Source organism: Onychomys torridus, chromosome 1 (assembly GCF_903995425.1).
Source record: "Onychomys torridus chromosome 1, mOncTor1.1, whole genome shotgun sequence".
Classification (NCBI taxonomy): Eukaryota; Metazoa; Chordata; class Mammalia; order Rodentia; family Cricetidae; genus Onychomys; species Onychomys torridus.
In genome coordinates this window covers 143,624,456-143,912,813 of record NC_050443.1, presented here as the reverse complement: position 1 = coordinate 143,912,813, position 288,358 = coordinate 143,624,456, and the positions used below count along the sequence as shown (strand labels likewise).

Below are 288,358 nucleotides of genomic sequence, written 5' to 3'. Positions count from 1 at the left end.
GAGTTCCAGCCTTGACTTTCCTCAGTGACGGACCGAGACTTGGAGTTGTAAGCTAAAATAATCCTTTCCTACCCTAAATTGCTTTTGGTTAAAACGTGCTTGGTTTTCGTTTTTCAAGACGTGATTTCTCTGTGACGCAGTCCTGGCTGTCCTGGAACTCTAGCCCAGGCTAGCTTCAACTTGCAGAGATCCACCCGGCTCTGCCTCCCTAGCGCTGGGATTAAAGGCGTGCGCCACCGCCCCGCCTGGCTTGGCCAAATTGTTTTACGACAATAACAAAATGGAAAGTAGAGCACTAATTACAGGTGACTTTTAATGTGAAGGCCTATTTTGAAACAGCTGGTTAACCCAAGGAAAGAGAACAGACTGGCTACCGTGCTTTCTCATAGCATCAACTGCTTAAAACCTCAAGAAAAAGTCTTATTTTTAAAAGAATTGATTTTGATTTTTAATCTGGTCCTGGTGGCTCAATCACTGCTACAAAATAAATAAATAAATAAATTAATTAATTAATTAATTAATTAAATTTTTTAAAAAAAGGAAAAGAAAAAAAAAAAAAAACCTGAGGCAGATAAACTGCAATGTCCAGGTAAACATAAGTTCAAGGCCAGCCTAGGTAACTCAGTGAGACCCTGTCTTTTTTGTTGTTGTTGTTGTTGTTTGTTTGTTTGTTTGTTTTTGTTTTTTCGAGACAGGGCTTCTCTGTGTAGCTTTGGAGGCTGTCCTAGATCTCGCCCTGTAGACCAGGCTGGCCTCAAACTCACAGAGATCCTCCTGGCTCTGCCTCCCGAGTGCTGGGATTAAAGGTGTGAGCCACCACCACCTGTCGAGACCCTGTCTTAAATGAGAAGTAAGCTGGGCAATGGTGGTGCACACCTTTAATTTCAACACTCGGGAGGTAGAGGCAGGCAGATCTCTGTGAGTTTGAGGCCAGCCTGGTCTACATAGTGAGATCCAGGACAGGCACCAAAACTACACGAAGAAACCCAGTCTCGAAAAACCAAAAAAAAAAAAAAAAAAAAAGTAAAAGAGGGCTGAGGGTATAACTCTGCGGGAGAGCTACCCGGCATGCACAAGGCCTAAAACTGATGTAGTCCCTGAACCATCGTAAAACACCTTCGTTCACAAAAGTGACTTCGATGGAGAAATAGGGACAATACACATTTACGGGTTGGTACTGTGGAGAGCAGGTGCCAATCAAATTGCCGTGTTGAATTTGACTTGCAACTGCTTTATCTTAGCTGACTATTTCAAAATTTAAATTTGAAAAATCTGCCCCAAGTCATGAAGTCTGTAAGCACCTTCTTAGACGACAGATGCTCACATAAGTTGAGATTCTTGACGATTTCCCTGTGTCTTCTGCTGTAAAAGACTGAAAAGAACAGTGGAAACCGTAAAAACAAATCCTGAAGTAACACATCATTTCAGAGTTTCCAGAGGGGCTGGAGAGATGGCTCAGCAGTAAAGAGCACCGACTGTTCGTTCTTCCAGGGTTCCAGAGTTCAATTCCCAGCACCCACACGGCAGCTCACAACCATCTATAACGGGATCCAATGCCCTTATTCTGGTGTGCAGGCGGACATGCAGACAAAACACCCACATACATTAGATAAGTAAGCCTTAACAAACAAACAAAAAAGACTTTCAAGATAAATCGGAGGTAAGATGCAGGTCAGGTGAAGTGCTTAGGTAAGTACATTCCTGGGTTTAATGGCAACTAACTTGCTGATTTCTCAGTCTGCTGACTGAACGAAACAGAAATAAAAGGAAAGGAAAGGACAGTACTGCTCCTAGGTATGGTGGAGGAGAAAGTTTCTTGTAGATAAAAAGGAGAGCATAGGTAGAGTCATCTGGGACATCTAGGAGAGTCCAAAGCAGACATGACAAGGCTGAGCTGGGCCATGTGGGGCAGGGAGGGCAGGCAGAGAGGGAACCAGGTGCAGCAGCCTGGAGGCCAAGAGTGCAAAAGGAGCAGGTAACCAAAATGTCTGGATTATATAGGGAAGAGGCCCTGGGGGAAGGGCAGCTCAGCCTCTGGGCTGGAGAGTTCAGGGGAGAGGTATGCCAGCCATACCCTGTAAGTGGTAGGGACTGAGGGATGCTGGGAGAACCCGGTGGACAGATATGTTAAATAGGCACCTCAGCCGTTTGAAAGTTAACACTAAAGACATGGAAACCAGACAGGTGAGCAGAGCTACTTCTGCTGAGATAAATAACAGGGTAAGCATGCCTGTGTCTTTACCATAGCCCGGGGTAGAGAACTGGGAAGAATAAAATGAGTATTTTCACATAGATATCCAATAGTATGTATTTTACCAAGTTTTTTTTTTTTTTCCTCAAAGAAAGCCTTGTCAGGTTTCTGCTTTACCAAGTCATGAGAAACACCTGAATTTTAGAGATGTGTTATGAAAACAAAAATTTCCTATGTGAGAAAGAATAATGAGCTAAGAGCCAAATAGGAATGATGTAATTGTGGAAATAGTGTCTGCTGCCAAGGAGGAGATCAATGGGTCTGATCGTTTTGACATATTACTCAGAAGCCACCTGCAACTACAAAATAATAATAAAAAATCAGTCTGTTCATCTAGCCAGATATAATGACTCATGTCTTCAACCCCAGCATTTGGAAGGTAGAGGCAGGAGGATCAGAATTCAAAGTTATCCTCTAGTCTACAGCATATCAAGGCTGAGGGTAACCTGTGCTATATGAGACCCTATCTCAAAAAAAAAAAAAAAAATCGTATTCACCTACATAGTTTTAAACTAAAAATAACAACAACAAGAAATTGCTTTGGTTAACAATGTGACTACTGTTAACTGCTGGGACTTAAGAAGTCAAAATATCAAAACCAAACACACCAATATGAAAGCTGTTGTGGGCACTGGGAAAGCAAGAAAAAAAAAAAAAAAAAACACCACCAAAGTGAAGTACATGACTGTGGAAACATTCAGAAGCAGTTCAGTTTGAGAGGAGCCAGGAGCTGGTGCAGGATTCAGGGCCAGTGGCTGGAGGATTTCATTGACTGGAGACCTCCTGAAGAGTCAGGCCTTCAGGGGAGCAGTAATTTGGATTTAACCAAGAAAACTAGACTGGAAAAACTTGAGCAGGGTGATGTAAACCCAGCACTTGGGAGACAGAGGCAGGAGAATCTTGGTGAGTTCATGGGCAGCCTGGTCTACAAAGTGAGTTTCAAACCGGGAAAGGCTACATAGTTTGATTCTGTCTCCAAAAAAACAACAAAATGAAACAAAAAGAAACCCTAACGATCAACTCTTCTTGGGAAAGCCCCCTGGAAATGCCAGATTCCCAGGACCACTTAAGAGTAAAAATCTTCTGCCCCCTGCTGTACAGCCAGCTGACCCTGTGGTCTGTGGCCTGAGAGCTAAGGATGGGTTTCACATATTTACATGGTTAAGAGAAAAATCCAGGACAGACTGGAGACACATGAAAATGATATGAAATTCAAGTTTCAGGGTCCACAAATCTGCTGAACACAGACTCCACTCTTTACCAACCATTTGTAACTACTTCGCAAACAAAAGCAGTTTTTCACAGTTGCACCGGATACCATAGGGACCACAAATCTTAAATAGTTAATGATTTTACCTAAAAGGTGTGTGACACCTGCTGTAGAAATCCCTGCCACACACACTATCTTGAGACTCGCAGTCTGAAATATTAAAATACACATACATTGAAAGGTGATAACACATTTAGGACTAAGCATCACGTGTTTACTGGCAGGCAGAATTGCTCTAAAGTAGCACCCCTGCCTGCCGTTCAGACAGCCTCCCAGGATCCTCCTGGGTTTAAGCACCAGATTACCAAGGGAGATGGGCTTGCTGGAAATGTTCTAGAAAAAGTGTTAGGGACAAGGGCATTCTGAGGAGGAAGCTGCTAACGATGCCTGGAAGGGATATGCTGTCCAGCCTTACAGGCAGACTTGGAAGGTAAGAACTCCTGATTCAGCCTAGCAGGAGGGTACATAACGGCACAAAATAGGTGTGTATATATAGTCCAGAAATGAAAACAACATGCAGGTGGCTGAACCTGAGGGGCAGAGCAGAGCCAGCACGGAGCCTGGAGACTGACTGAAGATAAAAGCACTGATTAACACAATTCAGAGTTTTCCGTGTGCCTGACACAGAGCTTTCCATGTTGATTCATTTTATTATTGTAACAGCCCTTGACCTAGGTAGGTCCTGTCATTCATTGCTCTCACTTTATCGATGAGTAATCTGGGGTGCTCCAAAGTTCTATGACTTCCCAACCTGAAAGAAGAGGGGCAATAATTGCTAGATCCAGGCTCACGTTCCTAACGGTATTCACAAAGACGTCGTTTCTCATCTGTCAGGGCAGCAGTAGCTGGGAGGTAGTGGCATGGGCCTGCAATCCCATCCCTCTGGAGACTGAAGCAAGAGGATCATGAATGTAAGGTATACATTACCTTACATATCCAAAGGGATACATACATACATAATAAGGGATACCTTACATATCCATAGGGATACATACATATATAATAAGGGATACCTTACATATCCATAGGGATACATACATATATAATAAGGGATACCTTACATATCCATAGGGATACATACATATATAATAAGGGATACCTTACATATCCATAGGGTACATACATATATAATAAGGGATACCTTACATATGTAGTTAGAGTTTTCCTGTCTGGCCCAGTAAGGACAAATCTCTCTTACCCGCCAGTCCCACAGTTGCTCAGACCCAACCAAGAAAGCACACAGAAACTTACATTGTTTACAAACTGTATAGCTGTGGCAGGCTTCTTGTTATCTACTTTTTCTATCTTAAATTAACCCATTTCTGTTAGTCTATACTTTGCCACATGGCTTGTGGCTTACCGGTGTCTTTACATGTTGCTTTTCATGGCGGCGGCTGGCGGTGTCTCTCCCCAACCTTCTACTTCCCAGAATTCTCTTCTCTCTTGTCCTGCCTATACTTCCTGCCTGGCCACTGGCCAATCAGAACTTTATTTACACAGAGCGATATCCACAGCATACATATCCATAGGGATACATACATATATAATAAGGGATACCTTACATATACATAGGGATACATACATATATAATAAGGGATACCTTACATATACATAGGGATACATACATAAATAATAAGGGATACCTTACATATACATAGGGATATATACATATATAATAAGAGATACCTTACATATACATAGGGATACATACATATATAATAAGGGATACCTTACATATACATAGGGATACATACATATATAATAAGGGATACCTTACATATACATAGGGATACATACATAAATAATAAGGGATACCTTACATATACATAGGGATACATCCATAAATAATAAGGGATACCTTACATATACATAGGGATACATCCATAAATAATAAGGGATACCTTACATATACATAGGGATATATACATAAATAATAAGGGATACCTTACATATACATAGGGATACATACATATATAATAAGGGATACCTTACATATACATAGGGATACATACATATATAATAAGGGATACATAGCAAGGTCCTGTTTCAAAAAACAAACAAAGAAACAAAATGGCAGCAAGGGTAAACAAAGGATAGACATGGAGAGGTGAGCTATGTCTCAGGTCCTGGAACTGTCTGACACCTGGTGGAAAAATGATGAGGACATCATCAGGGCGCTTGACACTGAGGACTTTCGAAGCCACACCACACAAAATTGTGGGGCAGGCAATTAAGTGTTATGTATGGTGCAGACTATAAACGCCATGAAAATAAGGGAGAGGAGAAGAGAAACATTCTGGCTCACAGGGGAGCTATGATGCTTTCGGGGTGCTGGCCTTCAAGACAGTCTTTGGGTGATGAAAACAGGAACTATAAAGTCTACAAAAATCTTATAAACATCCTCTGCTTGGTTTATTCCTAACTATACCTCCAACATCAAGACCAGGAACTCGTATGCCCAAGGGGCTTATGAGTATTTGTTGAATGTATGCATAGCTTTTAAATGTATATGCATGTTTTGGGGACTGGAGAGAAGGCTTAATAGTTAAGAGCTCTTGTTGCTTTTCTAGAGGACCTGGGTTCCATTCCTAGCAGCCACATGGTGGTTCACAGTCACCCATAACTCCATTCCAGGGTGTGTTGGTTTAAATAAGAATGACCACCATAGGCTCATATATTTGAAGGCTTAGTCACTAGGGAGTGGCACTATTTGTGAAGGATTAGAAGGAGTGGCCTTGTTGGAGTAGGTGTGGCCTTGTTGGAGTAGGTGTGGCCTTGTTGGAAGAAGGGTGTCACTGGAGGTGGGCTTTGAGGTTTCGGAAGCCCATGCCAGGCTCAGTCCCCCCCCACACCTTTGCTGACTACGATCAGAACATAGAACTCTCAGCTCCTTCTCCAGCACCGTGTCTGCCTGTGTGCCTTCATGCTCTTCACCACGATGCTAATGGACTAAACCTCTGAAACTGCAAAACAAGCCCCCAGTTAAGCACCTTCTTTTATAGGCGTTACCTTGGTTGTGGTGTATCTTCATAGCAATAGAACAGAAGCTAAGACATGGGATACAATGTCCTCCTCTGACCTCTGTGAGCACCAAGAACTCACGGCTGTACACAAAACACACATAAAATAAAGTCATCAAATCTGATATATATATATCAGGAAATACATTTACACAGTTCAAAGGTAACATGATTCAAAATGCTGGAGTGAAATTCTTATCACTATTCTTGGCCAGCAAGCTCCTCTCTTTAGATTCAAGTGGGTTTCACATTTTTTGAGTTTTTTCTTTTAGAGTTATTAGGAGAATGAATAAGCAAATACACATAATGCATGTCAACTCTTGACTCTTCCCCCACAAACACATTTTAACATGAGTTACGGCATAGCGTGTGTGTAGTGTTTACTGCATGCAGGGAGATTTTCCCCTAACAGTTTCTAAGGCTCTTCCTTTGTCTAATGCTTGCTCTGGTTTGCATTTGGGGGCACCCTGCAGAGGCTGCTGTACTGAACACTTGGTCCCCTGTAGAAGCAGTGTTCAGAAGTGGGGCTCCGGGAGAAAGGATTGTATTGTGAGAGTTCTCATCTCCTAAGCAGATGAACCCATTGACGGGTTCTTAGCTGTATGCACTAGTGGGGGATGGTAGGAACGGTGGAAGGTGGGACCTGACTGGAGGAAGTGGGTCACTTCACAGGCATGCCCCGAAGGGGGTGTCTGATTGCGCCTCTCTTGCTCACCTGCCTCTACATCCAGCCCCATAAAGTTCTGCCTTGACCCAGGCAAAAAGTGGTGGAGCCGGTTGACCTTGGACTGAAACCTCAGAAACAATGAGACAAAACACTTCTTTTTTAAAAATCGTTTCTCTCAGGCATTTGTCACAGTGACGCAAAGCTGGCGTCACACAGCTGTATCCACTGCACGATGTGCTTGTCATCTTCTTTACTTTCCAGCCTTGGTCCTACGGCTGTGTTCTTCATTTGCTGCTGGAAATAGGATTACAATGTGTGCTATATAGGAGTCGATTGAGGAGGATCTGGACTAGGGAAGCAAAAGGCCGTAAAAGCAAAGTAAAAGTGATGCTACCTTTTAGAAGTCCTCACCATGAGCCGGACAGTGGTGGTGCACGCCTTTAGTCCCAGCACTCGGGAGGCAGAGGGAGGTGGATCTCTGTGAGTTTGAGGCCAACCTGGTCTAGAGAGTGAGTTCCAGGAAAGGCACCAAAGCTACACAGAGAAACCCTGTCTTGACAAAACAAAACAAAACAAAACAAAACAAAACAAAACAAAAAAAAGAAGTCCTCACCATGAACGCACTGAAACAACCTTTGCCAGAGGTGAGAGATACCTCACTTTGGGGCCGACAAACTTGCATTCTGTTCCTTATAACCCCGATGTTGTAAGTGACTGTCCTCTGACCCAGGCAACCTCCATCTTGGGGAATTCAGCTGTGCCCTCTTGCAAAAGGATCATCCCATCCTGGCTGGACTTGTTGACTGTTTACACCCTCTCTTGGAGGGGTAGGGAGGGTCACAGACTTGAGTACCCAGCCACTCCCTACCAGCTATTGTGTGGGATTCAGCCTTAATTATACCTGGCCTCTGGGAGGGACTAGAGTATAAAGGCTTGGCAAGCCCTTACTCTTTCTGGGAAAGGATTTTCAGTGCAGCCTCCTGTGAGTGGAGTTCCCACACCCCTGTAAGTAACCCCTCACCTATGCTCTGTAAGGAAGCCCAGTAAACCCGGGGGTTCCCCAGAGGGAATTTTGGAAGAATCCTGACTCAGTCAGTACCTTAGGAGAAGATGCTGTTTACGTCTTTCCATGAGAAGGAATTTTAGCAATATCTGTATCCCTTTGGAGAGCTGCAGACTCCTTGGTCATTTCACATCTTAACTAGTGAAGGAGTGGTCCTGGCCTATGGAGATTAAGTTAATGAGCTAACGAACATACTTAGACTGCAGAAATATGCAGAACACGAGAGAGAACAGTTCTTGTTCTACACTGTGGTGGTGTCTGTCACACCACTGTGACCTCGTTTGTCCTCTGTGGGGGAAGATGTGGATTAGTTACTACTGATGGGAACAGGATTCTCTCGTTGGTGATGAAATGGTTTAAAACAAGGCCGGCCTCACAACCAGAGTTCTATTCCCAGGACCTACACCATGGAAGGAGAGAACCAACTCCCAAAAGTTGTCCTCTGACCTCCATACATGTGCTTGTGACACACGTGCCCACACATGTACACACATGTACATGCAATGTGTTTTTTAAAGATTATTTTTTATCTTACCCGAATGAGCGTTTACCTGCATGCGTACCCCATATGAGTCTGATGCCCCCAAAGGCCAGAAGAGGGTGTTAATCTCCTGGAGCTGGAGTTACAGATGGTTGTGAGTTGCCATGTGAGCGCTGGGGCTTAACCCAGATCCTCTGCAGCAGCAGCAAGCACTTCTAACTGCTGAGCAATCTCTCCAGCCTCCAGTGCATCTTAAAAGTTAAAAAAAAAAAAAAAAAAAAAAAGAGCTGGGCAGTGGTGGCGCACGCCTGGAATCCCAGCACTTGGGAAGTAGGGGCAGGTGAATCTCCGTGAGTTTGGAGCCAGCCTGATCTACAGAGTGGGTTCCAGGAGAGCCAAAGTTACACAGAGAAACCCTGTCTCAAAAAAAAGAGAAAAAAAGAAAGAAAGAAAAGGAAAACAAAAGAAAAGATTTAAAATAGATGCAGCGGCGTAACACCCAAGATGCTGAAACTAACTGAACTGTAGACTTTGAATGTGCGATGTTGATGTGAATTAAACCTCAGGAAAGTTGCACATCTAAAGCTTTGGTGGGAAGGTGAGGAGGAGGAGGAGGAGGAAGAGGAGCAGGAGGAAGGACTAGAATAACCCAAAGCAGCAAAAACTGGGCAGAGAGCGGTCCTGGTACAGCTCTGGTCATCCAAGGGCTTCATCGTAGTCCTGGCTCAGCCCTCAGCGGGCTCTGACCTCGGAAAAGCTCCCTCATCTCTGTGTGCTTGCTTCACCTCGTTATAGTAAAAAGAAAGAAATGAAGTGAGAACCGGGATGTACCTCCTGATGACTTAAGCCTCCAGCTTGCCTCCTGACTAGGCTGGGGGAGGGAGGAGCAGAGGGAAGCCAGAGATAGGCAGAGAGCAGATATTTGCTGGGCTCCCCCTCCTGTTTGCCCTGCTCTGCATCCTGCCCTCTCCTTGACCTCTAGGTCTTTGTTCATTCCATCACCCTGGAAATCCATGCATGCAGGACAGGGAGCAAGTGAGGCTTGGATAAGGTCAAGGTCAGGAGGAGGCCCAGACATGAGCCCCACTGTCAAGTGTTATTCCATGTCGAGTCATTGGTAGATCTTGGAAAGGCAGCAGCTTGAAAAAATGAGGGGAAGCCACAGAAAACTCTCTAGGCCTAGAGGGTTTTTTCCTGTCATTTTCTATTGCCTACATTCATCTGCATATATTTTAATTTTTCATTGTGGGAAAGCATACCTTTTTTATTCTTTCGTCTTTGCCATTTTAAGTGAACCAGACAGTGACCTTAATCTAGTGACATGGTTGTGCAACTGTCGCCGCCATCTATGTCTATCCTGTAGTGAGAGAGAACACATGAGAAGTGTGGGATCCCGAACGTTCCTCTCCTTGGCCTCTTACATTTGCATGTACCATGTAACTGTTTCCTGCATCTCCATGACTTTCTCATCAATTTTAGTTTGGCTCTTTGCTTTTGTTAAATGTCAGCCCTTGCTTGGGGAGGTGGGTAAAACAGAGAACAGAGCATGGCTGTTGTTTTGTTTTTTTGCAGGAGGCTTAGGTGTTTTAGCAGTTTGCATGGTCAGTATCTCAATGTTTCATCCCCGCAGGCTTAAATCCCCATGTACTTGGGCAGGAAGGCAGAGTGCAGAGACGGGAACACAATGCTTTCCAGAAGATTTGTTGTCTTCCAGCTCCAGGGAATTCCCTTGTCCTACATCCCAGGGCCACGTCACAGATTGAAACATCGTCACTGGAGAGTGCACAGATGGGACACTGGTGACAGCCGAGGCTTCTGCTCAACAGAACACAGTGACCCATGCTACTTACTGGTGATTGGCTGAGCAATTGATTGAGCAAGTCACCTGGGCCCTGTCAGTGACTTCCTCCCAACCTTCTCTTTCCTTCCCTTCCAACTCTTAACTTCTCTACTTGCAAATGAGCACTGTGTTTTTAACCCTCGTGTGAAGTCCTGGGGCACCTCATGTGTGTCTGTGGGGTTTTTTCACCATGGTCTCCCTAGAGCACACAGGAAATAGTCAAGGACAGAGGCACAAGGAAGAACTGGGTACACAGGCCCAGATTCTAACAGGATGACAGCCAAGGTGGAAGGGAAGGCAGGGGTCTCTAAGGAGACAGCCACTTTGTTCAGAGGGAAATCTATTAGTCTGAGGATTTACAGTGTAGGCTCCTAGGAGAAGAAAGAAAGAAATTCCAGGGGAAATTGAATCAAATGTGGTGGGCATGGTGTTGGGAGACACTGTTTTTCTCACTCTTTAGCCCAGGCTAGCCTGTAACTCACTCTATAGCACAGGCTGGCTGACACTTGGGGCAGTCATTCTGATGCAGCTTCCGGAGTGCTGAGATTATAAACACGGAAGAAAACAACAAAACAAAACCCTTTTCTAAAGTCAGAGAAACAAGCAGTTGGAACGGGGCAAAATGGCCCAGAGATTGTGGGAGGAACCATGTATTCCTCAACTCAGTCAGAACAAGGCAAATTAGAGCTGGGGAAAGTGACGGAAAAGCAAGGAGTGCGTCGGGATTTTAAATTCTTTGAAATACATTTACATTTTAAATTTCAAATGCATACAAGTGCGGAAATCATTTGCCAGATAGCCAGAAGAGTTTCAGAGTTAATGCTGTGAACTTCTGACAGAATAAAATGCATACGATGTTATTTTTTAAAAATTCTGATATTTACAATTTATTGGGGTTTTGTTTGTTTGTTTTATGTGAATTCATCTACACTCAACTTGGAAGCATGTTTTATGGCTGTTGAAATGGTTGTGACAGCTGGAAGGGTTTAGGTTTTATTTACACACACATGTAACTTTTGCTTTTCAGCTCAGTCCACATCTTTGCCTTATGCCTACTTGATCCGTTGATTTCTGAGAGATATGTGGTAGCATTCCTGAGAACAGAGGTTTGTTAATTTCATTTCTTATGGTAATGGGGCTCCCCCCAAATATTCTGAAAGCTTGCTGTCTCTCCAGAGAGGACTGATAGATATTATGTTTTTATTCGTGGATTGTGCCTTTTATGAAATGAAGAGTGTCTCCTTGACATTTTTTTTTAAGTAGCTCTTTAAAAAAAAAAAAAAAAAGATTTATTTATTTATTATGTAGACAGTGTTCTGCCTGCATGTATGCCTGCACACCAGAAGAGGGCACCAGATCTCATTAGAGATGGTTGCTGGGAATTGAACTCGGGACCTCTGGAAGAGCAGCCAGTGCTCTTAACCTCTGAGCCATTTCTCCAGCCCCTCCTTAACATTTTTAAATTAAAATATTTTTAGACTTTAATATTTTTTATGTGTATGGATATTTGCCTGTATAGTGCTGGAGGAGCCCAGAAGAGGGCATCAGATACCCTGGGATCAGAGTTAGAGCTGTGAGCCTCCAGATGGGTGCTGGGAATTGAACCAGGGACCTCTGAAACAGTAACAAGTGCTCTTAACCACTGAGCCATCTCTCCAGATCCTCTATGACATACTTTTGTTTTGTATATTTCTTGAGGCAGGGTTTCTCTGTGTGGCTCTAGGTGTCCCAGAACATGCTCTGAAGAACAGGCTGGCCTCAAACTCACAGAGATCCACCTGCCTCTGCCTCTGTGCTGGATTTAAAGGCGTGCGCCACCACTGACCGGCTCCAACCTGACATTTTAAATAATTTTTTCTTTCATATTTTTTGTGTGGATCAATATTTTTTACACTTGATCTTTTTTTTTCTTCTGCATCCAATTCTTTCATCACTATTTTTTATAGTATTGGTTGTGAGCCTAGCCTTCAATGGCTGAGCCACCTCTCCAGCCCGCATGTTTTCTTTCATTACTGTTTCTAGATTTTATATGACTACTTAAAAAAAAAATTCTCCCTGTCAATTAGATAGTTAGAGATATAGATATGGCTTGAAAGAAAGTAGAAATGAAGTTATCATTTCTGGTTAGTTTTTAATTTCAACTTGACACCCCCAGTGTTATGAATTATGCACGCATAGGAAACCCCCAACTGGCCAGGCCAGGGTATCCCACTCGTGCAGGAAACCATGCTGGCATGCTGGGACAGATGCAGCGACAGGCTGGCGGGTGACCTCCTACTCCATGGGGGAGCAGTGCAGCAGGTGGACATTCTCAACCCAGACGCTACATTCCCGTAGAAATGGTTTAGTATAATTGAGAGACAAAGAGAAGATAGGAAAGAAGAAAGAGAGAAGGAGGTGTTAAGGGGTGCACACCTCGTGGGAGTGGAGAGAGAGTTTTTCCTTAAGAAGAGGCTTCTACGTCAAGACTCAGGGTGGCCCCAAGGGATGGGTCTGTGGGAAGAGGAAACTTCTAAATTGCCTAGAGCATATCACTCTGTGGCCATGGCTGTAAGAGATTGTCTTGGTTGATGATGGATGTGGGAGGGCCTGGCCCACTGTGGGCGGTACCATCCTTAGGCAAGTGTGACTACCCTGCTTGAGAAAGCCTGGTAACCACCAGAAGGAGCCTGAGAGTGAGCCAGTAAGTAGCTATGTCCTCCATGGTTTTTGTTTCAGTTCTCCCTGAGTTCTTGTCCTGCGTTCCCTGCAGGATGATTTTACACTTGGAAGGGTGAGCTGCAATCCCTCCAAGATCTATGGCTTACAGCCACTCCTTTCCACTCCTAGTCCAAGGCGGATGCTTTTTTTTTTTTTTTTTTTTTTAAATAGATATACATCTCTTGGGCACTTCATGAAATAGAATTACACAGCACTGAGGTCTTTTAAACCTGTTTCCTCTCACTTAATATGCTAGTTTTAAATCGATTCTTGTTATACAATATCCCACTGTGAGTAATATGATAATGTACATATCGGTAAGTACTTGGGTTCCAATTCTGAATCTTAAGAATGATGAGGCAAGTGTATTCACATACGAGAGAGTTTTTCGTAAAGGCCCATTCTTTCCTTTTTCTCAGACAGATCCCTAGAAGTGGAATTGTGTTGATTTTATGTTTAACTTTCAAGAAGCTGCCAAAGTGTTTACCAGAGTTCACAGAGTGGGGACCATTTCTACCCTCAGGGTGATGTTATTGATCAGTCTGTGGGTGCCTGTGGGTGGTGCCAAGCAGGTGGTGGTGTGTACATGCCCACTAAAGTGCAGAGTCATCCTGTGTCTGCATTTGGGCTCGGAATGGAGTCCACTGCTGCTTGTAAAGCAAAACACAGTCAGCAACCCCGCACAAGTGGAGTCACTTAGACACAGCCCCGCTGCTGGGGCAGTTCAGAAATAACTCTACGTAGCCATCCCGCCATGTCCAGGGCTACTGCTTCCAGGATATTGCTTCCCACCGGGAACACACAAATCCATAGGTGCTCAAGTCTCTAATATGAAATGACAAGAATCTGCTTATGACTTATGTCCATCCATGTTACAGCCCTCTATTTATTATTAATCATCACTAAAAGGCTAATTCAATGTAAATGCTATGTAAATAGTTGTGATACTGTATTGCTTCTGGAATAAACAACATAAATAAATTAATAAGGAGGAATAGTCTGTCCTTTTTACAGATACTTTTTCCCTTTGTGCTTGAGATCAAATCCAGAGCTTTTCACATACTAGGCAATATTCTTACCATTGAACTATACCTGCTGTCCTCAGACACAATTTTTTTTTTCAAGACATGGTTTCTCTGTGTAGCCCTAGCTGTCCTAGAACTTGCTTTGTAGACCAGGCTGGCCTCAAACTCACAGAGATCCACCTGCCTCTGCCTCCCAAGTGCTGGGATTAAAGGTGTGCACCATCAGCACCCAGCCCTCAGATGCAACTTTTTAAAAGATTCATTTTATTTTATGTCTGTGAAGGATGCCTTCATGTATTTATGTACACCATGGGCATGCTTGGTGCCTGGGGAGGCCGGAAGAGGAATTAGAGTTACAGATGATTGTGAATGACTATGTAGGTACTAAGAACTGAACCTGAGTCCCCTGGAAGAGCAGCAAGTGCTCTTAAGCACAGAACCATTTTTTTCCAGTACCCAGATACAATTTTTTTTTAATCAAATATTTTTAATCTGTGGTTGGTTGACCCAGAAGACACAGAGGGCCAAGTCCACACATGCGGTGTCAGGAATAGGTCAGCGGATGTCCACAAGAGACTTCGGTGAGGGAATGGACAGCTGATTGGGCAATCGAGGAGCACCAAAGGAATTAGCTCCATGTGGAGGCCTGAAGGATGAGCTTGGGTAGTCAGGCCAAGAGTGTGAAGGGAATGAGCATATGCTGCATTTCCTTGTTAGTTACAAACAAAGTGTCCCAGAACCTGCATTCAGTGATACTTGGGGCTTTACCTGTGTTTTCCCTGAACTGAGTAGGCCAGCCTCACCATTCCCACTTTTAAAATGAAGAGTCTTGCCAGAGTTTAAAGAGTGATGAAGGGCTGCCGAGGTGGTTCAGTCGGTGAGGGGCTTACCATATAACCATGGCATCTTAGCCACTGTTCTGTTGCTGTGGAGGAGAGACCAGGACCAAGGCAACTATTATTCGAGAAAGCATCTAGGTGGGGCCACCATAGAGTTTCAGAAGTTTAGTCCGTTATTGTTATGGTGGGAGGCATGTTGACGTGGAGACAGGCACTGGAGGAGGAGCAGAGAGCTCCATCCTGATCCATAGGCAGAGAGAAGGGCACCCTCAGTGACACTTTCTCCAACAAGGCCACACCTCCTAATCCTTCTAATCCTTTCAAACAGTCCACTCCCTGGTGACTAAGCATGCACATATATGAGCCTATGGGGGCCATTCTTATTCCAACCACCACCCCTGGCAACCTGAATTAGATCCCACACCCTCATAAAAAGGGGAAAGAGAGAACTGACTGTTCAAAGTTGTCCTCTGACCTCCACATGGATATGCATGTGGGGACATACACAGACACATGGGCACATAGTTGTTTAAGTCACTCATGTGCACAAGGAAACATCCAAAGGTCCCAGGCACTAATGGTCTCATTGGATGACCAGGCAAAGAACTAGCCATCTCAGAACCAACGGCATTTTGAATAGGACACAAGCTCCCGAAGGAAGAGGTCTTAGCTGGAGATTTAACTCTAAGTCATCATCATAAATAAAACTTGTTTCATTGGACCTGTGATAAGGTTCTTGAGGGTGCAATGAGCTGAGATGCTCGGTGCAGTGTGTGGGTTTTGCTGTCAGAATTTGACTAATGCAGAGTTAGTGCTACAGCTATTGACAGCAGAACACATTTCTATGGAAATTACTTTTAACAATGAATTACTACAACTTAATGGCCACATTTTTAAAAAAGATCGGCTAAACACTAGCAGTTCTCATCATTCACGAAATTAAAGATAGAACAGCCAACAGGGTAGGAGAACCAACCTATCAATGGAAAATAGTTCATTCATTTTCTTCTGTTGCTAGAGATAGTTTAAGTAGGTTCTGCAACAAGGCCCAAGGCGTCATTTCTTCCCTGTCTTTATTTACCCTCCTCAGTCTATTTAGGTTCTGTAGCAAACCATTCTAAAATAGGTGTTTGGAACAAGAGATGCCTCTCTCCATTCTGGAAGCTGGAAGTCCTAATCAGGGTATAGGGTTGACCATGTTCTGCTGAAAGCTTGCTTTGGTATTGCTGACTCCCATCTTCTCTTTGTGTCCTCACTTGGAGCAATAGAACAGGAGGTCTCTCTGGGGTGTATTTTATCAGCACTGATCTCACTGAGGGGGTAGGTCTGGTTCCAGCACCCATGTCTATATCTCCAGCTCCAAAGGATCCATGTCCTCAGATACCCAAAACAACATTTGTATACACACACACACACACACACACACACACACACACACACACTTAAAAAATATGGTTTTGTCAGATAAGGTATGATTTTTGAGGACTACACACCAAAGCATCTAAAGTCTTGGCCTTTAAGAACAATTTTTTACAGCTAGAAAGATGGCTCAGCTGTTAAGAACAAATAATGTTGTTGCAGAGGACCTAAATTTGTTCCCCAGCATAAATATCAGACAGTTCACCTCTCTAACACCAGCTCTGTGTGATCTTATGCCCTCTTCTGGCATCCACAGGCAGTGGACTCATATGCACAAACTCAGTCAAACACACTCACATCCACATACACATATAATTTATGTTAAAAAAATATTTAAGTGCAGGCACCATAACCAGCAGTAGTTTTGGAGATTTTTTTCCCTTCTCATATTGCTTTGTTTGGGCTTCTTTTTTTGCTTTGTTTTGTTGACAGGGTTTCTCTGTGTAGCCCTGGCTGTCCTGGAACTCACTCTGTAGACCATGCTGGCCTCGAACTCACAAAGATCCACTTGTCTCTGCCTCCCGAGTGCTGGGATTAAAGGCATGCAATATCAACACCCAGCTCACCTTACTGGTCTTTTGCTTGTATATTATGATTTCTAATTTTGAGTTTTTATGGGTTTTGTTTGTATGTGTGTTTCTCATGCTTTTTTTAGGTTGTTTTTTTTTTTTTGCTTGTTTGTTTTATCCTTATTTGTTTGTCTTTTTATTTGCTTATTTGTTCTCTTAAGAGAGAGAGAAAGAAAGTGTGGAGTTGGAAGTTTGGGGAGGTGGGAAGGGTCTGGGAGGAGAAGAGGGAGAGGGCACCATAATCAGAATATATTGTATGAAAATAACTTTATTTCCAATTAAACATAAAATAAAAAGACTTATAAGCTAAAGGCCTTTAATCCCAGCAGCACTGGAAAGGCAGAGACAGGTAGATTTCTGTGAGTTCTGAGTCAGCCTGATCTACATAAGTTCCAGGACAGTCAAGGTTACATAGAGAGACCCTGTCTCCAAAGACCAAAATCCAAAACAAAAATAAAGAAGAAAGAAAACATTTATAGTTACCATTCCACAAACATTAGGCTTGTTAACAATCACAACTGTGCTAGCCAACTCCTTAGAAATCTCTCGATAGGGCTGGAGAGATGGCTCAGCAGTTAAGAGCACTGTCTGTTCTTCCAGAGGTCCTGAGTTCAATTCCCAGCAACCACATGGTGGCTCGCAACCATCTGTAATGAGATCTGGCGCCCTCTTCTGGCATGCAGGCAGAACACTGTATACATAATAAATAAGTCTTTAAAAAAAAAAAAAAAGAAAGAAAAAATTCTTTAAAAAAAAAATTTAAAAAGGAAATCTCTGGATAGACCAATTGATAGATAGGTCTATGCTATGTTCAAAACCATCCAAAAATCATTGTCACCTAAAAGGAAGAAAATAAAATTGAGTGCCTTTTGTGGAATAATCAATCATTCATTTGACTTTAATAATAGAGCTGTGAGATTATATGATCACTTCTACCCATGAATGAAGAAACTGTTTAAGGGAAATCTTTCCAGGGTCTGAATCTCAGGCTCCTTGGCTTAAAAGCCACCCCCAGCCATCACCACCACCACCTGCCCCCTGCCTTCCAGGATTGGCTTGTCCCCAGTGACCTTCTGGGGCTCAGTGACCTCAGGGGAAGGGCTTCAGCTCAGCTGCACTGAACCCTGGATAGAGTCGGGCACAACCAATGCTCATGAACACTTGCTTCCTTACAGTAAACACTTGGCTGCATTGTCTACTTACACTTTGAAGACGGTCCAAAATACACTCCCGCGTTGTTGACGTTTCATACCTGAGAAGGCTCTGGGAGGCTAAGCACTCCAGCTCCTAAAGCTTTCATAGATTTTAAATATTGTATTTGTGTGTGTGTGTGTGTGTGTGTGTGTGTGTGTGTGTGTGTGTGTTCCACATGTATGTATGTATTAAATGCTAAATGCATGCCCGGTGCCTGAGGAGGTCAGAAGAGGGTGTGTCGGAGTCCTCTGGAATTGGCGCTATGGGCGGTTGTAAGCTACCATGAGAGTACTGGGAACCAAAGCCAGGTCCTCTGTGAGAGCAGCAAGTGCCCTTAGTCATTGAGCCAGCCCCTTGCTTCAGCTTCTAAATAGCAGGGTGGTAACACCAACTCTTCCCTGTCCCCAAGTTTCTGCCCGTGACATCCACTGCAGAGGACAGCTTATTCTGACGTCCTTAGTGTCCATCCAAAGTGTATCTCTGGGAACATCTCCTCTCTCATTCCCATTCTTTCCAGCCCATGGTGGAGCATGGAGGAGTTTTTGGGTTTTTTGTGAGTTTTTTTGTTTGTTCTGTTTTTGTTTTTCAAGACAGGGTTTCTCTTCCTGGAGCTCACTCTGTAGCCCAGGCTGGCTTTGAACTCACAGAGATCCACCTGCCTCTGCCTCCCGAGTGCTGGGATTGAAGGCATGCACCACCACCATCCCACGGAGGAGATTTTTATTAAAGGGCAATGCACAGAGATCTGAGAAGGGTTTAAGGGGAGCTATTGTGGGGGGAAAGTACTGTGACTCTGGTAACACAAGGACCATTAGCCCCCTCCTCCTAAAGTGACAAGGGAAGGAACAATGATGAAATCCGGAGGCTACTGGCCCCTGGCAGAGACAATGGCAACAGCAGAGACCCACAACCTCTGGCCACCCAGCCGGGAGAAAAAACAGAGGAAGAAATCCACACACCCCCACGCCTCCACCCCCACTCCCCACCAATCCTCTTGCCTCCTTCACCCATGAGAGCATGTTCCATGGCCCATGCCCAAGCTGAGACAAGAGCACAAAGGGGCTTGTCCCTATTGTCCCTGGAGACCAGACTCCCTGGACACAGAACACAGTAGAGAAATCAGAACAGGAGCCTGAGGATCAGTGCTGCAAGACAGCCCCCAAGGACAGTGTCTTGGTTACTTTTCTATGACTGTGATAAAACACCATGACCAAGGTAGCTTAGAGAAGAAAGAGTTTATTTGGGCTTATAGTTTCAGAGGGATAAGAGTCCATCACCCTTTCTGTGGAAGGCATGGCTGCAGGCAGGCAGGCAAGGCGACTGGAGCAGAAGCTGAGAGCCCACATCTTAGACCTCAAACATGAGGGAGGGGAACACACTGGGACTGGCATGGGTATTAAATTCTCAAAGCCTGCCTCAAGTGACACACTTCCTCTAACAAGGTCCAAGCAGCACTTGTTACACAACAGGGGACCAAGTATTCAAATGCCTGAGATTACCAAAAAAAAACAAACAAACAAACCTAAAAAACAAAAACAAATGCCTGAGACTATGAGGTACGTCTCATCTCATTCAAGCCAACACAACCTGAGTGGCAAATGACACCTCAGTGTTCACCCAATGGATGAGAAGGCGACAAAAGACTTGGGCCTTGAAGCTACACTGCCTGGTCTGAAGACTGGTCCATGGCTTCCTACCTTGGTAGCTTTGGGCTAGTAAGGGATTGTCTTAGTTACTGTTCTATCACCATGAAGATACATCGTGACCAAGGCAACTGATAAAAGAAAACATTTGACTGGGGTCTTACTTTCAGTTTCAGAGGGCCAGTTCATGAACATCAGGGAAGAAGCATGGCTGCAGGCAGGCAGGCATGGTGCTGAAGCAGTAGCTGAGAGCTTAGCTCCTGATCCACAAGCAGCAGGCAGAGAGAGTGAGACTGAGCAGAGAGAGCAATGAGCTTTGAAACATCAAAGGCCACCCTCAGTGACACACAGTAAGGCCGTGTCTCCTAATCCTTCCCAAAAGAGTTCCACCAACCAGAGACCAGGCATTCAAATACAAGTGCCTATGTGAGTCATTCTCACTCAAACCACCACAGGTATCTCTTTTGTGCCTCAGTTTCCTCATCTATACAACAAGGCAATGAGAGTGTCGGTTCATAGGATGGCCAGGAGGAAGACCTGAGTGCTGCCACTGAGTAAGACTAACTGAACTTACACCATCCCAGACACTCCAAGCATACAGCAGCAGAAAGTTGTCATGTGTCCCCAGGTAGGGAGGCCGACTCTACACCTGGGTGGGAAGGACAAGGGGTCTCCCAGAGCCTTGAGGAGGCCTTCCTGTCCTTGTCTGCTTTTTGGTTGGATAGTCTTGCTGTGGGATGTCTTTCTGTATGCTGTGAATATGTGTGGTTCCCATTGGACAATAAATAAAGCTGCATTGGCCTATGGCAGGGCAGGATGGAGCCAGGCAGGAAAATCAAAAAAAGGGGAAAAAGAAAGGCAGAGTGGGGAGACACTAGCCTGCTGCCCAAGGAGCAACAAGATGTCAGCAGACCGGTAACACCACGGCCCCATGACAATATATAGATTCCTAGGAATGGGTTAATTTAAGATGAAAGAGCTAGCTAGCAAGAAGCTGAAGCCATAGGCCATACAGTTTGTAATTAATATAAGCCTCTGAATGATTATTTTATAAGCAGCCGCAAGACTGCGGGTGGGAGAGATTTGTCCAGACCATGGGGTCGGGCAGGACAGAGAAACATTGTCTTTGTTTTCTTCTTTTCCTTTCCAATTCCATCTTTTCTCCTTTAGCTACTTAAGCAGGGAAATCTTTCTTGGATGACTCATTCAATGGAGCCATTGAAATAACTTAGTGTAGTGGTTTTTAACCTGTGGGTCCTGGCCCCTTTTGGGGGTCAAATGACCCTTTCCCAGGGGTCGCCTAACACCATCAGAAAACTCAAGATATTTACATTACAATTCATAACAGTAGCAAAATTACAGTTATGAAGTAGCAATGAAAATAATTTTATGTTTAGGGGGTGACCAGCACATGAGGAACTATATTAATGAGTTGTAGCATTAGGAGGGTTGAGAACCACTGGCTTAGTGAATAAAGACACTTGCTTTCAAGCTTGACAACCCAAGTTCAATTCCCTGGATCCACATATTGGAAAAAGAGAACTGAATGCCCCAAATTGTCCTCTGACCTCCACATGTTGCACACACACAAATTTAACAAGTAGTTTTAAAATGCATCTGACATTCAAATACACTATTTTTCTTTCATATCCCTATATAATTTCTAGTGAAAATTCATGGAGTCCACACATTTCTACAGCTACCTACTATCTGTTTTAGTGGATGTACGTCTTGAGACCAGTGTATCAATTAGCGATCTTTTAAAAAAAAAAAGATTTATTTATTTATTTATTACGTATACAGTATTCTGTCTGTATGTATGCATTCAGGCCAGAAGAGGGCACCATATCTCATTATAAATTGTTGTGAGCCACCATGTGGTTGCTGGGAATTGAACTCAGGATCTCTGGAAGAACAGCTAGTGTTCTTAACCACTGAGCCATCTCTCCAGCCCATAACAAAGCATCTTTCCTGGAAGAGACTTCAGCATTTCTCAGGTACAAGCTCATGCATCACAGTCCATTTGGTTTGCTACAAAACAGCACAAAGTAACTTAGAAACAGCAACTGTGGAGAAACAAGGCTCTGGAGTTTGGGAAGCCAAGAGCATGACAGTGGCTGGTTGTGTGTCTCATGTCCTGCTGTGTCCTCTGGTGGCACAGAAGCAGAAGAGATGAACTCACTTCCCACACCCCTTCTTAAGGACTGCAATCCCATCCTGAGGCCTGCCCTCTGCTGTCACCCAGGTGACTGAGTTCTAACACATAAACTGGGGACGTTTAAACCACAGCACCGTGGCTTCATACCGAAGTGACCTACCTAAACCCAGCTTTCCTCCCCTAAAAATAGGCTGATTCTGGTCTACAGAGCGAGATCCAGGAAAGGTGCAAAGCTACACAGAGAAATCTTGTCTCGAAAAACCAAAAAAAAAGAAAAGAAAAAAAGAAAAGAAAAGATAGGCTGGTTGAATGACTTACTGTGAAGTCACTCCAGAATTTCAAAAGGTGGATACAAGATTGCTATCTTTGGGAAGTTATGGGGCTAAATTACTATGGGAGCTAATTATGAATTTATCTTAGCTTGGAGAGTGCCCCAGGACTGTTTCTCTCTTTTCATGTTCATATGAATGTTTTTGAAGGTGTTGCTAAAATTCCTTCCCAGGGGAAGACATGAACAACATCTGCCACCCACTCCTCACCCCCACCCCCACCCTAGGTCCCAGTGACAAATTGAGGCAGGAGTCTATCAAAGTTCACTCTGGGGAACCAATGAATCCGTTGGGCTTCATTACAGAGCATAGGTAAGGGGTTATCTACAGGGATGTGGGTGCTTCTCCCTAAAGGCTGCATCAGAAAATGTTTACCCATAGCCACAGAGATGGCATCATCTCCACTCATCCTTCCCCCCACATATCCTCCAGTCTTTCCCAGAGACTCTGAGGTCATATGCAACTAGGTAGAACTGCATGCTCTGGTTGGGAGGGCTTTGGCGGCTGGATACTCAGCTGAGGGCTCCCTAACCCTCCCTACTCCATCCGAGAGGGAATGACCACAGTCAGCAAGCCCAGCTGTGACGATCTTTGGTGGTTAGGCTCTGCTGGGCTCCTGGAGATGACAGATGACAGTTTGGCACAGAGGATAGTCCTGGACAACAGAAGGTTAACAATTTGTTTTGTTTCCTTTTCATTATAGAAAGAATAATTGTGTGGAAATCATTAAAACAAGTCGGGGCATGTGGTTTGCTGATAGAGAGCTTGTCTGGCATGCAGGAAGCCCTGGGTTTATCACCAGCACTACTTAAATCAATCATAAGAATATAAAAGGAAGGATAGAGTTGGGTGGCGGTGGTGCATACCTTTAATCCCAGCACTCAGGAGGCAGAGGCAGGTGGATCTCTGTGAGTTCGAGGCCAGCCTGGTCTACAGAGCAAGTTCCAAGACAGCCAGAGATACACAATGCGGGGGAAAAACAAGGATAGAAATCTTAGCTCCAATATCTTTGTAGAAAGTGCTAGCAATGTGGTTCATTGCCTGCTCTTTTCTGTTTCCTATTTTTCTTCTCACTAAGTAATTTGTCCTGGACTTGAACTCACTGTACATCCTAAACAGGCTTCAAATTCTAAATCCTTTCTTCTGCCTTCACTCTTCCAGGCAGCCAGGACTCCCTTCCTCGCCCACTAGGCCCAGACCGTTGCTAAAAGTCATCACCATCTTATGCTTCTCCTGCGTGCAACCATAGTTAAAAAAAAATAGGTTTATTGATTTTTTTATGTGTGAGTATTTTATCCGCATGTATGTATGTATACCATGTGCATGCTTGGTGCCCGAGGAGGTCAGAAGAGAACATCAGACCCCCTGGAACCGAAGTCACAGAACATGGTGAGAATTCATGTGGGTGCTGGGAATCGAATCCAAGTACTCTACAAGAGCAACAAGTGCTCTTAACCTCTGAGCCATCTCTCCAGAACCCCTGTTTTTTTTTTTTTTTTTTAATTGTTTGCTTGTGGGTTGTTTGGTGTGTGGGGTTTGTTTTGTTTTGTTTTGTTTTTTTGGTTTTTCAAGACAGGGTTTTTGTGTAGCCCTGGCTATCTCCAACTCACAGAGATCCACCTGTCTCTGCCTCTCAAGTGCTGAGACTGAAGGTGTGAGCCACCACCACCTGGCTCCCCCTGGCTATCCTTAAAAAGCTAGGGTCAGGAATTCATCTGTCACACAAGCAGGACAAATGGCATTCTGAGAATCACCTTTGCCCTGCACTGGGCATTACCAACCAAGGACACCAAGCTGGGAGAGTGGTTCTGGACCTGGGGAGGTAGCTCTGTGGGTGAGGCCTCTGCCATATGCTTCAGGACTGCTTTGAACTCCCACAACCCACAGAAAGTTGGATGCAGCATTATGCATCTATCATCCCAGTGTTCCTTAGGGAAGGTTGGCAGTAAAGACAGGAGAATCCCTTGAGGCTCTTGACGCTGCTAGTCTGGCACACTCAGTGGGGGAAAACAAAAAACTCTGTCTCAAATAAGGTAAAGGCAAGGATTGACATCTGCAGTTGTCCACTGACCTCAATCCATGCACCACGGCACGTGTGTATCTGTATTTACACACACACACCTCCACCACCACCACCAACAACACCACCACCACCACCAACAACAACAACAACAATAGCGTTTGTGCACCGGCCCACATTCTATTAGGTGATCACAATAATGCTACTAGAGGGGCTGAGTTTTGTGATTCTGTGAGCATGATTGCTCTCTGGAGCAATTTTGATGGGGAACTTAGTTTGTGAGCTGGAAAAACTAACACTATTTTACATATATACATAAATATCACACCCGGCAAGAAAGCTGCTCTCCTGTATTCAGAATCGCTTTGGCCAGATTTTATTTGCTTATTTCTAACTATGATCATTTAGGGAGGATGTCGAATCTACAAAAGCTGCATCAAAGAACCTGTGGGCGAGAGGGGTGCGTCTCCAGGAAACAAGAATTACTTAGGTATTTAGGATTACCCTGAAGAACTGTAAATACAGAGAGGCAGCAGGAGCAGGTCTGTGGCTCTCTGTAGCTGCCAGGGCCTATTAAAAAAAAGTGTGTGTGTGTGCGTGCCTGTGCGTGCCTGTGCATCATGTGTGTGTGTGTGTGTGTGTGTGTGTGTGTGCCTGTGCATCGTGTGTGTGTGTGTGTGTGTGTGTGTGTGCCTGTGCATCGTGTGTGTGTGTGTGCCTGTGCATCGTGTGTGTGTGTGTGTGTGTGTGTGTGTGTGTGTGTATGTGCCTGTGCATCGTGTGTGTGTGTGTGTGTGTGTGTGCCTGTGCATCGTGTGTGTGTGTGTGTGTGTGTGTGTGTATGTGTGTATGTGTGTATGTGTGTGTGAATGAGCACCCACATGCCTGCCACAGCATGTAGAGATCAGAGAACCTCAGGTCTCAGTCCTCACCTTGTTTGAGATCAGGGTCTCTCTCAGTTGTTGTATGCGGCAAGCTAGCTGGCCCGTGACCTTCTAAGGATTCTCTTGTGTCTGCTTCCTACCTCATCATAGGAGTCCTGCTATGACAGATGCATGCTACTGTGCCCAGCTAGTACATGGATTCTGGGGATGTGAACTCAGGTCTTCAAGCTTGCATGGCAAAAACTACCCTCAGAGCCCTCTCCACAGCCCCAATGTCTTATTTTTCTGGATAGGCTCTCATCTGGTTCTAAGCTCATAAAACTTTAGTTTTCATTTTATTTTTAGTATAAACTACCTTCTCCTATTTGGGCTTAGATTTCTAATACTAGAAAGGAATTTAAGATCATCCAAAATTTTTTTTTCAAGGCAGGGTTTCTCTGTGGCCCTGGTGACTGAACTGGAATTCCCTCTATAGACCATCCTGGTTTTGAACTCAGAGATCTGACTGTTTCTGCCTTCTGAGTGCTGGAACTAAAGGTGTGTACCACCAGACATCCAGTTCTAGATCCTTCATTTTTATAAATAAGACATAAAGCAGTAAAATGGCATGCCCAAGGTTATTTGATTTGTATTCAGAGTGCTAAAAAATCCAGTATTATTTCTTTTACTTAAAAATCAGCTTTATATTTAACAAAAAGAGAATTTCAATCCATCACTCAGTCATTTTTCCCTAAAGCAAAATAATCTGAGTGTGTTTGAGTGACATTCTGCAAGAATTCATGTTTTAAAGTTCTAACTGCCAGGGCTTCTAAATGTGGTCTTCTTTGAAGAGGGGGTGGTCTTTGCAGATATGGTCTGTAGTCAGATTTCCCTTTGGGCGGCCAGCTCACAAACAACAACCTGGACACTTAGTAATTGTGCAAGCTCAGCTGTAGCTTAGGCTAGTTTTTAACTAGTTCTTATACTTAAATTAACTCATCTACATTCCATCACGTATTGCCCAGCCTGCTTCCTCAGCGTCTCCTCGCATCTCTCCTCATTTCTCTCTCTGCCCTGAAGTCTCGTCTACATCTACCTCCTACCTAGCTATTAGCTGTTCAGCTTTTCATTATACCAGTCACAGCCATATACCTTCACACGGTGTACAAATATCCTACAACAATGGTCAGTTAAAATAATGTCATAGTGGAGCAGGAAAACCTCTAGCCCAATATGCCTGTTATGTTTATAAAATGGGATGTGGGACAAACTTGGTGTCACACACACACACACACACACACACACACACACACACACACACAGGGAAAATGGCATGCAAAGATGAGGGGGGACCAAAGTAAAGGTTCTTTAAGGCAAGGAACAGCAAAAACTGCCAGCTAACACCAACAGCTAGTAGAGGAGCCGGAGTGTGCCACTGTCGCTGTCCTCAGCAGGAAGCATCTTGCCAATCCTGCCAATGCGCTCCTCAGTTATTTAGGTGGCCCTAGTGCGTGAGTAGACTATTCCACCTGCTGGGGAGCTAAGGCGGGGCTGAGCCAGCTTAACCTCTTAGGAGTCCTTTCGGCCACAGAAAACTGTATGTGACTTTGGACATATACAGCTATATAAAAATAGAATCTATCAAACGTTTGCTGGTAGTAAATAAGGAAAAATATTTAAAAGCAACTCTTAGGTACAATTTTTTTTTTTTTTTTTTTTTTTTGAGCTGAGGATCAAACCCAGGGCCTTGCGCTCTATCACTGAGCTAAATCCCCAACCCCTGGTACATTTTTATAGTATAATTTTACCATGCATTAAAGACGAAGCAGAGCTGGAGAAGTGGCTCAGTGGTTAAGACAGAGTCCTTCTCTTCCAGAGGACTTGATTTTTGCTCACAGCCACTCAGAACTCCAGCTATTGGGAACCTGATGCCCTCTGCTGGCCACTGTGGACACCTGAACAGGTGGCATACACTTAAATGAACACACACACATATACACATAAAAAAAAAATCTCGTTTAAAAACTAAAAATAATGACAAAGCAGATTTATAGTAATAAGTATGCATGTATTTATTTTTACACAAAGTATTAAATCTTGGATAGATATTTGAGACTAAAGAACATAGAGAGTCTTCCATAAACATGTAGTACAAAAAGATAGAAGTATTTTAAAAAACCTTTTATGAAATCGTTGGAAATTCTGTACTACCTTCTAAGCCAAAATTCATTGAACAATTTATTAATGAAACTCAAACAGTAAGTTTTTAAATTACTTTCTATGTATGTTTGATGGCGTCATCAAAGGCCAGAAGAGGGCACCAGATTGCCTGGGGCTGGAATTGCAGACAGTTGTGAGCTACTATGTGTGTTGGGAGTTGAACCTGGGTCCTTTGAAAGAGCAGTCAGTGCTCCTAACCACCGAGCCATCACTCCAGCCTCTCAAACAGCAAGTTTTAAAATAATTTTTAAAACAGTTCAATACAAATATAGAGTAATGTGATGGTTACTTGCTGAGAGATGCTGGTAGGAAGATATGAAAAGCTTTGTTTTCCATAATAAACTGTTACATTCGTCTCAGTTACTTTTCTCTTGCTGTGAAGAGGCACCATGACCAAGGTAACTTACAGAAGAAAGCATGTTTGGAGTTTGCTTACAGTTTCAGAGGGCCAGTCCACGACCATCATGTTGGGAAGTATGGCAGCAGGCAGGCGGGCTGGCATGGTACTGGAGCAGTAGCTGAGAGCTTACATCCTGATGCACCCCAAAGCAGAGAATGAGAGCTAACAGGCAATGGCATGGCCTTTTAAAACCTCAAAGCCTACCCTCAATGACACACCTTGTCTAACCACACCTCCTAGACCTTCTCAAACAGTTCCACCAACTGGGGACCAAGCGTTCAAATATGAGCCTGTGGGGGCCGTTCTCACTCAAACCTCATTTCTGTTCCTTTAAGAGCAGAAATCTTTGTATGCCAGAAACAACACCATGAATACAATTGCTTTAGAGAGCAGTGAACTAGCCTCGAGTCTCAGCTCAGGTGTGCCAGACAGCGTTCACTGGCATTGTGTCCAATGGTGCCATATTCAGTGCAAAGTGTGCATGTTGTGCTCAGAACCAAGGTTGCAGTCAAGTGTGTTAAACGACAGGCCTGGGAGCTTCCAGAAATACCTTTGGTTCATTACATACTTGATTTTGAGTTAATTTTATATTTAGAAACCTGTTACGTTGTCGAATTTCTCACAACCCCCACCGTTCAGTTATCCCATTCACAGTCTAACAAGCTGTGACCCAGTCAGTGGATTAGGACTGATCATGCCTTGTGCATTTGGAAAATATGGGAGAATCCTCATGCACCCCACAAATACACAATATGCGTCGCAAACCAAATGTTTGCAATGGCTCTGAGTGCCACAAACTGCCAAAGTTGAGATTACAAAGTTGTCTTAGTTAGGGTTACTATTGGCTGTGATGAAACACCATGACCAAAAACAACTCAGAGAGAAAGGGTTTGTCTGGTTTACATATTCAGTCCTGTTGAGGGGAGCCAAGGCAGGAACTCAAACAGGGCAGGAACCTGGAAGCAGGAATTGATGCAGAGGCCGTGGAGGGGTGCTGTTTCCTGGCTTGCTCCTTACAGCTTGCTCAGCCTGCTTTCTTGTAGAACCCAGGACCACCAGCCCCAGAGATGGCCCCACCCACAATGGGCTTGTTCCTCCCCCATCAAACACTAATTAAGAAAATGCCCTACAGGTTTGTCTACAGCCCAACCTTAATGAGGCATTTTCTCAACTGATGCTCCTTCTTCTCCAATGACTGTAGCTTGTGTCAAGTTAACATACAACTATCCAGCACAGAAGTCAGCTCATTAAAGCTGATGTGCTTTCCGGGGGACCTTCAATGTGTAGCCTTCTCCAACTGTGGCATGCTCTAGAGAAACCTTGCTCCACCCAAGAATGTTGTTGAAGGACCCTGCCTCAGTCTGCATTTGTAGAGGCTGTATTCTCTGCTTCCTGTGCTTCCCTCTAGTATAGTGCATTATGTCATTTTGAATTTTCCTTCCTTGAGTGCTATACCTTTTAAATCTGGGAGAAAGTCACTGTCCTTTTCAGCAGTAATTCTCCTCTCTGAAGGTGCAGCATCCTTGCACTGTCCACGCGTACCAGGCTGCACAGATGTATGGAGGGAGACCAGAGGTGGTTGGCAAATGGGACATTCTTGTTTCCTTTGGCTTGTTCACATGAGGAGAGGGAACAGCATGGCTTTGAAGGGGCAGTTGGGTTGACTTTGTTAAGTGAGCATAGCTAGCCTTCTCTCCCGAGAGCACAAGGAGGGGACCCCTTGGGGCAACTCACTCTTAGTTTCACTTAACAGTGAGAGTACAAAAATCTCAACACAGAATCAAGGCCAGGCTAACCTTTCAAAGCCTTTGTGCTATTAAAGGCTATTTACCTGAGTTGGCAGGTGAAATTATGACTTGAAGCTAAAAACATGGAGGGCAGCCGACAAAAGAATTAGTACCCTGTTCAAATTAGATCTGCCGTTCAAGCAGAGAAACCTTTGCCTGTTGGGGCTGATGAGGGCACCTTCAGGGGTTTACGGCCAAGGACAGGCTGAGGAGGAGCAAATTCTTACTGTGTTTCGTCAATGGCTTTAACTTACACCTGCTTCCAAATCTACCCAATCAGGAAGAACCGGGAAAGCACAGATCCCACTGTTTCAAGCGTCTTCATGGGTCTTGTTTATTTTCTTGGTGTGAAGTCTGGTCGAAGTCTGGTTTGTCAGGAAACCTGGGATTTTGTTTTCTGGGATGCTTCTGCTTCTTGTTTTATTTAACATGTTTATCTTATTATATGTATGGGTATTTTGCCTACATGTATGTCAGGGCACCACATACAAGCTTGGTGCCCGTGGAGGTCAAAAGAAGGGTCTTTGCTTTTTTAAATAGCAAGGAAATGGGCAAAAATTACCCCCTCAAAAAGCAAGGCGTCTAAAAAACAGCTTTATCATGCTGTTTCCAGTGGCCTTTGAAGGGGAAATAATGGAATTGGTGACTGAGCGCTAAGCCACTGCGCATGACTCATTAAACTGCCATTTCCAGCACTTTGCCTCATACTGTACAAATGATAGAATCCTATTACAATCTCTGCTAAGTTTAGAAGCGTTTCTATCCGAAAAGCCTCGTGGTTCCAGCACTCAGCCATGAGTATAGACATCATTTGAGACACAGACAGTCATAATGGAGATTTGACAAGCACTCAGACGTGGGCCAGCAGCCCAGCCCCTTAAGTTGGGATGCACAATTAATTGCTACTCTTTTATTTATTATCTTTTATCTCTCATTGGCTACAGCCGAGTTGCTACTTCCTAGGATAAGGCCAGGGCATAGGGTGGGAATGAATAATTTTTAAATTATGAAGCAATTTCTTTGTTACAAACCCAAGCTCAGATGTAAGCCCTAACCCGTCCTTTCCTTTCCCCAGGACAGTGCCCTTTGAACTCAAAAAGACATTTGTTTTTCCATCCTCCAGCCAAGGTGAGCAGGTCAGACATGTCAAATCCTTGGAGGTCTCTGATGTTTTTCTTGCCCTCACTAAGGAAGTGGCCTTCTTGACCAGTGACTTCTTGTGCCACCAAGTTTCCTTAAAGCCTTTCCTGATGTTAATCAGTAAACCCCACAACCCACTCCACTTCGTCACTGACAGGCTTGCTCATCTGTGTGCCTTTCACCAAGCCATGTCTGAGGAGGTAAGGACGTTCTCTCCCAGCTGTCTGTAATCTGAGTGAGAGTCACCAGATTTCCTTCCTATTCACTCAACAGCTTCCTCCATTGTCCAGGTGTTGCCAAAAACACCACCCTTGGGGATTCCATCCTTTGTGTTTCTTCCTAGTGAGGGACATTAAGAGTTTGTGGCCAGCAAAATGCTGTCAACTTCTGAAGTAGGTCCTGAGTAACTTCATGGGACCCTGTCATGACAAGAGGCTGAGTGTGGGAGCAGAAAGGATGAGCAGAGGGAGAGCAAGAGTCTGGGGGAGGGGTTCAGGCTGGAGTGACCAAGACCCTGACCACTGCTGCTGACGGCTCCCCTGGAGGCTGCATTGACATACTGGAGAAAGGCCTGGCTAGTGTTCCAACATGCATGTGTCTGAAGATGCCTTCTGATTAAAAAGCAAGCTTCCTACCTATAAAAAGCAATTGATCTTCTTGTAGGAAACCTCCCTCTTAAAATATGTAAAAGATGGAAACCAAATTCTAATCCTATAGTTCAGAAATATCTAATACTTTTCACATGGTTGCATAAAATATCAGATGACTTATTTAATCAGCTATCCATTGTTTTTGTTGATAGGAATGGCACAGAGCAGACTTGTAGTCACAGCTTCTAAGGAGGTGGAGGCAGGAGGATCATAAAGTCAAGGCATGTCTGGGCTATACAATAATATCAAGGCCAGCATGGACAATTTAGGGAGACCTGTTGTAAAATAAAAATAAAGTGATGAGAAAGGCCTGGAGATACAGTTGTGTAGCAGAAGGCTCGCCTAGCATTTGCAAGGCCCTAGGTTCAGCTCCTAGTACCAGGAAAAAGAGAGAGAGAGAGAGAGAGAGAGAGAGAGAGAGAGAGAGAGAGAGAGAGAGAGATGGGGGAGGAGGAGAGAGGAAAAGAAAACCAACACTAGCTGACATTTACAGAGCTTCCTGGGTCTCCTAAGTGTCGACCGGCCTACCATTGAGTCTTCTCGGCAGCCCACGAGGAGTCTCGGGTGTCATCCTCATTTTAGTGATTGGAATTAAGAAGGAGCTTATCCAAAGCCACAGCCAGTGAAGACTGGATTAAACCTGACAGTTGGCCTCCAGAATCTGAGTTCTTCAGATCTGAGGAATGATTTGGAATATTCTGAACGATTCCGATCATTTCTTGGACTGTATTGCCAAAGATACTGTCTCTGGGTCCACGGTTCCATAGCATACTTCAGTAAACTCAGGTGTCATTTGCTTTTTTGATGCTTAAGACAAAGCACCTGTCTGGGGCTGGGGCATTTTGTCTCCCGTTCCTGAGTTGGCAGCAGAGGAATACACCAGGGAAAGAGGTTAGTCTACACAAGAGACGGAAATCCTTGACTTACAGTAACGACTTCTAAGAGAATACTTGGTTGAGAGGCGTTCTGGTTGTCAGTGGCCCCACTGGGTGGAGGACTCCATTCCAGTTTCCTCCCAGCTCTCTGTCTTCACGGAATTAGCTGGAGAGGCTCCGGGGAGTGGGAAAGGAGCCCGACTGTAGTCCAAGCTAGGAATCCTGTAGATTGACTCACTGTCTATTATTTGTGTTGGAGGTGGGGGAGACCATGTGCCATGGCAAGTGTTTTGAGGTCAGAGGACAAATTGAGGGTATTGGCTCTCTCCTTCCTTCTATCATGTTTGTTTTGACCTTCAGGGTGGGTGGCAAGTGCCTTTAGCCGCTGAGCAATCCCTGCGGCCCTGTTTATCCTTTGTTGGTGAGAAGCTTTTTATTATCTTCCTAGGAGACTGGTTGACCGAAGCATGGACCATCCCTTCAATGCTGCAACACTGAATGTGGTATGTCAGCATAGTCTAGCATGGGAAATGAGGCTCCTTTAAGCAGAAACACATTTCAGAGCTGAGCCTTTGTGTGACGCATTTCAGAGGATGTGTAGACACAGTCTCCTCTAAAGAATGTGTTGGTGAGAGATTAGTGCTTTCCATTTTCTGCTCTGTTCATATTTATATTACTTGAAACTGTCCGTGCACATCTAATCCTGTAAAAATTAACAGAAAACTGCCATTGTTTAACTGTGATGATTCCCTTGCCAAAACTCTGGTTGAAGTTTGGTTATCAATCAATATAAAGGTTTTGAGAGATGGTGGGGCCTTTAAGAGGCAATTGGGTCTTGGGGGCTTCACCTGCAGGAAGGCTTGGATGCAGCAATGCTTTTCAAGGCCACCTGGTACCTCGTACACTAACTCTGTCTGCTCCCAGCTCTTCCTCTGGCTCCTTCCTGCACTATCATGTGCCCAGGCTGCACAAGACCTTTGAGAGCTGCCACCACCCTTTCTGGAATTTTTCAGCCTGCCAAACCATGAGTCAAGCTTTATTTCTTTCTAACTGACTGGCTTTGGATATTGCTTTCGAAACAGGACTCAGACTGTGGAGGTTTGAATGAGATGCGCCCCTCCCCCGACACCCCTCCCCCCCATAAATCTTTGGCATTGAATACTTGTTCTGCTTGCACTTGGTGACTACTTGGGAAGGATTAAGAGGTGTGGCCTTATTGAAGGAGGTGTGCTACTGAGGCCAGCTTAACGCTTCAAAGGCCTCCCATCATGCCCATGTGCTCTCTTTGCTTCTCCTTTGTGGAGTTGGATGTGAGCTCTCATCCAGCACCATGCCTGCCTGTAGCTAGAGTTTTCCTGCCTGGCCCACAGTCAGGACAAATCTCTCTCACCCGCTAGGCCCATAGACGCTCAGACCCAACCAAGTAAACACATAGAAACTTATATTGCTTACAAACTGTATGGCCGTGGCAGGCTTCTTGGTATCTAGTTCTTCTATCTTAAATTAACCTATTTCTGTTAGTCTATAAGTTGCCACGTGGCTCGTGGCTTACCAGCACCTTACATCTTCCTTGTCATGGCGGCGGCTGGCAGTGTCTCCACCCAGCCTTCCACTTCCCCCAATTCTCCTCCTCCTTGTCCCACCTACTTTATCCTTCCTGCCTGGCTACTGGCCAATCAACACTTTATTTTAACCAATCAGGGCAACACATTTGACATAAAGAACATCCCACAGCACCTGCCTGCTTGCTACCATGCCCCTGGCAAGAAACTCTTCCTTCTATATGTGGCCATGGTCACAGTGTTTTATCTCAGCAGTAGAGAAGTAACTAATTCACAGACCAAAAAGTAACCAATAGAGATATTACAGGAAGCTAGAATACAAAATCTTAAAATATATAAAGACAAACATATTACATATGGAGAAAATAGAGCAAAAAACAGAACCTCGGAGAATATAGGACACGCCCAAATGATCTGGTATTGGGAAAACGGAAACCTATTTACCCCTTGTGTTTTCTGGGTGTTTAGTGTTGTAGCTGTATAACTATTGAACACTATTGCCATATGTACGTGTTGATGAAATAAAAGAACATGAAGTCATTAAAAGACAGATTTATCCCTCTCTGCTCTTTGACTGTAGGCACAATGTGACCAGCTCCTGCTGGCCCTGCTCCCTCTCCTGATGTCATAACTTACCCACCTTTGATGGATGGTACCCTTAAACCTCAGTGGATCCTAGAGAAGGATATTTTATTTATGGATATTTATGTCTGCAACTCAAGGAGAGGACACAGAAGTTGTTGGCTGGCCTCCACAGGGAGTTGATCCAAAGAGACAGATTATCATGAAGGAACACTGTAAGGCTGAGACCCCCACAGATAGCCAAGCCACAAGCTCCAGCCTTTACTGTTAGTTATTTGGTGGTGCTCTTACCCTGCGAGGAAATGTCACGAAACACGACAGAATCTGCTAACAAGAGTTTTATTAAGATAAGGGAGAGAGACAGATGTGCTCAGGCCTGTGAAAAGACATGTGAATAAAGATGGAGTTGGGAATATGGCACCAGCTTATAAAGGCTGGGCTGCACCTGCACACACAGGCCCATGTGGCTATTTCATGCATGCACAATCACACAGAGCCATGGGGTCCTGGTCATGTAAGACGTTTTGACCTGGAAATGGCTATTTTGACCCGGAAATGGCTAGGAGGAAGTGTCTAGGTCCACCAGGCATGCACAACCATGGGGGCGTATTGTGAATCCCTATCATTCATAACCTGCATTTCTAAAGGAAGTACATGGCCCACATCTCAGCCTCTAGAAAGGGCCAAGCAGGAGAGCAAGAGAGGTAAATGCTCAGAATACAGGAGTGGGACTGTTTCTAGAATTCTCTACCAGCCAGAGTAAGAATCTTCTCAATGGACATTGTCAAGTTGCTTTTCCCTGAGAACCCATGGTTAAGGTGTTTATGGTGATAGTATCCTTGGCTGTCCAGTTGAAAGGCCTCTGATTAGTTTTGCCGAAACAGGAATAACAACAACAGTGTACTCAGCACTCCAGTAACATCTTTCCCCTACCGTCAAGGTACTATATTATCTTCACTGCAGTTCATGTTTATTGATTACACTGAAACATATCAGGCAAAAACCCTGTCACCAACACCTTTTCTCTTGGACTCCCACATTAGTACAAATCAGCATCTCCTCTCCTACTGGAGTCTCAGCTGCTATTCACTGTGTCCTTACTGTATACCCTGAGTGACAGATGAGTCAATAAGTATCTCTGCATAAGTAAGTAAGTCTCAAGAAGGAAATACCTGCTGGGCAGTGGCAGCGGCGCACTTCGAAGGCCGATCTCTGTGAGTTCAAGGCCAGCCTGATCTACAGAACTAGTTCCAGGACAGCCAGGGCTACAGATAGAAACCCTGTCTGAAAAAAAAAGAAAAGGAAGGAAGGAAGGAAGGAAGGAAGGAAGGAAGGAAGGAAGGAAGGAAGAAAGAAAAGGAAAAAAAGGAAAGAAAAAAGGAAATACATTCAAAGTTCTTTATATCATCAATAATTTTTTTTTTTTCTCCTGAAACAGGGTTTCTCTTTGTAACGGAGCCCTAGCTGTCCTGGAACTCACTCTGTAGACCAGGTTGGCCTCTATCTCACAAAGATCTGCCTGCCTCTGCTTCCTGAGTGCTGGGATTAAAGGCGTGCACCACCACCGCCTGGTTTATAATTAACATTTTTAAGCATACATTTTCATAATCAAATTCTCTTCAAAATATTCAAATTTTTATCACACAATGAGACATACTCCATACTTGAGTATCCCAGAATGGCTAATAATACACAAAACATTTATTTAGCCCTAGAATAAATCCAAAAAGTTGTTTGTGTTACTGATTAAATTTCTGGATTTGAGTCTTGAATACGTGGAAAGCAGGTTAGTATTAAGCACTCAGAGGCCATTGCCTGTGGATATTATCAAGCCTTAAAAGCAGAAGTGTCAATGTATATGTGTCCCTGCAATTAATCTATGAGATGAACAGTATGCTAATAAGTATGCACAGCCACAAGAGATTGACTTTCCCAGGCTACAATCATGGTTCATGTTCTAGAACATGGAGAGCTGTTACAGGAGACAACCTCAGCCTGCAGAAAGGCAAGGTTATGTTTGTCAGTGTGACATTTGTGTCCTTTAAAAGGAATGCTGATGTCTATTAAATATGCCAAAGGAGCTTAAGAGATACAAAAATCTCAAAGTGGAGACTGAAGCATATGGGTGGGTGGAGAAAGGAGACGGAACTAAAGCCTTTCCGACTGAGGAAGCTCATTGGCTAGAGGCCTGTTGGCTGAGGCTTTACAGGCTGAGGAGTCCTAGAGGTAAGTGGTGGCTTGTTCCTTTGTCTCTCTCTGATCTTCAGGCAAAGTTTGTTAGGGAACACACTGTATCACCACAGATGAATGTTGGAGCAGAATAAGAGATATCTCTTAGTTAATGTCTATATTTCATGCCTTTAAAGTTTTAATTCACCCCCCATTTCTTATGATATTAAACCCTTTAATACACCTACCTACCTTATAAAAGTTCTATCCTAACTAATTTAACGTCAGTTTCAAGGGACTGTGGTTTTGGGTCATTTTCGTTCATTTTTGTCTTACAAGCTTAGGCTGTGTAAACAAGTCCTGAACTACAAAAGAGAATTCCATATTTGCTGGACTGCAGATCTGAGATGTAAAAGACTTTTGTCTTAGTTTAAAATATTCTTTTTAGAATTTAGTTGTTATAAGCTGGGACCTTCAGAACATACCAGAAAAGAAGAAGGTAAGAGAAATCCAGGCATTCATAAACACTGCAGTGTATCGTGTCAGGTGAATCTGGGCCCCACATCTCCACCTCATGAGACCAGGGGAGAAGACACAGGTCTATCTTTTCCCAGGGCTAAAGATCATCTCCTTCTTGCATGGAAGTCCTTGGGGGAGTGCGTTTGTCCATGCCTGCTCTTTCATTCCTGTCTCATCACATTATTTGAAAGTTTAAAGTACGCTAGTGAGGAGGGGCACCTCTGGCAAAACTGCTGCCATCCTCCACTGTAGATTTTCCGGGTAGCAGTAACACAATATCCCAAACATTGAACGTGGTAGGTGCAGGTGTGAGTGAACTTGGTGATGATGCACGTGCCGGCTAAAAGCACCCCGTGTGTCTGATGAATCATGCCTTCCACCATGCTGCAGCCCATCCTGCCTACCCTCATTTGCTCTTGGGACCATCTTGGACTTCCTTAAGCTTAAAGGAGCCCTGTCCTAACATATGTCACTTAGTCCCTGGTTGAAATAATTAGTCACTTTAACCCTGATAACCTTTAGATAATGGTTTGAACTCTTATGAAAAGAAAGTTTCAGTAAATGTTCAGGGAAAAGGAAATAAATCATATTTATGATAGAATGAATGGAAAATGTGAGGTAAATTTCTACTATAGAAAAAAAAGAAAGAAGGAAGGAAAGAAAGAAAAGCTGGGCATGGGGACCCAGGCCTTTAATCCCAACACTCAGGAGGCAGAGGCAATCTCTGAGACCAACCTGTCCACATCGTGAGTTCTAGGCCTACCAAGGGTACATAGCTTCTCTTAACCTCTCACCTACCAACCCACCCACCCAAGGGAGGAAAGGAAGGAAGGAAGGAAGGAAGGAAGGAAGGAAGGAAGGAAGGAAGGAAGGATTCTAAGTCTTTAAAGAGAGTACGTGACACCTGGATTGGAACACCAGGATCCTCCAGGGCTCTAATTTTGTGAACTTGATTTCTCTGTTCATTCTGGGGGGGTTCCATCCCAGACCACACATGAAGATCACAGGGTGAGCTTATAAATATCACCAGCCACCCAGCCTCACAGACAGAGGGTGACTGTCAGGTCTGGGACAGCCCTTTGGAGACTGCAATGTTTGCAGGAGGTTATAAACACTGAGCCAGCCTGAGGTATTTGGTGGGGGAGTGTCCCACCCTCTCTCAGTGAGCAGGGACCCCTCTCAACCAGGGCTGGCAGTGATTAGTGTCACTATATAAGTAAATCAGTAGTTCTTCATACAGCTCTTGGAGAAGGCAAGCTCTAAAGGCCACTGACCCAGGTACCCACCTTCGTTTTGAAAAGTGGTTGCTCTTTGCTCATAATAACCACTTTCCTTGGGGATTTCCCTGGCATTTGGGTGTAAAGAGTATGCATTTTTAAAGCTGTCCAAATGCCTATTTGTGCAGCAGACCATAACTCCTCTCCATAGGCTCTATGCTTTATCAAGTAAATGATACACATCTAAAAACCCATCTGGAGAGACATTTACCTGAGAGGCTATGTGTGTGTGTGTGTGTGTGTGTGTGTGTGTGTGTGTGTGTGTGTGTGTACATGCATGCATGTGCCTTATGGTCTATGGCTCACTGGCTAAATAAAAATCTTCTAACCATTTTTAAATAGATATATCCAGCAAGATTTCATTTTGCCACTCTTAACACACTCTATAAAGTGCCACAGTGTGAGGAGGGACTTGTTTAGGTGGTATTATTATTATTATTATTATTATTATTATTATTAATTTCACATCAAGATGCTTTACCCAAAGGAACAAATTTTAGGGGCCAGTGAGATAGCTCAGTGAGTGAGGGTGTTTGCTGCCAAGGCTGCCAGCCTGAATTCCATCCCTGAAAGGAGAGAGCTAATTCCCTCAGGTTGTCCTCTGACTCTCTCTTTTTTTTGGTTTTTCAAGACAGGGTTTCTCTATGTAGCTTTGCGCCTTTCCTGGATCTCACCCTGTATCCCAGGCTGGCCTCGAACTCACAGAGATCCGTCTGCCTCTGCCTCTGAGTGCTGGGATTAAAGGCATGCGCCACTACTGCCCAGTTGTCCTCTGACTTTTATGTAGTGTGTACACACACACACTAAATGGTTTTTTAAAAAAGGAGAAAGGGATCAAATCTCACAATACTGAGTATGAAGCAGGAATCTGGCACCATTCCCCTCCCCGCTTTTAATGTTGGGTCTTGAGCCTAGAGCTCTGTCTGTACTATCGATACCCCCCCACACTAGCTACACCCCACCCCCATTTTTTCCCTTTTGCTGGTTGTCTCACTCACTGTGTCAGTGTTCTGTTGCTGTTTAATCGGGAACTTGCTTACAGTTCCAGAGGTCAGTCCACCACCAGCATGGCAGAGGGCGTGGCAGCATGCAGGGGTGGTGTGGGAGAAGTAGCTGAGGGCTACACCCTGATCCACAAGCAGAGAGAGATCCACGCTGAGCCTAGTGTGAGCTTTTTGAAACCTCCAAGCCTACCCCCGGTGATATGCTTCCTCCAGTAAGGTCACACCTTCTAATCCTTCTTAAATAGTGCCACTCCTTGGTGACTATGCATTCATATATTAGCCTGTGGGGGACAGACATTCTTCTTCAAACCACCACACTAGTTGTGAAATATTTTGCATTATTTGTTGTTGTTGTTTCGAAATAGGGTTTTTCTGTGTAACCCTGGCTGTCCTGGAACTCACTCTGTAGACCAGGCTGGCCTCAAACTCAGAGATCCCCCTGCCTCAGCCTCCTGAGTGCTGGGATTATGTGTGCCACCACAACCTGGCTAGTATCCTTATTCACATTTCCTTCTGTGGAGCTAGGTTAGTACTAGATTGAAGACACTTGTGTTTTAAGATTCGTAGACTCTAACCCCCACCCGCTTCTGTCGAGATTCCTGACATGCTTTTTGGAGCGGGCAGAGAATGAATAGGAGTCATTTGGGTATGACAAGGACATCTGGGAGCTAAGGAGTGTGTCCTCAGGAGTCATGTAACTGTGATAGAACATGGCGTCAGTGACAGAGTATCCTCACGGGTCCCTGTTGAGAAGAGGAGGGACTTCAATGATGACTTTCTGGACTAGTAGAGCATTGCTGCATGCACCCAAGACTCTCAACTGTGTGCAGGCTCAGCTGCAGATAACAGGATTCACTAAAGCTAGCTTAAGCGGAAAGGAGTTTATTAAAGGTGTTAATTGGGAGCCTAGGCAGGCTTAGGAGTTACTCATGGACACTGTGGCCATAGATAGTATAGCCAGGGAGAAATGAACTCTGCTTCAAAAGGTGGTTTCTAACTTTCCTGATCAGCAGAGCCTCCTGGGCGTTCTGTGGAAGTGAACTCTCTCAGGCCCATCTCGGACCTATTCAATGACAACCTCTGGGCATGGGGGCCAGCAATCTATTTTAACACATTTGCCAGGGGATGCTGATGAACACCGAGGTTCAAGAGTTGACATCTGTGATGGCAGCAAAAGCAAGCACCCTGCTGCTGTGTCCCGGGTTTTCGTGCCTGTAAATTGCCCCAGCTGCCGCGGAAGAGCCAGGCAGCGTGTTCGTTAACTGGCTTCTTATTCCCTTGTAGCAGTTGCTGGTTTCTCTTCCACTGTCTCATGTGGCTCCTCCCCGGGGTTTGAGACACTTGGAAGTTGCCCTCCAAGTTGAGGCAAAACCATTCCGTGCTAGGTTACCCTGGCTGGCCTGAAAATTCTAGACCCAAGTAAAGCCCCCACTCAGCCTATCAACTAGCTGGGTTAGCAGATGGGTACTGCCACATTTGGATAGGGTCTTGGAGCTTTTTTTTTGGGGGGGGGGTTCTGGGATGAAGCCCATGGCTTTATATGAGCTGCTACCTCTGTAGGTCCCTTTTTGAAATATAAATGAATGTAGAAGTTGTTCCCGAGAGGATGTCAACTCCCTGCCAGGACAAAGTGCACCATTCTCAATACTGAATAGTTAGCGAAGTTATACCCAACTACTTCTACATGTTCATTCTGTGATCAGCAAGATCTTTGTAAAGACCTCTTTGTGGAAACCCATTCTGATAATGCCATGCTTTCCAGGGCTGGTTGTAAGGTGTGTCAAGGCACTGGTTATCAATGGCAGAAGTCCATTTCCTTCCAAAATCTGCCTGTCTTCAAATCTAAGCAGGTCAAGGTGGTGATCAGTGAGTTCAGTTGACTGTCCCACCTGAGGCCCTTCCTCGGCCAGCAAAGGCCACTTCCCAGTCCAGCTCAAGTATCATCTCCCTAAGGAGGGGTTGCTTAGGGCTATGTTAAAAGCTCTTGCTTTTGCAAAGGACCCAGGTCTGGTTCCCAGCACCATGGCAGCTCAACCACCTCTAACTCCAGTTTCACAAGATATGATGCCCTCTTCTGGCCTCTGTGGGCACTGCAGACACATAGCACACAGACGCACAAGCAGGTAAAACATCCATACTCATACAATAAAAAGAAAAAAATCTCTAAAACAAAGCAATTTGGACACAGCTAAAGTAAACTAAGTCCTAGGGTTAGATGTCTTAAGACTATACTTTGGGTTGGCCCGTCTGCCTGCCTGCTTTTCGTTTTTGAACTTTTGGCTGTTGCTTGGTCTTTCAATGACCATGTATTAATTTGACCCAGGGTGATGTAAACAAACCTGCTAAATGGCCCTCTCTGGATAATGAGACTATACAGTATTATATAATTATATTAGTGTAGGACAATTTTTATTATCTGTATGTATAAACTCAGCAGTGTAAATTTCATCCAGTTTGGTGGTGAATTCTTTGGGCTTTTGCCTTTTCCAGTTTGGAAATGAGAGCCACAGGTTTTAGACCCAGGGCATTGCTTCCAAAGCGACAGGAAGAGATCTTCATATTTGTTGTGCTCGGTCCCCAGAGCTCTGGCCTCCTGCTTCTTTCTGGTAGCAGGAGACAGCTGTTTCCTTCCCCATGGTCATCTTCTCTTTGGGATCTTGCACGGCTGGAGGAGAGCTATGTATCTACAGATGCAAGGCATCACTCCAAACATGGGCTAAGACAACACCAAATTTTGATCCAGATTCCCCAGGTCCAGCCACAACTAAGCGGCTACAGCTGCAAGGCCGCTTTCCAGATTCTCAGTGGGTCTGTGATCCCATCCAGGCTCCAGCGGGAGGAAGCCATTTTCTTGCTCCCAAGCTGTTAGCATCAATCAGTGTCCCATGAGTGGCCACACTCAGCTCCTTGCAATGTGGCTCTTCTCGGCATGCACTCTAATCTCCTCAAAGCCTCTGGGGGTGGGGGAGTCTCCTCAGAATGCAAGCTTCTCAGTTAGATGTAACCTTATCACAAATGTGGCTTCCTATTGCCAGTCTGGTGGTAGAAGCAGGTCCCAGGGCCCAACTGGGTAAGGGCATCACATCTTGGGTGGCAATACCCAGAGGCCTGGTAATGGGGGCTGGTAATGCAATCTGCAGCACTGATGTATGGCAATTTTACAGTATGCATAGAGCTTCTCTAACACTGGATTTCTCTCTCTCTCTCTCTCTCTAACTTAAAAAGAGCAGGCCATACTGGTGTATTCCTGGCACTTAAAAGGTTGATGCAGGGTAAAGAGTTCAAGGCCACCTAAGCTACATGAGACATTGTCCCAATACAAACAAAACCAACAGAACACTTTAAAACTAACAGGAAACATTATTTATAAATGACTCTATATTGGGTTAATGTCTCGGCTAGAATAATTTAAGTAACGAATGATGGCATGTACCTGTGGCCCCTAGCCCTCAAAAATGAGGTGACATTTCTGAGCAAAAGAATTCAAGATCAATTAGGCAACATAGTGAGATCCTGTCCCCCCAAAAGAGAAAATGTGTTTCCTAAGGCATTCATAATGCATTCAGACAGCCCAGACCTGATGGCGCAGTTCAGTGGTAGAGTCCATGCTGAACATTCTTTGGGTCCTGTGTTCAAACTCCAGCTCCAAAAATGTATACACAGATTTTTGCTTTAACAAAATAAAACAAAAAAACCCACTTTACCCCTATCTTAAATAGGTAGAGAGGGGTCATCAAGGTTAACGGACAGATTAAAATGTACTCCTTGCCTGTGGGGCCATGTGTAGATGCCTCCTACTCGGACCATCAGGCCTCGCTGTAGTTACCTTTGGGAACCTTTCCTGAGTGTACCTTCTGGCCAGGCTGTGATGCTGAAGTAGAAGACCTCACCTACAGCGTAGAGAATGTGTTCTGCCTAGAGCCAAGCATCCCCATAACGACCCGCATGGAATCTGACTTCTCTGTGGTTTGGTTTCCTTATGGGAAAAGGAATACAAATGAGACAGTGGGAGTTAGAGAGGTGGCTGGGCAGTTAAGAGAACATACTGCCCTTGCAGAGGACCCAAGTTCAGTTCCTAGCACTGACTGCGGGTGTCTCACAACTGCTGTAACTCCAGCTTCAGGGGACCCAGTGCTGTGAACTCTGCAGGCACCTGCAAGCACGCACACTTTAAAATAATAAAAACAAATCCTTAAAAAGGAGACTTGCATCAGTTAATTCTTTGGGGTTTTTAAAATTGGTTTATTTTATTTATTTATTATTTATTTCAGATAGTTTTTCTACGTAGCACTGCCTGGCCTTGAACTCAGATTCACCTGCCTCTGCTTCTCGGTTGCTGCGATTAAAAGTGTGTGCCACTACCACCCAAGCTACATCAGTTGATCCTTAGAAGCCAGGTGGATGGCAGAAGCAGCCTATGCCATTGAGCTCTCCGGAAGTTCACAATCCATAGTCTCAGGGTCCTCCTACCTCACTCTGGATTTCATCATCTTCTTCTTCTTCTTTTTTTTCTTCTGTTTTTCAAGACAGGGTTTCTCTGTGTAGCTTTGTGCCTTTCCTGGAACTCACTTGGTAGACCAGGCTGGCCTCGAACTCATAGAGATCCGCCTGCCTCTGCCTCCGGAGTGCTGGGATTACAGGCGTGCGCCACCAACGCCCAGCCACTCTGGATTTCAGATGGATTCTCCCACCCATGGCCTGTTGCCATGGCACCTTAGTTCAGGGTCACCTCTGGTACAGTAAATGCCCCTAGAATGTCAATCACATTCCAGAGGACCAAGTACTCTCTGATGGCCCAAATCCAGATGGGCCAGTTTCTTCTTTTTGTGGATTTGGAGCTGGGAATGTAAGAGCAACTCAAAACCAGCCCCACCTGGGCAGTCACCATCCGCTTCTCACCTTCCTGGACTCCTCAGAGGAATGGACTCTGGCACTGGGAAGGAAGTTAAACTGTCCTGTTCCCCCAACCCCCTGGCCATGTTCTGTACTCCACGCCCCACCCCCAGCTTACCATGTCTGTTTCTGTTTCGTTCCTCTCTTTCCATGTCCTGAGTACTCGTTGATCTAAGACTGACAAGTGCTTTATAATATTTAACATTTACAATGTTTCCTTTTGTGTGCGTATGCATGTGTGCATGTTCATGTGTGTACAGGTGTGTATGTGTGCATATATATGTGTGCAGAAGCCAGAGGGCAGCCTAGCTGTTTCTTCAGGCTTTATGCACTTGTTCGTGAGGTAAGGTCATACCCTGGCCTAGAACTCATCAACTAAGCTAGGCTGGCTGGCCAGTGAACTCCGGTAATTCTCCCGTCTCTACCCTGCCTCGCCCTCCACACCAGTGCTGGGATTACACGTGCTTGCTGCTATGCTTGGCTTTTCGAATGTGAGTTCTGGGGGTCAAACTTAGGTCCTCTTGGCAGCACAAATCAGGCATCGTTCATATGATTCACATTCAGCAGGCATAGAAGCTAAAGCTTGACAAAGTCATGTTCTTGCTCCAAGAACATTCTCAGGTGGAGAATGTGGCAAGCTCTGAGTCATTCTGTCCAGCCCAAGAGCCCATGCCTTCTCCCTGTAGCATGGTGACACTAGTTCCCCATGACATTCCTGGGTTGGCTCAGTGATGAGTGAGGGTGGTAGCCGCAGAGGGAGAAGGAAGGATTCCATCCTTGGAATGCCTAAGGAGGAGGCTGCAATACCCTATGTGGACACTAGGTGGCAGAGGACCACTGGGCTCCGTCTAGTAAGTCTTGCTCACGGGTTTTGCTTCCTGAGACCTGTATGTTAGCCAAAGGTTGTTATGTCCGGCTGTGAATCTTTAACTCTGATGTGAAGAAAAGGCTAGGCATAGCTATTAAATCGTTACCCGAGTTTTAAAAGCTTCCTTACTTTAATTTTGCACAGTTGTCACCAAAAACATGACAGAAACTACTTAAGGAGCAAGGATTCTTTTGGGCTCATGGTTCGAGCGCACAGTCCACCATGGCAGGGACTGTGTGGCAGGGTTCGTGGCGTTCGTTCGTGGGTGCCAGCTGTGTGTGGCTGGGACTCCCTACAGCTTGGTAGACCTGGAAGCAGGGACTTAGGCGGAAAACCCTACCAGGCTAAGCTATGAGGTCGCCCTCTAGTGGCCAGCTTCTTCCGGAGGCTTCACCCTAGAAGGGTTCACACCCTTCTAAAGCAGCGGCACCCCGGGGACCAGGCGCCCAAACACACCAGCCAGTGAGAGACCTTCTCATTCAAACTGTAACATTACTGGGGGCACAAAAGAAGAATTAAAGGCTGAAAAGCCAGCGTGGAGATGAGAAAAGAGTCATGATACATCTCCAATACTGCAGAAATTCCATTTAAATCCCCTTTTAAAAAAGAGCTTAAGCCAAAACCCTTGTTGATATTTCCACTTACATTTAATGATAAATTTCATTTTAGTCTCATCTTTTTTTTTTTTTTTTTTTTTTTTTTAAGGAACAAGAGCTGCGTAAGTTCTCTTTCCCTTGGTTTTCCTGGAGGGAGAATGTTTTTCTTCTGACCGCGGAAAGAGAAGTACCTACTCCCACTTCGTAGGGGAGAGGCTGAGATCTATGGTGTTCTGGTGTGGCATGATAGTGGCTGAGAATGTCGGTGCTGAGACTTCATGTTGGGTGGCTACACGTACTGGCAGGGACAGGCTCATCTCGTGAGTGTGCCTGCGGGGAGAATGAAGCGGAGGCAGCAGCTTGGCCTACTCCATTCCAGAAAGCCCTCTTGTAACCTTTATTTTAAGACAAATTAGGTACATCCAGTAGCCTATCAGGGACTCTGCCTTTTCCAGAGTGGTATGGCAAATGCTTTAAAAAGTGATGGGTCAAAAATAAAAAATAAAAATTAAAAAAATAAAAATTAAAAGTGATGGGTCACTACCTTTAACTGTAAAATCCAAAGCATTCTACTTTGAATGGCATGGTGGCTGGTTATTATTAGGAAATACTACAGAATTATGCAGTGTTAGGATTGGGGCCTAATTGGAGGTGAGAGTGGGAGCCACTGTCAACTAACGGGGAGAGAGGCCTCTGCATCAAAGCCACCCTTTCCAATCTTATGGCTTGGTATCTTGCATGTAGGATAATATTGTAGCAGGAATCTTAAAAGGTCTTATTAATTAAATCAAACCTAAGGCCAGTTATTGGGGTGAATGCTGGAAGATTAGAGAAGCAGAACAAGCCACAGCTTCCTCATCTCGCCAGTTCCTCGGCTGATCCTGTTTCCTCAGACCGGAAACCTCTGAGTCCTCATCCAGAATGAATCTCAGTTGAATTGTGCTGCTCTAAAGCCTGAAAGCTTAACCAGCTAAAAGCTTCTAGTTTCTGGTCTTCACGACTTATATACCTTTCTGCTTTCTGCCTTCACTCCCTGGGATTAAAGGCTCACTTCCTGGGACTAAAGGCATGAGTCACCATGCTTGGCGGTATCCTTGAACAAACAGAGATCCAGGTAGATCTCTGCCTCCGGAATGCTAGGATTAAAGGCGTGTGCTACCACTGCCTATCCTCTATGTTTAATATTGTGGCTGTTCTGTTCTCTGACCCTAGATAAGTTTATTAGCATGCACAATACTTCGGGGAACACAATACCACCACACAGTAGTCTGGTTATTTAGTCCTGATTAAACTGGATTCAACCTCCAAATGCATTCCTAAACTTGGCTCCATCCTGATTAATCCTGGTAGTCTACCTGCACCGTGACTGACACATTAAGACATCCATTGTTGTGAGCAGACTCCGTTCTTTGCAAAGGAGACCAGCACCCACTGTTCAAAATGAGAGAAACTGGGGACTTCAGATCTCTACTGAACTCACTGAAAAGGAGTTCTAAGCAATGGATGGAGTAATGTTACAGTGGAGGGACAGAGAACCTCCTGTGGCAATTGGTTTGGCACAGCGGGAAGGTGGGAGCTTGATAGGACTTAGCCTTCCCCCAGAGGAAACTTTCTCTTTTCTCCTTGGTGGAATTCAGTGAAGCCTTGATGGCATTAAGAAGGAATAATGTGATTACATTCAAGAGGCCAAGGAGAGACCAGCTTGGACACCCTCCAGGCAACCCAGGAGAGAAACTGCCATGCTTTGAACTGAGGAAGTAGCTGAGGGAGAAAGGAGGAGAAACTGGTGGGTGTCAGAACAGCTTGGTGATGGGGTGTGGTGAGGTAGCACCATTAACACAATGGCGGGCCTGTTAAGGGGCACTGGTCACTACCAGCTGCTATCTGGGAGGCAGGTTAAGAGAACTGTTTTGGAGAAAGGGAGGCTGAAATACACAGGAATGAGTCCCGAACATTCTGGAATGCCCCTGAGCGTGCTGAGATTGCAGATTCATGCATTGAGAAGAGCACAGGCCTGGTGAGGCCCAGGGTGTGCTGACTGCCAGAGATCTCAGTCCTTGGAGGACAGCTGTCCTCTCTACACCCCACAACTAGCCAGAGCAACCTGTGGGGCACAACCCCTTCACAGGGGTCACTTAAGACCGTAGGAAAACAGGTATTTACTTTACGATCCATAACAGTAGCAAAATTACAATTACAAAGTAGCAACGACAATAATTTTATGGCTGGGAATCACCACAACATGAGGAACTGTATTAAAGGGTCACAGCATTAGGAAGGTTGAGAACCGCTGGCCTAGAGGTTCCTCAGAGGATTCTTCTTGCTGACCTTAGGCTGTGTCCCCTCGCTTGTCCCATCCCATCGTAGTGGCCTGATGAGCTCAGTCAACACTGCAGTGGATGGCCCACTGCACGTGTGCCCCCAGCCATTATCCCTGTTTGTGGGGTACCCGAGAACGATGCTTGCTTTTGTTTGGGCACCTCTGTTCTCCTAGAGAAATGCTAGTGAGGGAAAGGAGGGCAGAAAAGCGGCCCAAACTGAAGAGAAAAATGAGGTTCCCCTAAGCCGAACTGCCAGCATTCCCATGGTACTCATGCAGGTTACAGAGGGTCTCCATGACTACAGGCTCCACTGACATCCCAGCAGTGACAGGCTCAGAGAAAGCAGCTGCAGATTCTCTTTGCCTTTCCTTCCAGAAGTTTCTTCATGCTCAACAAGTCATATGACCTGAACATAGGTAGGATAGGGTTGTTGGCTGTGTGTGTGATTGTATAGAATGTATAAATAACAGGCAGGCTGCTGGAGTCTCTACATTCTGCTGGCTTCCTGCGGGAATGGATGCTTTGTGGTCCTAATTTGGTCAAAGTAGAATGTCAGGCTTCAGGGTCTCAGGATACCTGATCGTGAAGAACTCTGAGCAACAGGAATGTAATAGTTAATTTAGTGTATCGGCTTGGGTAAGAAAGCCCATCTAAAGCAGGGCAGTGGTGATGCACGCCTTTAATCCTAGGACTTAGGAGGCAGAGGCAGGCAGATCTCTGAGTCCAAGGCCTGCCTGGTCTACAAGAGCAAGTTCCAGGACAGCCAGGGCTATGAAGAGAAATCCTGTCTTGAAAAACAAACAAATGCCCACGTAGCTGATAAACTATATAATCTCTGGGCATGTGTGTGAGGGAGTTTCTATAAGAGACCTAGAAGAAAAGACACATGCCATCCCATCTATAGTTTGTCTCCAACAGAACAAAGACTTGGAAGGGCAAGCTCTCCTGCCTCTGCTGGGGTCTCCATCTTCTGCTTCAGTCAGACCGTGGCTGTCCCTGGGCCACAGGCTTTGGGGTTTGGACTAGGACCATGTCACTGGCTTTTCTGGGCTTCCAATCTAAATAAAGAGGGCACATTGTAGAGTTTGTTGGCTTCGAGGAACTCCCAGATCATTCCCTCATATACCTCTCTCTCAGTCTCCTGGTTTGTTTCTTGGGTGCTCCCTGACTGAATCATAAGGGCCTCATATACCACTCTCTTGGTGTCTGTGTGTTCTCCTGGTTTGTTTCTTGGGTGCTCCCTGACTGAATCATAAGGGCCTCCCTCACAGGGAAGGCTGTGTACACAGCTGAGCATGGGAGGTATTTCACTGAGCACCAGAGAATGAGTTGGGGGCAGTAGATGCCAGTCTATGGCAAAAAAAACCAAACCAAACCAAACCAAACAAAAAAACCAGTATTCCAACCCTGTCTGCTGCCCATACCACCCACTCTCTACCCCACTTTGTGCTTTGCATCACCCTGGTTCGCTTGTTCGTTCATTCGTTCGTTCCTTCGTTCCTTCCTTAATTTTCTCCTCCCTTTTTTTCTTACAGTCTCTCTATACAGCCTGGCTGATCTGGAACTTACTATGTAGACCAGGCTGTCCTCCAGCTTGCTGTGATCTTCCTACCCCCTTCTCCCCAGCCCCCTCCCCCCTTCCCTTCCCTGTCCCCACCCCTCCCGCCCTGCCTTCCTGGGATTATAGGCACGTGACTTCGCTGCAGCTAACCCCGAGTTCTGTGGCCCCATGCTTCTGAGGCAGAAGGCCTGACTTGACCCTGGCAGGCAGGAAAGGTTAAAGAGAAAAGCCTCAGAGCAAGTAGGCCTGTGAGTGAGCCAGGCATCTGAGCCCTGCCTGGCACTCAGAGACTTTCCCAAAGCAAGCTGGGAGCTTGGGAAGGGCACCTAGAGGGAGTTATCAGGGCTGTAGCCTGAGGTACAGAAGCAGGTAAATAAATTCTGTTGACCTGATCAACTGATGTCCTTAGATTTGGTTCCGAAGATGACAACCTAGAGAAGTGGGCAGCAGCCACACTTCAAGGACACAGAGTCCCTGAGAACGCAGACTTTCTAATTATATCTTTTCTCTTCAGAGCTGGGAAATTCAGTGCCTTGTTTGTTCTGCTGGAGACAGCAAACTCCCTCCCTTTATCCTCAGGGTTGGAGTGATAGCCTCATGGCTTGCTTGCTTAAGTATAATAGGCTTAAAGAAAGCAGCTACAGAGTCTTTGGCTTTTGCTCTAGAAGTGTCTGTCTCCAGAGTTAGGAAGTCTCATGACCTAACTTTTACTAGGACGGAGTTGTTGAAACTAATGTTGTACTTGTGGGCTTCGTGTGTTGCTGGCTGGACTCTAGCTTACAGTCACTGAAGTCGGCTGGAGGTGACATTCAGGAGTGAATGGAATCCTGGGTAATTGTTCTATGAGAGCCAGGGCATGCCCAGAATCAGACCTGGTGTCACCAATTAAGTAGGATCTAGGGTGTATAGGAGAAGTCATGTGAGGCTAGAGGATTTCATTGTCCCTCAGTCCTTTGTCTTTACAGTCAGAGCAGGCTGCTTCCCAGCCCATAGGCCGAGATGTTTGTGGAGGTCAGGTATAGCTCAGCTTGCAATCTTTTCCTGGCCATAGGTAGAGGAAGATAAAGGGCACCAGAGTTGATACTTCCTGTCTGGAATCTTACACAAAGGGAAAAATAATGGCACACAGCTGCCTCCTAGGTTTATGGTGAGGGGAGAGAGGGCTGGCGTGTATTGCACACGCATAAGCAGGCCTGTGTACAGTTGAATGTTAAAAAGCATTTGTGGTTTTCACCACTGAAATGAGCAGAATGTGAAATAAATGCTCAAGGTAAGATCACTTTCGGCATCTTCTAGAGGTGACAGACATTCTTGGCCAAGGAGACAGGAGATCTAGCATCCTCTGATCAGGCTTCCCAAAGAGTCATGGGAGTATCTCTGTGTCAGTCCTTACACTTAAAATACAGTGGTGATACAGTGGTGATGGCAGCCCCAGCGTCCATCTGTAGGCGGTACTATGCACAAGACGGGCACATGCATACAACAGACTTTGGAGCTAGGTTATAGTATAGATGAACCTTCAAAACAGGCAAGTTAAACAAGCCAGCTACAAACGATGTCTGTCACATGACTCCACTTAATCGAGGCATCTCAAACAGGAAGAAGCACAGAGACAAAGCAGAGGTCAGGTTTGCTTAATATTTGTAGTTTTTGTTTTTTTAAATGATGGCAAAGTTCTGGAAATAGAGATGATGGTTATAGGACACTGAATAGACATAATGCCACTGAATCAATATTTTAAATGGTTAAAATGGCAAACTTTGTGCTATGTATAGTTCTCCAATATAACAATAACAACAAAAAGCAGGGACAGGCATTTAGCTCATTGGCAGATCATTTACCCAGCAGCAGTGAGGCTCTGGGTTCAGCCCCCAGCACTGTAACAATAATAGAGAAGCAAGTAATGAAAACCTGAGAGAGACAAGGTTGCAAATGCGGGTTTCCGGGGAAAGTGAAGAGGTAGTGTCACTACCCCACAAATCCTACCCAGCTCTGGCCAGCAAACACTGCTGTTCTTCTCCCGTGCCTCGGGCCCACCATTTCCCTCTGGACATGGCTCGGGACAAACTCCTAGCCCAGTGTTCTGTTGCCGGAGCCCTTCTGCTGGTCCTTGGGAATCCTCGGGGCTTTTGTCCCAGGAACCTGCCACACTGCAGCTTGGTCTTCCTTTGGCGTGCCTGGTTGGTGGTCCCCTTAGCCCCTCAGTGGCCAGTGAAGGTCCCTCTCCGGCTGTGGTGCCTCTCCCCACCCACAGGTCTGTGACCGAAAGGAGTCCAGATGGGCACTTCCAGATGATTCTGGCCTTTATTCCCTGCCGAGAGCAGCTGTGGACAGTCACGTTCTCTATCTGGCTTCGCCAACGTTTTAAACTTTAATTCTACTCACCATGACAGCTGCACTTTACTCCGTGACTCATATTCAGGTAAATCTTCATGAGGTGATACTATTACTCCTTGCAGTACAACCTGAGATTGCAGATGTGTTCTGTTTTTCTAAATGCTGCATCCTGTTTGAGAGACTTGAATGACAGGGGCTTGGGTGTGTTCAGAGCTGGCCACTAAGGGGAGCTGATGGGTCAGGACTCACTGAGGAGGAGCGAATTGGTCTGGTAGGGTTTTGAAGGGTGACAATCTCAGTAGCTGGGGCCTTGGGACACTCAGCTTCTCAGGCCCCTTGACAAGTTCCCTTGAAGGAGGGACCACGGCTGTTGACTCAGTTTATCTGCGGAACAATTGTCTACTTAGTTGATTTAACTGGATGAACATTTTCTTGGCTTAATGTCTCCTGGGCGGTGTTTTAATTTAGTGTCTTGTGTTATGGTAGGTGTTGACTCAGTATGAGCCTCTCTTTTGCCCAGAGAAGGGTAGAATTTGTCCCCGCCCGCAACACATGCTTTTCCTATGACATACCAGTGTGGAAGGCTGCCTTGAGCCTTGTGCAGACTCTTCTCAATGGGTGAATTCTGCACTGTGCTCTCCGCCAGTAAATGAAGCTTAGCAAATGAAGCTGCCTCTGCTTGCTATTTTGATTCTTTTTTTGGGTGGAGGGGTGTTAGTAATTTTTTAAAATGAGTTTCTAAAAATTTGGTTTTATGAAGACATTATTTTCCCTTTCTCTGTCTTCCCCATCACACTCTCTCCTGTACACCCTCTACTCTTTCAAATTCATAGCCTCTTTTTCCTTGTTGTTGTTGCTGGTGGTGGTGATGTGTGTCTGGGTGTATCCCTAAATGCACAAATACACCTGTTCGGTCCACATACTGTTACTTGTGTGTGTGTCTTCAGGCTGGCCTTTTAAAGGTATTAGACACTAGCTGGTGGGCTTTTCCCTGGGGAAGACTGTTTCTCCACTTTCAGTTTTCTTTAGTTTCTGCAGTTCTGTGTCTAGGGTTGGGGCCTCACAGGTTTACCTTCCACATTGCTATGTCTTTTGGTGTTCAGGCCATGCTTAGGCAGCCATGGTGGTGAGACTTCATGTATGTAGCTTTACTGACATTTCTAGAAGACACACTCTCATAACAAACTTCCTGATCTTCTGGCTCTTTCTGGGCCCTCTTCTGCAAGGACCCCTGAGCCTTAGGCACAGAAGTCATGTTGAGGACGTATCAGTTGGGAATAGGCTTCACAACTCTGCAAGTTGATAGGTTGTAGTTTTTCTGTAATGGCCTCTGTCATGAAGAGAAGAAGATAAGGTGTGAGAACTGCACTCTTCTGTGGATATAAGGACAAGTATTTAGAATAGAGTTAGAGACTATACGGATTTAGTAAATTGATGGTGATAGGTTCTCCTCCAAGATCCATGACTTCACGAGCCCCAGGTAGCTGGCTAGGTTTCCAGTCCCAGACATGATTTCTCTGTTGTTGAGCAAGCCTTATACCCAATTAGAAAGCTGTTGGTTAATGCCCAAGGTATGTGTACCACTACTGCACCCTTAAGGTTATTATGTCATGTTGGTCATTGTTGTGGTCCATAGGCATCAAAGCTGGGTAGGACTATTGATTACTTCCCTCCTTTGAAACCTTGCTTGGTTCTTCTGGTACTCAGGGAGGAGTAGCTAACTTGGTTCCTATGGGTCCTGTATCCAAAGTGCCTGTTGTCTTCACCTTGAGGGGAGGGCAACAAAAGGCAACAGAAATAATGTTTTGGGAATCTCTTGGATAATCCTGACCAACAACTCAAGAGGGCATCTCATGCCTGGTGTTGGAATTAGATAGTATACAGCACTTAGGGGCATATTGTCAGTAAATTTCATATGAACTACGTATGTATATGATACACAGACTTACATAGATATTCTTAATGTCTTAGTTAGGGTTTCAATTATTAAAGAGACACCATGACCACAGCAACTGTTATAAAGGAAAACATTTACTGGGGTGCCTTACAGTTTCAGAGGTTTAGTCCATTATCATCATGGCAGGACATGGTGGCACACAGGCAGACATGGTGCTGGAGAAGGAGCTGAGAGTGGAGAAGGAGCTACATCTTGATCCCACAGGCAACAGGAAATGGTCTGAAACACTGGGCATAGCTTGAGCATATATGAGACCCACCCCCACAGTGATATACTTCCTCCAGCAAGGTCACACCTACTCCAACAAAGCCACACCTCCTAATGTTGCCACTCCCAATGAGCTTATGGGGGCCAATTACATTCAATCTACCATACTTAGGTAGATAGCCATTTTGATTCTTGAGAAAACTCCAAAACTAGAAGAAACTCCAAAAAGCCTCATAGCCTGGCACTGGGGGGTAAGGAACTCATAGACAAGAGCATAGACAAGAAAACCTCATGGCCAACTATGCCTAAATAGTTGTTTAGGCATCAAAGTTGGGTAGGACTATTGGTTACTTCCCTCCTTTGAAACTTTGCTGAGGACAACCACCCCAGTCACCTACAGAGCTGCCTGCCCTTGACTTGCTCCCTGAAGCAGATAGACATTATTTGGCCCAGGACTCACCTCAGTGTCTATCTTCAGTGAGAGACCATAGGTCCTAAGGTATTTCAGCCTTTGTCCAAGAGCATAAAGCGGGTCAGATCATGAATCAGTTAACTACATCATCTTTAGTACTTCAGAAGGTGATAGCAACAGAATTCTTCCTCTGTTACCTCTACCTGTGTCTGTAAGGCCTGTTTCTCAAACTTGACAAATGATGGTGTATTCACCCTTTGCGGTGGGACAGGAAGTAGGTGTGGGACAGGAAGTAGGTATCTCAGCATTTTGCGGACATTCAGTATACAGTGTTTACCAGCACAAGTTAGACAGTTAAATGAGCCTCAAGCAAGACAAATTCCTTTAACTTCATTAGAAAGTGACGAAGCTGTCTTCTCTGCCTGGTTCAGTCTCTGCTGCAACCTCAACACTCAGGCACACTAGCACGGCCCCAACCTTGCAGCCTTCCAATGACAAGTCAGGTTGCCATCAGCTATCCTGGAGTAAGAGGGATGAATGCCTGCCTCTCTCTTCCTAGACAGTCTTGCTAATTAAGAGCACCTCAGGGAAGTTTCATGAACGAGAATGCAGACCCTATTTTGGACCCTTCCCTATTGGCCCCAAAAAGTAGTCATGGCTTGCAGTGAGAATCCCTAGCCAAGAGCTGAGGGGACTCTGACGTGCCTCACGCCTCTGTGATTCTGTCAAATTTCCCCAAGCTTACTGTTGTCAACTCCTCAATGAGAACGTGCTAGAAAAATCTAGTCCTCCCTTTGTGTTCTTTACATCAAAGCACCATCTGGAACTGGCGTCCAAGACTCTAAGAGGGCCTGCTTCTCTCAGTTGGGGTTACCAGGATAGTTTCTAAATGGCTGCTGTTCCGATCTCCCATTCATATTCAGGCACAGCTCGCCTCCAGCTGGGTTTCCCTAATGGCAGTAAGCATGGTGTGAAAACGTGTACCAGGCCTCTGCAGACAAAGCTCTGCCAGTGCCAGTGTGTCTCATGGGTGGACCAGATTTGCTGTTGCCACCCTGCCCCACAGATAAGTAGGTTAAGAGAAGTATGCCTCTTGAGCAACCCTGCAGTCCTGCAGAGCAGTTTTAGGGAATGACCCTATTATGATGATAGATTTCTTTTACTTTATGACTCTAATTGATCCTTTACTTCTTTCTAGCTATAAACACCCTGGCATATGACCTACAGTTCCTGTCACTAAAGAATTTGTTTTTCAGTCTCCAAGGACCTGGGCTGGTCCTCTGACTTACTTGGCCCAATAGAATGCCACAGAAATGATGGGGTGCTGGATTGAATCCAAGTCTCCAGAATCCCATCCCCTTATTTTTTTGTATGTTTGGATGGCCATGAATATGTGTAGGCTGCTAAGCTGGAGGCTGGAATCATGTGAACAAAGTCCTCTCAGCTGCCTAACCAGAGAGAGTAGCCTACATCAATGGAAAGCCATGAGACTGGCCAAGATCAGGAGAACCCCATCACTGACCACCCAGACATGTGAGCAGAGAATGCCTACTGTGATATGCTACCCAGGCTTTGGAACTGCTGGTTGTGTAGCATTAACATGGGCTACTGGACTGTTGTGGGATATTTTGATCACATTCTGATGCTCCTGAGACTGCCATTAAGTTTACTTTGAATTAGAGGGTGGAGCTAGCTACTAGCTGACTAAAATTAGCCATAGAGGTTTTGGAGGACCAAGGACAGACAGACACAGGAAGTACTAGAGTGGGGCCTGGAAAGAGTCTCAACCCTTTTGGATCGAGAAAGAGAGAGAGGGAGAGAGAGAAATAGAGAGGGAGAGACAGAGAGGGAGAGGAAGAGGAAGAGGGGAAGAAGGAGAGGGAGATAGACAGAGATAGATAGATAGATAGATAGATAGATAGATAGATAGATAGATATCACTGGTCACTTCTCCATCCCTTCTCTGATCATTCAGGTTCTTACCCTGATATCTGACTCACAGGTTTTTATTTTTATTTTTTTTATTTATTTAATTTATTTTTATTATGTATACAGTGTTCTGCCTACATTCATGCTTGCAGGCCAGAAGAGGGCACCAGATCTCATTACAGATGGTTGTGAGCCACCATGTGGTTGTTGGGAATTGAACTCAGGACAGCTAGTGCTCTTAACCGCTGAGCCATCTCTCCAGCCTCTCACAGGTTTTTATTGGTAAAGATAAACACTTCACTGGATAGGCTCTCCAAAGCGTTATTAGGAGCAGCTTGACCTCCTAAAGCAGGCTCCTGTACACTGCTCTTCCCTCGCACTGCTCCAAGCTGAGTATCTTCCACGGGTTTTCAACCCTGTAGACATGCCAATATCTTGGTAGGAACAGAATAAGTAAGTAGTCATGAGGGGAAAAGGCAGTCTTTATTGGGCATCAAGCAAACAGGAGCCAAAGCCCACAAACAGGACTCCTTGTATTTGCAAAGCTTTGGATACCACTCTTGTTACCCAGATAGGTCAGACCATTGCATTGCATGGGTTAACTACCATTCATCATGCTGGCATCTGGATGGTGTTCTTCTCTATGTAGCAGTTAGTAGATGTACAGGATAGTCGAAAGGGTTATTGGTGAGTATAGGCAGTGTTTGGCTTTTCTTTTCTTTCTTTCTTTCTTTCTTTCTTTCTTTCTTTCTTTCTTTCTTTCTCTTTCTTTCTTTTTTTCTTTTTTCTTTTTTCTTTTTTTGGTTTTTCGAGACAGGGTTTCTCTGTAGCTTTGGAGGCTGTCCTGGATTTCACTTTGTAGACCAGGCTGGCCTCAAACTCACAGACAGAGATCCACCTGCCTCTGCCTCCCTAGTGCTGGGATTACGGGCGTGCGCCACCACCGCCCAGCAGTGTTTGGCTTTTCTAATGTGGATTAGAAGCATAGACAATTTTTTTTTAATTGCAAACAATAAATTTTTATTTAACAATTTTTATTTAAATAAATTTTCTATTTAGTTGCTCTTCATTCATCCAGGTCACATGGGTTCAGGATTTCTGAAGAGAAGAGTTAAGTTTTAAGTTAAACTCTTAAAACTTGACTCGGGGACATAGATATAGACAAAATTTTAACAGAACAGTATTGAATCTAAGATCCAGTGCTCTGACAGCCAACCATAGGACTATTGTCCTCTTTAGCTGAAGTCTCTCAACTCTGATACATAAGACTAAACCCAATCTCTTCCTTTTAAGACTCCCCCCGCCCCAAGACAGGGTTTCTCTGTGTAGTTTTGGTGCCTGTCCTAGATCTCACTCTGTCGACCAGGCTGGCCTCTCACAGAGGTCTGACTGGCTCTGCCTCCCTAGTGCTGGGGCTATAGGCTTGCACCACCACTGCCCAGCTTTTTAAGACATTTTACACACTGGACTTGGTCACTCATTCCTATGGTCCTAGCACTTAGGAGGCAGAAGCATCAGCATGAGTCTGCAATACATAGTGAATACCAAGTGGCTATCCAGGGCTACCCATCAAGACTGTGTCTCAATACACACACACACACACACACACACACACACACACACCAAACAAACAAAACCAAACTCAAACCTGACTACACAAAGTCAGCAAAACTGAAACAAACAAGCAAAACCCAGACAGCCAAGGATCAAGAGTTTATAAGGCAGGCCAGTTGCTGGTGGTGGCAGAACACACCTTTAATCCCAGCACTCTTGAGGGAGGCAGAAGCAAGCAAATCTCTGAGTTCTAGGCCGGCCTGGTTTATGTACAAGGTGAGTTCCAGGACAGCAAGGGCTACACAGAGAAACCCTGTCTCGGGGGGAAAAAAGAGTTTGTAAGATAGACCCTGAGCTTCTGGGTATTTGATTATGTGTCTGGCCTTATATCCTGACAGTGATTGAATGACACACACTTTATTGATGTTCCTTTGGTCCTCAAGGTCGTCCATCAATCAGTCTCAGTGACTGTTCTTCCTAGAGTCGAGTCTTGGAGATTAATTTACAGACAGGAAGGATATAAACACGTTGGCTCCAGTTGCCCAGCCAAACACTGATTTCTTCTACATTTTCTCATCTTGACTCAGTCTCTCACTCTAGAGCTGTGACGTGCCCTGTATGCCTTCAGAACAACAGACACCTTCAGTTGGCTCCTGGTCCCGAGGGCTCTGGTGATTTCCCTGGCAGATGTGTGTGTGTCTCAGCTGCTGGCATGCATGTCTAGAGTGGTCTCTGTCTTGGCTGTGTAAGGACCATTGTGCACTTCTGGCCAGGGACAGAGAGAGAACAGGGGGCAGGTTTCAGGGGCAGCTGCTGAGAGCAGCTGTGTGGTTTTGCTGGATCCTCTCGGGGACTCCACTGGGGGGGGAACAACTGGGTTCTAAAGGGACATTCATCAGGGAGGGAGGGAGCCGATGCATGGACTCTGGGCTGCACAGCAAAGAAGGGGTCTAAGTGAATGTGGGTCATTTTCTTTCGCCTTACAAGACTGCTATGACTTTAAGTCACGAGCTCTGGGCAAGCTCTGAAAGCAAACTGTAGATGAATGCAAGGTTTATCAACACGGGCTATATTATCTGGGCCACAGAAAAAGAAGGCTTGTCATAGGAGAAGGCATCTTTTCAGAATTATCTTTCAGTTGGGAAACACAAATTCTACAGGGAACATTGTGACTACTAAGGCTTATTTTCTGAAAGATGCAAAAGAGACATTCCCAGGCGACAGATATGGAGCCTGAGGTGTCCTCTCTGCCCTGCAGGAGTTCTTCCAGACAGACCCTTGCAGCTGAAGGGGAAGGGGAGGGAAGGGGAGAAGGGAAAATCTACTTACGGTGAGTCTTCTGCTCACAGTGTGGCCTCTGGATCAGCAAAGAACTATGTGGAAATGCTGATTGCTGGGCCTGTCCTAGACCATGTAAACTGGAAGCTTGGGGATTGGTCCATGAATCCACCAGGGGGTTCTACATGCACTAGAGCTGTTAAGAGTCTAAAATACAATCCACCTTACAATCCAGGTGACCCAGTGTGGCCCAGGCATGCACTGCACTCAGTAGGGGACCTTCTCTCTAGACAACTAGGATGGTGTCATTCCTGGGATTCATTTAAAATTCCGTGTGATAACTTCCCTGCCGCCCACACCAGCTAAGTGTCTTGTTAGAGCAGCCCACTTCCAGAAACCGGCTTTGAGGTGAATCTGGAAATTTTAAGTCATGCCATGGGCCCACTCTACCCCTTTATGATGGCTTTTAAACCTTCTACCTGGAGTTGACACTCTACTTCTGCCCATGGTGATTCGGCAGAGCAAACAACACAGCCACAGCTAACTTCAGACTAGATGGGAAGTACGTCCTACTCTGCTCCATCTACTAGAAGCACCAGACAATCTGAGGACAGTCTGGCTGGCTAGAATCAGAGGTTGGGTGGCCGTTGGCACTCTTGGTGAGCAGAGATGTCATTAACATTACAGGTTCCATGGCGGCCTGCTGTCTTTTTGCTTCTGACCTTTTTGATCTGAACCATCCATCCCCAGATCTTTTTTGACCAAGCTTTTAACTAAAAACACCCTGACATTAATACCCATGCACAAAGTGTACACAGCAAAATGAGTCAAAAGCTGCAGCCATCACACAGGTGGGAAGTGGCCATCACAGAAGCCCAGTCCCCCAGTCCCCCACCTCCACCCCCACCCCCCAGGCATCTCTTCTCCAATGGCAACTCTCTCCTGCTCTCTCCTGACTTTCCATAGCCCCCCTTTTTTTCTTTCTTTATTATGTATACAGTATTCTGCCTGCATGTGTCCCAGAAGGCCAGAAGAAGGCGCCAGATCTCATGACAGATGGTTGTGAGCCACCATGTGGTTGCTGGGAACTGAACTCAGGACCTCTGGAAGAGAAGTCAGTGCTCTTAACCGCTGAGCCATCTCTCCAGCCTCCGACTTTCCATAGCCTTACTCTTTACACACATTCACTCAATTAGTATTCACCAGTCACACACTGGAACCCCTCAGTCCAGGCAGGTGGCATTGCAAACTCAACCACAGAGGCTGGTCCTACTGAGCATGCTGTCGGAGATGGGATTTTTCTGGAAAGTGTTACTTCAGGCAGGCCTGGGGGGTGGATGAGTTGAGTTACCGAAGCTTTCAAGGACTCAACCTAGCTAGTGGATACTGTCTTTATTTCCTGCTTATTTACATACAGCTAGTGTTTCCTAACAAGCCGGATGTCTTTGCTGCCTGACAGCTGAGGAGCAAGTGGACCTCCCAGCTGGGACTTGGTCCTCTGTGGTCTGAAGGCACCGGGAATGGCTGACAGTAGTTCCTGCTCACCCACATCAGGCCTTTTCTCTTTGTCTAGCACCCAGCCTCACCTTTCCAGGTGGCTCAAGGACCCATAAACTGGTTCCTTCTGGGATATGGAGAGGGAACCCCCTCCGAGCTTGTTTTGGCTTAAACACTCACGAGGAGTACCTCTTGTGCAGGTCCCATGATTTGGAAAGGAAGGGCATCCTCTTGCCTACCAGATCACCAACAACTTAAAGCACAGGAAGAGGTATATGTAGATGTTTCCTAGAACTACCCACATGTCTTCTGCACCAGACACTCTGTGCAAGTATGCAAAACCAGCACTTGGCCTTCCAGCTTCCACGCAGCATTCTTGCCAAGTCCAGAGTGGGCAGCTTAGGATACCATCTGGGCTCATTGTTAACTCTGAGCCTTAAGGGTACCACTAGTGACCGTAGTGAGAGGAAGCGGGGACCTGGGTAGGTCTGGAGCACTGTGGTCAAGGGCTCACCACATCCTTTTGTGGTAATCGTCTCCAACAAAATGCACTTTGGATATATTTTTATAATCTGTTGGCTTCTAAATTACAGCCATGCTGAATAAGAGCAAACTTATGATTAGTGATTTCCTTCTGCTGAATGTAACATGAAATTGTTTCCTGCTAAGGGCTAGCTAGGGCTTTAAAAAAAAAAAATGTGCTTTTAGTAAAAAAGAAAATGGAAAAGTATCACTATTTCAGAGCCAGAGCAAAGGTTCATGGCCTTCCTGAGTAACCACAGTCCAGCTCCATGGGGAAGTCGGGAAGGAAAAGATTAAATTGGAAAACATACCAGAGAGCAGCCTGCCTGCCTGCTCAGCCAGTCATATGCCTTGTGGTAACCAAGCATGGAAAAAAAGGTATGGTGGCAGTCACGGTTCCTGGCCTACGACTATCCCAGGAGGTTCAGAAATGCCCTTGCATATGTTCAGGCAATACAGAAACTAAGCATGGATGGGATCCTGGCTCAGCAGAGGTACAGAGTTCCTGGTTTTGACACAACCCCATCCTCAAAAACATCTGTGTAGTGTGTCTGGGAATTGGTAAGGAATTCTCAGGGTGGCCCTCTCACTAATAAGTGCCTGGGATGCTTGTGGACTCAAGGCACCAGATTCCAGGGGAGAGCTAGAATGTATATCTTCTACTAGCTCTCCAGGAAATCTTCGCATTTGCAGCAGACCCTCTAGAGCCTCTGAGATTTAAAGAAGGGTGGTTGCTTAGCTGCTCCTTATTCCCTTGGAAGGAAAAAATAGCAGTTTTCTCTCCACCTGCAAGGATTCTCACAAGTCTACAATAGTAGTTTCAGTATTACAAAGTCAGGGATAAAACTCCTCTCAGTGGGGCTGGAGAGATGGCTCAGGGGTTGGGAGCACTGGCTGCTCTTCCAGAGGACCTAAGTTCAAGTCCCAGAGTACCGACAACTAGCAGGATGTCAGGATTGTCACTTGTTTGTATTTGGGCCTGTGAGTCAGTAGTGTGTTCCAGACAACGTTCTCCGGAAGCAAACATCTCCCCATAATGGGAAGTTTAGCTATCACATGTCCTAACGCTGGATGGACACACCGTCAGTGTCATTTTCTTGATATCAGAATCTCAAAGTCCTACTGTGCTTGTCCTGTTGTCTTAGGGCAACTTCGAACCTGCAGCTGGAGTTTTCAGGGCAAAGGTTTCTAGGAAATTGGTGACACCTAAAGGTTTGGTCTCCTCTTGCTGGATCAGAAGATAAAGCTGGCCGTCTCCTCCCTGAGGCTGCCCTCGCTTAGGGACCTGACCCCAGTCTCCTTTCTGAGTCCCTTTACAAAGTTGTGCTTCCATAAACCACAGCTTTACCTATGGTGGTAATCAGGCTTGTGTATATACAGTGTGTGGAGATCCCAAGATAAAAAGCATTCGAGGTGCCCAATGTTACGAGAGCAAACATGGCCTGGGCCGGCGTGCACTGCCCAGAGGTTAGGTACACAGTGTGGAAGGCTTTACTCCGAGATAAAATAAGCACTTGTTTTTATCAGAGCACAGGGTTCATTTCATATTTCTCATTTACTATATATATATTTTTTGCTTTTTGTCAGCGCCGGGGATTGAACTCAGAGCCTTGTGCAAATTAGGTAAACTATACCATTGAGCTACACACCCCCTACCACGGCCCCAGTATTAATGCTTTTTACCTCTTAGTAAAACAAAATCCCCAGCATTATAAACCTCCTGAGAAACAGCTCTTTGCTCAGAAGGCATTTTTAGTCATTAAGGGACAGACAAAGCCCCGGGTCACTTCCCTTCACAGGCCCCTCGCTCTTCCACATTAATTTATGGCACCTGTTTCTGACTCATGGGGCTTAGGTTTTAATAACTTCCTGAGCCAAAATGTAGTCCGAATCCCAGAACTCGCAGAGCACTTTGGGGGTCCAGTCTCTGTGACGTCACTATTACAGTTCACAGAAGAGGATTTCTGTCCTAGAGGCCCCAGGCGTGCTGTAGAGCAGGCAAGCTGGCCCAGGCTGACCTGAATCCATTCCCAGCCCTTCTTTCATAACTCCCCCAGCAGTTTCTCTAGAAGACCCCAAACTTTAAAGTCTGCCTGGCTTCCTCTCCCCATTTTTAGCCAACCACTGCATTCCCAAAGTAGCTCAGGACTAGTACTCATGCTTCTGGAAGAATCAGCTCAGAGGCTCCCTGGAGGTTGCCTGGCTGACAGTGGCATGTATAATAAGGTCTTAAATTTCAGCTTCGTGACTTGCAACCTGGGGATGTGGAACCTGTGTCACAGACTCAAGCACCCTCAGAAGACAACCTCCCCCCGCCCCCAGCCTGAGACTGGTGGACCATGCTCTTGTTCTCCCAGCCCAAACCATCCATCAGCATTTGTGGCCAGAGCTGTAAGGCATCAGAGCCAGGCAGACAGCTATCAGTGACGAACCAGGGGACAAGCCAAAGAGCTTAATGAAATTTTATTTTGAAAATATGGCAAGAGTCTAAGGCACTTCAAACATTTAAATACATATACAGGACCAAAGTAAATGTGACATGATAGAAATACACAGAACTCAGAACTACATTGTGTTTCCCTAGAGGCCAATTTGGAACCCACTCCTCTAACCTAATTCAACCTTTATCACCAGATATAGACACAGGTGGGCAGCTGTTAAAAATGTAACATTACACATTTCTTAATGACTCTATTGTGGAATATAAAAGTTGAAAATGCCATGTCAATTTCATATAGAAGTCTTTTATATAAAAAGCCATATAATACATCACCTAGATAAACCAGCTGAAAATATTTCTTGTTGTAAGTTTATATAGTTTGAGAGCTCATTTCTATTTTTAAGTCAGACATTATGAGCCTGGGGCCAAGTCACTGATGATCAAAGTCATCTCGTGTTCCTTATTTTAACAGACAAGAGAGAAATGAACAAAAGCCTCCTGGAATGAAATACTGGAAGGGCTTCCCAATGGTTCCACATTTAGTAAGTACAAGTATTTGTGGAAAATTTCAAAACTACAATGTCACGAGAGAACCTGTCGCTTGCTTACATTGTAGAAGTGGCCCAGTCAAGCCATTGCAAATAACGGAGCCAATTCAGCAGCCACAGAGCTGGGTCCAAGCCCCACAAGAGCAGAGGGCTAGAGAGGCGGCCTGTACCTAGCTTGGCCATTTCCCACCAGCTCTGCTCTCCCTGCAAAAGTTGTCAGCCTTCGGCTTATTCCTTTACACTGCTGTTGGCTGGTCAGCTCGGCATGGTCCGTATACATTCAGTATCTGTCACCCCAACAGCAATAATTAGCAGCTTCATGGTGGCACACACCTGCAGGGCTATGTTTACATAATCAGTCAAAGGAACCTCGGTGAGTGGGACCAGGAGATGTCTTCCTTCCAAGCCTAGGGGTGCCCTAGAGGTCAGGAAAGGAGGAAAAAATGGAGGTTAGTTAATAAGTGACTTCAGAACACTGGTTCATCACAGCTGACACCCACCTGTGTGCCAGAACCAGGAGACCTCTAGCTAAGAATGAGGATGTCCACCCTCAGCAGGCCTGGCTCGAATGCCAGGCACGCTTAGCAGGACTTGTCTAGGCGAGTCAGCCTCCCACTGAGTAAACTCTGAGACGATGGATGAGCAGCCACCAACAGCTTTAGGAGTAGTGTCGGAACACAGTGACTTGTAGCCATGAGCTCAACCTGTGCTGTTTGGATCCCTGTGCATGGAATTAGCTCCTCATGAGAGCTGCTGTCCCCCAGGATGACTGACTGAGGTAGAAATGGGGAAGACGGAAGCTCTGGGCTAAAACATTTTCAGAATCTATGTAAGACCCTTGTGACCAGGAGAGGGGGCCTGTCAGCCTGTGGATTCCAGCCTATCTGTAAAAGCCGGATGCTCGATACTGACCGGAGATTGGGCTTTTGCGAAGTTGACGTGGGCATACAGAAGAACAGCGATGTCCTTGTGTCCAGCTTCCAGGGCTATGGAGAGAGCAGTGCTGCCATCCTAAAGAGGAAAGGGAAACCACAGGCCAGCTTGAGTCTCTCACACGTCAGGCAGCCAGAAGGTAACAAAACTAATAAAGTCCCTCATGCAGTGTTTCTGGATCTTTCCTTCTTGAGGACGTGGAGATGAGAGAGACCAGCCTCTGCCCATAAGAAGCCAAGAACAAGGAGAATCATCCATTCAGTTCGGCTTTGCCTATCAGTGCTGGCAAGAGATACGTGTACACCAGGATCCTTAAAAACTGAAGGCTGTCTATGAAGAACCCCTATCCAACTGTCCCACCCTCCAGAAGGGGCAGTAAGGACAAGGAGTAGAAATCTCGGTCTCTTTTCCTACAGTTACAAATTATAAGGTGAGAACTAGGGTGTGTGTGAACAGGTCTAGCCAGTTGCAAACACCTCAGCCTTGCTCTGGACGAGGAAGCTGTGATCTTGTAGCCTATATCACCTCTACTGAACGCTGGAGGTCACATCCACATATAAGCACTCCACCCCGGCAGCTTGAATGCATGCATCTTGTAGAAATACCAGGGGGGAAACAATGCATATAGGAGAGAACATTTTTTTTTTATTAATTTTTCTGTTTTTATTAAATTGCAGGGCCTGAAATGGATATGAAGGAACTAAGGCAAAGGACAGTATGGCTTAGTTCCTGTCTGGTTTTGAAGTAAGGGCTCTCCTTTGGTCATAGCAAGAGGAAACGATTCTCATGTTGAATATTAGCACCTTGCCCTCCCACACTGTGAATCCAGGGAGTGGCATTTCTTCCGGAGGTCAGGTGGATGTGGTCCTCCTTGTGTGTGGATAATGAGGTGGGCTATTAGCCAGTTAGCCAGGATTTCTGAAGTCTCCACAATGGTATAGATTCTTACTACCAAGAGACAAGTTTTCAGAAGGAAAGCAATTGAATGAACTCTCAGACACATGGATGGAGACTAGAGTGGGGCAAATGCCAGCTGTAAGCTCTCGCTCCCGGAGCAAGTGAAGAGAATCGCGTGTTCCCTGGAGGCGGGAGGAGGTTGCCCTTCTACCCAGTGAAGACCTCCCCTGCTTAGCTTGTTGGAGTGAGCCCAGCAGGGTCTGAAATTTATGGCAAAGGAGGATATTTTCCCTCTAACATTATGGTGTTTTGAAATGAAGGAAGCTCTGGCCTGAACCTGTGTCCTGCAGAGAGAAACTTTCAAAACCAGGACCAGCCTGGCCCTGACCTCTGTGACCCTGGACTGGTTCCACAGCCCAAGTGCTAGCCCTGTGCTTTCTGCCTGCAGTCTCTTTGGCTTGTCCTCTTGTCTCAGAAGCTTCTCATGCAAGGCTTATCTTGGAGTGGGACAGACCGAGAGCTGAGTAGAAGGTTCATTCGGTGACGATGGAAACAGACCAAGCAGAAGTGGGAAAATGTGCTCAGAACAGCCAGAGAGCTCGTGAACTTCCTGGCTCATGTGTCACAGAATATCCACGTTGACAGGCCACTGTTGTTAAGTGGTCCATCCAGGGGAAAAAAACCCAAACTTCTACCGGGAGACTGCTCACACACTGCCTCCACCAAGAGTTACTCTGTAGGGCCGATCTGTTTCCTCCCATTAGGGCATACTAGATCTCACCTTCTTCCTTTTTTGAACTCAAGGCTGAGGTCCATTTATTTATTTCTGCTTTTGGCTAATGCACTGTCAGACTATACATGGTAAATGCTGCTCAGTTGGGCTATAAAAGGAAGAGGCCTGGATGCCATCACCAGTCCACACGGAGCAGGAAAGAGGGGGCTCACACCCGCCCGCTCCTGGCTGGAGGCTCCAGTGGTACTCACATTGTCCTCTAGGTGGCCATTGCAGCCTGGCTGGGCCAGCAACAACTTGACGATCTCCACATGCCCATGTTCACTGGCACACATCAGGGCAGTGGAGCCCTCGTCATCCTGGATATTGACATCAGCCCCACAGGCCAGAAGGCCCTTCACCATGTCTATTCGCCCATGACTGACGGCCAGCATGAGGGCTGTCTGTCCTGCCTACGAAAGAAGTGAGGGTTAGAGTCAGAAGTACAGATTGAGCAGGGAGGCTGGGGGAGGGGTGGAGCGGATGACACACAAAGGCATTGGAGCCATGAGCTAAGGAAGAACTCTCTGGGAGGAGTTGGGTTTTCACTAGAACTCTGAGGATGTCTCAGTATAGCAAGGGAGAAGATTCCAGAGAGGTTTAAGGTCAGGTTGTGAACACATTTAGGGTTAGCACTCTGGGACTGGCATAAAGCCAAGATGGCAAGTTAGTTGGTGTCAGTAGGCGAAGAGTGTATGGTGAGGACCCTCTACAGGTAGGGTCCGTCCATTGCATGTGAGCATATTTGGAGTTTCCCTGCAAGCTGCCCAAGAGGCCAGGCAAAGTCGGGAGATCTGCAGCGTAGGACTGAGCGCATGAGGCACTGGTGTGCTGGACTGCAGTGCATCTAAGTGTGGCCCCAGCGCCGCTCTGTCTACCTGGTCACATCAGACACTGGTCTGGGCAGTGACGGCGAGCGTTGTAAGCAAGACACCAACCTGACTGGCCTTGGCGTTGACGTCTCCACAGCCAAAGAGTTCTTCTACAACCTGCATGTCCTTCTCTGCCTCCACGGCTGCCAGTGCTGCCAACATGATAGGCGTGTACCCGGCCTTGTTCTGGTGATCTACGTTACACACGTCTATGAGAAAGAAACCTCGTTAGGGAGAGCCAGGTAGAGCCGCAAGTGTTCACCGGAAGTGTGGTGGTGTTCACAAGAGCCCCATGAAAAGTACAGTACTCTGGGAATGAAAACAACTAAGAAGGAAATGCTTTTTTTTCTTCAAGACAGAGTTTCTCTGTGTAGCTTTGCGCCTTTCCTGGAACTTACTCTGTAGCCCAGGCTGGTCTCGAACTCACAGAGATCCGCCTGTCTCTGCCTCCTGGGTGCTGGGGTTATAGGCGTGCACCACCACTGCCTGGTGAAGGAAATGCTTTTATGCCCTGTCTCAGAGGGCTGGCAGCAGAAGTGATGGTAAGTTAATACAGTGTGCCCTGCCTGGAACTGGTGACCATGGTGTGAAAGCTTGGCAGTGTGTGAGGAGGTTCGAAGCATACTCGCTCTGGAGCATGAGCACCACAGAGGGATCTAGACAGGCACGTGTTCAGAAACTCAGACACACGGCTTCTGACGCTAGGGCCTGAGGTGTAAGAACAATATTAACACAGTAAGTCCTCTAAGATACTGCCAAGGATTACCAGACCCCATGGGCGACAGCTCTTCTGTTCTCTTAATTCTCCAGAAGCGTTCTGGGGCTTTAAGGACGCACCAGGATGAAGAGTAGTGGAAAGTGGCTTTTATATGGAGCAAGTGTCAAGTTAAACATTTAAGATGGGACGAGGACAAAATTGTCGGGATCCTACTCCATTACATACAGGATGTACAGAAGGACGTATGTGTGGTAAGCAAAGACTGTTGGGAGCAAAGTGGGCACATACATGTACCCAAGGTCTTCAGGATCTGAGCTCTTCAGTCCTTCCATGCTGAAGCACCCAGAATTACATTTTATGGAGCCAAAAATCTCCTCAAAACAGTAAGCAATAAAAACAAAGTAAATAAAGTAATTAACTAAAACCAACTAACAATGGAATTAATTCAGTTTACCAAGATATCCACTCTAGGGTTCTGAGGGCAGAAAAAATATTCATTTCAAGAGTAATGCTGAGTTAGGTGGTGGCGCACGCCTTTAATCCCAGCACCCGGGAGGCAGAGCCAGGCAGATCTTTGTGAGTTTGAGGCCAGCCTGGTCTACAGGGTGAGTTCCAGGACAGCCACGGCTGTTACACAGAGAAACCTTGTCTCAAAAAACCAAGAGTAATGCTGAAATCATGTTCTCAGCTTCCCTGGGTATTATTCATGTCCTATTTTAAAAATATCCCTAGCTAATGTTCACAGTCTGGAGGGAAGGAGGCCTGCAACTCCTTCCCATCATCACATGGAAGCAGTTATCCCCTAACATGGGCACTGAAATAGAGAATTTACAGCCTTGGGAGCTAGCTCACTGCAGAGTGCTTGTCTAGCAGGCAGAGTGCCTCAGGACTTAGCTCTAACACCATACCCCCACACCAAGAAAAGGGAAGTCAGAAACTGAGAACAGAAATAGATGATAACCATGCTGGGATGGTTTTGTTTTGTTTTTTGCTTGTATAAACAACTCCAAGATGGAGTAATGTGTATCAGGCCATTACATCAGAAGGCAATAAAGGAAACTGGACAGTTTCATCATAGAAACCAGGTGCTAACATTATGTCCTCACCAGACTGAGTTACCATGAATTCTATGTTAGTGGCATATCAAAAATGCTGCTTTGATGAGAGAAGTGATTTAGAGGCTGCCCCACTAAAGAACATTGCTCTCTCACCTCATGTATCACATGACCCAGGGCTGCATTCTGGGATGGCAAGTCCTCACTCTTGTCACTAACTAATCAGAGGGAAACACTACCTCTGATGTCCGTGATTCTTCAGGAGCGGTGGAGTGGGGCAGGTACCCTGATGACTTTAGTGTGGCTTTGCTAGTGGCTATCCTGATCAATTGCTCACTTCTGTAGAGCCACATAGAGGCTGGCGTACAAAGACAAATAAGTGGTCACAGACACAAAAAGCCTGTGAGCCAAGCCCACATGATTCATTGAGGAGCAAATGTGAGTCATGCTTATTAGCAGGAGTACACCTCATTTGAAGACAGCTGACCTGCAGCTAGAATATCTTCAAAACCTCCTTTCGAAATAGATCCAGATTCCGTTTCTTTATTGTCCAGGCTTGGTGCACCTGAAGCCTCCCACCCATGACTCAAGAATATTCTTGCCATGTCACGTGGAAAAGCAATGAGAAGATTTTAGGATGGCCAAAGAGTTCAGGCACGGGGCACCCGGCCGGCTTCGTGAAGACAAGTCACAACCTGGGTTCCTAGAGGAGCAGCAGGGCAGCCTCCGTACCTGCGTCCAGAAGCAGCTTGACGATCTGGAAGTTGGAGTGGGACACGCTGTAGTGGAGGGCGGTGTTCCCATTGCCGTCCGCCATGTTGATGACATAGCGGAGCACGTCCGGGGAGACAGCCTCGAAAGCGGCGATGTAGTCAGCCACCATGGCTGGCACAGCGGACTTCTGACTGGACACGCGGAACCACTCATGCTGGAGGGTGTTCAGACAGAACCTCTGCCAAAACACCAAGTCCCTGTTAACAGTCCTATTTATAGCGCGCTCTCGGAGCGCAAGCGAAAGCCCAAGCAACTAGGCCTTTTATAGTCAAAGTGTACGCTCTCAGCATCTGCTGTCAAGTGCCAGAGAGACCCAGTGCCCCAAGAGCAGCTTCAAACAGCGAACCTGAACTTCTCCTCTGGTTTGTCCACACTGTGATCATTAAGAAAGGTCATAACAATGTGCAAATGGGTTTAGAGCCAGATCCCCAAGGTCCAATTCTGCTACTTAGGAACAAATGACCCCGGGGATCTTCCTTATCCCGCATCTCAGTTCCCATGTCTAAAAACAAAACAAAACAACCCCCCTCATTTTTATAGTATCCGTCAGGCCTGGACTTTTGAGCTGTTTGTGTTTACTGAACTAACTGGTGTTGCAAGCGAATTTTTCATAGGAATCAGGAAGAACTTAGCCCACCCACATCTAAGTTGCTTCCTGACCCAGACTGACTAACTCCAACTCTCCCACAGCACTAGGCTGGGAGGTGAGACTAGCTGAGGCTACATATTGAGTTCCGGGCCAACCTGAGCTACAGTGTGAGGGCCTGTCTCAAAGAGCAAACTGAAATATTCTAATACCAGGCTAACATGGTAGCTCTACAGATACCTTATCCATTCATTATTGTGTGTGTGCGTGCGTGTGCATGTGTGGAAGTCAGAGGACAACCTGCAGATGTTGTCTGTCTTCATCCACAGTGTGGGTCCTGGGGCTCAAACTTAGGCCACCAGGTTGACAGCAAGCACTTTTACGCACTGAGCCATCTTGCAGGCCCTAGGGACACATTACCCAGGGCCACAGCTACTGGGGTTTGGGTTGGCTTGTATGGTCTCATGGGCACATGTTCCTGTGTACTTGTGTCCAAGCCTGTGACAGCCACTGCCAATTTTCACCATAACATGCCAGGCCCACAGCATTCCAATTACGTTCCCAGGACTAGATAACTCCTTAGGTCTCACTTTGCTTTCAGAGCTCCCAACTCCTGAGAGCCTGGTAAGTCACCCGAGCAGCAAATGCTGACTTCGATGACTCAGCCTCAAATGAACTAAACCTGCTGACGTGCACAGACTCCGATCCATGTTATTATCACATTAATGCAAGAAGCCACATTTTCACAATGCCCTGAAGATGGAGCTGCCAATCAGAGGCCTGGTCAGGTCAAGCAGCTGCAGATCCAGCTGTCAGCACAGGGGTGAGTCACCTGGCAGCACACCAGAATGGCCACCACCACAGCAATACCCGTGTGTCCTGTGTAGTGCTATTCCTGACCATTATGATAATCACAGCCTCTACACTACCTGCTTCTGTGTCTCTCCAACCGTGAAATGACAGTGCAGTTATTTTTCTGTTTAAAAATAGTGGCCGCCTGCATTCCATACCAGAACACAATATGTACTTTCCTAACTGAAAGGAATGCTGACCTCAGCCCAGATACGTCTCTTCTAAAAACTACATTTGCTTTTTCAAAACTTCTGGGATGCTGTTCTTTGGATCGGAAGGTTCTGTGGGTAGAAGCAGAAGACGGAGAAAGAGGATTGCCTGCAATTAGCCCTCTCTTTCTTTCTGCCAACTATGTGCCTCCCAGATGCCTCCACCCCAAGACAAGTACAGGGTGGGTAAAGGATAGCGGAAGCTGGGCCTCAGGGAAACAGTGTGTTCCCTGAGCTGGGCAGTATGATGTTCTGCCAGCTATGTTAGAAATGAATGGCTCATGGAGAAGCATGCATACAACAGCTCAGGGCCAGGCTACCACATTCCTGACTGAGGTGCACCTCAGTGATGCTACATAGCCTGGGGATTGTTGCTATCATTGGACTCACCATATCTTTGCTGGTTAAAGCTTTAGAATCATTTATGTTATTTTTCAGTAAGTTGCATGCAGACAGCATCTTTTCACTTAATTCATACCTAAAGGGGAGGAAAAAAAAATACAGAAAACTCAGGACTTGCCATAAAATAAAAGTGATTTTTATCTGAAAGCCCACAGTCATTGACTAGATCAGGGCCATGAGCCGGCCTAGGCAGGTCATGATGATTGGCACCATCTCCAGGCATTGATGATTGACATCACCACACAAAGCCAGTACCTCTACAATGAAGTCTTTGCATAAAATTTTATTCCTTTTATTCTAAGTTCTTAAAAATATCCTTAGTCTTGGGCAGGTGTGATAACACATGCTTTTGATTTCAATACTTGGGGCAGAGGCAAGCAGATCTCTGAGTTTAAGCCAGTCATGATCTACATGGGGAGTTCCAGTCCAGCCAGGACTACACAGTGAGACTCTATTTCTAAAAAATATATATATATATATATATATGTGTGTATATATGTATAAACACATATTTATATAGCTTATATATATATATATATTATGTATATTACTCTTAAGGAGCTAAAGAGGTCTAATTTACTATATTTCTATTATGTTGAATTCACACTAGTGACTCAGGTATTTGTTCAACACATATGCAAAGCCCCGAATCCAATGACATGGTAATATCTCAATAAAGCTGTTTGAAACTAAGAAGACATTTCCAACCCTCTGGAAACACTTACCTTGTGTTGACAGTGAGCTTCCATTGGACAAATGTAACAGAGCAAACGTTTGCTGAAATGTTTTTACTTCCTAGAACAAAACCCCCACTCTGGTGGTTCACCTTTTCTCGTTTTATAAGCAGTGAGTCCACACTTACTAACGGTGCCACAAACTCACTCCACTTGTAGGTGATGTTTCAGCCAACCAGAATATGTGAGATTTTACGGCAGCTATTTATGACGGTCCCACACATCTACTGTTGTGTTCATTATCACTCAGTGAGCAATGAAACAGAGATGTGTCTGATACCCATCACCGTTCCAGTTAACAGAATTTTCTGGTTAAACCCCTGTTGTGCACACACACACACACAATGGTCCTGTGATAACAATTCTGACATGGCATCAAGATAAAATCTTAAATAGTGGGCTGACCATCAGAAATATCAACTATGAGCCGGGTGGTGGCGCACGCCTTTAGTCCCAGCACTCGGGAGGCAGAGACAGGCGGATCTCTGTGAGTTTGAGTCCAGCCTGGGCTACAGAGTGAGTTCCAGGAAAGGCTCAAAGCAACACAGAGAAACCCTGTCTCGAAAAACCAAAAAAAAAAAAAAAAAAAAAAAAAGCAATGTCAAATATGTCTTTGTATACAAGGTGGTATGTTCAAACAGTGGATGCTATCATGGGCAGTGGGTCCACATGCCAAAATTAGACATCACAGAGTTAAAGCATCTGCAAATGAAGGAGACTATCAGCTGAACCATTCTCATCGTTACGCTTAGAGCTCTGAAAGAAGCCATACTCTGCACCTGTATTAGTACCTTGACCAGATGTGCATGCCTTCCAAGACACAGAGACGACTAAACACACAGACGCAGCTGTAAACTACCTGAACCAGTTAATTCTACTACCCAAGCACACCACGCATGGGAGGACTCGGGGACGGGAGGGGAATGTACCACACCTCTCTCTGATTTCCACCTTCTCAGGTTCACATTCTGGAACCTGCATTTCATCTTCCACCCTGGCAGACTTGAAACCTTCAACATTAACTGGATGCTGCCCTTCGGCCATGCCCCGAGTGGTGTCCTCCTCCTCCTCCTTCTCTTCCTCCTCCTCTTCCTCCTCCTCTTCCTCGGGAGGATACTCAATGGTGTCACACTCGTCATCTGACTCGGAAGAAGAGCTTCCGTCTGAGCTGGAATCATCACTTGAAGTTGTCTCATACCTAGGTGGCAATTGGGAGTTCAGGAGATGCCCGGTGTCCCCACGAAGACCCAGCGACAGACCTGCTGTGAAGGGCAAGCTGCTGCCTGTGGACACCTCGCCAGTGGTTTCAAAAGCCTGCACTTAGAAACTCAAAGTAGGAGCTACACTTGAAAGCTTGGTAGGTTTACAATGGGTTCTGACTTCAAAGAGAGATCTCCCGTTGACGACCGACTGGTATCATATACCACTTGGTTTAATAATAATTAAGAAAAGCTATGACAGCGCTGGCTCAGGGTACATTAAGAGGAAAGAGACTTTATAGAAAAGCAATCTGCAGTTGCTTTCCCCTCCATCCTTCCTAATTTTGCCCCCTTCACTCTCCCACTGTCAAGGTGAACACATGATGTAAGTAACCAACAGTTCCTCTCTCGCATGTCCTTTGAAATCTTCTGGGCCACATCACTCACTAAAGCCGAAGATTTGTAAAACATGCACCATCATGTTAAGCCTCTCTCGGTAGCCACCTCACTATAAATACCCAATGCTGTCCTGTTGCTTTCTCATTGAGTAATCGACTAATTGCTTTGATCCAACTGTAGGAGGCCAAACAGGCTCAACCACTTGGGCCAATGACTACGAGGTATTTATTCTATTTAGAAAGCAGAGCATGGGGCTAGGGCTGCTCATGATCACAGAGAGCTAAGTCAAAAGCAATCCATTCTGGAGAAGTAGATGACTGTCACTGGGCCCTGGACCAAGGTTGCCAGCCTCTTCCTGTTCCCTCCTGTATTCTAACATGTGCAAGCACAACTGTCCAAGGGAGAGCAGCAACCCCGCTGGGTTTTGCTGAAGATTTTTTTTTTCCAGGTCAGAGGTGAGGAGATGTCACTTTCTCATTTTCAGTGGGTACCCTTGACAGAGGGACATTCCTTAAGGAGAGCAAGAGGAGAGAAGAGGAGAAAGAAGCCCAGGTGTGCCTTTCTGAGGAGGGAATCTTCTGTCATCAAGATGTGGCAGCATCCCAGAACAGGCGCCGTGAGGGTGACTTAAGGAGGCAGGAGGCAGGAGGCAAAGGAGACAGGCGTCTGAGCACTCCCACACCACCAACTGGCCTTACCCGCCATTAATGCCAATGAACTGAAGGTTCTTTTTGGCGCCATTGGAATCTTTGTTCCCATCACTCTTCTTCATGATGGACTTCAGTGTATTTTCGTTATTTGGACATACTGTTAAAAAAAAGTGATTCAGAGTGATAAAAACTGGAAATCATACAAGTCAAATGATTGGGCATTCTTTCCTCATGTTGGTGGATGTAGATCTTCGAGTGCGTGTGTGAGAAACTTCTCATGAAACGCACGGGGAAAGTATGTGCAAACAGAAAATAATTCAGCATTCTATTAATAATGTTCTTTTAAATGGGAGAAAAAAAAATCTACCAGTGTGCCCAGACATTACACACTGGTGATAAGGGGCATTTGCACCAGGCTGTAATGTTTATAAAGTGACGTCGTGTCTCATTTCACCCTTAAAAAACACTTAGGCACCAAGGTAGGGATATTGGTATACTTTTTCTTCTGCTAAGATAACCTGGGGGTGGGGGGAGTGGCGGGATATGCATGCTAGCATGTGAAAGATTGATTGGAAGGCTGTTTGTACAGCACATAATGTGTAGCTAAGACTATACAGCATGCTTTCTGTTAAAGATACTCTAGGCCTCCTAGCTGCCAAAAAATTATATAACCTGTCTTCTAGGTCAACATATAAATCATCAATTGGAATGCAGGCAGTGCCGTCAAGAACCCAACACCAAGCTGTGAGGAGACTTACCATAGAGGCCGGTGGCTATCTGGCCATCTGTGAGGTTCACTGGGGGCAGAGTATTTCCCCGAGTGGGGAACTGGTCACAGCCTCTGACGAGCTTCCCTTCCGCCATTGCCGTCTCTTGCTCAGGCTGGGGCGTTGGCACATGTAACAGCCCTCCCGACCAAAGGCTTCCACACTTGGTACATTCCAAATGATTCCCTGTTCAGAAAGAAAAGAGTGTGGGTATGTGGTACTAGGACCGCACAACACACTTAAAACAATTCTCACGGAGCTGGAGAGATGGCCTGGTTAGGATGACTGGCTGTGCTTCCAGAGGAAGCAATACCCAGCACCCCCATGGCAGCTCCCAATGTTTCTAACTTCAGTTCTGGGGACCTCACACAGACATAAATGAAGGCAACACAGCAATGTCAATAAAAATATTTTTGAGTAAATTATTTTTTTTAAAAAGTCCTCACAACTCACCCTCTTCTCAGGTGACCCCTATGTTTCCCTTTTGAATAAATCACACTACTTATTTACGTCACCTAGACTGAAACCTCCAAGGCCTTCAATGATGGCTAAGTGCTGCGCTTGTCACCACAGTGCTGACCTGAGAAGGCTTGTCGCCTGAGCCACAGAGCATCTCTTCCTTCTCCTGTGGCTCCCATCTGGCACACTGGTGCAGAAACCATGTCCCCACCCATCTCCAACACCATTAAGACTTCAGCTGAGAAAAAACCTGATGCCCTACAGAGCAGCTCCCCCACCAGGGAAGCTTGGGAGATGGAGTCCTCACAGCACGGAGAACACACGGAGCCATCACGGCCCGGCACCCCCTTGCTTTCCATCCTCATTCCGTTACTCGTGTGGTCTCTGTGGGGAAAGGCACTTCAGATGAGGGGTGCTAAGATTGGGACCCCTCATTTCCTGACAGCGCTTCCTCTTGGAGTCCCTTCTCCCCATCTCCACACGGCCACATCCTTCTTCTCATCCCTCCTCAACTAAAACCAACTGTCTCAGAGCAGTCATCCGTCCCACTTTTAGGGTCAGAACGAGTTCTAGAACTATCTCCCTGTCAACTTTTTTCTCATCATGTTTACTAGATTACTTCTCTATGTGTAAAGCATTTCATATTTGTTCACTGGCCAAAGCAGGAAAATTTGATTAAGTAATATTTGTAATTTAATGTACCACAGAATTCTCAATATGACTGACACTGAAATGATGTCGATAATGTAAGATTAAATTGAAAAGCAAATAAACTGAAATCCATGGATGTATGTTTGTTTGAGACAAAACTGTACGATATAGCCCTAGCAGGCCCGGAACTTTCTATATATACACACACCAAGTTGGCTTCGAACTCACAGAGATTCTGCCTGCTGCCTCTGCATGCCCAGCTAAACAAACAGAACAATACACACAAACATACATGTATAGAAGATTAATCAGTAAAACTCCACTAAAATGAATAAGCTACGGTGATTAAAATTTTTCAAATATTTACTACTTTCTCTATACTAAGTAGAGAAAATTTGTTGTGTATAATCCATACTAAGTATGGATCAGCTGTTTCCAAAATCACTTTGATTTAGTCATTTGATTTCCAAAAATGGTATTCTAAGGATGCACAGAAGCAATAGAAGGCTTTTCATTATGGCTGTATTTAAAATAGAAGAAGCAGCTGGCATCCCAGTCTATGTAAGACTAGTGGGTGAGCTGCAGGGCACTCGTACGAGAAAGTTCTATGCAGCCTTTAAGGTTCCATGTGGTGCTGTGACCACAGCTCAGCCTTCTCTCAGCAAGCTGTCCACTAGCCTGGCATCTGCCACTTTTCATGGTTAGTTCTATCCACGCTCTTTCCAAGACGTGGCTTAAATCCTATTTCCATTAATTCTGTCTTTCTAGCACCATTCTAGAAAGCCCCCCTTTCTCTACCATTGCTCTTTAGCTCTCACAGTGCAAACAAAAACGCTCCCCATCCTGGATCTTCAGCTCCTGTGCATTCCCTCCCTGGAGGGCTTAGGACAGTGCTGGACAACAGATGTCCTCTGGAAAGTGTCTGTGCAATTCACCTGGAAGTCATAGATGCTGTCTGAGGCCAACAGGTAAGGCAAGCTCACCAGGCACCAAACTAGTCCTTATTAGTCACGTCAGGGAGGATTGCTCCCTGAACTGCAGGAAAAAATCTGTTCTGGGTGGTGTTTAAACTGGCTGGACTTGAACGGCCTGGACGTGACTCCCCGAGCTTGACAAGGCCCTTTCTATAGACATGGGCATCACATGGAGTGAATCCTGCCCCAGCATAAAGCCCTGACCAAGGACTGCCACATGCAAGAAGAACGGAGGAAAAGTGGGGATGCACAGGTACAACCAGTGTGGCCAGTGAGATGATTTCAACCCTGGACATGGTCAGAAATCATGTAATGAGGGGATGGGACTTCTAAAAACACAGAAAAGGGCTACCACGTGCTGGTGGGCTCAGGAATCACCATCATTGTTATTTTGAGACAGGGTCTCACTATGTAACATAGCTCTTGCTGGCCTGGAATGTGTTATGTAGACCCAGCTGGCCTCAGAGTGAAGCCTGCCTCTGCCTCTCTAGGGCTTGTCACCATGCCCAGTGTGAAATCAGTATTTTTTAACCTTTCCCCATGACTCTGCTCTGCAGCCCGGATCGAGAACTATCAGATTAAGATTAAACAAAACTACAACTTGAGAGTTTATGCTTTCTCAATCTCAACTCATCAACTTGGATGTGTACAGAGTCTTAGAAGTAACTGGTGGTTTAATTAACAGGCCTGGACCACCAGATAGAAGTCCAGAGTGAACATCACGTTACCCAAATGATAGCAAAATGCAAGAGCAATGATCTAAAACACCCTCCAGAATTCTGGCCCTATAGCCCAGGTGTTCCAGACACCCACTGGGTAGCAGCGGCTCCCACGGGCACAATCAGGGAAATGGCTGAAGGAGGAAGGGGCAGCTTCGAGATGGCTTTTGTCGATAACTCATTTAAAGTGGTCATGCATACCAATAAAACATGAGCTTCATTTTAGGGCTTGGCCAGGTTAGTGATGACTAAGGATAATGAAGGATAGAAATTTTGATGTTCTGGAAAGTGAAAAGCATTCATTCAATGCATTAATTCTAATTAATTCTAATCCTAAAGTGCACACAGGATTTAATGTGTAGACAATCTTAAGAGCGAAGGCAAACTACATTGAAAAATAAGTAACTCAAAATGTAAACTTTATCTTATAGTAATCTCAACTTTAGGAACATTAGAAACAAAGTACTAAATAAGAAAAATAATTTCATGAAAACTAGGACCAAGAGAATTTTACAGGGCTCCCTTCCCTGTAAGTCCTCTGTGACATTTCTCCTTGGCTTTTGAAAATATACTAAGGTGAATTTTGAAAGTTTTGCTCATAGATATCTACAGTACCCTGGCAAGCAAATCTATATTTTTATCTATTTTTTCCAGCTGGTTTTAGAAAACGCAGCTCTGAACAGCATGGCCGGCTCAGCTAGCACTCTGATTGGGATGTTTTGTTTTTGGTTTTTCGAGACAAGGTTTCTCTGTATAGTTTTGGTGCCTGTCCTGGATCTCACTCTGTAGACCAGGCTGACCTCAAACTCACAGAGATCCGCCTGGCTCTGCCTCCCAAGTGCTGGAAATAAAGGCGTGTGCCACCGCTGCCTCATTCTGGATTTTAAAGACCACATAGCTTCCCTGTCAAGAATGAGCAGAATCCTCATTTCTGATTCATGATGGAGGCCATCCATGTCTTTAGGTGTTTTCCCCAAAGTGTAACTGTGTAACTCTGAATCTCCTGGGGAGTGGATGGGCACACGCAGGGACCTGCCCCTTTGGGGCATGCGCTGGCAGAAGGAAGAGGCAGTAGAGTTCTATATTTGACAGCAGTCCCTTTTGGGGGGAAGTGCGTGGCGTGGATGGAGGAGCAGGACCTTTCCTCTTGGAATCCTGCCCCAAGTGGAGGAGGCATGCAGTCAGCAACACAATTACTTCCAGTCAGAGGAGCCCTGGAGCAGGGCCAGGACAGAGCTACAGTTCAGTCATTTCTAGCAGCATTGTGTTATTTTCCTGAGAACAGTTCAAACGGCTGTTAAGTATGCATCAAAGTGGGCACTCACTCAGAAATGACAATGCTTGAGTGGATTAAGAATCAGATTCTCCTTCACCACAAACCCCCACCCACATTTAATTACATACCCTCCCATGACTTGACCCAGAAATCCCAGGCTGACAGGCTGTATTAAGGAAGGTTGAGTTAAAATGTGCCCTGTATAGGCTCCTCCCAGAGAAGCAAAGGTCCGTTCTCCTCCCCTGACCTTGGAGGCCTTGACCGAAGCTGAACCCTGATTACTTTCTACCTGCCTAACATTATCTTCACATTTCTGCCACATGTGTCTTGGCTTCCCAAGACAGGGGCCAGCTTAGTCAGGGCACATCCATATATCCCTTTGTTGTATACAGTTGACATTTAATGTACAACTATTGATCAACATGAATAGATGGGGGGGGGGTAGTACAGAATCTAAACATTTTTGCTGAAGTATGAATGACTCTCCACGCAGGAAAAGGCCCAGTGCCAGTGACTGTGTTTGCCATTGCTGTGGACTTCAGGAATCAAGCCATTTGTGTTTCTTGAGAATTACCACCGCCAGCCCTTAGCCTGACATCAGCTATATGCTTCAGGATTCAGCCAGAATAAGTGTCAAAGTGAGCCAGCCTCTTCTCCCAGAACACTTCCGCTGTTCACTCATCACCATTGAGGAGATCAACGGTTCAAGAGAACAGACTTTTCAAACAAGTGTCAACTGAAGGGCTGCCAAGGGAGAAGGGCAGAGGTAAATCCTTTCAAGATCTCTCCTTCATAGATGAATGCCTTTTCCCAAGATCATTAACAAATGGTCAAGTGACTTGGGCCTACAATTTCAATCTTTCAGGGATCACTTAAAAAAAGTTATCCACCTCCCCTCCCCTCCCGCCACCCTGAGACAGGGCTTCTCTGTGTAACAGCCCTGGCTGTCCTGGAACTCACTCTGTAGACCAGGCTAACCCCAGACTCACAGAAAACTGCCTGCCTCTGCCTCCCAAGTGCTGGGATTAAAGGTGTGTGCTACCACTACCTAGTCTGCTTATTTTTATTTTATGTGAGTATTTTGTGCACATATATGTATGTGTACCATGTGCACACCTGGTGTGGAGAACAGAAGAGGATGTTGGATGTCCTGGAACTGGAGTTACAGATGGTTGTGAGTCATCATGTGGGTGCTGGGAACTGAACTTGGATCCTCTGCAAGAATGGTAAGTACTCCCACCACTGAGCTATCTCTCTAGCCCACGCCCTAGCCTGTAAATGTAGAGCCATTTCTCTAGCTCAACTAGCTCTTTTTTACAAATAATTTATTTTTATTTCATGTGCATTGGTGTTTTTCCTGCAGGTATGTTTGCGTGAAGGTGTCAGATTCCTTGAAACTGGAGTTTTAGGCAGTTGTGAGCTGCCACGTGGGTGCTGGGAATTGAACCCAGGTCCTCTGGAAGAGCAACCAGTGTTCTCAACCTCTGAGCCATGTCTCCGGTCCCACTCAACTAGCTTTTAAAAAAGAAAAGAAAAAAGATAGGGTTTCACTTTGTCCTTCTGGCTAGCCTGGAACTCACTATCACCAGGCTGTCTCAAACTCAGAGATCCACCTGTCTCAGCCTCCTGAGTGCTGGGATTAGAGGTGTGGACCCAGTAGAACATGTCCAGAAGAAATCATTTCTTCCTTCCTTCCTCCCTTCCTCCCTCCCTCCTCCCTCCCTCCCTCCCTCCCTCCCTTCCTTCCTTCCTTCCTTCCTTCCTTCCTTCCTTCCTTTTTTTTATATAGGGTCTTGTATATACCAGGCTAGCCCAGGCTATATATATACACCAGGCTATATTCCTTACATAGCCGAACTTCTGATCTTCTTGCCTCAACCTCTGAAGTATTGAGATTATAGGCATGGATCGCCACACTATCACTTTTAATGCACCGTTTTACAAAACAAAACAAAATGCCCAAGCATTAAGATATTCAGTTATGGACTGACTCTAGATTAAGAAACTGTGATGGGGTTGGGGATTTAGCTCAGTGGTAGAATGCTTGCCTAGCAAGCGCAAGGCCCTGGGTTCGATCCTCAGCTCCAAAAAGAAGAAACTGTGATCACAGACTGAGAGTGCAGCTCCGTGACAGAGAGCCTCCCTAGCAAGGACCAGGGTTCATCTTAAGCGTAGATACACACAACCCTCTGCTCTAAGCCCATTTATTCCAACATGCCCCTAAAACTGGAGTGTTTATTTGGTGACAGGGGTAGGTAATGGGGGTGTGTATGTCAGGGTAGCGATAGTACGTGTTTAAATATATTCAGAGGAATACCCTCAGTTCAAATGGATGGCCAGCCATTGACAGAGCTACTTCCGTAGACAAATTCTGCTGGAAGCTGGGAGAGAAAAGTAAGTCTTCTCATTTGACCCAGACACAGAACTCAGGCTCTGCAGAGACAAACACAAACACCCTGGGCTGAGAACCAGCCAGCTCTACAGACTCCGGGGCCAGTAGAGACCCCTGCCTCCCCAGACCATTTAAACACTGTGGGCTTCCAGGACCTCTTGGCAGGGCTTATTTTGATGCTCTTGTAGCATTTTCAAAAAGGGATGCAAAAAGAAAAGCAGACACTGAGTGGTGTAGTTCAAGAAATAAGGAGGCAGCTCACTAGAGACAGAATTCTGTAAGTCTGGTCTCCCACTAGAGACAGAATTCTGTAAGTCTCACTAGAGACAGAATTCTGTAAATCTCGTCTCCCACTAGAGACAGAATTCTGTAAGTCTGGTCTCCCACTCTTCTTTTGGCAAGATTCCCTCCTACTAACTTGCCCAGCTAAGAGGAGGTCTTCAAGTTCACCAACTTTGTAAACAAACCCCAGAGAACCAAGACTGCAAACACAGAGGCTGTTCAAGCAGCAGCCCCCTTGAGCGTCAAAGATGAATTTTCTAAAAACCATGTGGCAGACAGTTAAGTTCTAGCTGCATTTGCTCAGGGCCAGTTTGATATTTTTAGGGTATTTGTAACTCTGAGTCATTTGTCTAGAATTTTCTTCCCTTTTCCAAAAGGAAAAAGAAAAAAAGAAATCAATATACTCTCAGTGGTGTAAAGGAAAAAATAAAACTTACTTCTTAAGATTTTTTTGGTGACAACAGGAATTTCCTTCCTCTTACTTAGCCAGGCACGATGGTGTACACTTGGAATCCTAGACGGGGGAAGGCTGAGCCAGGAGGCCCTAATAAGAGGCCAGCCTGATCCACGCAGTATGGGTTTGTCAAAAGGAGGAGGGACGGAACCTACTTCCTGTGACCATTTTAACTGTACCAGAGAAACAATACTGGTAGTCATCACCAAGTTATGCTGTGTCAAAGCCATGACATACTGTCCCTCAAATCCTGAGAGAACGTTTATGGCCAGTTGGATGAGAAAAAAAAAACATGGGGGGGGGGGGGGGGCATGATTCTACATGGTGGAATAATATGATTTGTGATTCAAATTTTGTTAGAAAAAGAAAGCATGTTTCTAAAACACAAGCCACACACCTGCATTCTTGTACTAGCTAGCACACACGGGTACTACAGGAGAGCATGTTTCATGTTCTTCTAAAGGACTTACCATCACATACTCCCAATGCAATTTTAAATACAATGAAAGCATTCAGTGTGATGATGTGGTTAAAATAACAGCTTGCAGCCGGGTGGCGGTGGGTATACGCCTTTAATTCCAGCACTTGGGAGGCAGAGGCAGATGGATCTCTGAGTTCAAGGCCAGCCTGGTCTATAGAGCGAGTTTCAGGATATTCAGGGCTACACAGTGACACCCTGTCTAGGGGTGGGGAGAGATAACAGTTTACAAGCGGACAAGTGACTCCATCATCAAACCCTTAACTCTAGAAAGAGTAAGTGTACAGACAGGGTATAATACTTGTATATATTGTATAATAATGTATTGAGCCTATTACTGATTTTTGAATGACCGTGGCAGAGAGAGAGAGAGAGAGAGAGAGAGAGAGAGAGAGAGAGAGAGTTCACAAGCCAGAATTATGAATACAAAAATTTGAGATTAGAAGGGGAACGAGGGGTGCTGACGAGATGGCTCAGTGGTTAAGAGCACTTTAGGTGCTTTGGAGAACCTGGTTCGATTCCCAGCACCTACATGGTGGCTCACAACCATTTATAACTCTACGTCCGGGGGATCTGATGCCCTCTGCCCACCTCTGCAGGGACCAGGCATTCACATGATGCACTGACATACATTCAGGCAAAACACTCACACGTACAAGAATAAAAGGAAAACAAACATCAAGAGTTCCTTGCGCAAGCTTTGTTTAGCAACTGTTCTGAACAAGGCCCTTTCTGGGAGAACTCAGACACCAGAGGCAGCAGCTTTCATTTAGCGCTTACGCTCCGTGCTGCAGACACTCCAGGCTTCCCTCCTACGGTCCCTGATTCTTCACTACCACCCTGCGAAGACACAAAGTCAACTCCTTGCAGACAGAATTGGGTTTGTACAAGTGATGACTGATACTCTGAGACATGTCAAACCCAACTAATTCCTTATTGATTTTTTTTTTTTTTTTTTTAAGGATAAGACTGTATGAACAAATGCCTTTTAGCAGTGATATGTAGTATTCTACACTGTGTGAGGGATGCTGTGGATTACAAGGGAGGCGTGGTGGTCCCAATGTCCTGTGACATTTCCTTATACATGGCATGCAGAGGTTGAGAATGCTACCACCTTCCTGGATCAAGTTGCCTGAATTTCCAGCCCATATACACAAACACCCTATATGGGGTAAATTCGCGACCCCATTCCTTTCTCATCAGATCTTGGTTACGATAATATGGGACATGAGTTATAGACAGCCTTAAGGTTGCTCCTGTGTGCTGTGACAGCGGCTTCCACTGTGACCAGCCACCTGCTACCAAGAGTACTTTCTCCCTTTGTTCCCAGCTGTCACAGAGCTCGTGTGAATTAGCTGATTAATTAGGTGTCCCCTGCAGGGTCAGATCTACACACCAATGTGTGGAATGTCAGCATGACTGGACACAGCCCAAAACACTCTGTAGCACAGTCAAATAAAACTTCCCAGTCTCCGTGCTCAGGAGGCCACACAAATTACTCCAGCAACACAGCAGGATATTCTCGACAAGAATGGGAAATAGTAGCCCAGTTTTGGGAGGAGGAAGGAAGGCTGGGGAGAACGTGTCTTCACAATACCCCTGCCATCTGTGTCTGAGGTACTGAAGAAGTTCATTCTGACATCAACATCTGACATTATGATTTTTTTTTTAAAGGATGAGGAGGCAGACATGTAAGACTTCATGTTAGCCTTTATATTAATCTAATCCTGTTTATTATAAATGACTGCTCTGTATATTTATTAGTTATATATACACATATATATGTAACTATAATATATTAGAATATTAGTTTATTTATATATATATGTAAATTCTAAAATGCAAACCCACATAAACATCAGCTGTCATGTGCATTTTTTTCCCACAATAAACACTGTCCGATAGCACAGATACTGAACACTAATGCTCATTCAGGTTTGGAAGCACAAACCCAGGAAGATATAGAAAGAGATTATGTTAGTCTACTTTCATGGCTGTCCTTCCTGGATATAAAGGGGCCCATTGAGACTCCTATAGTAAAATCTACCCCACATTTTCACACAAAAATGAACTTGAGGAGGACCCTTCTCCCTAGGTACAGCTGGTTCCTGAGAACTACTGCATCGGGGAATGGAAGCCCAGGGCCGGCCCAGGGTTAGTAGGGAACTGTGGACTGTCAGAGACTTAGGGAACTGTGGACTGTCAGAGGCTTGGTAGGGATCTGTGGACTGTCAGAGGCTTGGTAGGGAACTGTGGACTGTCAGAGACTAGGTAGGGAACTGTGGACTGTCAGAGACTTGGTAGGGAACTGTGGACTGTCAGAGGCTTAGGGAACTGTGGACTGTCAGAGACTTAGGGAACTGTGGACTGTCAGAGGCTTGGTAGGGAACTGTGGACTGTCAGAGGCTTGGTAGGGAACTGTGGACTGTCAGAGACTAGGTAGGGAACTGTGGACTGTCAGAGGCTTGGTAGGGAACTGTGGACTGTCAGAGACTAGGTAGGGAACTGTGGACTGTCAGAGACTTGGTAGGGAACTGTGGACTGTCAGAGGCTTAGGGAACTGTGGACTGTCAGAGACTTAGGGAACTGTGGACTGTCAGAGGCTTGGTAGGGAACTGTGGACTGTCAGAGACTTAGGGAACTGTGGACTGTCAGAGACTTAGGGAACTGTGGACTGTCAGAGACTTAGGGAACTGTGGACTGTCAGAGACTTAGGGAACTGTGGACTGTCAGAGACTTAGGGAACTGTGGACTGTCAGAGACTTAGGGAACTGTGGACTGTCAGAGACTTGGTAGGGAACTGTGGACTGTCAGAGACTTGGTAGGGAACTGTGGACTGTCAGAGGCTTGGTAGGGAACTGTGGACTGTCAGAGACTTGGTAGGGAACTGTGGACTGTCAGAGGCTTGGTAGGGAACTGTGGACTGTCAGAGGCTTGGTAGGGAACTGTGGACTAGACTTAGAGCACCAAGGCAAGTCATTTCAGTGAGTCTCTTTGGGACAAGCTATCCCAGGGTGATTGCTCAATGACTAGCTTTAACTTAAAAACAGATGAGCAGGGATCTCAGTGAATGGGGGAGAAAGATGTGTATGTGCCCATCAGCACGTGCAAAGGAAAAAGACCCATGGTCAGCTCTTGCTATGGGTCCCTTATCCTGAAAGCATACCTTCCACTCCAGACACTTCACCCCTGTCCCCGTAACTGGGAGCAAAGTCTCCACAGTACTTGCTACTTCCAGGGCTAATACAGCTCTCTTGTTTATTGCTTGGGACCTAGTGACCCCAGCAGGGAGGGACCCTGGTAGAACTCCGGAAAGTATCCCGAGCCTGTGCTGAGGTGAAGTGGTCATTCAAAGGTTATTTGCCATCTTAATAAGTCGATGAGGTGTCTACCCTCTCATAAAATGTTAACCGAGGACATCTTACTCTAGAAGTTTTAATTGGTTATACACTGATAATTATGCATATAAACAATACAAGCATTTTTAAAGCAGTTCTGTATAAAATGAGCAAATATATAACCAGAAGACAGACATGAGGCATCATATAAAGCCTCAGAGGACACCTCCAGGGTAGCCAGGCTTCACAGACTTGCCTTCCTGTGTTAGCCTAAAACCAGAGGCCCTTGGAGGGAGCTATGAGATACTGAGGCTCGGCAAGGCTGCTTATGTATCTCAGCTCTTGGTTTGTGTTCAACTCATTACCATCCTAAAGCTTTCTCCAAGACTCCAAAATACGGTTCCAACAGTTAAAAAATAAAGCAAAACAAAAAACCCACGACATCCTAGAGAGACATTTTCCCTGTCTTTCCTCCTATAGTTTGAACGTGTCCCCAACAATTCATGTGGTGGAAAATGTAGCCCTCATGGACTGATGTCACTATCCTGGGAATGGGTATATTATTGTACCGTCTCACTGTATGAAACAATCTTTGCCATGACAGAGCAAAAGAAGACCTGGCTGAAATCTGGTGCCATGCTTTGGACTTCCCACTCTCCACGGCCTTGAGCTACACAACCATCTATTCTTTTATAAGTTTCCCATGTCCTCAGGCTCAGGTCCCTGGGAGTTAGGGGGACCACCTACCTGTGCTTTTACCCAGCCTGGTTTTCTGGAAGTCAGTGTTCCTGAGCTCTTCTGTGCTTGCAGACTTCATGACGGAATTGATGGAGGACAGGGTGCTGATGAGCTGTGAATTGAGGGAGCCGATCTGCGAGTTAGGCTCCCCAAAGGCCTCAGCCAGTTCACTGTAGTTCTCAGCCAGCAACGTCTGTTGCTCAGCCAGCAGCTTCTGCACGCGCTCGATGTAGTGATCCAAACCCGTCACCACCCCAGACGTAAGCTGAGGCTGAGGGAGATCCTCCATGAGGTCCCCTACAGACTCGTTCCCAACACCTACACTCCTCCTGCTGCCCATCAGCCCCACAGTCAACTGTGGAGGCCCACAAGCTATGGTCCTCATTTTGAGACCAACTAGATAGTTGTCGTGAATACTGATCTGTCCCACACCTGACTCTTTGGTCTTCACAGCAGATGGCTTGTCAAACCCGGAACTGCCGGAGAGCACCGTCCCAACACCAACAGAGCGAGTCCTAGTGGAGGGGTTGACGTCTTTGACACGGCCTTCCCCTATGGCCACTGTTCGCATCTCCACAGTCTGGGTGCTGGTCTGCTTGTCCAGCGTGCTGAGGAAAGTGTTGGTGCAGGACTCCACGAGGGCGGCCGCCTCCGTGTTAGTGCACTGGTCCGCCTGCTCCAGAGTTGTGCTGGTGTGTTGGTTTGTGGTGTGAGGCACCGCCATGACAGCAGCTTCCTCTTGGCCTACCACCTCTGTGTTCACGCTTCGAGACGTGCACTCCTTGGGAAGGCAGACAATCACATCAACAGAACAGTCTCCACAACCAATGGACCGCACGTCTTTGAGGTTCAAGTTTGTCTTGAGGAGTGTCAGGTCGCTCCCAGAAGCCTCTGTGTTGCTGCCTGTTTCACAGATGCTGACTTCCACACCCACACTCTGGTCACAAGTCTCAACGGACTTCCCTACGCATCGGTCATGTGTCTCCACTCTCTCCTTCACGACCCACCAACTCATAGGCAGCTCAGGCCCCACGACTTGATTCCTGCGGTCAGGGTGGCAGGAGATGCCTACACTACTTGTTTGCACGGAGGTCCCAACGCATGAATCCATTGTGTCCACGTGACTGCCAACCATTTGGTCTCTGGTTGGCACGAGCGCCTCCACCAACTTGCTGAAGACAAGTGGCTGGGCCATTGTGGCCTTGTCAACTTTTTTCCTGGACCCAGCCGCCTGTAGCTCTTGCTTTAGTTTAGTCATTTCCCGATCATGGGTGGTTTCTTTAAGCTGTACTTCCAGGCGGTAAATCTTTTCCTTTAAGGCCTCTATGGTCTGCTGTTGCAGCTCAATCTCTTTGTCAGCTTCAGTAATCACCCCCAGCATGGCTTCCGTCACACTGATGCCAAAATTCCTTGTCTCAGTGACCGTCCCTACAGCTGTATCCTTGCAGGACCTGACGTCTCTGTGGTAAACAACAACGTCATTCATGTTCTCGTCGCTACCCACAGCCACAGACTTGCACTCCCGAGATGGGCGCTGGCCATTCTCCTGGAGCTCCGAGGCGGCCTCACAGCTGCTCTCCTGAATCTTCTGCTCCAGTGCCTGCATGTCAGCCGTGAGCTGCCGGAACTCCTTGATCCTCTGTGTGCTCTGCTGCACGCTCTCCATCTCTTCCTCCTCATAGTCGATGTACAATTCCCCGCCACCTCTCCGGGTTCGGGAAAGCAATTCCAGCTGAGAGGCGTTGCCTGCACTGTAGGAGCGCTTCCTCACACCACACACCTCGTTCTGGGATGCAGCCCTCTGGTTTTTCAGCTGGGAGGCCAACTGCCTTTTCTCTTCTTGCAAAACAGAGATCTTGACCTGGAGCACGGGGATGGTTCTCACCTGCTCCTCAAGTTCCTTCAGGCGTTTTAAGGCGATGGCCATCTGTTCTCGAATATGCTGCAGGTGCATGGGGCTCACGTTGGTCACAGGGGTGGAGATCCCTGAACTCAATGGGCTGTGGCGGATGGAGCTTCCCATGGAGGACGTGGTAGCCGCTGCTGGGACATAGCTACCATAATCCCCATTGCCTTGGTATCCGTTCTGAAACTGGTGCATGGCAGAATTGTGGTTACCAGAACCCATAAAGGATGGGAGGGAGCTCGTGGAGCCCATGCCTCCAAAACTGGCCAGCCTGGGCCTTCTGAACTCACCCGGTGCCATCTGCATGGTGACTCTCTCCTGTTCGAGTCTTCTCCGGGTCTCCATCAACGTCTTGGTGACATGAAGGTTGTGCTTTGGGAGTTGAGGTGAGGGAGGGGGCAGCAGCTGTCGATTTTCTGGGATGGTAAAAGTGGGTGAGGTCTCTAGTGGGACAGGTGGCCGTGGGATTGGGGTTGACGTCACGTGGCTTCTGGCTAGGAGGAAGCTGGGACACTGCTTGCTGTCATCACTGTTGGAGGATGACAGGGATTCAGTGGAAGTCCACACCCCTTGATGACCAGGTGTGGCCCTGACTTCTGGACATGGCGCAGACGGTTTTCTCCTCTTCTGGATGTTCACTTTCCTGATAGTGTTCCCCTTCTGTATGTCATCCACGTATTTGACGAAATCTAAGTCGAGCTGAAAACCGTAAGGGGTTTCCACAAAATATGGGTCTTTGTGCTCCTTGTTATGGTCTCCATTCAGAACTTCATCTGCTTTTTCTAAGAGAGAGAAGAAAACATGATAATACATTGCATTACATATTTTGGTAAGAACAATTAGTTTGTGAGTGTAGCACACACTAGTCTGACTTAAGAGTTGGCAGTCCTAGTTTCTGAACCTCAACTCTCTGAATGAAAATGGAGACACTGACCACCATGACGGCATGATCCCAGCTACTGGAGAGACGGGCGGAGGCAAGAGGATTCCAAGTTCAAGGCCAGTCTGGTCAACTGAGAGACCTTATTTCAACATAAAACGTGGATGTAGCTCAATAGTAGAGCAATTTATAGTACTAACCCCTCACAGATAAATAAAAGGGCAATTCAGGTATTCAGCTCTTAGCATTATGAAACGATAGTCTTGAGACCCAAGCACATACCGGTACAAAAAGCCTGGCAACACGGTCATGTAGATTTCACTTGTCCTCTACAGTTCTTTGAAGGAAAAGAGGGCAGTTTTTAAGAGTCCTATCTTATGTAGTCCACTAAGTCACAAAATGCACTAAGTCAGCAGAGAAAAAGAGAGGGTTACAGCAGATGCATGGATCCAGGGATGTCAGCGTGTGTGTGTGTGTGTGTGTGTGTGTGTGTGTGTGTGTGTGTGTGTGTGTGTGTCTGCCTGCAGGTTTGGCAGTCTTTTCTTGCCAGTGGCCATGTCTATCTCCACATGATTCCATTTTGCCCTGACCCCTTCCTGCTTCCGAGCTGGGCACACAGGACAGAGAGTGAATTCTCTGGTAGCCTGGGTGCAAGACCACGGTCAGAGGACAGACTTTCACCTACTGCTTACTTTCTCTCCCTACTTAAAACCCTCTGCCAACTGGAGGAAAGTTGTCTGCACTCTACCATCTTTTGCTTTCTGAAACAACATTTCCTACCTCACTAATACCTGGTTTTGTAGTCACAAGCAACCCAAACAGGTCCAAAGAGGGACGGAAGTGAGGGCAAACCAAACTCCAACGTCAGGGTCATGTGGTATTCAGTAAACGCTACTTCTGGCTAAACCAAACATAAAAAAGGAAACACAGGAACCTTTCAAAGCACAGGCCTGGTTGTGGATCTGAGCCATGCATTTCAAATTTAAAAGCAAGGTCATTTTATTTAAACTGTAGGATTAGGTCATTTGTTTTTCTACAGCCACACTAACATGGCCTGTGCTTTTAGGTCTAGGGAAGGACCAAAAGCTAGGAGAGAAAAAGAGAGCTATCAGTCCCCCTGCCCCAGTCCTGGTCATCCCCCTGCCTACACTATTATCAGACCCAAGGATGGGAAGCAAACTTAGGCTGCTGCCTGCCCTCCTGGTCTCCAACACTGCTCCATATTACAGCTGATGCCGAATGCTTGGAATGACCCACCCCCTCCACATTTCTCTCTCTTTTGAAACTCTGGAAAGTTTTTAAAAAATTGCCAAATGGGACTAGAAACGGGCACACATTCTTTATATCTCAATTTCAAACAATATTAAGATAACACTACTTGGCTAGCCTGTGGCATAAGTTCTGGGGTTCAACCATTCCATATACATACAAGCATTCCATATACACACATAATCCCCAAACCCAAGCTACCACCACCACCAGCCGCTGCTGCCACCACCACCGCCGCCAGTATTAAAACTGCTTAGGGCAAATGTTAAGGAATTCTCTTTGAAATAAGTGCCCCAGCATGAGCTGACACAGAGCGCCAGTGCCTGGAAATCTGAGCTTATGCTAACACAATGTATCTTCCCCCTCTCTCTCTTTCCTAGCTTCCAACTCCACAGGACAGTGCGCTAGCTCAAAATATGCAGCCAGACCTGTTTCCAGAACGATCTGAAGTTCCAAAGGAAGCAGGGAGAAAAGGAAAGCCCAGAAGCCCAGGGTGTCGGGGTGTGTGGAGTACGCCTATGGTGCTGGGCAGGGGTGAGGATGAAGGGGAGAGCACTCAGGGTCCGGTGAGGAGGGAGCCGGAGCCATGTGCAGGTCACCCTCACCCCTAAGCACCTCGGCCTAGCTCCCCTCGACTCACCCCAGCCCATAGGCCCACCCTCCCCCAGCTCACCTACCGCAGGCACAGATCCACAGCAAGACAGCCTCCGGCCGCAGCACCCCAGGCCTGGATTCCGCTCCTCTCCACTTAAGGCAACGCCTGTCAACTCTCGCACACACCTCCCAGGCCCGCAGGGACACCATAGGCCCAGCCTACACCAATGAGGGCTCCCCGCGTCCCGCCAGGCACACTCAGCAGTCCGGCATCCCCCTGGTGTCTTAATGAAAACAGGAAGCTGCCCGCCTTCTACGGAAAACCGGCGCTGCTCTTCGGGCGGGCGGGCGCAGCTTTGCCAGGAGCCCAAATAAAGCCGGCAATGTGAGCCTCTCCACCGAGGGCTCAGTCTGCCCCTGGGGCCAGACACTTCATCAAAGAGTCTGTGTTCTGGAGGCAAGCCTAGCAAACTCAGCCCGGGTCACCTGAGGAAGGGCAGGGCCACAATTGGCCACTGTTCCGGAGCACTGAAGGCACTTCTTAGCATAACTCCTGACAGGTGACCGGTAGCCAACAGCTCCCCTCCAACAGCTGAGCCCTGGCCATGAATCTTAAAGCAAAGTAATGAAGGGCCCTTTATCCGGGGTAAACAAAGCAGGGCATGCTTGCAAGAATATCACAGAGAGAATTACAAAGAAAAAGTCAGTCATGTCTGAGGCAGTGGCCGCTGGCATGACTTCTAGGTTTTTCTTAATGATGTTCCCACTGCAGCGTTTCAGCAGGAAAAGTGAAATTGGTGTCAGGTTTCAGACTCCCTCCCCACCCCCCAGCTCACTTTTCCGCAAAACTTAACTGGCCTATATTTAGCTACTTCCCAAGCTCAGCGAACAGAGATATAACCAAAGGTCTGGGTCGTTCTGAATTACCCCCAAGTGACAGTTTGGACTTCTCCTCTGCAAGTCAGGGGCAGTGAGACCTTAACCCCAGCAGACTTCTTTCCCAAGCACTGCTGAATCTCAAATACTGAAAGGACCCTGGGGACTGTATCTCCTTCTCAAGCAATAAAATGAAACCAAAAAACCAGACAGAGCAGATAGAAAAACATACAAACAAACAAACACGTTGAAAGTATCATCTGTACCAAATATTCCACTATTACATTGAAAAGTCTCACTTCGATATTTTTTAGTTAATTAACTTAATATTGGTTTTTTGAGACAGTCTCTATTAGATACCCCTGGTCACCTTAGAACTAGCTATGTAGACCAGGCTATCCTTCAATCAGAGATCCACCTGCCTTTGCCTCCCAAGCATTTGGAAAAGAGGTGTGGCCACCACACCCAGGACACAGTCTCACTATTTTTTTTACCTTCTGATTTCCAATGTGTCCTTACACGAACATCTGCTGACACACCTATGACCCATAATTAATTCTCAATTTTTCTGTACAAAAGTATGTCTTAAACTGCCCCCCCCCCCCACTATAGACATCCTCAGAACAATAGCTTGAATTTTCAAACACTTCACAACAGGCAACAAGATGGTTAGGAGCAAAGCAAACATTTAAAACCCCTTTAATGGTTATTTTTAGGGTGAGGAATTAGGGGTGACATATACTTTGTGCTTTACAAACTTTTATGCCAAAACTACCACAGAAGTCACTGTTCCTACAGGAATGTACTGCAGTAAAATCTAAGTATGCTCAAGTGTGAACGTGGCAAAGGTAGACAGTTAAACCTTTTCCACAGTACAATTGACTTATTTTCAGATGAGGACATCTAAAGCCAGTATTTTCCCTAGTCTCCTTTTACTGTTAGTGTGGCCATATAAAGACAGTTCATGAGACAACCCCGACCCCACCTGAACCGTTCTCAAGAGACCCAGGGATAATTTTTCTAAGTCTTTCCTTAAGTCCTTCCTCCAGCGAGGGTATGATGCTAAGATCACTAGCTGATGACTTGAGTTTACACCTGGGGGTAGAGGAACCACGTGTGAGAAGGAATCTGGGTCTCAGGTAGCTCTGTGCATCAAAGCTAGCATTAAAACTCTTGCAGCGCCTACCCTCTGTGTACTTCTAGAGAGAAGTAAACTTTAGAGTGACCCCGAATTCTAAGAGATACAGCAGTTTCTATCCTACGTCCACTTCTCATCCCTACCCAACCCCCAAACTGTGGGCTATATATATCTTAAAAAGAAGAAACCGCTAAATAACTAAACTGAGGAGGTATTACAAGATGAAAGCTTTTATTATGAAAACTGGTAAATTCAAGAATAAGGAAGTACAAAACAATGGCTTTTTAGAAAAAAAAAATGTTCATAGCTGAGTTATAAAGACTTTTGAGCTGTCTCAAAACCCTTTTTAGACTAACAGAAATATGTCTGCTTTCACACGGCCAGAACGCCAATTGGTTTTGTGGAGTTCTGCAAGCAACAGCTTCCGACCACCGTTCTGGAACTGGAGGGCTGCCCAGGTGTTTACGAGAATTTTCTGAATGTTTGGGAATGCAGTACTGAAGTCAGACTACTCCTAGCACCCCTCTGCCTTCATTCTACAACTTTTATTGAAAACTTATTGGGTGCAGAAAAGAATGATCCTATTCTGTTGAAAGAGTAGAAGAAAAATTTAAAGAAACAAAATGAGATGTAGGCTAGCTGGGGGAAAGAATACATACGGCGCAGGTTGAAGTTAGTTACAAAGGTACGCTATGGACAAGCCAGACCACAGTACGTGAGCAAGCGGCTAAAACAGACCGGGATGCCCAAGAACTGGGTTTGGAAGACCAGGTAAGTGATAATAAGAACACAGTGAAGAGGGGCAGGGCTGGGTCAAGGCAGGTGAGACAGGGGACGGGTGCAGAACAGGCCCTGGTCCTGGGTCCAAAAGCAGGGCACCAACTAGGGGAAGGTTAAAAGGCATTAGCAAATGTGTCCTTGACAACTATGGAGAGACTGGACTGAGCCAGGCAAAAAGAGCTTAAATTCAGAGGACAAGTTACAATGGCTTGAGAGCTTTCTTTTGTGAAAGGCAGTCTTACTGTGTATCTCTCTGGCTGACCTGGAATTCATTACATAAGCCAGGCTGGCTTTGAACTCTCAGAGATTTGCCTGCTGTTGCCTCCCAAGTGCTGGGTTTAAAGGAGTGTGCCATTATACGTGACAACAATTATTAGCTCTTAATAGCCACTGGGAAGTTTAGAGTCAAGAAGACAGGTATGTGTATTGCAACTTATAGTTAATATTGAGGCTAAAGTCTTATTAAAATCTATCATCCATTCATCTTGACCACATAACACTTTCTGCTGTAGGAGTTAGGGAAATAATGTAAATGAAAGAAACAACACTCTTGTGTGGCTCAGAGTCTAGTGCCGATAGGGCACACAGAAAAAAAAAATAGCTGAGATGCTAAGCAGGAGTCACCCCAGCCTTGGCACCAATGTGCTGGGGTAACTGGGTGGCTTGCTAACAGCGGGCAGCACAGCTTGGGCCAGCGCCCTTTCTGAGCTGGCATCACACCTGAAAAATCAAAGGTCACAGAGACCTTTCTCCTCCTCTCTCTACCCAGTCTGTCCGGTCTGTAATTAGGGGTAACCACAAACTAACGTGACAGCCACCATCAGAGAAAACTCCCCAAGTCCAGGAGAGATTCCCATGAGTTCAGAGGGAAATCAAAATCCACGGTTGATGATAAGGCTTTTCTTTATGCGTATATTTATTTACCTCCCCAAAAAACAGCCCAACTGTGGCTTCAAGAACAGGGCTACATTTTCTTGCGGTTCTTCTCCATTTATCAGTGAATTCGAGATACAGAAATTCCAGCTAGGGCCAGAATGTATTATTTATTCGATTTTAACTTTTTAAACAAACTAAATTCACTGTCAAAATAAAATCCCAGTTGGGAAGACCTAAAAATGACTCTTTTCACCAGGAAGTAGCAGCTTAGATAGCAGTTAACTGGTGTGGGAGTCTGACCTGCCAGCAGCCTGTTCTCAACTCAGCTCTGTTCTCCCTGGTGTCATCTGGCAACGTCACAGGTTGTGAAAAGTGTTACTGCTGGTGAGTGGTTTAGTGAGTAGAGCCCAGAGGTGGTGCCAAATGCCTGGTCTGCCCCCTCTCCCAAGACAGTCTTTTGGCATCCCCCAACAGAGCAAAATACCTTCATACAGCAACATCTGGGCTCTGGCCTTTTAGCACCCCCCCTCCATTTCTCAATGAGACCATAACACTATGTGCCAGGGACAGGGTGATCTTTTTAAAAAAAACAGGGTCTTATTATGTAGCCCTAGAGCATGGAGCTTGTTCTGCAGCCCTCAAACTTAGACGTTCTCCTGCCTCTGCCTTGAGTGGTGGTATTCTAAGATCTGCACCAGCATGCCTCGCTGCCCACTGACTGTAAAGCACCACGGGCTTTGTGGTGACATTCTCATGCGCGGGTGCCGTGTACTTCAGTCACACTCCCCCCACGCTGTCTTACTCCTGTGTCCTCCTCACGCTCCCTTTTCTGATGAGTTCCTGCTTTACCGTCACGTCTTTTTCTTTTTAAATTTAGATCCTGTGTATGACAGAAAATATGCAAAATTTATCTTTCTTAGAAAATGCCACTTTCGAGTAAGAAACGCTCATCATTTTTCTAGACCTTTTCTACCATAACGAGCTATTCGTTATTACGAACAAAAAGCTCTAGACATTTCCAAAATAATGCGCCCTGGACTTTTAACTGGACAAGGCTCTGATATTATTACTCTGTTTGTTGGGATACAATGATCTCTTTGTCCTTCTGCACACTCTAAGCCCAATTACTGAGGACGCCATGAAGAATAATTACACCTGTGTGCCACAACCTCACACATTGTTAATGTGTTTTTACTCATAGACAGTCTCTGACTGCTGAAACTAAAGAGTTAATTCCCACCACCACATTGCCCTCTCTCACAGGAAGCACAGGGACCTGGCCTAGGAGCATGGCATCACCACAGAGTCCCACATCAACAAGTGGCCGAGTGCAGTACGCTGCTGTGGGGAGCATCCCAGAGGACCCTGGCAGCTGTGGCCTGGAGGCAGGAAAGAAAGTCACAAGGGGGAACTGGAGGGGCACAATGCTCATGAAGTGAAATTTGCAGCATTTAAAGGTGTCTTCGCTAGCAAGGCAGCTCCTCCAGGAAGGGACAGTGGTACAGAGAGAAAGCAGGAAGTGGATCTGCCGGACCGGTGCCCTTCAGAACAGGTCTAGCAGGAAGCGCTCCGGAGACACTGAGCACTAAACTTTCCAATCAAGCACCTTCCCTCCCAATACCAAATCTGCATGAGAAACACCACTCATGACACGGAAAACCACAAGAGAGATGCCACTAACGTGAGTATTCTGCATTCTTCCCAAAAGGAAAATGTGGCAGGGAAGGAACTTTCTTGCATTTATTGAACAGTTACTTTGTTTTATTTTACTTTGTTTTTGCTTCTTGAGACAGTCTTGTTATGTTGCATCCCAGGCTGACCTCAGACTCAAGATCTGCCTCAGCTGCCCACATGCTGCACAGAGTTAGCAGCTTCCAAACCTGCTCTTTTCCTCCTGGCTAAAACCCATCCATTTATTCAGTCACTCAAAAGGGTGCTGGGCTCCCTTTGAAGAGAGCTCATTTCTTTCTCCTGGGAGTGGAGACTGCCTATCTTAATCTTGCCAATACCTCTCTGCAGCTATTCTAAATGGCTGTCCAAACACGTGTGCAAATAAAACAAGAACGTGAAAGGGTATTTCAAAAGCTTTAAGGACCAGACCCACTGACACTGTATGTAGCAAGCCAGCAACTTTACGGTTGGCTTTGTTTATGTGGCTGCCAGAGAGCTAGGTCCTTCTTCTTCAGATCTTTAGATCTCACCTCCCTGTTTGTCAGCTCCATCACAGCCGTGAACCTGCACACGATCCCCACACGAGCCTTCCTTTCTACACCAGTTCCACACTCCCAGTTTCCACACTCCATAGGGGGAGCCTCCTCTTAGGAGGATGACAGATTTAGTTGATCACTTAGTACATATTTATGAAGAACCCAGCATATGGCAAGCTGCTTGGTGCTGACCAGAACAGCCATGGAGGGAACCTGCCCAGAGAGAACGTACCAACTCCAGGCGACAGACGTGTGCTTACACAGATTAGCAACTGCCTTAGCAAATACTGTGAAGATGAAATGGGGCCCTCACACGGGAGGGAGGGTTGGGGAAGGGGCAGGCACTTGAGAGGTCTGCTGGGCAGCCTACTGGGTGCATGGGGGGGGGGGGAGGCACATGCTAGCCGGGGAGGGAAAGGCCAGTTTGGGGTCCTAAAGTACATCTTGAAACTATCGGATGTTCTAAACAAGGGAGTAAAATGGTCCATTTACATTTTAATAAGATTTCTCTGGCTAGTCGAAGGATTATACATTAAGATCCCCTTCTCCCTCTTCTGGTAGGCTGCCAAGGACTGTGTGTGCAAATTTCCTCTTCAGTCTCACAAGTGAGTATTTGTCCACTTAACAAGATAGATAATCAGCGTGGCATGACATTGAACTATCCAAACCTACACTTCGGATTTGGGCAGTCGGGCCTGTGTCTTGGTGTCCATCTCTTCACCTCTCCACCCTGTATTTAGGAGGAAACTGTGAAGTCCTGACAATGCCAGCCCCTGTAGGCTGAGCTGGAGACCAGACACCAGGACCAAGGCTGTGCCAGGCTCTATCTGCTGCCCCATTCCGCGACTAAAAAGGAAAATATTTTTCTGACAGCCAATGACTCACAGAGGAGAAAAATGGTGGGGGAGGGGTTTCCTCTTCTGGAGGTCATTAAGCCACAATAAATCTAATCTGTGAAGGACAGAGGTGGCATGAGTAATACCAGGAAGCAGGCAGAGGACGTTTAGGGAATCCGCGGTCTGATTGAGCACAGAGGGAGGAATGCAGACTTACTCTACACCCAGAGATTCTGGGAGCGGAGCAGCAAGATTCAAAGTGTCAACTACAAGGCTGACCTGGCAGCCAGCAGGAGCTTCCGTACCTTTAACCCTTCCTTAACCTCAATTTCTCCACCCATCCGTGACTAGTTGCCTCAGGCGGGAAACCTCAACAACTCAGAGAGGGTCCAGGGAGACCTAAGCAGTGCTCCCCTCCCCCAGATTCAAAACATTTACCCACCAGAAGCCTCAAAGCTGGGTTTGGGGTTGGCTTGCCTTATGTCCTGAATGCTCCTGTCTGCCTAGACCGTCCTGTGGCTGACATTGCCTGAGGAAGGCATCTCCAACCCATAGCTAGCCCCACTGCCTGTCAGTCACTGCTCTCAACTTCCAACACAACAGTAGCTGTTTCAAACCAGTGCCCGTGGTCTCCTTGGCTCAGGGACTCTTGTGGAATCCCATTGGCCACCTGCATAGCTTGAGCATCAAAATAATATAATTAATGATAATAACCAACTGATAAGTATCTGTGAGTCCGTAATGCTAGAGAAGAGTGCCAGCTAATGACCACGGTGAGGATTATGGGAACAGAAAATTACCATACAGCAACCATGACCGCAGTGGCCGATGGAGACAGGAATGGCTGCGGAGACTGGCGGATGGAGTACTTCCTACCAAAGATAAGAATACTGGTGTGGTCTCAGAAAACCTATGACAAAATTGATGGTCCCAGTGAGGAAGCCAATGGTGAACAAAGCTGGCATCCTGCCCCTGTGAGATGCACTGAGACAGAGGAGCCACTTTAGCCAAGTGAGATACGACTGGAGTCTAGAAACATCCGTGGATCCCACTCGAAGGACAACTCTACAGTGCCAAAGGACTTTCATCTATCTGGGAATTCTCAAAGTCACAAAGAAAGGAAACATAATTAACAGAGACTGGACTACTTAAGGAGATAAATTTCAGCTCCTTCTTCCTTTCCTCCTGTCATCCCTCTGACCCTTCTTTCCCTTCCTTTCCACTTATTTGTTTGTTTATAAATTTATTTTTTAATTTATTATGTACACAGTGTTCTGCCTGCAGGCCAGAAGAGGGCACCAGATCTCATCATAGATGGTTGTGAGCCACCATGTGGTTGCTGGGAATTGAACTCAGGACCTCTGGAAGAACAGCCAGTGCTCTGAACCTCTGAGCCATCTCTCCAGCCCCCCTTTCCACTTTAAAGGTGCATGAAGGCAGCCAGTCAGCCATCAAGGAGCCAGGCCAGGCTTCCGATGATGTCTGTTTTGTACACTTTGCAGTCAGTCTACTCTCTGGTGCTACTTATTTGAGGATGCTCCCTTTCTTTGAGGTATTATGAAAACATATGGCACCTTACTCAATTCTGGAGGTTGATGTGTCCCATTACAACAATATCATCCGGAGTTCCTGTCTGCGGTGTTGTGTCCTCCATAGTTTAGCCTCAATCCAGCACTTCCCGAGTTCTATCCACTCACCTCTCCCACGTTCTATCCACTCACCTCAGCGTACCAACATATTCATACCTATCTGTGGCTTCTCCCTCCATCTAGCACACACTTACCCAGATTCTACCAACTGTCAACACCAGCTGTGCTGTCTGTCCTTCAGAGCCTAAGCCACATGGCTCCTCTTCCTCAGAGCCCCACCTACATACACTTTAGCCGCTCTGTTCAGGGCAGAGCTGGTCACCTTGTCCCCACCATGCTCTGAAGGCCTTTGCAGTATGCAATGTCCTGTGTCACGGTTCGCAGGCCCTTGGCTCACCCCCACCCTCAACTGGAAATGTTTAGGAAGGTGGGAACTGAGCAGAATATATATTTTGTAATCCTTCGGTGCCTAGCTAGCCTGCTGCTTAGTATATGATGGTACCAAACCCTCACGTCTGGACATCTACTGATGCATAAGTGTGGTGGGGGAGGAGATCACATATTAAAAGCAGGTAAGCTGGGGCAGACTACCCATGCTACCTGCTAGCTATTAGCAAGTTAGATTATCCTCCAACTGTATAATCAGGAAAATAGGCTCCTGGATCAGTGCTATGAGGGGGGGGCAGGGAGGCTGGGGGCCTGTGCTACTCTTACTACACCACTGACAGTCCGCTAACCCAGAAATTATACAAGACTCTGCCTCAAATTCTGTCAGGGCCCCATGAAGTTGGGGGCTTAAGGTCATGTGTGATACTCAAAGTCAAGGTGAAGAATCTGCTAACCTTTATCTCGAGTCCTGTGTTTGGTGAGCCCCGAAGCGGGGTAGGCATGAGCACATGTATATGCCGGGGCAAGGGCTGGGTGCTGGGGGATTTATTAAGGCAACTCCATGAAGTTAAAAGGGAGGTTTATTTTGGGGTAACTTACAAGTAAAGGGATAGGTTACAGGGTCTGGGAGAGGTCTCTGGAGAACTCTGCTCGGTCTACATCCAGCATCCAGGATCACCAGGAACCAAGGGCGCCAGCACATCCGGATCTCGGGTCTTAAGGGCTCCTGTCTTGGCCCTGCCTCAGGAGCAGGCCATAGACAGGCGTGACAGTTACTGGAAGCCTCACTGGGGGTAGTACTTCCAGGTCAAAGCTCGAACAGCTACCCACTGCAGCTGGGTGCGGGGTAGAAAGAAAGGCAGCCTGGACCAGCACCGGTAACACACAGGAAGGAAGACAGAAGGGGATAAACATCCTCACATTGCAAAGCACGTCAGGCCCAGGTGAAATACGTTCTTCCCGCAGGGGTGTGCAGAGACTGTCAGGAGAGCTATGCGGGGGGGTCTCTGGGGGAGGTCCCCAGAGCAGAGGGCTCCTCAACACCCCACGAGGGTGCCTGAGAACCACCCAGTATATTTCCACAGTGGTCATCCCAGCAGGGCCTTCCTAAGCTGTGGGAAGGTACAGTTTTTGTTCTGTTAAGGAGGGCATGCAATATCAATGGTTCTTTATTCGTAGTCAAGCAGTGGGCAACAAGACCCATGAACAAACAAAACAAAACAAAACAAAAACCAAACAAAACAGTAGTGATAATTTAATGTGCAAAATCAGTCCACTAGTATCCCATGATTTCCACAGCTGCGGACTGCACTCGATACAAAAATCCCCTACCGGGGCATGCTAGTGACCGAACGGAAGTAAAATGAATTGCAGGAGCTATCAGACGGGTGAGCTCCAGCAGGGCCTGTGGCTTGCTCTCTGTAGGGCCTGTTCACAGGTACCTTTCCAGTTGCCTCCTGGCCAGCAAGACTGAGCTCCCCACCCCCTCTTCCAGCAACCCACTGGCAGTGTCCTTGGTTATACCCTGCACATGACTTAAGGTCAGAGGTCAGGCAACAGCCGTGAGGGGAAGGAGAGTGGAAAGGGTCAGCCATTGTTCCTGGGAACAAACCAGTGTATGTCTTATTAAAGGGTCTGCAGGACCAGGGAGGAGCAGGAGGAGGCAGGTATCACATGGCTGGCACAAGTGTCCTTTTATCCATTGTTCAGAGTCAACAACAGATGCACAACTCTTTATCTATAATAATCTACAGGCATCTCACCAGCCCGACCCATGCTGCTTGCTCTCTATCTATCTAATGTTCACTGTGTAGTTAGAGAATTAGCGCTGAATCAGCCCAGCTTCATCTCCCATACACAGAGGAGAGCTGCTTCTCGACCTTTATTCAGGAATTTCACACTGGGCTAGAGAGATGGCTCAGTGGTTAAGAGCACTGGCTGCTCTCGGAGAGGATCCAGGTTTGATTCCCAGCACCCAGTTTGCAGCTCACAGCTATCTGTACTTTCAACTCTAGGAAATCCTGTCCTTTCTTCTGACCTCCCTCAGGTATCGGGCACACACACAGTAACAGATACACACATGCAAAATACCCATACCCATAAAATAAAACAAGCAGAAAACCAAAACCAAAAACCAAACCACACAAGAAACATTTTAAGCCCTGTACAGCAGAGCACACCTTTATTCCTAGCACCAGAAGGCAGGGGCAGACAGATCTCTGTGAGTTTGAAGCCAGCCTGGTCTAGATATTAAATACCAGGCCAGCAAGGGCTACATTATGAAGCCTTGTCCCCCAAGAAACACAAAAGGAATTCTGTGCGACTCTGAGCATAAATAGGAAACAGGCCATGTGAACAAGGACAGTTCTGTGAAAAGCAGACAAGGTATCCAAGCCGAGATGGACAGAGGGCACCAACTACACTTTCAGGGATGTGTGGGAGAACTCTTGCTGGAACCCTAACCCCTTCAGAGCGGACACAGGAAACCAGAACCAGACTTAATATATCCCGGGCAACTAACGAGGTGGCTCATCAGTTAAGAGTACTTGTCTTGCAGAGGACGTGTAGAAATCCCTCCAGGTCCTTGTGTCCGAAGGGAGCAGGCTAGTACCGCAAGGATGCCTACGCGGGCTAAGTTCACCCCCATGCCTTAAGCATTTCTAGGGACTGGATTATTTCTTTACTTGTTTGTTTGTTTTGGAGACAGAGTTTCTCTCCCAGGCTCATTTCTCAGCACTGACATGGCAGCACTGACAGGCAACTACCTGTAACTCTAGGTCCAGGGAATCCAACGCCCTCTTTTGGCCTCTGTGGGCAGCAGGCCATGCACATGGTGCACATACACACACACAGTTAAAACACTCATACACATAAAATAAATAAATCTTTAAAAATTAAAGAAAAACACGTGAGAACAAATGTCCAAAGAGGGCTTGATTAGGGACTCTAAGTAAAGCAGGAACCCAGAAACTCAAGCTGTAACATCTGTGTGAAATTGTCGTTAGTGCTACAATGACATCTTTGTGCCAAAGCCACAGGCTAAAGGCAAAGTTTTCACTGAGCCCAGAGGCAAGTGCCGAGTTATTTTTTCCAGCCTGTCATGAAGGCAAATATTTTTCATAACACACAGAGCTCCACTTTGTATCACAGTGCCCCCACCCACATGTCACGTTCCCCTGTCTTTTTTTTTTGACATTCCTACTTAGCCACCCAGGGACACAAAAGCTGTCATTTTCAGCAAGGGAGGAAGTCTCAGCAAACTTCCCTCAGCATTAAAGAGACTCCACACGCTCCCAGGCACAGAGCCCAGGAGCCATGGCAGAGCATTTATTTATACCCATTTTGGAATTTCCTGACCAGCTAACAGCTACAGCGTCTAATTCATGACATGGAGCTCCATGAGACAGCAAAATCACCAATGAATGAAACTGTAGCACGGATCTTAACCGAAAAACCGGCCAAGATGCCCCCCCCCCCCCACTCTTCAATGCTGTACTAGAAATGGAGTGTCTTAACTGCAGGAAGAGAACAAGGCAGGCAGGGTTCTGTCTCTCTTTTCTCTTCCCCAGCTCTCCAGCCAGAGGGAGAAAGGTCCCTTGTTAGAATCTGAGTTAGGGGCAGCAGCTGGCTTGGGAAGGAAGTAATGTGGTCTAATGCTGCCCAGGGCTGTGCTAGAGACTTCCTGAGGATATTCTGTTAGTCCTGAAATACACCACTTTGGCCAAACTTAAGCAAGCTTTTATTAAAATGTTAAATACTGACTGAGATGAAATTTGGTCAGGACCACTCCTTGTAACTTTCCAGCTGTGTGTCCTTAAGACACACTGGTGGAGGGGTTATATGGACAAAAGCCATAGGCCACCATACTTTCCCATGAGCCTTTGTTGTTATTTTCCAAGAACTATAACTCCCAGAATCCCAGGAACTTACCTGGTCATTGGGCAGGTGTTATCTTTCAAGAACTACAACTCCCAGAATCCCAGGAAGCTACTTGGTCTTTGGGCAGGTGGAGCTTACAGGTTAACTTCGGGTCTAACAATTCTTGTTTAGTGCAACTTGGAGTGAGAAGGCTCAAAACATCATTTGTAAACCAGGGCCCTCCCCCATCATGCACCGTGACCCCCCCCCCCAACACACAACTTAGATGACTTGAATTTCAAAGGCTGAGAATTAATTCTGGGACATATACATTCCGTTTGGTGCGGTGGCGTCAATGGACATGCTTTTGCTTCTGTTTTTAAAAGTGAGTAAATTTGTGTCCCTGAAATGATTTAAGTTCATCACTGCAAGGGAAGAAGAAGGAAGAAAGGGAGGAAGGGAGGGAGGGAAGGAGGGAGGGAGGGAGGGAGGGAGGGAGGAAGGCAGAGGGGCCTTTGTGTCTGCTCACCCTCCTGGCATTCATATTTCTGTGAGAATCTAAACCTTTTACGGCCAAAGCCATGGCATTCACTTGAGTCTTTTACAAAATTAGTGAACTGTTTTAAAGAGAAATATGAGGAGAGCAAAGCTTCAGTGTCACAGATTTGAAATATCAAGCTTGACATTTCTTTCTTTCTTTTTTTTTTTTTTTTTTTTTTTTCTGAGACAGGGTTTCTCTGTGCAGTTTTGCACCTTTTCTGGAACTCACTCTGTGGACCAGGCTGGCCTTGAACTCACAGAGATCTCTCTGCCTCTGCCTCCTGAGTGCTGGGATTAAAGGCGTGCGCCACAACCGCCTGGCATTCAAGCTTGATATTTGAAGTTACTTTACTTCATACCTCCCTTAGATAAGAGTTTAGGGGGACCTCTTCATTTCACCCCACCCCTACCCACAGTTTTGGACTAAGAAAAAAAATGACGGCAAAGTGACACCCGTCAAATGTGAAGTTAGTCATCCATCATCAGGGCCCAGTTTTAAAAGATGCCCATTGCCCTAATTGCTTTTAGCATTTGCTTTCCACGGAGAAATTGGTTTCTTTTTATTTAAAAATAAAATTCTGTATTATAGTGACATTATTTTAGCCAAAGCTAAGTATTACTACCACAAAGCCTGTTACTGAGAGTTAAACTTAGGGGCTGACGAGGTGGTTGAGAGCATTGGCTGCACTCTTAAGGCTTGATTCCCAGCACAGCCCCTGTGTGGCTCACACCTGTCAGTAACTCCAGTTCCTAGGAGATGCAACGCCCTCTTCTGGTCTCCCGGGGCATTTCACACACACAGGTGCACATACATGCAGGCAAAACACCTATATACACACAACAGAACAATTAAACTAAGGAAAGCATCCAAATATGGTGTTTCTTGATCCCATGAAAGCATTTGGCTACATTTTTATAGCTACATATTGTGCTCCAGGAAGGATATGATTTAGTATATAAAGCAGTGGGTGCTATTTGGCTTCTGTGGCCTGTGTCTGACGCTATGTAGAGTCACCTATGTGCATCTCCATGAATTCTGTCTGGCAGGACAGGAGTTATTGTACGCAAATGAATGTCTGGTCTTTTGTCAGAGGATGTCAGAAGCTGAGAAGGGAAACTCCTGAGCCTGGGTTGCACTTGCCTGGAAACCATCAGTCACAAAGGTTCCCACCAGACAGAATGAAAGGACCATTTTCTTCACCCTCTTCAGACAGAGGAAGCAAGAAGGCAAAGAGCTGAGGGAGGAGAGGATTCTCTGAGGCTGCTTCTCTGAGAGGTGGGGAGGAGCCAGGAAAAGTGATTCCCGAGGAGAAGGACACTGGCTGCAGATGCCAGGCTACTGTAGTGGCACAGGGCTAACTTTACACCAGAGCAGGGGCTTCAGAGCTCTGCAATTACAAGTCGACACCTCCGGCCCCTCAGCTCTGCCACACGATGGTACTGCCACACCAAGGCTGTCTCCTGGTATTCTACCCCTCATCAAGGCCAAGAGCGAAGCTGAGTGCTAATGTGATCCCGTGGTGGACACCTCAGGATGCCTGTCCCATGCGGTGACCTCTCTCACCTCTCCTATGCCCCTTCTGGCTTATGTACCTCACAGAGCCCTCCCGGCCTCACCCTGCAGCAGGAACAAATGTACGAGCTGTCATTCCTGCAACAGCCCGCCCACATGCTTCCCACCCCTGCCCACCGCCCACCCTCTGTCACTCACCCATAGCTGAAGTACCTTTCCAAGGGCTTTCTCCACCTATGACCTCACCCATCTCCACAGCAGCCCTACAAAGCAGCTGTGACCATCCATCTCCACATTTCACAGATGAGCTCATGTCATGCACACACAGTACCTTTTGAGTGCGCCTTGACACTATATTGTACTGCCCAGCCAGACATACTCCATCCTGCAGCTTTTATGGAGGCAAAGAGGGTCTGGGAAAGGGAGCTGGCACTTCAGAAACATGGGAGAGGATTAAGGACAGGCAAGTTTCTGCAAAGACATTTTCTTCCAATTTCAGAAAAAAAATTCTGATCTAATACAGCCACAAAACTAAATATTAATCCCTCCTCCAATGCAATATTAATTAAATATTAATTTTCCACCGCAAAAAAAAAAAAAAAAGAACCCTTGAACTTAAGAGTGAAACTGAGGGAAAGCATCTGGATGCAGTGTCTTGAAGCTGTACAAACGTTCTGCTAACGTCTGGCTTGTTGATACTGTGTTTTGGAAATTATATTTTAGGGACTTGCATCTACTCTTTCCTCTCTGAGTGAGGGTCACAGCTTAATTTTCTCTGGAAAAACTCTTCTCATTTTCAAGGGCCAGCTAAAACCTCAGCTCTGGGGGCTGGGAGTGCAGCCCAGTGGTGGAGGTCCTGCCAAGAATGCCCAAGGCTCTGGGTTCAATCCCTAGCACTGGAAACAATTGCAGCCCTCCCCTCTGTCATAGTTAGTTTTTATGTCAATGACACAAGCGTCACTGGACAGGAAGGAACTTCAATTGAGAAAACGCCTCCATAAGATCAGACTGTACGCTAGCTTGTAAGGCATTTTCTTAATTAGTGGTTGATGGGGGAAGAGTCCAGTCCATTGTGAGTGGGCTACCCCTGGACTGGTGGTCCCGGGTTCTATAAGAAAGCAGGCTGAGCAGCTATTAAGTAGCATCCCTCCACGGCCTCTGCATCAGCTCCTGCCTCCAGGTTCCTTCCCTGCTTGAGTTCCTGTCCTGACTTCCCTCAGTAATAAACTATTACCCGTAAGTGTAAGTGAAATAAAAAAACCTTTCTCTCTAAGTTGTTTTTGGTCATGGTGTTTCATTACAGCGACAGAAACTCTCTCAATATCTCCCAGTGCCCTCTGAGGCCACTCCTTATCCCCTTGTCCATTTCTTCCACCATGGCACCCAGAGCAGTGTGCCCCCACTCCCTTCTGGGCATACCCCTTACATCCTCTCTCCATAAAATCAGAGAGAGAGCTCTGTCCTCTCCATCACAGACAGGTGTCCTCGGCCGTCAGGTGTACAGACCAAGTTCAATTCCAGCCCTTGTCAGGGAACAAAACTCAGAAGAGTATTTATTTCCTTTCAAGGTGTCTGTGAACATGCCAAGGACTCAGCCCATGCCCTCATTTCACAGCCAGGCAGGACTCTGGCACAAAGAGGTGACAGTAACTGACTTTCACTCTGTCATTCCAGGAGCTGGCATCAAGTTTGGAACCTCCCAGAAGTTCCCTGCCCCTGGACACGAACAAGCTACCTCAGGCTGTTGTTAGATGCTAACCTCCACACCCACCGTGAATCAGACCTCCTGGGGCCTGGCCCAACGTGGGCATCAGCATTTTCAAAACTTCCCTCAGTGATTCTGTCCTGCTGCCAAGAGTGAGAACCATGCAAAGTTCTTTTTGGCTTCGGGATTAGTGCTGGATTAACACACCCCTTAAACAACTCAAGCACCCTCATGGCCTAGGTCAGGTCAGGTGCTTTCCAGCCAAGTACCTGAACTGAAAGGAAAGGGGTGTTAAGGAAGTTGGGGGACCCGGAGAGAACCTGTTTCTTTCTCTAGTGACTGTGCCCACTGGGACATCCATGTTTAGTGTTGCTGTAGCGCCTGTTTTTTTTTTTTTTTTTGGAGGGGGGTCCCCAAAGAAGCTAAAGTAATTGGTATCTATACAAAAGGAACTAATTAAAAATGTCCCGGCAGTGAACTCAAATGAAAACAATGGGTTGGAGAAACAGAACATTGCCTCGGCCACATGTCCTAGGCAAAACATCTGGTACCCCTTTGCTCCAATTTCATTCCAGTTTCTATCACTTTCCTTTCCTTATCTTGCCCCCTCTGGTTTCATGAAGCCCTGGCTGTCCATGAACTACATAGCCGAAGATGACCTTGAACTTCTGATCTTGTTTATAGGCACAGCACCATCCATGCCTGGTGTTGCTGCTGGGCTTTGTACATGCTAGGCAAGCACTCTACCAACTGACCTACATCCCCCCAACCTCACCCAAGGCCTCCTTATTTAGCTGTTTAGCTAACGAGATATTTTATTGAAAAACGGGATAATGACAAGGATAATATCCAAACAAGACCGTCACATCCTCACCACCATTTCCCTATGTACTCTGCAGAACTTCTCTACCGACCAGTGTTCATCCTTAAAGGGGCAGTTGGAAGGAGAACTCTACATTTCTTCTTGGAGGCGCTAGGCTATATGGGAGATTTCCTCTGAACATTCAAATCTCTTATTGTCCTTTTGCCTCACCTCTCTCCTCAGACTGGTGATGGGGTGTGGGTGTAGATCTCTGGGTGTCTGGAGAACTGAACAGAGGAAAATGGTGGGTGCAGTTCCCTCCCTGAGCACTGATGCTCCTCTGCTCACCTCTCACCAACCAAGGGGGCGACGGGACTTGCAGAGGATTAGAAGGCAAGCCAACAAGTCTCTGCACCCTTGTGCCTTCTGTGGGGTGTAGACCTTGCTCCACCCTGGGTGTTGGAAGAGGGCTCTTTTATATGCCTGGATTTGCAAGACCTGTTCATGAGACCTAATGTAAGGGCAGACTTTCCCAGGAGAGGCCACCCAGCATGCAATGGGAGATGGGCGTGTCCTGGAAGCAAAAGGGGTGTGGTTCTTCTCAGGAGAGTGACAGAGGAAGAGGACACTATCTCACTGTCCTATCTGAAAAGACAAGAACAAGAAGCCTGCTCTGTTATCACTGTTCCCTGAGCAGGGGCCTGAGCTGGGGCCACACTGGCTTTCCACATGTCCTGCTGTCCCTCCATTATTATCCTCATGAGATTAAAGGGAGATATGTGAGTCTGTCTAGCCAAGATTTAAAATCAACATTCCAGTTGTAGTTTATCTTTTTACTTTGGGGACTGAGGACCTTACCAGCAAGCACCCTACCCCTGAGCCATATCCCCAGGCCCGTGTTTACATTTTATTTTGACCCAGGGTCTCCTAAGCTGTCCAGGATGGCCTTAAACACAATTGGTAGCCTAGGCAGGCCTTCAATTTGCAATCCTCCAGTCCCAGCCTCCTCAGAGTCTGGAATTACAGCCTGTGTCACCAGGCCTGGCTAAAACCAACACCTGTGGGGCTCAGAAAGAAAACCAGGAATTAAAACCTTAAACATTCACAAGGACTGCCTACTGCAAGGCTGTGAAGGAGCAACAAGAGGGACCATTTACTTCCTCACATCTTAAAAAAGATGCAGAGGCTGGCCCACGAAAACAGTGGGATGGAAGTAAGGCAGACCACACTCCCAGAGTCCCCAGCTCAGGCCTCACCCACAGTTCCAAGGAGTCCCCCAAACCAGATTAAATTAGCTTGACCAAAGCAAGTCCGTTGGTCCTCTGCCTCCTCCCTCTGGCCGGTTTGTCAACAAGCAGTGAAAGGAGCAAAGGAAGAGGCAAGGGGAGCTGGAAAGAACTTTCCAGAGAGCCTCTGAAAGTCTTTCAGAGGACGGTATTCACTATACTCTCATGCCACTCTGCCCTCTCTGCATGCGGTTTACCCGGTGCCGTCACTGAAGCCAGCCTTTGAGCCGAGGATGGGGGTCAAGCAGCTACTGAACCACAAGAGGTGGAGTGGAAGTTAGCGCACTGTTTGGTTCACCCAGGTGGACAGACCAAGTGTGAGCCAGCAGAGCAAGCGACTCCGGAGAACAGGCTGGTAGACACCATGCTAGGGCTGGACCGATGTCGGCCTGGCAGGTGGCAGGGCCTATTTCAGTCCCACGATTCCGCCCTTTGCTCTGAAGCACGTGCCCAGCGTTAGCTCACACAATGCAGCTCTTCCAGAGGACCAGGGTTACTAGCTCTCATACCAGGCATCTCAGAAATGCAGCAGCTCCAGCAGCAGGGCATCCAGGGCACCCTCTTCTGGACCCCAAGGACGCCTGTCTGCTCTCGTCCACAAACCCACAGATATACATGCAGCATCCACCAATGAACATTGCCAGTAGAGCAGAGTCGTGGGGTTTGAAGGCTCTGAAGGGCCTGTATTCACAGACGCAGGAAAGACTTGCAGGCCTAGAAAACAGTGCTTCAAGTCCAGCCACAGGCTGGGGACAGCCCTGGGATGGAGCAGACGCTTCTCCTCTGGCACAGTTGCCTGGCCCCTCGCTACCTCAAGGCCCAGAAAACCCACCGAGGTCTCCTCAGGCACCAGGGCTGGCGGTGGCAGAAGCAGACAATGGCTTAGGTCAAAACTGGCCCCAAACAAAGGTCGAGAGTTAAGAAAATAGTTCTACAAGTTAGTGTGTGTGTGGGGGGGAGTACCTGAGGAGACAGGAAAAAAAAAAAATCAAAGAATCTTGCCAATCATCCCTAGCCAGACAAAACCACAACCTAAAGAGAAAAAGGAAGAGGAGGAGATGCCTTTCCAGGGCATGGGCTGGCTTATCAGACAAAAGAGGGATAGATGCAGCATGCTTCTGCCAAAATGCATCTCTGAGCAGGTATTTTAAAGTGAGCCACCGAAGAATGGGCTTTCTGATTTCAACTATCTCTGCAGTTTCCCATCACTCTGCCTTCAAGTCCCTAAATGAGACTTCAGCTTCAACTCACCACTAATGGCAAGGTTTTCCTTCTCAATGTCACGCTGTCCGGGGGAATACCAAAGAATAATTCTACAGAGGAAAAGCCCCCAGCCCTGAAATCCCTTGAACCTTCCACACGTCTATTTTGGCATTCTTTATTTCAAGTCAGCACTCTGAGGCGTCGTGGGCTCCAGCTGCTGTTTTCTGGTGTCCGGATAAAGTCCCAGCGCTGTCTTCAGAGGATAAATATCTACAGCTGTTTCTGCGGCTGCCGAGAGTGTGGGAGGAGAAGCGCGGGCTCACTGTGGCCCCTTTGGGATAAACAGAGAGGTGAGGAGACCTAGAATTCATGACACACAGGGGTCATCTCCCTCACACTGTCTGTCCCTGGGGCAGATTTGGAAACTACACAGAGCCTGGTGCTAGTGGAAAAATCTGGTGGCACAGGGCTTCTTGTTTTGCAATTTTTTTCCTGTAAGCTACATTGTTGGAATCATTTCACAAGCAAACCGTGCCTCCTCCCCCACTGGCCTACAGACTTCCAGGTCTCCACCCTGGAGTGTTGTAAATGCCAGTGCATCATCAGGCTGATTCACCATTTGCAGGCCGGGCAGCAGTGAGGGTATGTGCTACAGAAACCTAAGCAGGTACTTCAGTATCCTCTCTGCCAGGGCATGGAAAGACAAACCAACATTTGTCATCAGTCGGAGGGGAGCAGGGGAGCAGTCTGTGACCCCAAATTTTCCTGGTGTGCCCCCAGTTGGAATACAGTACCCCAGCCCATCAAAAATACTGAAGGACAGAGAATGAGCTGTACCTTGGTGTGCCTCTGGGCTTAGAGGAGGAGGCTGATTGGAAACAGGATGTAAGAGCTGACACACCAGTAGTATTACAAAGATATTAAGCACTAGGTTTGTGAAGCATTGGAAATACTCAGCACTCCATCCCCCACCCCACCCCACCCCATTTCTAGCTTAATGTGTTTGTCCCTTTTCTTGCAGAAAACCCTAGCATAGACCTGTGGCAGAAAAACAACACGCCTTGGACTAATGGGCAGCTCATACACGAGGAAAGGACTAAGAGAAGAGGGATGGGAAAAGGGGATGCGGCATGCCCAACTGATGTTTGCACAAAACTATCTGTAAAGCCTGATGAGGTTTATCAACTCAACCAAATATGTGAATAAATCCAGAAGCCACGGGATTCTCTTATGGTTCTACCTAACAAGGAACATTTTGATTTTTAAATTTGTGTGTGTGCACATGTGTGGAGGCCAGGCAGGTGTCTTCCTCTACCATTCTCCACCATATATATACACTGTCTCTTGGAGAAAGGCGGGGTCTTACTGTGTAGCCCTGGCTGTTCAGGAACTCACTATGTAGACCAGGCTGGCCTTGAACTCACACAGCTCTGTCTGCCTCTTCCTCCCAGAGTGCCGGGATTAAAGGGTACACTACCATGCCTGACTCTATTATGTCTTTACACTGGGTCTCTCCCTGAACTCACTGATTGGCTACGCTGGATGGCTGGCACACTTCAGAGATCCACCTGCCTCTGCTCCACCAATGCTAGAGTTACAGATATCTGCACCCACACCTGGCTCTTAGGTGGATGCCAGGGATCTTAACTCAGGTCCTTGTGTTTGTGCAGGAAGCACTTTACACACTGAGACCTTTCTCCAGCCCCAGGAAGTGTGTGTGTGTGTGTGTGTGTGTGTGTGTGTGTGTGTGTGTATGTATGTATGTATTATATTCAAAATACAAAAGATACTTGGAGAGAAAAAACCTTCAATTACATAAAGTAACAGAAAAAGATCTCAAGTAAACACAGTGTCTTTTGATAGCAAATTGCTTCTCTGAATGCTTAATTCCTCCAAAATAAAGGTTTATATGCTGAAGATGTAACAAGTCTGCAACCCTTGATCCAGGTGAAGGAACTATCAAGGGATCATTTAAATCTGGCTTGCATAAAACAAGAGAGAGTTGGGACTCCAGGAGTTGAATTTTCCAGTTACATTAAATCCACAAACTCAGCAGCTAGCCCCTTGGCCAGGCTTCCCTGTCTATAGTTCCACTTTCTATCTGTTGATGAGAGAAGACTGAAGAATACCCACTTAGTCTGAATTCTAGTTGTTGCTGGTTCTAAGAACTGCTCGGAGGAGGAATCTGGCCACTGTATTTTTTAAAACCCTCAAAATAGAAGCATAATTATTTTTAAGTGGGGCGACCACTTGTCTGAACAGAACTGCCTGCTGAGATCACCAGTGCTCAGACATAAATGGACCACATATTTTTAATTTCTGATTTCAGTCTTTCTAATAAACTGTCAAGCCCCAAAGCTGAACCCAATTTGTCTTCTAAACACGAGCACATTTTCCCTAGCAAATATGAAAATGAATGAGCTAATGAATAGCTCACTCAGAACACATTTCGCAGAGAAGCCAAGAAAGAAAAAAGGAAACCCTCCTGAGAATGTTTGAACTCAGGTCTTCAGGTTTGTGCACGTTAGTACTTTACACACTGATTCACTTCTCCAGCCCCAGAAAGTATATTCAAAACACAAAGGATCACTTGGAGAGAAAAACCTTCTTCAGTCACATGAAGTCACTGAGAAAGGACCAGAGTGAACACAGTACTTGTGTCTTTTGATAGCAAATTACTTTCTCTGACTATCTACAGCAGCCTGAATTAATCCTGTAACATCTGATTTCCAGACCCGCAATAAAGATTTTATAGTGAAGTCTATTCAAGGCAACTTTAATACATTTTTTTTTCCAGAAAAGAGTAAGTATTTATCGCTTCCATGAATCCGAGGACTATGCTTATATTCTTCATGCCAGATCAAATCCAACAGCTTTTTCACAGAAAAGAACCCCAAATCAGAGACTTGGAGCTTTTGTTGGTCATTTCCCTCCCAGCCCATAAAAACCTCTCGGAGACTGTACAAAGGAGATGGACTGAAATTCTCCAGGACACAGGAAGAAGGCAAACCCTGGAAAAGGTGAGCTGTCCATGGATGGACTCCACTAGCCCAGCGGAGCCAGTAGAAAGCACAGAAGTCAAATCATAATAAATGGCCATACTCACAACGGGAGTCCTGGAGTGTGGAATTTCCAAACCCTGGTGGCCAGCAAGGGCTGTGCTGGCTCTGGGCCGGCTTCCCGGGCCCTTAGAGTCACCGCAGTAGAAATCTGCAGCTCAGGCTTTCTTTGCCTTGCCCGGGGAGGAGCCCTGTTCTCTCCTTCCTACACCCAAGGAGGCTGGTACTCACCAGTCCCAGCTTAGCTGCAGCCCTAATCGCCTGCTTGAAATCTGATGCTTAACCCAGTAAGACTGGGCAAGCCTGGAAGAAAGAATGCTTGGAAGGTGAAGCTGGCTACAGGTTAAGGCTGGAGCTTGAGAGTTAGTACAACAGGCAAGCCCTGAGCAGGGAGGATCTTCCACAGCCTCTCCAGGGGTGGGGATCAACTCTGGGGTTCTACTCAGCCACACAGGCAAGACTTCAACCTAAGGTCTTCAATTTGTAACTAGTGTAGGCATTTCAACAGTTATAAAATTCAAAACTACTTGACTTTAAAAAAAAAATGGCCTTGTCAAAGACCATTACTATAAGAAAATTTATTTTATTTATGACCTTTGGTGTGGAATTAGCCTTAATAAATTAATATCTAAGTTTTATTAAAAACTGAAATGCACAATATAATTAAATCCCATAAATAAACACATCCAGTGCTAGGAAGGAAGCTCATGGTACAATAAAGAAATATAAAGCATTAACAGGTTAATTTAACTCGATGAAGCAACGCACACTAATGTGCATTAAAAAGTAAACTATCAACACAACCTTTATCATGCATATTAAGAACCTACCCAGCATTAAAGAAAAAAAAAAACTATTACCATAATCCCCATCTTAAAGGACATTTTGCTTTTAACCATCCCACTTTCCAGGGGTTAATAAATTTGCTGAAATACAGACATCTCCCGTGTTTTGTTTTCTCACACTATCTTGAGCAGATATTATATACACTGTCAATGTCAACACAAGGCAGCCTCGCCTTAGCCACTGACTCACCGTGTGTGCTTCACAGGCTGTATTTTGTCATGAGAGGAGGGAAGAGGGGCCAGACAACTGAAATCAAAGAGACCTCCTCCAGCTCCTACCTGTATTTTTATGTTAAGAAACTCAGTTTTATCCTCAGCTTTTCCCAACAGTTCGATGACACTGTTTAGGGGAAAATATATGGCTCAAATAAGAACGCACATCTAACATCAGATGTTACAAACAGAATCAAGAGACCCTGGGAAGTCGCAGAGCTGAGCAGAGTTTGAAAGTAGTTTAAGCTCTGCCTGTGGGGCCAGGGTGACTGAGTGGCATGGCAGGGTTAGAACTCACCATCACAAGCACACAGCAGCTCTGCTGTGTCCTTTCTAAAGATGGTCTCAGCAAACACCACAGTGATTCCAGGCAGGCTAGTCAATGCAGAGTAGTGTTTAAACTTGAAATTCCAGCTGCTAGGCTCACCTTCAGTGGGCTCAGAGTTCTGTTTGAGAAATGCGCCTGCCCAGAAAAAATATTTACACAACCCAGAGTGGGCTGTGGGTGCCGCAGCCAGCTTTGCCTGCCCTGCAGGAGTCTTGGGCTCTGTCTGCTTGACCCAGCCTTATCAATGCCCTTTGTACCTCATTTGAGATCAGCACAGAGACAAAATCCACAGCCAAATCACTGCCCAGGCGGAGCAGATTCAAGACCTCTGACAGTTACTGAAGTCACGAAAAAGCTGTACTCTGTAACTCCCGTTTCTGTGGAATCACTCAGGAAATCATGGAGAAAGTTGGCGAGACAAGAGGAAGCTCTCTATATTCTATCAGTGAGGGAACTGGACGGCAACCTTCATCCCAAACACCCCAGCAAAAGCGAAGAGTAACCAAGCTGCTGGAAATATGGCCAAGAGTATCAGGAAGCCGTCACAAAGATTAATTGGAAGGCTATTTTCCATGAAGACTGGGCAGATGCAGAGAGTGTCAAAGCCAAGGGCTGCATACTAAAATGTACAAAAGCTCACTGAAGCCCTAAGTTTGTCTGACAAGGAAGGGAAATGCTAATAGTAAGACCTAGTACCTAAGTACTCTCCTACTATTTTACTAACAAATTTATGAATGCTATCAAATTTATGCGTGGAAGTGTTTGCTGGCACAGATATCCATGCACCACTTGTGTGCCCAGGGCCCCCAAAAGCCTGAAGGGGGCATCGGTCAGATCCACTGGAGCCGGAGTTACAGAGGGCTGTGAGCTACATAATTTGAGTGCTGAGAACCAAACCTGGGTCCTCTGCAAGAGCAGCAAATGCTCCTGAACCACTGAGCATCGCTCTAGCCCCAATAATTCAAAATGTTTAATGCAGTCAGTAAATAAGTGAGCAGACATCGTGAGTAGACATCTGAAGAAAGACATGCAGATTGACAAGAGGGAGAAGCCATAAAGGAGGGAAGGCAACTATTAGCAAACACAAAGATGGGAACAGGGGCCAGAAATGTCACTTAACCAGATTCATCCATTCATTCCATTTAACTGTCACACAGGAGAACACGCTTGTGCCAATGTCTCAGCACCTGTCGCGGTTCCACACGAGGACACCAGAGCAGGGGTTCATGACAGGGACGGCAAGCTAAGGACAACTGGCTTGTCCCCTGATGTCTGACTGGGTCTTGTGTCTTAAAAAGTGTCTGCAGTGGGTAGCTGTTCCAGCTTTGACCTGGAAGTACTACCTCCAGCGAGGCTTCCGGTAACTGTCTCACCTACCTATGGATGGCCTGCCCCTGAGGCGGGGCTGAGAAGGGAGCCCTTAAGACCCAAGATCCTGATGTGCCCAGCCCTCTTGGTTCCTGGTAATCCTGGATGGTGGGTGGCAGACCGAGCCGAGTTCTCCAGAGAACACCGCTGGACTGCACTTCACCTCTCCCGGACCCTGTAACCTATCCCTTTACTTGTTGTAAGTAAAACCCCCAAATAAACCTCCCTTTTAACTGCATGGAGTAGCCTTAATATTTCCACCAATAAGTGTCCTTCCAAACCAGGTGTAAGGACACATGCCTATAATCCCAGCAGTCAGGAGGAAAGAAGACTGAACTCAAGGGCAGCCTGGGAAACCCTGTCTCAGAAGAACCACGAAAAGTTCACAGCTTTGCTTATTTTTGCCTCACACCTGTCTAGTGAAGAAGAGAAGACACAGGTTATTATCTTCATCTGACAAATCAGCCACTTGTTACTTGGCTTCTAAAGGAATCCTAAGGTCTAATTAGAGTTTCACAACATTAATTAGTGTTCAGAGAGGTATCAATCAGGGTAGCCAGTTTACAACATGACTTGGGAACTTGGGCGAAGAGCAGACTGTCCCCATTTCAAGACCCCGAAGAAATCCAGCTACCTTCCTAACCAACGATTCCCGTTTATTGCTAGTTATGGAAGAGCCAAGCTCACAAGAGCAGGCTCTGCAGTCAGAGTTTGGTGTTTTGGATGGTTGGTTACAAACTGTGCCAGTGGACAGAAGCAGAGCTCAGCTCTGCTATGGGGAGACAGTGTCGTGACAATGACTGACGTGGAAAGGGGTGAATGACAAGGAGGTGGATGCAAATGGAAGGGGTGGGGCGGGGCAGGTTGGCCAGGTTTAGCAAGCAGAAGTAGATCACCAGTTAAATGTGAACCCCAGACACACACCACTTCTGTGGTGTAAACACATGCTCTATTTTAGCATCCCTGCCCACATGAGACCCTGGCTCCCACTGGATACAAACCCGGAGGGCAGAGATTCATGCCTGTTTTGTTCACTGCCAAATCCCTAGTACAAAAACAGTATCTGGCACATAGTAAGCACACAGCAATAACTGTGTTCAGGCAGAGTTCATTTCCTAAGCTTAGGTGCAGTAAACATGTGCACTCCTCACACAATCTTTACTTCCATGTCAGAACCATATCATAAGAATTATTTATAAATTACAGCATTCATGCTCTTATTTAAAGTCAGCACCCTTTGTCCATTCTATTTCAAGGGCTCCATGGAGAAGCTGGAATTTGGAAGGACACAGGACTGCCCCCCTTACCCAGCTTAAACCCTAGGTGGTATCAGTGTGTGGTCAGTCTTTCTGATAGCAGCTGAGGGACAGTGTTGTTTGTTCTTGTAGTGCTTTTTAATGGTTACTTTTCCTTGATTCCTAAGAACATGAAAAGTGTTTCCTATTCGCATTCTATGAACCAAACAGTTATTTTTAGTGAAAGGATTGGGAGACCACATTTAAGGGAAATATAATTTAAAAATTCATAGACAAGCTAGGCAGTGGTGACTCATGCCTTTAATCCCAGCACTCAGGAGGCAGAGCCAGGTGGATCTCTATGAGCTCCAGGCCAGCCTGCTCTACAGAGTGAATTCCAGAACAGGCACCAAAACTACACAGAGAAACCCTGTCTTGAAAAACCAACCAACCATCCAACCAATCAACCAACCAACCAACCAACAAACAAAACCCAACACCAAAACAAAAAAATCATAGACATGCTTTTTATTTTTTTGTGGTGGTGGTGGTGGTTATCTGTAAACATATAGCTTGCATTTAAAACTTCTACTAAATGACCCAAATAAGTTACCCTTTTTCCTCACAGGACAGATCAGGAACTGGCCCCCACCCCTCCCAAATATATAATGTCTCAGTTTTCTTTCTACTGTTATGATAAAGCACCATGACCAAAAGGATGAAAGGATGCATTTGGCTTATCCTTTCAGATCACAACCCATGACTGAGGGAAGTTAGGGCAGAAACTCAAACATAACCCTAGTCAGCACTGAAGGGGACCAGGGAAGAATGCTGCTTACTGGCTTTTTCCCCTCTGACTTGCTTGGTTTCCTTTCTTATGTACCTCAGGAGCACCCGCTCAGGGGTGCTACTCCCCACAGTGGACTGGGTCCTCCCACATCGACTGTCCATCAAGAGTGCCTCACAGGTTTTTCTAAGGCCAAATTTAGGAGCCATTTTTTCCTCTCTTCTCAAATGACTCTAGCTTGTGTCAAGGTGGCAAAAAACTAATCAATACACAAAACCAACTTTTAATTTTTCAGTCATGATTATGTGTATGTGGGGGTGTGTACATGTGAGTGCAGATCGCAAGGAGAACAGAGAAGGGAGGGAGTGGTCTAGAGTGGGACTTACAGGTGGTTGAGAGCCGCCGGGTGGACACAGTTGCTGGGGATTGAACTTGGGTCTCCTGAAAAATTTTCCCAGCCCCTCCAAACAGTACATTCATAACCAGCATACGCTGTTGCATTTTGAACCATGGGCCAGTAATTCTTGTGTAATACAAGACGAGAGGGGAAAACACACAGAACAGTGGTTTTGATAAGAAAAATCTTTATCGTCAAAAATATTTAAAATGTGAAAGTTTGGAAAGTAAGAAAACTATTTTTGGGTGGTAGCAGTACCAAGGATTTTGGGTTTGTCTTTTTTTTTAAAGATAATACAACACTTCTCTACTTTGTAGCTAATGAGCATCACATGCACACAAATCCAAGTGTGTTAATTCATCAACTGTGTGGCTGATTTGCTTAAAGCAGCAGTTCTCAACATGTGGGTCATGACCCCTTGGGGGTGTCAAATGATGGTTCCACAAGGGTCACCTAAGACAACTGGAAAACATAGATATTTACATTACAATTCATAACAGCAGCACAAGTACAGTTATCAAATAGCAATGAAAATGATTTTATAGTTGGAGGTCACCACAACATGAGGAACTGTATTAAAGACTGGCAGGGTTAGGAAGGTTGAGAACCCTGGCTTAGAGACTCACTTGTACTAGCATAAGCAAGGACTCTTCTTTTGCTTGTCTGGACCGGACACCTGCTTGCAGCAAGCATCCATACTTACACATCCTGGAAAACATGAATCTGAGGGCTTCCCCTTACATTGCTCTTGAAGCCCAGACCTAGTAGGCAGGAAACCAAGCGCCGCCACCAGATACCGCCAGATCTGAGGCGTGAGGAAAAGGGAAGGGTGGATGGAAGAAGGCGAGGTCAGGAAGCAGAGAGGCAGGGGGAAACAGGGCTCTTCCACAGGAGCAGAGCACAAACGCTAACCCAAGTCTCCCGGCTCCAAGTGTCTGTCCCTCCTGAACACGACGCTGCCATGGAGGGGTGCTCAGAGTCAGCAAAGCTAGAACTCTGGGGTCAGGCTCTGGAGAAGAACACTCTCTGCTGTCAATCATTCAATTGTCCATCAAACAGCAAGTTTTCAAGAGAGGAATCGATACTCCATAAGCAGTTTTACACAGGCTGTCATTGTTGGTTATGTATCATCTAATGGGATGACCCCCCCCCCCCCATTTATTCTACAAATTTCTCTCAAATCGTACAGAAGCAAACTGGTATTCAAAATATGCAGGTCTCTAACATAACCAAAGTAAGAATCAGAGTACAGCTCTTCATGATTCAAAAATATAGTTTGTTACACATTCCACTAAAGGAGTTAGTTTACAGCATAAAGTCTCTTCCTTGCAGCAACCAAGCTATGTTCTACTCTGAGTTACTCCATATTGGATGAAACAGTAGCTTTCAGGCTATGCCTTGTCCGGAGTGACTCCATTTTATGAAGCACTGGGTGGCTCCATTTTTAATCAAATGCTGGTCAGAATGAGTCTCCTCCATCTTAGACTCCACTACTAGTATGCTGTGAAGCAGGAAACACACAACTTGTTCACCCAAGTAAAGAGCTGCTATGAACTTAACAGAGTTGGTTGGGGGCATGGAAAAGCCAGGCCCAAGAGCTTACTGAGCACCCCAGAGCGATGATGAACATGACCTGGATCCCATAAAGGAGAGTGAGCTAACCCTGGGGCACAGCATCACCCTGGGACCTGCCATCTAACTGCCTGGTACAGGCTGAGATCGATAAGCACTGGACTTCAGACTGTCCCCGGGTGAAAGCTTGGGCTTGCTGCTACTCATCAGGACTTGGTGAGGCAGCACACCCTGCTCCAGCTTGCCCTGATCGTGAATCTTATTTGGCCATGGGCACTACCTTGGTACCGTCCCTGTCTCTGCCTTCGGGAAGGCCGTTCCGTAGCCCACGTATCATTATGTATGTGCAATGTATGAACTTAAGAGTTAACAAGAAGGCATAAAAGAGCCTCAGGCTGCAAACTGCCACACCATCGAGTAGAGACAAGATCACTCGGTGAATTATAGCTGATAGAATTGACTGAACTTAGGAATTTACTCTTATTCAATAAATCCTGACATCGGAGAAACAAACAAATGTGTCTGGGCTCTGTTTCTGTTCACCCCACTCCCCGTTCCCATGGTTGGTCTCATCAAACAAACTCCCAGGAATTGGTTTTCCGGATCGAAACTGGTTGCCCTTCAACTAATGATTACTCAGAAGTCTGAGGCTGAGTGAGTGCACCTTATGCTCAGACCAACATTCAAGACTTTTACATTTCTTTCTCAACATATCAGCAGACCTTTTAGGTAAGAACTGTCTTAAAGAGAAAAGTGAGGGCGGGTCAGTTGGCTCAGCAGGGTAAAGGCACTTACTGCCAAGTCTGACCATGTGACTTTAATACCCGGAACCCACATGACGGAAGGTGAGCACTGACCCCCACGAAGTTGTCCTCTGATAACCCCCTAAATAAGTGTGTTTGTGTGTGTGTGTGAGAGTGAGTGAGTGTGTGTGTGTGTGTGTGTGTGTGTGTGAAGGCAAGTTTTCTAAGAGATTAAAGAAGACACAACTTCAACAAGATAGAAAGTTGCTGTGAAATCCTACTTCTCTAGGCCACTTACTATTATTTATCCTTTATAAAAACAGAAAAAAGTAATTTGAGGGGAGACATACCCTTCCCTCCCTCTTCTTCACCCCCTGTCATCAGAGCGCACTTACCTGCACCATAGCCATTGACTTTTGTGGTGTAAGCCATGCTGACTCAAATCCAAGGATGGACGCCGCAAACAGTGAGGATGTGTGCAAATTTCATGCAGCAAGTCCCCAAAGGCTTTCAACCTGAAATGACAAAGAAAGCCCCATCAGAGCATTCAAGATGGGTAGAACCATAAGCTCGGTTTCTGGGTACAGGTAGCTGCAATGGAGAAGGCAGATTAGAACAGAGACAGGCTGAGGATCCAGGTGGCAGATGCATGAGGCTGGCCCCAAAGTATCCAGAGGAATGACATGCTCACAGGCCTGTCAGTGTCCAGACCTAACGCAATGCACCCTGGGGAGAGAAAACTGGCTCCCAGACACTGACTACTTAGGAAGTAGGACTCCTGACACATGCTCCTCTTCAATGCTCTCTATATTTTTAAATTATATATAATAGTTATATATACAAAGTTTTAAAGCTCATCTGCTTTTCTAGAAGCTGGTTCAATAATTTCATTTATCCAGCTGCAATTTCAAAGCAGTTCTTCCACCGGATGCCCTGTCCCTGAAAGGTAAACGCTATATAATAAATTTTTTGAAAAATATCTTTTCTTGGTCCCTCTTTTCTTCTATGCCGTCACTTTGTTGAAATACTAATATGGTGCAACCAGTCCTCTCTTAAAATGAAAGGACCCGATCCTTCAGTATCCTGCACTTTCTGCTGGGGAAACTTCTAATGAGAGCATGCCACGCCTACAGAGACATAGGATGCCATACCGCACAGCACGTTTCTGATTTTACATTGGCTCTCTGTTAAAAGTTACCTCGGTGGCTGGGGAGAAGGCCCAGAGGTTAAGAGCAAGGACTGCTCTTTCAGAGGACCCGGTTCAATTCCCAGCACCAACGTGGCAGCTCACAACTCTCTGTAATCCCAAGATCTGACACCTTCACACAGAAATATATGCAGGCAATGTACATAATGTGAAAATAAATAAGTTATTTTTTAAAAAGTTACCTCAGGTTACTGCATTGAGACATAATGGTTACAGACTTTGGAACAAGCAGGAAATAAACTGGGAAAAAATACCGCTCTAATTATTCCTTTTTGAAAATGCTTCTATAAAAAACGGTACACAAGAGTAACTCCAGACCTATGAAGCCAGAAGAAACACACCTCCCTGTGACGTCATGTCAGCCGAGAGGTCAAATGACTTCTCAGGAGCAAGATTGTGCCAAGATAACGGTAGAAACAAGCCATCCTAGCACACCCACCAAAACCACGGAGATTTGTTAAGAATAAGGTAAAATGCTCAGTGTACGTTGATTTTTGAAAACCAAGACAGGGCTGGAGCGATGATTTAGAAAGCAAAAAACGCTTGCTACAGAAGCTTGAGGGCCTGAGTTCAACCCCAGGCACTCACATCAAAAGTCAGATGTGATGGCTCAAAGCCAGAAAGCCAGCAACTCCTGTGAGATGGGACAGGACAGGACAAGGGGTAGAAGTTCATGGGCCAGGTCGCCTGGAGCACACAGGCCAGCAGCAGCAGCAGCGGCAGCAGCAGGAGACCTTGACTCTATAGTAAGTGATCTTTTGACCACACACACACACACACACACACACACACACACACACACACACACTCACGGCACATGCGTTCACACACGCAAATAAATAAAAACTTAAAATTAACAGTAAGTGCTATGTGTATGTACACACACCTACACACTCACCCCACAAAAATCAATGTGATATTAACATTTGTAAGGCTGAGGATGGCCAACATTCATCAATCTCTAACTGCTGTGAAAATCGTCACATGCTTCAGTACACCATGATTTTAAGTACTACTGATTTTAAAAAAGATGCTGCCAATCAAATACTAAGCCTGAGTTTGTTAAAATATATGTGTGTGTCTGTGTGTGTGTGTGTGTGTTTGTGCATTTAATTAAAAATTAGAAGTAAATGGACCAGGATGTCTCCTGTGCATGGCCCCTGGCTGATGCACTGATGGACTATGCCGGCTTCTTTGTTACCTCTCTAATCACATCATCATCATCATCATCATCCTCATCATCCTCATCCTCATCATCAATCAGTGTCTGGACTCATCTTGTCATTTGGGCTTTGTTTGCTATGAAAAGGGAGATGTGAGAATATGAATCCCATGTAAGATGGCACTCTCAGGCTCCTTTCCAAACACACAGGATGTTGGTAATACTTGTAAGTAAGAATGATGGGAAAGATGGCTCTTGATGGTGACCACACAGAACGAGGACCACGCTCCTTAGCTAGTGAAATTTTCCTCACTGTTCATAGCTACAAACTCCAAAGGACATTTTGTTGTTGTTCAAGGCTGCTTCTGTCAGGCCCCGCACGCTCTTCCAGTTACAGCGGAGTGCTGTGCTCAGAGACCAGATGCTGAACCTTCCACTCCCTGCAGGTTCCCAGCTTCTGCATACCAGGGCAGGACAGGCTAATCCCTCTCCTGACACTCCCTGGCAAACAGGGGCACTGAACACTCCAGGCAGTAAACTGTACACGTGTGGGGTGCAAGATGGCTGCGTTAAAAGGCAGGGGCAGAGGGAACAGTAGCTTCAGGAACAGAAGTGACTGCCAATGTCTGCCAGGTAAGCCTTTCCACAAAAGAATGTGGGGCCTGGAAAGACTCCAGAGGAGAGGTGGGGAGAGGAGGGGGTCAAGGAGAGAGGCCAAACTTCTGGAATTGTTCAACTAGTTACACTTCTAAAAGCCACAACAAAAACCTCAAAAACCTCAGCCTGAACCCCGTTTTCTGGCCCCTCAGGTTTGTACTCTTGTGTCAACTCACAAAGGCTTGTAAATACCACCATTTAGCCTTTTGAGGGCCAACAGAAGACAAGAAGAGACAAGCTGTGGGTGTCAGGGGTGAATCAAGTATGTGTCAAGGTATTTGAATGGAGATGTGCCCAGTCTGCCCAGCCAAGATGCACAACAGACTTTGGCCCAACACAACACACACATAATCTCTCGTTATTGGACCTTTCTCACCTGGCAGGCGATCTTTATCTCAGATCCAAATTGGTCTCTCCCACCCTCTCCTAAAACAGAACAATACAATAAAAAGAAGGAAGCCTAAAATTAGGAGCTACCAGCATGTCACAGATAAAATAACAAGGCACCCTGTCATGGGATATGGAAGCTGGCAATGTCTGTGTTGAGAACAGCTGTAAAGTGTGGATCTGTCCCTCCTCCCCGACATTATCCCATCTGACAGGTGGCCTACCAATTGTGCTGACTTGCTCTTCTTCATGAAATGCCGAGTCTTTTATTGGTCCATTGAAGAAAGCAGAGAATAGCCATGGTCCATTCCCTTGTTCCAGCTCAATAAAGCATCTCTTTTCTCCCTTGGAGGAAAGTACCAACCACTAACTCTGGTGGTGCAACTGTGGCTTAGTTCTGTTACCTATGAAAAGTATTTCTTTCAATTTGGGAGCTTCAGTAGAGAAAATAAAGGATGGGCCTTCTCTCTTTATTTCCAAAGACTGGATGGCACTGACAATCCATAGTAGTCCAAGTGTAGTTCAGTGCACAAGATAAACGCTACCAGAGTTGGCCTCACAAATACTTTACACCAGCTGAAATGAAACAAATTGTGAAAAGCAACTCAAGAGGTCTGTGAAGAGCACAGCAATGGAAGACAGCAGTTGGAGAAACTGGGGTACACACACCCACCCAGAGTTAGCTCTGTAAACCATCGGCTGTCACCACATTGCTTAGGACCCTGGACTACACTGATGATAACGCTGCAGCTAACATGATTTCGTCCCTTGCTAGGATTTCTTAAATCAGAAATCGGAAACCTCACCTACTGTATGATGTGCCATTAAGTGCTGCTGATCTGAAAACATTTTACTAATTAAATGATGATAAAATGATAAAATGACCAGGGCTGGACCAGGGCTGGAGAGATGGCTCAGTGGTTAAGAGGCCTGGATGTTCTTCCAGAGGACACAGGTTCAATTTCCAGAACCCACATTATGGCTCACAAACATCTGTAACGCCAGTCCTAGACAATCCAGCGCCCTCCCCTGCCCTCTGTAGGCATTGCACCTACATGATGCACAGACACACAGGCAAGCAAATCACTGATAACACATAAAATACTAATTTTAAAGATAAAAATAAAATGCTTACTAAAACTACATTGGAGCTGATGATGAGGGTAACTGTTGGTGGTGCAGCATGTGCTTAGCACGTGTGAGGTCCTGGGCTTGATTCTCAGCACCTTATAAAAGGAAGAAAGGGAAGAGGAGGAGGAAGAGGAGAAGGAAGAGGAATTGCACTCACTATAAGACATATCCTTGTTCTGAATGTTAAAATCTGAAAGAAATCTTAAGAACTGAGGATATTATGATAAATTCTAGACAGTTTTTATTAAAACACCCTTATCACCTTGTTTTCCCCTCCTAAGAACCTGCAAATACTAAAATCCATTTCCTCATTTTACAAGTAACAAAGGCTTAAAATTATCCAACCACCCATGCCTTTAATCCCAGCACTTGGGAGGCAAAGCCAGGCGGATCTCTGTGAGCTCGAGGCCAGCCTGGTCTACACAGTGAGTTCCAGGACAGGCACCAAAACTACACAGAGAAACCCTGTCTCGAAAAACCACCACCACCAACAAAAAAGAATGACCTAGTCACATAGCTACATGACTGAGCGGATGTAGCTGAGCTTGCCCTGTTCTCAAGTGATTAGCAGTAAGAGAATAAGGCTTTGACACAAGAGAACATACATGCACCAACACATGATTTCCCTTTCAAACCCTGCACAGGGATGCTAAGTACAAGGATGCTTGGACTCACACTGCTTTTAGACAGAAAGGAGTGTAAACGAAGCAAGATGGCAAGATGGTCTAAGGGGACTCAGAGAGGAGCCTGCAGGAAACAGACTCTACCAAAAGCAACTGGACACACAGATGCACAAACACCTTTGCTCCAATTTAAAAGACTGCACAGCTCAATTATTTCTTTAAGTTAGTCTTTCAACCAAGGCTCCAAAAACCTGTCTAACTTACCACAAACATCACATCACATCACATATGACTGTCTACACATTCTTGTAGACTCTGCAAAGACAGTCAAGTATCTAATTAATGGCAACAATTAAATTAAAAATTATATCAGACTCTCTCTCAGTGGTCTCTGCTGCTTACTGCCTTCTCAGCATCTGGGAGTGTGGGGGAGGAGGACATGCTACCCAGCCCTTCCTTGTTTTACAGCCATGCTACCTAGTACGAGCCAAGATCCAACCTCATAGGGCCCCTTCGTCTACAGCAGATCATTTTCTTTGCTTGGGAGAGGAAGGGAGGGAGGGAGGGGTCTTTACTATGGATCAAGATACAAATTAGAACCTTACTTAGACACTGGCTTTCATTTCTAATGGAGAAAGAATGTTGGGGTTTGCTTACTGAGGTCTTTTAGGTTATGTTTGTCTACACAGCTATATTTACAGCTTTGTGTGTTGGGTAAATCCCAGATAAAAGGCTAAAGTCGGTGCTTTTATCATAGAAACCAGTTAAAATGCAGGCGCTAAGGAGAAAACAAAATAAGCACCAGTGAGTAAGTTCATTCACTCATTTATTCACTCACTCATTCATTTCATTCATTCATTCATTCATTCATTCATTCATTCATTCATTCATTGTCTGGTCATCATAAGCCAGTCTGATTGTGAACCTCAGAGTATAGATTGAGCAAAGGAGACACATACCCATCCTCTTCTCCAAAATGAGCTAACTGAAGATCTGTGCTTTGGGAACAAAGAAAACATAGGTTCCTGGGATGCTTATGACCAGCTGTACCAAAAGCTCATCTTTCTGCCTTACCTGAAAAGTTCCCACGGTAACATCTGCCTCCTTATGTACTTACATTGTCCCAAAGTGGGTGTGGGTGTGCCATGCCCGCTCACAGACCCCTATTGCTCATCCACAACCACCCAACACTACAAAAGGACACCGGTATCTTTCCCAGAGTGTGTAGGAGCAGTGGGCAGGCTAACATCACCTGGAAGCCTCCAGATGTTTTCAGAGCCCCACCCTGGCTCTGCTCCAGCTGGGTTGCTGGGACAGGCATGGCTTCCTGTACACATAATAAGAACTAACATTTGCAAAGTTTCTTTCCAGGAAACTTTCTGCAGTGAAAGTTCACTGGATAGCCATGACCAACTTCTCTCCTGCCCCCACAAGTGATAGACTATGGAGGGCAGTCCCAAGCACATGGCCCTTCTTCCCTTCAGGAAAAACCCTCCACTTCCTGTTGACTTTGGAGGAAAGCATCCTCAAGACTCAGGTGAAGCACAATAGAGCAGCTTGTTCTGACCTGCTCTGGCCCCCCTGCAGTTGACCTGAGGAAAACAATCCTAATGGAAAGTACACTTTGATTTTCAAGTATGGCCAGATTACTAGTGCCTTGTTCTTTCTGTGGTGCTTAAAATATCACTACTGTTGCCTAGTTCAACATTAGGAACAAGACTAATGCTGGACGGTAGTGCCACATGCCTTTAATCCCTATACTTGAGAGGCGGAGGCAGGTGGATTTCTGTGAGGTTGAGGCCAGCCTGGGCTACAGAGTTGAGTTCCAGGATAGCCAGGGCTACACAGAGAAACCCTATCTTGAAAAAAAAAAGACAAAAAGAACAAGACTAACAGCACAGATGTAAGAGAACTCATTCCCTGTCCTTAGAAAGACTTTTAATGTGTCCTGTTTAAATGATTTAAAATGGTCTCATGTATTGCTCTTGGAGAAAAGTTTCCCTTTATTTCCCATGGGATTTTGTTCTCTGGTGACGTTCTCTAAGATGATTTTTTAACTGATCCATGGTATTACTGAAGCTGTCACTAGGTAAAGTAGGACCAGCCACACACCCTCAAGATTAACTTGAAAATGATTTACCTTAGAGTGAAGGCCCACAACAGGAGTAGCAGCATTGCCTCCCAGAATTTTGTTAGAAATGTTCCAATTTAGTGTCTTTATGGGAGTATGCAAATGGGTGGGCTTCTGATTCCTGGGCCTTCTCTTGGGCTTTTTTTCCTTCTGTTTCTTTGTCTTGTCCTACCCCAATGTGATAGTTTTTGTTTAGCCTTATATTTTATTTTGTTATATTTTAATATTACTCTTAGAGGCCTGTACTTTCCTAATGAGAGACAGAAAGGGAGTGGATCTGGAGGGGAGGGGAGAAGGAACTGGGAGGAGAAGAGGGAGGGAAAACCATAATTAGGATGTATTACGTGAGAAAAGTATTTCCCAGCAAAGAAAAAAAGAAATGAAAATCCTCAGATCTTCTTAGACATGGACCAGGTCTCTAGGAGCCACGCCCAGCGATCTGCACTTTAACAGGTTTCTAGGAGACCCCGATGGACAGCAGATGTTCTTAACACCACAGCTTGATAGGAAGATTCACTAGGAAGAAACTAAGCTCCAAGGCTCCAGGAGCAGGGAAGGGTCCAAGATTTTAACACAATGTTTCTCAGTGATTTAGAAGCTAGAAGCTTTTTTTTTTTTTTTTTTTTTTTAGCTGAGGATCGAACCCAGGGCCTTGTGCTTGCTAGGCAAGTGCTCTACCACTGAGCTAAATCCCCAACCCTAGCTAGAAGCTATCCCCAGGAAGCTGGCTTTTCAATGGTTTGTTTAAACCAATATTAAACCTCAGCATGTGATAACAGACAGTATCATATGCTACAGGGTAAACAAAATAGGCTAATGCTTACCTTTCTGAGGCTTACAGACCTTAATAGCAATACATCAGGAGGGACCCTGGATCTTTGGACCTCACATTGAGGATTTCACCTTAAAGCTATCACCAGCCTCCGGGTTCAGAAAGGCTTGGTTATGCTAAACAGAAATCTCCCAGGTGTGTGTGTGTGTGTGTATGTGTGTGTGTGTGTGTTTTCCAAGAACAAACAAATGTCTACTAAGATAAACTTTATGAGGAGGCACTTTATAACATGCTAGCTGGTGAAAGTTCTCGGTGTCAAGCAAGGCAGAACTAGAGGAAACTACATGAGGTGTCACCTTACACTCCCCATCAAACTCCAAAATACCAAGTGACATTGGTGGTGTAGTGGTGGGCAGAGCTGCCTTCCAAGATAACAAGCAATGGTAACGTAGAGAAAAAAGACTTTGTGCCCTATTATCAGAACTGGAAAAAAAAAAAAGGTACAGTTACAATAAATACTGTATGGAGGCTCCCCCCAAAACAAGAAAGAGAATTTACTCTATGATCCAGCAACCAGTTTCCAAAAACTCTCCAAAACACTGAAACAGAAACTTGAGATATTTGTGCCCCCATGCTCATTACAGAATTATTCACACTATCCAGCATGCGGCAGCCCAGAAGTCCACTGAAAGGTGAGTGTACACAGGGTCTCCACACACTCGGAGAGTACTGGTCTTTGACAAAGGTGTCCAATCAAACACTGAATAAAAAACTGCTAAGCATCTCACAAAGTACAGAAATCTTGAGAGCACATGCTCAGTGTAGTTTCCCAGGTCTTCCCTGTGCTTGTATATGCCTAAGTTTATTTCCAAATGTTACTTTATAATATATAACATTGTAGCTGGGCATGGTGCTGCAATTCTTTAATCCCAGCATTTGGGAGGTGCAGGCGGGCCTCTGGGTTCAAGGCCAAGTCTGATCTACAGAGTGAATCCCAGGACAGTCAAGGCTATACAGAGAAACCATGTCTCAAAAACCCAAACACACACACACACACACACACACACACACACACACACACACACCCCACAATAGGAGCTACCAAAAACAGTAACTATTTTACTAATGTCTGCATAGTATTCTTTCATATTTTTCCATATTTTTTAATATTTTAATTACTAAATATCTAGAATATTTTTCACATTGCAACATTTTGACAGATACACTTGACAGATTGCTTGGTATACTTTCCCAGTAAATTCCAAGAGGTGGGTGAGCAAGAAAAAAAAGACAGAGCCTGTTCATATCCTACAAATATGATAGCACTGTGTTGTTCTTCAGAACTGAGTTCCATCCCCAGTTTTGTTTCTTTGCACATGATGAACATATCCACCAAACAGCCCATCACAAATCTCTCCGCATCACAGCAAACGTGCTTTCAGTAGGTTTGAACTTGACATGACGTTTGAGCTACCCCACACCAGCGTCTGCGTTTACTCCTCACTCTGGGCTCAGCTCAGTTTTTAATCTCAGAAGCTCAGTTCCCGAACATGACAGACACTGGGGGTAAATTAACAGGAAACATCCAATTTCTCACCCCGAGTTACTCAGAGCGCCTCACTACCCACTGCTGTCCCCCAAGCTTGTCATGTGCCGCCAGTCAGGCAGACTGAAACATGAGACAGAAGGCAGTCAAAACATAGTTGGACTCAAGGAACCTTCCAGAACTGCTTCTTAACTAACCTCCAAACAAATGCTAGCAAGCCCCAGATGAAATTCTAGCATGGCCACACTGTAATGTCACAATCTCAAATTCGTGTCAGGGACACAGAGGTTAATATAGTCAAATGTGGGTTACATGCATAAAAGAAATAATTGTAAAAGTTTGAAGCCATAAAATTAAAGATGCTTTTTTTTTAAATGAAAAAGAAAAGGACAAGGAAAAAATATTATATATCAACACACATACTTATCTTGGAAGCGGCCTTATAGATATTCAAACGCATTCCCAAAGCACAGCCATGAGTATCAGATGCAATGCTGGGTGAACAGAAACCTCCCATGGGTCACTGAAGCGGCTCCGAGAACAGGGTACATCCAAGTTCTTGTCTCTGTACGTGAGGACACTTGGTGAAGTGGAACACAGTCTCACAAGCTCGTTGGAAGCGTCCCCTGGTTTTGTTCCGAAGAGTTCATAATCCCAGTCCACCCTTGGATGGAGGCAGGAGGGCAAGGGACCTTATCACACTTCCCCTTTATCTTGTCCCTCTGGCCTGCATTCCTGTCCTCACAGCCCCTGAGGAGCCAGTTCTGGGAATTCCACACGTTAAAACCTTTGTTATTCTACGTGGTTCCTCTCTCTCTCCCCCAGTATCTCAACTAACCACAGCCATCCTCAAAGCTGGGGGCCACATGTGCCACCCTAACTCAGGGGAGGTCCAATGGCATCCAGAGCCACAGCTGGGTGAAGCACCCACTTCCCGATGACTTGCTACTCAGGCTGTGTCACACAGACCTGGGGTCTGATGGAGCCTGCATCCTTCAGAACTGACTGGAAAGCACGGATTTAGGCTGACACTCCAGACCTACTGAACCTCAGACCCAAAACCTGTGGTTCAGTAAGAGCCCCACATCAAAGCATCAGAAGGTTTGTTTTAATAAACAGATCTTCACCACACTTCTCCCTTTCTGGAGAATAGAGTGGGTCCAGCACTAAAAACATCTCATGCTTTGTTGATTGTTCTGTATTCACATTTCCTTGGGGCTCATAAGCACAGAGAACAACTGTCAGGTGAGAAAGGTCTTAACCAGGTAAGACTCGCATGGAACTTTCCTCAAACTGCCCCGCAATGAGAACACCAGGAGTGCATGTAACTAAATAGCAAAGCATCACTTTAGCCTTTTTATAAATTCTGTGTTAAGGCCAGCAGCAAGGGACAACTTCATACCCTTATGTTGAGTACTGTAAGCAGTCACACAAAGTGACACTCATCCCTTTGCTATAAAAGAGGACAGAAGTGTCAGAAATCCCTCTTTGAGTTTTGGGTCTTTTGGTCCTGGCTTCTCTTTTTACAGGGAAAGACAGCCAGTGAGGAGGCTGCCATCTAGCCTACCCCCATCACCTTGCATCCCCTTCTGTGAGCCACCCTAAAGGAGATATACAGGAAGGGAGCTATAAAAAAAAAAAAAAAAATGGAAAAGTGGGAAAATGAGAAAGAAAAGGACAAGGAATGTAGGAAAAAATAGTATATATTAACATACATACTTAGCTAGGAGGAGGCCTTATAGATTATATAAGATTATATATACACACACACACACACAAACACATTCCTGGGGCACAAACTTGAGTATCAGAGGCAATGCTGAGTGGGCAGAAACTCTCCTGCATCACAGAGGCTCCGAGAGAACAGTGCATCCAAATTCCTGTCCCCTTGGGTGCCTGACATGGAGAATAACGGCTCAACATGGGACCAATACCACCTTAAAGCATGTGCTCACACCAAAGGAAACTGCGCTGGGCTTTCAGGAGGCTTTCAGGATGCTTCTGGGGTGTTCCTGGACCAAATCCACTCTCCGCAGGTCAATTCAGTGCCGAAGCTCAGTTACTGCGGACCTTAATCATTTCACTAATTTGCTGGCTCCTCATTTAATGTTCTCCTATGCCTTGAGACAGAGTGACCAGAAAACTTGAGGTCTAAGGGGGACACTTTGGAGACTGTTAAAATGAGAAAGAAATGGAATGTTAAGGACAACAGACTAGTCTAGACTCAGGCAAATTGAGACATATAATTTCTCTACCTTTAAAGAATGGGGGTGTGTCGAGGGGAATGGAGAAGGCTAGCAAATAAAAATACTGGGAAATCATGACATGGACACTGTAGAAATTACCTATAAGGCAGGCATTTTTTATGCCCTTCTATGCCACAAGACCCAACCCACTTTGCTAAAGCTACAGAGAAAGTACAGTTGCAGTGTTAAGATAGGCTGTCGATGTTGTCACACTGCTGTCCCCAGTGTCATGCTTTTAACATCAGTGTTGACAAAATGATTCCTGCATGAGAAGCTCTGCACCCCACTCCGACGAGCCGTGTGGGCCTCACTTTAACCAGAGTCACCAGTATTATCTACATGGTTTCAGACACCAGTTCCCCCAGCTTCCACCCTAAACCATACATGACAACAGGCTTCGTGAGATCCTCAGCCTGGGACAGAGAGAGAAATAAGGATCAGAGCAGTGAGCCTCTTGGCATGTGATGGCTCCTGCCATACCAAGCACTGCCTTTCCCCACTGGGCTGTGAGCTCTCTGAGTGCGAGGATTATGTCATCTCAGGGTCCTGGCACCTCACACTCACAGCCCAGCTGGGGTTCCACAGTATTTCTAATTAATAAAAAAACTGTACTTTGAGGACAGGATACACTCCATGAGAAAGTATACTGATGCCTCTCCATTTCTTTGTCTACATTTTCAGTTTTGAATGAGAAGGTAAGTTACAATATATATGCTATGAAATATGTATGTAAAATATATACACATATATATGATATAAAATATACATTTAAAGACAAGTTCTAATGTAGAGCAGGCTGGCCTTGAACTCACTATGTAGCTGAGGGTGTCCATTTTCTCATCCTCCTGCCTCCATCTCCTACTGGAATTATAAGCATACACCACCATGGAGTGCCGGAAGAGAACTCAGGGTTCCATATATATAAGCAGGCAAGCAGTCTACCACAGGGCTGCATCCTCAGCCCTGTATACATATTTTTAATATATCAGGATGAGCTATGATCAAAGACCAAAGAGATAAAGAAATTCCTGCTGTGTAGTTAAGAACACAAAAGGAAAAGGATACCCAGATAAGTGTTCTTGCACCTGCAGCTATGGTGATATTTTATTTGTGCTGAAATGTGATTTTATTTGTATGTTAATAAATAAAGTTGCCTGGGGGTCAGAGTAAGCCGTAGCAGAAGTCTGGCAGTAGTAGCACAAGCCCTTAATCCGATCACATGGCAGGCAGAGTCTGTGTGTTCAAGGACACAGCCAGTTTGGAGACACATGCCTTTAATCTCAATGCAAACCACAGAGACCTAGAAGTCTGTATAGACAGGCAGTGACGAGAAGGTCATGTGGCTGAGTTTACAACCAATGAGAAGGCAGAACAGAAAATCAATAAAAAGACAGACACACAGGAAGTAGGCCTCTTTCTGAGGGGAAGGATGGCAGCGGCAGTGGGTGGTAAGAAGGCAGTTTTAAGTCTCAGCTCTCAGCTACTGCTCTGACCTCTTGGGCTTTTAACTCTGCATTTGGCTCTGTGTTTCTTATTTAATAAGACCGTTACGTCTACATGCAGCAGGTTGTACAACAGTCTGGGAGCAGAACATGCTGTGCCCTGGATGGAGCAGAGCCTTTACTCTTTATCTGTGGGGACTGCAACAGTATCTCTGTGAAAATCACTCCCCACCCTACTAACTCGGGAGGCCACGGGTGGGAGCCGATGCTTCATCTCTGCTCCGTGCACCTGTGGGCCCGAAGAAGAAACCGAGCTGTTTAGTACTGAGTGTTTACTGCTCTGAGAAAACAAGCTAAGCCAGAACACTCAGCTCCAGTGCTCACAATGCTTCGGCACTCAGAAGACACAGCTATCTCTGGACCCTTCCCCTCAAGACCCTTCCTTGAGGCAAACCGCAGAATGTTGTTTGTTTTGTTTAGAAAGAACTAAAGATGTATTTTCAGGGCTGGGCAGTGGTGGTGCACGCCTTTAATCCCAGCACTCGGGAGGCAGAGTCAGGTGGATCTCCGTGAGTTCGAGGCCAGCCTGGGCTACCAAGTGAATTCCAGGAAAGGCGCAAAGCTACACAGGGAAACCCTGTCTCAAAAAACCAAAAAAAAGATGTATTTTCAGAACAAAAATGGATGGACAATTACCAAAAGAACTAGTTTTAACTAGTTTGAGACCTGAATGGTTCAGAGGATAGAACCGTGGCTTGTCTATATTTCATGGAAAATCAGACAAAGAAACCAAAAGGGCATAAAGTAGTAGTATTTTTAAACTTAAGTTTCTGTTTATTGTTGATTTCTCATCTTGTTACATCACACTAGAGCACACCAGCATGGCCAGAAATGCTGTTAAAACTGCTCTGCCATGACATTCCATCCTACCCAGAGCCAAGCCTGCCTGTCACAATATGTAGAAGACTAATGTAAACAGACAGTCAGATCAACAAGTCACTGTGCTATCACTGTGAAGAGACACCATGACCAAGACAACACTTATAAAAAGGCCTCATTTATTTGTGGGCCTTGCTTACAGTTTCAGACTCTGATTATCATGGCAGGAAGCATGGTGGCAGCTAGGCAGGCATGGGGCTGAGGGTTCTGCATTCTGATCTGAAGGCAGCAGGAAGAGAGACACACTCAGCCTAGCACAGGCTTTTGAAACCTTAAAGCCCGCCCCCAGCGACAAACTTCCTCCAACCAGGCCACACCTCCCAATAGTGCCATTCTTTATGAGCTTAGGGGGTGGGAGGCAATTGCCACACGATCCCTCTCAAACAGTTCCACTAACTGGGGACCAAGCATTCGAGCATACGAGCCCATGGGGGCCGTTCTCACTCAAACCCCACGGCATGATAAAATACTGCCAGTTTAGATAAGGCTCTGCTGACAATGGCAATCTTCCCTCTCCCCCAGCCACCACCTCAGTCAGATTACATGATGAAGGTGGCTTTGGAGGACATAGTAACTCAAAGGCAAATCCCCAAAGTGAGGGTAAGGTAATCCAAAAGTGACGCTGAGAAAGAACTGCTGGGGAAACAGTCTCCAGGTCCTTGTCATTTTTACAGCACAATAGGATAGTTAAAGTCACTACTGGGGATGACGAACCTCACAAAGAAGGTCAATCATATTCAATGGATTGCTTAAGGAAGTTTACAAGTACAAAAACAATTTCAAAAGCTGTTAAAAAATGGTTGTAAAATGAGAAGGGGATAGAAAAGACAAGTTAGAAGGGCAAAGCCTGTTCTGTTTGGAAATCTGAGTCACCCAGATAACATATTCTGGTGGAGAAATATAAAGAGCTATGTTTTACCATAATTTAATTTTAAATATTTTCTTTCTGTATGTCTGCTTGTAGTGTTTGATGATACCCATATTTCCAAGTCTGTGTGATTATTAATTTTCCTCATTTTTTAAGATTTATTTTTATTTTTTATTTATGCATATCTGTGTGTGTGTGTTTGTGTGTGTGTGTGTGAGAGAGACAGAAAGAGAGACAGAGAGAGAGACAGAGAGAGAGAGAGAGAGAGAGAGAGAGAGAGAGAGAACACATGTACACCTGAGGAGGCCTCTGGTAATGGGAACTGAACTTTGGTCCCCTGTAAGCGCAGGATGCGCCCTTACCTGCCTACCCATCTCTCCAGACCCTCAAATCAGGATCTGAAACTTACAAAAAAATCAGGAAAGTGAAACAATATGTGATGCAGTAACTTCCCTTGAGCTCTGTGGGTCTGCCACAATTCCTCAGGCCTCCTGGTAGTCTTGAATATAGTCCGGACTACTGACTCATACAATATCAATCAACAAGCATCTGTTGAAGTTGGTCTTTGAGTTTTATAGCTAAATCATGTATAATTTATTAGTGCTTTACCTTAGTTTTGTTGTATAAACTAAGCATATATTAATTTTTCCCGTTTTAATTTTTTTTTAATGTGTATGGGTGCTTTGCTCGCCTGAGTGTCTATGGAGGCCAGAACACAGCATCGGATCCCCTGGAACTAGAGTTGCAGTTATGAGCTGCCACATGGTGCTGGGAATTGAACCTGAATCCTCTGGGAAAGGAGCCAGTGCTCTTAACCACTGAGCCAGCTCTCCAGCCCCTATATTAATAATTTTAAGCATTAGGGATTTCATTTCTTTAAAATGCAAGTATCTGTTTGTCTCAAAGATGTGTTTGTGTTATATTTTAATGTATATGAGTGCTTACTTGCATGTATATCTGTGTACCATATGTGTGCTTCATTCTCTGCATAGGTCAGAAAAAGGCATTAGATCCCTGGAACTGGAGTTACAGATGGTTGTGAGCTACCCAGTGAGTACTGAGAAATGAACCCTCATTCTCTGCAAGAGCCCTATTTCCTTTTCAAATGGCTAATTACTATGGACATTTATTAAGCACCATGTGCATACTGCAATGATTACTATATTTAAAAACAAAGCAACAACATCAAAAATAAGTGATAAACATAAACCCCGGATACTTACTAAGCTTATAGTCTAAAATAAAACACAAGAATTCTGCATGCCTACCACAAATTCTCCTCAACTTAGAACAGGCTATTTCAGGTACAGTGTTTAGGCTTGGAATGTGATCCAAGTGTCTTCCTTGTATCTATTTTCCCCATTACATCGGGCTTGCTAAGAAAAAAAAAGCATTTAGAGATTTGGTGAGAACAACGGATTGCTGCCCTGCAGAGTTCTAAACAGAGGTGCCCACAGGCTCAGCAGCCAGTGATGTCTACACCAGGACTGCTTTCTCCTCCACTTGAGTACAACTTCCTCCTTTCCCCCTGCCATGGCTCCCACCACCCACCATCAAGGAATAAAGTTCTGTCCCTCGATGAACAACCTACTGTGCTGGAGACTGAGCAAGGGCAACTTCTGGGAAATAGTAATTCCTACTTTAAAAGGGAACCTCACAAACAGCCGGAGGAGACACCTGGCTATGTAAGACACACAAGGCGGCCCAGCCCACGAATCTCCAAAGTGATTAAGATCATATCAAATGCTTGCTCTTTTGTTCTCTATTTCTGGCGTAAGAATACAGAAGAACTTTAGCATCAGGATGCTATAGTGCACACTGCCTATTTTAGACAGTTTTGGTTTGGTCTGGTCTGGTTGTTTGTTTTCTGGTTTCTGAGACTATACAGCCACAGCTGACCTTGAACTCACTATGTAGGCCAGACAGGCTCTGAATTTGTGATCTTTGGCACCAGCCTTTCAAGTGCTAGGATTACAGGACCTAATTCTTGAATTTGTAAATGTTTCAGAATAAGAGGCAACTCCTTTTTACCCAATTTAACAGGAATTGACACTTTGGACAAGAGGAGCGGCACTTTGTCACAAACCTCAGCAACCTGAGTGACCACACAGATTCTAAAACTGGTTTTGATTTAACCATTTCCCCGGAAGACAACATCTTCAGGCCTGCAAGGCCAGCATCCCTCTACTCCACTTCCCTGCACAGGGGCTGAGTGGAATTACCACAGGCTCTCCATGGGGGATGGCCAGGGGTGGCGGACGGAGGTACGTGCTGCATGCACAGTGATAAGCACGCCCACACTAGTGTGTACCTGTTTTCACAGGAAAAGACAATCAAAGGTAGTTAGTACACTGATGCTGAAAAACATTCTCTGTGGGCCTGGAAGATGGCTGAGAGACTAAGAATGCTTCCCCAGATACCCAAGATGGAGTCCCAGCACCCTCAGAGAGGCTCACAATTGTCTGTAACTCCCGTCCCAGGGGATCGCAAGTTGGTTTCTGACCTCCTGGGGCACCAGAAATGCATGTGGTACACAGACCTACACACAGATCAAAAATACCCATACACAAAACATAAATTAATAAAAAGTTTTTAAAATCATTTGTTTTCACTCAAATTCTAATGGGAGAAGAGTCTTTTAAAGTTCAGACTGGTATTTTGGGAGGACAAGCAAACAAGACCATACACTTCAAAACAAAATGAGAAAGCCAAACCCAGTCTTTTCCTACAGCAGCAGCATGGGCAGAGCTAATCAACACAGAAAGTTATAACACAGCAAAGGGTAAGCTTGGAACACAATGACAAGGGTCAGAAAGACATTGAAGGAGGTATCTGAAAGGCTTATGGAAGCTATAACATAAACCCTATCAGAAAATGCTTATATATGGATATATGTGGATATATAGTATGTATATCATACAGATCTCATACACACATACACAAATGCACACCAAAAACACCTGAATATGATTTCAAGGAAAGATGGACGAGACAGAAAAGTGTCACCCTCCTACCCCAGCACATTCTTGGATTAAAACTCTCATCTTGAAATATATAAACTGTCATTAATCAATACATTATAAATTTTTAATTTCCCCCCTTTTAAATCTAAGATCTTTTCATGTCATGACCTAAGCAGGCACTTGAGAATGACCTCCCCTGTGTTATCCATGTTTTCCAAACAGGCTTTCTTCTTACAAAAAAGTTACTTTGTTTCTTACAAAAACATGTTGACATATTTAGCACAAAGAACTACAAAGTAGGAGGGGAAGATAGAGACAGTCATAAACAGGCATTAACAGAACAGTTCCAGACTTCCAAAGATACTCACCCTCCCATCCCCTCGGCATGAGCTTTGCAGACAGGCCCGGCAGCCAAGGAGGCATAAAAATAAAACTCCCAAAATACCAAAAGGAGGTAGGACCCTTTCCCATCCACAGAAGCTCAGATGTGGGGAAGTTAGGGGACAGGCACCTGTTGACTGGGAAGAACCCCGAGGGAGGTCTTGCCTCTAGGAATTCAAATATCTCAAGAATTACCTGCTGCCATGCCTTGTCTAGCTTGCAGTATTGTCCCTCAAGGATGGAGAATTTTACCAGTTAACTCAGAGAAATGCCCACTACCCCACAGTGCTGGTGGCTGAGTACCAACAGGAACCCCGAGTTCTGGATAGGGCATCCAAAAATTAAGCCCGTCTGTTCCAAACATTAGCAAAACCAACAACTGGTTCAGAACTAGACCTGCCAAACGCTTCCCAGCCTTTATTTGCTCAAGTGTCAATCAATTTAGGGAAAGCGCTGCGTAGATAATTCCTCTTTCTAAGGTGAGGGAGGAGAAGGAAAAGGGTTCTTTGCATGGAATCTTCAGAATGCTGTTCCTTCCCACTGACGTGGTAAAACACTCAGTGACTTAACTATGAAGTTTCCTAAATACCGGTTTACTCTGGGGCCCTTCCTGCTCTCAGGCTACAGAGGCCATGAGTTGGAAGACACACAGGGGTGAGAAGCAAAACCTAAGGGCTGGTGCATCAGAGCACACTGGTTATATTCGCTGAGAAATCCAAGCCAGCAGCTATTAGAGTCCAACCTCTCAGTCTATGAGCATCAAATTCCCAAGGGGGAAGAAAAGCAGGCTCAGAGAGAAAGCAGATTAATGGTTCCTAGGTCTGGTGTGTGGTGCCAAAAATGGAAGGGAATGGCTCATGACTGTCGATCAGCTTTCCTTTTGGAATGATAGAAACATTCAAACATGGCTTGTGGTGATGGCCGCACGATTATGGATCATGGATTTGCACATGTTAATACATGTGTAGGCTGCCTGTGTGGTGAATTATACTTCAATTAAACTTCCATAATATTACCCAAACTGAAATTCAGGGCATGGGAGATGGCATAGTGGAAGAAAGCACTTGTTGAGCAAGTGTGAAGACACGAGTTCAAATCCCCAGAACCCACTCGAAGCCAGGTACGCTCACCCTTGTAGAAACCCAGTGTCTTTATCATTCCTATAGTGAGATGGGAGACCCTTGGCGGCAGCTAGCCTGGGATATATGTATATATGGGTGAGGGGAGGCAAGGCCCATCCCCTGAGGATCTCCTCTGCCCGCCATACAAGTGCTGTGGAGGCACATGCACCCATATTCACATAAAGAGATTAAAAACCAAAAAAACAAACACAAAACACTAAAATATCTAAATTCCCTTGATCTATAACGTCAGAGAGCTGGTAGGGAAAGGTAAGAATCGAGGAAAGGGCATGAGAAGACCAGAGAGTTCAAAAGCTGTAAGATGAGTTGAGAACGCACCAATGGTCCTTCTCACAGAATCATCTCTCCAAGCAAGCGCAGGCTCAGCCTCTCGGATGTTAGGAGATGTCTCCGATGCAAGGTCCTTAACTACAGGGTCATGTGCTTGGAAATTCTTTGCACCTGCAATGCTTGGTAGAGCATCCAGACTTCTGCAGGCTGCTCTGCCTGTGCAGTGTCCATAGTGGCAGAAAAGGTCTCCTGAACCATAGCACAGAGGCTATAGACAACCCCAAGAGACAGCAAGATGTTCCCCTTACTTCTAATGACACACCTGATGAGGATTACAGCACAGGAAACAATTACACAAAAGACTTTCATTTGTTTATCTGATAAAGACAGAGCACACACACACACACACACACATGCTCAGACAGCTTTTAAATATGTTGTGTGTATCTCCTTGCATTAATTAGCACTTCCATAGGGATTCCGGTTTTCCTCAGCTGAATTCTTCACCATCGCTGGGCTAATTTTTCAGGGTGCAAGTATCACTTACTACTGGCAAAGGGAAACCGGTTTGGGCTCTTGGCAACATCTGCTAAAAACTGACATCAAAATTTGGCACTCCTTTGTACAAATTCATTAACACTCAGACAGACATGTAAAAACGCCGATGTGGGTCCACAAACGGAGTTTCCTTTCAGATGGACAGTCAGGATGAGAATGGGAGTGAGCGCCTTCAACTTCCCAAAGCACACAAGTTGGGGAGGAAGGCTTTCCAGTGCCTCACTCAGAGGTGGGTTTTATTCTAAAAGGGAACTGCGTGCACTGAGGTTGGGAGGCTGCTGGACTCCGAACACCTCTGGCCACCCCCATCCCAAACTCAAATGATGAAACTTAACTCCCGAGACAATGGTTCCAAGAGTGGGGCTTGGACTGGGGAGGATAGCTCACTGGGTAAGGGCACTCGATTGCACAAGCATGAGAACATGAGTTCAGATCCCCAGTATCCACATAAAAAGCCAGGCATGGCCTAGTGTTCCTGTAACCCTATCAGGAAGGGGCAGAGACAGGCAAACCAGTGGGGCTTGCTGGCCAGCTAGCCTAGCTGAAAACCCACAAGCGCCAGGGTTTCATCGAGAGACCCTGCCCCAAGAGAATAACGCTCCAGGCAGGGCGTGGAGGTACACAGGAGACAAATCAGGTGGATCTCTGTGAGTTCCAAGCCAGCCGGGCTCTGTTACACAGAGAAAGCCTGTCTTGAAAAACCAAACAAATGAAAAAGGAGAGGGAGAGGGAGAGGGAGAGGGAGAGGGAGAGGGAGAGGGAGAGAGAGAGAATGTAAAGCTTTGAATGATAGAGAATGTGTCACACACACACACACACACACACACACACACACACACACACACACACACACCTTGCTCTTGTGTTTCTGGGAGGAGGTCAGTCAGAGATATGTGCTTTCAACAGGATCAGTGCCCTTTAAAAAAAAAAAAAGGCTTGAGGGTACAGGTGGGGCTGTTGTTCTGGGAGCATGTGAAGACACACAGCACCACCCACCCCATGAGGAACAGGCCCTCGCCATCTACTGAACTCCTTGATTTTAGACACCCATGCTTCCGGAATTTGAGCTTAGGCACTTTAAATGATCCCACCCCCAGCATTCTGTTACAGCAGCCCTGGCTAAGACAGATACCTCACATGGAGCCTGAAGCACATGGCTACTGCCCTGTTCAGGAAATCATCCAACATCAAATCTACAAGTGGAAAAAAGTGGGCTCTTGACACCCGTTACTGCCAGTGATATGAAAGAGAAGAATTTCAAGGGATATTGAAGTGAAACAGGGCAAAGTACAGTTTCCAAAGTAAACCAGCAGCTCTGAAGAAAAGCTGAATAAAGCAAAACGGTTAGCATCCAATTTGTGGGGGAAAGCATGTTTTGGGGGTGTTTTAATGGGGCCGCTACAGGAAAGAGAGACACAATATTTGGTTCTTTCCCCATGTATGACATAAAATCATTCTAAGTCATTAACTTTTTAGAAGGTGAAAGCCTTAAAATGCACGAAGATAGTTAAGTATGCTGAAATCAATCTGTTTGCTCAAGCTGCAGGTAAAAGGTGCGGATTGTTCCCAAGGGGTGAGCACGGCCCAATAAATACCCTCTTTGGGAGAATCAAAAGAGGCAGTTTCAATACTCACACTGATTTGAGGATCAGAGGAAATGACAGAAGAGAATTAGGAATAACTAAGTCCTTCTTCCACAGAAGTCAAATTTAACAAGATTATGAAAGAAAACATCAAGTCACTTCAAAGGGCAGGTAGCCTGGCGTTGGCCCAGAACCCGGGAATCAAGAACTAACATCATCCTCGCCAAGTACCCCGCCTCTGACAGACAGGACTCCCTGGGACGCCTCACACAGCTGGTGCCAGAATGTAATTTTAGCCTCAATGCCCAGGAGGAAACAGACTCATCAGAAGCTTTCTTCTTCCTATGCTTCTCTTCAACAAACCCGCATCATCCCCGACCCAGCGGAGGGGCACTCATCCCAGACACCTTCTTCAAGGCCAAGAGGGTAACCAAGAAAGCAAAGGCTCAGGCCAGAACCAGAAGGGAGAGAAAGTGGAAGGGGCTGGTTCGGGTGAGCCTTCAGCCAGGCAGGCTGTATGGACACTCTGGCTGGGGCAGGGAGGCAGTGGAGCACTGGGGCCTGTCAGAGGGTCTCACTAACCATTGCCCCCGTGTAGGAGTTCTGTTTGCAAAGCCTCTGGCCCAGGGGGTGGGTCTGTCTGCAGTTTCATACTGCCATGCTGGACTGGCCACGGAATTTGGGATGGAGATTTTGTTGTTGTTGTTTGTTTTACCTGCCTGGCAACAACATCCTTGGAACTGGAAGGTCCTATGAAGTAATGACCCCGGAATGTATGGAGATGGTTAACAAACTGATGCAAAGCCTGTTATTAAGGAGGAGGCTGAGAAAGAACCACACAGTACGTTTCTTAGGTGAGCGAGTCAGCCTGTCTCCGTGACTACTCTGCTCATACCTTAATGATTATTTTTGCCAAAACCTGCCTTTAGATTTCAGCGTCTCCAATAGTGACTGACAGTATGTCAGCTAGGACACTGAATGGGGTGCACCTGAGTAAGATCTGAATATTTCTGCAGCCACTCTGTCACCAAGGAGACCCAGTCTGAGGACCCAGGAGCCTGAGGATGCATGGTGATACCAGCCCAAGTGTCTAACATCACTGAGCCAACTGGACCCATCAACCCTAAGATCTGCTTTCAAAAAAATATTTACTTTTTTGTTTTGTTTTTTTCCGAGACAGGGTTTCTCTGTGTAGCTTTGCGCCTTTCCTGGATCTCGCTCCGTTGACCCGGCTAGCCTTGAACTCACAGAGATCCGCCTGCCTCTTATTTACTTTCTTAATGCTTAAAATGACTTCCTGTTGCCGGGCGGTGGTGGTGCACACCTTTAATCCCAGCACTAGGGAGGCAGAGGCAGGCGGATCTCTGTGAGTTCGAGACCAGCCTGGGCTACCAAGTGAGTTCTAGGAAAGGCCCAAAGCTACACAGAGAAACCCTGTCTCAAAAAAAAAAAAAAAGATGACTTCCTGTATGTCTCAATTCAAGAATTCCTTTTTAAATCTATACCTAATAGTAGGTATCCCACATGAGTTCCTGCTATTAGGGGTAAGTATCTGAAAAGGACCTAGAGAGAATGTTTCAAATATATGTTAACCTGTGCTCAAGAACACAGGTGTGTGTGTGTGTGTGTGTGTGTGTGTGTGTGTGTGTGTGTGTGTGTGTATGTGTTGAAACTAGGGCCTCTTGTAAGCTAAGGGGGGCAACTTAATCTTTACTTTGAGCTACACACCATCCTGTCCACAATGTCTGAGATAGGGTCTCTCCAAGTTGCCAAGGCTGGCTGGCCTTAAACCCTAGCTAACCCTGACTCTCCCTGTAGTCCAAGTAACTTGAACTTCTGCCTCAGCTACCCAGCTGAGATTACAGTCCTGTACCAACAGGCCTGGCTAGCACCAAACACTTAACCTAAAGAAATGTACACTTATTCCTGGGCTATCTCTTGACAGTGCTTCTCAAGTGTGGTCCCCAGATAAAGCTGTACTTTCGTGACCTGAGAACTTACCAGCACCAATTCCCAGGCCTCACCCCAGACTTGGTGACTCAGAAATCCTTGGGTGTAGGGACCAGCAAACTGTTTGAATAAGTACATCAGTGGTTTTGATGCAGGCTGAAATTTAAGAACCCCTGCTGCTTAAGACACCAGGTGCCACTCATCATTAGTCACAACCCAAGAAATGTTGAACCATGCAAAATGGGCTATATAAGTGCCACCCACCCTGCCCTTCAGTCCCTAAGCCAAGTATTGTCCCAGATGAAAGGCCAAGAAAGAATGAACGCCTGCCAGTGCCCGCACCAAAGCTTTCCCATCATCAATGTGCGTGCATGCATATCGAGGCTGTCAGGGAGTGTCTGAAGGAAGAAGAAAACCTGGAAACAATGAACCTGAGAAAAGATTGAGATGCTTTTCCTGATACGCTGATATTAGGGAACTGGTGGTAAAGTGAAGCATAGAAGAAACTGTCAAAAGTGGGGCGGGGGGGAGGCACGAGACTCGTAAATAACTGGACCAAATAAAGCAGGAAGCAACAAACACATTCCTGGGATGGTGTGAGACAAGAATAGAGGTGAATGTGAGCAAAGTACAATGATATGTGCATCCGACTTTAAACATTAAAGGAGAAGGTAAATATAATACACACCCACAAGGCACAGAGGCCTGAAGACAAGACCAGCCAAGGGCAGCAAGTGCTGAACATTGTGGGAACATGGCTGTGAGCGGGCTGGAGATATAGCCCAGCGGTTAAGGAGTGCATGCATACTGCTCTCTCAGAGGACCCAGGCTTGGATTCAGGAACCCATCACTGGGGGGTTCAGCTATAGGAGATCTGACACCTCTGGCCTCAACAAATCTCTCTCTCTCTCTCTCTCTCTCTCTCTCTCTCTCTCTCTCTCACACACACACACACACACACACACACACACACACACACTCACTCTTTCGCTCAAGCAGATCACTAGCAATATGTACTCAGTGATGGGTACTGAGCCTCACTGACTGCTCAAATACAGTCATGGATTCTGTGGGAAGTAGAGAAATGAGATGTTGACCATGCAGACAAGGTAAGAAAGTAAATATTCAGCCATCAACGGCTACACAGTTAGATACGCTTACCTGAAAGGGCCTGAGCACAAAGCTTGGAAATTTTGAATCTGCTACTTCTGTATACAGAGTCCTCGGCAGCATCCTCAGAACACACACCTATTCCTGAGGAACAGACTGGCCCCTCCCCAGACCACCTGACAGCTCGTTTTCTATATTGTTAGTATCTGGTGTGTACTAATTCTGAGGTGTATCCACTTGTCAGAAATAATTAGCTAAACAATGATATCAAGGGGCCTAAATATCTTGTCCCCACCCCCTAAAAAAAACGTTAAGGGCTGGGGTCAGTAGTTAAAGGGCTTGCCACCCAAGCATAAGGGCTATTTTAGATCCCAGAACCCACATAAAATGCTGGGTGGGCATGGTGACCTGCCTGTAATTCCTGTCTCAGAAGACAGATGGGATTCCCTAGAGCAAGCTGGGCAGTGGGACTAGCCATATGCACGAGCTCTGGGTTTGATTAAGAGAATGAGTAAGGTGGAGAAGTGATGGAGAATAATTTCTGGCAGCAACCTTGGGCCTCTGCAACCATGTGCACACATGTGTGCTTATATACAAGCAAACACACACATGCACATACTACATGCATATACATGGAAATGGAAAGAGGGAAAAAGCAAAGAAGTAATAAATTGTGAGGGCTGTATTTACTTTTCTTTGTTCACTAATAAGGGACTCTTAATGGAAAGGGCCCACATGCATCCGATTTTAAGGACTAGTCTAGTGTCAAAGGGGCCATGACTAGGATGTATGAACATTTCTATCTCAGGGGTACATTCGTCTTAACATTTCAGAAGAGGTCTACACAAATACAGTCAAGGTTTGTGGCTCTCTGAAAAGTAGACAAGAAAACAGAAAACTTAAATAAGTCCTGAAGGACTTTGAAGTGTGACTGGAGAGGCTGGAGAGATGACTCCATGGTTAAGAGCACTGGCTGCTCTTCCAGAGGACCCAGGTTCAGTCCCCAGCACCTACATGGTGGCTCACAACTGTCTAACTCCAGGTCCACAGGATTTAATGAACTCTCTGGCCTCTGTGGGCACCACGCACACATGTGTGATGTACAGACATACATGAAGGCAAAACACCCATACATGCAAATTAAAAAAATAATGAAATAAAATGGCAAGGGGTGAGTAGGGTGGAATCACACCCCACCCCCTCCGAAGCCCTCGTTTCCATCTAACCTCTTTCTCCTTGCCAGTGATCGGAATAGGAAAGGACACGTGACGCAGCTCTGGTCAATGAGACACTCCTGGGGGTGTTTCTGTGGGACCTTTTCCATAGTTCTGAAGGGGACGCACGGTGCTAGGTCAGCATGACTAGCCCCTCTGCAGCCACTTTGTTTCTGTGCAATCTGAGGGTGCTCTGGCATGGGGTGGGTGGGACAGTGTAGTGGCGCCGACAGCGTGGGAGGCGGATGGCCGCGCTGTGCCAATACGTTGATGAACTTTAAAGTTGCTCTTCTTGAATTTAAGTTATAAAACAGACAATCTGAGTCAAGATTTTTCTTGGGCTTTTATTTGTACCTCGTACATACTCAAACAACAAGACTAAGACAAATCAGAAGGAATTCTGGAGAGCCTGTACGGCCAGGCTCCAGAATGCAGATTGTTACAGGGAGACACTCCATTATGAGGGTTCCTATGGTAAAGAGTGGCATTGTTGGTGAAGATTACCCCAAGTCCATGAAATGTTTTATCTCACAACCTCCTTATAGGGTTCTAGAAGTGTGCCTCTAGAGAGGGAGACCCAGAATGGAATATCCTAAGATGAGGGAGAGGTTAGCCTGCCTCTGCCTTTGGCGCTGTTGAGGTACCCAGGCACTCTCCTGGTGAGGCTCGATCACAGACCCTCCAAGTAGCTTGTTCCCACTCACAAAGAGGCAGTCAAAAGGCAGCTACGGATTAATTTCCAAAGCCCATCCCGGAGGAAGGCTGTGCCCCATGCCTTGAGGCTGCTAAACCCACACAAGGAAGCAGCGCTGAGGAAAACCATAAGCTGCTGTATTCTGCATAGAGCATCCGTCTGCACCAGCTACAGTAAATGAAATAAGTAATTATCTTCTCCATGCTCCCAGTAATTACCTTCTCTAGCCAGTTTTTAAAATAGTTTCTATTTAACTTTCCTTTTAAGAAGAACAATACCATTACTAAACCATCCATTCCTTTAACCTCATCTCTTAGAGCCCCAAGGTAAAGGCTAATTATCAAGACAAATAATTGCATGCCCAGTGCATCATCCCAAAGATCAAAATCTCAGAGCATGGAGTTTCAGTAATAGTTTTGAGTAAGGAAACCTGGAAAAGCTGGTGGCTACTGACTCTGAAACACAAATCCTGCTAGGCACTCACTGCTATGGTCTACAGCTTGACCAATACTTCCTTATATACTAGGGGTCAAAGTTCACCTCGTTTTTTTATTAAGTTTTTATTAAGTGGTTATACAGGCTCGACATGGTGTTCATTCTAGGGAGAAGGGGTTAATAGCTCAGGCTTGATACTTGAGGGAGAGTGCTGGAAGTCACCGTGACACACCTGTATTGTACTCCTCCCATTAGTGAGGCCGGGCTACAGAGATGCAGAAATACAGAGGATAATCCAAATAAGGATGTAGACAGGGATGAGAGGACACCCAGCCTCCAGGGAGTCTTAGAGATGAGTAAGTTGGCCCTGGAGGGAGGAAGCGGGCTCTTCCAAGAGCATGGAGCAGAGCCCACAGGATGGGGCGTATATGAAGGAGTTGTGGGAAATCAAATATCCAAGCGTGGATGACTAAGGCTGTGTGTGCCAAGCTAAGGAATGTGCCTTGTATTTTGAAAGCAGTGGGGGTCACTGAAAGACACCTGGGCTCAGAGTTGGGTGAACAGGACTGGATTAGTCTTCTGGAATTGCTGTTCTGGACTGAAAGAAAGGAAATGCTTAACCAGAGGGAGAGGAAGCAAGGAAGGCCTCAGTTGTGCCAATGGAGGAGTGGGGAGCGGGTAACCATGTGGATAACTGAGCCCCAGCATCTAGATGCTGGTCCTCAAGACAGGAAAGCAGTCTTAAATTGTGGGGTAGCATCCTAGGGAGAGCATAAAACCCAGAACAGAAGCCTCCCAAATGCTGAAATGCTGGGCTGTGGATTCCAGAACTTATATAGATAATTCTATTTGCTGGCCACACACTGCACTGCGTATTTAATCCACTACCAACTTGCAAATTCATGGTCTTTATCTCATAGGCAAAGGAATAGGCAAACTCTGTGGCTGGATTTGATGCAAAGCACAGCACCAATGAGCAGACCTAACAGTCATGCATGTTCCTCCAACTGCTTCTACAGAGTGACACTTCCCCCACCAGCCCGCGGTGGCCTTGCTGTGCCCTTTGTTCATCTTCAAAGTTTGACTCACCTGTCTACAGTCCCTCTCACCTTGGACCTGACTGAGTCCGTGCTTTTGCCTTTTATTCCTATTATTCTCTTTGCTCTTACAAGGAGCAGCCAGGTTCCGTTATGGATGCGCTAATACACGCTAAGAACCCGGTCAAGCGTAGGACATACAGAGGCCCTCAGAAGACAGGTCACTGCTGTGGGTACGTGAAAGCCTTTCTCCACTCTCAGCCACTCACTGGGAAACCCATTAGTCCCTTCATTTCTTTTCAGGTATTTGCTCCCCACAGGCATGGGGCTGTCCCTGACATGTTTGTACTACAGATGTGTGGTGCAGCCTAGAGCGTGGTCTCCAGGGGTTGGAGGGAACTGGATGTCTATCATTTGTTATTTATATTTGCTTCGGAGACCGACGCCTTTCTCTCGGGACATGTGTCTGGATATTTATAATCTGTTTGGACAGGAGGAGCAATAGTTAAGTTACTGAATCAGAAAATGTCATAGCTTTCCGCAACTCGGCTGAGCAGATGGCAAATGACTATTTTTACAGCTTGTTTCTCCATGGCATGTAGAAATATTTATTAACATTGTAGTTCTGTTGCATGTGTGCAACCAGCAGGAAGTCAAGGCAGGCAGCTGTCGCGGAGTGGGGGAGGGGCACCACAGCCTGGTGCTCCTCTTAGTAGGCAAGCAAGCCAAGCCTCGGCTTATGGGAGGGGAGCCCTGGATGTTTGCTCAGCCCTGGGACAAAAAGGAAGAGTGTCACGTCAGGAAAACTCACATGCAGCACTTAGGAGCAGACATCCTTATGGGACTCCATCAAATCTGAGATGTGACCGATCATAAAAACAAAACATTATGTGTCACTGAAAAAGAAAAAACATTCAAGGGAGTTAAGCAAGGCAACCCTCCACTGGGCCACCAAGGGCCACCAAGAAATCAACTCTCCACAGAAACAAGGATGACGAGGAGATATATCTCAATGTGGGTACTGGAAACTGGGCAAGCCAAGGGGACTCTCCTCCTAGGTCCTGTCCCATGGGAGGCCAAATGGCCCTAAGGCAGGGAACCTATAAACTTTCACTGGCTTCTCAGCCCTCCAGGTAACCAGCAGAGGCCAAGGATGCAGCGACAGACCTGTGACAAGTGGACAAATGTACATCTAGGAGCAGAAAGACATAAAGGCTGCCGTGACCACTGCAAGGCCCATCTTGAGAGTTATTTAGGGTCTACAGCTAAGAACAAAATCAAGAAGAGGTCAACACAGAAAGCAAGGTCTGAAAGTGGAAGGGGGTCCAGCAGGTGACCCGCTGAAGGGGACCGAGCCAAAGAGGACTCCACAGCAAAAGTAGGCCGGACCTTCCAGCCTCTGCCCTCTCCTCTGAGATAAGGGCTCTCTCCTTTAGCTCTCTCTAGTAATACGGGGTGGGGGTGGGGGGGGGGGGGGGTGGGGTGGGGTGGAGTTCTCTACAATCAGGGAGGTAATGAAACAGCAACTGTTTTAAAATAATTTGTCTAACGTGTCTGGAAAACTGTGCTTGTTATAATTGATGTAAGAGGTCTGAATGCTCCTTAAAGATTTTGTGGCTTATTTTTATTTAGCACGGGGCTGTAAATAAACAAGTAAATAAATTCTTACCAAGTAACCAAACACATACTGCTAAACATTGGCCTCAACCTAATTTGGACCTAAGTTCCTCAGGAAGCTTAGTTATTACTTATTGCTAAACAATAGGAAGAGGAGGGAAAAAAATAACCCCCAAATCCATCAATCTGGAACAGGATGTATCTGGACTTACACAAGTACTCAGTTCCCACACATCTACTCCTGGTCACCCCAACACCACCAAAGTAGAAGCAATATCATTTTTTCCCAATAGCTAGCCTCCAGCAGGTGATCCGCAGTGGGGCCAGACAGGATGGAAGAGACCACTCCAAACCAGGACCATTCCATACTAGGAAAAGACCCTTGGCAGCAGCATCTGTGATCTCAGAGACGAGACCATCATCCAGGTCTCCCAGAATGTCGAGGTACCTGCCAGGCAAGTTGTTTTTGTTTTTTTGTTTGTTTGTTTGTTTGTTTTTCGAGACAGGGTTTTCCTGTGTAGCTTTGCACCTTTCCTGGAACTCACTCTGTAGCCCAGGCTGGCCTCGAATTCACAGAGATCCGCCTGCCTCTGCGTCCCGAGTGGTGGGATTAAAGGCGTGTGCCACCACCACCCCCGGCTAAAGTTTGGTGTTTGTTTGTTTGGTTGGTTGGTTGTTTTTTTGTTTTTTGTTTTTTGTTTGTTTTTTTTTGAGCTGAGGATCGACGAACCCAGGGCCTGCGCTTGCTAGGCAAGTGCTCTACCACTGAGCTAAATCCCCAACCCATGGCAAGTTTATTAACAAGGAGAAAGCATACCCTAGAGCAGAAGGGGAGAAAGAAGTTGGGGGCCTGGATCTAAGGTGAAAGAACCCACGTCAAAGCTGGCCGGTCCTGAGTACACCTAAGGGAGGCTTGTTTTGAGATGAGCCAAGAAGGAGACAGCCCAGGAAGGCACTGCCTGCCTCTGGGCAGACTTGACCATGATATTAAGAGCAGACAGGAGTAACTAAGGAATGGTCTTCTTTGATGTGTAAGTGTGTAAGAACAGTGCTCCATACTGCTCACTCTCTGCTGTCCATCACCCTAGGGGGCTGGGAATAAAGGGTACTAGGGAACTAAGAACTTGAACATAAAAGAACAATCAAAGACAAAAAGAGATGAAGGAGAAGTTGGAAAGTGAAGAAGTTGAGAAATCTCAGTATCTACTCAGAATGTAAAAAATGTAAAGGACCGGGGTGTGGGGAGGGCATGGTGGAGCATGCCTGGGACACTAGCATTCAGAAGGCTGAGGTAGGAAGATGGGGAGGTCTGGGAAAGGGGGAAAGATGGGAGGGTGGAGAGAAGGGGGAAGGAAGGGAGGGGCAGAGGGAGGGAAAGAGAGAGTTGAGATCAGGCAATACCTGATTTACTCTATATTATATAAAGATTTACTTTCCGTGTGTGTGTGTGTGTGTGTGTGTGTGTGTGTGTGTGTGTGTGTGTGTGTCTCCATTGGTGTTCGTCTGTCTGTTCATGTGTCCAGTAGTCAAGGCAGTGTCAGATCCCTTGGAGCTGAAGTTAAAGGCAGTTGTGAGCAATTCCATGTGGGTGCTGGAAGTGAACTCTCATCTTCTCCAAGAATAGCGAGCACTCCTAACCGTGGAGTCAACCCAGCCCCGCCACATTGTATAACCCCAGAGACCGGTTTCGGAAGAGGCATTTGGCTCCATTTTTTAATGCAAATGCAGGTAACAGTGTACCGTGGTGGACACATAAACAGCACCATTTGTCTGGCACTGTCCACAAGGCCCAGACTAACTGTGAATTACTCCCAAAAGTAAACAGGAAAAAAAATGCTCTCTACATTTATCCAAGAAAAGTGGGATTGTATCAGGAAACCCAGACCTGAGAACTGAACGCACCAGATCGAGGACAGAGCACAACATTCTCACCTGGATGGCCACCCAGGTGTGTGCCAAGTGACCAACAGGCAGAGAATCTTGACCTCCTGAAGTTCCGCCTCAGCCTCAGCTTGGTCCCTGCTGTTGACGAGGTCTGCTTGAAGTGTAGTCCATTCATCTGTCTGTCTATCTGTCTGGACCTGCAGCCCGTCCATTCCATCTGATCCAGCCCTGCCCTTCACCTCTAGTCTCCACAGCCCCACCCCACATTTCTTCAGCTCCCCTTGGACTGGGTGGCCTGAGGACAGCAGCATTATCTGCAGACAACCTCCAGTGGCTGACCAGCCCACAACACTCTTCTTGTAGTATACCCTAAGGCAGTGGTTCTCGACCTTCCTTTAATACGGTTCTTCATGTTGTGGGGACCCTGGACCATAAAAGTATTTTCGTTGCTATGTCCTAATTGTGATTTTGTTACTGCTATGAATTATAATGTAAATACCTGATAGGTAGGCTATCTGACACATGATTACCGTTGGTTATCGTGCAAGGAAGGTCAGAGGCATGACAAAACCCAGTATCAGAACTTTATTAGGAGGAAGGAGGGGGACAGAAACGAGCATGGCCAGGCCTGGGTCAGAGACACGTGAAGAAGAGATGGGGGGTGGGGGGAGCAGAAGAGAGAGGAAAGGAGCCTGTGTCTGGCTTTTTAAGGGTTCCCCTGCACATGCGCAGGTGGGCTTATGGAGTGACACCACGCATGGGCTAATTGGGTGACCATGCTGCATGCATTTGCATAATCACACAGCGCACTGATGACATAAGACCCCTTACTTAGCTACTGAACTGCGCATGTGCAGTCATATAGCTGGAGTGGCAGGATCCTAACAATTACTGTGAAATGATCACTCCACCACAAAGGGGCTGAGACCCACAGGTTGAGAACCACTACTCTAATGGCTCATTTTAGCCCCCCCCCCAAAAATATTTATTTTTCTTTTATATAAATGAGTGTTTGCCTGCATGTATGTATTGCACCATGTGTGTGCAGTGCCCGTGGCAGCCAGCAGAGGGTGTCAATCCCCTGGAACAGGAGTTATAGAAGGCTGTGGAGTCACTATGTGGGGGCTGGGATTCAAACCCAGTTCTCTGGGTTCCATCAAGCCAGTGTTCTTAACCTCTGATCCGGCAACTTTAAAGCACAGGTCCCTGTTTGTCGGAAGAGGCTTGAGGTTGCTTTCTGTTCACTTTATTTAAACCCCTGCCTGAGTGATTATTTCTGTGGAGGCAGCTTCAGTATGCAAGCACAGCAAGGCAGTAGTACCTCAGAGAAAACACCAATTCGAAGAGGGATTTTTTCTTTGGAAGTGACCTTGAGTCTGGGGATTTTCCAGACATCCCCTTGCACAGAAGGAACATAGAAATGTAAAACTTTCAACAATGGGTAACTATCTGAAGACCCAACCCACATATTTCCAGTTGATTCAAAGGAAAAGCAGAAAACAAAAGCTTTGAGCCCAGGCTGGTTCAGCCCCAAGCAGGTTTCTGGGAAACCAGGAAACAAGGTTCACTTCACCTCGAAAAGGCTGAGAGCCAGAGTTTTTGTTGGACTTGAGTTCTCAAAGATGTCAGTGTTTCCTATTCCCAGATTTTGGCTTGCAGCTCAATTAGCAGTCCTTAACAGGGAGCGGCTTGATAAGGACTTAGGAAATGTATGGAAAATTAAGTTTCAACAAATCCTTCTGGCAGTCTTTTCCTCTACACAGAAGTGTGGGTGTGAGAGCTCATCTGCAGGAATAGACTGTCGGGGGGCCCACAAGGGCTGGGCTGGGGTGGGGGATGGGCTGGGGTGGGGGTGTCAAGATTCCTCGGAGAGACTGGACAATATTTGTCTTTCTGAGTCTGGCTTGTATCATGGGACTCAACACCCTCCAATTCAACCATATTGTCCCAAATGACAGGGTCCCTTCATCTTTATGGCTGTCTAATGTCCCTGTGTGTGTGTTACCTGATGGGTACCTTAGTTGATTCCATATCTTAGCTATTATGAATATTTATCCACGGATCACAGAGATACAAATACATCTTCAATCTTCGGATCTACAGGTAAAAGGAAAATTGCTGTGGCCTGTGGGGGTTTTTAATTTGAGGGAAACATCCATACAGTTGCCATAGTGACTGCATTAACTTTCATAGCCTCTAACAGTATGAAATAGTTCTTTTTTTTTTTTTCTGCATCTTCTCTAACACCTTTTTTTTTTTTAAAGTCATGAGAATGAGTGCAATTTTAAGGTGGTTTTGATTTGCATTTCAACATGCATGTTGAACATGTTTCTATACACCCTTTCTGTCTCCTGTAGCACCCCTGGAAAATGCCTCTTCCTAGGAATGTTAGGTCTTTCATCCACGTATGTGGTGCAGGATCGGTGCACTGGACAGTTTCCTGTCAACTTGACACAAGCTAAAGTCATCGGAGAGAGGAGGGGCCATTCAATTGAGCCAGACGAAGCAAAGAGGAGCTGACTCCCGGGGCTTGGGGAAGGGATTATCAGTGAGTTCCAGGCTTTTTCTTCACTAATTCTGAGAATCTTTGTCCTTGAGGATGCAAGAACAGCCAAATGACCAGCCACCTGTCCAACGTGGAGTCATTTGTAGCAATGACAACTTGAGAATTTCTACTTAGCCCGTCCATGTGACACTGAATTTGAATGTGACTCCAGGGCACCCCAGGCTTTCTTCACACTTACTTCACTATCTAGTCAGCAGTGTTTCATAAAGCCCAGGATCAGTGACAGACATCTGACAGACAGGGCTGATACAGACAACTCGAGCATTAATCTCTCTTTGGCTGCAGTCACCAACCACTGAGATCTTAACATTACCTTCTAGCTGTGAGATGTTCTGTTACCTGAATAAGATGAGGCCCAGAGTAAAGTTCTCACTACATAGGGGAGGCTCCCCCAATGGGCAGCTAGGTTTGAGGCAAGGAACCTGAAAACAGAAAGTGAGTGCTCTTAACTTCTGAAACACATTTGGTAGGTTGGCCCTTAAATGCAGCTTTCCAGATGCGAGATGATGAGCTAGGCAACTTGATTCAAATGCTTCCCTCTGGATGATCAAATGTTGACTAACTTCCAGGCAAACAGGGTACTCATTGTCACAGTCAAGTGTTGGCCAGGTATGATGGCACATGCCTGTAATCACAGCACTTTGGAGGCTGAGGCAGAAGGCTCAAGAGATTTGAAACTTGCCTGGGTTACACAGCAAAACCTTGCTCACCCTCCCTGAAAAGGTATTATTTCTTAACTTGTTAAACCTTATATTTCACCTGGGCAGTGGTGGTGCACACTTTAATCCCAGCACTCAGGAGGCAGAGCCAGGCTGATCTTTGTGAGTTCGAGGCCAGTCTGGTCTACAGAGCGAGATCCAGGACAGACACCAAAACTACACAGAGAAACCCTGTCTCAAAAAATAAAAACAAAAACCAAACCAAACCAAACCAAAAAACCACAAAACAAAACAAGTCAAAATAAAAAAAAAACCCACATATTTCTGAATTCTCCTCTACCCAGTACTTAACTTCAAAGAGTTATTACCAATGGCCTGGAGACTGGCTCAGCAGTCAGGCTCATAATTACTTAGCATGTACACGGCCTGGGTTCAATTTACTATACACACACACACACACACAAAAGTGTATTAACTATTGTTTGGCTTTTCTTCCAAAGAATTGCTTGCTGAACACATCAGCCCACAAATCAGGTTTTGACTGATAGATGGTTTATGAGTTAATGTCCCATTCTAAGACATGGTAGGATTCAACCAGTGTTGTTAGTGGGTGACACGGGGTAATTAGAAAGAAAGACCATCTTAGATGTCGGTGTGCCTGAAAGTTGTCTGTCTGGCCTGAACCAGAACTATACAACTGAAACACAAAAAAAGGACTTAAGTCAGCGAAATGTAATGGAGATTAATGCCCCCGGACCCCCCTCGTTTGAGTGAGAGGCAGCCAACCTCCTTAGTCTCAGGCATTTGAATGTTCCCCGCTCCCCAGTTGGTGGCACTGTTCTGGGGAGGTTTAGGAGGTAAGGCTTTGCTGAAGGAAGTATGTCACTGGGAGCAAAATTTGAGATTAAAAGCCTCTTGCCATTTCTAGTTTGACTTGTCTGCTTGTGGTTCAAGATATGAGTTCTCAGCTTCCAGCTTCCACTGCCAGGCCTGCCTCTTGTGGCCATGCTCCCACCATAACAAACCCTTCTTTGAAACCATAAACCCAAATAAACTCTGTCTTCTGTTTTGTTTTGTTTTTCAGACAGGGTTTCTCTGTGTAACCCTGGCTGTCCTGGACCTTGCTCTGTAGACCAGGCTGGTCTCAAACTCACAGAAATCCACCTGACTCTGCCTCTCAAGTGCTGGGATTGAAGGCGTGCACCACCATGCCTGGCTTAAACTCTGTCTTCTATAAATTGCTTGGTTTTGTTTTGTTTTATCACAGCAATAGAAAAGTGTAGCATGGGGCTGGAGAGATGGCTCAGAGGTTCAGAGCACCGTCTGCTCTTGTAGAGGTCCCGAGTTCAATTCCCAGCAACCACATGGTGGCTCACAACAATCTGTAATGAGATCTGGCGCCCTCTTCTGTATACATAATAAATAAATCTTAAAAAAAAAAAAGAAGAAAAGTGTAGCATGAATCTTAGAGGATCGTATTAATAAAAACAAACCTGGGGCCAGGTTGGGGTGAATGCTGGAAGATCAGAGAAGCAGAACAAGCCACAGCTACCTCACTTTGCCAGTTCCTCAGCTGATCCTGTTTCCTCAGACTGGAAGCTTCTGAGTCCTCATCCAAATGAATCTCAGCTGAACTGCTGCTCCAAAGCCTAAAAGCTTAACCAGCCAAGTGCTTCTAGTTTCTGGTTTTCACGCCTTATATATCTTTCTGTTTTTGCCATCACTCCCTGGGATTAAAAGCTCACTTCTTGGGATTAAAGGCGTGTGTCACCATGCCTGGCTGTTTCCAATGTGGCCTTGAACTCACAGAGATCGAGAGGGATTTCTGCCTCTGGAATGCTAGGATTAAAGGCGTGTGCTACCACTGCCTAACCTCTATGTTTAATATAGTGGCTGTTCTGTCTTTGACCCTAGATAAGTTTATTAGGGTGCACAATATTTTGGGGAATACAATACCACTACAGAAAAGTAACTAAATATATCACCCAAGGAAAAGTCTGCCTTGTGTATCTTAAAATTATATTAGATTCTCAATATTCTAATGTTTTGACATTTTAATATAGGAATAAATTTTATGTGAAGCCCTTAAAAATGATAGCAAGGCGAAATCTGCCCATGCATCTACATACTGAAGGTAAAATTACTTACAGATCATCATGTGGTTGTGCTTTTATCCCCGGCTGAATGCTGGAAAGCTACCAGGATTATCTAGTGGCTTATTTCATTCTAAAAGAATGGACGGTTCTGAACTGATGTCAGCTCTTTGTGTAAACATTTAAACAGTCTCAAGATGTAAAGCAATCTTTACTTAAAAATAACTTCATCCTGATAAATATTTTGACTGGGAGGTAACAGATCTGGAAGGGAGAACACAGTTCGATTTTTTTACACTGAATGGCATCTAAACCGAGCACTCTATTCTTGGGAATTCGGTTGTTTGTCCAAAGGAAGTGGAATTCTGGGGGCAGTATCGGAAGTGGTCTTCAGGAAGGTACCTCTGTGCAGGATGGGTTCCATCAGGAGTAGCTGGGCCACATTTACTTCTCTGACAACTGCCTACGATCAGTTTGGCATCCAGGGTGGTTCTCTAAATATGTTGACTGACAACAACCAGAATTCATTTCATCCTCCACCCCACCCACACATTCCTTCTATAAGATGTTCCCATCTATAAACACGTGTTTTCATCTTTCTGAAAGCAGCAAGTCTAAGTGGAGCCTGCTCCTGTGAGAACCATGAACAGGGAGAGAGCAGCAGAAGAATGTTTCCAAACGAGACTGGGTACCTGCCAGGACCCAGCCTGCTGATCCGAGGCTGTGCCAAGGGTGATGGGCACACGTGGCTGCTTCCCGGCCTCAACTTAGGGTGGGAGAAAAGAGGCTTTTTTCTGAAAACAGTGGTTTTTCCTAGCAGCCCACTTTTACATGTGCCCCCTCCCCATAACCAGATGGAACAAGAGTGGCTGGCTCCTTATCAACACCGAGTAGCTGTAAGGGTGGTGCTGGCTCTGCCTGCCAGGCTGACTTCCAGGATAAACAGAGCTCAACTTCAGGGTCCCCCACGTCTTTGGACAGAGATAAAAGATAATTATTTCTCAGATAAAGCAGATATACCCACATGAGTAAGAGCTGACATTTTTGAGACAATGAAAGCCAGGACACTAGACGATGGCCATGCCTTGTTCTTTCCCCTCAAGCCTCTCGGTTCTGTTTATCTTTAGGAGACAAAAGGAATTGTCTGGATTAGAACACCAAATGCTGAGTGTTAGCTGTGGAATATAAACTTGGAAAGAGAATGGGGGGGGGGTGTCGTCCTTACTGATGGCTTTAATATATCATAAGTTCTTTGTTATGAAGTGTTAGGAATGCCACGTGCCAATCTAAGAGGAAGACTTACGGCCAAGCATGGAGCCCACCTTGCTCTTTGGCTCCTTACCAGGACTAGGGGCAAATGGAAGTAAAGCAGAGATGCCCTTCGACAGACTGAGGCCCTGAAGGAGAGGGCTGCAGACTCACCAGGGAAGAGGCAGACCTGCTGCTTCTTACTCAAAGGCACTGAATTTGTGGTTCGTTCAGTATAATTATGACCTCATTAATACTGGATGCTTCTACACAAGGAACTGGATGGATTGATGAATGGATGGATGATGGATGGGTGAGTGGGTAGGTGGATGGATGGATAGATGGGTGGGTAAATGGGTAGATAGGCTTTCAAAAATTCCATAGTGAAATTTATTATCAAGTAAATAGAAATAGAATATTCTTTTACAGAACATGGCGCTAAGTCACATTTAGATTAAATGTCAGCTTTGAGAAGTGACGAAAGTTTTATAAACTCAAAAAAGATCTGGGCTCTACAGCCTAATAGTATTTACATTTAAATATCTACTTTTACAATCCTAACACAATCCACCCTGTTTAATCCAAGTTGCTCCAGACATGAATTAACATCAACTACATCCCAAGAAATCACTACCTTATTAACAAAGGTGGCTTTACCTAAGTCCTCAAAGATTTTCCTTAAAATGAGGGTGTTCTAGGGATTGTATGAAAATTAAAAGTCTAGTACCCATAGCTGGGCATGCTGGCTCCTGCCTGTAATCCCAACACTCAGGAGGTGGCGGCAAGAGGCTTTCGGGTTCAAGTCCAGCCTTGGCTACCTAGTGAGACTGAGCCAACCTGAGCTGCATGAGAGCCTGGCTTAAAGAAGGGAAAATGTTATTAACCCAAACAAGTTCTAAGTTCACCTAAACTTGAAAAATCCACCTTGTCCGATCCATGCGAGCATTAAAGGACATTTCTTTGAGTGTGGAGCTGCACTGTTGCTAGGCGGGGAGGTAACCCTGGGATTGGGCCTACAAAGGAGTTCCTGCTGGTCCTCAACATGAGCTTCTCTTTGGGCTGTTCTGCCTGACCAGGCCTGTCTAAGGCAGCCAATGGCATCCATTCAGGCAGGGAACATGGATATTAGTTGGTTTCCCCCTTTGGATCTTGGCATACCAAGGAATAGCAGTAGGCCAACATTTCCTGGAATCAGAGGTTGAGTCCCTCTTTTTCCGTCCTTGTGTGTTTAGTCTATCAGGTGCCAAATGGCATCCCCTCTGCCACTATTTTCTGTCTTTCGATATCCAAGGAAATAGGTAAAATCTGTGCCCAGTGTCATCGGCCTAATGTGGGATGCTGACCTAACCTGTATCCAGAACTGAAGTTAAAAAGTTAAACTGCACCCAATGCAAAAACCAGCCAGAAAAGTAACAACTACATTAGTCACCTGTTTCCCTAGGGCAGGGCTTCTTGAAACTTCGACTAGCAACAACTTTTGCCTGAGAAATTTTTACACAACCCCAAGTATATATTTTTTAAAAAATACCAAATCATTACTTATAATAAATCATAAAATCTATTTTTAAAAGTCTTTTGGTATATATGGACTACTCTTGCTTTTTAAAGACGGCAAATTTGCATGCTAATAAGGTAGATGTATTTGCTTGCTGTTACATAAAGAATTAGATCTTGGCTGAGAATACTGGATAGTTCGGAGCTCAGAGCATGTAACATTTTTCAGAGTTTACTGATATTTTGACTTTATGATTGTCAGTGGTGAGGCAAAAATACAAAACAAAATGGCAGATTTTGAACTTGAACTTATGGCCTTGTAGTCCCCCTTATGGCCTTAGCTTCCCCAGCGCCGAGATGGTGGGCATTCACCACCATTCCTGGTAGATATCCCTTTTTTGAGTTGTTTTATTGAAGAAAAGAATGACATCTTATATCTTCTAATGTTGCGTTAGTTGCTTCTCCCGTTGTGACAAAATACTCGAGGAAAAAGAATTTACAAGAGGGAAGAGGTTTGTTTTCCTCATGGTTTCTGAGAGGTTGGCCCATCACCGCAGGGAGGCGTGCAGTGATAGCGACTCCTCCATGGTGGTGAGCATGAGGTGGTGAGAGCCTGAGGTTCTGAGTGTGAGGTGCAAAGCAGGAAGACAGCCCGGGCTAGTGCAGGGGCTGGATTAGGGCTGTCAAAGGTCGCTCCTGGTGACCTGCTGCCTCCAGCCACGCCCTGGCTCCTTCAGGCTCCACAGCCTCCCCAGAGCCTCAGATCCGGACCCTGTGGTGTCATCTTAGACTTCAGCTGCGACACTCATAAGTCTTCTCACAGTGACTGACTAGTCTGGAGCGGTTCGTGAGCTCAAGGACTTGAATTTAGGATTCCTGTTTGCTCTCATGGTGTTCAGCATAGGCTGGCCCCACGGCCCACCTTCTGGGGGACACAGTTTGTAAAATGTGGGCTGGAACCACATATGAGGTTGAGGTCACATACCAGAATGCAGGGGTCACGAAATGTTTGACAACCATAAGAGATTTCTGAGCATGCACCGATCAAAAATTAATTCAAAATCAAATGTCAACGAACCTAAACTGTTGCTATCAGTGTTTCCCCGTGTTGTGTGACATGACTTCACTGCAGCCTTGGTTCTGAACACACAGCATGTGTCTGCACTGGACATGCCAGCCTGCCACACAGGGCCAGCGAACGCTGCCTGAACACCTTGACTTGGAATCAAGAGGCTTGTATATATACATATATTTTTTTTCCACATGGCTTGTATATTTTGTACTGCAACGTTTTTTACTACACATACAGAATTCTCTGCTCTTACAGAAACACACACTGTAGAAAAAAAGATTTAATATTGTCTCACCAGAGTTTCTCAGCATTCCTTAGCCTGTCTGCCTGTTGTGTTCAAAGGTTTGCATTTAACTGACAGGATTATCCCCCCAAAATCATCTAGTGATTTTAGCTTGGGATTTGAACAGAATAACCAGCTTTCAATAATAAGACTTTGTTTCCAAAGAAAAGCAAAATCCAAACCAAGAAATGAATGGCATTTGTGTCATGCAGCTACCTCAGGCAAGGTGCCAACCACCGGGTAATACTTCTCTAGGTGGTGTGTGTGTCCTAAAAAAGGGGAGCCTATGGCCCCAAGTACACTGAGGGCAAAGCCTGTCACTCTTCCCCAGTGTGTCTGAAACAATCTCAATAAACATGACTATCTATAGACCTCAGGAAGATGATGCTAAAATCCACATAATGAAAACAAACAGCCCCCACTTTCAAAAGGCGTTATTTGTTAAACTGGGGTGGTAGTTGGATGGAGAGGGGACCACCTTGGCATGAGGTGTTAACTCAACAGATAGCAGGAGAGCAAGAGAAGGGCCGGGTGAGGATAGTCACACCACGAAATCAGGTCCAACTTATACCAAGTAAAATCTGTTTACATAGACCCAGAATCAGAGCATAAAATGAATGCTGATCGGAAGAGGAAGGGGAGCGGCCATGGCAGGGATTTCTAAAATATATAAAGTAGATTATGTGTTTCTTCTTTCAAAAGATCATTTCCCTCCCCCACCACGTGTGTTCGTGCATAGGCACACATGCATGCACACGAGCACGCTCTCCCATGTAGTGTTCACAGGACGACTTGTGGGCAGTACTTTCTCTACTAACACCATGTGGGTTCCAGGGTTTGAACTCAGGTCACCAGGCTTGGCAGAAAGTGCCTTCGCCTACTGAGCCATCTCACCAGCCCTAAATATAGTTATCTTTAGAAGACTATGCCCACTGAGTCTCTCACACACACACACACACACAGATACACACACACACTCACAGACACAGATACACACACACACAGACAGATACACACACACACACACACACACACACACACACACACACAGATACACACACACACACACACACACAGACACAGATACACACACACACAGACAGATACACACACACACAGACAGATACACACACACACACACACACACACACACACACAATATTACTGAGTCATGTCTGAGGACACTTTGGGTGTTTAGTGGACAGGGGCCAGGGATGCAGAATAACCCGCAAACCCACAGATCACCCCCATGCAACAAGGAGCTGCCGCCCCATGCAGAATGTCAGCAGCAAATGGCCACCAGGGAGAAGACAAAGGAGGGCAGGTCTTCTAGGACTTTCTAAGTGCTAACCAAGACACACAATAAAAAAAAAAGTTGAACCACTGTTAGTTGAATATCATTTTAATTTTAAAATGATGTAATTTTTCATTAAAAACTGATAGGTGTGTAATCTCTCCTCAAAGACAGAGGTAGGGAACCAACCTTACATCAGTAGAGAAAAGCACCTCATTCCCAAGACATCTAAAGTATCTCCACTCATGAAACACAACTTCACATCTCCTTGGTACACCATTAAGTATAATAACATGAGTATTATTACAAATGACCCTCAGTCACTCCTGCCTTGGTCTGGGAACCCGGTAGCCTTAGTCCTGAGCGAGCGGAGCACACTGCAGACAGTTGCTCCTACAGAAACTATCTCTCTACCCCTAGTGCCATCCCCAGATGTTGGCAGCTGCCCCCAGCTGCAACTCGCCACCGCTCCCCGACCCCCCCCCCCCCCCCCCCCCCCGGCTCCTGTGAAAGGAACAGCAAACACCTTGGTTAAGTGGCTTTCTTGCCCTTTCTTAAAAAACGTATTTCAGAATCATGAGGCAATGGACCGCCCCAAAAGGCTGCCAATACTGCCATCTAGTGAACAGTGCCTGATGCAACCACAGCAACTCCAGAGGCGAGGCTGCCTCTCAGGCTTTGCATGCAGAACATTTGAGACGGAATAGAAAGCTGTCAGAATGTGGACTGTTCATGTAAGGACCGGTCAGACTTCAGAAATGAGCACACTGGGTGCACAAATGAATTCTAGTTTCCCATAAAGCACCAGCGCTCTGTCCACCTCCAGCTGCACAGCTGTCCTCACTGTGTGTGGGGTGGCCAGACCCACAGCACCCCATGTGGTGACCCCCTGCGGTTTTCCTGAGTTAGTGCCTATCAAGGGTTCTGTTAACTGAGTGGAGTAACTGGTCCCAAACCCTCCTTTCCCTTGGCTGTGAGGGGACCTGCAACCAGAGCAGTGGCCTGTTCCAGCATGTCCCCAAACCCTAACACGCTGTTCCGCCTTTTCTCACTTCCTCTTCCAGCTGACCCAGGGTCTGCATCTACTGATTTTGTAGTTCATTGTGTGTGCTCTTTTAAGACAACATAACATTTCCTCAAGCCAAGATTGGTGTGCATAAATAAAAGCCGTCAGGAATGCTTCCCACGTACCTGGTAGTCTCACTGGGGGCCTGACTGTGCAACCACAAGCTATTCCCTGCAAACATCAGACAATGGGGACTGCTGGCCTGTGGGGTCTCCTCCATTAGGAGATGTGCAGATATACAAACTGGACCTGCAACTAGTGTCTCATCTTCTACTCATTCCACAATGGCTTCCTGGCATGTTCGCCTTTAATTTCTGCAGCTTGCTCATCACCCTAGAAATCTAGTTTTAACTTGTTCATCACAGTGTCCTGTTCCTTGACAGGCACCCACATACTTTCAAGTATCAAGCGCTGATAGAAAAGCCTTTCAATTTACTACATCAGTTTCCTTAAAGGCAGAGCATAGACGATTTCAGTACCAGGCACAAAGATGAGGACATTGAAACCCCAAGGTACACCTTCACAAACACCCAGGCTGGCACAGGCTGACTTATCACCACCACCTCTGTCCATGCACCCACTGAGCTGCCTACAACCTGTGCTTAATGACTGATACCCAGAGTTCATCACCTCAGCCTTGGGCTGCAAGTCCTTAGCACTGGTAATGAGACATTAGAAACTATATGGGTCACAAAAATGACCTTCTTGATCCTATACCCAGGAGCCATAACAGTTGGCTCTGTGTTTTCTTCAGAACCGTCCAAGGCACAAAACAGCTAACAGTTTCCTATCAGCAAAGGATGGTATAGGAGGTGTGGGTGTGTCAACAAAGGAGGCACTTGGGATAGCAGGTGTGTTCCTTGCACAAATGGAAGCTGTTTTTTACTTCAGAAGATTGTATTTTATAGTCTTAGGTATGCACACACAAAAGAGACACATGGTCTGGGAACTGGAGAGACACATGGTGAAGAGAACTGAAACATTACTCAGAAGATAGACTATCGAAAAGGCCTCAGAAAGTGAGAAGAGCGTCATCCAGAGGCCAGGGAGTCAGCCTCCAAGCTTCTGGGGTACTCCTATACAAGACAGACTGTGGTATCTAGAAGTGACGTGAATCCTAGCTTGTCTGAAATTAGTCTCCATGAAGGGAACACAAACAAAGATACCCAGCCCACACCAACCCAGGTGTTAAGGACACATCAGAAAGCCTGATAGATGGATGGTCTCGTGGTTTTTACTCAAGCTTAATCATCAGTTGAGGCTTCTACTTCTCCCTATCTATGTTTGAGATGGAATCCCAGAAACAAAATCTAGCCAAGCAATTTTAGAAATTAGAAACTATGGCTCAGAATAAGTGAAGGACTTGGCTCAGAGAGCTGGGCTTGGTTCAGTGACAATGTCCATGACTTAGCAAAAGATTACTTAGTCTGCTGTTTTTAGTACAAAGTTGTGGTCTAGACCTACATTAGCACACAGAACTTTGGGGGCCAATTACATGACATCTTTAAAGGCCAAAAACCCAGTATTCATGTCAGGCCACCTTCTCCTGGAACACAGGGATGAATGGAGACAGGCTGGCACTCAAAGTGACATGCACATCGCATGTGACAATCAGACCAGAGGAACAGAGGAAGTGAGCAACAGGACACAGAACTTGAAACACCTCGATAGGACAAGCAGATGGGAGAACACCATGGCTGCCTTCTTTCGGCTCCTAAACGACATTAACTGGGTCAACAGCAGTACTACAGACTGGTCTCATTGCTCACTGCAATTCCCAGAGAAACAGAAAAACCACAAACTTGACTTCTACCTGTGGACCTAGACCATGAAGATACATCTCAAAGAGCGCCAGTTCACAGACAGAAAGACAGAAAAGCCATTGCAACCCACCCTCCAGGTCCCCAGACAGACTACCCTTCACTTATCCGCAAGGAGTTTTCAGTGACCTGTGGTCAGGAAAAGCTGGGGCTGCTGATTCCAGCCAGAGCTCAGGGGGCAAGGACTCCACATAGGAGTCTGCCCTTCTCCATCTGGCTACTACATCATGCCAACACTGACCGCTGCAACAGCTTGGTGGGAGACGGAACAACATTCTGTTAAAGAAAACATCACACAGCTAACCCTGTACTTAGCTTTCCTTTTTAGCCACATAGTACATTATCATCACTTCTATCCAACTCCCTCCCCATTAGAACCACCTTTCTCGGTCTGTGTATCACTCATTGGCTTAAGAGCACATCATGGTTCATTTTGCTGAGTGGGGCTAAGGTCAGGTAGACAATTTCTTCTTTCTTTATAGATGTCTAAATTGTTCCATCTTGTAAAGATAATTGCTTACTTTTATAAAGAATTTTGATAAATAGAAAGTGTTCAAGAATATTAAAGGATACTTATCCCCAAGATCTAGTTATGTTCATGAATTTATCCCAAGGAAATAAATGACTTTGATATGAAGATGTCATTTAGTGATAGATATCTTTAGATATGTGGCAAAGGATTAAGCATAGTCTATACTTTTAGTATTAAAACAGTCCATATACTATGGTATTTTAATGCAAGTGAATGTTATTTATCATAATTGTAAAGATTCCATAAAAGCAGAAAACTCCAACACCTCCAGAAAATGCCATGTCCCCCACCAAAAAAAAAAATTAAAGCACATCAAAATGCATACTAAATATACCAACAAAAACATTTGTTATATTAGAATGGTAAAATTTATAGGTCATTTGAAAACATTTTTTTAACAAATAAACATTAACTACCTGCTAGCCAGTGGTCTGTGGAAAATTAATTTTGCTGCAGTTCCAAACTAAGCTATTGATCAGACTCTACTAGAATTTACAGGCCTAAGTTGTAATGAAAAACCCACTAAAGGAAATGAGCGAGGGACCATGGATTCAAAGGCAAAATGTATGTGAGCTGATCAATGACCGCCGGATGTATTTACAATGGTTCTGTGGTGCCTGCCAATTAAAGAATCCCCAAAGAGCTCACAAACAAATCCATTTAAATTAGAAGCAATAAGCTTACAGATGCTTTCTCAATTAAAATGCTGTAGTGCCGTCATAATCCTGATGCCCCGGTTACAGGTTTAATAACACGGGAAACTTGACTAGATGAAGGAAACACACTCTCTTCTCCTTCTCTCTCTCCTTCTCTTTCTCTCTCCTTCTCTCTCAATCTCTCTCTCTCTCTCTCTCTCTCTCTCTCTCTCTCTCTCTCTCTCTCTCTCAAGGGTCAGGAGTCAAGTTTTCTTCCCTGTGCTTCTCAGAACATAAGGATTTTCAATGTTGTTCTTACAAGAGCTTCAGTCCCAACAGGCAGCCAGGCGAGAGAGAGTAGGAGGCCAGGAGTGACCCGAACGCCGACAAGAGGCGTGAGTACATGCCTATGTGTTATTTCCCATGCTTCCATCCAAGAACAGACTGTACGGAGGCAGTGTGTATGAATGCATCCATTATGCATATCGCCCTTGCCTTACCCCACTCAAGGTCTAACACTGGCTTAGGTCACCTCCCTTGGATACAATCTGTACCATCAACTGGGGTGGAGGCTGTGAAGAAACTGCCTTGGCTTCATCTAGGTAGCTTCTCAGGTGTGGTTCACCAGGCACACCCTCATAACTGACACTCTGTCAGAACAAGGTTTGGATTCTGCCTCGTCTGTTGGCTTGAAGAAAGGCGGAGTGACCGCATCTGTCTGAGGGATGACTGCACTCCCCGCTCAGTCCACCCCTGTAAATGTCAACCATCTCCATCAAAATGCTTCCCAGCACACTCTTCCTCTTCCATGGTCCGAAACAACTGTACTGTCCCACACATAACACTGATCAATCAAGATAAAAGGGCTTCTGTTTAGTCACTTGTTATTATTACTTGGTATCCCAGGCTGGTCTGGGACTCAGTGGGGTAGTGTAGGCTGGCCTCTAATTCACAATTCTGCCTCTCTTTCTCAAGTGCTGGAATAACAGCTGTGGGGTACCATATCCAAATCCAATAGAATGGTGTGTGTGTGTGTGTGTGTGTGTGTGTGTTACAATCTTTTAAGGTCTTTAAGAGTATATACAAATACTGATTTAAAAAAAGAATTGGTCTATCATCACCAAAAACATCACACAAAGTTTCTGTGCATGTATGTGTGTACGCACACATGTGTACAGTGTAGGTGTGAATGTGTGTGTGCGTGTGTGTAGGCCAGAGGTAAATGGGTGTTTTTCACCACTGCTGTCCATCTTATCTTTTCAGACAGCAGTCTCTGTCACTCAACTTAAGAGTTTAGGGATTGGCTAGCTGGCCAGTGGGCTGCAGGGATTTGATTATCTCCAACATCACCCTGCCCAAACATGTGCAACCATGCCTGGCTTTTTTTTAAAATATGGTGCTATGGATTGAAACTCAGGTCTTCATGCTGACGCAGCAGGCACTTTACCAACTAAGCCATCCCCCAGGCCCACATAAAGTCACACTTGTTAAAATTTTGAAAGTTGTCACTGTACAGGATAATCACACACAGAAATTCCCACAAGAACACCCTCCGGTGTCAGGCTTCGGCCAGCCAAGGGCAGCAGGCAAGGAAGGAAGGGGATGTTCTTGGAACAACTTCACACACCCATTTTGCTCTTTGCCTGCCATCCTTGCCTGTATACCATAACCCCTCCTCCAGCATAGCAACTTAGAACAATAAGAAAAGTCACAATCTCACAGATCTGAGAGAAAATGCTTCTAGAACTCCACCTCTGGGCTCGATGAGCTGATAATCTGGCTCTCCCAGCCTGGGGCAGAGCACAGGTTGTCAGGCATAGGCAGCCAATGCTGGGTCAGTGTGAAAAGCCGCATGCTGCACAGAAGCCAACCAGCCCAAGCCCACGGCAGGGGAGTACCAGCTGAGCCTGTGATGTGCAGGCACAGCCACCTGGGTACAAGTAGTTTTGGACAGCTAATCTCAATGCCACTCTTGACAACCCAACAACATGCAAAGCGGGGTGGGGCGTGCTGCTCAACTGATGGTTCTGAGACTGTATTTTAAAGGATAGCCCACGAAAACTCATAAAATTACAAGTCAAGTGCCAGTCAGTTCTCCCTGAGCATACACTTACTTCACACCAACTCCGCAACCAGCCTCGTCTCATCCAAACCTTACAGAACACCATCCCCCTGAGAACACAATATTGGGGTTCTTCCCCCAACTCCCTCTTTCTCTCATTTTCTCCCTCCCTGCTCTGTCTTCTATCTGCCATCTCCACAGAAGAACAGCATCAGTAGGACCTTAATACAGATCTGATGAGTCGACAAACAAGCAGGAAGAGCTTGCTAACTGTGGCTCTCATTAACCGCACTTGTTATATGAGGGCACTGGCTCATACTGTTAAAAATTTCGTCTTTTTTTTTCTCCCCCAAGACAGGATTTCTCCGAGTTGCCCTGGCTGTCCTGAAACCCACTCTGTAAACCAGGCTAGCCTCTCCAACTCAAGAGCCCCACCTGACTCTGCCTCCCTCCCAAGTGCTGCACCACCCCCACCTAGCTAAAATTCTTCTATATTATATATTTAAGCTCAAATACTCTAACGTTAATCCTATATAGTTACCTGAAAGGGAAAATAGGAACCAAAGACTAGCCACTCTCTAGTCCAAGGACTCAGAATACAGGGCCATACGCCAGCCAGCGCCCCGCCAAGACCAAGTCACTTCCCTGCCCATGCTGGTCACCGCCCATCCCAGAGAATATTCTCACCAGACAACTGCCCCCTTACCAAACCCCATCTTCATGCCTCTCTAGACACAGCAGCTTTCTGGACTAAGCTGCATGATCTCCTATATCCCTAAGTATTTAGGGCCCGCTATCTACAGGAGGGGGGGGCTTCCCTACCTCTTCTTTCTCCTGACCCTCCCCTCCTCCAGTAGCACCAGCCTCTACTGTTTGTTTTTTAAATCCTTGTTCAGTTGGAACCTCCAGCTCGCTCCTGCATGGTCTGAGAAGCCCCTTTCTCTCTCTCTCTCTCTCTCCCCCCCCCCAAACCCCACCCTCTCAGAGAATATCCAAGAAAGAAAAGGTTCCCAAAAGCCCAGTTCTGCATTCTTGACGACTCTGGCAGCTCCTTCCCTGAAGTTGCCAGCCACCAAAGTCCCCACCTAAAGTGTTCAGTTTTTGACCATACTTGGGCACAAACCTAGCTTGCCTACAGGCTACATAACCTCTGTGCTTTAGTTCAAGCAACTGACTTCCGCTGCCTTGATCTCTGGGACTGGAGAACTCATCAGGAGTTGCTTTGCTCAAATAAACGTATTCTTGCCAGGTGGTGGTGGTGGCGGCGCACGCCTTTAATCCCAGCACTCAGGAGGCAGAGCCGGGCAGATCTCTGTGAGTTTGAGGCCAGCCTGGTCTATAGAGCAAGATCCAGGACAGGCTCCAAGACTACACAGAGAAACCCTGTCGGAAAAAAAACAACAACAGAAAACCCTGTTCTTTTACTTTTTCAATTCAGCTTGATATGGCTTACTACATCATCAGGGAAACCTATTTTTGGGTTACAGGAAATCTTTTATTAATCCTAATTATGTTTTTCAAAAAAAATTGTTTTGATTATGTGTGTATTTGTGGGTTTGTACATATGAGTGCAGTACCCACAGAGGCCACAAGAGGGCATCTACCTCCCTGGAACTGCAGTTACAGGCAGTTGATATCTCAAGTGCTGGGGGCCCAACTCATCCTCCGAAAGATGGGTTCTTTTTTCTTAATTATTTATTCTTATTTTATGTGCGTTGGTGTTTTGCCTGTGTGTATGCCTGTGTGAGGAGGGTGTCAGATCCCCTGGAACTGGAGTCACAGAGAGATGTGAATGGCCATGTGGGTACTGGGAATTGAACTGGGGTCCTCTGGAAGAACAGTCAGTGTTCTCAACCACTGAGCTATCTCTCCAGCCCAGAAGAGGTGTCCTTAGTAGCTAAGCCATTTCCACAGCCCTGATACTCCTGCTTTTAAGCCCACAATTTCACCACGGCAGGCACTGAGTGGATTCTCATCCGCCAGAGGGCTGAGAAGGGTTTGTGGGATCTAACGTTCTCTTCCCTGATAGACTGGTCATTACAGTCAGTGTCACGGAGGGATCAAGTGCTCAGAAAGAAAGAGAAGCCTCTAGAGAAACGCTTTGTTTTAAAAGATTTTAATTGATTTTTAGTTTATATGTTTGAGTGTTTCGTCTGCATGTGTATGTTCCTGGTGCCCAAGGAGGCCAGAAGAGGGTGCTGGATAGCCCAGAACTGGAATTATAGACAGCTGTAAGCCACCTATGTGCTGGAAACTGAATGTGGGTCCTCTGTAAGAGCAGCAAGTGTCTTAAGCATTGAGCCATCTCTCCAACTTCTAAAATCTTTCTCATCACAACATTCTTATTATATATACACTTGTAGCGCATACACTCCTCAGGACACATAGTGCTCATTTATTTTGCAGGGTATTTCTTAACACCTGGATCTTATGGACTCCAATCACACACTCTGAGATCGCCTACTCCACAGCATGGAGTTCAATTCTGTCCCATTCACCCTCCTTCCAGCTACTCATCCTCTGTGATCAGAACAATGCCACTGTCCCCAAAGCCTTCCTCAACAGAGGTGTTCGTATTCCTCCTGTTATTATTATGTGGCACAGTGTTATTCATTAAGCAAGCGCCGTTTACCGTGCGAGAAAAGCCACAAGGCACAACAAAACCCACCGTAAGAGTGTATCAGGAGAAGGAACAGAGGGGAGTGTGCTTAGGCCTACGGAAGATTGTGCATGGAGAGAGAGGAAGAAGAGGAGGGAGGAGTCTGTGACCTGCTTTTTATGGATTCCTCCGCACATGTGCATATGGGCTTACCCACCACTGCACATGCCTGGCTCACACATGGCACATGCTCAAAACTAACAGAAAGAAAAATCTTTCTACCAGCTGCTAAGTATCTACAATGGGGATCACACCTAGAAACAGATCAGGATCCCACACCAGCACACAGCCTCGCACAGCAATGCAACAGACCCTTATGTTCCTAATGAATGACCTCTAAGTGACTTCTGCCCACTTTCAGAAGTACTTAAACAAAACATGTCTGTGTTAAGGAAAACACACACAAGCAGTATGAACAATGGACTCGGTTGTTTTTTGGTTTTGTGTTGTTAGATTTCTAGATATACATTTACACTCCAATTTTGTGCTATATAAACTTGACATTAATCAGTGTGAACTCTTTCGAGCTAACATTGGTAGTATCACGCAGCTCACCTCTGAAACCCTGCATTTACTACTAGGGTTAAGGTTATTCACTACCTCTGGGCATGGACGCCCAGACGGCCATCCCACTCACTTGAACGCTGCTTGCTGTCTTCAACCCCAATCCTCAAAAAACAGACTTAGAGAAGCCTTGTTCACTATTCCATCCCTGGTCTCAATCCAGAAACAAGCTGTACCAGTGCTGAGTTCTGAGCTTCCCAGGGTCTGGGCCAAGGGATGCAGGACTAAGCACGCCGATTTAGTAAAACTGGCCATTTCTTCAAGTTTCTTTATCCAACAACAGGAACTTCCTAGGACAAATAAGCTGTATGTGGTCACTGCATAGGTGGGCAGCTCCATTTCCTGCCTCAGAGGTACACATAGCAAACATAAAAGGGGATTTATTTAAGGCTGGAGAGATGTCTCAGCAAGTAGGAGTTCTCAGACACCCCTGACCTCTTGTTTGCCAATTGTTTGGTTTTTGAGAGACAGAGAGAGAGAGACAGAGAGAGAGAGAGAGAGATTCTGTATTCAAGTGTATGCATGTGCCTGTGGAGGCCAGAAGAGGGAATTGAATCCCTTGAAGTAGAAATTGCATACATTTTTTAACCACCTGCCGTAGGTGCGGGGACCTGAACTTCAGACCTCTGATAGCGCAGTTAAGTGCTCTAGGCCATCTCTCCAGCCCTCCCACCTCATACTCTAAACATGAGTGTGAGTGCTTGGCTTCCTCTGGGAGAGTAGTACACCCTCTGAGCCATCTCTTCAGCCTTCAAATCCAAACTTTTGGCAAACCAAGAGAACAACCATGGCTACTCTGCTTCCTCGCTTCCTGCCAGCTTCTTCCTCTTTGGGGGCACTGTACAAAAGCATCTTCCTGGGAAAGTTAAGACCTGAGATTCACACACATCACAGTGATCCTCCTGAAAGGAAAGCAGGGTCTGGCTTCCTTTCAGTTAGCATCTGCCATGATGGACAGCTTTAACTGTCAACTTGTCACAACTTAGAATCTCCTAGGAAGAGAGCCTCAAGGAAGGATTGTCTACCATGGCTCAGCCGTGGACCTGTCTGTGGGAGGTTGTCTGAATGCTGCGGGAAAACCCAGTCCAATGTGGGCAGCACCATTCCCTAGGTAGGAAGTCCTGAACTGTGAGAGAGTGGAGCGCTAGACGAAGTGCAAGCAAGTACGCATGCATTCATTTCTCCTTGCCCTTGCCTGGGGATGTGACGTGACTAGCTATTAGAAGTCCCTGCCTTGACTCCCTCACAATGATGGACTGTAATCTTGAGCTGCACACTGAAAGAAGCCCCCTTTGCCCCGTTTTCTCTTTTCAGCATATTTCCTCATAGGAACAGAAACGAATCTAGGAGAACAATGAATAAACCCAAGTCTTTAACTTCAGAGCAAGCCAGCAAATTCCTAACCTAACAAGATGGGTACTCCCAGGATCTGTCAACAAAGAACAGATCTTTTGGCATAAAACCCAAAACTATCTAAGAGCTTCTGCCAGAAATGGGTGGAGGGATAAAGAAGGTATGTTGAGAGTGGGGTGGGGCGTGCGAAGGGCGAGGGAGAGACGCTTCTAGAAGCAGGGACGTACTACAGCTGCCCCTTCACTTAACAATATTAAGTTGAAGCAAAAAGCATTAAAACCACTGTGTTTACACAGCTCGGCTACACGCCTGAAAGGCTCTGCTATTCACTACATCACTGTGGATGTTCCCACACAGGATGGGAATAAAAGGACTCAGCTACACCTTTCTCTTTTTTTTTCAGACACTGAATTACTCAGCAGGATGACCCTGGGTAATAATGGGAGGCTTCCATAACCAGAAGGGAGCAGGGACTTTATTTTTAAAGGGGGTGGGGCTCTCTTCCTGCCCATCAAAGTGCAGCAGCCACTACAGTGAAGTATTAGTCAGTCTTTAAAAGTCATCAGGTCCTTGTGTTACGGCATGAATGAAACTCAAGGGCGCTTTGTTAATAAGTAAAATAAGCAAAGCGTTAAAAGGTGAGTAGTGTATGACTCGCCTGTGGGGGTACAGCAAACAGTCAAACTCAGACACAAAACTCACAGTAAAATGGCTGCCGGAGGAGGAAGGGCAGGAGGAGGGCCTTGATGGACGATGGGGTTCTTGTCACTCCTGACGAAAAGAGTTCTGATGTTGTTGGTTTCACAACCATGTGAATGTACTTAGTATTACTGAACTATACATTGTAGAAAGGCCTAAGAGGATTACATATATTTTAATAAACAATTTGAAAAAATATGTAGGGTGTGTGTGTGTGTGTGTGTGTGTGTGTGTGTGAGTGTGAGAGAGAGAGAGAGAGAGAGAGAGAGAGAGAGAGAGAGAGAGAGAGAGAGAGAGAGAAGTTCTGCGGACAGAAGCCACAGAAGCCAGGGACCCTTGTTGAGCTACATTCTCCAACCTGAAAAGTTTTCAAAAAGTAAGATGTGTGCTTTTCTCACCTCAGAAATTCTTTTGACCTTAGAGACAGACGAGGAGTTACAAACTAACACAGTATGTGATCGCTACCTCTTGTACTGTTTGCAACAGAAAACAAAACCAAAAAAAAAAAAAGTAAGTACTCATTAAAACACAATCCCCCCCCCCTCCCCGGCCATTCCCCCCAGGTTTTTTTTGAGACAGGGTGTGTGTAGCCCTGGCTGTCCTAGAACTCACTCTGTAGACCAGGCTGGCCTTGAACTCACAGAGATCTGCCTGCCTCTGCCTCCCAAGTGCTGGGATTTAAAGGTGTGCGCCATTCCCCACCGTCTGTAAAACACAACTCTGTAGGCAGTCTCTCAGCACTGAAGGAGAGTAAGCCTAGACACAGTGGAAGAAAATCAATACCACACACATCTACAGGCAAACACAGACCAGACAGACAGACAAGTACATTGTGAGTGAACCCTAGGAAGGAACTGCATTCGCATGTAGATAAGCAGAGAATGTGTAGAAGGATGCACAGCCAATGCAACAGAGGGTGGCCCTAAAAAACATCTGGATGGATAGTGATGCTCCTACTCAGATTTTTTAAATAACTGACAGAAGTCATTATTATTATCATATTGTTATTACTGTGTGCTGCTTAGACCTGAACCTGAGACCTTACACATGGCAGGCGTACCCACATCTCCAGTCCCAGAAGTTAGTTTCTAAAACAGTAAAGGTTAGAAGCTGTTCTATTTCTTTTTTTCTTTTTTAATTTATTTACTAGGTATACAGTGTTCTGCCTGCATGTGTACCTGCAGGCCAGAAGAAGGCACCAAATCTCATTATGGATGGTTGTGAGCCACCATGTGGTTGCTGGGAATTGAACTCAGGACCTCTGGAAGAACAGCCAGTGTTCTTAACTTCTGAGCCATCTCTGCAGCCCTTGAAGCTGTTCTATTTCTATGCATAGGAATGAACAGTCCAAAAATCAAGAAAATAATTCAGAGAGCTGAAGAGACGGCTCAGCAGGGAAGAGTCTGCTTTCTGACGCCCATGTTGAGTGACTCACAACCACCGGCAACTCCAGCTCCAGGGGATCTGACATACCCCCCCCCCCACACACACACACAAATAAAATTGAAATAAAGCAAACAATTCTGTTGGGTGTAGTGGTGACAGATGCCTGCAATCTTAGTATTTGGGAGGTGGAAGCAGGAGAGTTGAGAGTTCAAGGTCATCCACAGCTAAACGACAAGTTTGAGGCCAGCCTGAGCTACGTGACACACTGTCTAGAGGAGAGAGAAGAAAGGAGGGAAGACAGAAGAGAAGTCAGTTTGTTGTTGTTGTTTTTTTAAATAAGAACAAAATACTTCTAAAAGGTTTCAGAATTGAAACAAATTTGTGAATTAAAGACCTTGTAAAATTGTAGCTATAAATGAATTAAGACCTAAAAATAAATGGGAAGAGACTCTAAGTATCCAGGTATGGTAGGATAGGCCTGAATTCCCAGTACTTGAGAGGCTCAGGCAAGAAGATAGCAAGCTCAAGGTTAGCCTGGGCTACACAGGAGACCCCTGTTTTAGAAGAAAAAAAATGAAAAAAGGTACCCGTATTCACAGATTACAAATCTCAACATTTTAAGATGTAAAACACTACCCAAGTCACCAACGAATTCAATATACTTGCTACAAATAACCCCCCAAAAAAGAAAAATAAAGACACAGAGCCTTTCATTTATATGGAGCCACAAAGGATCTTAAGCAATCCAAACAACGCTGAAAAATACCGCAGTGTAGACACCCCCACCCCCCAATTAGAGTTGTAGTGATGAGACAGCAAGGTGGTGATGTAAGGACAGACATACAGACCAGAGACTTTTAACAAAGTGCGAAGGTTACTGAATGAGCAAAGGCAGTTGTCAACAAACGGTGCTGGGCAAACTTACCACGTGGAAGGTGGCACTGGGCACAATCCCACACCACATGAAAAACTAATTCCAAATCACTTAGTGATTTCAGTATCAAAAGTAAAAGCAAAAAACACTTAAAAAAATGGGGTTGGGGATTTAGCTCAGTGGTAGAGCGCTTGTCTAGCAATCGCAAGGCCCTGGGTTGGGTCCTCAGCTCCAAAAAAAAAAAAAGTATATTGGTAAATATGCATAACTTTTGGCAATGGATTCTCAGATACTCAAACTCCACCAAAATCCAACCTTCTTCATAACAAAGAAAGTAAAAAAAAAAAACCCAAAGAAATATGTCTGTAATCAGTATAGGGGCAAGCATCCAGAATATGCAAGGAATCCCGCAACTCAACAATCAAAAGATAAATGATCCAACTTTAAAAAAAAAAAAAAAAAAAAACAGGCAAGGACTTGAATAGATACTCCTCCAAAGAAAACATGTAAATGGCCAAGAAGCACATGGAAAAACTCATCCATACCACAGTTTGCATAGAAATACAACTTAATGAGCCACTATTGATAGTTCTAAAGGTAGTTATGATAGTTATAAAGAATAATGAGCTGCAAGGATGTGAAGAAATGGAAAACCCCTTCTATGGTAGAATGAAGCAGTTCAGTTGCTATGGGAAACACTTTTGCTAGTTCCTCAAAACAATTGAACAGAATTCCTATAGGACACAGCACACTTCTCGATACACAACCCACAGACATGAGACACAGGGAGGCAAGCTCTTGAACACCTGAGTGGTAAGAATCAAACAGAAAAGAAAAGTCCAAGATAAACATACATACATAATGGTATACACATATAATAGAGTATCATTCAGCCCCAAACATAGCTGATATGTACTATGACAGGCCTAAACTCTCTGGAAACACACCCACTGAAAGACGTGAGACTTAAAAAAAAAAAAAAAAATCACACTAGTGTATAATAGCATTTATGTGCAATGTTCAAGATGAGTGAATTCACAGAAACTGAGGCAGATTAATGATTGTTGGAGGCTGGGTCAGCAGGAAATAGCGAGCGATGCTTCTGCACCCAGGATGTTCTTTGTGATAAAAGGCTTTGAAAACAGAGATGGCAGCGGCACATATATTAATTTTTGTACTATGAAAATTTTATCTTATTAAAAGTAAAGCTTGAGAAATAGCACAAAGGTAAGAATACATCATTGGTGCTAGAGAGGTGGCTCAGCCATTAAGAACATTTGCTGCTCTTTCAAAGGACCTGAGTTCAATTTCCAGCACCCACCTGTAAGTCAGGCATCAGGGGATTCAATGTCCTCTTTATGGTCTCCACAGGCACCTGCATACCATGTGTCAGACCCACAGCTATATACAAATAAATTAAATATACATAAAATAAATCATTTTTCAAAAAGAGACTAAATCACCAATTCTCTTTTGACATGTTAGCATGGGAAAAGCTGAACAGTGAGACAGTGAGTCAGTGGGCCAGCTTACATGAGGGCATTTGGCATCTAGCTGCCAGTCTGAGCAATAATACCCCGAGTGAAGGACCATGGTGAGGGGAGAGGAAACACATTCTAACTCAGAAGTTACGTAACCCTGGATCCCATAAAGTGAGGATACATGCCTGGCAAATAAGTGGGTTCACTCAGTCAAGGGCTGTGTCCTGGCTGTTCTTACTCATGTCTATCCAAACCTGATCCAGACATGTGCAACCAAAGAGGCTCCGTGTCCTCCTTCCTTTCTGCTAAGAACCTGTGGTGAAGCTGCTGCTTCCAGAGTCCATGCACAGGACTGTGGGTAGGAGATCAGGCTGTGGCAGTTTGCTAGAAGAGCCTTCTGGTCCCCCTTTATCAGGTTCTAGAAATAAGCAGCCCCCCTGTTCTCTGGGTTAATTCTCACGAGTGCCCTCTCCAGGAGCACATCAGGAAGGCAGGAGAATGGTGGAGTGTATTCCTGGGGTTCTTGTCTTGCTGACTGAGGTAAGCCTAGATCTCAGGCCTCCAGTCTCCCTAGGAGAGATGCATACCATCTCTTTATTTCCTGAGAGCTCAGGTATATTAATTCCTAGTTAATCCTTTGTCAACAGGTACCAACTATTAAAACTTACACGCATTTCTGTGGGTCATTTCAATGTGATTATCGTGGGTAGGAGGATGGGGAAGAGGAGAGGAAACTTCAGCTTAGGGCAGTTTTTCAAAGCATCTTTCATTGTTTCTATAACACAAAAGGATGATGTACACATTCACACACCTCTACTCTCTGAATTCCTTCAGTGGACGTGGTCTGTGCCTACCAGAGGGGTTCAACCAAATGGATGTCATGACGTGGTAGAGGAAGGGTGACTGGAATGGACTCTGAACCATTCAGATTGTATGTTCAGTTTTTTAAAAACTGTGCCTCATTTTAAGTGTCATAAAAATTACTAACCCTGAAGATTGTGAGGAAAAGGAGACTTGAGGGGCATGGACCTTTCTTTCACTTCTGGGCTCTGCATCCCTTGCAGTTTCTGTGGTCCCTGACATCTTGGGGGTGGGATGGGGGGAAGAATTTCTCCTTTTCCAGTGGAAAACAAGGCAGCAGTTACTGGCTATGATCATTGTCACCCAGGATCTGATTTTCTGCACCTAGTAAGACACCCAGGACTTGGGAGGGATATTGTAATTTCTTGCTCTAACAGATATGAAGAATGTTTGAGAGAGGTGTGATCTCTGAGAAATGAAGTAAACTCTTGAGTTATTATATTAGATACAATTGTAAATACGCTGACAGCCTGAAAAAAATTACCAAGGCTGTTGTTAAACATTTAGAAACTATAGAAACCTCACCCAATATTTTTGAAAATTTTAGGATGTCTACAATTATGGATCTCAGTTCAGGAAGTGAAAAGCAGACCCCTGGGTTTTGTCCCTCATTCCATCTTTTCTTAAAAAGATCCCAGGAAATATAAACAAGCTCAGCTAATTAACACTCTAAGACGTCACAGTCCCTGGGGCTCACTTAATCCTGGGCACACCGCTTCACACTTTGAAATGAAAACTCCACATTAACTTGGAGGATTTAGAGACTTACAAAGTCAAAAAGAAATCATAACTCCTGCATTTTTAATCATCCATCCTCCCAGTCAATGATTTACCCCATAATTCCCACCAGAAAAATGAAGAAAATTTTGAGGAACGAGTTATTCTCAATGTAAATCTCCTACCAGCCTCTGTCAATCACGTTAGCCCTTCCCTCCTAGTTAGCCTTTTTCCATTTCCTGCCTGAAAACTACACCACTATTTAATTGCTTGGTGACTTCCCATTTTCTTAAGAGGCAGAAAAACATAAAGGGCTAAAACATGGAGATGAGGCCATAGCCGTAAATTGTCCCCTTAAGCAATGAAACTTGCCTCTCCAATGTGATAAGGTGGGCGCTGTGGAAAACCCTACAAGTGCAATTCTGGGGAAGTCCACAGCCCCCATCACTTACAGCCAGCCCTGCAGTTTTCGGGGCTGAGTGCCATCCATCAGAGCCAGGCTAGTCAAGTAGGTGCTCTCTAGAGCCAGTGTGAAGGGCACAGCCAGGAGTCAACCTTGTCCACCACCCTCACCCACCCCAAATTTATCTTCTGTTCTCACGGGGTAAGACAAGCAGAAAAAAGGAGTGGGGTGTAGTCAGGGCTGAAGCATCGCGCAACATTCGGAAGACACAGGGTTCCATCTCCCAGCACCAAATGGAAGTGGGCACAGGGGACCTGTAAGAAGCACGGCTACGAAAAATTTTATGACCTGACTGCCCTCCACCTGCCATCCTGTTTCTTGGGAAGCCAAACTATGTCATAATCCACTGAAAACTGTAGCTAAAATTTCAGCCTTGTGAACTCAGAAGAATTCACTTCTCTCCTATTCATACACTGCCCAAATCTCCATTTCTTCCTCTGTAGGGAGACAGAAATCATTATCAGATCATGCCACATCCTGGAATGTGCCAGAGCGTCTGGCCTCTGAAGACTGCTTCCAGTGAGTCGCAGAGACTAAGTGGGGTCTGGTGTTTCAAAGCCTGGGAAAGCATCAGTTGGTGACTTCTCTAGGAGGCTGCCAGCCCAGAGACAAAGGCAGCAAGTGTTAGTAGAGCCACCCATTGATGTGTCCAAGAAAGTGGGGTTTTGATGCTGTTCAGAAAACTATGCAAGTGCATAGATAAGGGAGAGAGAGAGAGAGAGAGAGAGAGAGTGTGTGTGTGTGTGTGAGAGAGAGAGAGAGAGAGAGAGAGAGAGAGAGAGAGAGAGAGAGAGAGAGAGAGAGAGAGAGAGAGAAGGTCTGGTAGGACACACAAGAAACTCAGCAGGGTTACAGGAGAGAGAAATCAGGAGACAGGATATTTGTCTGTTTTCTTCTTTCAACATATTTAAGATTTTTGTTGTTTTATGTGTATGGATGCTGTGTGTGTGTGTGTGTGTGTGTGTGTGTGTGTGTGTGTGTACCATAGAAGAGGGAATTTGATCCCCTAGGACTAGAGTTACAATTGTGAGCCACTGTGTGGCTGCTGGGAATTGAACCTAGGTCCTCTGCATGAGCACTAAGTACTCTTAACCATCACACTCACTCTCCAATCCTCGATTTTGTTTCTGAACATGTTTCAATATGTGAACATGTACTACATTTTTATTCTTTAAACTCCCAAGTCCTAACACTTAGTTCACCTAGAGGGAAGATTGAGTTGGGAAAGGGCTTTAAATACCAGAGTGCTTAAGTTTCCCAGTTCCAAGGATTTCTAAGTAGACAGAATCTCCTGAAACAAGGCTGCCTAAAACACCCAGCAAGCTTAGAAGCATTGGACACTGAGCCACTGGCCCCCCGTCCCCAAGTCAGCACCACCTCCTTCCTTCTGTCTTAGAAGTAGGGCCCTGGGGGAATGACCCCAGGATCATCTTTCCTGGCACCCGGCCAGCACACTCACCAGGAATTTGGCTCAAATCTATGGACAGCTTCTGCATTTACTTTTCATACAGAGGAGCACTCGAAAGAAACAAAGTTACTGTGGGTCCCCAAGGACATATAGTTGGAGTTGGAGACTTAAAAGGGTTGCATTGAGCTACTCATTTAAAGGGAAAAACGCCTATCTCAAAGAGTACTTCAAGCTAAAGTTCAAGTGCATGTATTTAAAATGCCAGTCATAAAACAACAATAAGAAAATGTAAGTAAATTTCCATGCCGTCTGGTGGTTGAGATATTATTCCGGTTCATGTCATCTAAATACAGAAAGTAAGTAAAGCACTAGAAACCCGGTTAACAGACACAGTCCCTACCCCATGGGAGTTACAGGGGGAAATTAAATAAAAAACAATTGTAACTGGTAAGTGCTCCAAGGGAAAAAAGGAAAGACTGTGAGGTAAGAGAACTTTGCAGAGAATGATGGGTGGCTAGACGGCAGAACACTCTCCTCCGGGGAAGTCTAAACTGGAGCCTGAAAGATGAGGACAGTGAGAAGGGCAGGGCTGGGAACACAGGGGGAGATTTCCACGAGTTCTGCATGAATGGATCCACTTAATCCTAACAGCTCTCGGGTATGCATTATTATGAAGATGAGTCCAGAGTCACAAGCCAGTCAAGTAACCAGTTGAGAGTTAATGAACAAGAAGCCAAGTGATCCCCAAGCACCAGGATCTGAGTCTTCATTCTAGAACTGCTTCTGTAAGCACTCAGCTGCAAGGCCTGTGTGTGTGTGTGTGTGTGTGTGTGTGTGTGTACACGTGCACATTCATTCGTTCCCTGCCCCGAGAGGCGGCCAAGCACTGGAACACAGTGTTCAAGGATGACAGGAGGTGGGGATGGAGAGCAGGCACGGCCAGATCATGCCCCACCTTGCAGGCCATGATAAAGAGAATGTCAGGGTGTGCCCAGTGGGACCACACCTGAAAGCGATTACAACAGAGCAAAGACTACCACGTTCTTGCTTCCAAACGAATCTATGCAGGAATAATAAAGGAAAATAAATACTCTAAAATGTTTACATATAGTCAGAAGCACTAAGCATGATTCAAGGCCCCCCAAAAATGACTAACACTTCTATAGTAGGACAACTGAGAAGAAAAACATTCTGGTGAAGCAGAAATAAAAATAGCTGTTTCTCTAGAGACATGGGCAAGGTGTGTGGACAGAAACTCTACAAAAGCACAAATATGAATGCATCAGAAACAGTCCCCGTGTCCATAAAGCTCCGCACACTTTGTTTGGTTCTTGCCTTAATTGTATGTATTTCTTAGGAGGGGAAGCATGCGCTGGTCCATGTGTGGAGGTCAGAGGTCAACTTGCAGGAGATGGTTCACTCCTTCTACATGTGTGTCCTGGGGAGGGGACACAGGCCATCGCGCCTGGCAGCAGAGGCCACCTGCTGAGTCATCTCATCAGGTCCCCATCTTTTAAAACATTCATTTATTGTGTGGGGAGGTGGGGGATGGTGTCTTCAGGCACCATGTTGCACACATGAATGTCTAAGGACACCTCGTGGGAGTCAGTGCTCTCCTTCCGCTACATGAGTCTCAGGACTAGAACTCATGAGGCCCGGCAGCTGGTAACTTCACACACTGACCCATCTCCCCTGTCCCGCATGTTCTCCAGTGTTAAAACAAATACGGGAAGAGAGACCTCTTACACAGCGTCAGAAGGACTATAAACCTGTTTAGCCTTCCAGGTAACAGAATGGAGAAGGCTCTTTATTGTTTTTAGTAAGGAAAAACATAGATCGGCCTCAAACATACAGTTAGAAGGACGGATATTAACAAACATGTCTAAAGACTTGATAAGTACAGTACATCTCTAAAATCAACTCCTCAATCACTTTTGATAACTACAAAGTAGTGATTTATTGGTGTGGAAGAGGTCTTGCTCTTTGTAACGGATAAAAGCAGGTGAATTTTTGTGTTTAAACTCTGACAAAACACATTACTCTTAATAATAAAGTTGTACTTTTGAGATGACTAGTTTTGAGGCTAACCTGAGCTACAGTGAGACTCTCTCTCAAACAGCCAAATGAGCAAAAACAAGAAAGCCAGATGGCTCAGCTGGCAGTTAAGAGCACTGGCTGCTCTTCCAGAGGACCCTGGTTCAATTCCCAGCACCCACGTGGCAGCTCATATCTGCCTGTAACTCCAGTTTCAGGAGATCCAACACCTTCACATAGACATGCATGTAGGCAACACACAAATGCACATGAAGTAAAAATAAATAATTTTTTTAAAACAGCCAAATCTTTAAGAAAAAAAATAACCATCATGAAATGAGAGACATGCTATATCATATTAAGTAATTCTCAACCTGTGGGACACAGTCCCTCTGGTATCAGATACTTACATTACACATATCCTGTACATCAGACATTTACATTACAATTCATAACAGCAGCAAAATTACAGTCATGAAGAATCAACGAAATAATTTTATATAATAAACCATGACATGAGGAACTGTATTAAAGGGTTGCAGCATTAGGAAAGTTGAGGACCACTGGTCTATCAAGTTGCCTGGGAGCGGAGGCTCAGGGTAGGCTGGAGAACTCCGCAATGGTAGGATGGGTTCTGCAAGCATCCACTGAGTCCAACATCATTTCAATATTCAGGAAAGCACCACGAAGAACAGCCCCGAACAAAGGCTTTTCAAGGCAAACCCTAGCCAGCTCTCCCTGCTTCTCCACCAGTCAAGGGTCCTGCATCACCTGAGCAGCTGTCAAAACTGTCCCTGACCCCATCGAACCAGGAACACAGCCTGACAGCCGCTGGACCCCAGAAACAGCGCCGCCATAGGTGGAGTCTTTTCACTCCACAGGCAGCTGGGGAACTCCACTTTCCTCACCCGCTTTCGAGATGGAGTCTGTGCCTGTCTCGGGCTGAGCCCCAGAAGCATCTGTATCCTTCCCAGTGGCTTCAGATGCTGGCAAGCCTTCCTCTGCACCACAAGTGGCGTTTCGGGGCTCCCTGCCTGGTCTAGCCTCCACCACAGCAGAGCCCTCTGACAGCTTTCTCAGTCTTGCCGAGCATTTCCTCTTCCTCTGACCTAAATCCCACACTCTACCACTCTTGAGGGCTTCACCAACATTTAATTACTCCTTTTTGGCGGAGCCTTGGCATCAGACATGCTGGTGCACTTCCATAATCCCAGCTGAGAGAAGTTAAGGCAGGGGATTCCAATCTGAGGTCTGCCAGGGTTACACAGAAGTTTTAAGTATTCATTCCTCATAAACGTTCCTTTTCACCTCAGAGCTCCCGGTCTGTGTGCTCTTGGCTTTGAGAAAACCCACTTTCTGTCTCAGTGATAGATTTGGACTCAGGGAGATGACTCACTGGTAAAGTCCTTTCTGTACAAGCCCACGGATCCAGAGTTTGTATCCCCATCATTCACATAAACAGCTACACGCGGGGCACATGCTTCCGATTCCAGTGCTGAGCAGGCAGACGTGTCATCTCTGGGCTCACTGGCCAGCTAGCCTAACCTAATCAGAAAGCCCCAGACCAGTGAAGATCATGTCTCAAAATCAGGGTAGAAGGGTCTTGAGGAATGACATCTGACGTTGACAGCTGACCTCTACATGCAAGAATACACATGTGCACGTGCATTTGAACATACATATACAGAGAGGGAGAGAGAGAGAGAGAGAGAGAGAGAGAGAGAGAGAGAGAGAGAGAGACAGAGACAGAGAGAGAGACAGAGAGACAGAGAGACAGAGAGACAGAGAGACAGAGAGAGATCACACTAACAACAGCAACAATAATAATTTCTTAAAAGAAGTTCCGGGTCAGCCTAGGCTACACAGGAAGTTTAAAGTCTGGGATACAAGATTCTGACTCAAACAGCAAGAGAGGATATCCTCTGCCTTGGATCTTGATTCAGCCCCCTTAGCTCCGAGGTCCTCAACTTCTGCATTTATGCACTCTTGCTCTCCACACGGCTCTCTGTCATACTTCTAACATGCCCAAGCTTCCTTCTCCCAACTCTGCTGCCCTCTCTTAGGGAGCATTGGTTTTGCTTCCTTTACCAGGACATCTCCAGCCCTGGCTCTCCCCACCTGCCACTCACTCGGCGGCTTATCCTTATGAACATGAAGAACGAGGATTAAGGACACAAAGACCGAAGTCTGGAGTACTTGCCAGCTCTGCCACTGACCATTCCATGACCTGCAGTGAGCAAAACACCTAATCCTCCAAGTTAATTTCCTCCCCCAATAAAACTAGGTTAGTCACAGCTGCTCCTCCTCCCTCACAGGTATGCAGAGGGTCAAATGAGTATGCGCAAGCATGTGCGTGCGTGTGTGTGTGTGTGTGTGTGTGTGTGTGTGTGTGTGTGTGTGTGCGCGCGCGCGCGCGCGCGTGTGTGCGAGTCCAATGGGAGCCATAAAGCTACAAGAGCCTGGTTACCCATTTCTCCTCTGCCATTATACAGAGGCAGGAATGGTTATGTGTGAGCTTCAGCTTGTCACAGCTAATGCTAAAAGTTATGACACAAAAAAGTTTCTACTGTGATTTACGAATTTACTAACATTCACATTTCATTCAAAACAAGTACAGCCTTTGTTTTTTTAACTGTGTGAGCATGTACTTCTGGAAGACAGCAATAGCAGAGAATTACTGAGCATGTACCAAGGCAGGCCATTCCAAAGTGTTTCACAAGGGAGGTCGGGGAAACTGAGGCAGAGTAGCCTTCCTATGATCTAAAGCCGGGCATCTTACTCTTGAGCCTGCACCTTATGCACTGTCCTGCAACTCTACAGTGATGACAGAAAGCGAGCGTGCCGGTGTGACAGTCTAGAGTACTGGGTGGAAGAAGGTATATCTGCAAGAACCTTTGGGATCTCTAAAACCAAGACATTCAAATTGCAGTCTTCAAGTGCTGCTGGGCATACTCGGTTACTTCTCTATCCTGAAGCCAAGGATCTTCATTGGCACAGCTTTCTGAAAACCAATTAGAAGAGTGTCCTATCAACCCTGGCAAAGCCATGGTGGTAGCGATTCATCCTACAGAAATAATCATCATCCTACAGAAATAATCATACATGTGTGACAAATACTCCCAATAATGAAGCTTCTAAAATTATAGAAAGAGAACTGACATATAGCTAAGAAAAGGATAGGGGAGAGAGATGGAACACTGCAGAGTCAGGTAAAAAGGCGTGTTGTTGAACTGTTTATAACAGCCTATTGGTGGGGCTTATTATCTCACTAGCCCCTATATATGTGTGTGTGTGTGTGTGTGTGTGTGTGTGTGTGTGTGTGTGTGTGTGTGTGTGTGTATGTATGTATGTATGTATATATCCCCCACACACACAGGGTTTCCCTGTGTAGCTTTAGAGTCCTGGAACTTACTCTATAAACCAGGCTGGCCTTGAACTCACAGAGATCTGCCTACCCCTGCCTCTGAATGCTGGAATTAAAGGCGTGTGCCACCACCGCCCGGCTTCACCAAGTTTACAAGCATGGATAAGTCACTTTCCCAAAGTCTCGATTTTCTTGGATGCAAACGGTGACGAAAGCCCTGATCTCACAGCGTCATTAACAGTTAACAAACTGCCAGGCCGGAAAGGTGGCTCTGCAGGTACATGTGCACGCTGTGCAAACCCGATGGCCTGAGTTTGATCCCCACAATCCTAGAAGTTGTCCTCTGACCTCTGCATGCACACATGTGCACAAACAGTAATAAAGGCAAAAGAAATCATTTTATAGGAATCAATAAATTAACGCCTACAAAGGGGATGCTGTGGAGATTGGCACAGGGGAAGAATGTGGTAAATGTCAATCATTGCTAAACCAATCAGGAAATGAATCTCACACACTAAATAAACTGGGACACTAACTCAGTGCAATGCTAACATCTCTGAAAGTGGGACAGTATTTTTCTTTTAAATTCCCTGTGTTTTTACTTTTGTCTTTTGAATTAAACCAGCAATATATTAATATTTAAGCATTTCCATTTATTTCAAGTAGCCTTAATAATACTTCTCTTGAGCTAATAAATTTTTTCTAGTATAATCCAGCCTATGCATACTGTATTTATGGAAATGGAATATTTTATTGAATTAATCTGAGGAGTAATATATTTCACCTCCATTTTTCAGCGTCAAACAGCCTGCTCATATTTCATCCTATAAGAATATTTTCTGCACTCTTATACATTTTCAGACTAAGAGTGTTCTGAATGGAATATTAGAGCATAAAAACCTGTGGAAGGGAATGGATTAATGTCTGTAGAAAGTAAAGTTATAGGACACAAACATGACAACTCTGTGATGGCTTTAAGATAAAAAAGTAAAACCTTACCTTAATCACGTAAGGTCAGAGGTTACCGCAATCAACATTTGAACTCCACAGACAACTCCCTGGTGTGGTCAGAGAAGATGGACGTAACTCAGTAGCTCAGCAGTCCATCCAGTGTGCTGACAGCCATTCTGAAAGGGAAAGATCTCATTGAGGGAAGTGTGATGGAGCAATCTCCTTTCCAAGTTGAGACTGACTAGCCGGGTTAGTCAATGATTAGGGTCGGCTCTGTGGTTCCAAACTCAAACCTCAACTTCTCTCCTGTTGGGAGTGGGAGCAGGATAAAGAACTGAGGACATTGCAAAAACCAGTCTCCCTGCTCTAGAGGCTAGCTGCCACTCTTCTGGTAATTTATTCTTTCAAAGAAAAGGGCTCGGTCCCTCACCACCTTTCATCCTCAGCTATTACCGTTCTGTGTAGTTGCTAAGATATACATAGGTCAGCTCATACATCCCACCGATCTTTATATTGTTTCCTGTCATTTTATACTCAGACCACTCACTCCATTATCAACACTCTTAAGTGGCAGTTCCCCAGGATAAAAACCTTGAGACTGTCACTCAACCACGCTCTCCATCCACCATTGCTAATTCCAACACCCATCGGCCACCATCTTTCCTTGAACTTCTGTTTTAGTGGCAGTGATTTAGTAACATTGCCTGGTACCAAAGCCATTGGCATATTGCATGCGTCTACGACTTCTTGGCCTGTAGCCTGGACCCTTCCTGTAGATTGCCACCTGTCTGCTCTCTTCCTATTACCTGTACAACCTTGAACAGACTGTCCTTGCCCTTGAGGTCTTAGTTTTCTTGACTACACACTCAAGAAACGATGCCGCTTTCACATCCTCATTGCTCTATGAAATCAGAGACATGAATCATGCTCCCATCATTCTGCAGAATGTAACCAGTACGTCTGCTCTGCCAAGTCTCAGCTTTGCCATGAGTACAATGAGAACATGCAACCCAGAGGCTGCTGTCAGACAAGAACGGTACAATCTTTTGTCTCACTGATCCCACCACAGGTACTCAACAGCGTCAGCCATTCCTGTCCCACCTTACAGACTACCACCAACCCTAAGGCTCTCTTGCCTTAAAACTTCTAAACCCTGAGTCCTCTTTGCCCATATCCTTGGTGTTAAAGATTTTGTCTTCTGCCAAAAAAAAAAAAAAAAAAAAAAATCCTGTGCTGGTTTTCAGTTCTCCCAAGATCTATGATCTACTATGTGCTGGCAGCTTCCAGTTCCTTCTGTTCCAGGGAGACTAGTCCGACTACCAAAAATATGTACTCTTCCACCCTGCCCATGTCACCATCATGTCCCCTTGTGAGGTGCATGCTAGGGGTTCCAGCCCCAGCCATCAGGGCCCCTTGTGAGGTGCATGCTAGGGGTTCCAGCCCCAGCAATGCTCATCATCCACCTTCCGTAACCCTCAAACACCACCTAACATTACTGTCCAATGTGGCATTGTGTATCGCATTTAACTGTCCAGGTGGAAAGTGATTATTAAGTTTTTCACTTCAGTGTAGACGGTATTAGAGTTTTTATAAGTCAATTCTCTTCTGGGTCGGCTCTGCCAATGCTCTTTGAAGTCAACAGGCCTTTACTAAGTTTCCATTACTAAAAGGAATTCAAAAGTTTTCACCATAAAGACAATATATGTTTGAGGAGATACATCTGTCTGGATTTAATAATTTACAACATATGGGTGTTTTGAAATATATTGTTACCCAATTGCGTACAACTTTTGTGTGCCAGGTTCAATGACCAGTGGGTACCAGGCACATCTAACCTTCTAGGTCACATAGGTCCTGAGATGCATATGAATATGGCCCAGCACATTTCTAGAAGACATCGAGAGGTAATGTCAAAAGGCTGGGCACCACTTATAGACAATTCAGTCTAAGGATCACCTCATGGAGCTAAGAGATGAATTTTAAGTATGCCCAACATGTATTAGCTAATTTCACATTGCGTCTCATAACTAAGCTCTTACCATCGCTGACAATAACTTGCCGTGGGAAAAAGATGATGGGTGACTACAATTTTACCCCAAAGAGATGGACAAAAAACCTAAATGAAAGCCGGGTGGTGGTTGTGGCGGCGGCGGCGGCTGCTGCTGCTGCTGCTGCTGCTGCTGCAGCGCACACCTTTAATCCCAGCACTGGGGTGGCAAAGACAGGTGGATCTCCATGAGTTCAAGGCCAGCCTGGTCTACAGAGTGAGATCCAGGACAGCCAGGGCTACACAGAGAAACCCGGTCTCAAAAAACCAAAACCTATAGGAAGGCCCTGAGCAGGGATAAGAAGAAGATTTAATGATGTGCTGAGGGATATAGGAAGAGTAACTGATGGAGGAGGAATGGAACCACCACAGAGGTGAGAGAGCCACGCCAACAGCAGAGTTGAACATGCCGGAACAGGAACTCACAGGAGGCCTCTGCCTGGGGAAACAAGCAGCAGCAGGTGGCTCCCGGGTGCAACTCTCAATATGGCTGACATAAGATGCCTGTGGCAGGGGACTGAAGAGAAACCAGGAGGGTAAATGAAAACGGTAGACTTGCCTGTCAATAACTCTACGATGACTGCTGGTCACTTTCAAACCCTGGGGTCTGCCTAACCTAACATCCTGACAAAAACACCTGAATTACTTAGTTTCATTCCTCTGTGAGAAATCCAGACGAGAACAACTTAGAGAGGAAGGCCTTATTTGGACCAACAGTTTCAGAGGGTGGGGCAGCTAGGTTCACTTCATGGTGGGCCAGGACAGAAAGAGAGTTGGCAGGATGCGGCGGCGGCGTGGTGTGTGACAATATACCCCCAGGGATGCGCTACTTCCTCCATCCAGCTCCAAGCCCCTAAAGTTTCCACCAGCTCCCCAAAATATCACCACCAGTTGGATGTGACACTTTAGTCCCAAGCTGTCAAACTCTGCTCTTGCCAACACCACCCTGCTTGCCTGGTATTGTCTCCCTAAGAAATCTCACAGAACCATTCAACACTTTCCACTGTCAAGCCTGGAACACTGAACACGATGGTTACTCATACAGATAAAAGAAAACAGATATGACGCTGGGTCAAACCGACAGCATAATGTTGGGTAATTTATATAGTTAACGCTCAATTATTTTTAAAGTAAAATGTTTACATCTTTCAAAATAGTGTTTGTTCTAAGCTGGGAGGTGGTGGCGCATGCCTTTAATCCCAGCACTCAGGAGGCAGAGAGAGGTAGGTGGATCTCTGTGAGTTTCAGGACAGATAGGGCTGTTGTTACACAGAGAAACCCTGTCTTGAAAAACCAAAAAAATTACTGTTTGTTCTCAACTATAAGTTTGGAAAATTCAAGAGATAAAACTTTTTAAGTGCTGTTAGCGTCTTGTTGAATCTTTTCCCATTTTGGTATATATGCATGGCTGCTGTGGGATGGTCTTTCTGTATGCTGTGAATATGTGTTGATACCACTGGTTAAGAAAGAAGCTGGTCTGGCCTTTGGCAACACAGGAAACAGCCAGGCGGGAAATCCAAGAGAAATACAGGGAGAAGAAGGCAGAGTCAGGGAGACACAGATGCCAGGGGTGGAGGGGAGGGCGTGCAGATGTAATGGAACACAGGTAAGGCCACGAGACACAGGGCGATACATAGATTAATGGAAATGGGTTAATTTAAGATGTAATAGCTAGCAAGCAATAAGCCTGAGCCATAGACAAAATAGTTTGTAATTAATATTGAACCTCAAAGTGATTATTTTATAAGCTGCTGCGGGCCGGGTGGGACACAGAAAAGTTTCCAGTTATACATGGCCAATTTATAAACATAATACCCAAACAAGAATTATCTGGTGTTATTTGTAACTGGATTTTCCCGTTCATTTTAATGGAAGCACTGTCATTTAATAGTTTTCCACACCTTTATTTTAATGACTGCACGAGATTTCATTTTAAAACCCCCTTGACTTGCTGAAATAATTTCTAAGCTTTGGTCGTAAAACAACGCTGACTTGGATACCTTCTCACACACCATTTGGTATTTTTCTGGAAAAAGTCACAGGCCAATCATATGAAACATAAGGAGCAGTACTGTGAGAAGCTGCACACAAGAATGTTAAATCCCTGGAGAGATGGCTCAGAGGTTAAGAGCACGGACAGTTCTTCAGAGGTCCTGAGTTCAATTCCCAGCAACCACATGGTGGCTCACAACCATCTGTAATGAGATCTGGCACCCTCTGCTGGCCTGCAGGGACACATGCAGACAGAACACTGTATACATAATAAATAAATCTTAAAAAAAAAAATGGTAAATCCCATGACACGTGGCAATACCACTCTTTCACACCCCTCCAATATATTTTTAGTATTTTTTTTTAATATTGTAGTCTATAGATTGTAGTGGGTAGTCATCCCAGCCTTGGCCTGGAAGTTCCAACCCCCATTGAGGCTTTGGTAATGATCACGCCCACAAGGTGGGGCTGAGGGAGGACGCTGAAGACCCAGGATCGAGGGGAGAGGTCTCTCTTGGTTCTAGGACCCTGGACGCTGGAGGTAGACTGAGCAGAGCTCTCCAGAGAACACCGCCGGACTGTGCCATACCTTTGCCAGACCCTACAACCTATCCCTTCATTTGTAAGTTACCCCACAAAATAAACCTCCCTTTTAACTACGTGGAGTGGCCTTAATAATTTCACCAATAATAGATATTTCAAACTCAGTGTGGCTATGAAGTTAACACAGTTTGCCTTCTTATACTTCTAGTTCCTGCCCTTTATTTATTTTTCTATGTGAGTGTTCACCAGGTAGTATGGATTTACACTATCTCATTAGATCAAGGGCATCATCCACGTGGTACCCTGACTGTACACTGATTGGGAGTTTTTGGTTACATGAAGTAAAGTCTACGGAAGCCTCTGAGTCTCAGAAAGGATCCTGGTGTGGGTCTTGAGAGTCTTTCATACTGAAGACACTAGCATATGTCTTTGCCTTGCTGAGAGTTTCCTAGCTCACATTTTTCCAGAAGAGGAACATCTCCACTTTATCGGCCTATTTCAAAGATCTCAGAAAGTCAAGGTAAGCTCACAAGTCAATGTAACCTTCAGAAAAACAAAGGAACAAAGGAGATCACCCCCACTTACTCAGCAGCGGGTGCCTCAGTCTTCCAGCCCTCCATCAGGCTGTGAGGTGAGCACTATCACTCTACTACAGACATGATAGAGTGAGAGATGCTTGGCTTTACATATAAGCCATGTGGGGATGGGACAATGGCTTACTAAGTGCATGAGGACCTGAGTTCAGATCCTGGGTACCTAAGTAAAAGCAAAGCATGACAGCACATTTGTAATCCTAGGGCTTGAGAGGTAAGGTGGAGACAGATGGATCCCTGGGTATCTCTGACCAGACTATCTGGCTAAAATGGTTAAGCTCTGGGTTCAATAAAAGAGTATGCTTTTTTAAAAAGGGGGTGAGGGTGAGCCACTCGGTGGTGATGCATGCCTTTAAACCCAACACTCAGGGGGCAGAGGCAGGTGGATCTCTGTGAGTTCGAGGCCAGCCTGGTCTACACACACACACACACACACACACACACACACACACACACACACACACCATATACTGATTCTCAAGACTCTTCTCAGCTGTAACCTCAGAGGCTAAACTTCAAACAGCTCCTAGTTCCATCCATTCTTGCGAGCGTCTCTAGTAACTCAGTCACTAGTAAACTCACTTCTCCCCCTTTATGTTTCTTGATACTTAAGGGTCATTCTGATAATACATAAAAAGTCAAGGGTGTGGGGCTGGGAACCAAGGCTACTCCACCAGCCACTACAAACTCAACGGCAAATGCTTTCCTTTCTTCCAAAGGTCCTTCAGGGCTTTAGCAGTTAGTGACGTCCGCAGTAACAGTGCACACTCAAACCTTCCTTTTGTGAAAGGTGAAGCACACTGTGCTCTATAAATATTTTATGCACAGCTCGTGCTGCAACTCTAGAAGCCAAGGGCTTCACTGAACTCTCTGGCAAACGCTGTTCCCATCAACACTGGGTGTGGGCTTTGTCATCCTGCAGGGTCCTCCCCACTTAGACCTAAGTGTCTACCCCAAATGTCTGTTTTATTTTTTACTGTAGTATCTGTGCTACAGGCAAGGAAGAAGGGTCTGAAATTAGGACAAAAGGAGGCAGCTGATAACTAATCCTGACTGCGCTCACAGCTCTTTGCTGAGGCCTGAGGGCAAAAGTTCATGGCTGTGTGACCCTGGAAGATAGGTTTTTATCAAAGGATATTATTAGAACCAAAGGACTCATTGCCATAAAGGGGAAAAAAAAACATACTTTGATTAATCAGGTGATGATTTAAAAACAATGCTAGAAATTTGAAGGCTAACACGTGTGTAATAGAAAGTTTCCAAATTGGCTTTGGGAAGCCAAATGTCTCAAATTCCCCTGCTACCTGATAGCAGGTACAGGCCAGTGCATCTCAGGAGCCATGAGCAAGTACAGTTGGCACCCCTGCAGTGTGGATGTAGCCACAGAACCTAGAGAAGAACTGTGGCTAGGTAAACTGAGGAAGCATGGCCTATAGACCATTGGGCAGTACCCAGTCTGAGGTAGCCCATCACTGGTTTTGGGAGTAGGAAGCTTGCTCAGTGTTTAACTCCCAAGCACATGTGGCTCTGGCTTCCCAGCTTCAGGAAGACTACACCAGCAGAACCTCATCTGCCCTCTGGCTGCACCCACCGAAGAGTGTGAGCCTCAGGAGAAAAGCCAGGTGCTGAATGTACACTTGTGTGGCCAAGCGTGGCCTCAAAAGTGGCAGGGACCAGTGTCAACACAGGGCCCAAAGGCCTTACTGACATTATGACAGGCCATCAGGCCTGAAAGCTTGACACCACCTGTCTTAGGGTATTATTGCTATGATAAGACATCATGACCATGGCAACTCTTATGAAGGAAAACATTTAATTGGGGCTGGCTTACAGTTCAGAGATTCAATCTAGTATCACCATGACGGGAGGAATGGTGGCATGCAAGCACACATGGTGCTGGACAAGGAGCTGAGAGTTCTACATCTGGATCCACAGGCAGCAGGAAGAGTGAGTGAGCCAATCCTGACTTGAACTTCTGAAATCTCAATGCTCTCCCCCAGTGACACACAACCTCCAACAAGGCCACACCTCCTGATGTGCCACTCCCTGTGAACCTACGGGGGCCATTTCATCCAAACCACCACACAACCCCAAGAGGGAGGTATGGGAAGAGTTTCAGGGACAACCAAGGTGAACCATGTAACCCAGAGAGAGACGCTCACTGTACATCAATCTTAAAAGGTCTTATTAATAAAAACAAACCCAGGGCCAGGTATTAGGGTAAATACTGGAAGACCAGAGAGACAGAACACAAACCACAGCTGATCTCACCTCTCCAACTTCTCATCTGATCCTGTATCCTCGAACTGAAAGCTTCTGAATCTTCACCCAAATGAATCTCAGCTGAACTGCTGCTAAAAGCCTAAAAGCTTAACCAAGCTCTAGTTCCTGGTCCTCACACCTTATATTCCTTTCTGCTTCCTGCCATCACTTCCTGGGATTAAAGGCGTGAGTCACCATGCCTGGCTGTTTCCAGTGTGGCTTTGAACTCAGAGATCCAGATGGATCTCTGCCTTTGGAATGCTAGGGTTAAAGGCATGTGTGCCACCATTTTCTGGTCTCTATATCTAGTGGCTCTTCTGTTCTCTGACCCCAGATAAGTTTATTAGAGTGCACAATATATTGGGGAACACGATGCCACCACAGGTCACTGTGAATATTAAGTCAACTTGGGAAAAACACAATAATACCTCTAGTTTATGGACTAAGATTCATCCCCAGTTCAAATCAACTATTGACTGAAAAAATAAGGAGAAGGGGAAGGGGTTCGATGCCCAGAGTCTCTGCTTTCTTAGTTCTGTGTCATTCATTGGCTTTCAACATTCTCAATAAGGGAAGCGTTTAAGGCAGACAGTCACCCATGAAAAGGCTTTGGTCACGAAGCCTTTCCCTAAGAACTCGGGCTCAGCTGTCACCACTGTCATGTCAAAGGTCTGCACTTACAGAGACAGGTATCACTGAAAGCATCAGGTGCTGATGGCCATGGGGCCTCAGGAACAGGGTGACTTGGAAGTGACCCACACTCCCTCTCATTTAACACCAGCCTGGAGCTCAAGAAGGTCACTCCCCTAGTGTGGGGTTAATGGAGAAATCCATAGCATCCTGCCAATGGTATGTGCAGGAAGAGTGCCTCTGTGCTGTCATGACATCTGTGGCCTCTTTGATGAGGCCATGGTGTCAAATAAAGGCCATCTTCCACCTCTCAACATGTTCCCGGGTCCTACTGTCATTTCTGAAGCTGTGACAGTCTAAAGAGACAACATGGGTTTCTAAGTGAAAGGCTTTGACAACACTGGTCTGCAGAAAGCGGAGGACAGAGCTGAGGAAAGCGAGGACAACAGGTTTTCTCTGATGCTCCTGGGCTCTTAGGAGTATTTCGGGATTCTGATAAGTTCATTCCTAAGTTGCTTTCATTCCTTGTACCAAAGATTCCCAGTGGACCCATCTCTTCTGTGTGCTCCATTCACTGGGTGTGTTGGGAGCCCTAAAGCAGAGCAGAGTGGCAGGGGGTGGCAGGGAGAGACACATGATGGAGTAGACTCTGCACCTGGGGACACCAGAGGCAGCTAGCCCTCGCCTCCCTCCAAACAGACGCCTCGCCTCTCAGACTCTACTCAGCAAACTCTGTTCCTTGAAGCTGGTGACTGAATACTCCAATATTCTCTCTCTTTTCTTTCTTCCTTCCTTCCTTCCTTCCTTCCTTCCTTCCTTCCTTCCTTCCTTCCTTCCTTCTCTCTCTCTCTCTCTCTCTCTCTCTCTCTCTCTCTCTCTCTCTCTCTCTCTCTTTCTTTGAGACAGGGTTTCTCTGTGTAGTTCTGGAGCCTATCCTGGAACTTACTTGCTAGCCCAGGCTGGCCTTGAACTCACAGAGATCCACCTGCCTCTGCCTCCCAAGTGCTGGGATTAAAGGCGTGCGCCACCACTGCCTGGCCATTATACACTTTCTAAACTTGGCATATGGTCAACTCCCATTTTCAGCTGTACACATTTTATTAAATCCATATGCAAGCTTTCTCCCTTAGATGGCTGACTAGAAGCTGCCACCATGAGACCTAGTTAAGGAGAAGAGAGAGTATAAGAAAGACAGCAAGGTGGTGGTGGCGCACACCTCTAATCCTAGCACAGGAGACAGAGGCAGGTGCAACTCCGTGAGTTCCAGACCAGCCTGGGCTACACAGTGAGTTTCAGGACAGCCAGGACAACATCGTGAGACCCTCCCTCAGAAAAATAGTTCTAAAAAGAAAGCATCGACTGTGTTCCAGGAGATAGAGCTTTGGAATCCCCAGAGATGGTGATAAAAGGGCTGAATAGTGTCAATAAAAGGGCAGGTAACAGGGCAAGAAGCCAAAATGAACACAGTTCCAGCCTCGTGGGTCCCCGCAGGAAGAGGGGAGCAGAAACCCCACCCCAAGAGTTTATTTTATGTTCTGTGGGTAATATTAGGGGCTGAGCTCTCAAGAAAGAGCCTCAAATTAAAGCGGGAGAGACATCAAACTAACAAGTAAATACAGCACAGAAACCACACACACTACACCACACCATACCATACAGATACACAACAAACACCACACAGAAACACACACACACACACACACACACACACACACACACACACACACACTGAAAAAGGCAATAGGATTCCACCAAAAAACATAGAATCAATGTCAAACATACAAAGCAAGGAAATGATATGAAACATTCCAAAGGGAAAATACTAAATCACCCCCAAGCACATCAGTAACATCAAATATGGACACATGGAATGACATATTTCATACTCTAACATAAATATCTCCCAGTCCCCGACTGCTGTAGCCAGGAAACCATCCTTCCAAATAGTGAAATAGGGGTACTTCAAGACAACCACAAACTAAGGCAGTATATGATCAAGCCGGCACTGTAGATGCTAAAAGGAAAACTACACAAGAAGAAAGACAATCTCAACCATAAGGGCACAGGAAGAATAAATCTCACGGGAGAAACAAAGGCAGGAAGGAATCCATCACGCCCAACACAGTTCAACAGTAATCCAATACTAACAGGACAGGAAGAAAAGAACAAACAATAATCCAGCCATCCAGAAGGACAAATAACAAAACTATAGGAATTCGTAAACATCTTTCAAAGAAGAACCTTAAATCACCAATTAAAAGATGAAGACCAACTGAATTAAAAAAAAAAAAAAAATCTTCCCAGGCTCAAGAGATGGCTCAGTGGTTAAGAGCACTGGCTGCTCTTCCAGGTCCTGAGTTCAATTCCCAGCAACCACATGGTGGCACACAACCATCTATAGTGGGATCTGATGCCCTCTTCTGGAATAAAGATGTACATGCTAATAGAGCACTCATACACATAAAATGAATAAATCTTTTTTTAATCTTTTTTCCTCCCTCCTGCCACTTTCCAGCCCTCCCTCCCAAGCCACCCCACATCCCCACATCCCCCAAATCAAGGTCTCCCATGGGGAGTCAGCAGAGCCCAGTACACTGAGCCTAGGTAGGTCCAAGCCCTTCCCCACTGGACCAAGGCTGCGCAATGCATCACACCACAGGCACTGGGCTCCCAAAAGCCTGCCCATGCGCCAGGGATGGATCCCAATACCCCTGCCTGGGGTATTCTTAAAAAAAAAAAAATCATTCCAATTACCTGTGGTTTCCAAGAATCATGCCTTACTAGCAAGCTAGAGACAGAGGGTAAGGATAGAAGCCCATCTACCAAGAAAGCCAAAACCTGAAATAAGCCGGAAGATTCAGGTATATGACAAAGCAGAACACACCCCAAAATTAGAGGAGATTTTAAGGCCACTACATACCAGTAAATGGACACAATTGTAAACATGCATGTGCTGCAAATCGGGGCTTCCAGTTTCATACTAAAGCCCTAAAAATAAATTCAGTCCTGATATAAGAATATTCGATCTCAGCCAAGCAGTGGTGATGCACACATTTAATCCCATCACTCGGGAGGCAGAGGCAGGCAGATTTCTGAGTTGGAGGCCAGGCTGGTCTACAGAGTGAGTTCTAGGACAACCAGGGCTACACAGAGAAAAGCTGGGATGGAGAGGAGGGAGAGGATAGTCCGCCTTTAGTTATGTCATTAAAACTAAAAATCAACAAAGAAACTTCATAGTTAAGTCATACTGTGGTGGGTATTGTGTTCCCTGAAATATTGTGTGTTCCCCGAAATACATATCTGGGGTCAGAGAACAGACAGCCACTAGAACAGAGCCAAAAATGGTGGCTAGAAAATGGGAAGAGTAAACTATAGCAGAAGTTGGGCGGTGGTGGTACACGCCTTTAATCCCAGCACTTGGGAGATAGAGCTAGCTGGATCTCTGAGTTTAAGGCCACTTTAGAAACAGCTAAGCATGGTGACTCACCCCTTTAATCCCAAGGAGTGTGGGCAGAAAGAGAAAAGTATATAAGGTGTGAGGACAAGGAACTAGAGGAAAAAGCACGTAGTTAGTTAAGCTTTGGAGCAACACAGTCCAGCTGAGAGCCATTGGGATGAGAACTCAGAAGCTTCCAGCCTGAGGAAACAGGATCACCTGAGGAACTAGCAAGGTGAGATAGCTGTGGCTTGTTCTCCTTCTCTGATCTTCTAGCATTCACCCCAATAACTGGCCTCAGGTTTGAGTTTCATTAATAAGAACTCTTTAAGATTCCTACTACATCATACTCCTAATCAAGTGGACTTAACAAATACCTACAGAATATCCCACATATTAGTTAGAAAAACACATTCTTCTCTGCAGCCCAAGGGACCATCTCTAAAACAGATAATATTCTAGGCCACAAGAAAATCCTAACAAATACAAAAGAATCCAAATAATTTCTGTATCTTATCAGATCATAGTAAACTAAAAAGCAGAAGCCAATAGCAAGAGAAACTTCAAAAACTGGGCAAATGCAAATCCCAGGAGGCACAGAAGTACAGTGCAACAATTTAAAAAAATTTTAAAGAGTTATGCTTAAAACCAATTCTTCTCAAATATTAGCATGCTCCAAAATCACCCCCAGGGTTTGTTAAAATGATTCTTCCCACCTCAGAACTTCTGACTCAAGAGGTTTGAGGTGGAGCCCATGAGTCGTGTTCCTACAGCATCTGGATGCTGCTTGGAGTCTGGAGAGCACATTTTAGAGAAGCAGGAGAGGCCGGCTCTCTAGGAGACGATGCACAGTTGGTGTTAACTGTCTAATGACTCCTTCAAACGCTGCACACCAGAGCACCTGCTACCCGTCAGGCAAAGGATATTAATGGCTTACAAGATAAGGTCCCTCAGTCTGAAATAAAATCGGTTTCAAGAGAAGCGCCAAGTTTATCTCGAAAGCTTCCCATATCTCTGAGTCGAACCAGCATGCACAGACTTTGAGTGAAACATTATCCCCCTCTGTGACCCTTGGCAAAGAGCCAACACAGACATCAAGGCTGGACCTGAGAACGACAGACAGCTCCATGAAGAGGAAGTGCCACAGTGCACTGGACACAGCGAACCAAGGGCAGCAGAGTGGAGGGAACTCAGTATGCGTTTCTCAACTCCCTGGCTTCCCTCTGCACCTCGAAGGAGGCTGCTCCCACTGCGGATGGCATGGAGAGCCCGGGGAATCTATCGCCTGTGCAGACCTTGACAAAAACTGATGCAGTGGTAAAAAGGATGCTTCTAGCCTGTGGCTGGCAACCTTGACCCTATTGGAAGTATATGGAGACCTAGTTTGTCTGTTTTGTTTTGTTTTAGAGCCACTGTTGGATACTCTAGAGTATATTTCCCTGAGTCAGAGAGGCACCTGAGAACATCAACTTGGTGAAAACCGTCCCTGATGATGTGCAGAGTCTGGTCCAGAGTTCACAACACAGAACCACTCGTAAGCCATGCCTTAGGCCACTGTCACCTGCCTGTTACCTGAGCACCTGCTCTGTTAGTGACCATGTTAATACACGTACAGAAATCCCTCACTAGGAATGTAGCTTTTGTCACCTCTATGTGACAGACATCAGGCACGCCCTGTGCACACTCATGCCCTTCCTTTCCACATGTAAACGGACACTACATGTATCTCCAGACTACAAATCACCACCACTATGTAATTTTAAAGGCATTACTTCGTATCAAAAACTGTTTCTTCTCTTAAAATATTTTTCCTGGTTTAATTGAAATGGGGTATGACATTTAAAACAGGATCTAGCCGGGCGGTGGTATCACACGCCTTTAATCCCAGCACTCAGGAGGCAGAGGCAGGTGGATCTCTGTGAGTTCAAGGCCAGCCTGGTCTACAAAGTGAGTTCCAGGAAAGGTGCAAAGCTACACAGAGAAACCCTGTCTCGAAAAACCAAAACTAGGATCCAGAGTTCCTCACTGCAAAACAACATGTGGGAGAAAGACGCAGGAGCCTTTTTGTTTTGTTTTGAAGCTAAATCTTTGCAAATGGGAGCCTTCTTTAAAAAAAAAAAAAAAAAAAAAAAATCAGAATCTGAAACCGTTTTTTCCATGTTTTCATTTTTCCTCATAAAAAATAAGTTCTGTTTGTGATATGATACAGCCAATAATACAAGTTTCAATTAAAACACTCACCCACAGACAAGCATGTACACACACATACACACACAAACACACACACACACACACACACACACACACACACACACACACACACACACACGGCCTTTAATAAAGCATTACAGACCTAAGGTTCTCCCAGGTTGCTCATCTTAGGAATGTATAAATGAACTACTTTAATCCAGGGGAAATGGTGGGAGGTAGGGCCAGGGGCTCTGTTGTAGCCCCACCCACAGAATCTTCAGCACTGATTGGCAGAAGCCCAGCAGAGCTCCAATGCTGGTCTTTCAGCAGACACCTATCTCTCCATACCCACACCCAAGCCCACTCTCTTACTCCTTAATCTTTACAGGAGATTGCAAGTGACAAGCTTCTGCTTCTCCCAAGAGAGCAGGGGCGTGAGGTGAGCCTTCCAAGTCTTTGTAGCCAGAGAACAGAGACCATGTGATGGGCATGACATCTCTGTGACTTTATGGGCTAAGACTCCTTCCACCATCAAAGACAAATGCAGATCACCCTGTCATGCGCCCTGGAAGCACTGGGCTGTGGGGAATAGACCAGCCTACTGGCTCCTCCAAACACCTTCCATTCTGCCCTCAGCCTCTAATTAAAGTGAGCTACAGTTACAGAAACAAGAGGCGCATTGTTCCCGCAAGTCAACCCATCCCAACAGCACACCTTTCCAAAGCGTACACTCATCTCTAAGATGGGAAGACTGACCTTCCAACTTCAGCCACTGTTTTTTAAGAGAGAGAGAGAGAGAGAGAGAGAGAGAAAGAGAGAGAGAGAGAGAGAGAGCGCACAGTGACTGCAAGCATGTGTCTGCAACACACATGTATACCTGGTGCTCATGGAAGCAAGAAGATGGCATCAGACTCGCTGGAACTGGAGTTCCAGATAGTTATGAGCTGCGAGCGGAAGCCAGGTCCTCTGCAAGGGCTACTGCTGAACCATGGAGCCATCTCTTCAGCCACATATCAGTCACTTTTACTACAATAAAATCATTTCTTCCTCTTTCCACTCCAGATTTGGAAAACAAGTATTAATCACTGGGACTGGGGAGCTGGGGAGAACACTTTAACCATTTCAATCAATTTTAACACACCCTGGGGCTTTTCCTCCGCACTCACAGCCTGTTACTTCCAGTCTAAGGAAGAAAATAATGATTCTAAATAGAAATTGGGCAAGCATCAACTTTATTATTCCAGGTCCTTCACACTAACAAAGTATCCCTTTGGGGGGGGGGGGGGGGTGGAGACAGGACTTCTCTGTACAGCCCTGGCTGTCCTGAACTCACTTTGTAGACCAGGCTGTCCTTGAACTCAGATGTACACCTGCCTCTGCCTCTTGAGTGCTGGGTGATTAAAGGCATGCACCAACACTGCCGGGTGACAAGGTATCATTTTAAATTTTAATTCAATTCAATTCTGGCCCTGGAGGCCAGAAGAGAGCACCAGATCCCCAGATACTGGCATTCCAGAGGGTTGTGAGCCACCAGGTGGGTGCTGGGAACTGAAGCCGGGTCCTCTGCAAAAGTAGCCAGTGTTTTTAACCCCTCATCAGTCACATTATCTTTCACTCGTTCTGTGAAGACTGCTCTCTGTGTGGTGGTGATGTTAACCCAGGGAACACTCTAATTACCATGACATCAGACCCACACCTTCCTGAACCCTGGAACCCTGATAGCCCGATTTTCTTCTTCATCATCCGGTGACTAAAATCCACACCAGTTATTATTTATAAATCTTGCTAAGAGAAAAGGGGACTTCCTCTTAAAAGTCAACTCCCCTGGATGAGCACATACACTGCTGCAAGGTTGAAGAGGCTGGCAATAATGCAAAAGCAAGTCCTGCTGGAGCAGCCCCTCCACCCAGCCTCCCCATCCTATTCCAGGAGGAGACTATCTCTTGGGATTACTGGCTATAGAATTAGAAAGTACAAAGTCATCCGACCAGAAATAGCTGTCGTCTCCTCATAAGTGCAAACTGGTACTCATGCAACAAACACATTAACATTTTAAACTTCCCTGCTAAAATGGACATGCCTTAAAGGTACAGAAATATTTATTTTAGTCACTATTACACATATAAGCCTGAGATGTATTAGTGGGAGGAAAACATCAACTTCTTGGTTTCAACTTGTTTTAAACTGAACTGCACTGTTGGGTGTGGCTATGCACATCTATAATCTCAGTAATCAACGGGCAAAGGTGGGCAGCAACGAGTTTGGGGCCAGCCTAGACCACATCGGTAATGAACTGTCTCAAAAACAAAACCAACCCAAAAAACAGAAACAGGTGTCCCCTCAAAAATGCTCATCCACAGGTGCCTTAGACCCACAGGGAACCTGAGCTGAATGTAGTAAACTTAAGACTTGATTTATGAAACATGAAACTAAGGAGCTCAACTCTGTTTACCAAATACCTAATATCCCTAAAAACCAGTATTTCTCTCTGGATAATTAATTTACTGCCTTTAAATAAAATGTGCTATTTTTCTAATAAAGGGCACTGCTTACTCTCTGTTTGAGATTCTGAGCTGAGAGCCTGGTTGCTAACTGTATTCCTCGTATTCATTCAAAAAAGCCAAATTGGGGCTGGAGAGTTGTCTCAGAGGCTAAGAGCACTTGCTGCTCTTGCAAAGGACCTGGGTTCAGTTCCCAGCACCCACCTAGTGGCTCACAATCATCCATAACTCCAATTTCAAGTGATAGATCACCTTCTTCTGACCTCAGAGGACACCATATATGTACTTGGTGCATATACCTACATACACAGATGCAGGCAAAATGCTCATATACATAAACAATAAATAATAAAATAGTTTAAAGCAAAATTAGGCAAGTATTTGACTGTAACATGCCTAGAAACCAACCAGTAGGTCATGGCCATAATTGTCTTTTTTTGTTTAAATGGGTTTATTTCTCAGGCCATGCTGATGACCAAACACATGGCCTCACATATATTAGGCAAAAGCTCTACCACTGGCTACATCCCCCGCTCAAACTTGTTCATTAAAACACACACACACACACACACACACACACACACACACACACACACACACACAAAAACAAGGGGCTGGAGAGATGGCTCAGTGGTTAAGAGCACTGGCTGTTCTTCCAGAGGACCTGGGTTCAATTCCCAGTGCTCACATGGCAGCTCACAACTGTCTTTAACTCTAGTTCCAGAGGATCTGACACCTTCACACCAATGCATATAAAATAAGGTTAAATAAAGTATTAAAAAAAAAAAACAGGCTGGGCAGTGAGTTCAAGGCCATCCTGGGCTACAGAGAGAGAGCTAGGACAGGCGCCAAAACTACACAGAGAAACCCTGTCTGGGGTGGGGGGGGGGGGGCGAACAACAACAGCAAACGCTTTGGCTTGCAAAATGGCTCAGCAGGCGAAAACACAATACAAGGCTGATGATCCAAGTCCCATCCCTGGAAGCGAGGGGAAAGGGGGACAAAGAAGAACTCCTGAACATTTTCCTGACCTCCGCACAATCATGGCACCACCTGTACACATTCTTCTTAGTTTATTTTATATTTCCATTTTAAAACGAGGCATGGTCACATCCTTGCCTGCTATGTAGAAATACATCCACTTGGCTCAATAACTCGACCTCCTTTGCTAAGTCTTAACAAGCGATATGGATATTCCTGACTCCAGCCGTGTATCACCCTGTTTTCTCAGGGCTGGGGATGAGACTGTAACAGTAGTAACCTCTGCCCAGAACAACATCCAGCAATTGTCAACAATCTCCCCGTGAAAGGTTTGCTCTGCAGGTTGACAGGACTGTATTACCTATCATTGTTTGTTTGCCTTGGGAACAAGACCTGTTCTTGCAAAGAACACACACCAATACCTGTCACACACAATTTACTACGGGGCTGATCCTGGATGGAACCCTCCTTCTCAGCTGGACTGGGTCCGTTTTGTAGAGGTGCAAATTGGTGATTGAAAGTTAATTGATTTAACAAGACACACCCACTGTCTTTGGTAGTTACAGTTTTGTGTTTGTTTGCTTTCTTTTCCAAGACAGAGTTTCTCTATGTAGCCTTGGCTGTCCTGGAGCTAGCTCCATAGACCAGGCTGGCCTGGACCTCAGAGATCCACTTGCCTCTGCCTCTGCCTCTGCCTCTGAGAGCTAGGATTAAAATCATTAGAATAGTTACAGTTTTTTCCTTACTATTTGTAACTTCTTTTTTTTTGTTTGTTTGGGGGTGGGTAGGTGTTGTTATTGTTTTTGAGACAGGGTCTGGATATGTCAACAGGTTGGCCTGCAATTGGGTAGTCTCCTGTCTCTGTCTCCAGAGTGCAGGCATTGCAGGCATGTAGGCACCCACCACATCTAGCTGTATGTTTTGAACCTTCTGAAGGAAATAATGTTCATTTAAAAAAAGAAAAGGTATTTACTAAGAAATGCATTTGCTGCTTACTTCATTATTGTAACAAAAAGCCAGAAACTTAACTTATTAGACAAGCATTTAAGAAGTCGATGAAGAAGCCGGGCGGTGGGTGGCACACACCTTTAGTCCCAGCACTCAGGAAGCAGAGGCAGGTGGATCTCTATGAGTTCAAGGCCAGCCTGATCAGAGAAACCCTATCTCGGGGGAGAGGGAGAGAGAGAGAGAGTTGTTGATGAAGTCTAACAAAGAACTATGCAAATGGGCTTTCAAGTTAATAAATTCACATTTAAAATCAATATGATTTGCTACCTAGTGTGTATATGTGGGTGTAAACAACTATACACACACACACACACACACACACACACACACACACACACACACACACACACCAATCTAAGTTTATGAAAACAAGTGATTTTTAAAAGGGAAGGGAAGTCTCCAAGCCCGAATTTCCATCATAAATAGTGTTAAACAGACACAGCCAGGTTTTATTAGCCACAATAAGATTGTCCCTGCCTTTCAGGACGATGAAAGTCCTTTAACAGCTGAACCTCCTGATAAAAAGCACCTGGGGACCCAGTCTAGGTCACAGGTTAGGTTTCTGGGGACCATGACTTGATTTCTTTTCCCTGTATTGGATAGGGCATCAACCAGCTGGGCCCTCTGGGCAGCCAGACAGCATAACTCATCCCAAAGCTGGTCCACTAGGAGTCAAGGCTTCCTGTTCAGTTTGTGCTGAATACATTTTCCCCCCACAGTCATAAAAATGTAGTTTGAGGCTGGAAAAAGCAAACGTAAATCATCTTTACATTAATAACTTTTTTCAAATGTACACAAACATAAAATTGTACTAGAGCACAGAGGAAGTCCATAACCTCTTGCACACAACCATGACAGACCACACTCGAAGCACAAAACCATGACACATTTGCACAAATGAGTCTTAACATATGAAACTCAAACTCTTCTAAATAATTACTGATTTAAAGAAACACAAGTCTAGTTACACAGTTATTATGAAAATCCAGAAAGGTTTAGAGCAAAAAAAAAGAACAGACTTAAGAACACCTCCTGTCATCAGTGCCCAGGAGAACCAAGAGAGACACCAGCCTTGAGGAATTCCAGAGAACCAACCACCTGCCCAAATGAGAACAAATAACCAATTTGTTTGAAAGGTAACAATGAATAAATGAAATGAACAATTACAAAACAACAAGACACCCCCCCCCCCCAAGACAGGATGAAATGACAGGGCTGTTCCCAGCTCATCACAGCTCTTTGAGTCAGGTTGATACCAGAAAGAGAAGGAAGGAAGACCTTGGAAAAGCAGCAGGGAGGCAGACGTACAGGACTAGATCAGAAGCCACATCCTGTGGACAGAGACACTGCACCAAGGGCCTCCTCACACAGAGGGGCTGGTCCCAGATGAAGCGGGCAGTTGGGTGAGACACCATCCTTACCCGTCCCTGGAGGCAGGTGAACACCGGCACATTCGGCAGGGGAGAGGCAAGCAAACTCAGTTTTAAAATGAATCAATTTAGTAAAACATATCAAGTCTTCAATGTGGTTACAAGTTTGTTAGTTTTGGTGAGATAGTATCTCACTTTGTAGGCCAGGCTGACCTTTATCATGCAGCAATCCTCCTGCCTCAGCCTCCCAAATGCTGAGATTAAAGGCGTGAGCCACCACATCTGGCTTACGATTTATTTTAACATTACTTCTAACTCTATAATTTTGCATCTATTAACACATTGTAAGGAAATAATAAAATAACGTTTTAAAATACATCCAGGCTGGGGAGATGTCTACTCTATAGGTAAAGTCCTTGGCACAAAAGCACGAGGACCTGAATTCAACTCCCTACAGCGAATGTAAAAAAGCCCAACACCAGGTTGGGGATTTAGCTCAGTGGTAGAGCACTTGCCTAGCAAGCTCATGGCCCTGGGTTCCGTCCTCAGCTCAAAAAAAAAAAAAAAAAAGCCCAACACCATGCTGTGTGTATTCAAAGCAGCTGGCTGTAATGATCCAACCTCATAGACTACTACAGCCAAAATTTAAATGTAATTCTTAATTTTCTTAGGATCCCCATAAGATTACCAGTGCCCCCAATCAATAGGAAGTAGTAGGATAAGCTATGCCCAAATTCCCAAAATATTGTTTACAAATATTTATTTTTATTCAATGGGAGTTGATTATAAATGCAATCTCTTTCTAAAGAAGAAAAGGGGAGATTATAGATATGATAGGATGAAAGGGTAGATTATTGGATCTACTTTTAAAGAGCAACAACTTGTTTAAAATGTTTTACTTTGTTATAGATTTTAGTTTATTACAAATTTAAAATTAATTTTGTTATACTGTGTATATTTCTACTCTTGTTTAGGATATTATGTTTATACAGCTCATTTAAAATTATAATATACAATTGAGAAATACAGACACTAATAGTCATCTACGATAATCAAATTTATAGTCATGTTAGTTAAGTTTTTTAGGTATATAAAAGTATGTTTCAATTAGGTAGGTAATCTTCAAACACTTCAAAAACTTACAGAATATGGCATTTAAAATGTTTTAAAAACTTAAGACTTTCTGGACAAGACATATCTGTTCCTGGCAGCATCAATTTACTTCAAAGAGGAAGATGGGCATTGAAGACACTCCATATGGAGTTTATCTTCTTCTTGGCACAAAATTGCCTGCTTGACAATATGTTATATAGACTGGACATACAGGATCCATAGAAAAATGACCACTAAATTTTGCCAAAACAAGGCGAGATGCTCCTTCAGGTTCCTGTTTCACAGCAGACTGCCAGATATTCTGCAGGACACAGAGAAAAATGACTAAAAAAACTTTAGGCCTATAGGCTAAAGACGGATGCCCCAACATTACAGAGGAATTTTGGATGACTATCCAAGGCAGATGTCATTCTAGATTTTTAGAAGTTGCTTACAATGCACTTGCTGTTTACTTAGGTAATATTATATCCTTCTGGGGTCTTTCATGTAGTTGAAGACTAGTTATAATTATAATTTTCCTTGGTTATGATAAAAAATAAATTAGATATAAAACCTTAGACTCACAAATATAAAACAGAGTATTTTCTTTAAATTTGCCAAATACAAATAGACTAGGTATTGCAACTGTAATTCCTGCTTGATAACTATTCTATTGTATTTAATTTTACTACATTAAAATTAAAACTCCTTTTTTATTAGATAAAAAGGGGAAGTGCTATAGTAGGTCTTTCTGTATGCTGTGAATATGTTTTACTCCTATTTGGCCTACGGCAAGGCAGCTTAGCGGTGGGAAATCCAGGCAGAGATATGGAGAGAAGAAAGGAGAGAGAGAGATGCCTAGCCACCACACCAAGGAGCAGCAAGATGCCAGCAGACTGGTAAGGCTATAGCCACATAGATTAATAGAAATGGGTTAATTTGAGATAAAAGAGCTAACTAGCAAGAAGCCTGCCATAGGCCATACAGTTTGTAAATAATATTAAGCCTCTAAAAGATTATTTTATAAGTGGCTGCAGGACCATGGGGCTAGGCGGGACCAGAGAAACACTACATGCCTGTAACTCTGGTACGGTGAATGCAGAAATGCACAATCTGTGTGGGCCTTCCTGGCCAGGCAGTCTAGCCAAGTTGGTGAGCTCCAGGATGAGTGCAAAAGACACCAAGACAGACCTTGTGTGTTTGGGTGTGACAATCAGTCCACTGACTTCAGCACAAATACAGTCACTGATTTACCATGACAAGGACAAATTTTTCAGAAAGAGTCTAAGTTAAGCTGAAAACTAGGTATGAAGTCCAAGAAAAACAAAAACAAAAACCAGAAATGAGCAGAGAATTGAAATGGTTTCTTCACCTTTCATCTGAAGCCTATCTGGAGAGGTTAATTTTCTTTTTACACTGACTTATTTACATTGGGAGTCAGGAGGCAGTGCATGCCACAGCATGCCTGTGAGGTCAGAAGACACATCTTGTCAGCTGGTTTTCTCCACACTCCATGTGGGTCCTGGGGACCAGACTCAATCAGGTCCTGAAGCTTGGTGGCAAGGACCTTTACCTCCTCTGTATTGTGAGAGTGAATAAAATGTATGCCTTTCTCACTCGGAATCCAAACCTTTTCATGCCTGACTCGTCTGCAGCTATAGACAAATAAATTTCGTGAGGTGAGGAGTAGTTTGAGACAGGGTCTCTGGTTGCCCAGGCTAAGCAGCCCAGGATGACCCTGAACACTGATCCTCATGCTTCTAACTCAGCGCTGGGATTACAGGCATGTGTCCCTATGAGCGACTTAACTTTTGAACGCTTTTCTTCCTCCCTAAGATGAGAATGAAAGCCAGTTAAAGCTGCCCCCAGGATTAATATCAGTGAACTCCCCAAATTTACAAGTTTCCCTAGTAAAAAAGTCTGGCAAGCAGTCTTGGGCGTTTCTCTGGATAGCCAAGAAGTTTTAGGAGGAACCAACACATCACCAGACCTCCACGAAGAAGAGACCTACAGAAGTACCACTTTCAGAACAAAACATCTCCATGAACAGGCAGGCTTCACACTCCCAACCTCGCTTCGTTTTGATGGCGCTTCCCAGCTAAGAGACACTTTGAAAGCGTCTCGTGCTGGGTCTGATCCACACAGTAGGGACTTGGAAGAACAGTTAGGCTTTGTAGAGAAATCTTAAAAGATTCAACTGTGAATCATTGTTCAGCACTCACGTCCCCATTGCCAGAGTCCTAAAGTTGGGGCGCTAACACTTTCTCGGCAGCAGTCACAAGTCAGTGAAGACAGGTGGATGTGAAGGCTCTGTGTACAGAGTCTCCAGGTCTCTGATTTTCTAAAATGTGGTTTACACAAAGGTTGCCTAGCCACTCTTTCTGGTCTTCACAAGGGTCATAGGTAACATAGAGGGAGGCAGGCTTTGATCCCTTTTCTCAAAGTCCTTTGCGTAATGGGGGGGATCAGTCACTCTGCCCAGTGTCACCAGGCTCCTTCACTCTCTCCAGGCAGCAGCCCCATTTATACCACGTGGCTATCCCCCTTGAACACAGCCAACTGTGTGGGTCAGAACGGACTCATGGGGGAAGCCAAAGAAATGTTGTCGATGGGATCACGTGAGCTTACCTGACGTAAGCTGCATCAGTTCTCAGCTCCCAGGAGTCTGGGTGAGGGAAGCATGGCAAAGCAGCGGCCACCACTGGGGACATCTGCCAAAAGGGTATTAGGAGGTGCAAGAGGAACCACAAAGAGGCAAAGCTGGGTGCAAACTCAGATTACAGGACTGTCAAATTGTTGAACTGAGCAGAAGGTGGAACACCACGTGACTTTTCGGTAGTATCTAATGTTAATGAAGCCAACATGGCTACCAGTACACGTAAAACATGGCCTTGCCACATCCTTGTGTTAGCAGTGTGTTCTAGTTTAATTTCTGTTGCTGTGATAAACTCAGGTAAGGAAAAGGTCACTGGTCATCACCGAGGGAGGTCTCGACAAAATCTCTGCTCTCTGGCTCAGGCTCATCCAGCTTGGACCTGCCTAGGGATGGTACCTCCCGAGGTGGGCTAGGCCCTCCTATATCAATTAACTATTTCGATACCCACCCCCACCAGCTCAGACCTGCCCACAGGCTGATCTGATCCAGAAAATTTTGCAATCAAGGCTTTTCTCTCCGATGACACTAGGTTGTGCTAAGTTGACAATTAAAACTAATTAGGGCACAGTACAACTATATGTACTTCATGTTATTCACATGAAACAATCAGACCATGTTTCTTCTTTATAGGGAGGCATGTGTGGATCATTTACAAACTGTCTATATTAAAGGTGTGGCTTAGACTGTTTTTGATGAAGGTAAAGGTATAATTTTTTTTTAGTACATTTATTCATTTTCTCCCCCCACACACACCCTGTGTGTGTGTGTGTGTGTGTGTGAGAGAGAGAGAGAGAGAGAGAGAGAGAGAGAGAGAGAGAGAGAGAAAACATCCCATGGCAGCTGGCTTTCTCCTTCCCCCATGTGAGTCCTAGGTATTGAACTCAGGTCATCAGGCATGGCAGTGCGCTTCTTTCCTGCTTGGCCATCTCGGAGGCTCTCAGAACCATTTTATACTTAGACTTGACACAGGAAGTGCACTTGCTATCACACTGAGTGACAGAGGTTAGGACACTGGCTGACAATCACGACAAAGACCCTGTCTTAAGGAGCTCGCTGGCTATAATGATTAACAGAGGAGAAAAAAGCAACATCTCCGACTTCCCCTGGAGTCCTGCAATGTTCTCTTAGCACCCATGTGAGCCCTGCCACTATCTAGGCTCTGACCTCATTCTCCAGCAACAAAATTACCACTGTTCAAACATACTGCCAGGCCAGTGGTCCCTAAGCATAATTGGAACAGACTGCATTTATTCCATTTTTTTTTTAAATGGACCATCTCCAGGAATGCATGTGCAAACACAACTGCATTGAATTTCATTGACTCTTCTTTTACCCAAAGACTGGGGATAAGAAATGATTAGTTCTACCTTTTTTTTTTTTTTTTTTTTTTGACATATAAACAGATAAACACACATAATAATCATACTGTCCTAAACTCAAGAGTACTTACTTGGGAAGTGTATTCACAGGCTTCTCTCTTCAGCTGCATCATCTGAATGGCAGTGAGAGAAGACCTCCAGAGGTGAGACACCACTTCTGTTCTCAAGCACAATGCAGAGCTGACACAATGTCACTCAGCTCCACAATGGCTCTTCAGACGTTCCAGTGATGGAACACTCACTCACTCTAAGAGCCCAAACACAATGCACAAAGGGCGGAGACACAGATCCAGTCGCCCTATCAGGAACGCAGGGACACTGACTTCCTAGCACATCAGAGTGTGGCAGATGAAACAAAAATTATTTTTGATCAGGGTGAGTAAATAAAGTCTGATACACAGTTGCATCCCTTCGCTTTGAAAGATTTTACACAATAGAGTCACAGGTACAGGTCTGGATCAATCTTAAGAAAAACAAAAAACACAGTATAAACAGATTAAAATCACCTGAGGACACTAGTATGATTATTATGTGTGTTTATCTGTTTATATGTCAAAGGTAGAACTAATCATTTCTTATCTCGTCTTTGGGTAAAAGAAGAGTCAATGAAATTCAATGCGGTTGTGTTTGCGCATGCATTCCTGGAGATGGTCCATTTAAAAAAAAAAATGGAATAAGTGCAGTCTGTTCCAATTATGCTTAGGGACCACTGGCCCGGCAATATGTTTGAACTCATAGCAACAGGAACCAGCTGAGATCAACCAGCTTCGGTTTCCCCATTTTAAAGCTAAGAATAACAGGGTTAATCCATAAAGAAGACAAGTACATCTTTTCAAGGGGGAAAATGCAGACTTATTGTTTCATGTCAAGTCAGGCTACAGTCCCCATATATTCTTCTTGCATTCATTCAACAAATGTGTCGTGAGATGCAGCCTTAAGTAAAATAGTAAAATTAGAATAACTCTTCTTGATGAAGCTTATTAGCTTCTCCGTCCATTAGGAAGATGTAAAGCTAAAAGTTCTAGTAGCTACTAACGACAGCCAATATTCATGTGGCGGGCAGTATGCAGATTAAAAAGTACTGTGTAAGCACTGCTGCATATAATCCTCACAGTAACTTGGAGAAATGTGGTGACTGGTCGTTTACACACTAAGAATTCAAGGCTTGTGGAGGTCCAGTGCTCACCAGGCACTATGGCTGAATCTACTGCACAGAGAAGCCCTGTACTTCACGCTATCTACGCAAGCTGAGCTGGGGGTTGCCGGGAGAAAACATGAGCAAAATGACCCTGAACTTTTGCCTAATTCCACTCTTCTCAGAAGCAAAGTTTACTCCATTTCTGTGATTGTACAGAAATGCAACTGATTTATTTCACACAAGACTGACATATACACCTTTAATCTCAGCATTTGGGAGGCAGAGGCAGGTGAATCTCTGATTTCAAGGCTAGCCTGGTCTACAGAGTTAGTTCTAGAACATGCAGGACTACACAAAGAAACCCTGTCTCAAAAAAAAACAAACAATCAAACAAACAAAACCCTGACTTATATAAATAATACAACAGATACATAGCCAGATCTGGTAGCCCATGTCTCTAACCCCTGGAAGATGGAGGTAGGAGACTTGTTAGTTCAAGGTCATCCTTCTCAGCTCCTTAGCAAGTTCAAGGACAGCCTGGGCTACGAGAGACCCTGTCTCAACTAAAACCAAAAATTAACTAACTAATTAGTTAAATAAGACTGAATGGTTAATCCACTGTGTGACCTCTTCTCTGGAGCACTGAACTGAGGCTGCCGCACATCTCTCTTTACTGGTCGGCTTCCACAGAGCTCTTTGGATGCAGCAATCTGCATTATTTTTCTAACGACACATTTTTTATGCATATGGGTGTCTGTCTATATATCTCTCCACCACATACACGCAATACCAGTAGAGGCCAGAGGAGAGTTCCAGAGTCCCTGGAACTTACAGATTGCTGTGAGCAACTGTGTCTGTGGCGGGAGTCAAACCCAGCCTCTACTGATAGATCCTAACAATTAGATACAAACCCCTCCTATGCCATCTCTGACTTGTGTTAGCAGACTTTAACAAATTCTTTCATACCACTGGTAAGGTTCAGCATCCAGTATCCAGAGCCATAAGTAAGGACAAAAGGACTAACTTCAACAAGCATTCCATTTTTGGAAATCTGACCCACATTCTTCATGGACGGTCACATTGCCCAAACTAAGATTCCTTGTCACTTGGTAAGAACTACTCTGCACATTTTATTGGATGAAATTCCCTGGGACTGGCATTACAGATAACTGAACTGCCATCTGGATGTGGGAATCTAACTGGGGTCCTCTAGAGAAGCGACCAGTTCTCTTATCCACTGAGTCACCTCTTTATCCCCAAAGACAGTTTTAGTAAGAGCACATTCATATAAATGTCATTAAAGAGATTTACAAACATGAAAAGATATACAGGGTCAATCTAATGAGAAAGGCAACTGCTAATACTAATAATATGTATGTATGTATGTATGTATGTATGTATGTATGTATGTATGTACAGGAAAAACCTTGAATTAATGAAATGAGAAAGCATGTTTTCTCTCTGTCTGTCTGTGTCTATGTCTGTGTGCCTCTCTCTAGTTTTTCAAAACAGGGTTTCTCTTTGTAGACCTGGCCATCCTAGAGCTCATTTTATAGACCAGGCTGGCCTCAAACTCACACAGATATGTCTGCCTCTGCTTCCTGAGTGCTGGGATTAAAGGAGTACACCACCACCCTGCTCTCAGGCCCTTATTTTTTGTTTTGTTTTGTTTTGTTTTGAGACAGGGTTTCTCTGTGTAGCTTTGGAGCGTGTCCTAGAGCTCACTCTGTAACCCAGGCTGGCCTTGAACTCAGAGAGATCCGCCTGCCTCTACCCACGCACCCCACCCCCACCCACCCCCATCCCACCCCTGCCCCCGCCCCTCCAGTCCTGGGATAAAAGGCGTGCACCACCATCGATCGGTTCGGGCCCCTATTTTTACAACTCACCTACAAACAATCTTGAGAAACTCAGAGCAGCATTCAGCTTTACTCTGGCATTTTCTAGCAATGCTATTATCCAAATGTTCTCTGCAACAGGGAACTCATTTTCAAAGGAGCCCCAGTTACCTGAGCAGATCTTGGGGACTCCTGAGGACTTCCTTCCCAGCTAACCTTGAACCATCCTTTCCTCCCGTCCACTTCCTTCACTCCAAAGTCATGCCTTCCCTCTTCTTTTCAGAGCACTTGTCTATAAATACTACCTGAGATAGAGGCTCCTTCCTGTCAGACCAGGGAGAGTCTGGTACATACTCACACAACTTCAAAAGGCCAAGGAAAGTTCCAGAAGAGAAGCACTAGTGTGTAAGAAGGAATGTGTTGTCAAGCTTGCATCACAGGGGTCAAAAGGGCAAAGGGCAGCCTGGTCACATAGTGGAGGCTTCTCTATTTAAGGATGCAACTGTGAGTTCACTTGGGACCATCTAAAGCCTTCTGGGTCATGTTTAGAAACACCGATGCATTTTCTATTTCAGAAAGTTACTGTGGGTCCATTTTGTAAAAGCAGTCTTGTCTTTTCAAACATTTGGTCTTTCCTGTCTTCAAAGACTACCAATGGGCCGGGCCGGGCAGTGGTGGCGCACGCCTTTAATCCCAGCACTCGGGAGGCAGAGGCAGGCGGATCTCTGTGAGTTCGAGGCCAGCCTGGGCTACAGAGTGAGTTCCAGGACAGGCTCCAAAGCTACACAGAGAAACCCTGTCCATTAAAAAAAGAAAGAAAGAAAGAAAGAAAAAAGATTGCCATCGGAAGTCTACAAATGATAGACATTTTCTTCTTTCTCTCTTTTGACAATCGTTTGAAGTTTGTGAGGAATTTTAAAATAAATGACCTTTGCAAGACTCTAAAGTATGCTGAGATATGATGAAATTAGGACCGAACATTCAACCTCAGTTCAAGTACCATTCTTATTGGGGTCACCTCCCTCAGCCTGGGTAGCTACCAATTTTATGCATAGTTGTTTTGATCTTTCCAGTTAAAAACCATCACTCACCCCTGAGTTTCCTAAACTTAGAGGAAAAAAATTAATAAACTCAATACAAGTCAAAGATAATAGGTACTGTAAAAATTCAGCACATAACAAATATAATCAATGACAAATGCAAAAATATCACAAAAAAATTCTCAGGGACTTTAACAGTTTTGGATAAATCTGTAAGGCACAAGAACAGGCCAGACAATACTTAAGGGCAGTACCTAATCTGAGAAAAATGTTGAGTGCCTATCAATAAGTTTTCCCCCAAAGGCTAAGGAAAAGATACAGGTACCTGTAAATTTAAAAAAGTACATGAACAAAGTAAGTAAAAATACTTTTCATATCATTAATAGATCCTCTATTTACAAATTCGACTGCCCACTAAAATTTACTTGTGATGTCAAATCAATAAATGTGCAGCCCACCCAAATGCTTGCATAGGGGAGCCAATGCTCTTAATCACACTGCCATCTCTCCAGCCCTTTGCTGTTACATCTTAGAGCAAAAGCAAGCTGCCTCTTAACCTTCAAGAACATCCTTGTCATAGCCGATAAAGACGTTTGCTTTAACATAACTGCAATGTCACTATCAAACCTAAGAAAACCTATAATTTCTCTGGAGAGCCATCTACATAGGAATTTTTATATCAAAGCCGTTGTTTAGCACATTTATTCAAGAACCTAAACAAAGTCCCCCACTCCCCAGCATAGAGACTGAGACTCGCCTGAGACTAATGCAGAAAAGCACCACAGAGCTTGAACAAACAACAGTTCACGCAACCAGAAGAATGAAGCTGGAGGACTGCCCCCAAGAAAGTGAGAAAATAACAAAACCTCCAACTCTCCAGGACAATACGAAGCAGGGCAAGAACCAGAGGAGGCTGAAAGTGGAGAGAGAGAGTAATTGGCTAAGTGACTGAATGGTTGTTTTTTGTTTTGTTTTGTTTTGTTTTTTTGAGCTGAGGATTGAACCCCGGGCCTTGCGCTTGCTAGGCAAGCACTCTACTACTGAGCTAAATCCCCAACCCCGATTGAATGATCTTAACGGCACCAAGGATCCAGCTAGAAAACACCATGGGTCTGAAGTGTGAGTTATGAACAGCTTTTGAAAGGGGGAGTTTTCCAGACACAGTGCCTACCTTAGTTCATTTCCTAAACCTCCGTGTCCTAAGCACCCTTGTACCTTCATAACCAGGCTACAAGCTCAAAAGGTTCCTGGTTGCAAAGTTGTAGTTTATTTCCCCAAAGAGACCATGATAAAGAGTGACTGAAATGGATGACAGTGTTGCGAATGACTATCTCTTATCCGTCTCTAGCTCTTGGATTTTTCTAGAAAAGAAAACAAACATGGCCCTCAACTTACCAGGATGATAGTTAACAGTACAAGTGACCAATGGGTACTTCGGAACTGTATGTGAAGATTACTATGATCACACCTGAGGGGAAACTGAGGCCTCAGGCTCCCTGACACAATCAGGGGCATGTCTCACAACTGGCAGCATAGAGACTCCAAGTCCAGAGACCAAGATTCAAGCCACACTCAGCAGGAGATCAGCACAGCTCAGCTGTTGGTTTCCAAACACTTCCCTATCTCAGACAGACAGATGACAGACACACAAGAAAGCTTTTACATGCTCAACAATAAAAAGAAAAGTAAGTTAACTGATGGCGAAGTCAAGTATTTGTTTTCTCTCCCACCTTTCTCATTTGTGTGTGATGGGGGTCAGGTATGTAAACACATGTGTTTATGGAGGCCAGGGGCTGATGGGGGGGGTCAGGTATGTACACACGTGTGTTTATGGAGGCCAGAGGCTGACATCAGCGATCCTCCTCAATCCCTCCCCACTGGAATGTGCAGATTCAGCTGGACATTCTTGTCAGCATGGACAAGAACCAGGGATCCTGTCTTCAGGATGATGTCTCCTGCAGCCTGGAGTGAACAGATGTGTACCACCATGATTGGCTGTTACATGAATGCTAGGGCTCTGACCTCAGGCCATTTCATCTGACCAGCAGGCACTTTAGTAATTGAGCCATCTCTCGCTCCTGTGTGCTTCACTCCAGCTGGCTACATAGCTGAGGATGAACTTCCATCCCGCCCCTTCCATCTCTGTCTCTCAAGGGTTGGGATTCCAGGCATGCGCCACCACACCCAGTTTTATAGGGTGCTAGGGATGAACCTAGGGCTTCATGCATGCTAGGATACCACTTTACCAACTGAGCCCCACACCCCAACCTCCCTTTCTCCAATTTGACATTTAGTATCAGAAGTAATTTCAGATTCCCTCTCATTCATAAACACAAATTTGGAAAATGCTTTTGTACTCAGTAATATTTGTCTTGCCACCAAGCTCCACCCAAATAGAATCTAGAAAAACTGTAGAGCTGTGGCCTACCTCCCCCACCAACTTCACAGTAACGTTTTAATTAGAGTGGATGATTAAAAAAACTAGTTGTCTTAAGTATAGCTCTGCAAAAATTCTAACGATCACGTTACACATGACCAGGGGGGATGTTTGTGTACACACAATTAATGATGGTGTTGTAGCATCAGGAAGGTTAAAGTTGTTTTAATTCTAAACTGTGTGTATCTTTATCACCACCCAAGGGTAACTTCAGCATTTCAAAGGAATTTTTCCCTAATTGTATTTTAAGAAGCACTTTTTTTTTTTCTTTTCTTAAACCGCTTATGCACTGGGAGCCCACAGATCTTGTCCAATCCCGAACTTCGTATGCTGGTACAAGTCTGGACACATCACACCTGAAGGAATTCCTTAAGGCTTACTGGCACCAGCCTCTGTGATTTCAGCTATCCAGCCACTTCTCGGTCATGGCAAGGAGAGAGAGGGAGGGGGAAACTCAGTCCAGCTCGTGGGCAAAACACCCCAGAGGAAGGACCGCCACACCTGAGTAAACTAAACAGATATTATGCCTCATTGGTATCTGAATCTGTCTTTTTGGGTTTTTTTTGTAACACACACACACACACACACACACACACACACACACACACACACACACCCCAGTAGACCAAGCTGGCCTGGAACTTAAGAGATCCACCTACCTCTGTACCAGCAAACCTGACTGGTATCTGAATCTGGACTTATGCTGATGTTTAGTCATTTCATTGTTTTCAAGGAGTGTGCATGCCCTGGCCTTGTGCCTAGCAGAAGGGAAGGGTATAGTCATCTTAGAATGCACAGGATGTGTGCTGCGTGCTCCTGTGTCAGGTGCCCTCACCTGTAAGGGGTGGACTCTTCCACCTTCTACCTGACAGTGGTACTGGCTCCATGCTGGCTCCATGGGGTCCTTGCCTGACCCTGACCTTGGCAAGCAGCAGATTCACTTGCTGTTGGTTACCATGTAGCTAGAATTGGGAACTGGCTCTCACTGGGGTTCAGGACTGGATCATCTTATTCCATTAGTACTAATACTGCCCTGGGGCTGTCTTACTCCTAACCAGTGGTGCTCAAGAGTGTGTGCCCCGCAGCATTATCTACAACGGCAGTTCAGTCGAGCTGGCACACTGAGTTAACGCAGCAAGGCTGGGGTAGCTAGTAAGCCACTTCCAGGCATGTCTGTGAATCTGCTTCTGCAAAAAGACCTGCATGAGCTTGGACACCTTATGGAGCAGACCTCTCTCAACCATGTGAATAGACATCCAAATCACAGCAGAAATGGAGGGAAGGAAAATCACCTCTTACCTCAAATCTTGTTGTGCTGGCTAATTTTACGTGGACTCTGACACAAGGTAGTCATTTGGGGGAAAGGACTCTCAATTGAGAAAATGCCTCTGTCAGATTGCCTGTAGGCAAATCTGTGGGGCATTTTCTTGACTAATGATTGACAGGGGAAGGCCCAGCCCATGGTGGTGGGTAGGCAGTGCTGCCCTTGGACAGGCTGAGTTAGCCAAGCAAGGGTGGAGCATACGCTTTATTCCCAGCACTCGGGAGGCAGAGACAGGCTGGTCTCTGAGTTCAAGGCCAACCTGCAAGTTCCAGGACAGCCAAGGCTACACACAAAAAACAAACAAACAAACAAACAAAAAAAGCACTATCTTGAGAAAAGTGGGGGGGAGGGAGGAGGAGGCAAAGAGGAAAAAGAAGGAAAAAAAAAAAAGACACTAAGAAAACAGGCTGAGCCAGCTGTGGAGAACAGCCCAGTAAAGCAATACTCCTCCATGGCCTCTGCTTCAGTTCCTGCCCTGATTTTTCTTCATGGCAGACAGAGATGTGCTTCATGACAGACAGAGATGTGAAACTATACCTTCCCAAGTTATTTTTGGTCACAGTGTTTGATCATCGTGATAGAAATGTAACCAAGGCACTTGCTTTCTTTGCCCTCAGACTCCAGGGCTCATGATCCTCAGACCTTCAGATTCTGCTCAAGACACGCACCAGAGGCTCCCCTGGAGCTGGGAGGCATTCCAAGCTCCCCCTACACATGGTGGACCTTGGGACTTCCGGGCCTCCCCAGTCTCATGACCCAACTCTTTCTTTGGGTCTTGCACTGGCTAGGCAAGCACTCTACCACTGAGCTAAATCCCCAACCCAACTCTCCCTTTCATATCTACAGGTAGACAGACCAAGAGTCATCAGAAATGCCAGCTCTCAGGCCAGACACGGAAAATGCTAGACTGGACTCAGAAACCCCATACTTTAGACATCAGTCCCCCAGAGGACTCAGCCAGGCTTGGAAATCTGAGGGTCCCCTCTAGGAGTGATATATTTAAAGGTCCCATTCCCTCGGATTGACATGGTATTTGGGTTTAGTTTTCATTAAATCTATTAGGTGCTGTTTATTGATTTTCTAATATTCCTTTGAAAGTAAAGTCAAATAAAAGGAAGGTTTGAATTTATCAAAAGTGGCAAAGAATGATGTGAAATTTAGCGACTGGCTTTCATTTTTCCCTCACTTGGGCTCTGGAATGAAGTTCTTCCTAGAGTTTAGAAGGGCATACCTCTGCTTACATTTATTTGCCATCCCCAACACAGACTCGGCGTCAAGGCAATGCCCAGGACTGGCCTAAACAGCTGAGGTCTCAGCTTCAGCATGGCCCACCTAGGGGCTCCTGGGAAACTCAGTCTCTGTAACCTCAACTTCCAAACATGTAAATGAAAAATCATCACACAGCCCTCGGCATGGAGGAGTCCTGAGAATCTGAGGTTCTCAAGTCTCCTGTCACCTGGTCCCGGGTACTCAAGAGACTGAAGCAGGGGCATAAGTGAGCTCAACTCAAAAAAGAAGGGGACTAGGAAAGGAAGGAGGGTGGGGAGGAGGGAACGGGAGAGAAAAGGGTATGTGGGAGAGGTAAACGCAAATAAACAACTGTCTTGCACTAAGCCGGCCTCCGCATCCAACACGAATTTTATTACCATTAGCTAACAGTTTAGTTCGATTTTAAACGCTCTGAACATACCTGAGCCCACAGAAGACAAGGGATGCAAACATCTAAACTGTTGGGTTTTTTTACATGAAATACCAGGAAATGATGATTAAAAAGGACTGGGAGAAGAGGAACAAAGTCAGTCACATTAATTTCTAACCAAGGCGTCCATAATAGAAAAATACTTCATTCTGGGCTGGATACTAAAAAAGTAATACTAAGACAAACAAACAACAAAATCTACAAAGACAGTGTGTAAGCCTTCCAACCCCAAATACTGTGATCACGAGAAAACCCCGCCTAAGATTTTCTTTAAAGATCCTTAAACTGCCCCGAGCGGAAAGCCAGGGCAAGACACAGACCTGACGGAGTGGTCAAGGATATAACTGGAAACATTTTTTTAATTGTATTTTGGCTGAAGTGGAAGGCAGGCAACATACCAAAGTTGAGTTCACTCAGTGGGTCTTTCCCTGCCTTTTTGTGGCTAACATTACAATGTTTTATATTACAATCAAAAGATCAAAACACCAGCTATAAAGAAGTCACTTAAGGATCTTTTAAATTTGTACTAGGTTGCTGGGAGTAATGGCGCACGCCTTGAATCCCAACACTCAGGAGGCAGAGGCAAGCTGATCTCTTGGAGTTTGAGGTCAGCCTGGTCTACATACTGAGACCCTGTTTCAAAAAAATAAAGGGAAAAAATTTAAATATACACTGGGTTGATATAAGCATCACTGCCAAATAGTCCTTTCAATGCTGAGGAAAGAGGTGAGAACGGATCTGGGTGGAGTCCATTCACCTGATGAATTTTCCCATAGCAACCACATAATCTCAATCTGTTCCTCAAGCAGGGGAGAGCCCCCTTCCCACCTCACAGCCTTTACAAATGCCCCACAGTTATGCCAGAGTGCCCTTCGCAGAATTCCAACCTTCACACGCTAATTCTATTAATCCTTAGGTGTCCAGTCTCCTCTCAGGAAAGCTCGCCCGGTTTGAACTAGGATATGGTCTCCCATTAGAGCCCCCTTCACTTATTGCCCGTCAGTAACTGTTTAGTGTTTGATTCACTGCGCTGGAAGCTGAGTGCAGACTGGCACCATGCCTGTCCTTGGCTGTGTTCCTAACACAAGCTCAGGGTCTGGTGCACAAAAGAGTCATTTCAACAGCCCTCTGGACACTGTCTTCCCAAGCTAGAGTGGTCAGCTAACTTCAAAGAGAAAGGAGAACACAGATTGTCAGACTCACCAGCCTCAGAGAGTGAAACCTTCCAAGAATCTGGTTTCCAGAAGAATGAAGAAAAAGATAAACAAGCGTGAGTCTTTGTCATTGAAATGACCTGCTGACTTCAGGTTAAAGATTAAATCGGAATCCCGCGGGAGAGGTGACTCAGCAACCAAGAGCACTTTTGTGTTCTTGAAGAGGATCTGAGTTCTGTTCCCAGCACTCAACATGGTGGCTAACAACCTGCCTAAATCCAGTTCCAGGGCATCTGACACTCGGGAGACACCAGCATACACAAGGTACACAGAATTACATGCAGGCCAATACTCATACACAGAATAAAAATAAGTAATTCTTTAAAATCCTTTGAATCAAAGCTATAAAACACAATAACCTAGTATATGGAATCTGGTCCTACATCTCATCATGGAAGATGCTGTACCTCCCAGATGGACAACCTCATTCGGTGGATGGGGGGCAGGGTCATACTATGTAGCCCAGGCCAGTCTGATATGGATACCAGGCTGGCCTTGGGCTCAGGGAGGTCCACCTGCCTCTCTCTGCCTCCCCAGTGCTTGGATTATCATATGTCTTTCACCTTTTCCATGCTTGGAAAGTTTCCAGAGTGGAGGAGTAGCCACTTGGGATTCACCATCTTGGTTTCCCTGAGGCATACATTCATGTTAACCTCCTTGTCCCGACACGTGGTTTAGTGGGCACTGCCTCCCGCCTTGCTCTGCTCTTCACACATTCCCAAGGAGTCACTCATGGCTTTCTCCTATGGCCACATGACTCTTTCCTGACTTCCCCTTATGTGCTCCTGGACTCAACGCTCAAGATGCATAATACTTAGAGGAGACTGGACTGGGCACCGACTCCTTAAGCTGGGAGTCTGGGAAAAGGAGAAGGAAGGTTAAATAAAGTAAAGTAAAACTATAGGCAATCCAGAGAAAAGAAGGGAAAAAATAGGGTAGAAAATCAAATAGGAACAAAAAAAGAAAATCAAAACGGGTGTCAGGCAGTGGTGGTGCAGGCCTTTAATCCCAGCACTCAGGAGACAGAGACAGGCAAATCTCTTGAGTTTGAGGCTAGCCTGGTCTACAGATGGAGTTCCAGGACAGCCAGGGATACACAAAGAAACAGAAACCCTGACTAAAAAAAGAAAAAAGAAGAAAGAAAAGAAAATGAAATTGGGAATTGGGTATAATGGAATCATGAGGGAGGGAAGACATGGGTAGGTGCCTCTCTTTCCTAATCCACCTCTTCCCTGTCTTCCCTGCTCGCAGCTACCCCACCCCCACCCCCAAGGAGAGTCTAGGTCACTTCCTAGGCTTTTGGAGAAGGTGGTTTATTTGTTCCTGCTGCTCAAGCGATGATACTGTTTAAGATCTACAATTGGGCTCACTGTGGTTGTGGGAGAAAGGAGTGGCCAGAAACGTTATTAAATGACAGGTTCTGTTTTTTTGTAATAAACATCTTAACAGCTCTCATTAAAAAAAAAAAAAAAAAAAAAAAGAGTTAAAGATGGAAGCGTCTGCTTAGAATCATTAATATCTAAAACAATACTAAAAATTACAGCTGTCACCAATGAAGGCTGTTTATCCCAGTTGCTGTGTGTGTTTGTGTGTGTGTGAGTACATGCACGTGCCCACGTTTTCCAACACACACACACTTGCAACTCTGACTCTCTTGCATCCCATTTGATGGTAGGAGACTGATAACATTCCACAGGCACCCACACATGAGAGCAAGTCCTTGATTTCAACAGCCTCAGAGTTAAACAAGAAAAGACAAAAATCCACCAAGGAAGCCCCCCCCCCCCCATGCTACATCTACTTTCTTATGTTTGTTTCCCTGGGGACCTTTCTGACCCACTGCTTTGTGTGCCCCACCCCCCAGCCCCAGTTAGGCATCATTTTACCCTCGGGAGGCTGTGAGGGGATGAAAGCATCCCCAGGAAGAACTAGGCTGGCTTCCTCCACACAATAGGCAGCCACCTGCACAGGGATTTAGTAGCCCACTTCTTAGTTCCTATGTCCTGGAGTCACTGCTGCCAGTCGCCGGGAGAACAAGGAGAAAGAACAAAGGGGCCAGGTGGCCAGGACGAGGGAGGATGGGGACTCTTCATTGTTATGTGCCCCCAGTGCAGCCTGTGGATTGAGGAAGCCAGGTTGCTCCCACCTCAAACTGTGTGTGTGTGTGTGTGTGTTGAGACAGCTGTTAGAGCCAGAATAGGGAAAAGAAAATGAGTCATTTTTAAAGTCTTCCCAGACATTCACTCTACAGCAGCAGTTCTCAACCCTTTGGGGTCAAATGACCCTCTCACAGGGATCACAAGCCAGATATCCTGCCTAGCAGATATTTACATTACAATTCGTAACAGTAGCAATATTACCATTATGAAGTAGCAGTGAGATAATTTTATGGTTGGTGGTCACCACCACATGAGGAGCTGTGTGAAAGGGTCGCAGCATTAGGAAGGTTGAGAACCACTGCTCTAGAGGAAGGGGTACTTCTCACCAGGAGACAGAGCCTCTCTTGAAATACTGTGGACTTTCCTCCACTGATTTAGTTTAATTCTGGCATGAAAAACTTCTTTCAAGAGCTGGTTGTGAGGGGCTGGAGAGATGGCTCCATGGTTAAGAGCACTGGCTGCTCTTCCAGAGGACCAGGGTTCAATTCCCAGCACCTACATGGCAGCTCACAACTGTCTGTAACTCCAGTTCCAGGGGGAGTCAATGCTCATGGCAAAATATCAAAACAAAAGCTAAGTGCGGTGATAAACATTTACAACTCCAGCACTCAGGAAGCTGAGGCAGGAGGATTGAAAATGCTGAAGACTAGCCTACACTAGATATAGAAAGTACAAAATTTAAATAAAAAAAAAAGTACAAGCTAAAAAAATTTAAATAAACTAAGTCATCCACAAGCATGAGGCTCCATCCATCACTTGCTGCTAAACACTCTGTCCAAAGGGCAAAGTCTGCGATGCTGGGAGGCTGGGGTGAGGGGTGGGTGGGTGGGTGGGTGGCTTAGATTGGCAGCTGGCATGCATTCATGTCCAGTCCAAGAAGCTGAGATTTACAAAGGGTTCTGATCAGCCATTCACTGGTCTCTAGAATGCTTCATAATATTAGACCAGGAAGAAATATCAAAGTAGGGCAAAGGACGAAATGAAAGCAGAGACCAGTTAAGTTGAAAATTCACATGTGCCCCTCTATTTTCCAGTGGAAGTAATAGTAAAGAAAGGAAGACATTTCCTTCACATTTTTGATGGAATTAAAAGAAGGCTATTAACTTCCTATTATTACATCTATAATTTGATGTGACACATAGTTCTTAAGCTAGATTATAAAACTGTCACTCACACTACTTACACATACGTTCCCCTTAGTGTATCTTTATCACATAAAGATAATATGATCAGTATAAAACTTTTAAAATCCTGATCAAAGAAAGTTCAACTACACATTGAAATATTATATGTCACAAGCATGTTGGTTTCATTCCAAAGATACCTTAAGATAAATTAAAAAAAAAAAAAACCAATAAGGTAATACGGTCCATAAATCGACTCGGGGACAGAAATCCAAGTTGTCAGCACAAAGGCAGAAAAGGTCTTTGCAAAACGCAAGCTCCTTCCTGATAAAAGGCTGAAGAAACTCAGACTAGACAACACACCTAAAGACAGTAACAGCTCTGCATGACAAACCTATAGGTAACATTGTAACTGCAAATTAAACTGAAAATCATTTCCTCTAAAACCTGGAATGAGTCAGGGTGGCCACACTCGAAGCTAATTCAATGTCATACTAGAAGTCTTAGCCAGATCAATAAAACAAGAACAAAGTAATTAAAGGGATACATACAAGAAAGCAGGAAGTCAAATTAGCCCCATTTATAGACAATGGTCTTTGTGCTTAAAGACCCAAAAGCAGAGGTTCTCAACCTGTGGGTCAAAAGCATCAGAAAAACCTATTTCCAAAGGTCTTAGGACCCCCAACCATAAATTTATTTTCGTTGCTACTTCATAACTGTAATTTTGTTACTGAGTGGTGTCTCTGTTCCTAAGACCATCGGAAATACGTGTGTTTTCTGATGATTGTAACCCACAGGCTGAGTACTCTGCCCTAAAGACTCTCCCAGAAAACTCTCAGATCTGACAACATGTTTAGAAAAGCAGCAGGACACAAAACCAAAATACAAATATCAGTACCTTTTCTATTCCTCAATAACGAAGAAACCATGAAATAAATCAGGAAAACAATCCTGTACACTATGCTCCAATAAACAAAATACCTACAAATAAGTCTAAAGGAAGGAATTTAAATAAAATATAATGTTAACACTGAAGGAAGAAGCTGAAGATGATTAAGCTATTCCATGGGTCCAAAGAAGCATGATTCATATTCAAAAAATGGATTTACCACAAAAATAAACCTATATTAAAAAAAAAACCCTATCAATATTCCAATGACATTCTTCACACAAATAGGAAAAAGAAAGTCTTAAAAAAAAAAAAAGTTCTAAAGTTCACATGTAAACACAAAAGATCCCAAATAGTCAAAGCAACCCTGCACAAACAGAGAAGCTGGAGATGCCTCAACACCATAGGAAAATGGCACCCAACCAGACATGATGGGGGGACCCAAAGTAAACTCAGACAACTATATCCATCTCAACTGTTTGTTTGTTTCAAAACAGGGCTTCTTTGTGTAGCCCTGGCTGTCCTAGAACTAGCTCTGTAGACCAGGCTGGCCTCAAACTCACAGAGATCCCAAATGCTAGGATTAAAGGCATGCGCCACCACTGCCCGACACAGCCACCTCATTTTTAACAAAGTACCAAGAATATACCTTGGAGAACAGACAAAATAGGCTGTTTCTGGTCTGTTTTGGTTTTTGCTTTTGGACAGCAAAGGAAACGGCATAATGAGGAGATAGCATATACAACATGGGAGAAAAACCTTCGCCAGACACTTACTAGGGGATTAATATCCACAATATATGAAGAACTTAAAGATTAAACATAAACCAAATAAATAATCCAATCAATGAGTGGGCAAGTGAATTAAACAGACGGTGCTTCAGGTAAGTATAAGTAAGCAACAATATATGCTCAATATCCTTAGCCATCTTGTATTGAAACGCGTATTTAAAGAACATTGATGGGGTTAGGGATTTAGCTCAGTGGTAGAGCGCTTGCCTAGCAAGCACAAGGCCCTGGGTTCGGTCCTCAGCTCTGAAAAAAAAAAGAAAACATTGCAGGTCAATGGGATGGCTCAGTGGGTAAAGGTGCTGGCTACCAAGCCTGATGTCTTCAGTTCTATCCCTTAAACCCACAGGTGGAAGGAGAGAAGCAAGTTTTCCTGACCTCCACACTGTTGCTCATGGCAACACACATTGACATACACACTTATACACCAAAAATAAATAAATGAAAAAATATTAAAATTACTTGTAATCAGGGTCAGAATGGCCACTCTAAAAACAAACCAGTGCTGGCTGGGAAGGATGAGAGAGGAGGGGGAAGCCATCCTTACACACTGCAGCTGAGCAGCACGAGGGTCTACTGAAGAACCCAGTTACGTTAGCGGATTGGTCATGCCTATCTTGACTCTCTACAGCTGCGATCAGCCGCCTCACTCTCAGGAGATCAGGTCTGTTAACAGTCCTTGTGGAGGAAGAAAGAACCTCACAAGATCCTCACGTGGTCCAGCCCCTCCCAAGGTTATAGAAGTAGAAAACAATTGCTTGGGGGCGTGTGTGTGTGTGTGTGTGTGTGTGTGTGTGTGTGTGTGATGAAGGTGCCCAGGGGGTGAAACTCTGCACTGCTGCAGGATCCCCTTAGCCGCCCAGGTTCCTGGTGAGCCCATTCTTTATAACTAACCTGGGTGGGTATACCCACTCCTTCACCACCAAAATCCCATCCTAGATCTGTCAGTGACCCCAGTCTGGGGTGAATAGCTCTTTTTTTCATATTGTCCCAGGAAAAGTCATGTGACAACTACCAGCTAATTGAACTTCAGCACCCTGAGACTTCTGGATATATACACAAAGAATTCTAAGTCAGCATCTCATAGAGATTCTTGCATTCATATGTATTTATATGAGTGTATGTATATGCATATGTATATACATGCATGAAAATACAAATGGAGTTGGGCATGGTGGCACACGCCTTTAATCCCTACACTCATAGATGGGCGGATCTCTGTGAATTGGAGGCCAGCCTGGTCTTACAAAGGTAGTTCCAGGACAGTCAAGGCTACATAGAGAGACCCTTCTTGAAAAACCAAAAAGGAGGGGCTGGAGAGATGGCTTAGTGGTTAAGAGCACCTACTGCTCTTCCAGAGGTCCTGAGTTCAATTCCCAGCAACCACATGGTGGCTCACAACCACTTGCAATGAGATCTGGTACCCTCTTCTGGCATGCAGGGACACATGCAGACAGAATACTGTATACATAATAAATAAATAAATCTTAAAAAAAAAAAGAAAGAAAGAAAAAGAAAAGCCAAAAAAGAAAAGGAAAGAAAATACAAATGTTTATGCACCACAAAAGTAAAAATGGCTCTCTTTTGGGAGCAAAAAGGGAGAAGAGTGGTCAAGAAAGGGGACCGTGGGGGAGGTATCACAAAAGTACACAATACGTATCCAAGAAAACGCCAGAATGAAATCCATTATTTGTGCAATGAATAGACACTAATGAATGCAGTTACTTTAATTACTAGAGAAATTTGCCACTATTATTATTTTTTTTTCTTAATTGAAGACAGGGTCTCTCTGTGTAGCCCAGGCTGGCCTGGAACTCACAGAGATCCACCTGCCTCTGCCTCCTGAGTGCTGGGATTAAAGGCATTCACCACTACTGCCAGGCCACTATTAACTTTTTATCACATCCTTCCTTATTTTTTCCTCTGCAACCATGTACATGTAAATGCATGACGAGATTAGTGGATTTTTCTTTCCTGTCTGAGGAACCGAACTACTACCTTTTGCATGTTGGGCAAAACAGAACCACTGAGTGCTAGTCCATTACTTTGTGTATTTTCACTTTTAAGTAGTGTCTTACTAAGTTGCCCAGGCAGGCCTTGAATTGACAATCCTCCTGCCTCAGTCCTGTGGCAGCAGGCTCAGCTCCTCTGTGGGATTTTGTCACATAACTCACAAACACTATTTTGTAAATAAGTACTGGATCATTTGTGTTCTCTTCTCATACGTTCTTGGCAAGCATTCCTGTGGTTTACTGTTAAAAATAGACCTGGGAAGCACATGGGGACATCTATACCAGCACCGAGGACTGCAAAGGCAGGGCAGTATCAAGTTCACCTGTATCAAGTTCGACAAAGGGATTGTCAGTTAAGCAGCAGTCCTTAGGAACACCCTCCTAGGTTAATACCCAAACAGAAAGGGAGGCAGGGCTGGAATCCTTTCCTAGATAATCTACTAGCTGCCGGAAGTGAGAGAAACCCTTATGGGCCACTTTCACTAGTTGCTCCTAATATAAATGGCAATGACTACTAACATCATTTGTGTCCGTAATATACTTATAAAGGGTTTTTTAATACATGTAAGAAGATTTAGTCAAGTTAAAAAGCATGATGAATAGTTCTCTTAAACACAGAAAAACATTCTAGCACAGATAGGAATTTCACACTGTGGAAACAAGGGAGGGGGTGAAGATAGCGACATTTATCCTCAGTCCTAACTACATGAATACATGCACAAGCTCATCTGGGTGCTTTTGTTTGTTTAAACTGACAGGTAACCAAGTATATATGTAAGTAAATATAAATGTTAGTAGACAGTCACATCCATCTAATTAACAAGCGTCTGACCTCGGATAGCTGTCATATCTGTGGTGCGGGCACACACAATCCACTTTACTTTTCAAGAACACACTGCTTCTCACCGGCTGTCCTGTACACTAGATCTCCTGACAGTTTACTCTTCCCAACTGCAATTAGCTCCCTTCCAGAATTTGAACACGATCAGTCGCAGCTGGAAACAGGACTCTACATCAATACCCTGCCCCAAACCTGCTCTCCACCACGTTCCACTTCCACCAAATGAGCCAGTTCTCTACAAACAGGTAAACGCTGCATGAGGTGCCAAGGAGTTACAGACCAAGGCTATCATTGTTTATTGGTGTTCACCATCCGGGAAGAGAAGACTGGCATCAGCCCTACTTTTAAACTCTAGAGAAAACAGTTTAATAGAAAAAGACCTAAAATATATCTTTATAGACAGTATTTAGAAGGAGCTGAGCCACATCCAATGCCTAATTCACAGCCAACACGACTAGTAGTTCATTTTAATCAGCTCTCCAGCACCAGTTTTAATTAAACACGTTGTTCTCCCCCACACACATCTCACTGCCTTGTAGACTCTGCCAAATGGTAACGTTTAGACTTGTTTACTTTCTTTCAAGGGGTTTACTTTCTTTCAAGGGGTTTAGATTTATACACTGTTGCACTAAAAAATACTCCTCAGCATAGAATCAGCACCCAGCACACTCACTCTGGACTTTCCAGATAGGTTCTGCAAATTCAACTCCTCCATTGCCCCAGTGTGGCAATGTATTTGCCTGACCACTGGAACCAAGACGCTGTTAGCCTCAGGTTGGAGAGGCTCACAAAATTTAACCAGCAATTGTTTGTATCAAATGGAACAGTATCACCAAATGAGCAGCCGGGGATTTGGACTGCCATTTGAGAAGGCTGAAAAAGGACACCAGAAGAGACAGTCGCTAATTAATTCTTCTTCATCAGCCCCAAATGTTTCAAACAGCAACAGAGCTGGGAACACAGTTTTGACATTGTTGAGATAATGACTTGATTTGCTCCCAAAACGCAGGGAAAGCTGTCGGGAGTCTATCTGGTAAGAACTATTCGTACCCTGTTCTCAAGGCCAGAAGCAAGGCTGCTCAGAAGTCCGAGAATACTTGCTGTTGCTTTCCAAGACTGGCAGTGGAGGGGAGCTGACTAGCAGTGAAGGGGCCACACACTGAGGCCTTGTCAACCTCTCAGTGAATTATGGGTTGCTCTTGATTAGCCAAAGCAATGTTTCTGGGTTGCCAAAACAGAATTTGTTGACCCATGTTATTAAAATACAAATGTCCGACAAAGTGCTTGGAGGGAGGAAGGCAGACACACAGATTATCTACATTTTGTACATGTGGGCTATGGAAGGCTGCAGGAGCCTCAACAGTGAATACCTCCTACCTGGTGACCAGGAGACCCAGAGGTTGGTGGCACAGGTCGGGGAGGCATGGAGACAACTGCCACAATCCGGAAAGACCTGGGCCACTGTTCTCAGGAATGCCTCCAGACTCATCTGCTTCACTCTCCTCATCTGTTCATTTGCTTGGTTGTTTTGAGACTGGGCTTCACTAGGTAGCCCTGGCTGTCCTGGAACTCATTCTGTAGACCAAGCTGGCCTCTGTAGACTCAGAGATCTACCTGCCTCTGCCTCCTGAGTTCTGGGATTAAAAGCGTGCACCAACACCAACACCAGCTCACAATCAAATCTTAAAAGATCTGTCCATACTGCCTTTGCATGAGGGCCATTTGGGGCAAGGTGCTGTTGGGTGTTTAAGAGGGGTGATATGTAAGAGAGGAAGTCCATCTAGGATGTCCACTCACCAAGCTAGGCACCCAGAAACTGTGTCCATCGAAAGGGGCACATTCCCCCTCTAGGCCAGAGGAAGCACTGTTTGCACAGTGCTCCTGACTCTCCATTGGAAGCCAGCCCGGCAATCATCCAATTACTTACATGGTTCTTGTTGCCAAACCCAGCAGAAATGACTCAGTTCTCACTGCTTTACAGAATTTGACACTAGTGATGCCTCTCTTTTGAAAATGTACCCTCTCAGCTTGCTCTGCCCTCCTGGCCATCAGCCTCTGCCTCCTTTGCGGGCTGGTCCTTTGGCTTTGGCCTCAGCTTTCTCTTGTTCCACCACCCTAACCAGGTGATCATAGTACCTCACAACTGCACTGCCATCCGTATAAAGTTCTCCTTTCCAACTAGTAGTCCCTCTTAACACTCCCAAAATCTGTCCATAAATGAGCACACTGTCCCCCACCAACATCCAAGGATTTCTCTCATTGAGCAGTGGATTGATCTCCCAAGAACCCGAGCCAGCGCTGGCCTTGACTCTTCCCTTCACATTCCACCAACTCTCTAGTCTGTTCACCTTCCTCCAGCCAAGCCTTAGGAGGGCCAGCTTGTCACCCACCTGGGTATATTCCTGGGGCTCTGTTCTCAGACCTTTCTCACATACACTGGAGACATTTTCTCCAACCTGCTACTTCCTGTCACGTGACTCACCAAACAAAAACTCATCAAGATTTCCCACCATCCTCCAGAAAAAGTCCAAGATTTCTTCCCACAGCATACCTCTATGATCTACACCCACTCCCTGTCCTCTGCGCACCCACCTCTACTCTCCATTGTGAAGTCTCATACTTAGCTCTCTCTGGTCTAAACACAGTCATCTCCCTCCCATTTCAGGGCATACGCCTCTGCCCACCTGGTTAGCTCCACCTTTCCCAGAATGTTTCAGCTCTGACTGTCTCTCTGAATTGTTCCTTCTGTTAGGTGTACAGGGCCGAGCTTCTCCCATTAGAACACTGGCTAGTTTCCCAAGTACTGCTCTATTTCCCAAGTACACAAACTCCATTTCTTTTAGCTATAAACCAGTCTCAACTTTACCTACTCTACACACATTGGCTTGTCTCTCCATGAACTGCCAACCTCAAATCTGCTGTGACTCATTATTGCCAATAAACACAGTAAGTACCAAGACTACAGAACCCCCTCTCTACACCAGAGCCATAACTGTATCTAACTAAGCACACAAGACACAGGACTGCCCTCAAGAGATACACCAAGGCAAGTGGGCACTTGCCACCAACCTTGACAACACTGAGTACAATCCCTAGGACCCATGTGGTAGAAGGTAAAAATTCAGCACTGTGTGCACATGTGCACACACACATATACACCATTTCAGACCAGAATAGTACACTTAAAAGTTGGCTACACATCATGATCAGTGAAACTTCTGCCTGGTGTGCAAGGATGGTTCAACACATATATGCAAATCAACATGTACGAACTGCCACATTAACAAAATGAAAGATTTTAATTTCATAATCATCTTACTAGGCACAGAAAAGGCAGCACAAGTCCCCACCTAAGCGCTCAGCTTTTGACCATACTTGGGCACAAACCCAGCTTGTGGCAGACACATCATCACCCCTCACCTACAACCCAGATAATCTCCCTGCTTTAGTCTGGGTGTGTGGCTTCTCCAGGCTCAATCTCTGAGGCTGGAGAACCCACCCAGGAATTGCTTTGTTCAAATAACCCTGTTGCTGTACTTTTTCAATTTGGCATGACCTGGCTAACTGCATTGGCAGAGAAACCTATTATTGGGGGTACAGAAACCCTATTATGCAGGTTTCCAGATTTCATGATCTGCCGGGCATGTTGGGGTGGGCTTTGGTGGTGCAACTGTCTTCAAGTTATATCTGCTCCTGTGAATAACCCCAATAAACTCACTGGCTCACCAAGCTGGACTCTGGCGGGATCCTTTCCTTGGTCTGACGTTAGTTCCCTATCTGGCATAAGTAGAGGTTTGTTCTTGTCTCTCAAGGAATAGTGTCATACAAGAGTGGTCCAGGCTGCAAAATCAGCAAGAGACAAAACAAAACAAAACAACTTAGGAACAAATTAAAGCAAGAAAACATCTGTAGACAGAAAGCCGCAAAATATAAAAGACATTGAAAAGGATACAAATAGAAAGATATTGTGTGTGCATGGATCAGAATATAGTTAAAATGACAACATTATTATTATTATTATTATTATTATTATTATTATTATTATTATTGGAGCTGAGGATCAAGCCCAGAGCAAGCACTCTACCAATGAGCTAAATCCCCAACCCAAATGACAACTTTATTAAGCAATCTATAGATTCAACACAATCCCTATCAAAAGGCCAGTGACATAGCCAGGCTCAGTGGTGCACATCTTTAATCTCAGCACTAGGAAGGAGAGGCAGGGGGATCTCTGAGACCAGCCTGGTCTACAGAGTGAGTTCCAGGACAGTCAGGGCTACACAGAGACACCTTGTCTCAAAAAAACTTAGAAAAAAAAAAGCCAGTGACATTTTTTAAAAGAAACAGAAACAAGTAACAAAAATAACAAAACCCTTAAAGTTTGCATAAAACCACAAAATGCTCCAAATTAAACAATTTGGAGAAAAAAATTAGACATGATACCTAAAAACTGGGCATTGTTCAACCAATAATGTTTATAAGTATTTTTTTTTTTACATATTTACTATGACAGAGGTCACACAAACATATCTGAATTAGACTCTTTTAATAACCATTTATGGGACTATGACTATGAGGGTACAACTGCATTATCAATGGGCTTCAAACGCAAATTTGACTCCTAACCTCATATTCTAAACCAGTTTTCAAACAAGTTGCTGGGCCCGGGGTTCCAGTCTGTAATCCTAGGAACTCGTGACGGGGAGACAGGAAGGTCACAAGCCTGAAACTGGTCTGGGTAACTCAGTGAAGTCCTAGAAGTTCAAACTTTAAAAAGAGGAGACATCCTTTTAAAAGATGACGACATCCAGTAGGAGAGTACTTGCCTATGATGTAAGAGGTCCTAGGATTAACTGCTTGCAGGGGAGGCGGGGAAGGGCAAGGAGGAGGGGGAAGGGGGCAGACTAAACATGAACCCCCCTAGCTTTTGTCACCTCTAGGAACTGCTGAAACTCACCTGTGTGAAGGAACCGCTGGGCTTTGTAATTAAGTCAGGAGTGTTACAACTTGAACTAGCTGCTGTCAACTCAGCGTGAAAAATAGCTCTGGCCTGAGGCCCACAGGCTTCTGGGGTACTTGAGATTGCTTTGTCTATCAAGGGGTAACCTTTGCCGAAGAACTATAAATCCCCCTTTTCTTTCCAGGGAGAGCTGAGGACAAGCCCAGAATGAGTAAGGCTTCTTTATGAAAATTTTAAAATATAAAATATGGCTTTTAGGCCCCTTGTACAAGTAGCCTGGGACAGGGGCATTTACATTTGCAGGTCTTTGTTCCATGGCACACTTTCCAGCAGCATCTGTCTCAAATACCCACAAGCACCCTAAATCGCTGCTATGATCAGCTGCTTTTTCGGATAAGGAACAGGGTCTCAGAGCAATCCCAGGTCTTGAATGTTCTTCCCATCTTTCCCTAGCTGATTCTGCCATTGCTGCCATTTGCTCCACACTGCTGCCCTGAGCAACTCTGATCCAAGACAGAGATGAAGACCTTGACCAGGGTGCAGGCCACAAGCAACAACAAAGATGTGAGCCCAGGGCAAGTCGCTTCATGTATTGAGAAACCAAGTAATCATGAATCCCTATCACCAAAGAAACTCAATACAGTAGTACGATTAAGAAATCAGCCAGGTGTGGGGGGTGCACGCCTTTAATCTCAGCACTCAGGAGGCAGAGCCAGGGAGGACCTCTGTGAGTTTGAGGCCAGCCTGGTCTACAGAGTGAGTTCCAGGCTAGCCAGAGTTACAATAGTAAGAGACAGTGTGGTGCTTCCAATGAGAATGGCCTCTCGAGACTCATCATGTACTTGAATGCTTGAAACCTCACTTGATGTCAATGAGAAAGATGGGGGCGGGGCATGATTGGAGGAGGTGTGTCAATGGGGGTGGGCTTTGTAAGGCCCCAATACACTGTGTCTATAAATAGCCTTAGTCAGAGTGTCTTAGCACAGCAACAGGAAACTCATCAAGATGCCCTGCCTCACAATGAAAGGAGGGAGGGAGGAACGATGGAAGGAAAGAAAGAAGAGAGGAAGGAAGGAAAGAAGGGAGGGGAGAGAAGGGTTGAGGGAAGAGAGGGGAGGGAAAGAGAAATACTCACAAGTGAAAAATCAGAAAACTCTCTCCCCTCAGTCTAGGTTTCTCAACCTCAGGCTTTGTTGATATGCTGGGCTCTGTGTGTCTCAGTTGGCGACTGTCATGGCATCATGGGGGATTGAGAGTGTCTCTGCCCTGCATTCTGGAGATGCTGGTGGCACCTCCCAAGTCATAATGACCAGAAATGTCTGTGCATGTTGCTGAATGCCCATGGAGAAGCCTCACTCCCATCCCCAAGCATCTGAGATGCACAGCTCTGAGAAAGGCAGGTGCTGCAATCACCCAGCACGATTATTTCAGGTGATTTACTGCAGGGTCAGTTCGAGTTTTCAGACTTCTTTCCTAACATATAGAGAGGCACATCCATCAAACACAGAAGCAAACTTAATTTTTTTTTTTTAAAAAAAAAGGAGACTCAAAATTCCTTGCTTATCAAGGACCTGAGAGTACTTAGAGATGGTGTTTACATTCTCCTAAACCAGTAGTTTACTGAAAAATTAATTTAACCCATAGTTCTTTGATCTTCTTGCACATTATTTCCCAGACGAGACCTAGCTTGTAAGGGCCCGGCAGGCTAGCCAGCTGTCAGATGTGAGCTGGCATCAAATTCCAGGTGTCTTAAGAAGGGGCTTCACCCCCCCCCCCCAAGGAACCCTGCTCAGTAACATGCCAAATGCCACAGAGGGGTCCAATTTTCCAACGGAGAACACAGGATCAAACAGCAATTCACCTTCAAAGAAGAACAAGCCCTTCGGAGGCACCTCAGCTTTCTACCCTAGTACTCCTGCATCAGTTATGAAGGGGTGTCTTCTGGACGGTAGGCATCTTTCCTCAGTTCACAATAAGGACAGTCCAGCTCCAGTGGTCCCTCTGCTTCCCTTTCTCATTGCAGTCACTAAGACGAGAGATGCAGGGTGAGGATGGCGGGACCCTATTCTGCAGTTCATTTAATAGCGAGGTTCTCCACCTTTCTAATGCTGTAACCCTTTAACACAGTTCCTCATGCTGTGGTGACCCCCGAGCATACAGTCATTTTTTGTTGCTACTTCATAACTTAATTTTGCTGCTGTTATGAATCATAATTAAGTATCTGTGTTTTCTGATGGTCTTAGGTGACCCCTGTGAAAGGATCATTTGACCCCAAAGTTGTCGAGACCCAGAGGCTGAGAACCACTGATCTGATACCTGACCTGCAAGGTGTATGTCCAGTGTGAAAGATGTACCCGGAAGAAAATGCTCACATTGCACTATTCAAGTAACACCTGTAAACACGGACCAGATTGTTGACTGTATTATGTTTGGATTCACATGCTACCTTGCATGGCAGGCAGGAAACTGTACCTCTTGAAACTGCTTTACTCCTAATTCCCAAACCTGTGAACACAGAACATACACAGCAAAACTGATTCTGCTGGCCAGATGGAGGTTAAGGATGCTGACATCAGGACCAGATCCTGGATTACCCAAATGGGACCAGTCTAATCATGAATACTAAAAAGCCAGAAGAAATGCCAAGGAAATTTGAAATGTAAATGGGACTCACCCCTTGAAAATGGAGCAGGCAGGGTCATGAGCCAGGGACTGCATACTGCCTCCAGAAGCCAAGACCAGGAGAAGGGGATCCTGTGGTGATTTGAATGACAATGGCCCCATGGATTCACATATTTGAATGCTTAGTGGAACTGTTTGGGAAGGATTGGGAGGTATGGCATGGTTGGAGGAGGTGTGTCAATGGGAGGTCTTCACTATTTCAAAAGCCTGCGCCATTTCCAGTTAGCTCTCTACCTCCTAACTGTGTCTCAAGATGTAAGATCTCAACTATTGTTCCAGCACCATACCTGCCTGCTGCTATGCTCCCCACCCACGCTCCCCGTCATGATTGCTGTTATGAATCATGATGTAAATATGTTTTCCGATGGTCTTCTGACCCCTGTGAAAGGGTCATTGGACCCCCAAAGGGGTCACGACTCACAGATTGAGAATCACTGGTCTAGAGAGATCAATGTGGAACTTCAGGCCCATATCCTCTAACAGCAGAATTTGTGTTTTCAGCATTAGATCTGTACCTTCTACTACAGCAGAGATGGGAGTGATGCAGACAAGGGGACCAGGCAACGGTGAGGCTAAGAGGAAAGGTTAAACACACGGGAGCAGCTTTGGAATCACATGCTGTGTGGAGCCTGCAAGAACTGAGGAGAACGTGGTGGGAAATTTACAGAATGCCTTGAGTGGACTAGTTAATAGAAATGTGTTAACTGGCTCAGAGGGAAACAGTAAACAGCACAGATCACCTTAAAGAATACTCAGATTGCAGAGAACAGAACAGAACAGAACACAAATACCAGCCCATTTGCTGCCTTTGTTCACTGGGGAGGTGAAACCTCCCGGCTAGGGCCTGGTGCTCAGGGCAGCTTCCCCATCAGTCACTCACTCAAACTGCACAGGATGGTTTTCCTTAGAACATTTTGTTGCTGTTGTTTTGGTTTTTCGAGACAGGATTTCTCTGTGTAACATACCTGGCTATGGCCTCAAACTCACAGAGATCCACCTGCCTCTGCCTCCTGAGTTCTGTGATTAAAGGCGTGGGTTACCACGCCAGGCTCCTTAGAACATTTTTATATCCTAGTCATTGGACCAGGGTCAATAGCCTCTCTGCAGCTTACTCCAGGGCTCACTCAGCAATCCAGCAATCAGGGTCACACAGGGAAAAACTCTCAGTGACAGGGCTTAACAGGGTGAACACTAGAACAGTTATTTGAGTTATTTTCTGCTTGGAGAAGAAAATGACTGACAGGTCGCTGTCTTCCTTTCTCCCACAGGAGAGCCCGTAATATGATTTCTCCTGGGGCAGATGTGGGGACCTGGCATGGAGAGAGGAACCAGACAAATGGAGTTTATTCAGAAAGCCAGTGCTAAGCAAAAGCAAGGCCAGGGGACTCAATGGGACTATTCCAAAATGCAGGGGACAGAGGTACCAAAGTCTGGGGACGCTGCCCAAGGCTGCAGAAAGCAGAGGGGGAGGAGGCTCAGTTGTTTCTCAGAGTGACTGTGTGACTGGAAACCTGCCAAGTGCAATCAGAGAACACTAGGCAGAGGCACTGTGCCACTCTTAGTGCCAAGTTGGACAGGAAGTGATGTGCCGGGTCCCATGGTTGTTCAGCCAGGAGGAAGTGGTGATGGGGTAGCCTCAGAGAAAGACATCACTCTTCATTCTTGAAGCCTGGCTTCCCACCTCAGCCTCCACCAGTCTCTCCACCCATGTAATTATAAGATCAAACTCAAGCGGGGAAAAAACAAACAAACCGCTCAACACTCCATGGGCAAGGCAAAGCAGATTTTATAGAAACATATAGAATGTTTCTTGTAAGAAGAATGACAGTTTTCCTGGTGTAATTAAAAGCTTTAATTTTGATGCTTTTCATAAAATTTCTGGGAAGAAGGCATCACAGGAAGAAGAAAAATACTCAAAGGATGAGGCCTTTTGGGCCTGTTTGCAACCATACCCCTGACTATAACAATAGCTCACACCCCAGGATTATGTCATGCAGGAGACGACTCCATAACCCAAGGGGAAATTGCCCTCAGGATTCTTCCCAGAAAGCCAAGCACAGAGTCAGTGAGATGGCTCAGCCACCAGACCTGTGGCCCCAGTTCAATCTCTGGGACCTGCATGGTGAGGAAGAGAATTGACTCCCCCATGCTGTCCTCTGACATCCACACGTGCACTGGAGAGCACACTTGTGTAAGTGGACACCCACTCACAAGTAAATACACAAAATGCAACTTTTGTTAAGAAGTCAAGAAGAGAAGGATAAAACCAGGCACATTAGTCTGCAGTCTCCTCTAGAGCAGAGCCTCGCCCCCTCCATTCATTCTTTCTAGATCTAGTTCCTGCTGAGAAGACCTCCCACCTCCTACCTTCCTGCTCACAGCTCCTGACAGGTCCCAGCCGTGAGTCTGGGACAGACTTGTGGTCATGGCACACATACGCACTGAGCACAATATGGCTTTCAAAACAGAAGAGGCTTCAGAAGTTCTCCCAACAGTCCCATTGTTGGGGCCACAGAAGCTGCAGGAACCCACATTTCTGCATTACATTTTCTGAATTTCCCCAAGTCGGGCTGCTCTAAGAGCTCATTCTTCACACTCCCACGATGTTTTATTGCTCAACGCCCTTTCCAAGTAGAGCAAGATGAGCAGCAAAACTCCAGTGCAAGAGACAGAGGAACTGGCACTGATCCCTGCCCACTGCTGTCCCTGGCCCCAGTGCTACACATCTCTACTAGGGCCTATGCAGACCAGGGCCACGAGGGGGGAAAGGTGCTGGGTGACATTCTCCTTATCTCACCCACTCTGTGGAATCTGGGCGTGGCAGCTGGTAGGCTTCCAGATCCTCCCAAACTGAACTGATTCTGTTTTGCTTTTCATAAACATGAGAAAGGGGCGGCCTGACTCACAGTTATATAATGAACCTAGCTACAGAAAGCAAATTCCAACCTAGGGCTCAAAGGGAAGCAGTAACGTGTAGAAACAGTTCAAACGCCGTGCGTTTTCACAGCTTTCTTATTCATCCTGCCCACTCCAGTTGGGGCCTTAGCTTCTCAGCAATCAAGGCCACCTTCAACAGAGACAGTCTGGACACCTGAATGACAAGAGTTACACACACACACACACACACACACACACACACACACACACGTACATGTATAATTATAAGTATACAGTATGTATTTAAAATATCATTTCCCACTTCATCTTTCCTGTCCAGGGGTGTAAGAGGCCTCACATAGGAGTCTCTAGAATGTGCTCTGGCCTGCAGGGTACATATTATCTGCCCTTACAAAGAGTGGCACTTTCTGTGTCTACTCCTCGGATGAGGAAACTTAAATTTAAACAAGTTAGCCTGAAGTCACAAGCTGGCAGCTCTAAAGCCTGAGCCAAACTCATGTGCCTAGCCTGGGATTAACTCCTATGACACACTCTCAACAGATGTGAAATTCAGCTATGACTCCTCCAAACCGCCCCCAGGGCTCAACAAATTTTACTGGCAAAATAAATGATTGTCACAACCTCTCTCTCTCTCTTTTTTCCTAGCAACCTTTGTTCCTACCTAAGAAACCTTCACACAAGCAGGCCTGCTTCTGACCGGCAATAAGTCACAGTGTCTCCATGGCGCTGACTTCAAAGTAATGCAAATATCCAGAAGGCCTCCCTCTTCAAAGAGGACCATCCCTGCAGGACAAAATCCAGTTCCAACACTGTTTTGACCAGCAAGGACGTGGTGCCAGATGCCCCATTATCTTCTACAAGCCACCCTGCCTGAGAGCACAGCCACCTCCCTGCTCCCTCCTGCAGCTGCGTACACGTACTTGATCATAACTCAAGAGACAGTTAAGCTCCGGGGCCAAGAAATCTGAAAGACAAGGTGACTGTGATGCTACTCTAAGAAAAGCTTTGATTCATATTCCAGAGACCTGGAAGTGTGATGCTCCATGATGCAAATTTCATCCCCTTTCAAGACGTCCCAAAAACCCAAGGTCTGGCTTCAGTAGACATGGGTGCCCAAGCCCAGCAGCTTGGTGAAGACTTTACACAGAGGGTTAAAACTCTTGAGTATTAATTATATATCTAAATAAACAATTACAGGAAAGCAGACTAGATGTCACCAGTGCCTGTGGGGAAGAGGCAAGGCGAGTTAGAGTTTAGTGAGACACAGCCTCTGTTTAGGAAGATGAAGAGGCAATGGACACGCACGCTGATGCTGGTCATGTAAATATATGACTGTGCCAGACACTGTGGCCCTACAGTTACAATGATTAAAATCGGAGCTAGGGGCATAGCTCCACAGACAGTGCCTATGTGTGAGTCCCGGGTTCTGTCCTTAGTACCGGAGGGAGGGAAGGAGGGAGGGAGGGAGGGAGGGAAGGAGGGAGGGAGGAACAAATGAATGAACGAACTAAGGAATGAAGAAAGGAAAAAAAGGAAGGGAGCTGGTTAAAATAGAAAAAGACCTTGTCTCAATACGTAATGTAGAGAATACTCACAATGCCGACTTCTGGTCTCCATACACATAAGTACACACACACCCATATACAGTAAATATACCTATATATGTACATGCATACCACACACATACATGCAAAAAGGAAAAAAAAAACAAAAAACAAATGCTATTGAGCCATTAAACACACACACACACACACACACACACACAGAGAGAGACAGAGAGAGAGACAGAGAGAGAGACAGAGACAGAGAGAACGAGAACACAGCATATGCCTAAACAGACCCCAAGCCTGGCATACTCCAATTATTTTACAAACCAATCCATAATTGTTCCACATCTGTGTTTATATTGAACTACTGGGTTTTGTTTATTCTTTTGTTTTTGTTTTATTAAGATAGAATGTCACCATGTAGCTCAGGATGACCTCAAACTTGGGACCTTCCTGCCTCAGCCTCCCAAACACCCCAACAACACACTTCCTTCTAGTGTCATAAGACACAGCAGGTCTCTCTCACACGTGTGGCAGTGATTCTACATTTTATGGGCTGTTTCAGCACACCAAGGGCCAAAATGATTCAGAATGAATCAGTCTTTGGCTCACAGCAGTCTCTTTCTATCTCATATAAACGGAAGCTAAACCTGAGACTCCCATCCCCCAGGTCACCACTGACTCTGTATATTCATCACCTGAGTTCGTCTCAAATGACAGAGTTGCCCCAACTCATCCCTCCATCTAAAGGGTTTGCTTTGCAACTAGTTTTTTACTCATTCCTCTAAAGTAGAATGTTCTAATTCATAAGCCAACCTTGATCCTAAAGGGGAATAATTAAGGATGTCTTAGCTGTGCTATGATACCATGCTTTCCACACAGAGAGACAGAGAAGAGAGAGAGAGACAGAGAGACTGACAGAGAGGAGGGATGGATGAAGGAAGAAAGGAAGGAAGGAAGGAAGGAAGGAAGGAAGGAAGGAAGGAAGGAAGGAAGGAAGGAGGAAGGAAGGAAGGAAGGAAGGAAGGAAGGAAGGAAGGAAGGAAAACCTTGGGTTAAAACCCTGACCTGTCAGCCCAGGTCATCAGACTTTTAAGTTACACAAACTCTGAGTGGTTTCCTTTAAGTGATATGTGATTCAGGCTTAAATGCCAATATAAAACTGAAGGTTAATATCAACAGTAAAATACATAAAAATAAACTCCATCCTCCCTAACAAACAGATATTCTGAACAAATTTGGAATACTGTTATGATTAAAACAGGAGCATCCAGGCAAACCCATGGAACAGTGCTGTGGGATATTCTGTATGTCAAATGTGTTGCTCCAATTGGTTAAAATAAATAAAGTGCTGATTGGCCAGTAGCCAGGCAGGAAGGAGAGGGTAGGTGGGACAAGGAAGAGGAGAAGGCTGGGAAATGAAGGCTGGGGAGAGAGATACTGCCAGCCGCCGCCATGACAAGATGTAAGGTACTGATAAGCCACGAGCCATGTGGCAAAGTATAGATTAATAGAAATGGGTTAATTTATGATAGAAGAAGTAGATAACAAGAAGCCTGCCACGGCCATACAGTTTCTAAACAATGTAAGTCTCTGTGTGTTTACTTGGTTGGGTCTGAGCGACTGTGGGACTGGCAGGTGAGAGATTTGTCCTGACTGTGGGCCAGGCAGGACAACTCTAACCACAGAACAGAAAACTGAGGGCAGAGGGTTGGACATGTGCACCACTCGGCACATCATGAAGATGTCACCGCCAGACAAGGTGGGAAATGGATTACTAGATAGTTGGGAGAAACATTAAATATTTAGAAGGGGAAAAAGTAAACTAGGATCCTATTTACCCAAACAAGCTCAAAATGGAACAATAATTTCATTAATGAAACTAAAAGCTGTGTTGGGGCTGGAGGTGGAGCTGAGCAGCCAAACACTTACCTACCTACCTCCTCCAAAGCCTAGCTCCATCCCAACCACCAAAACACCAACCACAACAACCAAACAAAACCCCTGAAATCATAGACACAGCAGAAGAAGCCCTCCCTGGACAACAGAAAAAAAACAGCGGGGCATGGGGCTTTACACCTTCAATCTCTGCACTAGAGGGGCAAGGGCAGGCAGGGTTCTGTGAGTTTAAGGTTAGCCTGGTCTACACAGAAGTTCCAGGCCAGCCAGGCTGCATATTGAGATACTATCTAAAAAATTAAAAAAAAAAAAAGGGATTGTTTTTCTTGTATGACACTCGATCTAAAGAAGGAAAAATAAGCACCTGACAAATTCCACAAGAAAATACAATGCAATCTAAGCTAAAAGATGAGGGATAGACTGGGAATGGCTCATTCTTTTCTTTTTCTTTTTCTTTTTTTTTTTTTTTTGAGCTGAGGATGGAACCCAGGACCTTGCACTTGCTAGGCAAGCACTCTACCACTGAGCTAAATTCTTATTTTCATAGATAAGAATGACTCATGGGCTAGAGAGATGGCTCAGTGGTTAAGAGCAGTAGCTCTTCTTCCAGAGGACCAGGGTTCGATTCCCAGCACCCACATGGCAGCTCATAACTGTCTGTAACTCCAGTTCCAGGGAATCCAACACCCTCATACAGACACACATGCAGGCAAAACACCATTGCACATAAATAAGTTTAAAAAAAAAAAAAAAAAAGAAGAAGGACTCGTTATTTTCACAGATAAGGGGTTTGTTTCCAGTGCATACAAAGCAACACAATCAAAGTGATACAGTCGGATACCCAACAGCCCAGTAGTGAAAGACTAACAGTTCAGAGACAGGTAAACACAGACAGCAATTATAGGCTCATGAAAAGACACTCAACCTCTGAAACGAGGTACAAATTAAAACCACTTGAGATACCATGCTTTCATATAAAAAATTTAAACTTCCAGAGAAATGGCAGTGTCTGCACCTCACTGGCAGGGTCCAGCCCAGCCGTAGTGGAAAGCAGTGGCGCAACCTCCCCAAGTTCAAATGCATGCATCCTGTCACCTGGCAACACCGCGTTCGTCATGTGAGCGGAACAATACACTTGCAAGGCTGTCTCCTTCTTGCGGGATAAGCAAGATTAAGGGGAAACAGATTAAACAGAGTCAGGGGTGTTCACTTAAAAAAATATTGTGCTGCTGAAATCAAGGTGGTCACTGAGCAGGTTCTCTGAGGATGGGTGAGGGAAGCCTCTTCATTACACTCAGAACTTTTATCTATGAACCATGTATGTGTCATTTGAAAATCATTTTTAAATTCAACAAAACAGTCAAGTAAAGCCGAGGCAATTGGTAAAAAAGATGGATTTTTAAAACCGAGACAAAAATCAGGAGAGAGGAAAATGGTAAAAAGCTCAGAGGATTGCTCTTGAAGGACTAATATCTGAAAACAGGAATTTGATGAAGAAAATTCTAAGGGGGGATGGGATTGTGAGAGAGAATAAATGTTCCAGAAACTAAAATAATTTCTGCTTCCAGATTTAAAAGGCTACTGCATTCCCAGAAAAATGAATAAAAAGTGTCACTCATGATTCCTGGGACAAAGAGTTTTAAAATGTTCACCAAGAGAAGGAAAAGAAAATCCCACTTTCTTTATCCCCGCCCATAAAAATGGTAGTCCTTGAGGGTTCGTGGTGCTGAGGGGCAACAGTGCATGTGTGTGGTGTGCACACCTGAGAAAGATGGTGTGTATGCCAGCGTGAGCAAATGTGGCTGCAGAGCAGGATGCACGGAACCCCTCTGCAGCTCTTCACATTTCCAACCTTGAGACGGGTCTCACCTGAACTCAGCTAGGCTGGCTGGCCAAGCAGCCCTCAGGACCCTCCTGTCTCCATTCCCCAGTGCTGGGATTAAGGCACATTCAGACATAGCTGACTTTTATGTAGGTTCTGGGAATTGAACCCAGGTCCTCACACTTGGGCAGTTAGTGCTCTTACTCACTAAGGCATTCTTCTGCCACCCCGAAAAGTTACAAGCTCTATCTTCATCTTCTCCCACAGAATAACTTCAATAAATAGTATCCAGAGTTTTGCTTTTACTTGTTTGTTTGTTTGTTTTAATTAAGAAAGAACAGCCTAGAACACTTTCTCAAGAAACTACCATTTAGGGGCTGGGGAGATAGTTCAGTCAATTAAGTGTTTGCCACTCAAGCATGAAGACCTGATTTGGACCCCTAGTGCCCACATTAAAAAGCTAGACATGGTGGTACAACTGTAACCCCAGCACTGGAGAGACAGAGAAACAAAGGAGGCTTGGAGCTTATGAGACAATTAGTTTGTCAAATCGTGAGAGACCCTGTCTCAAAAAATAAAGTAGATAGGGGCTGGAAAGATGGCTCAATGGTTAAGAGAACTTGTTGTTCTTGCAGAGGACCCGGATTCAATTCCCAGCACCCACAAGATAATTCACAAACAACCATGATTCCCAATCCAGGGTATCTGACACCCTCTTCTGAACTCCAAGGTCACCAGGCATACAGATGGTGCACACAAATGCATGCAAAACACTCATACTAAAAACTAAATAAAGTAGACAGCACTCAAGGAAGATACCCAATGTTAACCTCTGGCCTATACACACACAAACACATATGTACGCTCAGATGCCACACAAACCTACATGGAAAAAAAAAAAAACCTACCATCTTCCTGAGTCTAAGCCAGCAAAGCAACAGCATATTCTGTGATTTAATGACAAGGAAGAAAGACAAGAGATCTGCAAACAGTTCCTCAAAGGGGAAGGAATTGGGGTGACGAAGGTGGGGCAGACAGCCACCGTTTTTATACAGCCTTTGTAGAGCTTGTCTTTTTAGAAACATTAAAGTATACAAACGTGAGTGAGAGCTGTAGATCAGTTGGTAGAGTGCTTGCCTAGGATGTGCGAAGCCCTAAGCTCCATTTTCAACACTTCATAAACTGTGTGTGGTGGTGTACGATTCTAATTCTAGCTTTTGGGAGGTTGAAGCAGGTAGGTCAGGAGTTCTAGGTCACCCTCAACTACATAGCAAGTTCAAGGCCAGCCTGGTTACAGTGACATCATACCTCAATAAATAAACAAATATGCAAGCATACATGCATAATCCATTGCTAAAACTTTTTACAGATATAATATTCCAGTTTGGGGGCTTTGTTGTTTGTTTTTTTTTTTCTTTACAACAAATAAGAACCAAGGAATAGCTTTATCTGTACTGCCCCAATAATAGCAGCTGCCTTTCAAGTAGCAGCTAAGAATAGCCAGAGGTTTCTGGGTCACTGCTGAGGGCGCTGCCTCCCAACTGGCTATCAACTCCTACTCATGGTCAGGACACAGCCATCGCCTTGCAGTCTCATTCACTGGGAGAATTAGAGGTAATGCCAGGAGACAGTCACACTCCTTGAAGAGTTCAGCATTTCTCAGGCTTTCTCATTAACACCATCATTTTTTACCAGTTCTGAAATGACTAAGATCACAAAATAAACCAGAATCCTCAATCCTTTGTTTTTTCCAAACCTCATTCTTCAGAGGTGGAATTGGGGAGAGGTGTGGGTTTCAGGCAGAAGAACTTAATTAAAAACATCTTAAGCCGAAAACATAACTTGCAAGAACCTAATGGCTATAGGTGAGCATAATTTAAAAAAAACAAAACAAAAACAACTCATCTTTTGAGTAAAATCTGATGTGATAAAATACTAGATGTATATTTTGCTTAAGAGCTGACTTGAAATCCCAAGTCCCAGTTCTAAGAGAAATGCAGTCACCAGGGCTGCAGGGACACTACCTCCACCCCTGTGGTCCCATCAGTCACAGTGCCTAAAATCAGCCACCTACTTAAATAGAAAGAAGTATGGCACACCCACTAGAGTCACTAGCCCCAGTAGAGGCAACTCAGGAATGTGAAATACCACCAGTTTGTATGTGCACCCATGGATCAGAACTTGCAAGGATTCCCCAGATTCAAAGGGATCCCTCCTTCAAGAGAAAAACAAGTTCCAGGAGGATGTTTACTCTACACTTTGGGTAACTCCCACTCCAGCCACGTGTGAAAACCCTGTTAGGATTTCTTACATGCCCAGGATGCACACAGCACATAGAAGGTAATCCTTTTAAGTTTTAGCTAACAATTCCTTTTACAGAACTGTGGCAAGAAATACTTGAAAAGATATTCTGCCTGAAATTAAGGGCTTTAGGTTTAAGAGCAAGAATTGTGAAACAGCTAACCAAAGAAGGCAGCAATGGCAGTTGACAAGGGTGTGGATGCCTATCTGAGCATATTCAACCCAAGGGAAGGAGGCAGAGAACCAGCATATTCCTAGCTCTGTTTCAGAAGACTGAGCAAAGGAGCCCGAGAGAAAGAAAAGCAGCTAAGCTGAGGCATGCACAGCTCTCTACTACACCTCTGCTCCCTTTTGGTGATTAGACTTGAATTCTTATACACCATACCTTTCCTAAAGGTATTTAATAGTTCAAACAACAAATGGCTGAGCAGTAAGGAGCTGGAAAGATGGCTGAGCAGTTAAGAGCACTCACTGCTCCTGCGGAAGACCAGGGTTCAGTTCCCAGCACCCACACAACAGCAGACAATCATCCGCATTGGGCATGGTTTCTCACTTCTAAAATGGCAAGGTAGAAAGCCCCTAGTAAGGACTGTTTCAGCAACTTTTTGTTCTTAGTTTTATCTTCATAATCATAAACTTAACTCTGAGATCCAGCCAGATTTTGAGGGAAAATAAATACGGGAAATATAGACCCTAAAGAGCTCTCTGTAGGGAGAGCACGGAGATAACGAGATGTTGTGAGCAGGTGGGATGGAGGGGCACCCTCGTGAGCTAAGGGAGGAACGGCCTGATGTCACTGGAAGATGCGCACAAGCCTCAAATATGAGAGTCAGCACGGTTGGCAGTGGTGATCTTCTCTCTGGTCTTGCCACGCTTGGACAGAAGGCTCCACAGCGTCCACGGTGCTCACACCAACTTTCCCTGTCCTAAGCTACATGCTAGCCCTCCAACCATTCAGCCTCGGCAGCAAGCGTTTATGCTCATCCTGCATTTGCTGCAGCCAAATTGCCAACAGCCAGGCCCTTAGGACGAAGTTCTCACCCACAGATTTCTCCCTGTACATGAACCTGCCACGGTGTCATGATGGCATGTGAGGTCACCACCCTGACATCCGGGAGTAATTCTTTGAAAGCAGGACCCTTCAAAACCAAATTGTCTCTCTCCAGTGCTCTGCAAGTTTTCTATAGTCCTTGGAACTCTGTCTGCATACATCACAGAAGGAGACACAGCCCAAGGGCTGGCTATCAGCACTGACCATAAATGTGGGGCTGGCCATGGCACGGGTCAAGCAACCACATGGGACAGGGGTTCTGTTGGAAATCTTGTTTTTTAAAGAAGACTGTCAGGGCAGATTTATTAGGTCCTAAAAAATGCCATTTTCATCAAAAGGCACCACATACACACAAAAGTGTGTGTTTGTGTGTATGTGTACATGATTATCATGCATGTGTGTGTGTGTGTGTGTGTGTGTGTGTGCGCGCACGCGCGCGCGCGCGCGCGCGCGTGCACGCGCGCGCGCATATTTGTCTAAGATGGTGCATATGCATACATGTAGAAACCAGAATTCAATGTTAGGTATCTTCTTAAATCATTCTCCACTTTGTATTTTGGGGGACAGGGTCTTTTACTGAATGTGGAGCCCACACACTTAGCTAGACTTAATAGCCAGCAAGTCCCAGAGACCAACCTATCTCTGCCTCCTCATTGGGGATTACAGTCACCGACTGCCACACCTGGCTTTTATGTGCGTGCTAGGGATCACATCTGGGTTCTCAGGCTAGAGGAAGTGAGAAATTTTAGAAGTAAGAAATCATGCCCAATGCGGATTGTCTGCTGTCATGTAGGTGCTGGGAACTGAACCCTGGTCTTGTCCATGAGCAGTGAGTGCTCCCATTAATATATCTCCCATGAGCAGTGAGTGCTCCCATTAATGTATCTCCCATGAGCAGTGAGTGCTCCCATTAATGTACCTCCCAACTTCCATTTCTAGCCTTCTCTTGAAAGCACTTACTCTCTACCTCTATCGAGCGGCTGACGGCAGAACCATATCAATATAGATAATTAAACAAGATTACTTGACTCATAAGATAGAGCATGTGAAAAATCCAGACATGAAAGCCAAGAGAATAACAAATATAATTATGGTTGGTTTTTCTTTTGCCGGGGCTGGGGGGTGGAGGGAGTGAACAGAGGGATTTGTATATGTTAGGCCAATATGCCACCGAGTTACATTTCTAGTCCTAAGAAATAGGATTTCTTGGTTCAAATGCGGATCTGAGCTCTTAGTAACAATGAATGGAAAGTTACCAAGCTGTGGGTACAGCTCGCCAGCTCATGAAAGATTAATCAGTCCCATCCGAAGAGGAGACCTTGTTTTCCAAATCTAGGCAGATTTCTGAGGCCTAACCTTTTCCAAATGAAACTCAGAATGCACTTTAATCAATTCTAAAAACAGTTTCTGCACTGCCATAGAGGTCATTAAACCTTTCTGAAATAAATATAGATTTCTATTCTGGGAGATTACATTGTTTGCGATTATTTGCTGCCCTCCTGGAAGAAGGTTATACCCTCCCATCGCTACATGATGTACAATATTCTCAGCTGGAAGAATTAATTATACTCCCACCTCGTCCTGTTGGCCAGCTTGGCCATGTGGCTGGTTTCCACCCACTGAAAGTAAGTGGAGCACTCCACAAACAGGCTTGACAGTCACTTCCTTCCTTCCTCTCTACCACTAGACTGTGTCTGAGGGTGGGCATGGTGGCCTGTTCAGTCCGGACCTGAGGCAAAGAAGTTCCCTGCAACAGTGCTCTCACTGTCATGTAATATAAAAGATGTTGCTTTAAGCCACCGTCTAAGGCCAAGTGATACAACCACTTCATTCTTGAAACCAACGTGCCGACCGGGAGAGGAATTACCACCTAGAGCTGTCTGAAGAAATGGGCAGGTAGACAGGTTTTCCTCTTAGAGAATATTCAGACTGATGACAAAACACACAGAAAATCACGTCTGCCTTTTCCCATTTTAAGTTTTTACCTTCCGCACAGCTGCTCTGGGGCACAAGGGACAGGAACGGAGCTACTGGTTTGGCTGACCTTTAGAAGACCTTCAGGAAAACAATAGTGAGTTCACAGAAGACAACGGCCAGCCGGTCTTTGCACAGGTGTGCAATTAATGTCTAACTGGGGGGATATAAAACAAGAATCACAGTTATAAACTTAACTGGCAGACCAGGCTCCTGGCAAACCAGGAAATGTAACTGTCTGCCAATGTGATGAGAAGTAGAAATCTTTGAAGTACCTGGTCTGGCTTGACTCCTTAGTCTTAGTGGCTGCCTGCAAATCTGACCAAGGCCTGAATACCTGAACCGTTTTTTCAAACACCAATTAAAAAGAACTTGATGAAAAACCAAAAAAAATATATATATATATATATTACTTGATCTCTGTCTTAGTTAAAGTTTCTATTGCTACAATGAAACACCATGACCAAAAGCAACTTGGGGAGGAAAGGGTTTACCTGTCTTACACTTCCACATTGTAGTCAGTCCTTCATTGAAGGAAGTCAGGACAGGAACTGAAGCAGGGCAGGAACCTGGAGGCAGGAGCCGATGCAGAGGCCCTGGAGGGGTGCTGCTCCTCTTGGCTTGCTCAGCCTGCTTTCTTTTTTTTCTTTTTTTTTGGTTTTTCAAGACAGGGTTTCTCTATAGCTTTGGAGCCTGTCCTGGACTAGCTCTGTGACCAGGCTGGCCTTGAACTCAAAGAGATCCACCTGCCTCTGCCTCCTGAGTGCTGGGATTACAGGTGTGAGCCACCACTGCCCGGCCTCAGCCTGCTTTCTTATAGAGCCCAGGACCATCAGCCTAGGGATGGCCCCACTCACAATGGACTGGGCCCTCCCACATCAGTCACAAATTAAGAAAATGTCCTACATCCTGATCTTACAGAGGCATTTTCTCAGTTGAGGCTCCCTCCTCTCAGATAACTATAGCTTGTGTTAAGTTGATACAAAACTAGCCAACACTGTTTCACAGATGTTTTTCCAGAAGCTAGTCTTTTTAAACCACGTAGGTGTTCCTTTTTACAAAATACCTTTAAAATAAATCAAAATGATTTTATACTTTTAAAAAACCTGATCTGTATGAAAGTTAGCGCAATAAAAGAAACTAACGCTTCAACAAATGCATATCTTGATGAATTCTTATAAATGAAAACACCCGCCAACACCTAGCTCGCAGCCAGGGAAGAGCACCATGCCTGGACACTCCCCACCCTCCCTCAGGCCTCCCTCCCTCAGTCCTCCCTGCCCCGGGCTGCCCTGTCCTGGCTCCCGTCATCTGGGCTGCTTCTGTCTAGTTCTGAGCTTTGCATAAAGGAAGTCACAGAACAGGTAGGTGTGTCTGACTTCTCTCTCTTGTAGCATTTACACAGTTTGTCTCGTTCTGGGTAAGAGCCCTGTTTCTTTTCTGATGCTGAGTAATACTGTATATCTATACCACAGTGACCTTTGACTCATTGGGATTGTTTCTGATCAGCGCCATTTATAGACTCCCAAATGCGCTGGAGGAATGTATATGTTCATCTAGTTGAGGATACATACCTTTTCAGGAAAATGAGTGTAGTTGCCAGCTCACAGAATGTGTTCAGCACTAACTGGTATTTCCAAACAGCTTTCCAAAGTGGGTAAACTCACTTACACTTTCATCAACAGCACACAATAGAGTGCATGTCTACATCTCTGTGAATATTCATCAGGATTCATTAGTTTTAAATTTCAACCATTTGTTTGCAAAAGTCTTAACAGGCATTCTCCTGATGACTACAAATGCCATCTTGTTCAGTTTAAAACCTGGGCTTTCTGTTGTTTACTCTCCTGGAATTGTCTTCACATAATTTAGACAGGTCTAGAAGCTATACACTCTGAATTTGTACTGATGAGGCAAAGTTTGTTTTAATGCATATGAGACACAGACAACACTGTGTTCTCCAGCGGCCCAGAAAGTACCCGGGGATTCCTCATGTGAACACTGCATTTGGCTGAAATAAAGAGAGCTATCTCTGTCAGCCCCGAAGGAACCAATGTTACAAATCACTGTTCTCCTCTCCTTAAACTTCAGGTCCAACCACACGGAAGCAGCGGAGCCCAGAGCAGATCAGTTGCGTTTATGCAGACCCTCTAGAAACACTGTTGCCAGCAAGGAATGGCTTACCCCACAGGCCTGGGAAGCCCCAGGAAGCCTCTGCTCAACCTGCAGTCCTCCCATGTCCCATCCGTCCATGCGCCACTGTCCCCTCACCCCCATTCTGCCGCCACAGATCTCAGAAAAGATGTGCCAAGCACCAGTTTGGATAGCCCAAGAAGAGATCTCATCCTTCCTCAACCCAGGGCCCCAGGAACCAGTGTCCTCAACAGTGAGTTCCTCAGTAACAACACTCTTTCTCCTCAAAGCGCCCTATGAGCCTGAGGTCCACAATCCACTACCTCACTGATCCCCTCAGGTCCACTCAGCACTCCCATTTTGCAGACAGAAACAGCCAAAGCAGGTTAAGAGTGCTCAGAGATAGGGAGATGGTAGAAATTAATTGAGATGGCCAACCGGGTGCCTGGAAACCATCCTCCATTTGTTACTGCATGCCAGAGTTCTACTTCCCTGGTTCAATCTCAACCAAGAGCTGGGCAACAGTGAGAAGAAGCTGGGGAAGAAATGCTGGTCCAGCAAACCGAGAGTCAAGGACAGAGAAGGGTCACATTTGATGCCACAGGCGCCATCTGAACTGCAATCAACAACCCCACAGTGGCTCTGACCGGGCTCCATCAGATGGGCACACTCAGCCGGCTCCGGTATCTGGGCAAACTAGTCCTGAGGCCAGAGGCTCACCACGTTTTCTTTGAAAGTTCCCAAGAAAATGACTGCTACACTGTATAAAGTCCAGGGCCCCCGAGCTTTATGACCTCCTTTGCTTCCATGTGCAGGAGCAGGTGTGACAATTTTTCCCTCTGGCAGGCAGGCACTCCCTATGTAGACCAGACTGGCCGCGAACTCACAGAGAGATGCCCGCCTCGGCCTCCCGAGTGCTGGGATTAAAAAAGTATGTACCACCAGGTCCTCCATTTTTTCAGTGGGTTTTTGTTTTTTGTTTTCCAACTGGCCACTTTTTACCTTGAGAGGTTAACTGCTGGCACAGCCTTCCCTCTATCAAAGAGACACTGTGTCCCAGTGAGACTCTTGAATCCTCCAGCAGGTAAAATGAGTTTGGGGTCCGGGCCACAAAGGCCTTCAGCTGGCTTTTCCTGTGTCCTGGGGAACACCCCCAGGGATTTTGTTTCTTGAGGATGGCCACAAGAAACCCCAAATGAATCATATCTGTTTCTCTTTTCTCCTGAAACTGGAGGGACATGCTGCTTTGCTCCCTGCGGCTCTAAATTCACCAGACAAAAGGGGTAAGGGGACAGGCGTGAGAGAACACAGAAAGGGTTCAGAAGCATACTTGGTGGCTGGGGTCACACTTCACTGGGACAACTATAAATCTTAAATGGTAAGGGCTAGCTGATGGAAACAAGGGTTCCTCAACCCAGGGACAGGGACTGCCAGTGCCTGACCCACCACAGTGGTGACCGGTAAAGCAGAACCTTCAGGCATGTCTGCTACTGATAAAAAGAGCTCAGATGTGTTTTAACAAATATTTTTGAAGGCCTATTCGGGGTTGCCTAGCTTCTCCCTCCCTGTACAGCCATGAGCAGGGGGCCCTGGCCAGCACCTGCCTATGTTTTGTTATTCCTACCACCACCAATTCTGGGACCCAGTCCTGGAGCCATAACCACCCTCTACTGCCTCCCCAAAGACACGAAATCACAGGGGAACCGGCAAAAACAATGCACAGAAGGTCCTATCAGCAGTGGGCTATCTAAACGTCTTCTGATGTCCCAGAAAGCCCGCCAGGGCTAATGTTTCCTTCATCCGTGTCTCTCCAACATCCTTTCCTTGATGGGGTTCAGGGAGCTACTCCCACAGGGGTAGCTCTGAAGGAAGCCAAGGGGACATTTCTAGAGACAAAAATCTGACTCTGCACCCCAGGTTGAAGCCAAGATTCCCTCTTACATAGATAGCCCAGGAATCACACTCACCAAGCAACAGGGACAGTCCTCACAAATATGTATAGGTATTTCAGATCACAGGCATCTATTCCTTGCTCATACTAATTTCCAAGAGCCAAGGGAATACATGAACGAAATAGCACCAGCTGAATGCTAGCTGTGCATGGACACTCTTTTTTTTTTTTTTTTAAAAAACTTTATTTGATGTGCATTAGTGTGAAGGTGTCTGATGCCCTGGAACTGGAGCTACAGACAGTTGTGAACTGCCATATGGGTGCTGGGAATTGAACCTGGGTCCTCTAGAAGAGCAGCTGGTGCTCTAAACTGCTAAGCCACCTCTCCTGCCCCACGTATGGCACTCTTAAAGAGGCATAGGTCCTTAAAAAGAATCAAGCTGAGGGTGGTAGGTGGTAGCTCAAGCCTTTAATCCCAGCACTCACGAGGCAGAAGCATGTGGATCTCTGAGTTCAAGGTCAGGCCTGGTCTACAAGGAGAGTTCTAGGACAGCCAGGACTACGAGGTGGGGAGAGGGGACAACAAGCAAGCAAACAAACAAATAATATCAACAGAAAAGACAAAACAGGAGCCTTGAAATTGAAGGGAAAAATTCACAACAGTCACCAGGAAATAAATCATGCACACCAAGCTCTCTACCCCACAGGTTACATTCCTACAACAACGTGCTTCTTTTTCCAAGCAGCATCAAAAACTCCATGCCTGGGATTCTTCACACTATCACCTGACCCTGGATTGACAAGCACCCTCTGTCCCCACCCTCTGTAAGAATCTCCATTACTTCCCTCCTCCTATCCCCTCCCTCCTTCTCCTCCCTCTCTCTTCCTAACCCATTCCACAGCAGGACTCAGATACTGTCCCCTGTAAAAAAAAAATGTCACCTTAGAGGCAAAAATCAATGAACTAATTTAGTACAATATAAAAGTTGAAATAGCAGCCAGGCGGTGGTGGCGGCACACCTTTAATCCCAGCACTCGGGAGGCAGAGCCAGGCGAATCTCTGTGAATTCGAGTCCTGCCTGATCTACAAAGTGAGATCCAGGACAGGCTCCAAAGCTACACAGAGAAACCCGGTCTTAAACAAACAAACAAACAAACAAAAAGTTGAAATAGCATGAGTATCAGCTCTCAAACATATCATACTCTCAGAATTAGCTGGATTTATCGACTAAATTCCTACTCTTTCAATTTTGATTAGACATAAATCCTGCAGGCCCCTCTGCCATGCCCAGCTCTAGATGAACTCCTGAACTGCTCTGGTTTCTATTTCCTCATGCTAAAACATAAAAAGAATATGAACCTTCTGGAGAAGTCTGGAAAGCTCAATAACATGCACTTCCACAGCTAAGACAAGGCCACAGACATTTGCAAACATCGGCGAGAATATAAAAGTGGGGCTACTGTAGCTCACACACGGGTGTCCAGAGTAGGTACCAGCAAAGCCACTTCAGCAAGTCCTACCCCGTTCATCTCCAGGCCCAACCATTCTGTTCCCAGACATATTTCCACAACAGATGCCCATGTCTGTTCAACAATGAAAACAGCACAAAAGTGCTTCCCGACAGTGTCCGAATTTCTTTTCTGTTGGTGTGATAAACACTGGGGTGGGAAGAAGTTGTTTCATCTTACACTTCCGGGTACCAGTCCATCACTGAGGGAAGTCAGGGCAGGAACCTGGAGGCAGGAACTGAAGCAGAGATCATGGTTACTGGCTCACTCCGCTGGCTTGCTCATCTACCTTTCTTATACCTCCTGTTAAGCTTCGAAGCAGGGACACATGTCTGAGGTGCCTATTTAACACAACAAAGTGAACCTGGCCAGGTTCCTCCCAGCATCCCTCAGTCCCTACCTGTTTTTTACAGGGCCCTCCAGGATAGCATACCCTGCCCCCTACCTTGAACTTCCCTAGCCCAGGGGCTGGGCTGCCCTTCCCCATATAATCCAACCATTTTAGTCAGCTGCTCTCTTTGAATCTTTGGGCCTCATGGCTGCTGCACCTAGCTCCTCTCTCTCCCTTTCCTTCCCTTCCCCCCTCTTCTCACGAGGCACAGCTCAGTCTGGTTATGTCCACTCTGGACTCCTCCAGATGTCTCTGTCTCTGCCTCTGGCTATGCTCCCCACATATCTACAATAAACATCCTCCTCCACCATACCTAAGAGCAGTCTTTCCTTCCCTTTCCTTTTCATATCTTTTTATTCATTTGGAGCCAAAAAACCCAAGACCAGTCATATCCTTTCCTTTTTATTTCTTTTTTTTTTTTCATGAACAACCCAGGACCACCCATCTAAGAATGGTGCTGCCCACAGTGAGCTGGGCCCTCCTCCATCAATTATCAATCAAGAAAATACCCACAGATACATCCAGAGGGCAATCTGAGGAGGCAATTCCTCAGCTGGGGTCCCCTGTATCAAGTGGACAACCAAGATGAATCATTACGACAGCAGTGTTTATATTAGCCTCAAAGGGGCAACCAGCTCATGCCATCCACGGTAAGATGATAAAAAGTAGGATATCCAAAATATAGAACGCAAATCAGCAACAAGCATGAACCACCCATAACCCCGTACAACAGGGGAGATTCATCTTCGGAACACAACAGAGAGAGAAACCAGGCATGGAAAGTCACACTCTGTGATACTACATATATACAACTCAAAACAGACAAAGGTAATCTAGATATCAGAGATAAGTGTAGTGATTGTAAGGGACCACAATACAAAGATGGCCGGCTTGATCTCTGGCTTCCTTGAAGAAAGTAAGAGGGAGAGTTTGGTAATAAAGGAGAGGCAATCCCAACCAGCTGCTGCCTTTACAGCCAAGGGCTGCTGGTCTGTTGGGATGAACACAAAGATGGAGAAGAGGAAGCGGGAGGAAGGAAGCGAAGGAGAAAACTCTTTCAGACCCGACCACTGCGCTTGCTCCGTTTCCTCACATTTTCCCTTAGAGTAAACAAAAGGCAGGCTCGGTAAACTGAGGCAAGGGAATCTCCAGTTTTGTCGTCAGTCTGGGCTACACAAGAGACTCTGTCATCGAATGGGAGAGGGGGTGGTGCAGAGAGGGAGAGACAAAGAGAGACAGAGACAGAAAATCTCTCACCAAGAGACCCAAACTGAAACACAAACATCAACAAATACGAGTTTATAGTCTTGTCTCAAATCAAGCCAACATTTATATTGTAAGAAACATCGGAAATGGTTTTATTTGCAGTGTGTCAATACAACCCAACAAAAGTAGCAGTTCCATGCTCCTTGGGGCTCGGCTAATACAAACAGGGATTAGTGAGTCTTCTGAGACTTAGCGTAAGCTCCACTGCCCAATTCCATTAACTAAATGAATTTTTTTTAAAGCCACCTTCTTCTGAGCTACAGCGCTCCTAACACTACACCAGAATTGCCTCCAATGAACCAATTGCTTCTGTAATGAAATTAGCATGAGGATGCTTACTCTTAACAAGCCTTTCTGCGCGCACATCCATAGACACGGCTTAGAGCTGTGCCTGTCCCAAGAGTCTTCATACTGAGAATGTCGCTTCCAGCATCCATCATTTAAATGAAAAGCGCAAGACTGGAAAAAGCAAACAGGTCTAAGCTTAAAAGCCTAAGGGGGAAATAAAACCCATCAGGTGCTGCTGCTGGCTATTCTCAGGACCCCACATGCCCTGGGCAAAGACAGCTCCATCTCCAGTGCCTGGGGAAGGAGGCGGGTGGTTTCACAGGAGCCCTAAGGTCGGCTCTCGCTCACCCAAGCCAATGCCATTGTTCTCTTCCTACGGTGTCTCTCCCATACACACAAGGCACAGTCAACAAACCTGGGCTCCCGGATGGAATGCTTTACCTAAAATATAAAGACAACTAGAGGAACTAAAGCTAGCAAGATAAAACTGTAAGAAAGAAGCCGGCGGGACAGTGATATCAACTGCATTGTATCCTGGATGGGGGGGGGTGTGTGTGTGCAAATCTGTGACATCAAATATGGAAGACAAACAGCTCTTTGATAAGGTAGCAAATGCTTTGACGCTCTTATCCCGTCCCTTGAAGTCTGGGCAGCTGTTAATAGCAAAGGACACTACCTAACTTTTGAGAGTGGGTTGTAAAGGGAGTTTCCACCTGCTTTGTGGGGCTGCCCGCTGTACTATTGGTTTTCAGTGAGAACTCACAGGCTGCTTTTGGAGGAGAGTGTCACCTAACTCTAGGAAAATCAAATTATCATCCATGATGGGGATGGGCATTCTCTAGTCCATTTCTTCAGTTTTCACCTATATCATGCCCAGCCTGACGTGACATATGCCAGGCAACACTACAGATTTTATACTAGCTATCTCCAGAATTTAATTCCTTAGTGTAAAATCACTATCTATCTATCTATCTATCTATCTATCTATCTATCTATTTCACCCTCCCTCCCTTCTTCCATCTCTGGAACTCTCCAGACTAACCCATGGGAGAAACCCACCCTGCATCCTCAAAGCCCAACTACATGGGACCACCATGCTCAGTCATCATGGAGACAAATGAAGTCACCTTGCATGCCCTGCCAGCAGTAGTCAATTGTGAGCCCAGCCTCCTTCTGATAACCAAGACCCTCCAGAGAAGTTCAGTCCCCAGCTGGGTGCCAGGCAGTGTGACTTCCTCAGCAGGATCACCCTGCCACAGAATCTGTAAAGACTAGCAAACTATTTTTTTTATTTATTTTTATCTTATGTACATTTGTGGTTTTGCCTGTGTGTATGTCTGTATGAAGATGTCCGAAGCCCTGGAACTGGCGTTCCAGACAGGTGTGAGCTGCCATGTGGGTGCTGGGAATTGAACCTGGGTCCTCTGGAAGAACAGTCAGTGCTCTTCACCACTGAGCCATCTCTCCAGCCCCCTAGCCAACTATTTTTAAGCCACCTTTTGTGGTAAGTTGTTTTTGTTTTTAAAATAATAATCACCTAAAAACAGAAATAGATGTTATACCCTTAAAAAGACACCACAGCTGACCTGGGATCAGAGAGAAGTAATGGGTTTGTGTTGTCTGCCCTAATTGCCCTGTGAAAATTAGAGACCTTAAAATTCAGAATTTAGAAATAGCTAACACGGAGCCCCACCTCCTCGGCTGGGCATTCTTGTTGCCAAGCAGGCCCTGTGGCTGCCTCCATTAACAGAGTAAGTTTAGGTCATGTAACCTTTACAACCAACTCTAGGAACACAGTTTATTAACCGTGTGTGTGTGTGTGTGTGTGTGTGTGTTTTGGAGACAGGTGTCTTGAACTCACGATCAGTACAACATCCTGAGTCTCTGGGAATCCAGGCCTGTGCCACAGACTCAGCCTATTTACCCCATTTCACAGAAGCGAAAGTGAAGCGTAGAGCAGTTCAATAACTCACCAGAGTTCACAGAGTAAGAAACAGATCCTACATTCCAGTTAGGGATCTGGGCTCAGAACAACAGTATTGATTTACATGTGCAGGAAAGCTTGACAGTCACAAGTCCATGGACAAAGATGGCAATCTCAAACTGCCATTTCAACGACCATCACATGTCCAGCATCACTGGTGCCTAACTTATATGGCCCTGCTCTCCTGAGCTCTCATACCTCAAGGTACAGTCCCTGCCTGTCACCCAGATTCCTGCTCCCTGCTCCCAATTCAATGACTACGTCTGAGAATGAGCCACTACTGGGGCCCACTGCAGACAGGCCTAAAACCCCTGCCTCCTATTCTGTCTCTGTACCTTTGTGCCTCCCCACTGGCTATGTGCTCAGGGTTCCTCCATCAGGACCCTGCATGTCATAGAAATATAATTATTATTTACCAAACTTAAGGGTATATCACCTTACTCACCAGCTTTCCCATTAGGGAAATTTCCACTGAATTCTAACAGGAAAGAAAAGAAGTTGTAAGCTCCAGCTACATGAAGCAGCCACTCATGCAGCCTCTCCAGTCCTCTCACAAGGAGCCCCGACAGTGCTGATGTGCAGGTACGAACCAGCTCTCTTCCTATAAAACCGAGTGTTGCCCTGCCTTTCTGTTGGCTCTGTTATTTACCATCTTCCTGAAGAACAGCAAAGAATCCTGCACCACTTCCACAGTCCTAGAAGCCGACAGTGCCTCCCTGCCCATTGCACCACTCCCTAGAGATGCTCAGTGGTCTCTCACTTCCCCTGAGATCCCTTAAAGATCTCAGAGACCACTCCTGAGCATCCACAGGAGAACCTGACTCAACTCAAACACCAAGCAGATAAAAATAAACCCCTGTCTTGAGCTGGAATTTTGCCCAACTTTAAATTTTTATATATTCTTTCTGGACAATAAAAACACCAAACCACTTTATAGTAGATCCTTGTTTTGTCTTCTAAAGTCCCTGGCTCAGAGCCTTTGCAACAAAGTATCGCACAAAGAAAAACTGAACGTGACGGCTCAATGAAATTGCAATTTAGTCTATTTAGAAGGAAGATATCAGGGTCAACCTCAGTTATTATATTCAGAAATAGCGTTTCAACCCACAAGAGACCCTCCTGAAGTGCTGTATTAGCAACTTAAAGATGTCTTTCTTCAATTCCATACTAAGTTCAGAGGTCTCTCAGCTTTACAGGGAGCAATACAATAAGGATTCAGAGACACACAAAGGAGAAGCCAAAACTACAAAACCAAGAATGAGAGACAAACTACCCACAAAGATCATTTCTGCAGCCACACACCATCCCAAGGAAAGAATAAACATTCCCAATAGTGGGGATTATATGTGATTATTGTCACATGAATGCACACACCAAAATCATCCCAGTGCCTAAGCTGAACACAGTAGCACATCTCTGCAATCCCAGCACTTGGAAGTTCAAGACTATCTATCCCCTGCTAGATGGTGAGTGTGAGGCCAGCCTGGGCTACAAGAGATCCTATGTCAGTGTATACACACACATACACACACACACACACACACACAGAGAGAGAGAGAGAGAGAGAGAGAGAGAGAGAGGTTTCATAGTATTTTAATAGCAATACTTCAAAACTTTGAAATATAATGTTGAACAAACACTACAAACATAGTAGAATTGTGACTTCAAATGAACAAACAGGACACTGCTACAAATCTTCTATTTAAGTTTAATTGTGGTTTAAGGCCAATATAAAGCTCATGCACACTGCTGATAAAAGTATAATCTTAAAAAAAAAATACTTTGGAAATCTACTTGACAGTATCATCTAATCCAAACACTAAATTAGAACCCCTATCTTGACTCCTATTCCCAATACATGTGTATACATGTATGCATGTATGCAGACTCAAAGTCTCAATTACCACAACAACTAGAAACATCTCCAGCACTCACAGAATTAACCTAGTTTTTGATTTATCAATACCTGTAGTTTCTTCCCAGACAGTTTGGGCAACACTTTAAAAGTACTTTTAGGCACTGGAAATGGAGTCCAATGGTAGAATACTTAACATGGTTGAGGTTCTGAGTTGGAGCCCCAGAACTAAAAACAAACAACCCTTGCTTTTAAAAGTAATGATTCCCCCCGCCCCACACACACACACACTTTAATCTCTCTCCTTAGCGCACTTGCATGCTATCTGATTTCTGTTGTCCTGCAGTCCCCTCCGGCCGGGCCCACCCCCACCCGCAGAACTCACTTTTGCTATAGTAACTCAGTCAACTACAGCGACCAGGGAGGAGGCAACGCCAGGGCTCCGAAGGATCATCAAAAGGCCTCCTGGACGCCGGGGGCTAAATGAATTCCCCCTTCCTACTGCACGGGTGGACACTCCTCCATGTTCATCCTTTTAAATCTTCCCAAGCAACTGCCACACTTACCCGCAGCCACCCGACTCAGCACCTTCCCCAAAATTTAACAGTAAAACACCCAAAGTTTGATCACGTGTCTTCTCATTCCCCTTACAATGGGAGAAAGGCCAAGGAGGCAGAAAGAGCAAAAGCCGGCATGGGGAAGAGGGTTAAGGTTTCTGTGGGAAGTGGGGAGGGAGGCAATGAAAATCTTCTGGTTTGCGTTGATGATGACATAATTTTATGATTATATTAAAAGCCAACGACTCATGAATTTTGAAAGGTATGTTAATGATGTTTATTACATCTTAACTTTTAAAATTAAGCTTAAATAGTTAAACGTGAAGAACCCATCAACTTACTGGAGAGCGATGTACGAAAGGAGAAACAAGATTAACAACTAAGTACCGTATAAAAAATCAACTTGAACAAATTAACTATAATAAGCAAGGAGGCTTAGGTTCCCATCTAGTCCAGGAGACAATCAAGGTCACTGATCTGGGGGATCGGCATTCCTGATTAGTCTCTGGCTCTCGGTCTGATTCGATACATTATTAAGATGAGCGGACCCTCAGAGGAGAAGTGCGGAAAGCCAGCGCTGGGGGACGCCACAGAACGTTGTCAAAGCGAGCGACACGGCCTGCGCCGGGTCAGCTAGCTGCGCGCCGTCAGCTCCTGCCCGGACCGCCCGCGAAAAGTTGCCTTTGAAAGTTGCAAGCGGAGCGGGCGAAGGGGATGAGACTCACCAGCCCCGCGGCCGGGGAGCGCGGGGTTCCCCACGTGCCTGCGCAGCCAAGTGTGCCTCGGGACGCTGCCACCCGCCCAGCTGGACCTGACACCGCAGGCCCTCAGGAGCTCTCGCTAGCCGCTGAGCTTAGGGCGGTCCCTGAAGGCCGCGCCCCACCCCTCCCCCACGCCCAGACCCTGCAACACCAGCCAGAGCCACCTGCCGCTCCAGGACCAGGATAAAGGGGTTCTAATCGCCGCTCCCTCCAGGCAGACGGTCTACCGATCTTACCCCGAGACGCCTAGGAAAAGGGCGCTGCATCGCACCCCGGCTCCAAAAGGCGGGGAAGGTACTCAAAGGCCAGCGCGCCCCACTCCGGGTCGGGAGGCGCCGCCCCCTTCGAGCGCCAGCGGTGATCCCAGGCGGCTGCTAGCCGAGGCAACCCCACAGACCTCCCCAAGGCAGTCCCAGGGCCAGTGTCGCCGCGCGCGCCAGCACGCACCAAGAGTGCGAGGCTGGGCACCGGCTTGGCTCGGGACAGGGTCGGAGCCGAGGCGCCTCAGATCGTCCCTGCAGGGGACAGGAGCGCAGCACTGCCACTACTCACCTCCAGCGCGGCTGGTCTAGAGCTGGCGCAGGGCGGGCGGCCGGCGGGGCGGGACCGGGAAGCGCGGGGCGGGGCCTCGGGCAGCGCCAGACTCAAACTCCAGTTGCACCGGGAGCGCAGAACTGGATCCTGCAGCGCCGCGCAGGAGTTCCCCGCGGCTGCCCGGAGCCACCGAGTACAGGGATTCAAGGGCAGGGGCACCCCGGCCGGGGATCTGATCGGGAGGTCAGCCAGAGACTAGCGCGCTCTTTGTACCCAAGAGCCCGCCGTGGAAAGCCCAGTGCGCCTGCGCACCGCCGCGACTCTCCCAGGCGCACCTCCGCACCTCTGGTTCCTACGCACCGGCGCGACCCTCCCAATCGCCGGAGTGAACGACATCCTTTCCTGGAGGGTCCTCGTTGCGTGCAAGTTATCGACCAGGGGAGCTGGGTGCACCTGGTGCAGGTTAACATCCCAATAGCGCCTGTGTGCAGTGCTGTTAAGAAGTTGGTTTGGGGACCTAGATGGAATAGGCGACTCGAGTTTGCGAGTCTTCAGCTGGACCTCTTTGGAGGGGCTGGAAACTTCCAGCTAACCAGGACGCCGCAGAGGCCTAAGTGCATTCCTGTCTGGCGTCCTAGATGACTCGGCCTGGCTCCAGGGCGTGGAGCCCAAGAAAGAAGTCAGTTGTCCTAAAAGCTCCATCTGGAGCAAGGACAATAGAACCACAAGAGATGAGCTGGGGCCTGAGGCTCTAGTCCTCTTTCAAGAAAGTGGTTAGGGACAGGAAGGCCGAGTAATCTGTTAAAACTGTCGGGGTGTCACAGTCTGGAGGCAGAAGGATCAGGGGTTCCCGTCATCCTCTGCTACATAACAAGTTCCGGGCCAGCCTGGGCTACATGAAAAACAGTAACCAAAACAAACAGAACGCGGGCTGTGGAGGCTCTGATTGTCTGAATGGGAGGGATTTGAACCCCCGTGAGTGGGAGCACACACAGACACAGCCGATGCACCCAGTGGACCTTACCCACATCTCACTATCTGTTAACTGCTTAGAGAAGAGCCTGAGGTTATGTGGGGAAAGGCTCACCCTGGGGAGAAGCTGTGAACCAAAGCTTCCTTGATCCACCTGGAAACACTCCTGTGAATTCTCCAACTGCTGCCCCTCCCCCGGGCCAGATGGTTAGAACAAGCAAAAGAGAGCCCAGAATGCTCATTTTCTCAGCACTTCGCTGCTCTCTGGGACCCTGACAGAGAGCAAATCATTGTCTACTCGGGACCTCAGTTTCTACATCGATTAATAGGGCCCTTGGACTCAGTAGCTGGTCTCCCACATCACTCATGCCCTAGTGCCTGCCACCTGGCTCTGTTAAGGATGATTACAGTCAAATGTGTTAACCGCCTGAGAATCAGAGGCACCGGGATGCCTAGGTTTTTAAAGTGTCTTCAGCTGGCTAGCTAGACTACTCAGTCGGTAAACTCTAAGTTCAGGAAGACTGGCCACCTTCATAAATAAGGTGGGAAGCCATCCACGAAGACACCCGACTTCATGTTCTGGCCTCTGCATGCATACACAAATGCATGTTCACCTGCACACACTAATGTGCACACACATGACCCATACACACACAAGGAAAAAATAAATAATGCCCTTCACCCCCAGAATTCCAAGTCTTAATCTCCTCTTCATTTCTCCCTCTTTACATTTAGTCAGCAAGTATTAAACATCTGTAATCTCAAATGGTAGACAAACGTGATCAATAAAAAAACATAGCAGGCCTATGATGGGGCTGCAAGCCTTTAGCCCCAGCAGTTGGGAGGCAGAAGCAGGTGCATCTCTGGGAGTTCAAGGCCATCCATTGCTATATAGTGAGAACCTGTCTCAAAAACAAAATAGCAGATTCAAAATTTCAGGTTTATATTTCACACTTTATTTTAGATTTACTCAGTTTTTATAAAAAAATTTTTTTTTTGAGACAATTTCTCTGTGTAGCTTTGGAGGCTGTCCTGGAACTCACTCTGTAGCCCAGGCTGGCCTCGAACTCACAGAGATCTGCCTGCCTCTGCCTCCTGAGTGCTGGGATTAAAGATGTGCACCACCACTGCCCGGCTCTCTTTTTTTTTTTTTTTTTTTTAATTAAAACCAATTGACACATATAATTTACCCTCTCTATGCACAGCTGGAGTGTTGGAGTGTAGTCACAACGTTATAGACAGACCATTGTCACTCATTTCAGAGTGACTTCATCACCCTGATTAAAACACAACAAAAAACCCAGAACCATCAGCAGTTTCCCTCACCTCCCGGCCCCTGGCAACCACTACACTGTTTACTTTCTGTCTCCAGGGTCTGCCTGTTTTGTTTCATAGGAACAAAAGCATAGCAATATGTGGGCTTGGAAAGCTAAGGTGTCTTTCACTGTGAAGATTCATCCAGGCTGCAGTGTCCATCAGTACTTCATCCCCCACCCCAGCTCACCTGCAGTGAGATGGTGCCAGGGAATAACCATAAGAGAACATCAGCCTTGTGAATGGAATCGTTTACAGGGAGATGTTTCTTGGAGGTGCACCATGCAAAAGAATTGTCAGACATGTCAACATGTACAGAAGCTCTTGAACTTATATAAAACACACAAGCAGTGATGTGCAGCTCTTCCAGAAGAATTCTAATTCCATCAAGCAATCGCTCTGTGCACACACAGGTCTTCAACTGCTGTGTAAGAATGCTGAGGTACACACTGGAGGGATGTTAGGAATAGGTTGTTCAAGCTGAACTGTAAGAAAAGAGCCATTTGGATCAGTGAGTGAGCACTCATCCTTAGCTATGAAGGAAGCCCATACCCAGCCTCTGAGTATGGAGCAGCCTTTTCTGTTTATATCCATTCAGTAAAGTTTCCTCTGAGCCCAAGTGCCTTGATATCATCTCTCTGATTTCAGGGAAGGACATCGGGGTGCAGGTGAAACTGGGTTTGAAGACTGAGGGAAGACAGTTGAGCCATCCAACCTGAAGTAGGGTGATTTGGGCAGAAGTAGGTTTAGCCAAGGGTTCTTAGCAAAGATTTCAAGTGGACCTTTGGGGGTGATTTTTTTTTTTAAACACTACTTTTCATTTTAAAATTGTGTGTGTTGTGTTGAAGAATATTCCTTTACATTGTGTGAAAATGTGTCACTGTGGTTGGTTTAATAAAAAGCTGAAGGGCCAATAGATAGGCAGGAAGAGGTTAGGTGGGACATCCGGTGACAGAGAAGTCTCGGGGAAGAAAAGCGGAGTTGCCAGCCAGATGCAGAGGAAGCAGGACATGCAGGAGGAGAGGTAAAAGCCGCAAGCCATGTGACAGCACACAGATTAATAGAAATGGGTTGATTTAACTTATAAGAGCTAGTTAGAAACAAGCCTAAGCTAAGGCTGAGCTTTCATAATTAATAACAAATCTCTGTGTTATGATTTGGGAGCTGGAGGTTCAAGAAAGTGTTGTATGTGTGTGTGAGTGTGAGTGTGTGAGTGATGTGAGTGCATGTGCCTGAGGAGGCCAGAGATGTTGGATCCCCTAGAGCTGGAAATACAGGTGGTTGACTCGGGAACCAAGTTGCTGGCAACCAAACTTGGGTCCTCTGGAAGAGCATCACATGCTCTAACCTCTGAGCCACCCCACTAGCACAAGAACTTTGGAGACCTTACTATCATAAGGGGAACTCATTTGTTTTGTGGTAGATGGGCTTTTCCGTGATAATGACCTAGAACTGCTTCTGCCAGCAATGCTTCAAGTCTGTGCTTGGGTTTTTATTTGTCGGTTTGTTTTATTTTGTTTTCTGAGACAGCTCTTGCTCTGTAGCCCAGGCTGACCTTGAACCTGAGAGGTCTTACTGCATCAACGTCCAGAGTGTTGGGATTTCAAGTGTGAGCCACCACCCCGTCTCCTTTTAGTGCTGTTTTAAAGCATTTTATTTAAGCTTGCAAGAACCAGGAGTAGTTTTGCCTCATTTTTTTTCCCTTAACGTTTATATACACACATTGTCTGAAAAATCAACAGGTCAGTAAGTTTCAGACCACTTGGTGTGGCTTGTACGGCAGTGGGTATATACAGCTCACCCAGGTGTGTACCAAGTAGTACATGTGGTAATGGTGTAGATAGCTGTTCTTGCCATTTCAGAATGCTGTGGAACACTGGCCTCGCACAGCGGTTGTCAACCTGTGGGTCTCGACCCCTTTGGTGGTTGAGTGACCCTTTCACAAGGGTTACAGATCAGATATTTATATTACTATTCATAACAGTAGCAAAATTACAGTTATGAGGTAACAACGAAAATAATTTTATGGTTGGGGTCACCCCAGCATGTACTGTATTAAAGTGTCCAGCATTAGGAAGACTGAGAACCAGTGGCCTAGCAGTTCACCTCTCCAGGAAATTGTAGCAATAAGAAGTAACCTCTTCACCAGTCCTGGTGGTCCACACATAATCCCAGTACTCAGGAAGCCCAGGCAGAGGATCACAAATTAGAGGCTAGGCTGGGCTGCATCGTGAGATCCATTTTAAAAAAAATGCTGCCAGGCGGTGGTGGTGCACGCCTGTAATCCCAGCACTCGGGAGGCAGAGGCAGGTGGATCTCTGTGTGTTCGAGGCCAGCCTCCAGCCTGGTCTACAGAGCTCGTCCAGGACAGGCTCCAAAGCTACAGAAAAACCCCGTCTTGAAAAACAAACAAACAAACAAACAAACAAAAAAAAAAAAAAAAGTGCTCTCCAGGCTCTTAATAAATTTTCCCTGTCTACAATATGTGAAATATACAGAATATGGTTCATAGACTTTCTGTCAGTAACTGCAAGTCAACAGCTACCGTGTAGCTAATGTAATTATATGGGGATTTTCTACCCCACGGGGGTAGGCACTCTAACTAATTCAATGGTGAACTGTACCTCATAGGGAAACCTGTGAAAGAGTGTTCAATGTTCATCTGTTATTTCTGACTTAAAGTTCAGGTCCGACATTCAAAAAAAATTATTATTATTATTTTTATTTTATTTTTTTTCCAGAGCTGAGGACCGAACTCAGGGCCTTGCACTTGCTAGGCAAGTGCTCTACCACTGAGCTAAATCCCCAACCAGGTCCATCTTTTTAAAATAGCTGAGTTAAAGTATCAGTTTCATTTCTTATATTTGTTTCCACACTGCTGTTTCTGTTTTTCATCCAGGTTTCGTGTGTGTGTGTGTGTGTGTGTGTGTGTGTGTGTGTGTGTGTGTGTGTGTGTATGTGTATGTGTGTGTGTGTGTGTAGTTGGAAGATTTCCTGTGTCCCAGTCTGGTGGCAGTCAGGACAAATCTATCTCACTCATTCGTGTCCCCCAGGTAAGCACACACAGGCTTATATTAATTATAACTGCATGGCCATGGCTCAAGCCTTGCTAGGTAGCTCTTAGATCTTAAATTAGCCCATAACTATTAAGCTGTGTATCACCACATGTTCCATGCCTTTATCTGCATCCCATTACATGTTGCTCCTTGGGCAGTTCCTGGCGGCTCCCCCACCTTCTTCCTGTCTCTCCCTTTGAATTTCCCACCTGCCTCTAAGCTGCCTTGCCATAGGCTAAACAGCTTTATTTATCAACCAATCAGAGAAACACATATTAGAGTCTTACAGAAAGACATCTGTGTGTGTGTGTGTGTGTGTGTGTGTGTGTGTGTGTGTGTGTGTGGTGCATTTTCATGTTTGTGCATGATTGTGCATGTGGAGGTCAGAAGTTGATGCTGGGTGTCTACTCAATTGCTCTCCACCTTATTTCACAAGACAGGGTCTCTCCCTGAACCTGGTGCTCACCAGTTCAGCTGGATTGGCTGGACAAGCCCCAGGGATCCTCAGCTCCACCTGTGCAGTGGGATTACAGGGGCACACCACCATGCGCTGCTCTTGTACATGGGTGCTGGGAACAAAAGCTGATCCCCATGCTCATGCAGCATGCTCTTTACTGGCTGAGCTATCTCCCCAGCCCCTCAAATACCAGTTTTAAGCACATAAAAGTTATCATTGTTGTTTTCTGTACAGTTACAGAATTAATTCTTATTATTTTAATAATTCATTTTAGCAATTAATATGAAGCTCAGTTGTTGTTCTTGTTGTTTGAGACAGGGTTTCTCTGTGTATTCCTGGCTGTCCTGGAACTAGCTCTGTAGACTAGGCTGGCCTCAATTTCACAGAAATTCACCTGCCTCTGCCTGTCATTAAAGGTCTGCACCACCACCAGGCTTATTTTTTTTTTTAAGCTCAGTTTTATCCTTTAAATATCTGCGCATCAGGCTAGGTATGATGGAGCACACCTTTGATTCCAGCAATCAGGAGACTGATTTTTTTTTTTTATTCCAGAAATCAGGCAGATTTTTGTGAATTTGAAGGCAGCCTGATCTACATATAGAATTCCAGAACAGCCAAGAATACATAGATAGATCCCTTCTAAAAAGAAACAAAGGGGAAAAAAAAATCTCTCCATCAAAATAACTAGGACTCAGCCCCATAATGGCACTTGCCCCCAAGTCTGTGGTCCTGAGTTCAGTCCTTGGGGCCCATATAGTTGAAGGAAAGAATTCACTATAAGATGTCCTCCTCCACACATACAAAGTAATCAGTCAATAAATGCAGAAATGTTTAATGTCTTCTTCATCATCAGGCTGGAAGAGCTCCTCAGCCTTGAGCATCCTGCAGTTGGGAATCCATTGTCTAAGTGTTCCAAGAGGGAACATGAAACAAGGGAGTAGGTCATGAGGAGGTGAAGAGGACACCCAGGCAGAGACACCAGAGGCAAAAGAGACCTTTTGGACAAGAGGAACCAGGACAGGCCCTGGGGGTGCTTTTCTTCTTTACACTCTTCCGTTCACTTTTCTTCCTCCTTCCTTCCCTTTTCTTTCTTCCTCCCTTCTTCTCCTCTCCCTCCTCCTCCCTCCTCCCTTCTTCTCTCCCTCCCTCCCTCCCTCCCTCCCTCCCTCCCTCCCTCCCTTCCTTCCTTCCTTCCTCCCTTCCTCCCTCCCTCCCTGCCTCCCTTCCTTTCCTTCTTTCTTTCCTTCCTTCCTTCCTTCCTTCCTTCCTTCCTTCCTTCCTTCCTTCCTTCCTTCCTTCCTTCCTTCCTAGTGGAGCAACCCTCTGTAGTACAGTCTGGCCTCGGCCTCTCAAGTGTTAATTACAGCTCTAGTGGCCAGCCTGGTCTACAGATCAAATTCCAGGACAGCCAGGGCTACACAGGCAAATCCCAACAACAAAAACCCAAGAAACAAACTCAAGGTAGGATTGATAGCTCAAACTTGTTATCCCAGTACTCAGGAGGCTGAGTCAGGAGGATTGCTACAAGTTCAAGGCCAGTGAGGCTATATAATGAGTTCCCAGCCAATCTGAGCTACAGAGTGAGACCTTGTCTAAAAACAAACAAAACAACAATAACAAAATAGCACTGGCAAGTTGGCTCAGCAGTTAAGAAGAGCTCTTGCTGCTTTTGACAAGGACCTGGGTTTGGTTTCCAGCACCTACATGGTGGCTTACAACTTCCTATAACTCAGTTTCAGCAGATCCAATACCTCTGTGTAGATGTAACAGTCTTTTTTAAATAAGAAACACAGAGCCAAATGCAGAGTTAATAGCTTAAGAGGTCAGAGCAAGAGCTGAAAACCTTACCCTTCACTGCTGCTGCTGTCCTTACCCTCAGCAAGAGACCTACTTCCTGTGTGTCTGTCCTTTTTACTGACTTTCTGTTCTGCCTTCTCATTGGTTGACCTCCTCATCATCACTGCCTGTCTGTATAGACCTCCAGGTCTTCTATAGTTGGTATTGAGATTAAAGGCATGTGTCTCCACACTGGCTGTATCCTTGAATACACAGAGATCCGCCTAGCTCTGCCTCCCAAGTGCTGGGATTAAAGGTGTGCACCACCACTGCCTAGCTTCTGCTATGGCTTGCTAATAGCTTTGACCCCCAGGCAACTTTATTTATTAACATACAAATAAAATCACATTTCAGTACAAATAAAATATTGCCATACTTCTGGCCCCCTCTAACACCAGGCACTTACATGGCATACATATGTGCAGACCAAACCCTCAGATACATAAACATATATCTTAAGAAATAATTACAAGCCAGGCGGTGGTGGCGCAAGCCTTTGATCCCAGCACTCGAGAGGCAGAGCCAGGCTGATCTCTGTGAGTTCAAAGCCAGCTTGGTCTATAGAGTGAGATCCAGGACAGGCACCAAAACTACACAGAGAAACCGTTTCAAAAAGACACACACACACACACACACACATTACAGAATTCAAATCTGTAAGTCTCCATGTGGAAGACTCCCCTCTGCTAGTGCTCTCCTCTCCCAGAATGCTGCTCAGCCTCCCTCTTTTTAGAAGAAAGCCATAGTTAAGAGAGAAGAAGGGGATGGCCCACCTGACTAGCTCTGTTCCCTCCTATGTGCTAATGTTCTGGACTCATACTTCTCTAGCTACTTTGCCTCTTACTCATAAACATTACAAACCCAGGAAATGACAGCAAAGTAGTCCAGATGCCTATGGTTAGGAAACAAATAAGGTGATCATTACCCAGATGTGGTGAGAAAAGAGGACCCAACACATTGCAAATTCGAGTGCGGTAGCCCCAGCGCCTGCCCCCTGGAACCGGGGATGTGAAACAGTGAGGACACATTGATGTCTTTGCTGTAGCTATTCTAAAACGTTAGAATTCATTTGTGTTCAATTGAAATCCCATGGAAGTTTTATTTGTTGCTAATGGACAGAACCCTAATTTGGGAATATTGTGCTAAGGGTAATCTTTAGGCATAATTATAATCATTGTGTTATTGTGGCTGTTATCAAATATTTATAGAACATCAAAAGGAATATGACAATACTGGGGTCATAAGTAGAGGGATTATGTGTATAAGCCTGGCCTGGCACACATACTTCATTTAGAAATATTATTAACCAAGTATGCACTAAGGGCCTGTTCTGCCTACAGGGCTAGTGAGTCTTTGCAAAGGACATAAAGATGAATGGTCTCAAGATACTTTACATCCTGTAGGGGCATTAGATACATACATACATGCATGCATATATACATACACACGTGTGTGTGTGTGTGTGTGTGTGTGTGTGTGTGTGTGTGTACATGTGTACATATCTGCAATACAGATTTTGGCTTAAAAGTCATACAAGGTTACCAGTAAAACAAGAATATAATTTTAATAGTGGATAAAATGCTCCAAAAGTTTACTCCTGTGCCTGGTATTGATAGAAGAGCATCCTTGAGCTGGCTTACCTCTCCCGTGAGGTAGTCATGAGTATCATCTGCAGTGTGGGAAAAGATGATGAGGACTCAGACGGTTGCACTTTCTGCAGGAAGCCATGACGCTGATGACAGGCACCGGATTGGAACCCAGGTCGCTAGGAAGCAGAATCAGAACTCGGATCACTTCCAGCTGATAGTGTGTGCACTAGGCCACTGCTGCAGATCTGACTTTCTGTTTTCATTCTGTTGGTGATAATCACATTATACTGAGTCACTGTCACCAAAGCCACCCTCCTCTTGGCAGGGCATTCCTGACCCAGTGACCTTCTGATCTTGACCGCAGAGCGCTATTGTCTAACCCAGTAGATCTCAACAACTGAGCCTTCTTTTGAGACTCAAAGCCTTTTCATCAAAGCAACGTCGAGTGGAAGATACAATGAAGGTTCTCCAGCGCATCTGATTAGGAGTGGGGAAGAGCAACCTTCCAAGGGAGGCAGGGGGCTGGGGGTGGGGCACGCACAGGGGGCTACCACACATTCAGTTGAGGATTATCACTGCTGAGGTCTAATGAGGAACGCTGCTGCCAAAGAAATCTGCCTGCCATTGAGAGAACACCAAGATTGTCACCCTCTGTTCTGTGGCAGGGCAGCATGTGGTTCCCCAGACTGACGGGAAGGGTCCTAAAGGAAACTACAGCACCAGTCAGGTTAGTGCACCTTACTGCAGCTTGTGTGACTCTCTTTAATGGAGTGTTGTTGTTGTTGTTCTTTTATTAGTTTGTTTCCCTTTTTCTGTTTTGCAGCGCCGAGGATCAAATGTTGGGTGAGCACACTCTCTTCCTCTGAGCTACATCCTCCAGCCAGGCATGCACCTGAGGAGGGAGTCACAGCCAAGAATAGCAGTGTGCCTACCTGATGATCCTGAAACCTGTCAGGAAGGTGGATGGTGTTCAAGGTGGGATGGCAGAACCAAAGAATCTAAAGCAAGGCAGTTGGAAGAACATGGCTCTCTGTGCGGGGATCTGATTTCTTTTCTTTCCTCTTTTCCCTGTGTAGCCCTGGCTGTCCTGGAGCTCGCTCTGTAGACCAGGCTGACCTCGAACTCAGAGATCCACCTAGTGCTGGGATTATAGGCGTGCACCACCACTGTTGGCTTAGTAAGAGGCTTTTTTCATGAGTGCCATGCTCAGAGGGGAGCCGGTATGTGTAACACAGAGCTGAATTTCAACAAAGAAAGCCCAAGCCATCTTTTCTCTTCCAGCCGCAGATGTCAACCCTGACAAAGGACAGCCAGAGGAGGGCAAGGCGTCACTGGCTGGGGACAATGGCTTGAGCTCAGGGGTACACTCTCTGAGGTTCTGCGCTGACACTCACAGCCGAGGCAATTATTTATAGGCCCTTTCCAAGGCTCTATTGTCTACCGTGGCTTCTGTATCCCTCTAGGAAGCATATACAATTCTATGAAGCCATTACTACTGTCTAAACAAACAAGTCCGCCCAGCCCCCTCCACTGCGTAGGTCCTCGGAAAGGCCACTCACTTATCTAACCTTTGTGTGTATTCAGTTTCTGCTCATAGCTGTGTACTTCAGGACCTCTTCTTTGTGTCACCATCTATGTATCTAAGAGACCAGGTCTACTGGACTCTCAGCTAATTTGCAATATTTTTATTGTGACAGCTAGTATTTTTGAAAAGCTGGAAATAATCCAGTGGTCCTACCATAGAGAATGTTGGAGAAAGTGTGACACAGCAAATGCTCAGAACAATTTACAGCCAATAGAAATGCTAAGAACCCTGCACGTGGTGTTAGAGCTTTGTATTGCTGTGAACTCTCTAAGAAGAGGAGGCTGGAGAGATGATGGCTCAGCAGTTAAGAGCACTGGCTGCTCTTCCAGAGGCCTCAGGTTTGATTCCCAGCAGCTCACAACCATCTGTAACTCTAGTTCTAGGGGATCCGTTGCCTTCTTCTGGCTTCCACAGGTACCAGGCACACATGGTACACAGACCTACATGCAGGTAAAACACTCATGCACAAAATTAAATTAAATTAAAAAATGAGTAAATTACCCAAGAAAAGACAAATTAAGTGCTGTGGAGGCAGCTCAGTCAATAACACAATAAGCATGATGACTTGAATTCAGATATCTAGCACCCATTTAAAAATCCAGGTGTGGCAGTGCACATCTGTAATCCCAGCATTGCTGAGGCAGAGACATGCAGATCCTTGGAGCTCACTGGCTTGTGTGTGTACTAGTTTATGTACATATGGAGGTTCATAGACAATGCCTTCCTCAACTGTTCTCAGCCTTACTTAAAACATTTTAATTGTTTATTTTTTCAAACTTTTTAATTATTATTTTTTTTTCAAAGGACCTGGGTTCAATTCCCAGCACCTACAAGGTGGCTCAATACTATTTGTAATTCCAGTTCCAAGGGATCTACTTCTTCTGGGTCCTCGGACACTAGGCATGCACATGGTACAGACATACCTGCAGGTCAAACACCCATTCACATATAATTCTTCAAACAACTAAAAAGGATTTAAAAAACTGTTAATTAAACATACGCACATAATCAGTTGGTGGAGCCACAGATTCTTCCAACACCCGACAACTCCGGACAAATATGATCTGAAGGTGTCTTATTCAGGGGACTCACGAAGCTGCATTCGTGGCTTTTGTCATCTGGAGGCTTGGCAAGGGCTGATGGATCCAGTTCCAAACAGGGCTCTGACTCATACAATTGTTAGGGCTTATCAGGTGGGCCTCTCCTCAGGGGCCTCCCTGTGGGCTAGTCACGGCCTAGCAACGGGGAGCCTCAGAGCCAGGCCGGGACAGAAAATGACCAGAATGGTAGCTGTCATGCCTTCCGTCTCCTGTAACCTCATCTCAGAAGTGACATACTATTGTGGCTGTCGTATTCTAGGGTCACCTGGAAATATCACGGTACAACGTGGGGTGAGACTACTTAGACACAAGGATCACTGGGGGACACCTCGAAGGCTGGGTTCCTAGACTTCTTCAACCATTTTTCCTTAAAAGTCCCTTTTCACAGCAAATGTACATTTCAAATATTCATCAAAGTAGTGTTTTCAAACTGCCAGTGGTAACACACGCCTTTAATCCTAGCACTTGGGAGGCAGAGGCAGGCGGATGTCTGTGAGTTCCAGGACAGCCAGGGCTACACAGAGAAATCCTGTCTCAGAAAAACAATAACAACAACAAAACAAAACAAAAAATAGTGGTTTCAGAATACCTAATCCTTCTCATTACAGCCTTCAAGCAATAATGATATTTACTTAGTGTTTTCTATGTGCCCAGCACTGTCTTAAGCATTCCACAGGCCATGCTCACAAGGCTAAAGAAGGCACCCATTAAGTGTGCTTCCACAGACTAGAACTGGAGGCACAGGCAGGGTAAGTGACCATCCATGGATTCCTACCCGGAAGGAAGAACATTAGGACCGGAAGGAACTCAGAGCTGTCCACTTACTTGCACAGGTCACCGCCAACCATACTGATACCCTCCAGGCACAGGTTTGAAATAACCTTTCAGCCCATCCACGCCTTAAAAACTGAGAGCCGCCATTCCAGCTGTGCATGTTAGGATTTCTCCACAGTCATAGAATAAATAAACTAAGACTCAGTTACAAGTTAAACTCATGGCCACTGAGTCCTTTACCAGTGAGTATGAGAGTTGTAAGTGTGGCTTTTCTCCCCACTTTTCTCACTAGCCACATTGCTTCCCCTGGTCATTCCTGGAATGTTCTAGACACGTTCAGAACTTGTTCCTGCCTCAGGTCATTGGGTCTGGTGTTTCCCTCCTCTTCCTCCAGATCAGCACGCTCTTCCTCTTCCCGCCTGTACTCAACAGACAGGCCCACTGTCATGTTACTATTGAAAACTGCCATTCTGAGGGCTGGAGAGATGGCTTAGCAGTCAGGAGCACTGACTGCTCTTGCAGAGGACCCGGGTTCAATTCCCAGCACCCACATGGTGGCTCACAACTATTTGTTACTCCAGTTCCAGGGGATCTGACACCTTCACACAGACAAACACACCAATGCACATACAATAAGAATAAATAAATCATTAACAAAGGAAGAAAATTGCCACTCCACCCCTTTGCATGGTCATTCTTTTCTTTTTCTGTTTCCATAGCAACAACCACCATTCAGATAATAATTCACTTAGAATGTTTATAGCTGGGGATTGGGGATTTAGCTCAGTGGTAGAGTGCTTGCCTAGCAAGCACAAGGCCCTGGGTTCGATCCTCAGCTCCAAAAAAAAAAAAAGTTTATATATCTGTCTACGCCCACACTGGGCAGGAACTTGGGTCTGTGTTACAGAGTTGCTCGGTTAAAAATGGAATTGTCAGCTGGGCGGTGGTGGCACACGCCTTTAATCCCAGCACTTGGGAGGCAGAGCCAGGTGGATCTCTGTGAGTTTGAGGCCAGCCTGGGCTACCAAGTGAGTCCCAGGAAAGGTGCAAAAGCTACACAGAAAAACCCTGTCTCAACCCCCCCACCAAAAAAGAAAATGGAATTGTCAGCCTCTATTTTACCTGACCTCCTTAAACCTAACAATAGAGCTATCTACAGAATTTACCCCAAAATATGTTTTTGGGGAGATTTGTTGCTTTTTAATACTTTATATAGTAACTGTCATGTTTGTCTATGTTTTTAAGCAAGAGGATGTGTACTAAGAGTGTCCAGAAGCTGCTGGGCAGTGGTGGCACGTGCCTTTAATTCCAGCACTCGGTAGACAGAGGCAGGCAGATCTCTGAGTTTAAGGTCAGCCTGGTCTACAGAGTGGGTTCCAGGACACAGCTACATAGGGGAACCCTGTCTGGAAAAAACAAAAGCAACAGCACAATGTCTAGAAACCATAGAAGACCTGGAAATAGAAGTTGCCTTTAGCCTAGAACAGGGATAAACCAGCTCCAAAGTGAGACACTTCCAACTGCCCAGGTAATGGGCCCATCCCTCTGCACAGTGGCTCAATAAAACTGAGCAAATATTTATCTTTGACATCAGAAGAAGTCAGTTAAGCAAATGACATTTCATAATGTATGAAATGAAAGACTTCCTTCCTTTATTTATTCTAGATAGTCTACTAAGTGTTAATGTGGGTTTATTCCCCCAGACATAGAGGCATTGTTTGCTAGAAGGTCAGCACTCCCTGTACCTCTGCCTAGTCCTCTGTCTAAACTATTATCGTAGTTATTTCGGCACGCCTGTATGCTATTTGACAGTGTAATAAAGGCTCCTTAGCAGGGCATTTTCTTCGAGCCAGCTAATCAGATCAACTGTAGTGATAGCCAAACTTCATTATATGTGCTAAATGCTAGGAGCTGCACCTGTGTTTCTTGTGACGCATTCCTCAGCTCTACACAAAACGTGTTATAAGTATATAGCCCAATGAGTTAAGCAATTTACCCCGTTCACATAGTCGGGTCAAAATCATCTGTCAGGTTCCTAAATCGACTCCGCAAAAGGGACTCTCTGACTCTGGCCACCAGTCTGAGCAGTTAGCCTTGCTTAGTTGTCTTTATGCAAGTTTCCCAGCAACTAAAAACTATTTGTTATGTGCTGAAACTACAAACACAAACACTATTTATTGTCTTTTTGTTGTTGTTTTTCAAGTCAGGGTTTCTCTGTGTAACAGTCCTGGCTGTGCTGGAACTCACTTTGTAGCCCAGGCTGGCCTGGAACTCACAGAGATCCACCTGGCTCTGCCTCCTGAGTGCTGGGATAAAAGGCGTGTGCCATCACTGCCCGGCTATTGTCTTTCTGAAACTGAGTTAAACTGGATGTCCTGTGTTTCATCTGCTGTCTCTGGCAGTTGTATAAAAAGACTTATGGTGGTCCTTCATTTTCTCGATGGTTCCCAGCGAGGAGTGTCTGGTGAAAACAACCAGGAAGGAATTTCCAAAAAGGACAGACAGGCTGTACCTCATACTGCATCGGCATGTCAGAGTTGACCCAGGCCTGTGAACTATAACAAGTTTCGCTTATTTATCCATAACATGAATGTATATCCGCTGAGTACATTCCTTACGCCAACAATCTGTGTAGGCCCTGGAAGCAGCACACAGCACAGAGCAAGACAACGTAAGAGCAGCAACAGAAGTCTACCTTTGGGCTCTCTGCCAGGTGTGACACCAATCTTGGTTGTCAACTTGACACATCTGGAAGAGGGGAACTCAACCTCACCTGCGTCGGGTCAGCCTGTGGCCATGTGTAGACATTTTCTTCATTGCCAATCGCTGTAGGAGCGCCCAGTACAGTGTAGGCAATGCTACCTCTGGGCAAGCGGTCCTGGGCTGTATAAGAAAGCTGCCTTAGCTTGAGAGAGAAACCAGCAAGCCAGCAAGGGGCATTCTCTGTGGTTTCTGCTTCAAGGGCCTGCCTTGAATTTCTGTTCCTGCCCTGTCTCCTTGCAGTGATGGACTGTGAGCTGTAAGGGAAACCCTGTCTTGAAAACAAAACAAAAGAAAGGAAGGAAGGAAGGAGGGAGGGAGAGAGGGAGAGAGGGAGGGAGGAAGGAAGGAAGGAAGGAAGGAAGGAAGGAAGGAAGGATGGATATAGCATGAACCTTAAATGTTCTTATTAATGAAACCAAACCTGAGGCCAGTTATTGGGGTGAATGCTGGAAGATCAGAGAAGCAGAACAAGCCATGGCTATCTCACCTTGCGAGTTCCTCAGGTGATCTTGTTTCCTCAGGCTGGAAGCTTCTGAGTCTTCCTCCACATGAATCTCAGCTGAACTGTGTTGCTCCAAAGCCTGAACGCTTAACCAACCAAATGCTTAACTAACTACATGCTCTTCTCACTACATGCTTTTCTCTCTAGTTCCTGGTCCTCACGCCTTATATACCTTTCTCTTTCTGCCCCCACTCCCTGGGATTAAAGGTTGTGTTTCTGGGATTAAAGGTGAGGGTCACTCTGCTTAGCTGTTTCTAAAGTGGCCTTGAACTCAGAGATCCAGCTAGCTCTGCCTCCCAAGTGCTGGGATTAAAGGCATGCACCTCCACCGCCCAACTTCTGCTATAGCTTACTCTTCCCATTTTCTAGCCACCATTTCTGGCTTTGTTCTAGTGGCTATCTGTTCTCTGACCCCAGATATGTTTATTTCAGGGAACACACAATATTTTGGGGAACACAATACCACCACAGAAGGAAGGAAGGAAGGAGGAAGGAAGGAAGGAAGGAAGGAAGGAAGGAAGGAAGGAAGAAGGAGGGAGGGAGGGAGGGAGGAAGGAAGGAAGGAGGAAGGAAGGAAGGAAGGAAGGAAGGAAGGAAGGAAGGAAGGAGGAAGGAGGGAGGGAGGAAGGGAGGGAGGGAGGGAGGGAGGGAGGGGAAGGGAAGAAACAATGGGTTGAAAGCCAGGCACAGTGGGTGGCTCATGCTATCCTGGATTATAGAGCCTGTCTTAACAACAAAAAAACAAAACCAAGAGACTATGAGAAATGAGGAGCACTCTTATTTTACATACTGCAGAAATTGATGCCAAAGATGGTGCCACACTTGTTCAAGATCACTGAGGGACTAAAGGTCCAGTCTGCAAGCCCTAGTCTAGGATTCACCGTAAATACAACGATATTCTGACCTTACCTCTGTTTTCTGCAATGTGCCCCTTTGAATGTTCTGCTATTCCTCAAATTATAATCTTTGGTTTGCAAATTGTGGGCCCAAAACATGGCCAGTTTTACGATAACAAACTAATATGGCTAAGGGTAGTCACAGAGCGACTTGCCCTCGGACGCACGTGGCAGGCATGGCTGGGGCTTCACTTTCACAAGACAGTTCATACTGTACACACACATCACAGCGTTCTTCACCCCAGGGGCTCTTTCCTTCCCCCCGGGCCAGGATGAGTCACAGACGAAGTTACTGCGGCTGCCTTGTGCAGTTGGGGCAACAGGTTAGCCGACGCTTCCGATTGCACACAATGTATGAGTGGTGAAGACGGGCCTCACATCCAGGTTTTCTGTCTCTGACTGGAATAAGACTGGGTGAGAATTTGAATTGATTCTTTTTTCTCCCCCAGCAATACAAATGCATGAGAATAAAAAAAAAAAAAAATGCAGGAATTGCTGCCATAGTCCACTCCCCATATGTGCAGGCTCATCTGGGAGTCTAGGCTTCAGTAACTGTAAGGTTAGGGTTTGCTGTCCATTGCCTCACTATTGACCTTCACACGACTTTCTCCTCTTAATTTTGCCTTCTGTAGCTTTAAAAAATATTTATTTTTATTTTATGTGTATGAGTGCTTTTGCTCACATGTAAGTCTGTGTATCACATGCATGTAGTGCACAGGGAAGCCAGAAGAGGACATGGGGCCTCTGGGACTGGAGTTACAGACTGTGTGAGCAGCCATGTGGGTGCTGTGAATTGAACCTAGGTCCTCTGAAAGTTCAGTTCAGGCTTGCTTTATTCTGAGTAATGTCTCTTGTGGCGGTTTGAATATAATGGCCTCCATAGGCTCATATATATGAATACTTGGTGATTAGGGAGTGGCGATACTTGACAGGGATTAGGGGGCGTGGCCTTGTTGGAAGAATTGTGTCACTGGGAGTGGGCTTTGGGGTTTCAGATGCTCAAGCCAGGCCCAGTGTCTCTCTCTCTTCCTGCTGCCTGCTGAACCAGATGTAAAGTCCTCTCTCTCTCCTCTTTCTCTCTCTCTCAGCTGCCTCTCCAGCACCGTGTCTGCCTGCATGCCACCATGCTTCTCACCATAATGAAAATAGACTAAACCTCTGAATGTGAGCAAGCCCCAACTAAATGCTTTTTTTTTTTTTTTTTTAAAGTAAGAATTGCCATGGTCGTGACATCTCTTCACAGCCATAGAGCATTGACTAAGACAGCTCCTCTCTCCTGTTGCCAGGGCAGCAAATAGGCCGGACCAAAGGGAACGTGTGGCTCTCCCCCAACAGCTCAGCTAAGTAAGTCTCTTTGTAACTACAGATGGGCATGAGAAGTGTTTTTGAGATGACCAAGTTGTCCTAAAAACTAGATGGTTGTCACAGACCATCTATAAATTAACTAAAAAATGTTGCCTTCTTTACCAACAACCCAACTTACACTGTTTTGAACTCTGAGAGCATCATGCATTCTGTAGGAACCATGCTTCAGATTTTGAATTATGAACTTTGCTGGGCTAGTGCTTGGGGAAATAATACTCTCATGGTTCTGGGTGTTGACAGTGAGCTGCTGCTACAGTCAAGCACCAGATGAGGATGAAGGAAGGACAGACCCTGTGGTGATGTGTGGCTAAGCTGTAACATTTCCATAGGCTAGCTGAGTCCAAAGCATTTTCAACCAAAGATGTTAGGCTCACAGGGATGAAGGGCTTATGGGAAGGAACCCTTGTACTTAGAATACTTCATTTTACAGTGTATAAATTGTACTTCCACAAAACCCTTTAAAAGAGTTTCTGAATGTATTGCCTCTGACAGCATCACGTGCCTATTTCTGCACCTATCTATCATTGGCCAGAAGAATGTGATCGATGATTGACTATCACACGAAACTAGATTCTACTTTTCTGGCCCTCTGTATGCAAGTCTCCAAACAAGGCAGGCGGCTATGGAAATGGTCCGGACCATGTGCCAGACTCTTACTCTTGGAAATACTGAGGAAGCCCTGAGGCGTGCTAACATGGAAGGAGGAAATCTCAGGGGGCCTCCAACCCAGGCAAAGAACTATGTTGAGCAACTGAGGAATGCCAAGAGGGAGAAGGGATCTTCCCCAGGGAAGAGCCCTCACCTTGGTTGTCCACCAATGAATGGTCAGCCCTGAGATCATATACTACAGGCAGACCAGGATTGCTTTTGAACTCACAGAAATCCACCTGCTGCTGCTCCCTAAGTGCTGAGATTACAGCAGGCATGTGTGCCACCACAGTCTGCTTTTTGTTTTGTTTTGGTTTTTTTGGTGGTGGTGGTGTGTGTGGGGGGTCATGTTTTAATTTTTTTTAATTAGTTTTTTACAAAGCAAGCCTTTGTCCCCTTGTCCAGCACTCAATCAGTCTTTGCTGGGTTGAACTGGAGAATTCTCAGTGCTTGTTGAAGTGTGGTCACAGACCTTTAGGTGTCCCCTGCCACCTCCCTGTGACCCTCTCAGCAAACCACAGCCTAGGGCTCCCAGAATAAGGATCAGAAACAAATTTTGTCTTTTTCCTTCCTTTTTCTCTTTCATCCCCGCCCCCCTCTCTCAACAGGTCTACATTCATTTGCCTTTGTGAACCCTAATCTGAGCCCTGCTCCCAAAATTCTTGGGTCATTCTCTACAACATCGGTTCTCAACCTGTGGGTCACAACCCCTTTGGGGTTAAATGATCCCTCCACAGGGGTCAACTAAGACTATCCGAAAACACAGATCTCTACATTATGATTTATAATAGCAAAATTGCAGTTACAAAATAGCAACACAAATAATTTAATGGTTGGGGGGTCACCACAACATGGGCAACTATAGTAAGGGGTGGCAGCATTAGGAAGGTTGAGAACCACTGGCCTACAACATTTCTGTGCTTTTAGTGTTGAGGGGAGTGAGCTTAGGAGTGGGAAGGGCTGACTGAAGCGGGTCAGTCCCCTGGTTGAAAGCCACAACTGAGGAACACCTGTTGAGATGAACCTGCTACACATTAACCACTTGAAACCCTCTGGCAGCTGGTTTTCACCGCTGCTTGCTCTGCCCATACCCAAGCATCCCATCACATGACTGCAAGAAGCCCTTTAGATGCCTTTCACAACAGGCTCTGTGGGAAGCTGTGTAACTCTGGCAGCATTGGACAATGGTTCTCTGAATGTGACCTTGGCAACCCTCTCACTGCAGTCCTGTTAGAGCCACACTGTCCACTCGCTCTCCCTAAAAGTGAGCTCACCTTGGCTTAATCTGGCATGTTCCAGTTTAGCAGGCTATGGCTGACTGGCGAGTCCAGCACCTCAGAAGGCTGCAGTTTGAATCCATGACAGATCTATGATCTTTATCTCACGTGGCCCTCAAGACCTAGACATTTTCATAGCTTCACGCTGCACAAAGTGAGTCCACGCCTGAACGCATAGGAATGCAAAACCCAGCAATTATTTACCAGGTGGAACGTGGGCTCTGTGCTTCTGTCTGTCTTGCAGTACCTCTGTCAAGTGTCTGCTGCTAGTTTTGATGGAGTGTATTCTAAACCTGTTTTAACCTGATTAGGAGAAAAAGAAT

The 288,358-nt window shown here is 45.5% G+C and overlaps 1 protein-coding gene across 5 annotated transcripts; it reads right to left on the bottom strand.

The window, feature by feature from the left end:
• Positions 1 to 63,913: 63,913 nt before the first annotated feature.
• Positions 63,914 to 267,944, bottom strand: Kank1 (KN motif and ankyrin repeat domains 1). 5 transcript variants are annotated; one of them, XM_036208220.1, is made up of 13 exons: positions 267,920 to 267,944; positions 190,464 to 190,591; positions 123,224 to 123,343; positions 88,046 to 90,724; positions 76,267 to 76,461; positions 75,557 to 75,665; positions 74,195 to 74,458; positions 72,515 to 72,602; positions 70,436 to 70,655; positions 67,997 to 68,139; positions 67,271 to 67,471; positions 65,369 to 65,467; positions 63,914 to 64,874 (listed from the first exon to the last, which is right to left on the bottom strand). In XM_036208220.1, exons 3-13 carry the CDS (start codon positions 123,258 to 123,260, stop codon positions 64,812 to 64,814), a joined length of 4,098 nt encoding a protein of 1,365 aa, XP_036064113.1. In that variant the 5' UTR covers positions 123,261 to 123,343; positions 190,464 to 190,591; positions 267,920 to 267,944; the 3' UTR covers positions 63,914 to 64,811. The 5 variants fall into 5 exon arrangements, with proteins under 5 accessions (XP_036064113.1, XP_036064096.1, XP_036064105.1 ...); XM_036208203.1 differs by lacking the exon at positions 267,920 to 267,944 and adding an exon at positions 267,604 to 267,892; XM_036208212.1 differs by lacking the exon at positions 267,920 to 267,944 and adding an exon at positions 267,332 to 267,399.
• Positions 267,945 to 288,358: the final 20,414 nt, after the last annotated feature.

Coding starts and splice junctions, on each gene's coding strand:
- Kank1 (XM_036208194.1), bottom strand. CDS start 92,895: ATGGTGTCCCTGCGGGCCTGGGAGGTGTGTGCGAGAGTTGACAGGCGT. Junction 70,656..72,514: donor CTTTAACCAGCAAAGATATG/GTGAGTCCAATG, acceptor GTGTTTTGGCAG/AGGTTCTGTCTGAACACCCT. Junction 68,140..70,435: donor CAAGCTGCTTCTGGACGCAG/GTACGGAGGCTG, acceptor TCTTTCTCATAG/ACGTGTGTAACGTAGATCAC.